Consider the following 288,358-nt stretch of genomic DNA (forward strand, 5'->3'; position numbering starts at 1 on the left):
ATTTAAAAGCAATATGTTTGATCCCTGTTAAAAACAGGAATCAAAGGCCAAAGGAAAGCAACTTTGCCAGTTCTGCAGGTTGTGGAGTGACCAGGTGCCACAGGGTAAGCCCCTTCTGCTGTGGTAAGGGAGGCATTGCTCTGGCTGGGGCACTGGTGGGTGTAAAACAGAGTTTCACTGGTGTGGTGGAAGCTCATTTATGGAGAACTGTGCTTTCACCACCCAGAGCTCGGGCTGGAGTGAGCTGGATGTTTCTGGGACACAGTGCTGTGTTCATGGACATTTTGGGGCATTTCTTCTCAGGACTGGAGCTGATGTGGGGGTGGGTCCCTCAGACAGGCAGGGCAGGAGCAGGGCTGGCTGCAGCTGGGCTGGAGGGCTCCTGGGTCACGAGTGCACCATGACTGATAAACTGTGTGAATATTACACCAGCCAAGTGTGCAGGGAGGGGCCTCATTTCTGTCTAGGCTACTCCTTTCTTAACCCAGAATGAACTTTACCAAGTAGGAAAAGGCTCCTTTTTTTGCTATCACACTGTCATCATCTTCTCTGGGTTTTTAATTTCCTCTGCCCCTGTCCCATTACAGCATAAGTGTGCTAGGGAGATAAAAATCAGCTTACAACTTTATGGGCAATTGATTGGGAGAAAAAAAACAGAGTGCTGAGCATAGCTGGCTGAAGCCTGCATATAACCTCTTAAAAATTATTTACTAGATACTCAATAAAGTTTACCAGAATAGCCTGTTAAAATTGCAGAGGCAAGAGCCTCGGGGGAGATTTCCCTGCTCCACTCTGTGCCAGCCCAGCTGTAGCTGTTGGTAGCATTAGGAGTAAACACAGCTCCAATCGACACACAGTTGCTTTCTGTTTGCAGCAAATTTAAGTGTGATATTTATAGGCATCTCTGATCTCTTTTGATCCATTCTATCCATTTGAAGAAGCTGTGCTTTGAAAAAAACCACCGTATTCCTCTCTTCAGTGGTGGAATTAGAGAAAAATGCCAAGACACCAACTTTCAAAATGCTTCTGATGCCTTTAATGTTTATTTTAGTGCCTAAAAATATCGGAGGGCCTGATCCAGCAGCAGGCATGGGTAAGGAAAGCAGCAGCAGATCTTTTTGCACGTGAGTTTGTGGCTAACATGTCTCTGTAGTGCCAGGCTGGGAGGTTATCACACATACTCCCACCTAGAACATGAAGTCCCTGCTGGAGCCCATCTGATGTAAACACATTTGTACCAAGCATGCTCCCCCTGTCCATGCATATTCATGAGGTGCCATAATGCTCTGTGCAGTGAGCACATTATCGGCCCTGACTGACAAATGGATCTCTGATCTAATGTATGGATGTCACACAAGGATCACAGGAACTTTGAAGGGAAATGTGTTCCTGGGAGCTGAGCTGCTTTTGTTACAGCACAGAGCAGAGTGGTACAAAGTCTCCTGAGGTTGGGTGGCACTCAGCAGCTGACAAACTGGAAACAAAGGCACCTCCCTGGCACTGAAATTGCTGCAGCTGTCTGAAGAGGAAGCTGTGCTATGAGCAGGAGAGGCTGGTGCAAGAGAGGTGTTCAGAGACAAAAACAGCATGGCCCCCTCTGAAGTACCTTGGCTGAAGCCTGGGAGACCACAGAGTAAGGCTGAAATGGAGCTTCCTGAGCATGTGGAGCTCAGCATGCCAAGGCACACAGTAACCAAGGTTCTCCAGCCCTATCTGAATGGTGCCTTCACACCTGTTCTGTGCAGCTACATCACATGCAAGTCCTTTGCCTGTATTTAAAAAAAACATGATCTTGAAGGCAAAGGTGTTCATAAAGGATTTGTGCTGAGAACAAACCAGGATTTGTGCTGTATTTAAAAAAAAACATTATCTTGAAGGCAAAGGTGTTAATAAAGGATTTGTGCTGAGAACAAACCAGGACATGCTCAGGGTGTGGCTCGGGGGCAGCCAGACCATTCAGCTGGTGCTGGATGATCAGAAACTTCTCAGCTCATGAGTCTTTCCTGTGCTGCACATATTTACACATCCAGAGGGCTGTTTTGTGCTCAGTACTGAGGCTGAACAGGGCATAGCACAACTGATGCTGCTTGCTTTGTGCACACAATAAACCATCAACAGATGGTGGATTGCTTGTATCCTTTCCTCTGTGTAATTTCACAATCCTGCCCAAGCAGTCTCTAATAAGCACCACAGGTAACACAGAGGCTGAAGAACCCACATCATCCCTTCATATTGACAGTGCAGCATGAAGAGCTTTAATGAAATCATTGTTCTATTGATGCAATCAGACCGTGGCACATTGTCACTGCCCGCAGGGGTTTAGCAGTTAAGAGCAATCAGTTAAGTGTTAATCTTGTGCAGCACAAGAGCATGCTTGAGTTCTGAGCTGAAGAGCAAGTGATGATAGAAGTCATATAAACAGCACCCATAAAGGCAGCAATAATAACCTGGTGCAGTTTTTTCAAGATTGTGGTATCCTCTGTAGCCCAGCTTCTTCATCCAAATGAAATTCTACCACATGAAATCCATTGGAAAACTCATGTCAACTTTGAATGCACATAATTGTTATGCCTCATTAATTTGGTGTGTTCATTTGAGTCGGCTGGTGTGTTCCTAAAATATGTAATCTAGCATTTAAAAAAAAAGATCTGATTGCTTCACAGAGCTTTGAATGGCTCTGAGTGAAAACTGCTCTGTTGCTCATTTGTCTTTCTCATTGGAATGCAATGGATAGCTCACAAATGAACAGGACTAGAAAGGTGTTTAATTTATGAACCAAGATGTAGTTCTAAATAATGCCTAATTAAATTCATTCATGACCTGGCATGTGATACCTAGCTTAGCCTGGGCATTGCAAACCATTAGTAAACACTTTAATTGTAATAATTGCCACTGGCAGTAATTATTTTCAGGAAGACAGCTAATTTCAATCAGCAGAGGGAATCTGAAAGGTGAGGAGCACGCGTCCTTGTCTTTTTGAAGTACCAATAAAAGCAGCTGCGCAGCACAGTGGCAAATACTGGGCAGTGCTTTGTAGGAGCAAGGGTGAGGTTTGGAGAAACTGAGGACACATCCCAGGCACTGGAGCCCCCCTCCTTCAGCAGCAGCCCCTCAGGCAGATCAAGAGGGAGCCATGGCAGGTGCTGCCAGCCCAGGGGCTGCAGGATGGGATGATTCTGGAAGATGTAAGGCACAGACAGGGGGATGTACACAAAATATTCTCCCTGTTACTGCCGTGGCTGACATGCAATGGCTGCCTGTGCTGTCTCTGCTATCTGGGCCAGGAGCCAGCACCCTGCCACGCTGCCGAGGAGGAGCTGCCAAACTCTGAGGGAGCTGTTTAGGCTGGCCTGAACCACCTCCATGTTTGATTTCTGGAAGATGGAAAAACCTGGACCTCAGTCCAAAAACTGAGAATTGAGCATAGGATTGTTGTCAAATGCTGCAATTAGACACAGAGCTGTAGACAAGGAATAAAGTGTACCATTATTTCCTTGTTAAATTAACTTTTCCACCAAAACCCTGTGATGCTCACTGGGAAGATGTCACTTGTAATTTTTTTCCCTGTGCACTCAGCGTGGTTCCATCTTACAGGCACTTTAGCACTGAATTAATTACTACATTAATGGATGTCTATAGTCCATTAGTAAATTAAGACCTGATGCTAATTCTCTCGGGGGGAAAGAGAGGGGTGTCTATTTAGTACCAAATCATTCAGTTCGTTGCCAATGGACTCTAAGTGTTCAAAGGCAGGAAGAGAAGTACATCAAAGACACTCTAATTTGAAAAGCATAGGGGACACTGATCTCCAGGCCTGTCCGTGTTACAGGCTGTACAGCAGCACATAAATTAGCTTTGAATTTATGATCAACCACATCACTAGGGAGTGGGTAGGATGAACCTCTACCACCAGGCATTTTCTTGAAATAGCACCTGACCATGCAGGTTTTGGAAGGGTACAGGTAACCTGGAATTTTCTGGAGATATCAATTTAAATGAGGGAGATTTTTCCTGCCTGCTCTCCAAATCTGACAGACTTGATCAATCATCCTTGAACTCCAAAATAAATTTAGGAGAAGCCAGCAACACAAGGGCGAAGAAAACAAGGACACGAGTAAACACAACATTGTTAAATTTGGCAGAAGTCTGCTTTGGACCCTGCCCAGAGGTCCCTGAATCCTGGGTTTGTCTCTGTGTGAGAAGTGCTGCTGTTGTTCTGGTGGGGCTTGAGGTCACCCCGTGGCAGTGGCTGCAGTGATTGTGGCCAGGTTTGTGTGCCCTGCTCCATTCCCTCTCCCTGCCTTGGGAATGGGCAGCCCTACCAAGGCTGCACTGCTTCCTGCTCAGGAGATCCAAAAAACGTCTGCATGCTCAGACCCACTCCTGCCAGAGCTCTGCTGCCTTTTCTGCACTAGGAATGCAAGCCACGCTTAAGCATTTTACCTTAATAGTATACAAAAATGAAATTTGTTCCATAAGGGAGGAAGTCACCATCCAAAAGCTGTTCATGTGGGTTTTTCCTCTCTGCCAGCAAAAATATAGCAGTTAATTAGGCTGGAAAACCCAAAGGAAAGTGAATTCTGATGGCCAATCATGAAGTGGCATGGAAAATATCTCCATGACAACAGAAATTTATAGCACTTCAATTTTAATATATCAATGGATAAGGGTAGTTTCACAGGCACTGTGCAGAAGATACACCCCTTTTTTCTCTTGATAGTCCCTGGATTAAATGGGAGCCATGTTAGTGTGGTCCCGGGTGTGACAGTGAAAACAACATTATGAAACTTGAAAGTTCTGAATGCAAATACACCACCAGGGTGAAAACTGACTCTGCTGTGTAAGACAAACACTTGGACCTTTTTTTGGTAAGATACTGCAGTATATCATAGTGATTTCTTCCCATATTTTAGTGTTACGTATCTATTTACCTACTCAGGGCTCAGCTCAGTACATGTGGCACAAGGAGGTGCCAGTTCCCATCCCAAGAGCACAGTCCACTTCTTGCAGAGGTTATCAGTAATTGTCATTTTCTGATGTTACTGCTTTATACCCCATAATGAATTCCAGGGTGCAGAGGAGAAAAGAAAGGAGAAGATGAGTTCAGAGATCATTGATACGTATCCCAAAGTCTGATCTACATTCTCTGCTCATGAGGAGTATTATGCTTCCATCTTAAAATACTGTATTTGATATATTTTGTAAATCCATCCATGGCCATGAATGTCTCTTATAGGAAATGTCTTGTAGTATTTAGTAGTGAATTAATAATTCAGACATCCATAGATATTTCATTGATAATTTCACTAAAATTAATCTATTTGTATTTTAATTTAAGAATCAAACTTAAGTATGATAGTATTGGCTGTGGGAATATTTACCATTTTTTCTTTTAAATCCTAGCAGGAAATACATCACTTTTGATCAGATTTGATAGGATGCTCCTGTCCATAAAAGAGCATCTCATGACTTCACCTAGAATGAGCTCATCTTTCATTTTCACACACTTGAGCATGTTTTGTGTGGCTCCTTCCCACCAGCCATGCCTTGGACTTGGCCTCCTGGGCAGAGCTGGCTGGGAATGCTCAGGGAGAGAGATGTGTCTATAAATATATGAAAATGGCAGGGTGAGGAACCACAGCCTTCTGGTTTGTTTTCTGTAATACAATATGGAAAGTGCTAACAGGATTAGCTTTTTGTGATGAGTGATAACAATATATTAAAAACAAATGTTAATAGGCAGCATGAAATTGCTAACAAAGTAGAAATTTGCTAATAAAATTCGATGGACCTAATTTAAACTTCAATAATGTATCTAGCCTTGAGAGCCCTTTTCCACAGAGCCAGCAGTAGGATGGTGAAGGAGGATTTTCAGTGCAGAGCCCAAGGCTGCCCATGCTTCTGAATTCTTACACTGCTTTTCTTGCTGCAAAGTGACCCCTGGCACCTGGGAAGTGAACATTTCCAGGTTTTAAAATAATCCAAGAAGGGTTGAACACTGAATGTGTTACCTGTGTGGAAACCAATGTGAGCAAGAACCTACCCAAGCCTCCTGAGACTTGGAGCTCTCTGGTGATACAGTGGCTACAAGAATGGGTGCAAAACTTCACTTTGGGGCACATTTTGTTCACTTCTGTGTATTGCCCTGGGCAGCTCTAAAATTATCCAGGTTCCCAGTGAATCTGCAGAGCCTGGAGGAGGAATCAGAAATCTGGGTGAGCTGGGGGTGAGCAGACTGGGGTCAGAGCAGGGTGGGACCTGGGGAGAGCAAATAGCTGATGCCTGCTCTGCAACACCCTGGGCGCTCACTCTGCAGGGCATCTGGGCTGGCTTTGTCCTCTGGCCATGATATAACCGTTTCAGTCTTCAGAAAAACTTCGGAAATTCCATTACTAATAAATATAAATAGGTTCCAAACCAGCCCATTTGGGAAGGAAGTGAGAGCAAGGGCAGAAAGATGAGACAATGCATGGAGGGAAAATTGGTTAAAACAGACAAAGAATCTAAAATGCAGAACGAATAAATTAATTGGATAAATAGTAGGACAAAAACAGGCGAACCAGAACAGAGACACGTGTCCTGTAATAACTCTTTCAGAACTACTCAGATTAAAGGAGAAAGTAGAGATCAAATGAGCTAATTTAAGCAGATGCCAAGCTGAAAGGATAATGTGAACCTTAATTACTTACTCTTACTCTTCCTTCTCTTCTTAACTAAGTGAATTTCCAGACAGTATTTTTGAGTTTTGCCAGACAGGAACCCAACTGCACATTTCAACCAAGGGCTTTGGCAAGGTCTTCTTCCTCAGCATGTTCTTCTTTCCGTTTTTCCTTAGATTTAATTATTTTCCAGCCTGGCCTTCTACTTGCTCCCATGCTGAAAATCACTTTGGAAGGTATTTATGAGCAGCCCAGGGAGTGGCTCAGATGCTGCAAGGCTCCTCTGTCAGTTGGGATGTCCTTTGCTGTTCCTCTGTGTTCCTTGACCTCATCTCATCCCCATAGCTGCAGACAAAGCTCCTGCCACTGGTCCTGCTGCACCCAATTTCTGCAAGCTCGTAGGAGCACTTCAGATTATTTTCCCACTCATGTTTGAGCTTTCTCCTCGATGTGGGACACTTGTGAACTCTGGGATCATTTCAGAGGGGTTTGGATCCCCTGGGCACTCCTTTTCCTGCACAGTGAGCTCAACATTTGCAGCTGTGGGGCTGCCCACCAAGGGCTGGGAGAGTTCAGTTCTGAGGAGTGTCCATTGCCCACATCACACTCGAGACTGAGCTTCTTTCTACTCCATGTGAATTTTCAAGATGTTAAAGAGTCACTGCATCTCCACAGGAGTAAATGGGAAATGTATGTCAAGTGAGGTACGAGAGAAAATTACATTTTTTAATAGGCTTGCATTTTAAATGAATAATCAGTCCACTGATAAAATATAATGACTTGGGACCACAGAAAAGATTCAAGGAAAGGCAGTGCTTTCCTTTTGTCTCACAAGTGACTCTCAGCTGAGAGAAATAACACTTTCTAAAGCAGCAACTATAGCAACAGGAGGATTTGACTGGGTAGAGGTCAGGGAGTATAAGCTGTTTTTCACTGCTGATTTTAACATGCCATCCTCACAATTGGCTATTACTTGTGGTGTTAGGAGCCCTTTGTTGAGATTCCATTTCATCCGGTGCTATGGTGTGCTGAATAATTAAAGCTGTCAGCACAAAAATGAAGTATCTATGCACCTTTGAGAACAACTCCAAAATAATTTGATGTCCCAGTTATCACAAGAAAATGATTAACAAAAGAAGCTATTCACAGGGCAGGAAAAAATATGCTTTGAGAACATCTCTGTGTATTTTCCACATCATATTGCCTAGAACGTTGTCACCCGTGGCAGTCACATGAAATTTCCTGGTAACTGCAGGTGTGTGGTTTCTGTGTGTTGAGGGTAAAATTCATGCACCTCCCATCAGAGCAGGAGAGCACAAAGCAGGGGCTTGCAGGTGAGGCAAAGGGGTGTTCCTGTACCCAGCCACAATGCCCATTACCCCACTGGCCTTTAGGAGGGAAAAGGTTCACGACACATTTTCATCCCCATGGCCCAAGCCATGGCCTGACCTGCTGGGGTGCTTTGTGGGTGTTGTCAGATCTCAGTTCAGAGCCACCTGTGTCCCACCAGGATGCAGGCAGGCAGAGGAAAGGCTGAATGCTGTCCCTCTGTTTTTTCCCACTGAGCACACCTGTGAGCACTCTAAGGTCCTTCTCTGCTACACTGGGAGTACAACCTTGTGTTATTTTCAAGGGGTGGGACAATATTGGGAATACACAGCTTGATATGCAGCCACAATAACAATTAGAGATTAAAGCTCCTTAGCACAGGCTTCTCAGGACAGGAAATTCAGGAGGAACAAAGCAAAAGCAGCAGCACTTTCCTGGGGATGGATGGGGGGTGTTCATACACCACAGGCTGTGTGTTTGCTCTGGGTGTGCTCCCCATTGGTGACAGGCTGTGGTGACAGAGGGATCCCACTGCCATTGGTGGCTTTCTTCTGCAGGGAGGGACGCACACAGCTATCAAGGTCTTACTATAGCATAATCATGCCAGGAAAACACTCCCTCTCTGAAATTCTTTACTGACATTAACACAACCCAGTTATTCCAAGCACTCAAAATCTCAGTGCACAGGTCAGTACAGCAGGTTCCAGCTGCTCATATTGTAGGACTGCATCAGAATTGTGTGAAAAATGTGCATCTAAATAGGGGAAAACACAGTGGCAGTGCTCTCTGCGTAACATTCTGGGGCTGGCAGAGTTTTCTCAGGGCTGTAAGGACAGGCTTAGCTTTGCCATAACCTCCCACAGAAGTGCTGTGCTGCTTTCTTTTTTCATTACACCTGTTTTTAGGTCCTCTGCATCATAAAGGAAATGGGTGCCTTGTGTGGCTCTGTACAATAATATCCCTGTAGCTCATGCTGAAGTTAAAGATAAACCCTTATCTTCCCTGGGTTTCTTGCATGAAGCTCCACAAATCCTGAAGCCATTAAACACAGGCAGACTTGGGTCCCGGTGGAGCTACTCACATATTCTGTCACACAGGTTTGTCCAGAGGCATTTAGCTGCTCAGAGGCACCTGGGTAATGCCTGTTTGCAGTTATGTGTCCTAGCTGGGCACGTGGCTCAGCAGCAGAGCTGCCATTTGCGCCCAGCAGCGCCCCTGGATGTCACTCATCTGTGCCTGTGCCAGGGGTTAGCTCCAGGGGACAACCCAGCCCCACAAAGCCACTCACTCACTGTCCCACGGTGGGCTGGCGGCAGCCAAAAGGGAAAAAGTGAGAAACTCGTGGGCTGAGATAAGGACAGCTGAATAGGTAAAGCACTCAGAGCCATCAGGGCTGAAGAAGGGCAAGAATATTTCATCTCTAAGGCCAATGGAAAGAGTAATTTCCCCAGAAGCCAGAGCTGCTGTAGGTTGTCCTTTTGCCGGAAACTTGGTTTTATCTGTGTTGAGCTCAGGAAGTTATCACATGCCCAGAGGTTGGGGTGGCTTTAGAAACAAGCCTGTTTGTATTTGTGCTCCACATGGAGCAGTTTAATATTTGGGTTTTTATGAAACTTCAGTCTCTGCTTTTAATAAAATGGCTTGCAAGCAGTCAGATTTGCTCTTGCATAGGGGAATAAATGACTCATGCCTTTTAGGGGCCCCATTCCTTCAAGACAAACATAAGAAGTTTTGCCCCCTGTTTTTGCCTAGGGCTTCATTTCACTCTCTCTATATATCCATATATATATATATATATTCTGCACTAAATACAGAGAGTAGAATAAAGTGTATACGTGCATGTGTGTGTATCTGGAGTCTGGGGACACAGAAATACATCTCTATATAAATACATGGAGTTCTGTATATAAATATACAGAGTTAATCTCTTGTCAGGGGGATTCAGCTGTCGAGAGGCCGTTGCTCTTGCTGTCAGTGTGTCCTGTGGAGGAGGCAGCACATCAGCACACAGGGCTTGCCTGAAGCCCCTGTGGGCACACAGCTTTGGGATGGAGCCCCAGGGTTTGCTGCTTTTGCTGGGAGAAGCTCATGGGGCTGCAGGAGCTGAGCCACAGGGATACCACCCAAATCCCATGTCCTGCTCCCATTGCTGCCTTGCATCAATTTATGTTTAGCTTGTGACTTCTGGCCCTTTCTTCTTTCCTGCCAGCCTTTAAGGTTTGTTGTGCTCGTTTTTCTTACCAAGCCCTTACAGCAAAGCCCATCTCCTTCTGAGCAGATGTCAGGTGCACTGCAATGAGTGTTTGGTGCATTTAGGTGATGCCTGCTCACTGGCACTGGCCTGGCTGTCCCCAGCATGGCCGTGTGGCACATCCATCATTGCCTGTGCAATGGGAATGGCAGTGCAGCTCCTCCCTGCTGCCCTTTCTCCCCTGGGGGCTATTCCCCATCCTGGAAATCAATACACACTGCTACGAATCGCTAACTAAACCTCCAGCTCTTGAAAATGGACATAATGTGCTTCTTTCTCCCTGCTTGGATCCCTTGTTCAGTGCAACTCCTCTGTCCCTCTCCTGGCATTTAGCCATTTGTGGGCTTTCTTTAGGTTGATGGTTATTAAGTTGTGTCCATATTGCTGCATTCTGCTGCATCCTTGGAAGTGATGCCACTTGCCACAAGGACAGCAGATGGACAGAACATTTTGTAAAGAAAATTAATCCTCCTGTGGTGGGAGTTCCCCAAAATGGCAGAAAATCAAGGCAATAAGTTAAGTGCATAAATATTTGCATCAAAGTCTAAACATGCAGGGCACACAGAAAGGGCACATATTGTTCAATGTCCCATTTTTTATTGCTTTGTCAGACAGGGCCATTATTGCATAGTAAAGGATATGTACTTTCCCCCTCATGAGGAGGAGAGAACTGTACAGCACCAGTATATCAGGTTATAAATTGCTGAGATATATAAGGCTTGACTCTGAGCCCACTGGAGTGGAGGTCCAGGCTCTCATGCTGAGAAGGTGTGCATTGGTTACACTCCTGCCCCTTTCTCTTTATTTCCAATTACCTAGAAGAAAATAAAATACTTAGAGCATTACAGATGGTGTTGTTTAAGGAAGTAGGGGCCAGCATTTTGGTTGTAAATAGGGATTATTTGGGAAAAGCAATGGACAGTGCAGTGCTGATGAAATGTTGAGGCTGTGTCCTAGCTTTGGGAATGTCCCAAGCAAAGCAGTCTGATACTGAGTGAGCAAGCCTGCTGCAGCTGCAGTGTTTGGAAACAAATGAGGGCCAAATTCATTCCTGCTGTCTCTGATGTGAACAATATGGAAGGGAAAATACTCAGCAAATTTTACAGTCAGCTATTTCTGCTCCAGAAATGCAGAGGAAGCCACAGCAGTGAGTACCTCACACCCCTGTGGGCTTTTCCCCCTTCAAAATCATGTAGGTTGGTCAAAAAGCAAGGGCAGGATCTGCCTTCTGTGAACTGACACGCTATGAGAAATCCAGTGTTATGTTCTGTGCACTGAGGGATGTATTTCCATCTGTATTTCAATCTAGATCATGTTAGGATCTAAATCAGACCGATCTTTCAGTTTAATGTTTAAATGGAGAATAATAAAACATTTCTATGAGTAAACATGGGGCTGATAAATGAAAAAATAGGAAAATAAACAGCCAACAGCTCCCATTTGGGATCAAACAGGATTATTTTTTTGTCAGATTGAAATTAAAATGATGTTTGTTTGGGTTTTTTCCTGTGGTTTCTGTCTTTCATCCTTCCTTAAAGCAGACGTTACACTCAATTCCACAGGAATTTACTTTAGAACCCAGCAGCAAGGTTAAAAGCCTAGATATTGTGTGTTTTACCTGAAGAGAGGAAATGTTCCTGCAGTGTTGTTGAGGCTGAGAAGCAGAGATGTGCTGGAGTTGAGTGCAGTGATCACAAGCCCTGAGCCCTGCCCAGGCTCCTGTTCCAGGGGCCTCTGCCCATCCCTCAGGTGCTCCTGGCTCCAGGTCTGGGAGTGCCTGGGACTGGTCCCAGCAAGAGGCCAGTCCTTGCCATGGGCAAAGCAGGTTCATGTGCAGGAAAGCCTCATTTCCTCCCAAAAGTACAGCAGGAAAAGCCCCAGCTCTCTGTGGCTCTATGCGGGACACAGGGCTGGCTGCTGCTGGGTGTGGAGGTAAATAGGACTGGAGAAAACAGAGCCATGCAACTTGTTGGGTTTTTGGACTGTTTTCAAACAATGAACCTTTAGGTGTTGGTTAAATCCTTATAAAATGGTGCTGAGCCAAGTCCTGTTTCTCTGGAAGGGAAAGACTCAAGGTTCATAGAGGAATGTAAATTATCAGTATTTCTTCGTATATTTCTTCCATCCCTTTTATTCAGGATTGAAAGAGTCAATATAAATTGGACTAATTTTTTGCTCTGCCCTCAAAAATAATTTTTTTGTAATAAGAAAAACATTAGATATGTGAATTCAGTGATGTTTTGCTACAAACCTGTCTGCCTACAAAGAATGTACTGAGAATAAAAGAGTCCAGCAGAGTTGGATTTGATCTAGGGGACTAAAATATCCACACTTACCAGCTCAAGAAAAAAACCCTCTTTTCCTGCTCTGTGCAGCCTCCCAGAGCTTTTCTGGGAGCATTAGGGGCACTGCTGCCCTTGGGGGCTATTTCTCAGCCCCTGAGATGGTACAGGTGTCAGACAGTGGAAATGACAGGTTTTGGCTATCTGAAGGAATCCAGGACTGATTTATTCCATCTAAAAGAGTTCTGGGGTGCTCACAGAGCAGAGCTGAGCTCTTGGACAGTGCAGAGCTCCAAGGGGAGCATTGCTTCTCCATCTCTTATGTTCCCCCACCCCTACAGGCACCCCCTGAGGCTACTGGGGAAAAAACTGTAGAAAATGCCATTCTCCTTTGGGGAACTTTATTTTGACTGTGCCCTTAAATGGAAAGATTTTGAATCAAAGCTATTTCCACAGGAACCAAGAATTCAGGGTGTTTATTTATCTCCTTGTCACTAATAAAACCAAATTGCATGTTAAAAATAGTCCTTGTGCCTTATGCAAACAGACAGGGGATGATGCAGCAGGCAGGGAATGAGACAGGAAAATGAGTGATCCCAAAATTACTTCTCTGTCTGTCATGAGGTTTGGGAAAGGTCTCAGGTCTCTGCTTTGCCTTGTGCAGCCTTGGAGACAGAGCCTCCTCCTGCCAGGAGGTGTTTGGTGTTTGCTGCTGCCTGGGATGTACCAGCCCTGTGGTCACTCCAAACAACCAGGCTGGGAGCCACCAGTGCTTTTATGCAAACGTTGTTAGTGCCAAAACCTCAGACAGGACTTGAGCTCCCAGGATGGCAATCTCCTCAGGAGCTGGTCAGTTGAATACAACAATACCTGTGCAAACCAGTCATTTATCTCTCATTAGGTGTGATTTTTTATGCCAGACCCTCCTGTCAGAGCCAGCACAATGTACCTATCTCAGGGAGTGCTGGGGTCAGAGAGCTGAAGAGAGGAGCCATAGAGCTCCTTCCCTTGCAGCTGCTAAACAGCAGCCACAGCGTCTCCAGTGGGAGAAAAACCAAAATCACTGCATGTGCTGGGGCTACCCAATGGGTTATTCAATACTTGTGTGACAAGCTGCAACCAGGAGAAGCAGCAGGGCTTTCCATCACTCCTTGGATCAAAGGTGGTGGTAAAGCTCCTGGTGGGTCAGAAGAGGAATGAGGCTCAAAGTGCAAGAACAGGAGAAAGGATGGGACAGACCTGCAGAAGCAGCATGGCCCAAACCCACACATCATCCTTCAGCTTCTCCCCAGTCACATTGGCTTTCTAATGGTTCATTTATGCCCAACTGAAGGAACACAGGCCCTGCAGGGACAGATGGGAAGAGGCAGTGCTGGAGCACAGGGAATACATGAGGGAACTGCTACACAGGCTGGCATTTGCAAAATGTTTTTAAACGGCATATTTGTCAGCATATAAATGCAACACTGAAAATCATTAGGAATAAAACAGCAGCAGGAAGCTGTGGACATGACCAACAATTGGCCTGGAACCTTTCATCTTTATTCACTGAGCTGTATCTGTGATTGTGTCCATGTCACAGAGACCTCCTGAGGGTTCTCCTCATGGGACACAGGACTGTCACCATTTCAGAGACATCAGTGCCTTTTTCTTTCCATGTGTGTGTGTGTGTGTGTGTGTTTGTGTGTGTGTGTGTTTATGTGTGTGTGTGTTTGTGTGTGTGTGTGTGTGTGTGTGTGTATTTGTGTGTGTGTGTTTGTGTGTGTGTGTGTTTGTGTGTGTGTGTGTTTATGTGTGTGTGTGTGTTTGTGTGTGTGTGTGTGTGTGTGTTTGTGTGTGTGTGTGTTTGTGTGTGTGTGTTTGTGTGTGTGTGTTTATGTGTTTGTGTGTGTGTGTGTTTATGTGTTTGTGTGTGTGTGTGTTTATGTGTGTGTGTGTTTGTGTGTGTGTGTTTGTGTGTGTGTGTGTGTTTGTGTGTGTGTGCTTGTGTGTGTGTGTGTGTTTGTGTGTGTGTGTTTGTGTGTTTATGTGTGTGTGTTTATGTGTTTGTGTGTGTTTATGTGTTTATGTGTGTGTGTGTTTATGTGTGTGTGTTTATGTGTGTGTGTGTGTTTGTGTGTGTGTGCTTGTGTGTGTGTGTGTGTTTGTGTGTGTGTGTCCCCAGCCCGCTGCAGCTCTGTCCCCACTGCAGGCAGGAAAGCCCTGAGGCAGCACATGGGGCACGTGCTAATATTTATCCCTTTGCTGGTATTGATTACTCCCTCAGGGACTTACAAATAATTCAGTCTGAATAACAGCATCCAGGGAGTGCAGCTGCAGTGACTGGTGATGCATCAGACCCGAGGGAGAAGAAAAGAGCCTTCCCTGGAAATTTTCATGCATGGACAGGTGCTCTGCTGTGTGGGTGGACATATTTCACCACTCTTGCCATGCAGTGATGGATGGGTGACAAAACACCTCCAAAAAGACAGAACAGGAAAGTTACAGCACAAAATCTCTTTCATGAGATTTACCTAACTATGAAGCAAAACCCAGTGCAGGACAGGGTCACCACGCTGGGATCTGGTTTTAGGAGCACATCTTTGGGTCCCCAGCCAGCAAAGGCTTCTTTCTCTTCTGACACATTCTGATGCTGCAGCTGATTTCCCAGTTAGGTTTGGAGATGACAGGGCTGCCACTCAGCTGTCCTTTTTCACAGTAGTTTAAAAGTCAGATAGTAAGCAAAACTCCCAAGCTCCTGATGATACCTGTCTCAGGAGGGAGTTTTCTCACCAGAGTATTGACTGGTGCTCTGCTAAAAGGAAAATATTAAACCCCAGGTCTCCAGGTAACTCTAGCCCCAGCTTTGCTGAAGTCCAGAAGAAAAGGAGATTCCTTGGAATTATGTGTTGCTGAAATATTCTCTGGGGTGAAAATCTTTGTCCTAACATGATCAGAAATGTCACAGAGAGAATTTTATGCCATTCAAAGCCTTTCAGTTTAACAGCACCTGCATGAGAGGGGGTCTGAATCCCCACCCATCAAAAGTTGAGCTCATACCCCCTGTATCACCTTTTCCCACTGAGCTTCCAGAGAAAAAATATTAAGAGCCAGAGGAAATGAAACTAAACCAAAAATACCCCAGACTTACAGATGATGCTCTCCCTCTAGCATGCTCTTGAGGTGATTTTATTAGCCTTTAAGGAACTGTGTCACATATTTCCCCCATCCCTCCTTACTTTATAAATACCCTTGAAGACCTTCAAGGGTTGGTCCAGAGCCCTTCATCAGCCCTGTGCATGGACAGGAACTTTCACAGCACTGTAATTCTTCCAGCATGTCAGAAAAAATTCCTTTAAACGTCCCCCAGTGTAACTCATCTGAATTAGTCCTGCTGCTGGTTGTGGGCGGAGAACCACTTGCAAAGCAGGGAATGAATCACTTGAAAATGAATATTAAGCTTGTTTGGAAATGAAACCAAAAGAACTGAGTCAACACAGACTCTCCTCCCCGTGGGAGACAGGGCTGCTCAGCAATCCCCATATCCCAGCAGGGCACGCTGGGTGTGTGCAGCATCCTCACTCAGCCTGGCTGCAGGGTAACCCCCGTGCCTCAAGGGCTGCAGTGCCCGTCCCTTCCTGGGCTCTCCAGATTGCAGGGGTGCCTGAAACACAGTGCTCCAAGTCTGCACTCCACTCCCCAGGGCTGTGCCCCCACTTCCCTGGCAGGGGGAAGGACTCTTGCTCGACTTTCCCCTGGCTGTGACAGCATCAGGTGCTCCAGAGCTCTCGCTCATCCCCATGCAGACACAGTGGGGCAAGGCAGGATCCTGCATGCTCCAGGATGTGTGGGATGGCTGTGACCCTGCCAGGCTTTCTGGGCTGCCCAGGGGGCTTTTGGCAGTAATTGGTGGTTTTCCATGGGAGCTACTAGGTAATGCTTGGGTTTCTGTGGAACCACACTATAAAACAGGGATGAACTTGTCAAAAGACACAAACTCTACTGTAATGAAATATGGACATGGAAAGGGGCCAGACTCTTCTTTTCACAACAATTTGAGTTATTTCAAGGTATTTTAAATAGTTAATGACTTTGTTGTTCATTCAGCTCAAACCATCTAAAATAATAAAAGAATTAGAAGGAAAAAAGGAAGTTAAAGGTGGTCAGAAATCCAGCCAAAACATTTGGCAAATAAAGAAACCCAGCCTGCCTGTGTGTGAGCAGCAGTATTTGGGGTTAATGACACTTTTTGTCCAGACTGGAGCAGAGAAAAGGAAATTCTCAAGACTTAAAAATATTGCTGTAATGTGAACCGCAGTTCTCAGCCAGCTCTTGTTCTGAAGTTATTTATTTGCCATGACTAATTTGCAGTTTCAAATGCGGTCACTGCCTCACACGTGGCAGTGCCTGGGCTCACTTGGAGCCCAGCAAAGGAGCTCTGCCTGTTCCCATGGGCAGTGCCAGCCCTGCTCTGCAGCCTGAAACCAAAGCCCATTAACACTGAGTTCCTGAAATGCATTTCCCAGGCGTGCAGGATGCTCACACACCAACAGTGAAGTGCGGGTGCAGACTCAGATCGCTGCCTCGCTATTTCTCTTCTTGCCCTGTTTGTTTTTTTTCTCTTTTCGATTAATCAGCCCAGGGATGCAGAGAAGCCAAGTGTCTTGACAGCACAGAGGTAATTTGGGAAGGGCAGGCAGGCTGCAAAGCTCCAAGCAGTGGGACCAGCATTTGGCTCAGCTCTGCTGTTGCCCCTGGTTTTAGGGTAAACACGTTGTTAAGTTTGTTCAGCCAACCATCACTTCCCATTTTCCGTGCCCAGAGAGCAGGATGAGGCAGGCAGCACTGCAAACACAGGTGGTTTAAGGGTTCTCCCCACCCTAAATCTCCTCTGTGGGGTGAAGAGAGCGTGTCCTGATGCCCCTTTCCCACCACGGACAGTGTCTAGATCTGCCTTTAATTAAGATGAGAAAGGGGGGCTTGGGGGGATTCTGAGTTGATTTCTGGCACTTTCAAATTCCTTTAGTTCTGTTTGATGCACATTGGGCATGAGCTGAGATGCACCAGGCAGAGCGCTGGGCTAAAAATAAACCCAGAGTGTCACTGCTGTGTCAGTCTCGTGTTGATATTTCTTCGTTTGTTTTATGACATCTTTGAGGCCAGTCAAAGTGTGGGGAGAAAAACAAAAGAGAGAGAATGTTTGCTTTTTGAGGCTGGATTAAGGGTGAGCTGGTACAAATCATGTCATTGCACTGAGTGGATCCAGAGCATTACAGTCTCTGTGGTGCTGGTTCACACTCATGCTCATGCACTCTAAATAAGAACTAGCTTGTTCTTATTTAATAATAATTAGCTTGTGCTAATTCTTAATGCATTATCATATTGATACCAATTTAACCTGATGTTAATTAATTAAAGGAATGGACAAATTAAATCAGCACTTACCTATCCATGTGAAAGAAAGGGGCTTAGAGTCAGCAAGTAGCAGAGTGCTGGCTCCCCAAAGAGAGACCAGGGGAATGTGAGGTGTTGATCCAGTGAACCTCGAGTTAGGGACTTACTGGATCTATGGAGAGAAGGACTAAATCTGACAAAAAAAGCTCCTAAAGAGGGAATTCTGGAAAGAAATGCATGCTTTTAAATGCATTTGGACGTTGCATCAATTGCCCGGGGGTGCAAGGTCTCTGCAGTGAGCAGGTCCCAGTGCATCCCCACTCTGTGGTGGGCTGCAGTGGTCCCTGGGCTGTGCCTCCCCAGGGGACAGCCTCCCCCATGGCTTGGCTGCTCCTGCTGTGGCCAGGCTGCTGGGAAGTAGCTCACAGCACTTTTTCTTTTTTACTGGAGGCAAAAAGTAATTTCTTCCTCTGAAGGCCAGGGCTGGAGCTGTCCTCTGCTAATGAATGCAAACCATCAGTGAGCAGTAATGGAAAATCGGGGATGATGTGGCAGGCAGTGGCTTGCTTTCATGGCACCAGAAAAGCCCTTTTAAATTTAAATTTAGCAAAGAATTTAAAGCACATATAGGCAGACTCTATTAGAGAGTGAAATATTTGATCTTGGCTATTAATCTGTTATAAGAATACTTTCATTTCCTTGCCATGTGTATCCAGTGATAGACTTTCATAAATGAGATCACATTAAAATGTACTTTATGTTTCTAGTAAAATCTCTCTTATTATTATGCAAGTCCTAGTTAGGGGAAAAAAAAACCCAGAAAACAATTACAGAAGCAGACTAAGAAGAGCATATTATTTTAACTCATTTATACAAGTGAAATACTTGAAGGCTGTACATTGTGCACTACTAAACACCCTGGGAAGAGATTGTTCCATTGCAGCCATGCCACCAGATTTGGGACGATTTATGGGCAGTGGAAATACAAATAATCTAAAGCAGCCCACGTGGTGTGGGGCACTGCTATGTGTATATAGACACAGATATACATATGTATTTTTATATGGAGTACATTCATATTGAAGCATTATATTCCTATTGAAGTATTACATTTGGCCTCTGTCTTACTGAAATCAAATCTATTTTAAGGTTGGTCCATAATTAATGTGAGCTATCATTCCTGACACACTGCACCATGGGCAGACAAGTGTTTTAGGGAGTTTCAATGTGCCCAGGGAGGCTGGCAGGCTCTGCTGCCCTGGTGCTACCTGTGGACACGTGCAGGGATTGTGTCAGCCCAGCTGGGCCAGGGGTGAGGGCTCTGCAGAGCTGCACTGCCTGCTCTGGTGGAGGCATTAATTCAGAGAAGAGACCACTGTCAGCCTGGAACCAGCACAGAGCATCATGATGGATGTTTCAGGGTGAGAAGGAAAAAGTGGTTTACATCTTATAACTCACTTTGGCTGATTAGGCACAAATGTCTGTTTTAAACCTTCAAATCTGGGCACCCAAACCATGTCATAATCCTGCCACTTTTTGAATGTCTTTTCACTCCATTCAAGCAGCCTGACAGAGACCCAGCAGGGGCCACAGCATCTGCTGTCATGCTGCTGGAGCAGAAAGCTTTGCTTCCAGATTCACCAGTGCTGTGGATCCAAATGCTTCTCCAGGATGGGGCAGCCATGGTGTACAGTGGAGGTGTACATTGACATCATGCTTTAGCTGAAAAGTCCAGTCTGGTGTCTTCCAGAAGAGGGTGCAGCTCGGGGCTTGAATCTGCAAAATGCAGGATGCTTTTGGATCATGTTAATGCTATTAATAAATTAACCTGAAACTCCTTGCCTGTGAATTTAGGATCCTGGCATGACTCTGCTTTGCTTGAGAGCTGGCCAGAACAAACTGGTGCTTGGCAATTTATTCCAGGACATGAAGTGTCTGAGCCTTGTCCCCCCAGAGTCCCCCAGCTCCAGGTTCAGCCCTTCCCCATCCAGGTGGGATTCACAGTTGGTGCCTCAGCTGTGCCCCTGCTCAGAGCCCTGCAGTCAGGGCAGGGAGCAGCCAAAGGCTGATTTGGCACCAGAATAGCCACGATCATCTTTTCTGGAAGAATGAAAAATTGCCGTCCGTGTCTGGTTTTAACTTCAGTACAACCTCAGTATCTCTTCTTTTTTAATCATTCATAGACAGTGAAGATTTACAGCTGTTTGCATTTGTGAAGCCTCAGATTACTAACAGCCTCTGATTTTTAGAAAATAGGTTACAATAGATTCTTTAGCAACAGATGAGGAAATGCCAAATTTCAAAATCCTCATTGTCAAGGCAATTAAATACCTCGTTCCTGTTGCACTTGGTTACTGGGCAGCTGTTGGCAAAGTGCTCTGCCCTAGGTCTTGTGTCATAGTGTGAATTAACCATGTTCTAGACTATAAATAATAATTATAATAAGAGACCTTAGGCATGGCAGATGCAGGGATGTGGTGATGGTGTTTCCAGCAGACAGAGGCACAGCTTTTCCTGCCAGTGTGACACTCTCTCAGACCAGCCTCTCCATGGGGAACTGGGATTCCTGTGCCTTACAGAGCAGATTCTCACAGAAGTCTACAAGGCAAACAAAACACTTGAGCACCTAGCAGCCTGATTCCCAACTCCCCCCTCAACCTTTCCTTTAAAGCAGTGGCCAATGACGCATTTGGAGATAATTAAAACAAAAGTTGAGGGTTTTTTGTTTTAATATGCCATGACTATTAGCAGCTGGATTAGGAGCATACTTCTTATGCCAGCTATAAATAAAACCAGGGCTCAAATTTGAAAGCGGGACTTTTTTTTCCTTTTTCTCCTCCACAGAAGATCTTTTCTTTGTGCCAAGACTAAAATATTAGCACTGTGTTCCCTCCTCTGTTTAAACAGACCTCATTGCATCTAAGTGCCAAAAAAGTGGAATTCCTGAACAGCAGGTGAAAAGAAAACACAAGATCAAATGCAGTTCTGGCTGCCAAGAGAACCTGCAGCACGGCTTGGGGGTGCATGAAAAGTCATGCAGCTCCTTGTGCTGTCAAAGACTTCTGGAAGGTCATCAAGGAGTTTTTCTCAAGCATCCCACATCAAAAAGCTGCACAGGGAGACAAACCTGCAATACATCATGGGGATGGTGCTAAGATACCAATCATCCACTTTTAGGAAAATTTAACTTTTCCCAATCATATCTATGGAAGCAGCTCTGTGTGGAGACCAGGGTATGGAAATAAATGTAAGTGCTCACACTGGGTGAGCATTAGGCAATGGCTGGTTTGGGTCCATAACCCAGCAGGGAACTATGGAAGAAATGTGTCTTTCTGAGCTCATCCTTGCACTAAAGGCAAAGGACACATATTTTGCTGCTCTTGGAACCAGCCAGCCCTTGCATTAATTTGTATTTCTGCACCCAGCTGGACATCTGTAAGCCCAAGAATCTTTCTCTGGCTGATGCACCCTTTGGGGACACAGGGAAGAAACTGCTCCAGCACTGCTCGTGGTTAATGGCCTTCAGGAACACTTCAGCTGAGCTCCTCGTTGATCCTTTGCCTACCATTCCTTGTCATCACTGGAAAAAGCAGAGAGGCTCTGACACAAAAGCAGACATCTGGGTTTGAAAACAAGAATTTGGACATTTCTCTGGGTCCCACTGTGCTGGCAGTGCTGGGAGTCCTGCCAAGTTCATCCACCTTCCACCCCTGCACTGGGGGCAGCACCCAGGTGAGGCTGCAGCACTGCCTGTGAGCAATGACAGATCCCCAAAAGGTTTCATCAGTGCTTCCCCCATAGTGGCTATGGCTAAGAAATGCCTGACCAGGCAGCAGCACTGGGATCACAGGCTGGAAGTGCTCAGGCCCATTTCCCCTCCTAAAAATCACCAAGCAGCAAAGTTCTTTCAAATAAGACACACATGCGTGGTGTTGAAAATAATACAAAGTGCACATGCTCCTAAAGACAGCCTTTTTTTTTTATTTTAAAACTCTGCATCTGAAAACACCGTATGACAGAAAGCATTATATACACTGCAGTGTTTTTGGTATAATACAGTATTTCATACATCCATTTCTTTTTCTGCAAAAAAATTTGCTTTGTCGGACAAACAACCAAACTCCCATTGACAAAGAATACAGCTAAGGCACATTGTTTCTGCTAAATGAAAGACAAAAGGGTGCAAAAACGGGTAGTGCAATAATTGCTGAAAATCACATTCTACTACAAGAAAAGCATTCTGACTTTGAACTTTGATTACTGGTCAATTTAAGACATTTCAATATCTCATAAAATACTCCTTTAAATAAATAGCAAAATATCTACATCTTTCAGTGTGTTCCATTTGAATTTCCAATTTTTTTTAAACTTTTTTTGCCTGTATATACATGGTTTTCTTTTTTCTTATTCAATAGATTACAAAATATTTCTGTACAATTTTATGCATATTATGATCTATAACAAAATAGTTATTTCTTAAAACTATATTACCACCAGTCTTTGAAAATGACAGATTAAGAATAACTTATTATGGACTATGTTAGGCAATAGAAAAATCCAATCAAATCAAAACAGAACCAAAAGGACAAAGTCAGAAAAATAATTTCATTACATTGAATCAATTATTTTAGTTTCACAAATCTTGTTTTATATGTAAACCCTTTTCAGTTGCCTTTGGGTTGTATCCACATATGAATACCAACATAGGACAGGATGTGGGATTCCTAAAAGCACTGCAGCCTGCCGGGAATATTGGTGCTACTCACTGAAACATTACACTTCTCATGGAGGAACGTATTAAAGAAACCCAACATAGACAAGCCTTAGCAGAAGTCATTGCTTTCTGCTAACTGTGACAACCTTTGAAAGAAGCTCCAAATGCCAGATTTTCACAAATGCACTTATGACAAAACAACCATGTTCTAAATGTACTGTTTGATTCCCAACCAACACCCAAAATCTGGCCCTATGTGGTGACGTTCTTCAGATTTTAAGACCATACCATTAAGAGGATATTTCTTCTCCCAGCTACCAGTACAAATCTGAGAGGAAAGCTACTACAGCATGTTAAAATGAGTGAAATTACTCTACAATTTGTCTTGTGCAACTGAGAGCAGTCTGTCCTGTTGTAGTCTGAAGATAAATTAGAAGTTACTAAGTTTGTACTTAGTATGTAATTAAACCAAGTTCCTTATCTACAGTGACTGCAAGAAACAGAGTTCATAATTTTCTAAGGTTTATATGAATGTCTGAGACTTCCTTTTGCCCGAAGGGAAGGTCATTTTCTTTCCTTAAAGACTGCATTTTTAAGCAATCTCCATTGTATTTGTGAAGTTTAAGCTGACAGCAACACAACTGAGCTGTAATAGAAATCTCAAGGTGCCTTTTATTCATTCTGCAACAAACAGAGAAAGTGAGCAAGACACAGACAACACCAAAGTTCCTAACACAGTTTAAGGCCACATTTAGAAAGGATGGAAGTAAGGCTTTCTTTAAGGGGCAACACACTGGATGCCACAATGGGAACAGACACCGAGTGATCCAAAGCTGATAGGATTCATCCACAGAAAAGCTGAAACAACACCCTCGTTTTGGCCAGCAGGTCTGTGCCTTTTTTTGGATCTAAGCAGGAAAATAAAATGAAATGCCATAGACATCCTCCTCTGGAATATTCCCAGCAAACTGAAGGTGCTCCCTTAGCAGGAGTGCTATTGTCTCAGTCAAGGGTGTTAATTACAACAGAACCAAAGACAAGCCGAGTCATTACAATATACAAATGCAGCGCCATGAACCGCGCCTAGAATCGTCACTCTGGTATCAGAGGCACCTGTACAGTATCTTGCTGTTTATTTGGCAAGGTTACAAGTAATACTTCTAGGTTGTAACAAAGTAGAAAGAGAATTTGCATAGATTGTACATTCAGTTCAAGGAGATTTCTGGTACCTTTTTTGTTGTTCTCAGGTAAACGTGTTTGCAGACACAGTGAGGTAGCAGCTGTGGTAGCACCCATGAGCAAAAGAAGGTAACCAAGGCAGAAGCAAAGAGCAGAGTGATCAACACACTACTGTTAGTAAGAAGGAATGGAATCAGCGTGGTACCTGCAGTGTCACATCCTGAGGGTAACTGCTTCCAGCCCCACACGAAACTGAGACACCCGAATGCTGCCCTGGTCCTGGGCAGCACAGGCTGTAAGGCCTTGTAGCTCGAGTTTAGATGCTCTCAGCCTGACTATTCTTTCCCTTACTGTGATGATGGTGGTGAGGGTTTTGAAGGTCAATCTCTTCTACAATACACCTTTGTGGGGAATTACAAATCAGAGCGTTTGCTTGCCTTTGAAGATTCTGCAGGAAAATGTGCTGTCCTACAAATTCTTTCTTGCTGTCCTCAATCTTAATTCACATTTCTTTGGCTCCTCTGTGCCTGGCTGCAGCAGCAGCTGCCCTCAGGGCTCAGCAGCAGGTATTCCTGCTCTCAGGAACTCCTCCTGGGCCTCTGGAAGGGCAGCGCTCTGTCCTCTCTAACACTGCATCACTCCCAACTCTCTGTCAGCATCATCCCTGGAGCTGCCTTGGCAGAAGCCTGAGGGTTTGGTTTGGAAAGTGTTTTTTACATGAATTTTTCATTTTTTCAAATTGTTTTCAATTGTCATTTAATATGGGCTTAAGTTCTACTAATCCTTAAGACCACATTGGAGGTCTTGAATGGTAGAAATAAAGACACATATGGATCATTATCTTTTCACAACTGGACTGAAGCAAAGGCCAGTGAGAAAGGTTGCCAACCATGTCCCACCAGGTCTGTCTTATTCTGTTAATGAAATATCAAATAACCAAGTCTCCTCTTACATATATCAGATTCTCAGGCCTGAAAATCAGGACAAGGTAACTGCTGCCTTCCACCAACTCCTTCCTGTGTGCAAGTACTGAACTGACTGAAGGCTGCTCTGAAAAGCCAATTTTCTGCAACTTTCTTCATCTGCAGCTGGGTTTCTGAAGAAGCCTAGGGGATTTAGATCAGTCAAGTATAAAACTTCCCGCTCTATGGAAAGTGCTGGAGTTGGCCAAGGTTTCATGTGGCCAACTCCTGAAGCTTTGGGAGCTGGGAAGATGACAAGGAGGGTGTGTCAGCCAGAAGGAAGATGGTAATTCTCTGATGCTCTGATGAAAGAGAACTAGAGAAATCCACAGAAAGCTGGTCCTCATTGCTGGGCCACAAGAAACATCTGCATCTTGTCTATCAGGATCTTGTCTATCTTGTTTACCAAAGCTGAGATCTCAGGGCATCAATGGTTTTTAGCCTTGCTGTGCAGAAGGAGCCCAGTTTGTTCAAAGGTTTGTTGCAAAGCAATTGTGTCAAACTTTTGCAAAGTTTCAGCATCTTCTTTACCCTTTCTCTCTCCCTTAGGTCAGGTTTACACTATCCCTGTTCTGATTCGCTGACTTCACTACCGTGCTCACTACAATCATGGCTAAGGGTGATGGAAGCCTCATTAGGAAGGCAATTAGTGCTGCAGGAGATGGAGGGAAAGTGAATGCACATTAGGTGGTACTTTTGAAGGTGCTGCAGGATCACTGTCAATACACCATTAAACAACTGTACAGGCATTGTGCACTGAAGCCAGTACCCAGGAAAGTCAATTTGTAACACACGAATGCACATTCCTGTATCTCTAGGCTTAGCAATAATGAAGGCTTAACAACAGAGATACAGAGGGACTTTCTTGTATAACACTTGCTATCATGAAGGAATTGTTAAAATTCTCTGCTTGCTGAGAGCACAAGAAATGAAGACATAATTTCAATTCTAAAAAAAAACCCCCTTGAATATCAGAAAATGAAAATGCAAATATTACTGCTCAATGTCCAAATGTCATCAAAGAAGGAATTGGACAAATGTGAAAATAAACTGTCATTTGAGCTATTTCGTTTAGCCTTGGGGTTTAACATTACCATATAAACAGGTTTGCATAATGCTGAGCCTGACTTTGGACATAATTCATTAAATCACATATGTAGTTGTTCTGCATTTTGCCACATTCCCTTTCTGTGTAATACAGATTGATCACAGGAGTGTTACATGGCTGTCATGCAGAATGGGCAGGGAATTTAAACAATTTAAACAAAGCAAAGCATTACACACAGAGGATAAATGTGTGCATATGGAAATAGAAACCCTTCCCATTGAAAGGAATTTTGATCAAAGCAGGCTTCCAGCTGGGATCCTGTTCAGCAAGGACTGGCCAGTGTGACTGGAAAAGAATCTTCACATTCAGGTGAAGATGCATAACTCTTGTGCTTTGTACCAGCTGTGGGTCCCTGCTCTGAATTCTCCTTTTCACCAAATGTAAGATCTGTGAAGTTATTCTCTTCTGACCACTGACAACGTTCTTCCCAGGCTCCCAGTGCTGCCATTTCAAACCAGAGAAGCCACTAAGCAGGACTAAGTTGGGCTTAACAGCATCACCTCAGAGACAGCTCTGATCCCTGATGCAGAGTCTGGCTTTATATGTTTTTTATTCACAACTCCTGGACTTTGGAACTCAGACACTGAGTCTCATATATATCTTTTGGATCCATGTCTGCATAACAGCTATAGTAGAGGTGGCTGTTTAGGTCCAAAATGTGACACTGACCCCAGAAGATGTTCCAAACATGGCAGCTTATCTTTTGATGACTTCAAACACATCTTTTGATGACTTCAGACAGCATTTACCCCTAGAATACTGCCATACCCTTTATTTATGCTGGACTTGACTCTGAAATCCTCATTTAGCACTAGCACTCTGGAAGTTTTGCCTGAGAAAGGACTGCATGATCAAGCCCTTCAGCTCCACATCCTATATTTTAACAACAGCACTGGAATTGCCAGCTTGCTACAAAACTTCACTGTTTAAATGCTTCTTGCCTTTCAGAAAATAATCTCATATAAATTTTCTTTGAGATATTTTAAACCTAGCATATAATGCAAATGGATATATCAGCAACCATCTGTTTTCTTTCCCTTTTTTGTACTAAAACAAAATAATTTGCACCTTATTTTTCAAATGATAAAAGTGGCAGCTTTTTTCCTAACCGCAGAAGACGTGATTGTCGTCACCTTCTGCTTGGTCTAGTTAATGAAAACTTACAAAAAAAGCACTTAAAAACATTCCTGCTTAAGAATAAAAACATCAGATTTAAAAACGAAGTTATCTGCATGCGTGTGCGTGGGTGCACCCCTACACATGTGCTTATGTGCAAGACAGACTGAAGATTTTGTGGCTACCTCAGGAGTCTTACTGAGAACAAGCACTGCCTGGGCTTGTTAATAGATTTTATTGTGTGCCTTAAATGTGACCTTCTTAATTTAATCTGCAGGGCTTGGACCATGCAGTCACCATTGCATCAGTGTGAATAAAGCCCTGGATTTCACAGTGAGGATTGGAGGTCCCCAGAAAATATGAACTTCACAAAGGAATGTTACATTAAAACAAGCACTGTTAAAAACCCCTACTGAAAAAGTAATAACACTGTGATTCTATTACATAAACCTGTTGGCAACCCTGGTTTCACACACGCTTGCCTCTAGAGCTGGTTGAAAGCTGGAACATTATCTTGACTGGAATATTCCAATCAGCTCTCATTGCTACAAACTTTCCTAAAGCTACTGCTCGTGACTGACAAAATCAAGACAAACAAAGAAAGGGAGGTGTGAGGGGAGGAAGGCCTTTTCTTAATAAAGGCAGCTTCAGTTAGTAAAATAACATAATCTTCAAGCTGCAAAAGCAGCACCTACTAATTAGTCATTGACTAAAACATAAATAATAAATACCTAAATTGTTCCTTCTATGCATCCATTTTTGTGCCAGATAAACATTTCAATGCTCTGCCTTAATGCCAGCACAGCTGACACCACAATTTCAAGTCCAAAGCAAACTGAAGTAGCTTTAAACCAATATGACAGAGATACTCCAAGCCATGGGGATCTGTGTGTTACAGTCCTACTGCAAGTGCTGTTTAAAAGGGAATTCAACCTTCCTGTGAGACATGATTATGGAATGATCTAAGGGTCTGTTTCCCTCCTGATGTGGACACTTCACTCTCAGCAGAAAGCTATCCATGCACACAGAAGGGTGAACAGATACCTTCCTTTATTACAGCAACAGGACTTCTTTCCTAATTAACCCAATGGCTTTTGATGGTCTTTTTTGCTTCTGTTGCTAACTAGAGATTAACACAGCAACAGCAACAAAGTGCATGCTTTTGCTAATGTAAAACACATTAGTTGGAGATGAATTTGTATATAAAACCTGTATTTCAAAAAGTTATTGGAATGTAAATTAATTTTTCCCTCCTGTAGAAAATGCAGGTTGAAATGATGCAAAAACATGACTATTTAAAACAGGATGCAGCCTGCTAGGAATTCTGAAGACAGGCAAGGGTAGATTGTTGACAGAATAAAGTAAAAGCATGGAGAAACATGGCATTGTTCTCCTTCCCCTGGCTTTGGGCAGCGACCCACATCCTGCACAGCCTTCCAGCTGCCCTGGCAAAGCCTGGAAGGATCCTTCTTGAGGAAGAGATGAAGATCTGAGACCAAGGAAGGGAATTAGTGTTAAGACTTACTAGCCACTACTCAAATTAGGGAAGAAACCTGTTGTTGCTGATTTAGGTCCCAATTTTACTATTTTACTGGTTTACAACGCCACTGTCTGAGAAAAAACTCAGCTCAGGTCATGAGCAAAGGGCGTGAGCAGACACATCACAACCCACCCCAGCCTATACACACACACCTGTGCTCTACTGGCAGCCTGTGAAAATACTCAGGTACTGGTTGCTTCCAAAAATGCCTGCAGATTTGAAAGGGCTGAAATTCAAAAAACTTCTTTGTTCCTTAATAAATAGTCTTAGTACACTGACCCTGAACCCGACTGCATGAGACATAAAAGACTACTATAGCAAAACACTGGTTTCATTTAGAGTTTATCATTAAATTTGTGTGAAAAAATCTCTGAAAGGAATCTGAAAGTTTCTGCTTTTGCTCCTTCTCTCTAACTAGGATAAAAGACATCAGCTGTGTCCAGAATTACTTTGTGTTATTAAAAATCCAAGTGAGGCTGTACCATAATTACTTCACATTCTCTGAGGTCATGTGGCCATACAGGCTTCAGCCTGCAGGAACCAACCTCCCCAGAAAGTGTAAGTAGAAGGGAATTTTGATGTGATTTATTCATTATAGCAAAATAATGAAAACCTATGAAACAGCAGAGGCACGGACAAATTTATTTAAAAAAAACCCCTTTAGCAGCTGCTCCTTCACTGCTCTCCCCATGGCTTGGTGCTGCTGTTTCCAACCCCACAGGCTGGTGGGTGCAGTGGCACCTGGAGTGGGACAGCACAGGCTGTGGGATGAGGCCACACTCCCAACAGAGCTGATGGAGAGGACAGTGCCAAAGGCCTTGTCAGAACTTCGGAACTTTTTTTTTGTTGTTTTGGTTTTGTTTTTTTAAAATGAATTCTATTACAATAAGTAACAAAAAAAATGTAACTTCCCCTTAGGTTTCTAAAACCTGGTGTGAGATTCACAGAGAAGCAAGGTTCAATTCCCTTTTAAAAACCTACGCCAGGCAGAGCGCAGCGGACGCTACCTCAGGCGGCCGTCGGGTTTGACGGGGCCCAGCTCGGACTTGGGGTCGGGGCTGAGGGAGCTCCAGGCGGTCTGGGCACAGCCCTGCAGCACGGGGCAGGCCGTGGGCCCCACGCTGCACACGTCCACGGCTGACCAGACGGCGCTGACCAGCGAGTCCACCCAGGCGTCCAGGCGGGCGCCCACGAGCCCCGCGTTGCGCTGGGCCTGGTCGGCGCGGGCGGCGCTCACCGGGATGTTCAGCACTGGGTTCAGGCCCTGGAAGCTCTGCTCCATGTACGCGTTCTTTGGAGGCCCGCTGTGCAGCTTGATGGCTTCCTCTGGAAAGGAGCAAAGCCCAAAGTTAGTGCATTGAAAAAGCCACCGCTGAGGGTCTAAAGGTACATTCAACAAAAAGAGCAAGGTTTAGGGATGAGCTGTAGCCCATTTCCCACACATTGCACGTCAGGGGTTGTGCTCAGCTTTGGCACTCCTCGTGCTCAGTACTATGGATTCTGCTCACTGTGATTCCCATCCTGCAAGTGCTGCCTTAGCAGGCAAAGCTCTGACCCTGAAAATAGAGCCACCCTTATTATCAACACATACAACCAACCCCAGAGCTGCAGGACATCCAGGACTGGCTGCACCTCAAAATGAGGAAACAGTTCAAGGACACCTGGTGCAAGAAGTCTGCCAACCCCTGTCAGACATCCAAGTGCTATCATTGATTTGTCTAGAAGAAAGAGCCAAGATCTGAGCCTGTTTTGTTGTGGGTTTTTTTTCCCTAAACAGATGAACCTTGCCCTGCTGTGGAAAAGCCAGAACATTTGTTCTCTATCTGCCTACAAAACCCAGGTGGTTCTATTTGTGGCACTAAAAGGACAACACCATGGTCTTGGACAGACCAGACCATAATGAAACACACATAGCCCCAGCATGATTCCTGGAAGTGCTCCAGTCTCACTGGGAAAGTAGTCTCCTGTGAGAGTTATATTTTCAAGCTCCTGTGCTGAACAGTAGATCACAACCATTCCCTAATGACACTTTGCATTGTGCTTGCTTTCCTTACCCATCTCAGCAAAATACAGTACAATGCCCCAAATTTGCAATATTGCAGTAAAAATCAGTGTCAGGCTGTGACAATCCTTTCAGAGACCTAAACTGGACGCTGTGGGTCAGGCAGCCCCTGTCAAAGGTTGGCTGACTTCTGAGAGTCTGAGTGCACCAAGCTGCTGCATATAAAATCAGGATGAGACCCTTGAAAAACGTTCACTGAGTGCCTGCTGGGAGCAAATTTCCAACCATTTCTTTCCGCTCTCAGCTGCCTTCCCCAGCATCCTCACTCTGGCAGCACAGAGGATATGTTTAGCTCTGCCAACAGACACACTGTCTAGAACAGAAAATGGGCCCATTCAGGCTGCTCCAGGCGAGGAAAGCCACCGCGCTCAGCGAGCGTCAGAGGCCAGGAATTACATATTCACAGCTACAATTCCTTCCACATGTCCTTGCTGCTTGCACTGCAGCCTGACACTGAGTCCTTTCTTCCATGCAGAGGACAGCATCTCAGGTGCTGGAAATAAATCCTTGTATTTATTTAGAGGGAAAAAGAGTATAATTGGAGCTTTGCTATTACATTTGCAAAGTCTTTAATGTCAAATACTGTGCAAGTCCTTTACTTCAAATCCCCAATTAAAGTGGTTCAGCACAGGCCCATCACCATTATACATCATTTAACTGTTCCTGCATTTATCTAAACCCCTCTTTGTATTTTAAATGGCAGATACACACAATAACCTGTAGTCAAAATGAGTTCAATCTGTGCACATGTGTCAGAAATGTGCTCTGCCAGAGCACTGCAGTTAAAGAAATAGAACAAGTACACATGATTAAATTTCCTCCTTTGGAAGCAATTAAATATGGAAGACTGTTTGTCAACATTTTAGTTAAATAGGAACGTTCTGAGTAAAAATTCCCAAATAAATAAGAGTTGGCATTACTAGCAGGATCATCTGATTGAAACAGGCAATTCAGCAAGCTTGTTGAATCAATGCCTGTTGCACATGTGTTTGATGCATGGAACAAGAGAGATCTTTATTCAGACAAGAAACAGGATGAAATGGAACTTGCTGTTCTCTGTGGCTCAGCCTTGTACATGTCCCAGGTCTCAGGACTTGGTGGATTATAAGGATTGGAAAGGATGGAACCTGCAGGACTCAGTGCTGGGCAGAGCAGCAGAGGTTGTGTTAAGGCTACCACTGCCCACAGTGAAAGGTGCTGCTCCAGTGAAGACACACAGAGAACCCTGACCTGGTACAGGTGGGGACTGCCTGCCCTGCAGCAGAGCAGCACCCCAAGGTAGGTGTCAGCACTCCTAGAAAGGAAAAGCTGGGCAACAGCAACCTGAGTGCAGATTCACATGTACTCATCAGCAGGAAATGCTGGGGACCAGACCCAGAGCCCTCTCCTGGAGCCTCCAAGGCTTTGTCAAACAGTTCAAAGCAGAAAGCAGAGAGGATGCTGCTCATCTGAGCAATGGCAGATGGGCTGTTCCTCTTTGCATTAAAGGAAAAATGACAGAGAATCATGATTCCATGATTTACTGAGCTGGTACAGAAGAGAGACAGTGAGGCTCCCAAGCCCTGATATACTGTAAAAAAGGAGGCTGGAGCTACTGGGTGTTCTCTTGAAGCACTGACACTTCAGTCAAGTGTCACGAGGAAGAGCTCATGAAAAAATAATAATGAAGAATGTAAGGCTTGCCTCTAAATATTTAGACATTTAAGTCTGTATGGCTAGCACAAACAACACAAAATTAGCTGAATTGCAGACATTAAGGCAGACATTTTGTGCCTGCCCTTTGACTTCCGGAGGATGTGTTATCAATGCAAAATATATTCCTCTGACTTGAAAATATAAATTTGAAAAACTTGGTTATTTTTGAAAACCCTATTTGTATTTGCTCTTCACCCATATGTGAGGACACATTTCTCAATTGACTCTTCTTGGTCTAACTCTTTTGGATTAAACATGCAGCCTATGGCCAGCCATACAGGCTGGGATTTCAGCATTTTTGTGTGGGTTTGTTCATCATTTTGCAGAAAAAGCAAATTAGTTTAGACAGACAGCAGGCTAAGGAATGAAAAATGTGGTTATCTTGGTACACATTAAGGCACTAGACCTGTGGGTTTTTTAAAGCAACATGAACGTACAGCTTTATTTCTTTACTTCAATTGTGTTAAAACCCTCTGGCAAAGAGGTAATTTTTTATTGACATTTTGTTTGTTTTCTCTTGCAGCAAACAAGACAGTGCTGCATTTGCTCATTGTGGAGCTAATCGACTCCTTGTCAGCTGGATCTGAACTAAATTTCAAAGCAAATCCCTGTCTTCAGGGTTTTTCTCAGAATGATGATTCCAGGGCATGTCTGCTCTTCTGCAGTCGTGCGCCTGCCTGCTGCTATTACTGCGTTTATCAAGAACATGTCATGTTACCTCTGGTTAATTTAAAGAAATCACAGCAGTTCTGACACAAGTTGCCACCCACTTTATAATCGGTATAGATGCAATTAGAATTGATTGAGCCACTGCAAACAACCAAGGGCAAAACAAAGGTTTCCCAGTATCTGCTAATTGAGATGATCTATAAATATGGATTAGGTCAAAAGGCCGTGGAGGTGCCTGAGTGCATCACCCGTGTCTGCTAATGCTGTCAGCCCTTGAAAGGGGGCATAGGGACCAGGCACTGGTATTTCAGGCTCCATGGGAGCAGCAAAGATCAGCAGCCCCACGTCCAGGACATGCCATCAATCTGGGAACAGAGTGGGAAAGCAAAGCAAAAAAGGAGGTTGCTCTTTCTCACTTCTCTCCTTGCTTGAAGGAGGAAAGGCTTTTAATGTATTCATTTATTTACAATCCAGGGTTTACTATCATCTTGAGGTTTTGGGGCTTTTTCTGCCCCAGAAGTGAACCTGCTACTGGCTCACAATAACCTCTTTGGCTTTAATGGAACAGGTACCATCCATTAAATGGATGACAACTCATTATTGGCACTCCAGCTGGGAGAGTGCTGGGGAAACTTTGCTGTGAATATAAACTCAAATTTATAAATGAAATTGCTTTGGCTTTTCCTGTTCCCCTCACTGTGACCATGGGAGTCGATCACACTTGGCCTTTAAAGAGCAGGGAAGGGGGGAAATTGGGATGATGGGGATGCAGAGACAACCTCTACTGAATTTGCTGTTTTCTTAGGATTTGAAGTCTGCTGGGTAGCTTGGATTACAGTCAGTGAGCTGCTGCCTAAGTGCTCTGAATGACACCTGTTGTCTGCTTCTGCCTCTGCAGTCCCTTCACAGGAGAGCTGAACATTTGGCTTGAGTCTCCAAGTACTCAAATTCTGGTTGCCAAAAGCTGCCAGCAAAAATCCCCCATTCCTGTGTGATCTGCCAGTGATCTTACACGGTTCTGCTCCCTGTTTTGTCTTCTTCACATCCCATTCCCTCTTTGTCTTGGCACAATTATTGCTAGAGCATCCTGCTGGTCCTTGGCAGCCCTCCTGTGTCTTTACAACAAGCGTGGAGTTCTTGGCTTTGACACACTCAACCTTATGGTGAGAACCTCAAAATTGTTGTTTAGAAGAATAAACTGGAATCTGTCTGTGCAGGAGGTAGAGGGAAGGAGACTCTGGTGGAGAAGGTGAACCTGATTTCTCCAAATGATTTATCACAAATGAACCTAATTTCCTTTTCTTTTTTACTTTCTCCAACCAGGCAAATACTTGCAGGCACTCCTGAGCCAGAGTATCTGCTGAAGGCAGAGCTGATCAGTGACACAACTCAAAGCAGAGAACATAGACACAGATATGGATGACTGGAGGGGGAGAAGGACCAGGAAGGAATAAGTAACATTAGATTATAGACTCTCCCTACCTTAGGGAGCCATATTTACAGTGAAAATATCCCAAACAGTATCCTCAGTAATTCCGTGTAAGATCTGATCTCTCACAGATTCAGGTTTTGAAGAGGTCAATGAATATGCGTTTTTAAAACAACTTACATTCTATCAGCTACTCACATCTGGACACAGCATCAAAGAAAATACTCACTCTTGATTTCCCTTTATGGCTTTACTTGTATGCAAAGAATTTAGGCCAAAATTAATAAATAATTGGAAATAAAAACCCCGAATAAACGAGCGGCATATGCTGTTTTTATAAACTGCTAAACAGAACATCTTTGCTGGCAGCTGTCCCATGATTATTTTTTTGTTTTGAATGCAATTATGAATTCTGAGAGTCATGATACAGGAATGAACGTGTTTTACTTTGATTATTCAAAAGAAGAGCCAGTGGCTTCCTTCATGATGCTGGGAAACCAAAACAACTTTTCCTTGTTGTGCTCAGGGCTGAAGTGATGTGTAGATAAGCAATGATTTAGGAAATACAGGGATTGTTGTCATGCCCATGTTCTCAGGATACAAGATGTTTTTGTGCAAATGCTTTTTAGAATGGCAAAAGCAAATTGCACACAAGTTCATGGAGAGATTTTTGTCTGTAACTTTGTGGACTCCACTTTCTATATCTGGAGTGGAGAAGAAAGAGGGGCAAAACCATTTTTGAGGAAATGACATGCAAAATGTGTCAGTCCAGGGCAATCTTTCTGACAAGAGTTGTTTTTTTTAATCAGGGCAGGGGAGGGCAGGGTGGGGGTTGGTGATGGTGGTGGTGAGGGAGGATGGCTGGAAAAAAGAAAGATTTAAAGAAATCCCTAATAAAACTATTCCCATCTTCTACTGACAACTCTGGGCTAAGTCTGATGTATTTTAGTTTTATTTTCAATGTTAAGACAGGAAAATAATACTATTCCTTCATTTTAGAAGATTTTTGGCAGTGTTTGAATTGTTTACGGTAACAAAAATCATTCTTTTAGAAGTTCTAATTCTTCTGTCAAACTCTCATTATGCCTTTATTTGGCAGAGAAAAATGTTTTTAAAGAATAAAGTGATGACAAACTGACAAAAAATCTGGAAATCAAAGGTAAATCATGATTGCCTGCACAGAGCACAATAGTGTCACTGAGACAGAAAGCCTTAAAAAAAAAAAACAACAGGAATTTGCATTGTAAATGCAATTCTAACAACAGTGCAGTGTCACTGCCTGCCCCTGTAATTAACTTTCTTCTCTACCTCCATGCCTCAGTCATCTACAGATTACACATCACATCATCAGTAGCAAATCACTCCTGAGACTCTCTTCCTAGACAATATTGTTCCCAAGCTTTAAATTTCATTCCTGTAGTAGATTCTAGTTACCACAAGAATAAACAGGCTTCTCAATAAAAAATGGGAGCCCAGTGTGTCAGTGGGCAATACAGGGTAGCTACACAATTTCAGTGGAATTATTCCTGATTCAGAGTTTGAACCAAAGGGAGTTTTGCCTTTACACCATAAAGTGTGGGCTTATTTTGAAGTCTGACACATGTTTACCTGTCCATGGGGCTCTCACACTGTAGGGAAAAGCAGCAAGGTTGCTGGCTACATGCCACCTTTTCCATCCAATTTATGCCTTAAATGTTAAATTACCAAAGAACATGGAATTCATTAATTTCCAGCAGACAAGTTGGTAGCAGCTGCATTCAGAAGCAGGCTGCCTCAAACTTTGAAAATGTATCCCTTCTTCACATGGTGTCTGTTCACAATTTATCACTGCCTATTAGCTATTAACAGCAGTGGGCTGGAGGTGGTTTCGTTTCTGCTTAAGAAATGATGCCACCAAATGTTAGCAGCAGAAATCAGTAAGTTCACTCTTGTGCTGGAAATGTGTGGAATCAAACTCCTGTTGAGTGAGATAAGGGCTGCATTAGCTCTCAGCAGTTGTCTGCTGGTGTTTGCATTACAGAAGCAGCACGTTATGCTGGGAGGTAAATGCCTGACTCAGTTTATTTGCTGCCTTGTCAGGAAGAAGAACTTCTGAAAACTTAATAGGATCATTCATGTATCTAGGAAATTTAAGATGTCTAAAGTTATGAATATTAATACTGGGCAGATGGAAGCACTTGAGCACTTTAAGAAGAATGGTAAAGATATTCAGAGCAACAAGCTTGTGTTGATCTTACTGAATAAAAATCCAGGTGTGGCTGTAAAATGTTCCCTCTTCTGCCAGCACAGTGTCCTGGGCACTGCCTGCAGACCCAAGCATTTGGATGGTGCGGGTGCCATGCAAACATGGGAGCCTGCAGAGCCTGGCAGCCCCAGAATGGCCTCTGTATTTGGATGGCTCAGGGCTGCTGTGGCAAGGAAGAAAACAGTTTCTTTCTAAAAACTGTCAGTGTGGGTCTGCTCCCAGGACTGTATTTGTAGATATTTCTGTAACACAGCTGCTTGGCAAGTGCTGAGCAGGTTTTGGCAGGTATCAGGCAGAAGTGAATGCCTGGACCTGACAATATGTCAGGTGAGCTCTGGCCTAAGGTAATTTTGTCTAATCCAGCATTTTGTAAATTAATGCTTTTATTGTTAAACACACAGGCTTTGTCAAGAAAACAGTTTAAACACATGTAAGTCTCTAAGAGGAAATATGAATGAAAAGCAGCACAGAAAGGTCAAATTTTCTTTCCATTTCTAAATGATGGCTTTTATGATAGCTGTTAGATTATTGAGAGTCTGAAGTTCTCTGGATTCTGAACTGTGCATAATTTAAAGATACAAATAGTCTTTTGTTCAAAGTGGCTGTGTTTTACTGACTGGATACAGACACTTCCACTTCTCTTAGTGCAAAATTTTCTTCTGACTTAGTATCTATAAAATCCCTTTCTTTAATCCTTTTCCAGTACACTGCTACTTCATTTTTTAACATCAGCATTTACAGTGAATAGACAAAATATCTATATTATTCCCATAGCAAATAATAAAACTTACCTTGTTTGATAGGCTGCTGATTTGAGAAGGTGAGAGGAGTAACGAGGAATTTGGTTTCAGCTACCTGTATCCAGTGGTGCAGAATTTTTATTGTCCAGACACCAGGTCGCAGGGGCAAATTCAGAGGTGGTTTGTAGTGAGTAAACTCTGCACTGGATTCGATAAGAATATCATATGTTGCTGCAATTACATTAATGGGATCCACCCAAATGACAGTCACGGTGACATTGGGGCCTTTTCCCCACTTCTGCATCCCCACTGGCTCATCTGTTGGCCCAAGGAGTCCTCCAAAATTCCTGAAAAGCCTTTCCTTGGCATCCCACTCAGTGCCAATCTGAAATGAAAGAACACAGGGCTGGTAGCATCATCTCTGTAAGCACCTGAGACCGTTATGGCAAATAAAGGCTCTCAAGAGACACAAATCATAATTCTCTAATCACATGAATTATACATACATTTAAAAGCAACATGACCTAATAATGCATACACAAATTATGAGGCAAGAAAGAAGGCTTGCTTTCTTGCTCCCTTTCTGACTGATAAAAAGGTTTTCTTTATCTTAGAGTGACACACCAGATGATAGCAGCTCTCTCTTCCTACCACAGAAGCAGCCAACAAAGGACCAAGCCAGTGGCTGGACACAGCCTATGCACAGAAAAAAAAAGTGACCCATCATCTCCTGGGTCATGAAAATGTATTACACACTTGAGAGATGGAGAGATGAACCCTGCAGCTGAGACCTGCCCAGCTGCTGCTAAGACCAGGGAAGACACTTCAGCTGCTGACTTCAGGACAAGTCACATCGTGTCCTTTACTACAATCCACCCATGAGATGTTGTCTCTTTGTACTCCCTTCCTGCCCCATGTGGGAATTTATTTCTTGTAAACTCTTATTGTCATAATAGTGACATTGTTTTTCATTTATTCACTAACAGTAAACCAGTTGATTCACAATCTAGTGTAAATACTTAATTCATGTTCAAGTGCTCTTTATATGGATTTCAATGGTTCACCCACAACCTGAGGGATGACACAACCTTCCAAGCTGTTGCCACTAACACTTGTGCACTACTGAAACCAGCACCTCTGACCAGCCAGCATGGAAATGGAGTAACTGCCTTTCTTAGGCCATTAGGAAGACTTCAGTATCCCAGCACAAAAGCCAGAAGGTGTTTATGAGGCTGAGCATTATGGAACCTTTCCATCAGTTCTCCTGTGACCACAGCACTGAGGGCTGCACTTCTGCTTTTAGAGGCAGTTCTGGTATGAAACCCCTCAAAGTCCTTCTGGTCTTCTTTTGCCCTACTCTCCAAACAGTGCAGATGACCAAAGAGTTGATTTCTTCCCTGTATGGAAAGTCTCTGTGGGTGACCTCTGGAGACCCATGCACACACAGGCAGGATCCCCACTTTCGAAATACATGTGGATATTGCAGATTTTCCCCACACAGAGCTGTCCTTGTCCCTAAGCTTCACCTTACAAGGGCATGGTCAGAACCTGCTTTCCTGAAAGCATAAGAGATAATTGTAGCTCATTTGCTTCAAAGATTTTTCTTCTAGATTTCATTTCACTTCATGAGAATAAGTGATTCCAATATAATGCCTAAATCCCCCACCCCCAAATCCCCAGAACATAATGATTACCTGATGCCTATTACCTGTACTGGAAACTGTCCAGTCTCCAGTCTCTTCTAAATAAATCCCTGTGGTTGGCAGACAAATTACTGGAGGACTGCAAGCAAAATGCTACAAGGTCAGTAAAATAAAACCCTACCATCCTAACTCCATCTGTCATCACACAAATTCCTCCTACCAGGCTATGACACTGCAGAGTATGAGACAAAATGAGTCTTCCACTACTCTGCAATCAACACAGCATTTGTGGTATTTCAGAGGAATTTCACCCAGCACACCAGCTAATCAAAGCAGACAGCATAGCCCAGATATCAGACCCAAGCACTGAATGCCTCGAGGAGCTGTCAGTGTGTGCTCTCCTGACAAGACTGACTGAATATGTATGGAAATAAGCTGAGAAAGAAAATTTCCTGACCAGGCCTTATTATCTACTCTGCCAACCTTCACTGAGGTGCAGCCATATCACACCTACCAGTGCTCAAGGGACCTAGAAAGAATAAAGTCACAACATGTGAAACAAACCTACACCCTCCTGGGCAAAGAAAATCTGTAAGGAAGCTCTTTCCACCACATTCAATATTTCTTACTGAAGAAGTCATTGCAGAAAAATTACTTCATCCTCAAAAATTAAACATTCACTTCTGACATCCAACTATTTCCCCTCTAGTTTCTCATCCCTGAGAAAATAAATCAGAAAGTTACAGTGCCCTTGTTCCAACCTCCAGGTGACATTGCTCCATGCCAGGCTGCACAAAAGATGAGATGTGCTCACACACACACAGGTTTATCAGACTGCTCTGTGGAAGAGCTAAGGCTGCTTTTGGGGAAAAATTGTAACACAATTGTTGTCTGGTTGTTAAGCTTTGGCACTGGGCTCCCTAAAGCAACCCCAAAGTTCCAGCCAAAGGGCAGGGCAAGAGGGGAGGGAAGGACAGGTACCCCCAGACCCCTGTGTGCCCCAGGGCTCACAGCAAAGCTCCACAGGCACCTCGGGGAGGGAAAGGCAGGGAGCTCTACACTCTGCTCATGGCATCTGCCCTTTATGTCTCATTTCCAGCTGGGACATACTTTCCCATGCTGCACAGCTTGCAGTACCAGCTGCTTTTAGAAGCACAATATTTTATAGGGAATTTTACTTAAAGCACTGGTTAGAGGTTTATAACCCCTTGAACTTTACACAGCTGAGTTCCCAGCACTGAGATGTCCGATTTTACAGGGCAAGAGATACTACAGCCCTGTAATAAGTTTCACAGCTCTTTAAAACATGTGAGTAGGCTTTCACTTTCAAATAGAATACACCAAGTATGGATGGAATCAAGCAGTAATGAATATCTGATAAATTATGAAGAGATGTAGCACAGAAACTGACATTTTCCACATCATTATTTTAATCACCTTTATTTTGGGCTTCAAGAGCAAGCACTGTGCACGGGGTATGCTTGGAAAGCTGGAAATCTCTCATTGGTTCAAAATTTCTGTTTTTATCTCTGTTCAAACCCAGATAAAATTTTCCCGAGATAAATTATACCCTGATTATGGGTTTGTGTCTCATTGCTCACCACAAACAGGACCATTAGGTTCACACAATGCACACTAATTGCCTGCCACCTAATTTATTTTATTCTCTGTGATGAATCACAAGTCTTAACAAGACCAGAAACAGCATTTAACTGATAGAGGGTGAGCTGAGACTTTTAGTTCTGTGCAGCAAATCAATCCCCTGCCCTGCACAGAGAAGCTGCCTGAAGCCAGGCTGGCAGGACACATAGTGTGTGCATTGTGCACGAGCCAGCTTCAGGAGGTGTGGGAGTTCCATGCTTGGAAATCATCTCTTGGATTTCCTGTGAGTTTGTTTGCTTTGACTCAGCCTGCAGGAGCCATGTGCCATCGAAATGCTGCCATGAGCTCCCCCCAGGTGTGGGGCAGCCCAGCTGGCTGATGCCCTCCCACTTGTCTTTCCAGGGTGTGGGGTGAAATCTGCTCCTTGGGAATGAAGTCTGAGAGCAGCAGAGGGCAGGAGGCAGGGGCTGGAGAGATCCCATCAGCTCTGCTGCAATCTCAGTTGTGCACCAGGGTCACAAATACACTTGGGAGCACACTCAGTGCAGCTTATTTGTGTGCTCTTCCTGCTGGCCCCAGTGCTGCAAGCTGGGACAGAGGAGAAAGTTCCCAGCTAAAATAGCCCCATTCAGTTTAAAATTCCTGCCAGATCATGGGGTGAAAGTTGCTGAAAAACAAGAAGTTCTATGTCCCAATAAGCTTAAATCTTAATTTTATTTTCTGTGAACACTCATGCTTCCATCTTTGCTAAACTGCTAAGTTTGTTTTCCACATGCTGGACCTTGACAAAGCAGTGGCATTTTAATAAGCAGTAGCAGATCAGAGCTTTCCAGTCATGCTGAGGCTGAAGAAGTTAATACTGGATTTATAGCAGGGTAACTGAGACAATTATTTGGCTCAGAGGCAGAGATCCCTCCAGGCCAAGGGAAGGCAGAAATTAAAAAAAAAACAATTAAAATTTTAATTATTTACTTTGTATGTCCTGGTCTTTTAAAATATGAATCATCTATGAAAGGAGAGACAATTAAAGAGGTTAGGTGATGAAAATAAAATGAAAACAAGTAAGCAGCCACCAAAACTCTTTTTTTTGAGTTTCAAACAGAAGAAAATGTTTCCTTATGCTCAAAAAAGCTCACCAGTGATTAAATTCTTAAAAGTACTAAATAAGCAGAAGAAATACTCCTACAAATCACAAGAATTGGAGCTTGTATGAACATTTATCACAGCATGAAATGGCAGGCTACCATCTGACACATTGATAAATGAAATGCATTTCCATCCATCTCTTTAATGGCACATTAGTGTCATGGATTTGCCATGCACACCAAAACACTGAATCCCACCTAGGCATTTCTTAATTGCCCAAGAAGATGGTAATTTATGGACTTAGCCATAATGACTGCAACACATTTCTTCAATCAATTTTAGGCCTTAATTGAAATTTGCGGCTTAACAAGAAAAATCATGAAATTAACTGCTCAGACAATTGTATCTTTAAAACACAGATGTCAGGTCCTATTAGTGGTCAACTTTCCTGATATATTTTAGGTAGATTTTTTATACTCTATGATAGACACTGGGACAAATTTCTAGAAGAATAACAGGGTTTGTGGGAAATCTCAGCCACTGCTGTGATAATTTTCTCTTTTGTGTTACAACATCAATATACTGCTCACATGTGGTATCAGTACCTGACTACCACTAATTTTGAGAGGTTTTTCTAGTGTACTCTTGAGAGACACAGTTAAACATGTCACCATTTACATCTGGAATTGCAGAAAAATGGAATTTTCCCCAGAGGCCTTTCACAGCACTCACAACAGACACGGTGGCAAAACTTTTAAGTTACTTTTAAATTACTGAGCCCCTTTGACAACAACAAAAGGCTTCCATTTGGTTTTAAAACAGAAGGGAGTGAGAACACTCAGATCGATGTAAGAAATGAGTGTTGACCACAGACCTGAACTGCCAATGGTGTTGTCTCCTATGATGAGGAGGTACACTATGCTAGAAAGCCATTTTCACCTCAAATTTCCATGGAAATCCAGTTTCCAAACGCTGCTGATTTAGTGTTCACTCCTGTGATGCCAGAGGAGTGCATGGGTGGCTACGAACACTCACCTCTGTGAACTGCAACCTCCCAAAATCACTCGGTGGACTTGCAATCTTGAAGACTTTCTTGGGCATCACCCAGGTTTCCAAAGTTTCCAGTTTACTGACAGCCAGATTGGTTGCATGGTGCCTGATCAGGAAGCCTTGGAAACGGTCAGCAAGGAAGTACAGGTGGATGGAAACTGGATGGCCCATGGGGTAGTATCTGTAAAACAGCACATGCTCAGCAGTTATGTAAGAGAATGAAATCTCCATTTACTTGGAGCTAGTGGCTTAAGAAGCATTCATTTCAAATAGAAAATCCGCCACTGTACATTAAGAGATTTCAAATGTGTTCATGACTCATTATCAAATATTTTAGGCTGTTCCGATTACCCCATAACATAAAAATATGTTACTAAGAATACAGGCTCATTAATTCCATATCCTCAGCTCAAAGCTCTTTAGGAGTCCTTCTGTGTGCCACAGAGCTCCTCTTCCTCACCACCTCTCCTGGTAGAAAGTGCCACCCAGAGACACTCACAGACTGTTAGGGTGCAGCCCTGTTTGCTCGGATAAACTGTAGGATAAAGGATGCCCTAGGATTGTGCCTGTGCTCCAGAGCTGCCTTTCCTGCCCCAGCAGGGTCAGTGCCTGTCTGCACAGGACAGCAGGGAGTGCTGTGTGACCAGGCACTGACCTCTGGGCCCCCTCCATTCCCAAAACCCTTCCCCAAGGGCAGGGCTCTGCAGGCTGGCACTGCAGCGAAGGACACCAGGATCCTGTCCCCATTTTAGGTCTCTGTATTTTAGGGAAAAAAACTTCACATTCTTTAAAGATCTGAGATTGTTCTTACTCTGATTTTTTTACTCATAATCAAAAAAAGAAAAAAAAACTTGAAAAAGGTCAAATAACTGGGCAAAACCAATCATTGAGAGATCTGGAAGCCTTCAGTTGCAGCTGAGATTTAAAGACATTGTAGTCACAGCTTCAAATAATTAAAATGTACGGTTGATTGTCTGCTATGACCTCAGAAACATCTGTAACAATGTTTGGGTACATATGGATGCATAAATAATTAAAAATGTGTTATTCATAGCTCAGAAATTGAATATTTTGCTACTTTACAGCACTGACATTAACTGCAAAACAAGTTAAACCAACCAGCATCGCACCTTCCCAGTAAGTCAGCCAAGCCTGACTCGTCAGGCTTGTTACCACAATTAAAGGATGAGCACTAAGGATGAACACCAGGGAGGACTTTCCATTGCACGAGGTCTGCAACACCCCAGAAGGGACTCTTAGAGCTGGAGAAATCAACATAAGAAGACAGGGTACCAACAGGGCCAGCACTGATGGACCGAGCAAAACCACTGCAAAGCTACAGCCAATGCCAACAACAATCTGACTTCTGTTCCCAGTACTAAGACCTCCTGTTTTATATGTGTGCAGCAGCAAATATTTACAATATCCTTGAAATAGACTGAGTAAATTGCCTCTTGGCAGCAGAGAGTAAAAATGCCTAGGGATGGAAAAAATGAATTAAATCTCAATCACACATTAATGTAGCTCCCACGGAAGATGCTGACACTCCATCTCCTTTGGTACCCGGGCAGTCTGAGGGGGGCATGGCCCTGCTTAGGAAAGTGTGCAAAGCAGCTGCTCTTACAAACATCTCCTGGGCTGCTGTGGGTGGCAGCATGGGCCTGACTCCAAGGGGGATCTGAGGCAGGAGCTGCTTTCCTCCCAGCATGAGCAGGACCACCAGCCTGGGGCTGTGCTCAGCCCCACAGCAAAGGGAGCACTGTCGAGGGGCTCAGCCCAAACCAATCCTGCCATTACTGCATTAGAGACATGCAAAACCACGAGAGGGAAAGAGGAAAGGTATAGGTGCAAACACCCAGAAGGACAGCACAGGATCAGAAGAGAGGAAATGTGAATCATAAACCTGAAGATCAGCCATGTTTCTCTGATCTGAACTGGATGCTGACTCACAGTGTCTTGAGGGGGCTCAGGTAGGAATGAAAACGAAGCCTCCACTCTGTATCACTGTTTGCAATTCCTCCCTGCACTGTTTCATGAGACTCCAGCCTGCTGAAGGAGCTGTGCTTTATCCTGGAGACAGCTGGAGTCACAGTGTTCCTATCTATAAACTGAGCAAGCTTGAAAAGCACCTTGAGTTCCTGTACAATGGAAAGTTCCTCAGAAACAAAAGTGATAATTGATATAAATCAGCACCAGAATACTGGCAAAAGGACTGAGAACAAAAGTAATTCTCAAATTATTCCAGTACTGGTTATACATAGTCCCCATCCTCTTTACTGGCTTCACTCTGCAGGACAAATGACCCAGGACTTCCTCAGGTCTGCCTTTATTTCATAGAAGGAAGGCATGCTACTAGTGATTATTTCTATCTAATTGTTATCGATCTTTTATTGCTTTGCACCGGTAACCTTCACTGACAAAAGTCTAATAGGAATCTGGAGCACTTATTGCCACATCTTTCTAAATGGGGCATTGCTCAGCACTTCCATGACTAATTTAGGAAGGTCAAGGCACATTTGGTTCCCTCTTGAGAACACAACATGGGCAATGTCCATCCATCAAAGCACAGGGAGTGTTTGCTGATTTAGGCTCTATGTGTTTTCTATTAGGATAAAAATGGGCAGGCTCCAGAAATACATTCTGAAGATAGTATTAAGAGATGGTAAAGTAAGACTTAAAAAGAAGAACCATCTCTGCTTTGAATCTAAACAGCTCCAGATGTGTTTGCAGGCAGCAAACATCTACCATGAAGAGAGCTTTTCTATGCAAGTCTAACTTCAGGAATTCTTCCTTTAAATCCCTTTTAGACTGAATTCTTCTTAGCCAGGCTTAGAGGTGAAAAAGGAATCTAGAATATAGGGATAATTTCCTTTTAAAGAATAAGGAATTTCATTTGAGATAAATATAACTACCTATATATAGATATATAAACACCTACGTATATTTTATGTATTTGATGCTAATAGATCTTACCAGTTGCAGCACTTTTGGCACAGAGAGCTGCACCAAGCAGGTGAACTGAGCCAAGCAAGCTCTCTGCACTCCATGTGTGCTCCCAGGGAAACAAACAAGCAAGGACCATTAACCTGCCTGTGTTCAGATTTGTTCTGAAATCCTGTCCTCTGCTTTTGGTAAGCATAATAGAGGTGAACATGACCTCTGCTGCAATCACACAGAGGGTTTAGGAGCTGAGGCTATAATACACTTGCTGAAATTAATCAAGGGAAACGCAGCAGTGGGGGTAGCACTGCCCAACTGGATCCTGTCAGTCTTCATCAGGCTGGAGAGGAGCTCCTTAAAAGTGCAGCAAACAGGTCACATAATGTCAACCCGGAATAACCAACGCTTTATTACGGCCATAAATACTCCTGGAAATCAGCGCTGTGCACTTGCAGCTGCCTGGCTGTGCTGGTGGCCGTAGGCTCCAGGCAGCACAGCCGAGCAGAACGGCTCTCCCCAGAGCCTGGCGGTGCCTGTGTCCCCTGCAGGAGCAGGGCCAGCACTGACCTGCAGCTGTTGTCCCCAGCAGCGTGGAAGGAGGTCTCGGCCCTGCGCAGGCCCAGGCGGGAGAAGGAGTGGAACATGGTGAGGGCCACGTCGCTGAGGGCGCCCGGCCCGTCGGGCTCCTCGTACACGTTCTCCCAGTAGGAGCGCAGCCCCGGCGTGCCCGGCGGGTAATTCCCGTACAGGAAATAGTCCAGCTGCCCAATGATCTCCTGGTTCACCACCGCCTCGAACTTGCGGGCAAAGAAAGTTGGCCTGGCAGTCTGCTGTTGGGACAGGACAGGACAAAGTCACTTGTGGCCACAGAGAGTAACACAACTTTCACAAAGACTGTGAGAAGATCAGAGAAAAGAATGAGAAACAATTCTTATCTTAACTCGCTGCACCTGGTATTGTGAATGTAGCCATGATATTTTCTGAAAAAATCCTTTCCTTAGGATTTTTTTCTCCTGAGAAGCTGAGATGCCTCAGAAACAAAATTATTATCTGCTGCTGTGGAATGCAACAGGTGGATCTGTGATTGGTCTCATGTGGTTGTTTCTAATTAATGGCCAATCACAGTCCGGCTGTGTCAGCCTTGTTGGTCAGTCACAGGATTTTTTTATCATTTCATTCTTTTCCTTTCCTTGCTAGCCTTCTGATGAGATCCTTTCTTCTATTCTTTTAGTATAGTTTTAATATAATATATATTATAAAATAATAAATCAAGCCTTCTGAAACATGGAGTCAGATCCTCATCTCTTGCCTCGTCCTGGGACCACTGTGAACACCACCACTGTGAACATGTGGAATGTGTTACAGAGATTTGTTTACCAAGGGTGGTTTCTTAATTAGCCAGTGGTGATGGTGTTTGGACTGGAGGACCAATTAGGTCCAGCTGCATTGTAACTGTCTGTAAGAGCAATGGATTTCTTAATAAAGAGATTATTAATCAGCCTTCTGTGAATCATGGAGTCTATGCTAATTATTACCCAGCCAGGGGCCTGTTGCAACAATAGACACTGAGTTCCCATTTTCAGACATGGCACTCTGTCTTAAGCAATGGGTTGTCTCTATGGGCAAAGATGACTTAAAATGTCACCTTTGGGACCATTCATCGTTAGGGGTGATGTTAAGATTCAGCTAAAAACTACATAATTACTCCATGAAAACCCCTTCAGACCAACAGGCACCCTGTGCTGCCTGGCTCAGGAAGGCTCTTCCAGTGTAGGAGGGCTGGGGAGTGCTCTCCAAACCCCTGTGTTAGCCTGGAGACAGTGCAGCACTGGCACGTGTTACGCAGGGAGCAAAGTGGACTGAGGCACTGAGGCTCAGAAGAGGCAGAGCAGCATTTTCTGTGTATGGATTTGCTGCCAGGAGGTGAAGAGGTCTCTGGGAGAGGTGCCATTTGTGGCTGTGGTTTCTTTACTTCTGAGTGGTCCTGCCCAGATTTTTTCTCAGTGCTTGACACAATCTTGCGCATATAACTGCTTTATATGCTACTCAATTACCATTAGCTTTCAAAAAGTCTTTGTTTTGCCTTGTTCATGTTTGAGCATGGGTCCTGAGGTGCCAAGGAGTTCAAGAGTGTCCCAGATGGTTGGAAAATTCTTTTGAGGATGCTCAGTTTTGCTCTGAGATGGCGCATGCTGTGGGCTTTGTGATCTCGGCTTGTTTTGTGCCTCTGTGGGAACAGCAAGCCCCAGTCTTCTGGTGCTGTGTGCTCATGTGAGGGGCTCTCTCACCAGAACATGTCAGAAGTTGCCTTTTCATCTATTCTAATTTTGAACTGTCCTTTCCAGCTCAGTTTACCTGATTGTTTTCTGAAATATCATTGTGGGTTCACAGCCTGGAGCAGGTCAGGCTCTGTAGTCTGACAGGAATTTTTAAAGATTTGCCATTTATTCTGTGCTGGAGAATTCCCTGCAATTGGTGTTTAGGACAGCAGAGCCTCCTTTAGATAACATCTCATTTGCTCTTTTTGTGAGTGCCAGTGTCGCTGACTTCAAGCGTGCCTTGTAGACAGCACATTACAGCAAAGAAAAGATCTCTGTTTTAGAGCAGTCATCATTTCTGTGCTGTAGGGTAACACATTCCCCATCCCACACAGAGCCTGAACAAACATGCTTTATGCAGGGAACCCCGAGGAGCTGGAGGGATGGAATTGCAAATGTGGTGACCTTGAAACAAGTGGCTGTTCATTCTCAATAGAAGATGCACAGGCCGGATACAGCCTCGAGACTGAGTGCACCCCGGAGCACAGGACTCGCTCTCATGTCTGCCTTGAGGAAACTGTCTCAAAGGAACTGAATAAACCTTTCAAGACAGTCCTGCCAAACCTGGGTGATCAAAACCTCATGACTAAGGCTCCAAAATCATGAGGTAAACTTTAATATGATTGTGCTGATGAATATAATAACGAAAATGGATTTGCCTTGTGCTGTGTAAGTCTCTAGCACGCACACTGATCAACTTCTAAGCTTTTTTAAAGATGATAAACATTGCTTAAAGCTGAAAGCTAGGAGTGTTGTGAATGATGAAAGCACCTGAGCTGGAACATTGGAAAAAACCATTTGCACAAGAAGTTACCAAGTAATAGTGGTACAGTCAGAGATGTGTCAAGCTTCCCTCCTTTCTAGCACTGCCAATTACCAATGCCAAGGAGTCCAAAGAATTGCTTTGTGACCTTACCATGCAGTGGTATGTCTCCAGGGCCAAAATATAGGAGAACTTATCTTTCATTCCCCTGAAATTAAGATCAGAGCTTCCTCACATCTCTTTCTCCACCTGCCTGATGGAGTGAAAGCTTCCCTTCTCTCTCCCTGCTGCAGCCATGCATTCAGCCAGCTCTCCACCCCAGTACAGGGGGAAGAGCCTCTCTGCAGGTGTGTTCAGTTACCTGGAACCGGTGGAAGTCTGCTGGTTTGAAGTCATTGGGTGAGCAGCCACACCAGTCAACAATGTGCTTGTACTGGCACTTGCAGCCCAGCTTCCTGTTCCAGTTGGTGATGCGCAGGTTGTTGTCCACCATGGAGTCACAGAAAGGGCTGTTCTCCAGCACGGTGTGAAAGAAGGACTGCAGCAAACACAGAGCACATCACCACATTTAGCTCCTCAAATTTCCATTTTCTCCTTCACTTCAGCTCATGGGCCCAAACCTACTGCAGGTGAACTATTTTAGTTTGAAATGACAGGGTTAACAAGCTCTGTTGTTTTGCCACCTATGAAACACACTCCATGTGCCTGTATTCCACAGAGCATGGAAAAATCACAACCCTCTACAGACCCAACCAAACTGTAAGAACACACAGCTAAGGTCTTGCTCCAATAACCTGGCACAGAATAATTGCACTTCTACAATGACCAGCTTTGGGCACTGGCACCCCAAAGGACTCCAGGAAAGGCACCAGTACCAGCAATCATTTTATTTTTATTTCAGCTGTGTGAGCAATTCTAAGAAATGCCCATTATTTCCCTTCTGTAAGTTGCTCCCTGGTCTAAAGATTTAGACTATTTTTCTGAACAACGTACTAATGGCATATTTCAAGTTGTTTCCCAAAACAATTGTCAAAACTGCACTATCACCCTGGTTACTCTGATAAAAATACAGTCTCAGACAGCTCTTGTGTGGGTGTCTATCTCCAGCACTCTGAAATGCATTGCTTCTTGAGTGGCTTTGTTCTGAAACACGCAGTTCACTCTAGGCACCAAAAGGACATTCTGCCTCCTGCATTTACATCTGACATTGTAAGTCTTTATTTGCTGGCTCATGGCAGCATGGAATTCCTATTGGGCAATCCTAATTATATCATCATAATAACAGCTATTACATAAACCATCTTTAATGGGGACAGATATAGCAGGTTAACAGGTCAGTGAAGGCAGGGCCATTTTACAAACCAGCTATGTATCTTGCAAAGAAAACCTTGTAGAAAAAAGCTATGGAATATCATCGATTTTAGCCCTGCAAGAGACCATTTTTGGAGCAGTGACTTCTCTTTAAAATCAGCAATAGTAAGATCTATAAATAACCAGCATAACATTAGCATGGCTGGCCCCCAAATAATCCCCCTACCCTTTTTAATGTTAAATGACAGCCCAGTGAATATGGATTTTATGCTTGAACTGTTTGGTTAAACCCATAAAGGCATCCATTCTCATTCAAGCGAGAGGGGGAAAAAAACCCTACCCAATTACCCATTGCCCTGTGTCCTTTTATAGCAATACAGGAATTTCTCGAGATAATGGATGAAAAGGTTATCAGAGAAGAAAAAAAAGGTGATTTTTAACAGAAACGGGATTAAAAGCAGATTATGCAACATGTGTGGGGAATAATAAACCTCTGCCAAAAGATAACAATTGCTGTGCTCCACCAGAAGCTAACGAGCAAGATTTGCAAGATCGGTGTCATCCATCCCTCAGAATGTTCAGGAAACAAGGCAGTTATGGGTTTAGAGGCAGTCATAGCTCTTCCTTGGGCTGCAGGATGTGGAGCAGAGGCTGGCAAGCCAGGGGAGCAGTGTACCTGCTGGGGCAGGTGGAGCACAGGCTGCCAGCCACAGCTCTGTGCCCTCCCTGCAGATAGTGCACACTGCTGGCACATTGCTGCGCGCCAGGCAAAACCCCACACTGCTGTGCACTCCCCTTCTGCATCACTTGCAGCCAGAGCGACTCCTGAGTGATCTAAATGATTTGTGACTGTGCCTTCTGGCTGAGTTTTGAACAGAACAATAAACCTTTGTTTGCAGGGTTTATATTTTTAAAGAAAAGTGCTGGATAATAGCAAGGAAAGCTACTTATTAAGACAATTCGCCATCTCTAATATCCTTCAAAAGCTTTTGTGCAGGAACAATTTGCAAGCAAAGGGCAGCTGGATTTTGGTTGTTCAGTAACAGATTAATAGGCTTAGAAGTACAAAACAAAGCCACTCTTTGCAAAAAAGTCCCACAAACAAACAAGGCAATAAACAACTGCAAAAGATGTTCTATCCCTACAGGGCTTACTCATTACAGAAGTAAAATTTTCATTACCCACTGTGGGGTGCTCCAAGCCCAGTGACATCAGGTGAAAGCCCCTCTGATTTTGGTCAGATCTTTGGGACAAGCACAAACACTGCAGGTTTGAGCACAGAGAGGGATCCTTTGCATTCACATACCTCGGCAGGAAGCAGCGTGTAAGAGTAAAACCTCTTCATCTTTGTCACCAGGTCATCATTGGAAAAAGTGACATATTCCACAAACTTCCTGTTCAGGAGGAACCAGTCTGAGCCCCCATCCACTGTGATTCCTTCTGGGATCTTGCGGTCCCCCAGGCGCCACATGTGCGTGTCACACTCCAGGAACAGCCGGTCCAGCCCCTGCTTTCTGATAAATCTGAGGGAATGCAAGAGCAGCCATTAAATGTTAATTTGTAGTTTGCTATCATCGGGAGATTTATAAATATAAAGCTACTTTAGCAAACAAAAAAGGATCAGAAGGTCACTTGTTTATATTTCTGATCTACTCATAAGTAATGTAGAGGGGTTTAATAAATGATTAATCAGTTATATGTTCTGTTACAGAGGCAAAGATCAACAGATTGCTTTTAAACATTATTTACACCTTCTGCTGTCCTAAGGCTGTGCAGGTGACAGAGCTCTAGGGCAGGAAAGTCCATAATGTTCATTAACTCTGAACAAACCACCACGGAAGAACTGCAATATGAACAGGAACTAAATACATTCTTCTCTCTCTAAATAAATTCAGTTTTTAAAAAACAGAAAAAGGTACATAAAGGTAAAATGACCAATTTTCTCCTATGCTATTGTGTCATTAATTTTTCTACAGGGATCTAGCCAATAAGGAAAAAAATACCATTGTATTGGTCTTTGCTGTAGAATGAGCAAGTTTGCTCCATTTTCAAGTCTCTGGGGAGCAATGTTTTGTTATTGCTGAACCATGAATAAGAGGAGCAACTGCAGAACTGCAAAGTTATGGAAATGAATTATTTGAAACCAATATAAAAGAAGAAAGCTGGGAAATCAATCTGTGTTTGAAAACGCTTTGGACTGAGTGCCCGCTCATCGTTTGAGGCTGTCTGATCCAGGTTTGTGTTTGTTATTCCATTTGGGAATGGTTTCCCTGAAGGAGAAGCAGGGCAGCTGTGAATTAGCACCGAGGGGGGCTGAGCACCATCCACCCTGGTTGGCTGTGAGCACTGGGCACATCCCACATGTCCTGAGCAGTAACAAATGCTCACTGACCACACACTAGAGCAATCCACAGCCCCCAGACCTCGCTGGGTGCAGGACCTGCAGGATAACAGCAGCTGTGGCAAGAGCCTTCCCTTCCTGAACCACACACAGCTGTGCCAGGGCATCTCAGGATTAGCAAGCCAAGATGAAATTTTAGTAGTCCTCAAACACGTGCTACTGAAGGTAAGGGAAAAGAATAAAAGTTAAGGAACAACAAACACCAGAGCTTTCTGGAGTCCTGCATCTGGAAACATGAGCATTAACCCCGTAGGCCAACTCCCTGATTCAAGTTCTGTTCTGTACCAATCAAAGAACTGAGATGCAATTATGAAATGGTGCATATTAATTTTCAAAAGGACCGTAAATGACTTCAGGGTCTATGTCCTACTGATAGCTATGTCTCTTTTCACAGTATGAGAAGAGCTCCTCTGTTAACACAACAGCGCTGAAAACGCGTAAATGAGAGTCGAGAAATTTTTCTTTCCATGAACAAGTTTCTAATTTCATGTTCCATTATGAAGGATAATAGAAAAGTCTTGCAATTTTAATGCAGTGCTCTGGAATGTAATCTTCAAATTCAATATTTATGCAGTTATCTCCAAATCAAATATTAATGTGCCTGAAAGTTTGGTCATTTATTTATTTCTCTTCAAAACTAAATGCTCATTAGAGTTAATTATTTTAAGAAAATAACAGAACTTTATCGACTATATTTAAATAGGAACATAAAGTTTTTTTCCATGAAGTAATTTCTTTCAACTGCTATCTCTACCAATTTATCACCCTTTACTCTCCTTTTCAAATGGAAGGTTCTTTGACTGCAATAGAAACCCTCAAACAAAAAAAAGCCACCTGGCTATTTCCAAAACTGCTCTGCATAGAAACTGCCTCAGCCTGTGTGACGTGATCCAGCTCCAGCTCCCCTGTACTGTAACAGCTTCAGCCTTTTTGTCTGAACTTGGCAGCAGAGGAGCATGACCACGCTCCAGATGAGAAGGTCCCAGCAAATCCTGACTCACAGCCTCATGTTTTCCAAAGTAGTTGACAGGTTCTTTTTTTTCTATACATGCGCAGCTCTTTTTTTTTTTTTTTTTTAGCTAATGGCTTGGAAAAAGCACATCTCAGCCAATTCCTGGAAGTACAATTGTTTTCACAACAAACCTCAGCCCCCAAATATACAACTGGGTTCCTAGAAGAGAGTAAATGTACTTTCAATCACTTACCCTCCAGCAAGGCAGCACAGCCCAGCTAAAGAGCTGCAATGCCTTTAGAGATCTCCTAAGAAATGACCCTTTTGCTTGTGCTTCTCAAAACCCTCCTAGAAACATCACACCAGGTTTCAGATACATAACAGTTGAAGAGGTGTTTTTCAGAAGGATCACCCTTACTGAACCTCTTCACACACAGTCACAACACCTCACTGGAATAAGGCAAATTTGCAATTATTAGCAAAGCAGATCATTTCTGTGGCCTACGAAGCAATGATTTGTCCAAGGGGCTGTGAAGACACAGCTCTCCACTGGGTGATGGCTTGCTGCTCACTTATGTTCCTTGGCAGCCAAGGGGACCAAGTGTATTTCAGATCTGCTGGAAGCTAAATAGGAGAGGCTGCTGGCACAGAGAGCTGAAGAGCAACCAAAGTGGAAAAGGTGGATGAGGTTCCCTTTTGTCCCTCTGGGCTCTCTGCTAGGATGACTGATGCTCCCAGCTACTCCAGCAATAGAGATTCTGGCACTCAGGCAGGCAAGAACCTACTCTAAGCATATTGAATACTGCCTGAGGGAAAGGGAAAGGGGTATTTGTATGCCACATAGGCCTTCCCAAGAAATGAAAACCTCTTGGACACTACAAAGAGTTCATAAAGATTCTTGACTAGCCATCCAAGAATGATTGCAGCCACCTCTGAAAAGAAAGATAGGGAGATGGAGGGCAAAAGCATGACCCTACTGATTTGTTTCTAGTCTCATGCTGTATTTCATTAGTTTCTGGTTATTCTCAAGGGAATACCAAATCAGTAAATTTTATGAAGCCAGGCCAAGCTTCATAAAGAGCAATGAAATGCAAAAAAAGGGTGGTGTTTCCTCTTGTCTTTCTCTCTTGGGTCTCAGAAAAATGCTTGCAGATAACTCTCAAATTAAAAGTAGGGGGGAAAAAAGGCTTAGTAATAGCATTTCCTTAACCCTAGTCAATGTGGAAAAATTCAAGTGCTTCCTGTCACCCTGAACATCAGGTAAGACTGGGATACCTCTGCCAGCTGCAAATGCACTGGCCAGAACAACGACATCCTACTGAACCAAGGTATGGTTGGCCAAATACAACAGAGATTATCATCAGCTGAAGACAACTGGCCTTTCTCCTAATCCAAAAGAAAACAACAGGAGGAAAACAATGATAGGAAAAGAGTCATCCACGAGAAAATCGAATTAAAAAAAGACTAGGATTAAGAAAAGCATGCTATTTTGCCTTATTTCATAGAACACTCACTCTTATGATCACAAACACATCTTATGCTTCCCCTTATCAACCTTAATTCTTTCTAAAGAGCCTCCAGTTTTGAGGGCCTGGGGTTACACTCAAAAGTAAGGAGGAAACACAGGATATTAAGAAGGTGTGTCAGCACCGGAGCTCAGCAATCAGACACTGACACACATGAAAGGCGCCACTGAGCTCTGTGTGTGGATGCAGCCTCACAGGTTTCAGAGAGTTATTTTTACACTTTGCTAAGAAAACCCCACTGCCTGCAGCACGTGGTCTGTCACTGAGTGTAGATGTCAGTCCAGGCAGCTCATGATTGCAATCCAGCTCAGGGAACTCCTCTTACTTTGTAGTTTATTTAAATATTTATAAATGCATTTCAGACAAGATTCTAGGACTGTATAACATATAAAGCATTTGTAACTTGTGTAGCACATACTCCTACAACATGAGTATAAACACAGCTCAGCTCTTATGATATGTTCTAACTGCTAATAAATATTGCCACACAGTTACTTTATCAGCAAAAATGTCACAACCAAATATCCTCCTTTTTCATAGTTTTCTCCAAAGGACAGTGCAAACCACAGCAGCTTGTAGAGACCCCTGCTCCTGAATGCTCTACTTACACACTAAGTCAGAGAGTTTGCTGTTTTCTTTTTCCTGAAGTTTATGAATGAGTAAAACTTCCTGAAGTATCAGAGGCTATCGGATTGCTAAATGCCATTTACCAGTAATTTTATCACTAAAGGGTTTTTCTGGAAAGAATATATTTTTAAGGTGAAAAGGTTTCTTCCTAAACGTTTCCTGTTTCTGGCCTCTCTCCTAGAAAACCTCCCATTGACATTTCACTGTTAACCAGGTGCACCTACCCAGGACCTCAGCATCATTATTCAGGATTTAAGAATAAGAACTATGAATAAAAGTTACAAAACTCCAATAAAACGATTCCTCACAAGTCAAAAGCCAACGTCAATGTCAAAGCAAGACTCTGTAGAGCTAGGAGCTCCGCTAGCATCATGTCCATGTTTCCCTGAGTGTACGTGGACAAGCTCTGCATGCTCTGACTTTATCTGCTCCTCTTTTCATTGTTTTTAGATGAAAATTTGAGGAAGAAAGTCCATTTCAGTGCAAAAAGTCAAGTAAATATTTTTACAGATGAGAAATGTGAGAGTCACTTGCCAGCAGTGTTTGCACAGCCACCTTGGAAACACCTACCAGAGTCAATCAGCTGGGAAGCACAAAACAGTAATTTGCAGTTTAGGTGACCAACTAGAAAGCACTGCACAATAATTTGACAATCTTGACTGTAGCAGTTGCAAGAAGTAATTTGTGAGCAATCTCTAGGCTACCACACATATCCATTAACCAGGCACTGAAAAATTCTTTATAATAAACAGATTGATGAATCCCAAACCTGTGCAGGGCAGAATCATTCCCTGCCTGCTCAGGGCAGAAATCCTGGCCTCACTGAGTATGCTTAGTCCAGCTGACTCTGATTTCACTCCATTTCCATGAGTAACTCTATTCTACCAAGGGTTAAACAATATTTACATCTGAAATAATTAACAATTGGCTATTTAAACACAATGTCTCTATGGTACCAGCTATTCATCTGTTTTTCTAAGGCTAGGATGCTGCAGTGTGTTTCCTGAGACCTTCCTGTCATGCTGAAAGCCTCCAGGGCTGATCCCCCACTCCCAAAATGGAGGTGAAGCTTGAAAAGGGGAACAGTGTCAAACAGAAATAGCACCTACTTAGTCTGTCAAGATGAGGAAGATTTCTACCCAGTATGACAGGCATCGTGTGGAAAGCACAGAACAAACAATTCCTGCTGTTTCAAAAAGCCTTGAAAATAACTCTCAGTACAGACAGAAATGATGGAAGAGAAAGAATAATTGTAACTTGCTTTTCAATGTGCTTTAACTGTGACATCCTAAATGCAATTGCTATGAGGTCAAAAATGTTGTGAGAGCAGAATTCTTATCTTTTGTTAATTCCCTTACTCAGGGTAAGGGAAACAAATAAAGTGAACACATTCCTATCTCAACAATCCCCCAAAGCCTTAATGACAATGCAGGAAAAAACTTCAACAATATCAGAAAGAATTTCTCTCTTGACTGAATTTGCTCTAGTAAGATTGGGATTATTTATTGATTGGACTTATTTCAGGAGCAAAAGCCAAAGCCATAAATAAGCACACAAACTGAAATGCTTTTAGCAGTTTTGCCCACTGTGCTAAACGCTCAGGAGTTACCAAGGAACACAAGGAAATGTCACTCTCACATGGGATCAGTGTTTGTCACCTGCACCTCTGCATGGCCCACAGCAGAGCCAGGGGGCAGCTGAGCACGGGGGGTGGGCAGGGCAGAGCTGCACTGGGAGGTCACAGCTGCCCCCGGAGCACAGGGATGGGCTCCAGAGCAGGACACCCAGGTGACACAGCCACCAAAAGGGAGGCAGAGCTCAGAGATGCAGTTTGTGATATTTGCTCCTGGAGTTTCTGTGGCAGAAGCTGAACTGGAAGTGATGGGAACAAGGAGCTCCACTGGAAGGATTTTTTGGCAGTCCATGTTTTCAATGTATGTTAAACACTCTTATATTAAGAGTGCAGTTAAACCTGGGGCAGACTATTGCTGCCACACACTCTGGGCAATAGAAAGTTTAGATCATTTATATTGCAGCAAAAATGGTACAGCAATTTGAATATCTCTTTCAAGACACAAGTTCAGCCTGAAATATTATGTTCAATGTGTCCCTTCTCAATCAGTGGCATCTTTATGGAAGCCAAGCATCCATGGCACTTAGGGTATTCCACATGAGATGCTGTTGAGCATTTTATCTGGTCATTATTCCATCTCTATATGGACATGATTAGACTTTTCAAGCTCACAATAGGCACCTCATATGCTATATAATTTGTTTCTGCTTCTTTCATAAGCAATCTTCCCAGAATACCCATTTAATGCTTTAGTCCTAACACATTTTTGCATTCTCTTTAGAAGAAATTTCTCATGATTCTTTCTTCTTCTCTGCCTTTTCCTACACATTAACTTCCACTGGTTTTGAAAAGCTTTTCTTTCCACTTTCTATCTTTCAAAGGAGAAGTCTCTTTCTCAGAGAAAATCTTAAAAAGCCTCAATGTTTCTCAATATTTTAATGTTGCAGGCCAGGGAGCAAAATGAAAAACCCTCTGAAATTCTTTAGTTGTAGGAAACTTGCAAAGTCTATTTTTTGCAGTAATGACTCTACTAGGAATTGCCTTGTTTTGTCAACAATTCCATGCATTTCCTTGGGAGCATAAAGCTCGAGAGAGACTTTAAAAGACTTTCCCGTGGGTTTCTTTATCCCACTCTTCACTTACACAGTACCTTTTAAGCAATACTGAAACAGCTTTTAGAAGGTCAAAAATGAAATGGCTTCCTCTCACCATAAGGGATGTCACAACTCAAATGTTTCTGTTTCTTTTTATATTAAATAAGCAAAACTGAAAATTATAGTATGCAGAATGTAGCATGAACTCACCACAGACAGACTCGATATTAAACCTGACATTTTACCATCTGTTTGTCTCCAATAAATGTCTTCTCTGGAAGGTTTCTTGTCTCCTCACCTCCTTTCTAGTGACTGAGGGCAAGTGTGAGTCCCTTCTATAAAGGTTTTCAAGCTACCAAATCAGGCCACTGACCTTTGGGTACACCAGGGCCAACAACATCTGTGCAGCTTCAAACGATGTTTCCTGTCATAACCATTGTATAAAATGCCTCAGGACCTCAGATGACAGGGCTGCAAATGAAGTGTGCTGCTCAGTGTTCTTAGATAGCAATAAGATTCCTGATTATTTTACCAGTATCTCAATTTCCACCTCCTTCCTAATTCTGTCCTTGCCCCATAAAGGATGGCTACTACTTCAAACCTTCTCACTTGAAGCACCTTCCTGAACCAGGAGATGATCTTGCTGTATACTCTAAGAACAAAGAACATCCTGCTTAGTCCCACGTCAAGACATATGGCTGCTTTTGTTTCTCTTTGCACTGACAGCTTAGAGCTCTGTTTTCCAAAACTGAGCAGAAATAAAAGCCCTACAAGAAGGTGAATTGTCAAGCTGAAGCTGTAAAGGCTTTATGGCTCCCCTAATGCTTAGCATAAAGCACTAAGAACATTTGAAAGTTAGCTGTAATGTCTAAATTTTTAAAGTGCAGTCTCTTTGCAGACAAGATGCATGTTGCTATTTCAGTCACTACACGTCTCATGCAACTGTTGTGCTGAACTACTTCCAAGCAAAAAATAGATCTTAGTCCATGTGCTCCAGAACACTCAAGTGTTCTAAAAATTTAGCAAAAAAAGTACGAGGCTGAGGATAATTTGTGCCAAAGGAGCCACCAAATATGTGACATGAGCAGCAGTGTGAGTGCTGCTAGGACATGTGGTTGGGCTATTCCAACAGCAGTGACAATTAATCCATTCTTTCCCCTCGTGTTTGGGTAATTCACCAGTGCAATACACAACTGTGTTTGCTGTGTGATCCGTTTTGCTAACTGACCAGCAAACCCCCATCAATGCCATGCACAGCACACCAACAAACAGCCTGTGCCACTGAGGAAAAAAGGCATGTCTGAAATGGGGTGAAACAGACGTGTGCCAGCAGTGCAGATTTTGGGAATGTGCCCCAGTCCTTCGGTAGCTGAGGTTTCTCCAGCCTCTGAGAGCTGGGATGGGATTGTGATGCCCTTTGATACAGGTCACTAAAACCTCTAAAATTATCTGGAACCCAGAAAGAGGACAACACAACTGCTAAAACAGCAGTAACGAGAAGAAAAAATCAGCAGAAGAAAAGAATGTGGACACATACTAAAACTGTAAGGGTCTTTAGCTGTTTGTATTTTGCTTATGAGCTCAAGATTTCTCTAAGATCTAACAGCATCCAGCCTTCTCAGCATTTTTGCAGTGTTTCCCAAATGACTGCTGAGGAAAGGTTTCTATACAAACCCCCCCTCTTCCTGCCTGCCATTGAAGATATCACATTTGACTATCTTTATGTTTTATAATCATCCAGGTGCTGCTCCTGCCAAAAAAGAAAAAAATCTTCTGTGTATTCCAAATTGCAATAGCTTATACAACTACCAGGTTATTCACTTGCTTTTAATAATCTACGACCCTGAAAATAGGAGGAAATGTGTTGCCCACTAAGCACTATGTAACAACTCCAGCCACTGTGTGCAATTTCATTTCATACATCCACCTCTGTCAGGAAATAATGCTTCCAGCTGAGTGAAGGAGCCATTTTCATGTCCATTCTCTTTGCTGAAGCCACTAAAGGAAAATTAGAGTGATGCACTTTTTCATGACTTTGGCATAACTAAAAGAAAACTTAACTCTATGCAAGGAAGCCTGATTTCTCTCCTTATTTGGCAGCAAAACAAGCACTGATTGTGCACATGGCTTGAATACAAAGTATACTGTAATTGAGCTGTACAAGCATTTCAGGTTTGAGATGGCACTTCTAATCTTTCTCTGTTGTATGATCCAAAGACTATGATGACTTAAAATTAAGAGTTTTCAGTTGTTTACAAGGCAGACTTGAAAAGCTTATTGATTAGGTGCCATTATTCATCCACAAATTAAAATTAAAAGTATCAGCAAGGATTATACATTGCTTTCAATTATGTTTAGATGCTGTGCTCCTGTATTAGTAGTTCCCATGTTTTGAGAAAAACACCTTGGACCAGCAAAATCATTATTGTACATGGGGCACCAGCCAATATAGGCCAGTGTCCTTTCCCTTATTATGGCTTCAATTAGTTGTTTCAAACAAAAAATTCCGTTCCAATGTGTTTTGAGATAGGATACCCAAAGGGAGTTTTCTTTTATTGCCCAATAACATGGACACTGGCCTGTGTTCTAAAAGCTGTCTTTTATTTTTCCTTTTTCTAAACTTTTTACTGCCAACCCTTGAGGCTGTTGCTTCTCTTCCAGACCTTACTAAGCTCTTGGCCATGCCATTCTCTTCATGGGGTATTTCTATTCCCCTGGGCTGTGACAGGACAAAGCAAAGAGCAAAATTTAAAAACTGGAAAAATTAGTAGGGAAAAAAACCCCCATCCCTTACTCTTAGAATGAGCAAATCACTGAGTTTAGCTGTGGAAATTCCCCAGGCAAAGGTCACAAGAGGTTGGGAGAATATTGTAAAGCAGCAGCACTGCACACCCTGTGCCCCCTGGGGACACTGGCTGTAGGACACAGGGTGACAGCCTAGGTGGGGCTCACCTGCCTGAGCTGCTAGGAGGCATTTCAGCCCAGAGCAATTCCCCACTCTGACTGCAGGGATAAACCTGACTGGTGTGAGCACAGCTTACACACCTGGGCACTCAGTGAAAGTCAGGAACTGTGTCAGGTGGGAGGGCAGAGGGTACACTGACCAGTTCAGTCAAGACTGAGTCACTCAAACACTAAACATGAAATATCAGGCTACAAGTCTTCACTTTAGAAATTTCTCTCTCACCAGGTGGATGTAGAAATTCACCCACAATACAAACAGGGTATAATTACTTTTTGATCAGCTTTTGGAAACAATGGAATGAATTTTTACCCAAGACCAGCATTACTCGGAGGTGTTTGCAGCTGCTGGCTTGAGTGTGTCTACAGCTGCCTGGGCTGTGCAGGAGGAGGGAAGCCACTCTACCTCCCTGACAGAAAATTTGGGGACGTGCCAAGGAGTAATGTGAAAGGATCCATTCATCCAGTGGTCAGCAGTGGGAGCACTTATGGGACTCAGGGATTAGGGAACCATGGCAGACAGGGATGGCAAATCTGCCCTCATGTCCCAGATCGTGTTTCCTGATGCACGGGGAATTTATGGTAGAAATCCAGGGAAAAAAATAAAGTACAGTGACATGTTGTAATAAGCTAAAAGGTATTTAGCTGTTTATACAAAGAGAACCATTGAACTACTAAATGAGTTTGCTATTCCTGTGATGGAAGGACAAGTGGCACATTTGCTCATTTCATTATTAAATTAGTACCAGCTTAGTGTGTTTAATTGATTGAAATTGTTCTGATCCAGTTGAAGTTGGCATGTTTGAACCAGCCTGATGTTGGTGTGTCATAATCCATTAGTTATTTTCCTTTGCCAGCTCAGGGAATTTGAGAAGACTCAGGAGCACCAGAGGAGCAAGGAGGCAAGAGACCAACTGCTTTTCCCTGGCTCTTTCTCTCCTCTTTTCTACACTAACTCTGCTGTCCATCACTATTGCCAGCTAGAGCTGAGTCTGCCAATCACTCTGACACTCTGCATTTCCCAAACCAGGGACTCTCCTGTGAAAACTGTTGACTTGGCTTTAAATATGACTCCTCACAGGATTATTTTTTACTACCTGCTATAGAATTTGTGCATGCACAAGATGAATGCTTGTGAGGACTTAATTTAAACAGGAACATGACAGAATTGATAAATCTGGTGACAAGAGTAAGAATGGCCAAGAAGAGAGAGAGACTTGTGAGTTATTCTGCCTGCCTGCTGTGCTGAACACATGACTCAGTGTGTCACATTCTCTGGGTACACTTGACATTTTACAGAATAAAGGGAAGACCTGGTGACCCAAGCAGAATAAAACAATATTTTTAGATGCAAAGCCACTGGGGCTCAGCATATGGAATTGCTGGAAGTGCAGCAGGACTGCTGTTATGGTACAAAGCCAGCAAAAAAGAGGAACAGCAAAACTATGAATAAAGAGGAAAACAGGACCACTGCAGTCAGATGGGAAACTTCTTTCATCTGCAGAGGTTGTTAAAGCCTTTGGAAGATGCTGTTTGGTCACTGCTGCTCCCTCAAACCACAAAGGAAAGTTTAAGTACTACTGATGTGTGGTGGGAAACACAGCGCATTCCTTCTCCGAGGCTTGTGCAGGGTGGATGAAGAAGGATTTTGATCCAAACTTTAGTAGACTGTGATAAGCTCCAGCCACCATCCTCACTCTTAGTGGCAATGCAGGCTGCCACAGGCTCCCACAGCTGGGGCTCTGCTGTGCCAGGCTGTGCTGCAGAGCTCAGCTAACCCAGCCTTGCCTGGGGCCACCAGGCCAGTGCTGGGCTGTGGGCAATTGCCACTTGCTCACAAAACATCAATCTGTGCTGAGTGCACAGGAGGATGCAACACCAGACTGCCTAGAGCCTCTCTCCCCACAAAAGCACCTCTGACTCTGGGAAGGAGTCGCTCTGGACCAAGAAACAACCATCAGAAAAGGGTTTCCTCCTCATGCACTTCTCTTCCCTGGATTAGGGATTTCTTCAATCAGGTGACACTGGAAACTGTCACCATACAAGAATTCTCAGTGCTCTGGTTAAATTAAGGTGAGGAAAGGGCCAGCTCACCTTGCATTGTCCCTCCCATGGGATTTCAAGAAGTTCATGTCTCGGTATCTGGACAGGAATGCCACGAGCTGATCGTTTGTCCTGTGAGAGAAAGAACAAAAGGTGCACAAATGACACTGTAAAAACCACTGCATCCAGAGCAATTTATAGATAAATTGTTCTCATTTGGGGACCATTCTCAGATTCTGAAGGAGGTGGTTCCAAAAAAACTTTGATCCTGCTGCTAAACTTCAATGACCCCCTCGGCTCAGGAGAGCATATTTGGAAGGAAGCACAGATTTATTACACCTTAGCAAATTTCTTATCAACCCTTGGCAGGTATTTAAAGCACTATAACAGAGAATGCATGAAGTAATACTGCTCACCACTTCATAAGTATGAAAATCCAGCTGCAAGATGACTGCACTGATAGTTCCATTTTACATGCTTTGCTAGATATTTCCTAGGGAGTTTGGTTCAGTATCTATTGGCATTTTATTTGTTTTCATTGTGTAATAGAGAAGAGGTCAAGGTTGGAATGCACAGTGCAGAGAATTTTGATGTCAAAAAGGCAGTATAATCAACAGGAACAAAGGAATTTAGAAGGTTAATTCCAATTAGTATGACAGGCAATCTGACACCAGCATTTTCAAAATTTCAGCTGACATGTCCAAGAATGTATTTACATTGACAGCTTTTGTGGTCTGTTCTTTCTTTAGCAGTGGAGCAAAAATGTTCTCTATTTACCTAGGTCGGCATATTTAGGAAAACTGAATAAATCACATTAAAAAAATCTTAATCTCCTGAATTGCATTTGAATCCACAACCTTATGGATACAACACCATTTAAGCAATGGTCTGTAATGAAGTTGGTAGCAGAAAGACTCCAGATAAAAGAGCTGTCAATACTACTGTATTTTGAAAACATTTCATTATTATAAGCCATAGAAAACCAAGTTAAACCTGAATGTGTTTAACTGTACAAAATGTGTTTAACTTCTGGGGTCAGGCTGCAACAACCTGGAAATGTTAGCAGGCAAGTAAACTATTTTCATAATCTCATTGATATTATCTAGACCAAATGAATTATCTGTCAATCAAGCATCCTGACAGACAGGGCCCTGAGACCCTCCTCCTCTACTCCCTCATGTGAGCTGCAACACCTCCCAGGGTCAGACTCTGCATCTCCATTTGGCAAACTCAGAAACTGCTTTCTGTATAGTAAGCTGTGCAGATTTTCACATTTGCTGCTCCAGTGACTCTCCATCTTGCTGGGATGAATAGGCATTTAGTGAATTTACTTAGCAATGCTTCCACATGAAATGGTTTCAATGGCTGACATCTTCGGGTGACTTTCTAGGCAAAAGCTAGCATGCAGAGATGATCTTTAGAAATATAATCAAGTTTGTAAGTGCTTGAGCTTTAATTTCCTTACAGGATAAAAATCAAATCAACCAAAGTAACAATCCACACCACTCAATAAAACATCATCCTTTCTAGATTGCTCACCAACCTGTATTTTGCTATTCAGCAGTACTCTACCAAGTGTATCAGGACTTGGGGCTGCCATACAAACTTCTCACTGCTTCTCAGCTTTTAGGTAATTCTTATAAATGTCCAAATGATGCTTTAGCTCTCAAAGTAATCAACAATTGACCTTTTCTCTCATCTTGAAAACACTAGAGGTATCTTGGTCCTACTTTGAATATTTTTAATTTTTTGTTTTAATGAACTCATACAGAGTTTTACTCCTTATCAATTAATATGCTTCGTTTCAAGTGTTGACAACATGGAACTAAAACATCATAGGTCCATTTGGTAACACTTTCTAGTTAATTGACATTTAGATTTATGCAGTCAACCAATTCTATGCTCTGCATGGCACCACACGGAATTTCTATTAAGCTTTCATTCAAAGTGCTCCTTCTGGCCCCAACATCATGAGGATGCTGCACATCACCTCTGACTTATTCCACCAGAAGACATTAAAGAGAAAATCAAAGGTATTGAACACGCCATCGATGTTAATGCATTTGTTCAAATCCTCCTCACCTTGCAGAAACCTTTGCCTTGAGGGGCAGATTTCCTAAATGCCTCTGGCACAGATTGCTGCCTCACTTCTTCACTTTCAGCAGCAGAGTCTGTGCCACAGCAATGCCTCTGGCACCAGCTATTGCCAGTGCCTCTAGCACAGGCCATTTCCAGTGCCTCTGGCACCAGCTATTTCCAGTGCCTCTGGCACAGGCTATTTCCAGTGCCTCTGGCATCAGCTATTTCCAGTGCCTCTGGCACAGGCCATTTCCAGTGCCTCTGGCATCAGCTATTTCCAGTGCCTCTGGCACCAGCTATTGCCAGTGCCTCTGGCACCAGCTATTGCCAGTGCCTCTGGCACAGGCTATTTCCAGTGCCTCTGGCACCAGCTATTTCCAGTGCCTCTGGCACCAGCTATTTCCAGTGCCTCTGGCACAGGCTATTGCTAGTGCCTCTGGCACTCCTTTGTACAAGGATGGAGACGTGGGCCTGCTTTTTCTCTAAGTAAGGCAATCAAAAGCAGAGATTTTCAGCTGAAGACATCACTGGGAGCAACAGCAACTCCACACTGCCAAATTAAACTCTGCTGTAGCTCCACAAATTTCAGGGATAATTCACTGAGCATAAATTTGGCACATAATCTTTTACTAACTATCACGGTAAAACAGAAAGTAACAAGTGCAACAGAGCCTTCTTAAGAAGGAAATAAAGTCATGTGGAGAGGGAGGGTAGTTCATGCTACTGATTAAAAATACACTGATATTACATATCACATTCCTATCAGTTTCCCCAGTGTAACACAGCACGAATACAGAATGAGGAAAAAGCCCTTCTGCAGTTGGTGCCTGAGGCTGGGCCTGATGGATGCATCCACACAGCTCTCACTTCTATTTCCTTTTGCTATTAAACTCACTTGGAGGGCAAGGCACCAGGGAGAAGGATTTGTCAGCTGGTTACCTGTATCACTGGCAGGGAGGAGGGTGGTGTGAGTGTAGAGAGGCTGAGAGAAAATGGGCATTTCAGGTGTGCAGCACACAGGGAGAAATGCAAAATGAATCTCCAGTGAACTCCAAGAGTGGAGAGAGCTTGTGTGTGGGTGGGCTGCCACGAGAAGATGACAAGTGAAGAAGAGTGATGGGAAACAAAGCATGTTTGAGTTCACCGGTGCAGATTTGGTGCTCAGCAAGGACAGGTCTGCCAGCTGGGATGGGGGTGCCCATCTTCCCCAGAGCCCTGCTGAGGTCACCTTGGTGAGGTGCTAGAGCTCCCCTCCTGCAGCAGGGGTGACAGGGCTGGCAGGGGCACTGTGCCCACCTGCTGGGGAGCCACTCAGCAAAGCTCAGCCAAGCCCTGCAGGGCTGGGCTCAAGGATGGCAGCACTCACATGGGCAGGCAGTGAGGCTGCCAAAGGGACTCAACCCATGGCACTGCCCACATGGGGATGTGGCTGAGCCCCCAGGCCAGGACCCTGCTTGGGATTAGGTCAAGATTAGAGTTACAGGTCTAAGGGAGAGAAAAAGGTGAGGCCTATATCCACAAGGAAATTCAGAAGATATTGCCAAAGCAAAATCTGCTACCAGTGTTTCCTCATGAGCAGCCCCTGGCCTGGGACTGAGGTGTCCCAGGGTGTGAGCAGGCAAACCAGGCACTCAGCAAGCACATGCTGAGCATGGCAATAATTTCAGAATATGGCCTATGCACTGGAGACTGAAATGAACAACTGGAGAATGAATGGGGACTGAAATGAACAACTGGAGAATGAATGGGGACTGAAATGAACAACTGGAGAATGAATGGGGACTGAAATGAACAACTGGAGGAGAAGCAGTGACCTTGTGTTTGCGCTGTCTGAGCACACTGGAGGTCTGTGCAGAGAGCAGCCCCTGCACACAACCACAGCCAGACCCTGTGGGCAAGAGGCAGTGCTGGTCTTGCTGGTTTTAAGCAAACCCTCCAACCCTAGTGACTAATCCAAGCAAAGAGCAGAGATGCCCTCAGTCTGCAGCTGTGAAAACAGATTAGGAAAGCCTTTGGAGAATATGAGAAAAGGAAATCAAGATATTATTGCTTTTGGAGGATAGTGATGGCTAATAGAAATGTTCTGATTCAGCAAGGTACTTTAAGACATGGGCAACTTGAAGGATGTAGGGAATAGCAGGCACTTCAATGGGATTATTAATTAATTATTAATATGTCAAACCTATGCAAGTTAATAACAATTTGGCTAAGTTAGATCAAAAGTTCAGAATCTTTTGGCAGCACACAGGTATGGAAACAAGATGGTTTGATTCTGTGTAGGAATCAGATGAAGGAAAGAGAACTGCTCTCAGTTTATTAATTATTCACCTTAATTAACTTAGGGCTATCCAATGGCAAGTCTGCTGGCTGCTTCACAAAAGGAGTTAGTGCAGGGAGGGGGTTAGCCCTGGCCATGGTGAGCAGTGGTGGCAGCAAACACAGCAGTAGCTCTGCCTGGTGAGGGCTGCTGGAGAGGCAGGCAAGGATTACAAAAGCAGCTGAACAGGTAAAAAAGAAACTCAAAGGCAGAAGTGTTTGGGAGAATAGGGCAAGGAGGCTAATGTGGTTTGAAGCAGCAATGAAGGGCCTCTGCAGCAGGGATGATGAAGGCAAAGATACAGTCAGAAAGAGATAAGTCAAAACTGTTAAAGGTTCTCCCAGCACCCAAAGCTTTGGTGTTTCCACTCGTTCCTGCCTGACTCATGCCCACAGTTTCCTTTCCCAGGACTCTGTGACTGAGTGAAAGCACAGCCCCACAGAACCCAGACCTCAGCCACCCCAGCAGCTCTTTGCCAAGAAACTGTTTCTACAGAAGGAAAAGACTGCAGAGAAAAAAAGGCTGTAATTATGGGGCAAACTTACCTATTCAGAGTTAAGCATTATATTAATGGTTAATATGGCTAAACACATTAAAACATGCAGATATGCACAGAAGAGCCTGAAAGTGGAAGAACTGAACACCTTAAATTCTGCTACCTTCTTTTCAATAAATTCTTACTATGATACTTAAGCTCCCTGATTCCAGTAAGTTATTAATTTCATATTCATTAAGCCAGTATTGTAAGGTATTAGGGCATGCCATCACCACCAAGCCTTGTGGCAGAAGAGTTCCTTCAGCAGAGTTCCTCACCTGGCTGTTCCTAGCCTGGGCTACCCCTCTGTGCTCAGCCTGGCTGCCCAGGTTCTGCAGCACTGCAGGGCACAGAGGAGCTGGGGAGGAAGGAGAGCAGCCCAGGAGACAGGGAAGGGGTTTTGCCAATTGCTGCACACACCTGCACAGCACCCAGTGCACTCTGAAAGCTTCTGCTGGGGCACAGCAGCACTCAGGGCATCTCCCCACTCCAGAAAGGGATCCTGACCTGCTCTGGTCCCTCCAGTTTGCACACATGTGGGCACAGCATGTCCCCTTACAAAAGGATGCAGCAGACAAATGATTCAACAGAAAAAAGCAGAAACCTACAAAACCTCCTCCTGGAACACTTACAGCAGGATGATCAACCACTCAAATGCAGCATGAGAAGAATGTGGGAAAAGGTCTGCAGGGTTCAGCTTTCAGACTCTGGACGGACAGCCTGACCCTCTTACTGGTGCTCCCAAGTCCTCCTGCCTCTCCAAAGGCAATTCAGCACAAGGGGAGGCTCAGCAGAGCCTGACCCAGGCTGAAGAAAGAAAAAAAACCCCAACAAGTCTGCCATCTAAAAATGCAAAGAAAGGGGAAGGCTATACTTAGCCTTTGCTATCCATCACAGAAGAAAGATTAGCATGGCAGCCTTTCTCAGCAAAGCTGATTCCAGGAACAACAGCCATTCATAAAACAAACCATAAAAATGAGAACAGCAGATATGATTTCAGAGGCCAACTGCATGAGGAAGGCTCTGGGTGACAGTTAATACCTCAGCTTTTACAACAGTGTTGTCTTAAATGGTTTGTTTTGTCTTTCAAGTCAGGTTTAACAGAGGAACAAGATAATGGAAGAAAACTATTGCCTCAGCAGCTCAGCTGCTGGAGTGCTTGGAGATCAGAGCTGGGCTGGGAATTCACACCTGAGTATTTCAAAGTGTCAGCCTCCTGCACGTGGGTGCTGCAGGCACTGATCACTCATCACAAGGGATGAGCTCCTCTCCTGCAGCCCTGCCAGTGCTGTGTGATGCTCGAGACATTCTATTAGCAATACACTCATCTTGGCTGTGCTTTCAATTACTGCTTCCCATTCAACCACTGTCTGTTTCCTATGAAAAGAAAGGAACTTGCATAGTCAAGAAAGAGTGGAAGTCTTTTTTGGATGGCACACTGCTGAATAAACCTCTTCTAGTGAGAGTACATAAATGCATGGCTACAAAGGAGATCTGCTGAGAGAAAATAGAATATACTGCACTGTCTGCTTCCTGAGCCACTCCACAACCTATTTTCTATAAATTACAGACTTCAGATGGTATTTATAAAATAAATAAATAAGCCCACTGCTGAGAAGCAGCAGCACATGCTTAAATGAAAATCCTAAAGAGACCATATAAGAGAATTCCACCAAGGATTAATGAACAAATGTGATTAAAACTATCTGCAGTTGTGGACTGTTGCCAAAACGCTGCCAGCAGTGTTTGATATGTAAATGCTTAAAACATTTGCTGTGTGTACTGTCGTTGATGCAAAGCCTCTATAGAGAGTTTCTCCATCTAATTAGAGATATTGGTTTAGCAAACTTTGGAGTCTATAAAACCCTCAATGTCTCATTATTCTTTTAAAATAGAATATTCATTTGTTTGGAATGTTTTCCAGCTATATCCCATGAAACCCTGAAAGGCCCTTGGCTAATGAAAAACTCCAGCCCAGTATCAGCTGATAAACCCTACAGCTTTTATGATAATAAAATTCTCACCACATGCACTCATTAAAACTTTGTAATGTCGCTTTTGACTTTCTTTAAATATTCACTGGGAAAAAAGTAAATTACTCAATTTCCAATTATTTTATAGCACGATTTCAACACAAGCATTTAAAATCTCCAGGACCTTATCAAATACACCCTACAATGGTGCAATCACTGTGTCTCTGATCTGGTGAAGCCCTGAACAGTAAGTGCTGAACTGTAGCACATTTGGAGCTCTCCCAAAATGATGCAACTTTCCCACTGTATTGTCATAAATCACTTCATGGGTCAGGGCCCACATGTCCACGTGTCCAGAAGCAGGATGTGCAAGGATTACACACAAGGTCAAGAGCTGAGAGCTGTCCTTAAGCTCATCTTCCATCTCTTAGGGCACAAGTACATTTATTAAGGAGACTTTTCCAGGCAGGCCAATCCAGCCATAACTCAGATTGTCCATCCCCACCACTGATGTGTCACCAACTCACCAATGTTTAACTCACTGGTGTTTGTGTAACATTTTTACAAAATGCCCTCAGTCCCAGGAGTACCTTTGAATTGATCCTAGGGTTTAATTTGTCGGTGACAATGACATTTTCTCAGCATGCCTGCTGCTGCAGTAAAAAGTAAATAAGAAAACACTACTCTGTAATACCATTTCATATGCAGCTCTTTTTCTCTGATTTTAAAGCCACCATAAGTTGCAAGTCACTATATTTTAGAGTAAAACTACAAAATACATTAAGGTAGTTTTCCTTTCATAAATCTAATTGTATGCAATTGCTAAGTCTAGATTATTTGTATGCCTAACAACAACAAATGCACTGAAAAATACTTGAATAACAAAGGCTTCTGAAGTACCTTCCAAATGTGCAGCTCCGTAAGACCTGGTAGACATGAAAATAATCACAGAAAATTGGCTACGTGCAGGATGACTTCTTCCCTACATAACCTGGTATTGATACCTGCAGATCAGAGGTATTTTGCTAGAAAGGAAGGAAATGTTTCACTCTGATTTGTTAAACAATTTTCTATTTAATAAAGTTTATGAATCATCAGCATATCACCGCCATTATTTATTTTTTCATCTTGCTAGCCCAGAATTTGTGTGCCTGACAGATAGCCTTTGCTAGAAAGGCCTATAAATGCCTATTTCAAATAAATATTTTTAAGTAAAGGCAGAGATGTGTGTCTAACTTAGATAAGAGCTAGAAAACTTGTTAAAGGCATATACTGCAGTAAAGCAAAGTTTCTCTCCCACCACATTCACAAGAGATGTCAGTTTAGTTGAACTGCAGGAAAAAATGCCCATTTCTATCAGTGCTGGCAAAACTGTTTATCAAGCCTTGCTAGCATTCCCATTATTCAAATTTGGAAATTAAAATAATGCAAATCAGCACAGAAAAAATATAGCAACGTGGGGTTTAGACTCTTCAACTTACACTCTGATCTAAAATGCTCAGCATTCATAGAATCACATGATTACTCAGCATTATGTCAGCTCCAAACATAGAATCACAGAAATGTTCAATTTGAAAAAGACCTTTAAGATCATCGAATCCAGCTCTGCCAAGCCCATCACTAAACCACATCCCCCAGTGCCACTTTCCCAAGCTAAGGTGCCAGCCTTGAGTAAAGGAGATTTCCTTTTGGCAGTGCTGCAGTCAGGTTCACAAGCAGATTTTTGTTTCACAAGTCGCAAGTTCAGGGGCTTGTGAAAGGTATTTGAGAGAGAGAACTGCCACATCTGCCTTCTTCCCATATTAATGAGAGAATGGAGGAGAAGCAGCAGTGCAGGCAGGGGCAGGTGAGCCTGCCCACACTGGAAGAGCTCCTGGAATCTTGTCACACTCAGGCAGATGGGCTCACACAGAGCACAGTGAGGCCAATGTTCCCCTTAGTCACTGTAGCTGACCGTCCACTAAGAGCTGCCACTGACACTTCAGTCAGCAACTTTCCAAGGTAGCTGTGCTGAGGACAAATGGAAAGAATCGTGATTTTCATGGTAAAAAAGCACCAATTTGGTGGATGACACCAACAAGTCCAAATGCGAATGTTTTTAACCTTTTTCTATTAAGAGTGTAAGGACTGATTGAATGCAGAGTGTGGAGCTAATGAACACAAACTATCTGCTGACAGTTTGGCACAGAAAGGCTGTTTTAATATCACACTGTCAAAGGTCTATCACATTTTTGATTTCCACCAATAAGGAAGTTGAATGTTGACGTAAATGATCATTTTGATAGACTGTGAGCAGGAAGCAGCCGTGCACCTGAAGAGGTTACCTACACACACTGCTATTTACATTGAGACACATGTCTAAAGAGGATTCATGCCCAGAGTTTCTAAATTTATTGAGGTTATTTACTTAGTTTTAATCCTGTAAAGAATAAAACCCAATCTCCCTTCTCAGCATTTTTCTATTTTAAAACTTTTATGACAATAAGGGCTTTCTCTCACTAGGAAAAGAAAAATCTATGGAGTGGCAGAAACCTTGGAAAATGCACTTTCTGCCCAAAGTGCATCTTTGAAGAAAGCAGTACACAAATGACCCATATTTTGTTCCTTAAAATATTTTTAGTACCTTCAATAGTGAGACAAGTTCCCTCTTGCAGATCCTTTAATCAATGAAAAAATACTTTTTTTCTATCCTCTTTCCTACTGATAAGCACTATGCGAAGGACTTTATTCTGTTTTCATATTTGTAATTCTCCACAATCAGTGCAGTGCACTCACTTTATGCCTGTGTAAGCCAGAGCATAAACCCAGCTCTGTGTTCCTGGAATAGGCAGTGGGAAATCATAACGAAGGGTTTGTGGTGTTTCCCAGTCTAGAGGCTGTGAAAAGGTGTTCCATGTGTGACAGCATGGTAATAGATGAACATCACCTCTCACTCTGAGAGGTGCTCTGTCTTTCCCTGCCTTGTCTCATGGTAGGCAATTCTCCATAGGAAAAATTCCCAAGCAACCATTTCTTTCCATAAGGCCCATCCATTGTGTCAGAGTGGCAGCAAATTAACTGCTGCCAATTACTACAGGACTTCTAAAGCTGCTGAAAAGTATTTGCCAAGATAATTTGCCTTTCACAAAGTTGCCTTTGCCTGTTATTATAATAACAAACCATTCAATTTCCAATCACTGCCTCAGTGCAGGGATCAGGGTAGAGAATTCCCACATTAAACTGCCATGAACTCTTGATGGGCTATGGCCCTACGGGTGCCAGAATATCACTTGTGAGGATGCTGCACTACAAAGAGTTAAGACAGACAAGATTATCCTGTCTCACAAAAACATCTGAGTTCACTTAATATCTGCTGGAAAGCATCTGAAAAAAGAGAGAACTGAAATACTTGACTAACCAGCTGCTAATACCCAAGGATATTTAATTATTAAAAGTAAACATGATATAATTTTAGCTTTATAAAAGCACTGGGATTTTATTTAGTACAGAATGATGCTCACTGCTTTGTATTTTTCCAGTGTTTCTCTGCTGCTGCATATTCATGTGGAACCTCCTCTGCCTCCATGATACATCCCATTTTGATGAAAACAATAATCACTGATTAAATAAGCAAGTGGAGTGAGCTTCAGAAATGATCAAGTTCATTACTCAAATTAGTGAGATTTTGTATAAAAAGAAAAAAATCTAGATATTGGGCTGAATAGGAGCTTTTTGTTTGTTTATACCGTGTATATTTTACATTGCATGGTTTACATTCAGCGTTTTTTTTCACCATCTCTAAAATGAAATTATCAAGAGTTTTGTGCAAAAAGAGAAATTAAAATTAAATATGATTTAAAGCAACCATTCACTTCATCCAATTCACACATTCCCACATGCATCTGAAATTTTATTTGTACAAGTCAATACGAAGAACGATTCGCTAATTGTTGAAAAATGGTTTGACAGTTGTTGAGCAATTACAATTAAAAATGCTCAGTTCCTTCCAAGAAAGTGGGAAGAAAGAAACCTCCTTCCCCCTGCTTCTGATGGCAGAGCTCTGCCTGGTGGGGTCTGTCAGTCTGGGGGTGCAGTCCTGCTGTCCTGCCACAGCAGAGACCCTCCAGCACCCACAGCTGCCCCCCCAGGCCAGTTCCATGCCAGGGATGGCCCTTGCCATGGAAATCATCTGAAGTTACCTCGCACCTGACTGGCACAGTGCATCCCATCATACGAATACAATGATCTGAGCCACTGCCAAAACATCTGAGGCTGCCTCAATTAAAGCCATAAGCTGACACAAATAACCAATTTGGATTTATAGACCTTTTAGTCTTCAGCTGTCCCAAGAATGCATTGTTGCAAGATTACCTGCTAGAAGTGACTTTGGGGCAGCAGACCTTTAAACCAAGATCAACTCTGCATTTGGAAGAGACTTGGCCCCAAACCAGTTCCTAATGTGGCAAAGAGTGCAATTATCCTGATGAAAGCTTAGGGATGCTGGTGCCTACAGCTGGTTCATCAAGTAATGCTGAATGATGGATATAATTAAACTGCGTGCAGCAGAGTGGAATGTGCTACAATGAACCATTTAGGGCCTCATCCCCTCCCATCAGCCTGGAGCTACAGATGGGCCATCACAAACAGTCAGTGGCATTCAGCACTGCTATTTGTACAGGCAGGTTCAGAGGTATCATACAAATGCTCTGTGCAGGTTGAGCAGAAAAGAAATATTCCACTGTAGTAAGGTGCAATTGTAAAAGCCAGCTAGTCCTTAATTCTAATTCAGATTGCACAGCAAAATATTGGTCTGGGATGTCTGATTTCTGCACTGCCAGGTCAAAGCTCCCACAATATCTCAAGATACAACGTTTTGACCAGTTAGTACTAGTCAGGACTAGAAAGAAAAATAAAAAGAAGCTTTGGAAAAAGAGACACATTCTGTAGCAGATCCCTGAAGATGAAGAACACCACACACTGAGGTGCCCAAGAACACCACACACAGAGGTGCCCAACTCTCCTGTGAGCCACCTGAGCTCTGCAGCACTGGGCAGGCTCACAGATCCTGCATTTGGTCTACAGAGCTGCAAGACCTGAAGAATCTTCAACATCAAATACCATTCAACTCTCAGACTTTTAGCCCTATTTTCAAGGGAAAGAATTTATTCATCTGTCCCTCTCCTTCCCATTCTATATCACCACTAAAAGACTGAATCAGAACAACATTTTGGCTCACCCTTTAATGGCCTTTTGGTTCACAACTATTTAAGAGTGACTTGGGAAAGGTATAACAGCACATGTTGTGTTATCTTCACTTTGAAGTGCCACCAGATATTATTTTGCAGCTGTTTTATTGTAAGTGGCATCCTGAAATCTAAACAAAAGAGTGTCTTAATGGCAATTTCAGCAGATTTTTAATTTCCTGAGAGAATTCAGCGGGACCACGAAGGGAGAACACATTTAAAATGCAATGCCTTTATAGGAACATTTCCCTCTTTCAAGCACTTCTAGCTTTTGGAATTTTTGTAATGATTTCACTGAACTTTCTAAAAAAAACCTAGCAAAACTCAAATGAGTTGAAGACACATTCAAGTTTCTGCTCACAAACCCCAGGCAAACATCACAAGGACCTGTTCCTCTGCAGCTTCTGTTACACAACTCAGACTTAATCCAAAGTAAAAGTCACTTGGAGCAAAGCTGTGGGAGAGCACACAAGGGAGAAAGTCACACCTGGGATTTCCCTGATGATCAACATCCCCCTGCAGCTCAAACTCCACTGGAGCTTCTTGCCCAGGAATGCAGTGAGCAGCTAAATGCCATGGGAAGGGCCTGCCAGGATGGGGCAGCTAGTGGGGAATTTTTCTAACCATGGTTTTAAAGTACAAAAGCCATTCTGCACAAAGGACTCTTTTCTTGGCTTGGTCACCCCACACTATTTGTCCACAAAGACAAGTTGTAAGTGAAAAACAGATTTTGTAAACATCCCTGGAGCTGTGAAGGAGAAATACAGAGCTGGCCAGATCCCTCATGCTGCTCATTGCCTTCCTGTGCCCCAACACACTGGTCACCCTCACAAAAATACTATTCCAGCCATTACTGGAGCATCCTGATGACAAAAGATGGAACTTTACTGCACATTATCCCAACATTTGTGCTGCTACTGTTTATAGATCAGGCTGAATGGCAAATGAATCCAGGCAGACTCACATTTAACTCTTTTTAGGAAACAGACTTTTTACTCAGTCATAAATAAGTTAAAAAAAAATTACATCCAGAAAGCAAATGGCAAACAGATGAAAACCCTTTGGCTCTCTGCTTGAGGACCTCCCTGTGAGCAGCCCCAGAGCCAAGCCAGAGCAGAAGGGGCCACCAGCCAGGCAGCCCAAGAGGGCTCAGAGGTGCAGTGCCCATCAAGCTGCAGCTCTGGCATCTGGGGCTCTGGTCGGCCAGGCAGGTCCCCCAGGGGCCAGACACCAGCTCAGATGCCTCAGTTCTCATGGGAAGAGAGAAAGGGCTCCGTGTTCACACTGTAATCAACAGTGCCAATGCTGCCAAGTACAAGAGCACTTGGAGTAAAAATCCTATTCTAAAACTGTGCCTTACTGACACATCTTTAATCTGCAGGCACAGTAAAGATGCCTGGATAGCCAATTCAGTTGGGGGTGCTTTTATTCCTGTTCCCAGTCTCAGGCTATGGAGCACATCCCAGAACTACCAAATACCCAGAGGAGTTACTATGAGCTGCAGATGTCAGTTCCCCAAAGCAAAAGCTGCTTTATATCCTTAAATTCAGGAGGGGAGGGCAGAAGGAATAGCCCCAGCTGCTGTGGCTGCACAGAGGAAGGGTGGGCCTCCCATCACTAACATTTGCCAGCTTGAAGAAAACATTAACATCAGAGGTAAATAAAATTTTTAAGCCACAATAATTTCCACATTTTACCCCACCCACTTGTGACCATGCACACTGCTTTCCCAACCACTGGAAACTTAACAGTAAAACAGAGAGGTGGAACAGCAAATCAAAAAGATAACTTTGAAAATATATATAAATCTCAAGCAAATGTGCTGGCAAAGTGAGGAAAGAAGAGAAGAAAAGGTTATTTGAGGGATTAAAGAAAGAAGCAAATCTGAACTTCTCAGAGAATGCAGATTCAAGAAAAACACTGATAAAGTTCCTTTTGGACAGGAAAAAAAGATTTCCTGTGAAGCATTAAGAGTGGATTGACATCTGGCTTGCCAGATAACAATATTCTGGCAAACAAAGCCACATACAATGTTGGTGACAATCCTGAGATAAAAACCTCAGGCTCTGGCATCTTAACAGATGTTGTAGTGCAAAAGCTACCTGAGCTGCACTCCCCTCTGGATGCAGGGAGAGGATTGAGCACTGCTTCAGCCCAGGATAACATTCCAAAGGGCACTTTAAAGAACACTGCACTATTTGCCCAGTGCCTGGTACATTATTCTAGTGGCAAGGCTTGCTTTTCAGATCAGCACTGCAACACTTCATATGGGGTGTAAGGTCAAACTCAGCCCTGGAAAGTCAGTATCCTTTATCCAGGCTTTCATGTCCAGCACCAATTTATGTAGTGCCAGGAAGGAGATATCTCTAGAGGACAGCTCTGAAGTCTGAATCTCAGTGAGACATAGAATTGTTAAATTAAGTCCAGTCAAACTGATGAGAAGTGAGACAGAGTGGAACTGCCTTTTGAGCCAATGGCTTTGCCTTATTTGCCATTGCACAGCTCTCATCAGCCCTGCTGGCTTTGGGATTTCTAAGCTCACAGCCATCAAGAGGGCACAGCTGGGTCTCAGACATTTCTCCCAGAGCCAGAGTGCTGAATGTGAAAGCCAAGTGCTTTGTTTCAGTTCTAAGAGGAGATTTTCCTGTATTTCCAATATTGCATTTCAAGCCTGCACATTGCAAAAGCTGAGATGTTTTGCAAGAGCAGCTGGGTAGCTCCAGTCTGGTGTACCCACTCCAGGCAAATTGTATTCTCTTTTCTGTCACCTGCTCCAAAGGTTGTGCCATTTGGTCACAGGTGAAATTGGGGCAGGTCATGGTGAACCTGAGAGAACAGAAATCATCCCTGATGTAGTTTCTATAGAATGGCAGTCACCCATGCTTTGCAGGGGATGAAACTGAGCCAGTGGCAGAAACAAGGACATGATCTCCCAGGTAGTTCTAGCACCTGAAAAATAACTTGAAAAAGTGCTAAACCATTTTTCCCAAAGGTTGAACTTCCTTAAATCTGTTGGTCATAATTATTTTCACCTACCACAAGAAGAAAATCTGAAGACCTCTTCCCTGCACTCCCTTTTCACTCTTGGCAAATATTCTCTGGCTCAGGGACCTCATTTAGATGTCATCACTCTGGTTTTTTATCAACCAATGTCACCTTGACCAACAGAGGGCATAACAATGAAGCAAGTGCAGGTCAGTCAATAGTTATTTGCTAGCTCAGTTTTTAAATTTCTGTGTTATTCTGATTGGCAAAGATAATCTCCATATTGGCACCTGCTTAAAGGAGCAGGGCCAGTCAGATCATCCCATTTACTCCCTGCAGTGTGCAGTACCTCAGGTGCTATTTTTATGATGATACACCTTCCATTCAAGCACCAGACCCAAACTTCTGCTGACTGTGTCTCATTTAACTGAGGCTTCCCAGCACAGGCTTTTTTGGAAAGTACACAACTTCATCCTAAAATAATGCCAAGCAGCAAAACACAAGTAGTTTCACTGGGTTTCATTTAAATTCTTTTGTTATACCTGATTGCACATAATGGAAAATGTAGTTGTATCTGCATTCCTGGCTCCATCAATAAGACACTTTATTTTCTTACTATTCTGAAACACTCCCCAAGCTTCTGCTAATAATTTTGCTTGACCTTTATTAAAGACCAAGCATTAGCTGGCAATTAGATTTGGTGATCCCTTTGGTGATTGAGGCTCAGTGATTTACTGTAAATTACAAATAGTTCAAATGTTTCATTATGTTTATTCTTTAGACAAGCTCTGTGGCCAGGTAAGCACTGACACGATATTCACTGTTAAACGATCTCATTAAACTCCTTAATTTAAGTGGTGCAACACTTCACCTGCCACATTATCCAAGGACTCCTGCAATGCACATTAAACATTCAGCATGAATAGATGCTCTACCATAGTTCACCTTGTTGGGAGTGAAATTTCAGTCCCTGAACATAAGGTTGACTACTTTATGCTGTTTGTCAGAGACAATAAATAATGCAAATAGATAGCCATGTAAAGTAAGAGGTTGAAGACATCAATAGCTTTCCCATAAGGTTTTGAAAGAGGCTCCCAAAAGAAAAGACGTTAAATTATGAAAAAAATACCACTAAAATTAAAAAAAAAGTTAAGGAAAAGGAAGGAAGGTGCTGATTTCTTCCATTTCTTTGTGAATGCAATGACTGTGAGAGACGATTTCTTGAGAACCCTCCAAATCTGTTCCTTTTTTATTCACGAGCCAGAGCAAAAGGAGGGACAGTAACACAACCTCCCATTTCTGAGTTGCTTGTGGAGGCTTGTCTTTAACCATTTCACCCCTCCTTCTCCTGCTGAGAACATTTAACAGAGCTGAATGAAGTCAAGGGTGGATAACGCACCACATCTTTTCACTTAGGCCAATAAATAACATGTTGCCTCTTGATTAAAGGGAAACACTTTTGTTGGAGGCACCTTCATGTCCAGAGTGTTTGCCAGTGGTTTGCACTCAGTAAGAAGGAGAAGCACATGGGTTAGAACCTCCTCTGTGCTAGTGCTGGACCTACAGACTCCACAAACAAAACATTCAGACATGAGGAGGAATAATAAGGGTATCTGGATTTTCCTGGCATGCATATGTTTTATTTTTCACATTTTTAATTGTTTCCCTCACAAAATGAATAGTTCTAATATTTTTCTCCCATGCCTTTATATTTTATGATGCTTAACATCTGCTTCTGGACATCTCTTCTGCAGGATGAAAGGCTCCTGGCAATTCTACTGTAGTCTGTGAACAGACCAGACTGCTCCCTGGACAGATTTAGGCTTCATCATATTGTATTAACTCCACATATTGAGTATGGCTTTTTGACTTAGAAGGCTGGATTAGCTTTTATTATCAGAAGAGAAGTAGTAAAGGTTTCAGCATTACAGATGGAATGGCAGATGGGAAGCAAAAGCTTAATATGAAGCAGCTCTGGATAAAAACTATTAATCTACAAAATTCATATGTTCTTATGCAGGGAAACCTAGCAAAACCCACTGCAGTATGACTAACCAGAGAGAAGTGTAATGTGCCCCTAGCCCTTTATCTAACAAATCATGGCATGGGGTCTGAAAGAAAAGAAAGAATCCCCCAAACACCCTCTTTACTATTTCCTGAAAAAACAATCAGCTCTCTCTGGGCTATGCAGGGAGGTAATGCCTTCCTAAAGATTATAAATAATAATAATTTATAGCACCTCCACCATGAAAATTAAATGGACTCATATATATATTTGATGAGACAAGACTTCCATGGTTTATAGCTGTAATATTCCATATTAAAAGAAATACTTAACATTACTTCACTGTCAGTGAAGTTGTAGCACTAAAAAGTTTTATTATTTTTTGTTGAAGTGCATCATGGGATGAAGAGGAAGCATGTTCCCTGCAGTTCTGGTAACAGTGCCTTGGCAGGCAAGGGAAGTGAGCACCTCAGAGCCTGCCTGGGTGCTGAGAGCCCCTGAGAGCCCCCAGAAAGCCACCACAGAGCTCTGAGAGCAGCTGCAAGGGACAAGCACCACCTTCCAGAGTTCCCCCTCTGAAGAAACAAGTGCCTGCAATTTCTCCAGCAGAGGTGGAATGACTGCAAGACATCATGGCATTATCACACACGCTCCAGGAACGCTGAACCAGCTGCAGTCTGCCCCACAGAGCCAGTGGTTGTTGATGGCCATGTCTGGAAGGCACTGACCCCATCTGGCCCTGGGGTTTGATTTGCTCCCCAGAGGACTTGGAACAGTTCAGACTGCCCCAGGTCATGGCCTCAGCATTACACAGTGGTTGGGGTGGGCCCAACAGCACAGGATAACTGGACCCACCAACAGGCACCAGTGTACAACCATACCAGACCTTCAGCACTCTCCTACAATTTATCCTGGTTAATTCACAGTGTCATCACCTACTTATTCCTTTATGGTCCTGCATTAGTCCACTTTTCAGCATCAATACAGCATTCCTCACCAGAAGTGAATAATCAGGAATAACAAGCTAGCTTTTCCCAAGACTCAAGAGATATACAGAAAACTACATACTCTCCCTTATAAGCAAGGTTCCAAAATTGTTATTCCTCTTCCTGTTGCACATCAGAAGGGTTTAAATAGTATGATTTCTTAATTTAAGTCCCCATGTTCTAATATCAAGGCAGCCTCAGTAACTCTTGTGCTCTAATCTTTCTCCCCAAAATGTGTTGCATTTCACTGAGAATGCTTAGAAATGGGCATCAGCAGTAAAGCCTTTTGTCAGTCCTCACAAAATCCTTCTGAAGGCATAGGCTCAGGGGTTTTGCTATTGTTCACTTCAGTGGCAATTTCTGTCCAAAGAACGCCTTCAGGAAGGGATTCAAACTTTGAGAGAGATCTTGGAGAAACCTCACCAGTGGAAGCATGTTTCTCTTCCAGGAGTATTAAAACCAAGTTGTATCATCACTCATCAGGAAATCGCCCAAGAAAGTCACTTCCCCTTTCATTGGTTCATTTCAGCATAGAGGGAAACAGAAGTCACAAGAATTTTGTGTTTCCTTCTTCTTAACTCTTACAACCTAAACCTAAAAACAGTTTCAGGACACTTGGGGATTTTTTGGGTGGCTTTGTTGTTGTTGCTGTTGGGTTTTTTTGTTTTGGTTGGGGTTTTTAACAGACTATCTACTTTTGCACAATGTAGCAAACTTACTGAATGCAGCTCTGAGGCCTGGGTGATGTAAATCCAGAAAGAATATAATTTCATTTAAAATCACAAGCTTATCATGTGATGGTGTATGAAATTCTTAGCCTGATGCCATCTGAATGAGGATATTCAGGCCACGGTTGGTGCTGAAGATATAATTGACTCCGAGCAACTTATTTGTCACTTTTACAGCCATTATCCTCCACAGAAAAAGTACTAAAAGAAGGGACAGGAGTACCTGAATCTATATTCATACCTTCAACCCTTACTGAGACATCAAATGACACTGTTAATCAGAGCCCTGGGAGGGAGCAATCTCTCCATGCCTGGGCTTCATTTGCTGAGCTCCCCCACTTTTGGCTACTTTCCTCATCCTCTCTTGCAGGTACCCCTTTTGTGGGAAATAATGGCTGACTGGAGCAGCCTCTCAGTGGAGGTCCCCCCAGGCAAAGGGAAGACACACAGGGTACAGGCAGGGGGTTGAATACTTGGCTAAATTGTGGCTGTCAGACACCAGCTCACCAGCAGGAGTTTTCTGCTGTAAAACAAAAGAAACTGCTCCTCTGCTTCTTGCAGTACAGCACAGACATTATCATTGTTTATCACTGCTTATCTCCATACCTCCTTTAGGAACAAAACATGTGCATCCTTAAAATACTCATTGTACCTGATTGGGTAGTCGGCAGCACTGAGGTTGATGAAGAAATCCCAGGGCCAGTCACTCATCTCCATTAAGTCCTTCATGGTCTGCAGGTAGGTGGTCAGAAGACTTGCTCCTCCCCAGATGGTGGCCATTCTCCAGGAGGTGACTCTCACGTTTGGGTACTGGCTGGCAAACTGCAGCACTTGCCGGTGCAAGTAATTGGATCGCTTTACAGGAGAGAAGAGTGATACATTCAAGTTATTCAGTCCAAAATTGTCTCTCCCTGTGTTCACTAAAGGCCTACCCTGCTTCTTGACTCACTGAATGCTGCTATTGCTTTGTCCTCACTTACTATGGCTCACAACCTTCTTTTGCTAAATGTGCAGAGAACCCTGGTTAATATTTTTTGTTACAACTACAGTAATCACTAAGCAGTGTGATTAGCTTTATTCACCATTTGTCATCATAGAGCCCAAAGGGCTTTTGTAAAGGAGGTGACTGCCACCACCTCCCTTTTACAGTGTGTCACTTGCGCCCAAGGCACCTCAGGTCAGCTCTCCCTCCAGTGGGCCACCTCACTCTGCATCAACTTATCAGTTACTGCTAACTAAATGTACAACAGACAGACAAGGGAGATACTCATCACAGAGAAGGAGAAATGAAGGCTGTTACATAAATAAGATAACAAGAAAGAAAATTTAAGGGGAAAAAAAAAAAGAGGCTCCAAACATGTAACAGATGGAGAGACAAAAAGTGACATGCACTTTATGCAGCAGAGGTAAAGGGAAGATGAAGAAGATGACAAGGATGGGTAGACTGACAGATGGTGAGACAGGCAATTTATAACCAGTGATATATTACCTTGTCAACATGAATGTAATAAAAATGGTCTTTATGGTAAATAGCCTTAAACATGCGCTGGAGCTGCCGGGAAGCTCTGCCATGGACAACCAAGACAAATGCGATCCTGACTGGGTTGGCTGGCATGTATTCTACGGAGTCCTCATCCCACTGAACATTGTTGTTGGCTTTTCCTGTTCAAAAACAAAACACAGGACATCTCTGAGTGTATCCACAGGGCAGGGTGCAGAGAGCAGTACACATTCCACCTCGGCTCCCTCTTCAAAGGCCTTTGCAGGGCAGGGGGAGCACCCACGAGCGGTGCAGCCTGTGTCCCATCAGTCTGTACCCCTCTCCTTTGTCCCCACACAGGGCCACCACCCCTTGGGCAGCAGCCCATGCCCATGGGCTTCATCCTGAACAAGGCTGCACAAGCACAGACAAGTACCCAGATGTTTATGAGTTGTATCAAGCTCCACCTGAGTACAGAACCTTCAAAGGAATCCCCTCCAAGTTTGTACCTAGTGTCCAAAGTATTCAAACACTGGCAAGGCTGGCGTTCCCCCAGAAGGAAACCTCTGTTTAGCCAAAGCTGCTCGTTCCCATGGTCAGCACAGCTCTGCTGAGAAGCTGGTGGAACTCTGCTACTGAACAGCTGCTGAGGATTATTGCTAGATAGCATTTATTTGTAACAGCAGATGTGCCCTGGAACATTTAAATGCAACTTAGATGTCTTCACTTTTTCATGGAGGAGTGGGGCTCTTCCAGTACAATTTAAAATACCTATTCATTTTTATTTTAACAGAGTCATTTCTGGTCTTCCTTTTCTAAAGCAAACACCACAGTGTGAGGTTCAGACAGGATGTGCTGATAAACTGAAGAGCTGGAGGACATTTCTAATAAGAAATTTAAAGTGCTTTGGTTTTGGTTTGTGTACCCACTCTGCAATTCAAAAACTAGAACACAATGTAAGAAAAACATAATTTTATCCAAAACACAACATTCATTCTTCAATGAAACAACACCATTCTTCAGTGCTCTGACCTTGTAAGGACCTTTCTCAACAAAAATTATTTAGAAAGAACCTGAAATTTTGAATATTAGCAGACAAAGAAGGAAAGTACCTCCAAGCCAAAAATCTTCCTCCTGCCCAAATTTTCCTCTTGCAAATTTTAACTTTATTATTTTTCAAATGAAAGGAATAGTGTTGTCTTAAAAGATACTTGATGTGTGTCCCCCCTGCCAGAGGTACAATTTTCAAATGTCTAAGATCTGAGCTGTTACCAGCACTTAGTGCCTTTTGTGATGCCCCTTTCTCCTCCCACCTCCACATCCTCACCACCTCAAGGCTCCTTCTGCAGGCATTGGAGACATTTGCTCCAGGCAAATGTAGGACAAATTTGAGGCTGTTCCTGGGCTCAGTTATCAGACAGCCTGAGTGTAGCTACAAAGCCCACTGCACCTTCCAAAACATCTCCTACAGTTATTAAAAACACATGCTCAAGTCTGTTTGATTTGATATAAGGAACATGAAGGGAGACATTTGCCAAGAGTGAAGTGAGACTAAGAGAGAGAGAGAAAGACACTTTTTCCCAGGTTTTTGAAACTGGAAACATATGTTGGTAAAATTAAACAATACCAAAAGCTTTCTTCTTTTCCAAATGTAATAATTACAAAATAAAGGCTGGACACAGAAAAAAGACCTTTGCCTAATCCTTCTTGGGCATCTCCTCCTTGTTCAAGGCAGTAGTATAAACTTGGAAAAAACAGACCAACTGAATGTTTGCAGAGCACTGTTTAGGTGATAAAACAATTTGATGACCTTGATTGTACTGAAATGCCCTCGAGTAATTGAAACACTCCTTTTAGACAGCCACGAGAGAGAGATCCTGCTGCAATGGGAGCAGCACATCCCAGAAGGGAATGGTTTGAACATCTCCCCCAACTCTCCCTTCAAGTCTCACCTCAGCAGAGCTTCCCTAGCAGACTTCTCCAAGTCAGAGTCTGCTTTTCCCAGGAAAGCTGCACATGTCAGAGGTGTCCCTTGTGCCCAGAATGGGCTCTTTGCTGACTGTCAAGGGCTACAAGGCAGCGGTGTCACTGCCCAGGAGCACACTCAGATCCCCAGCAGCACAGAGCCTGCACAGTCCCAGAGGCTCCCAGCACACCCTCCCTGCCCACAGCCCCTCCAGGAACATCTCTGTGCAATAGAGATGCTGCTCAAAATTAAGGCAACTTTATTGCCCCCTGTTGTATTCAGAAATTAGGAAATTTCCAGCACCATAAGTCATTCTTAACTTTACACAGGACACAAACAATTTAAATGGTATTTCTTTAAAAAACCCTCCACCACTAGGACTCAGAGGAGTATTAAACTTTACAAAGATAGCTTAAATTTAATTTATCCTATAATTTGCAGTTTGTTTATTATGGCCATTGGCCTATGCCCAGTTCTACTGTTTTCTCCTGTGCAGCTGATGAGCTTTGCCATGCACATGCTCAGGGTTTCTGCAGAGTGACAGGGACAAAAAGGGACTGTGAGAGAAAGAAAATGCGCTTGCAAAGAGAACTGACAGGAGAATGAAGGGCAATTGCAATTGCAAAAACAAGCCATTTTTCTTTTAAACTGTTTTCATTTCAAACTGATGATGTCCCATCAATGAACTCAAATATTTTTAGTGGTTTTCATTACATTTTTGGATACCTCTCTTTCGAAATCAGTGATTTTCTGCAATGATATGCAGAAGGTGAAGGGAATTTAAAATAGTCATATTGTGGGCCTTTTATTTTAATCTAACTCGCTGTCAATACCCACACTATCATTTATCTAGCAATTACTGAGAACAAAATCCTCTCAAATTTTCACCTGAAATGCCACCTCACTGCATCAGTTTTCTCTAATAAATTCCTGCAGTCACTTATTTTGTTCTTTTCTGTTTTCCTCCTCTAAACATTTTTTTTCATATGCTAGTTTCCTTCCTTCCTTCTCTTTTAGGTTTAGGATTTTTATACTTGCATTTACCACCTGCATACTATTATGGCTTTTAAAATATAATCCTATTTGTGGCTACCTGGAGTTTCACAAAGGAAGAATGCTACATTTTTCCATCTGTCAGACTACCTGCTACTTTGCTCTGTACTGTCACTTCCCTGGTTTTAGCTCATGGCTGCTTAGCACCCTCTATTTTGCAGACTACTTCACTGATAAAGAACCAGCCTGATTTGTAAAGAAGATGAAATTAGCAGGAAACATTCAGCTGAGGATCTGCTTACTAAAAAATACAGCAGGACTTCAGATCTGTATGAGCAATGTCAAGACCTGAATAGCTCCAGCCACTTCATTTCTTCCATAAAACTCATGCAGACCAAAGCCTTGCTCATCAAGTCAGTGCCTACATATTAATGAGCAGCCTCAGGTAGGAGCTCATCCTCTTCAGGCTGCTGGGACAGAAAATGCATCAGATGACTTCACTTAACATCCTACCATTCACTTGAGGTAAAACATCTAAAAGGATTTTAAGGAAGCACTTGGATTTGACAGCTACTTGGGTACCTCACTACACTGCATTCTCCCCGTGCACTAAAGCTCAGCCTGGGTGCCGATTCCAGCTCCACCCTCGGTCACTTCAGTCCTGCAAGAAGCAGCTGCCAAGATCACCTTCTTGTCACCCAGCAGCTACAGAGGATTCAGGGACAGCTTCTTTCCTCTGCAGCACTCCCTATTCCCAGCCTTCCCTACACTTGTCACCTCTCACCATTCCATCATCTGCCTTTCCAAGAGACATGAGCCAAGCCAACACAAGAGAATTCCCAGCTCCTCTTGCACAGGTCACTTGGGGCAGTCTCAGTGGAACTGGAGGTGCACTTCATCTCACCTAGAAAGCTTCTTGGGGTGTGGGTATTGCCTGTTGAATGAGGTTTCCTACATGTTCCCCTTTTTCTGGGATAATTTACACAGACCAGTGCTTTACAAATCTTAATAAAAAGCCCACAGTGTCAATAGAAATTAAAACAAAAACCATCAGTGCTTTATAAACCATAATAAAACCCCCACATTGTTAATACAAAGTAAAACAAAACTCATGAAGAATATGATTGTTACAGTTCCATATTGGGAGCACAGCTCTACCCTCAAAGTTGCTTAGCACATATGAGTCAGTGGGGAGAGTGAGTGGAACATCCCCTTTATGGCCTTTTGGCATAGGTGAAACAGCCCTGGCCTTGAAGCAGGACTTGTCTTAAGCTTCCTCAAAGTTTGCTGTTTCATTACACAATGGGAACAGAGGATAGAAGAGCAGCTTCTCACATGGCCTTGCCCCAGAGAAACTCAGCAGAAGGGGAAGTGCACACCCAAGCTCATCTTCCAGCCCTTGTATCAAAGAGCATTTATTATGCTACCTCCACTGGAAACAAAACCACAGCACTTTGCTCTGTCACAAACTTACTAAGAAAAGTAAAATCTCCCCTTCTGCTTCCTACTCAAAGCCTGACAGTCCTGACATCAATGTGTTAGCAGGAAAACCTGTACCTGTTTTTGAAGATAACAGGAGAATCTCAGCTCTAGTGCAATTTTAGCTTGTATTTTCTATGACCAGAGAAATCAATACTCATAATTAAGAGCTTAATCTTCATCTGTTGCAGTATTACTGAATTCCAGAATGAAGACAGTGCAATCATTTTCACATTTGTTGTGATGCCACATTATGCTCAATCATCCTCCAATATAACGCAGAGCCAGCCTGCTGATCTCTTACCTCTGCTGTTAATTAATGGGACCACACTTCCCCAGCAGCACAAAGCAATCTTTCAATCTGTTTTGTGAGCCATCTTATGTTTTGTAAATCAATCCATCACCTTCTGTTCTCAGTTTGGTATTGTCCTGGCAGTCCAACAGATTTCCTCTGCAGAGATACCTGGATGCTGCTGAGTCCATCTGAGCAGAGCTGTGTGTGTACCCTGTGCCTTGGGCCATGAATCAATGGACAGAGGACATTAGCAGAGTTATTGCTGTGCAGTTCAGCAGAGTATTTGCTGCTATTACATCCATAAATGCAATCAGGAGCCCTGTCATTACAGCAGGAGTATGAGCCATAATCACTCCAAAGAGGCAGAGCTCTGTAGTCCCTATTCAAACTCCTAGGAGCAGCTCCATTCCCTTCAGTGGGACCATTTCTGCAACAGCCAGCTGAGTGGTAGTTGCTGAACTCAGAGTTCTACTATAAACTCCTTTTCAATTGCTCACAACTCAACAACACAGCAGGTTGAAAATTTCCAGGCTTGGCTTTCATCTAAAAAAGTTTTCCAGTTTGATTAGAGCACAAACAGGTTTGCCTTGTTCAAATGGTGGCAAGACCAAAAATAAATAAATAAATACAATGTTTTCATTTAGGACACAAGAATTTTGTATCAGACCTAGTAATAGAAGTAGTTGGAGGGTTATATAAAAACCACAAAAAATGTCACTGAGCAATTCACCAGTGAGCCAGGACCTGATGAGAAGTCTTTGTCTGAGGGTTTGCTAACAGCAGCATTGCCCTGGGCTGAGCCAGAACTCCTGCTGGAGCTAAGCCCCAGTGCTCCATCACAGCAAGGGCATCTCTTGCCACCAGGCTCAAGGGGGAAGGTCTGTCTTGCTGCAGTGAGGACACCCTGCACAGGACAGGTGACTTCTGAAGCACAGTGCCTGTTAATTGTACTTAGATGAAAAGACAATTTTTCCTATGCCAGCACCTAGAAAACTTTCTTTAGCAACATTAGTCCCATCTTTGGGATGCCAATTGTCAATTCCAGTCTAAGAAATGATTCACTGTTTCCATGGTGGTCCTTGTGGAGATCTTCAGTGAAAGAAAGGATTCCAGGTGAGCACTGATTACATACATATATTTTAAATTATTACAATTATCTATATGTAAAATGCCCACTGGTGTCTGGTCTGTTCACTGTGCAGAAGACTCCTGTAGTGAATAAGATCTCTACCATGAAGTGGAATGAGCACCTTGTGCCCATTGAGCCCAGCACATCCACTGCCCAGGCCAGTGAGGGGCTATAGCAAAGCAAACCAAGCTCCTGAAGGAGAAAATTATCATGACTGGTCATAGGTGTGGCTTTTCCTTGTGGGTTTTAACTTAGCAAAGCAGGAGAGGTGAAAGGTGTTGAGATGATCTTCTGCACATCTGTTCCCAGGCATGGGGATTAGAGAGGGATGGTTATGATTACCATAACCAGAGTGAAGTATTGCTAGTTGTGTTAGATTTCCTTAAAACTACTGTTACCTCTATTTTTTTATCTCTGAGTTAGCATTGAGCACTTTGGAAAAAAAAAATCAGAAATCCTGCTGCTATTGAGGAGTGGATATTCAATTTTTTTTGCAGTAATGTTTTATCTCAACAACCCTGTTCTACAACTTTTCAGTCTCAGACTCTATCAAAAATCACAGGAACTATTTATGATCGTCTGTAACTTCATATGATCAAGTAACCCATAAGCAAGAAATCAATGCAAGGCAGGAGGGAAGCAGTGAGACATAATTTAGAAGCACTCAGTGGCTACTGCATTTAACATTAAAGAGACAGATTTCATAATGTTCTTTCCATGCTGAGAAGAAGCCCTGGCTTGGAACAAAGGAGCTGCTGATGTGGGCATTCTGAGTCTTCTTTAATCATTTCAGAGGGTGACAGCATAAACTTAGGGCAGTCAGAGGAGAAGAGTCACTGCCTTACAGATGGAAATTCCCTTCATGAGATCACTGGGAGATTCTCTACAGTGAGTTTGTGAGCGGATAAGCAGCTCTGCATCCCTGAAAAATTTATATAAAAAGGGAAACTCACTGTAATTACAGATGTGGGTTCAGTTCTGCTGTCCATGAACAGAAAAATAAAAGGCATGAAAGAAGAAAGATAGAAAGATAGAGGATACATGTAGAACTCTTTCATATTCACAGCTGGATTATAAGAAGATTTTTTTTTTTTATTTTATTCTAAGGGAAAAAAACCCCAAAGATATTTCTCATGGGAATTTATAAGAAACCACTTCTACCCCAGCTTTCTCATCCTCCTGTTACAGCTGTGTAACATTTGTGCTGCATGCAGCATTTCCAAGATCTCTCAAGAACCCATCGGAGCAGACATCATCCATTACACAAATCCAGAAAACACTATGCACCAGAAAATTTGGTGAATGTGTCTTTTTTTTCATGTGATTTGCAGAATTCATTGTAAATGAAGAAATATAAAAACCTTGAGAACAAGGACAGAAATTTTTTGTATCACAAACCTGTAAAAGCAGTTGGGCTAACACAGAACTGTTCAAAATCAACCTTCAGGGTCCATGTATGTGTGTGTGTGCAGCAGCAGCACACCCATATTCACTAAATTTCCAGCAAAAGCAAGCAGCATTTGGTTTGAAGCAGCCTACCATATTTCAAACAAAAAATTTGTTCTATCTTGCAGTCAGTATTGAATCATTACTGAAACCATTTTTATGATTTGCAAATGACCAAGTAATTATCAGATTCCACTATACTGCACTTGCAATACACACTAAACTTAATTTACTACAATACTTATCTAGGCAGGCCAATCATCTCTGTAACAAGCTTGCTTTTCTGACTATCCTAATTATGGAAATGGTAGCATTCCTGGGAGACAAATCTCAATTATTTGTAGTTTTGCTGGAGTGTGTTAGTCAAGCATTTTCTCCCTATTCCTACCGACTGCCATGAATAAATAACACTCAAAAGCAACAGTAAATTAATTAATGTTGAATTAGAATGAATCTTGTAATAATAGTGTTTATCATATCAATTAACAGCCAATTAGCACATCATGATCAGTGTTATTAGGATGAATACAAAATGCCTTTTAAATGAGCATCAGGCTATTTTTACTACATCCAGTGACTTTACTGGACTTCAGAGATGTAAAGTAAAGCAGATCCAAGAACAGCCACAAAGATTCCTTGCAAAGAACATTGATTCCTCCTGCACCTTACACCCTGGCTTGGCTTCACAGTCCAAAACCCAACCCAGTCCTGGCTGCATCCAGAGCAGCGTGGCCAGCAGGTCAAGGGAGGGGACCCTGCCCCGCTGCTCTGCTCCTGTGACCCCACCAGGAGAGCTGCAACCAGTTCTGATGGCCCCAAAGTAAGGACATGGAGCTGTTGGAGCAGCCCAGGAGGCCATGGATAGGAGAACACCTGGAACACCTTCCCTGTGGAGACAGGCTGAGAGAGTTGGGGCTGCTCAGCCTGGAGAAGAGAAGGTTCTGTGGAGACTCATAGGAACCTTGCAGGGTTTGAGGGGGCCTACAAGGAGTGGGACCCTTTGTCAGGAACTGCAAGGACAGGACAAGGAGCAATGGGTACAAACGGAAAGAAGGGAAATTTGGCTTTGATATTAGGAGGAAATTCTTTACCATGAGGATGGTGGCATACTGGAACAAGTTTGCCCAGGGAAATTGTGGATGCCCCAACCCTGGAAGTGTTCAAGGCCAGGCTGGATAAGGCCTTGAGCAACCTGGTCTAGTGGAAGGTGTCCCTGCACATGGCAGGATGATCTTTAAGGTTCCTTCCAACCCACACCATTCTTTGACTCTCTGACTTAACATTTAAGAGGTAACACCCTTGGAAACCACAAAAAAAGAGGAAGACCACTATTTAGAGGTGCCTCTGTCACACAGCCTTAAAAAGAAACTCAAATAAAAGAGATTTTCAAGCTTGGCTCTCAGGACAAACCCACAGCCCATTCCCAGCTCAGAGTCAAAACTTGTGGAGCAGCTCCTGAGTGCACCAGTTCCATGACAACACACCCAAGATAAAAGGGACAACAGCAGTCCTGTATTTTTGGCTAACACATCAGGTGTGAGAGTTTTCTCACTGTGTGGAGTCACCCTCCTCTGACAGAAAGCTCGCTGCAGGAGGAGACTTCATTCAGTTCTTGTGCTCCAAGAGCTGACTTGTGCTTGTAGGAGGGGAAAGGTTACAGAAGGCAAGAAGTGAAGGGATTGAAATGAAGCATGTGTTTAGTTATCTTATCCACCACTGGTTGTTGCTAAGGATGCTCCCATCAACAGCCCCAAACTGATGAGAACAGGAATTTGTCATACAAGAGAAGTCATCCCACCACTCCCAAGAAAACTGATGACACAAAGCCAGACTGAAACATTTATAAAACCTCATTCACAGTTTGCATTTTCTGAACAATCAACTACTGATTTAGGTGGCCTGAATTACACTCCAGGGGCTGCCAGCCCTCTTGCTGCAGATGGATTTCATCCCAACTGGAACACCAGTGACAGCCTCACCACCCTTCATGCCAAAACCAACAATGGGCTTTGGAGTCAGCTCTGCTCTGAAGAGCCTCACTCCCTTGCCTCCAAAAAGCCTTTAGATTTCTTGTGCAGGACAAGAAGAAAATGCAGAAAATGCCCTTATTTCAGTGCAGACTTTCTCTTCTGCCTAAAATCATCAGGAAGTTTAAGCCTTCAAGGAACAGAAACTTGAAAGTCAATCAGTTACTATAGAACAACCAACATAACAAATACTAAGCAAAATATCAACAGAAGTATATCAAGGCTTATACTTCAAATTAGCATTTGAAACAGCCTCTGCTGATTGGAGTGTCTGTTCCAGTGTGTTTGGAGACTGGCACGCTGTAACCTTTACACCATCTCTTCCTCTCATGCTCACAGCAAGAATAATCAATAAGGAGTGAAAACACAAGCAATTACACACATCTCTACTTCACATAACCTCCCAGGAGATATTATGTACTGCTGAGACTACCAAGAAATGAATAGGTAGATAAAAGCATGTTTGTTACCTGCCTGATCAATGTTTTCCCTTTCTGTTTTACTGTGCTGGCATCTTTCAAATCCTATGCAGAGTATCTCTTCCCCCAAATAACCTTAAGAAATTAACAGTTAATCATTACAATCAGCTGGTGTAAGGCCAGGACCAAGTGAATTTGTACCATATGAGTATCTGGTCTGTTAACTCAAAGTTAATCCTCCCTTTGAGATTCCATTACATCTGTCTTCTATTTTTTGAATGTAGGATTGGAAGGACAGAGTCTGCCTTTATTCTCTGTTCAAGATAATTATGAACATAGTGTTGGAAACAGACCCAAAAAATAAAGACTTTCACATGTATTTTACATAGCTGGTTTGAAAAGGTCAAGTTAGGTACTGAGAATAAAGGCTGCACTAGCAGAAGCAAAAATCAACCCTCATAACTGTCCCCTGTGCCAACATGGTGCAAAATGGGAAAGTTTAGCCTCATGTTTTAGCTGGCACTTGCAGTGACAGTGAAATTAATGGGAATTTCACAGTACAGTCAAAAGAAAGAGAAAGATAGATAGCACAGGTCTGTGCAGATTCACTGCAAAGCTGTCAGGATCTGCTTCCCCTGCATCCCTTTGAGTTAAACTTTACAGGTTTCAAAGACTAAGCAGCGCTAAGAATCTCACACTGTGGCAACAAAAGATGTGTCAGATATCAGATTCATGTATGTCTAAGTACAATAAATACATATATGCCTTGAGTTTGTATCCACTGGTAGATAGCTAGGAAACAGAGGGAACTGAAGCATTTAAAGTAAAACAGCACATCTAAAAAACAAGCTTCCCCCAGAAACAAACACAGTTTCTCCACTCAGATTATACATTTTTCGGCATAACTGATTTTTTGACACATAACTGTTGTCAAATATCCATTATGTCAAAGGACACTGGAGAGCAATGGTTTTGTCAAATGACCCAAAGTACTTCTCATTTGCCCATGTGAAAAGTAGCACATGAATTATTTTATAATTGATCAGCTTTTGTGCTTCCAGACAGAACCAGTGTCCTCCTTGCTACCATGTGTGCTGCATAAAGGATTATTGTGGAATGTGAATAATTTTACTCAACAGAGAAGGAAAAAGGGACCAATCTTCTCTGAGAGTAATGCTTGTCAGACAGAGGAACACAACATAATTATATTGTGACACTTCCACCAGCAAATAGATTCTACTGTAAGCAATTAACACTGGTTCCTTCAGCAGACTTCAAAAATGTAATTATATGGTATGCTCAGTTACAATAACATCTGATTAATAAATGACACTGCACTACTTGAGCTAGATTTTAGCATATACAGACAGGTTAAAACACAAAACAGATTGATGTTAATTCTTGCACAGGCCACCCTTACACCCCAAAATTGTTCATTAATATGGGAAATGTTAAGGACATAAATATTCACATTTTCAGAAAAAACAAGCACCAGTGACAATGAGTACTCTGGATCTGACTAAAATGGAGAATTTTGGTCTGTGCAGTGAATATAACAGCCTGTCTCTCCTCCTGAGATGGGTGAGGTAGGGCTGGGCTCTCCTTCCTGACTGGAATGCTTTCCAGAAGCTGCTTCTGATCAAGAGGGATTAGTAAAGATGGTTTAAGAAGGAAAAAAAAAAATCATTGGGCATTAATCCTCTAAACATTTCATAGCCAACATATCTTTAACACAATCCCTCTAATCCAATTAGGGTGCCTTGAAAATCATATCTTGAATTCCATGCTTCATTGTGATGGGTTCTGTGTGAGTGAAACGTGCACTCAGCAGAAGCTGCTGAGCACCTGCTCTGCCCCAGAGCCCCCTCCCCAGCCCTGCCTGGAGCAGCCCAGCTCCAGCTCCAGCTGCAGCTGCACCAAACCTGAGCCCTGACACATCTGGCAGGGTCAGCCCTCCCAACATTCACCCCTCTGAAACAACAGGGAAAACAACCCTTAATACAAAGCTTTTGGCAGCAAGGAACAAATTAGTATGAATTAACTGAGCTTGATTTCTTAAATGTTCTCATGGAAATTGTTTGGGCTGGTGTTCACGAGGATGTATATTCACACTTAAAGTGATGGGCAAAGGATAGAACAAAACAGCAGTCTTGTTGCTAAAATAAAGGACTTGCACTCCATTACTCCATCACAGAATAAAAGGATCCCATTAACATACCACTAGAGGAAAACAAAGGGGAAAATCAAATTGCCAGCATCAGAAAATGTTCAACAAAAGCAACATAAAGTGATTTTTCTGTATTTCAATTGACATTACAGTTTTGTTAAAAAAATCCAATGTGCAGAAAACATCACTTTATTGACTAAATAAGTTACTGGCTGCTGTTAAAAGCATCTGGGGAGAATTTGTATGCAAAATGCATTCTCACAATAATACCATAATTTATAAATGAGTTATAAATTTCTCTCAGATTTTAACAAGTCTATGATGCCCTTGGATGTCAAGGAGCTGCTTAAACAGTAACTTGTAGAAGAGTCTTCTCTATACTGCACAAGAGGAGTATCTGTGCAATGTCTGAAACAAAAAAAATCATGCTGACTTTTTACAGACAAAAATAATAATGGAGATAATTTCTAAAATTATCTTAACTCTGCCCCTCAGAGTGTCTCTTCCTATTCTGCAACCTCATTTCACGTCAGCAGTCAGAGGTACTAAATTTGGCCCCAGGCACTTCCCATTTCCTGCAGCTGGGGCTGATCCTGGCTCCCAGCACTGCTGCATGAGTGCTGGCAGGGTTTGAGCTGGACCCTGGCACACAGAGCCTCTGCCCATGCACAGCTCATCCCACCCCTCTGAATTTGGGGAGCTGGCAGAAGGGAGCTGTGCATCAATGTGGATCTCCAGAATAACTTAAAGAAGCTGCAGCACACTGTGAGACAGGGCACACATCCAAGTTGTTATGCATTTTAATTAGGTAAAACAAGTGCTAAAAACTGCTTTGAAGGTCTAGATGTAACCCAGCAGTATTGGTTTCCCATATTTGGGTCTTCCTCCTGCCATCTCTCATTCATACACAAGTTATTTGATCATCTCTATCACAAAGGGAGGCTTAAAAGAGAAAAATAAAAAAACTCAATCTCAACTTGTGTTGAGATGTAATTCAGTTCCTCCTCTAAAATGACAGAGCCCCAAACAAATTCATTCACAACTTGGCTTTTATGGTACAGTAGGGCATGAAAATCATCAACTGGCTGCAAAACTGCTAAGTAAACCTAATTTAGGAGATGAAAATGTGTGAAACGCAAGGAGCATCTCACAGATTGTAAAATGACATGTTTATTTAAAAAAGAGCCCAGGAAAAACAAGAAATGTTGGCAGAGGACTGCAGGAACAACCCAAAGGCTCCCAGGCTGTCGGGGGCTCAGAGCTGCCATGACCTGCACAGCCAGGGCAGTGCCCACAGCCCTCAGCCAGCACCTCAGGGAGGGAGGCAGGAAAAGCCCCAGCAGGTTTGTTAAAGAAACAGTTCTGTACAAACAGAGGGACCCCAATGGCAGCAGCTCAGCACAGAGAGGAGCAGCCCCAGCACGGCAGGGCCAGGAACCAGCGAGGTCTCAGCTGTGAGACACCTCTAGCTCTGCACACACCCCCGGGAGGCTCTGCCATCAGGAGCTCAGCCTCCTCACAGCCTAAAAGCTAACCCCCCAAGGATGAGTTGTAATTGAGCCAAGAAGCAATATTATTTGTTAAGGCAAGGAGGTAGTGAATGAGTAGTGACAACATAACTTCGTTCAGTTCAGCTGCTGAATTCATTTCAGTCCATCTCCCACTCTGCAGCCCCTCTGAAATCAATGGAGAATGGACAGTGTAAAATCAGTATCAAAAGAGAATTAGCATGTCTGAGCAAAATTCTGCTCATGTTCCAGTTCTGAACAATGCCTGGTCTATAAAAACACAGATTAACGTTGAGCCTCCTTAACAATCCTCCACTATGGCTAAAAGAATCAAAAACACCTGAGCTGCAATTTCTTTCAAGTATAATTTAATTTCCCCTATCTTTATTTTGACATTAAAAGAATGATGAAAAATCTCTTCATATTATTTCTCAGGACACTACTGCTAGAAGGTGAACTGTTTATCCACACACACACACACCATTCATTCTCACCCTTTTTCTATGAGACTGGATCACCCTATTATAACAGCAAGTACCAACTTTATGAAATAATTTAATTTCTGGAATGCATTTTTATGTAAACTAATCCAATGTCTCCTGACACCAAATCCTTACTGTTCATCAGCACAACTTTCTTAGAGTTGAAGACAGCATCTGAAATAGAATGCCTGTGCTGGCAACATTTTTATTAGAACAAAATCATTTTATAAATCCAAAAGTGAACCAGTATGGAAAAGTTTAATATTATTGTAAATGAAGAAGTATTTAAAGGTAAAAATTATACTTGACACTGTAATTACATTGCCCCAGAGTGTAATCCCAAAAGAACACAGAGACCTTTTGCCAAAGGTGATTTGAGTGTTAATATGAAACTCAATGTGGGCTCATTTTAATTACATACGTGCCTGCTGAGAACATATGACAGAGTCCAAAAAGCTAATTCATTGTCAGCATGACAGCAGGACCTAATATTAAATCTTGCACACAAAGTACATTTTCCAGATTACCAATTGCTACACAAAAATGGGACACATTGCAAAAGTGGTAATGAGCATGAAAGCAAAAATACAAAAAATATTGCCAAACAGAGCTTAGCTCTGGGCCAGCAGGGGGTACAGGAAATCTCCAAGCAGTTCATTCTTTTTTCTTCAAAAGCAGCAACATTCAGTTGGTCCATCTCTAACCCCACTGACACCAGGTTTGGACTGACATTCACAGCATTGATCCTCACTGTCACTGCAATAATGTGGCACTGTTATCTATAAAACTCTTTAGAAGTATATAAAAGCACTTCAAAGTAGATTTTAGTGTGCTTTTTTCTTTTTCTATACTTAGCCCTAAATTTTCTTCATTTAAAAGAAATTACTGAGTTATTTTTTGTTCTCATAAGTCCCTGACAGGTTTCTGGCACTGAAAAAAATGTTAGGAGTAAGTTTATACTTGTTAACGTTAACAGGCATTTTGGTTTACTTTTAATTTTGGATAAATTCATGCACCAGTCAGTATTTTCTACAGAAAGTGCCTGGAGTATGAAGAGGAGAACCCAGAGTCACAAGGATGAGCTAACCCTGGGGAAACAAGACATACTCACAATTCTGAAGGCAGCAGAGACCCAGCCAATACTTGTAACTGCAGCTTTACCTGCCCTTCTGTTGCTTTACTGATGCATTATTAATTAATAACTACTGAACGTTCCCAACAGAGCATTTTAAATAACAGCTGAATTTCTTTATGGATGATTATGAATCATAAAAGTAAATCTGCAATGTTCAAAGCAATAAACAAGCCCAGGTAGGGAGCCTGAACTACTACAAAACCTGCCCTTTGAAGCTGGAGGTTTTGGGGGTTCCTAAATGTCTCCTGCGTAGAATTACACAATTTCCAGTCTAGCTTAATCCAATTAGTCTGAAGAAATGTAGGATTTCCTCTTTTTGCCTCAGCACAGGCAGATGCTGCTCAAAGGGAGATGATGGCATTTTAGAAAAGCTGCAGGGTTGGTTTGGTTCACTGCTTTATCCACATGAAGCTACACCAGTTTAGGCCAGCTAACAATTACAGGTTTCAGTTCTCAACTCAGATAATGAAAAGAAAACTGTCAAATCACAATTACTTCTACACAAGATTTATGCAAATGATGAAATATTTCAGCAGCTCTGCAATGTATTATTCAGGGATGATGCCAGGTTTTCACATTCTACTTGAATTCTGGACAAACTTAACAAGTACTGAAGGTGTACTTAGGGCACCTCTGTGGTATTGTAGCTGGATGGTTTTAGGCATAGTTGAAATAAATTTGTAATGCTTTAAGATGAAAACTCATTTGGAGATACTATTTTTCCATAAGATTTTTTTTTCTAACTCCACCTCAAAAAATGAAAAGCCTCCTACTATTTGAAGAAAATTCCAGTATTAATTTTCAAAAATATTGCTGCCTTTAAGGCAGAAAGGAACTCACTATTTCTATTCACTCTTCACTAGATTCAGTTACTATCTGAATAAAGATAGGGATTCATAGAAAATAGAAAGAGTAACACCTTTTTTACTTTCAGATATTAAGATGGATCATTATTCCTCCTGATGGGTTAGAAGATATTTATCAGTTTGAGTTATGAGGCCTTTCTGACTGTGAAGACTTAAACATCGATTTAATGCCAACTTAAAGACTACTAAAAGTGTAGGAGATTGCATTAGATAAATAATTTAACAATAAAAGGTATATCAAGGCAGACATTATTGCAACCTTCCACCAATCAATCACCATTTTCCATGTTTATCCAATTTTCATCTCAAGGTTCTGTATATCAAATTGCCCAGACACACACTACACAACTGAAATAACTTCATCATTGAATAAAATTGCATGGCCATTAAAATTCTCTGATATCAAGATAGCTGACATTATGTTAAATATTGGCTTCAGTTCCATAGGGTAATAAATTTTGACCTAAATCCAATCTTTCATGGATAGCTGATTCATAATGAAAAATTACTGGTTTGTCACTTTACCTTGGGAAATTTATTGTAGATACTAATATAGCACCAGGCAGGCTTTGAAATATATGATAAGTAAAACCACAGTTCCCTTCCTAAGCCCCCTGAAACAAAAGGAACATATTTGGTCTGGTACAAAAACATCAGATATACTGATAGCTACCAGAAAAAGAGAGAAAGAGAGAAAAGAGAGAAAAGAGAGAATTTTTCCTCCTTAAAGATACTTTTGTAGAGCAAAATCCATAGGGAACTCAGAAAAAAACCCCTGTTATTTTTAAACAAAATTATTTCAAAGTCACTTGATAAACAGGATTTAAAATCCACATTAATACCAAACTAACTGTAACATCAGCACCCCCATTTTTCCTCTGCATGAACCTGCAATGGAGGTAAATACCTGGGCTGAACATGACATGAGCTGTCTGAGGTGTCCCAATGAGCCTGTGCCACATCAAAGAACAAAACCCAAGTTTCCCCAGTATCAGTCTAGGACTTAACTTCTATTAGTGCTAATTTGGTTGGCCCATGATATGGTGTAATGGAGCATATTCCTGCTGTCCCTCCTTAGTTTAGAGCTCTTTAATAACTTCTAGAGCAACCACATTGCATCTTTCCTTTTTCTTCTTCTTGAAGTGATCCTTCTGCTTGAATGGATTTCAGCAGAATTTTCTGAGTGATTTCAAGTTTGCCCATTAGGAGCCCCCTAACATCCCTGATTTATTTCCTAAAATTCTGCAGGCTGCAGCAATGGAAAGCAAATGCCATGACAACATGAATGTTTGCATGTTTGGCAAATTATGTCTACAAATGGCCAGAAATGATTGAGAGAAATGAAAATGAGTGAACTTGTGTACTAACTGCAGCCTTTTCAATTGTAAATGATGGAGCTGAATCTAGCAGGATTTCTCACTAAGATTTCCTTTTTGATGACCAGGTTAAGAATGCCAGAGATGTCTGAAGCTTCCTTGTAATATTCCTCATGAGCATGTCAGAAGTGATTTTCTCATTTGCTTTTCAGGGGTCTGCAAGGTAGAACATTTTCAGAATCAGAGCTGCCATACAACTGTTCTTATTCCCAAATGCTGGATGGATGGGCTTTGCTTTGGGCTATAAACTTCCACAGACTGGTAAGACAAGAATCCCTACCTCTCTATCTTTGCTTGCTCCTGTAAGAACAAAATTGTCTTGTTTATTTCTCAAGTGAATTTAAAATTTTGGTGATAGAAGTGCATAGAGACATTTTATGGTTCACTGATAAAGGTTATAGAATAAATTTACTGAAGTAAGACATCACTTAAGAGGGGTCAGCAAAGCTACTTTATTACATCAGTTACACCTCTAGCCCACTTTGCTTTGAACACTTCACAGGAAGCTTGGCTTTGTGATCACCTCCGGGCAGAAAATTATAGATTTGTTTACAAAACCACTTCAGCTCTGTGTAACCTCCCTCTGCTCTGGTTTGGCAAGTGTGTTATACAGAAATCTCTTCTATAATGTCTCTTGGTAGCTCTCCTCACATTTATCTCACACACACCTCTCCTTAGCCATTTCTTTCTCTGCCAAGGTGGCCAAATGAGCCAGGCTGGGTTCTCCTGTCCAGCTTTCCCTTCTGTAAGGGGCTATATTCCTCACATGCTTTTGAATAAATGACCAAAGAGACTTCTCAGATAGAGAGAATGACTTTGGGACAGATCCTCAAACGTGCTCAGAGTGCCACAGGGAAATTCTTCCACAGCATCCACACCTCAGTCCCATGCAAAAGAGAAAGTACAAACGGGTAAAACATATATTGCAATAAATTTCTCTTTTGAACTTCCCTTTTCCTCTCTACTATTCACTTAATTGCCCAGAATGAATCACAGCCCAGAAATAGATGCAGAACATGACAATGTATGGTTCTGTTTAGTCATACTCCTGTCGAGCTCCACACGATTATGCAGCACAGTAACACACACAGAGCTTCAGCCTGAGAGTAGCAGGGATTGCAATGCTCCACTGCACAGCAATATCCACCAGCTGCCTGGAACCCTCCATTTGCCATTAAAACCACAGGTGAGTAAGCAGCCAGGCTGCTTGAGCTGCTGTTTACAGCCAGTCACCAGCAAAGTGTTTCTCTTACAACTTGTAATGAGTTACAGAAATTAATCAAGACCTCAACAAAACACTTCCATTAGTATGGGCAAGAAAGTCTCCACAAAAGAGAGAGAATCACCCTGCAATAAAGAGAATTATATAAACAATTATATTCTAGTTCCACCGAGGGCTGCCCTGAACTTCAGCTGAGTAGTGAGGCTTCCAATGAGATTTGTAGAAAAAGATCCTTTTGACTGACAGCTCTTTTTGAGGTGCTCTCTGACAGGACCTACAACTGTTGCAGACTGTTGAGGGAGGTTCAGGTTGGATGTAAGGAAAAGGTTCTCCACCCAGAGGGTGGCTGGGCCCTGGACCAGGCTCCCCAGGGAGGTGGCCAGGGCTCCAAGGCTGACAGAGCTCAGAGAGTGTTTGGACAGTGCTCTCAGGGCTCTGTTTTAAAAGGCAAAAAGCAATTCAGGCCTTCAGAAGAAATCCTACAAATTCCACAATTTGAAAGCACGTACAATTGCTATGCAAATTATTTTCCAGAGACCACAGAGTTTGAGTTACTAGACAATGATTTTCCTGCAGCATAATTTTGCTTTTTGGCTTAAATCTTCCATCATTTTTACAGTAACATCTGTGGATGAGGACAAATGGGTGAGCACTGAACACAAGAGTTGATAGAGATCATTCAGCTTGCAGCAAGCCTTAAAAGAAAGGACTGAAAAATTCTTTGGCCTCCCTGGGGGGTGGTGAGAAAGCTAGAGAGGAAAAACGATGGATGTTTGCCATGGGCCTTTCAGTAGGGCCAGGACTTTAAACCAATATCTTATTTTATAGTAAAACTGTAAAATGCTTCAGACTTTACTGTGCATTCAGCTGAGCCTGTTGGTGACAGCAGTAGGGACTGGGAGATGGGAGTGCTCTGTTCCTCCTTACAAAGGTGCCAATCAGGAGTAACTTATTTGACACAACTAAGTGATAAATCAGTGAGGTAGGTGGATATTAAAATAGTGTGAGCAGTGAATCAGGGCTATTCAACTTCTAACACGCTCTCAAACTATCAAAGACAAGCATTTACTTGGAAGACTAAATATACAATGAGCAATTTCAAAATCTTTTTCAAGGTTGCTCAGCTACAGATTCTTGTCATTCAGTTTTTCTATGGAAGTCATGATTACCCACGGAGAAAAAAAATGGATGTTTTAAAACTACCTTCTGCATAAGAAATATTTGCAACAGAAACAAATTATGGTTTGGAATCTTAAAATGGCAATAATGTCCTGTAAGATTGGCTTCCTGCCTAGATTGCTGGCATTTTAATTCAGAGTTAGATCTCTTAAACAACTCTTCCTCATTTCCAGGGGAAGCCATTACAAACCAGTGATCTCATAAAGCTCAGTGACTCCCGAAATACATCAAAGAAATGTACCCTTTTAAAAACCTTCCTGAAACAGGGTGCATTCCCTTTAATTATATTTTTAATACAGTAACAAACCCTGTATTTATTCAAGGCATTGTTTCAAGAAGCCACAAAACAGAAAAATTCTTCGTCTCGGCTCAAGAGGAAGAAATTAAATGTCAATAGTTTCCCCCCAATTATTTTAAAAGCAATCCACTCAGTGCCGCTGGCTTCAAACTAAACTGTGGCAGCCTCGAGCTGCAGCTAGCATGGCATTTCTGGAACACAACACTCCCTATTCTCAAAATAATAGTTCATCAGCTGCAGATTCCCATGAAAACTGAGTATTTGCTAAGTAATGGTACTTGGAGAAGTGCAGTGGTTAGAAAGACAGAGCTGAATCTGTGCTCCTTTGTCCTTGATGGCATTTTAGACTTATAAAAAAAGCAAATCTAAAAGCTGCCTGCTTACAATTAGTATGTTACACTGACACCCTGACACAGTTTTGTTATGGTTGGAATGTTGAATTAGGAAAGAATAACATTGAAGCTTAACTCAAGCTCAGTCCAGTACTAATGTACACAGCTGCTTGCTTAGCATTGAATAAAATTAAGATAATTAGATGCCATGTTTCCTCTTCAGGGTCTGTCTACTAAAATCAGCATAATGGGTCCACTCCAGAGGTCCAACAACAATTTTATATGAAAGACATTATGCATGAAAAAGAGTAGGGCTCAAATTTTCCTTGTACAGGGGAGGCTGGGTTTGGTGCTTTTGTTTTGGGTTGGGTTTCCTGGTCCTTCTGATTCTTCTCCCTCCCAGCTCATACCTTCATATGAACAATTTTCTTTAGCCATAGTTGTATTTGACTTTTCCCACCATCACTGTCCACACGTTTCAGGATCACTGGGAAGCATTAATGATCACTTAAGTACTTTTCTTTCATCTCTATACATACACAGTAATCTTTATCAAAATATTCACTGAGCTTCTGCTACCCTCACTCTCTCTTCCCAGGAGGTTTGCAGCAAGGACATCCTCAGCCATTATCCTCTCCCACGCTTGCCCATGCTCCCCCTTTAATGCTCCATAAAATGATAACATTTTCCAAAACAGAGGCTTGGTGAGAACTAGGACTGCTGACCATAAATTTTCCATCCCTTCTGCCCCCCACTCCTTGTGTCATGCATTGCTCCCAGCGTTTCCTTGAGATGCCATGTGCCAGATGATTTCTGCAAGTCTGCTCTTGGGGACCAATTCTGCAGCCTCCAGACCCACGGGTGATCAGACAGGCCTAACGTGACCAGACACTAGCACCACTCATTTTTGTCCTGACAGTGCCACAGCTTCACTGGTTTTATTAGAGTTGGTTATGCTTCAAACATGTTAAGGGGAGAGACACATCACTTATTTCATAAATTCATTTAGCCTAAAATGCAAGTACTGAATCTTGAAACGGCCCTTTATAATGAAAGCAGTGCTGGAAACATGGTTTGCAGAACAGAACACAATCTCTGTACACGGTGTAATTACATCTTAGCATTCTGCAGAATACCAGTGCATGGCTTAAATGCTATTAATTGTAAGCAGTTTTGTTCCACAGGATGTTGTTTGCTGATAACTACTCAATTAGGGTTATTTTGCAATTAGTCTACTCACAGTAAATTTACTGCAACCAGAGTCATCTGTGTGTAGCAAATTAAAATGCTGTCTGGGCTGCATGTGCAGTGGCTCTTACATGCTCCTTAAATTGTGTCTAGCTCACCACAGTGATTCTGTCACACTAACAGATTAACAGGAAAGCAGCAGCAGCCAATGTCATTTGGAATCCTGAAACCAGCAGAAAAAGACAAATCTGGGGTTCAATGATCTGTAGATCAAACCCAGCGAGTCCAAAAATGCACTGCCAAAATGTTAAAAGCTAAACAAACCGCACATTTATATGTCACTGTGTGCATACATGCATATTGAGCAGATGAAATCCTCTGTTTGCTTCATTACAGCTCCCATTCTTTTAAAATTCTGTAGAGGATGCTCTCATTTCCATGCCTTAAAGTACAGCTCTGCTCCACCCCAAAAGTATTTGGCATCTTGTGGCTTCTCCTCTCCCTTCCTGAGAATCACACCTCTTTCTGCTGAGTGCTTTGTAGTCATCAGATAAAAACATTATGGACATTCAGATTGCTATTACCTGTGTGTTGTTCCATAAGCAGAGCTCCAGAGCCCTTTTCTCTCAGTTTGAAAACCAAAAGGTTGTGTTTCTAAAATAAAATGGAAATTTTTCTTCCCAGCAGCCTCTAAGAAGCTGAAAGCACTTGCTTCAGTGTGCCAGAGCAGCATTATCAATAAGTAACCAGGGAGAAGGCAGTCTGATCTGCAAAAAACTCTTTCAGTGCTGATAAATTATTTGGAATGAGGGAATGATAATTTTCCTACTTTATTGTAAGTTGGGTTTAGCCCACAAGGATGAAGGTAGTGGAAAACCTGTTTGATTTAAAAACTAAGAAAAGACAACAAAAACAACCAAAGGAAATAAATCAGGATCAATTGTGGCTCTCTTTTCCTAGGGACTTCTCATTTGCTAGAACTACATCTTAGAAAACACTTCTCAAAAAACTCTGCTATGTACTTTGGTCTATCTAGGGCCATAATCTGGGCCAAGAATAAAACCAGCTGGATAATTAATTAATGATAAGGATTAGGCCAGAGTCTCCCCTGCGGATAGGGCAGCTGGGAGAAGCTGGCCCAGAGGAGGGCTGGTGCAGATACCACCTGGGACTGTGCCTGTGATGACTCCTGACCTGGTGGCAGTGACCAAGCAGGAATTGTGCTCTGTGTCCATCCAGCAACCCTGCAAGGCAAGGGGTGCAGAGCTGCAAACTGCCATGATCCATATGGAGTGAAAAACAGAGAACTCAGTGACTGAATCCAGGCACTGGCCAGCAGCTGGGCTTTTCTTCACCTCAGGAGGACAGAAAGTAGAAATCACAAGTTCAATATCATGTTGAGATGTGGAGTTGTGTAATTACAGTTGCAGTGCTCCATTGCTGTTGGGCAGGCTCACAATGGCCATTCCAGGACTGTGCTCCTGCCCACAGTAATAATGGATTCTGTGGGGGGCAACGTGGCACAGATCAGCTCACCTGGGCTTGGTTCAGGGGGATTTTATCCAGGTACAGAGCGATGGGGATTTTAGAGACAAGAATTCTCATTTAAACTTCTGCTTCTTCCCAGTACCTCTGCACAAGAGGAGGACCATGCATGATGATGGACAAAGAAGGGAGGCAGCTGGTCCACATGCACTGACAGCTTTGGAGAGCAGAAGGGAGTCTGGCCCACCAGAGAATCAGTGTCTGTGCAGGACTAGGCCAGAGATGGCTCCAGCAAGGAAACATCTGCCACATTGTCCACAGGTTGCTGATCCCTGTACCATGTCTCCTGAGACAAAAGGAACTCCCCAAAGGATGTCTGCAGGTATCTTCTACACCTGCACAGGACTGGATTTGCTATTTCCTCATCTAACGTTGTGCTGAGCCTACACTTCCTGTGTCACATTTGCAGAATACAATTTTCCCCAAAACACACTTCTACAAAGACCAAACATCCCCTTCTGAGCCAAAGGAGACTTGCAAGCTGCCTCTTGCCCTGCTCTCAGCTGTGACTGGGTATGGCTGCACCTAAAGCCTTTGACACCAATCTCCTGTGCCATAGCTTTTGTGCCATGTTTTTAGGACCAGCTTGCAGGGAAATGCCAGCTCACCTGCTCTGCAAGTCAGGTGACTGGTGAAGGTGCCACGTCCTGTTCTGCTCCAGCAGCCATGCCCTTAGAGGGACTGCAGCCCACAAGGAAATAACACCTGCACGTCAGGCAGGGGACATCATGCTCTTGATTTTAACAATCCTCCCTTTTATAACTGAAGATCCTTATTATCAACTTCCTTTGCCTATTGCCTTTGGAAACAATAAAACACTTTAAAAAGTAACAGCTGGTATGATCCTGTTCTTGTTGATAAGCACTGAAGTGAATGTATCACTTAACATTTCTGACAATCCAGCTGGATGGAGTCCTGTCCATGATTGATAGCTGCACTTAGCAGTGTCATGGTTTTGATCAGCTGAGACAAGATCCAAGGGGATTAAAAGCTGGATGACATCTCAATGGAAACCACAGCACTGGGAACACGTTTATATGTTGGGATAATGGATGAATGTGCTGCTCCAATGCATAAATATTTATACTTCACAGTTTTGCTGAAAACAGACAGGAAACCTTTGTTCAAACCAAGCTGATGGGAACAACACTCACATGCTGAACACACAGGCTCAGACCCCAGATGTCTGACTGCTGCTGAAAAACACCAGATCACTTTTTTAATACAAGAAGTGCCTCTACCCACATCTTCCCCTACCAGCAATCCCACCAATGGGGTGTCCTACATCTCCAAAAGCTGATGTGCAATACTTTCAAACTCTTCTGTAATCAAGCTCAACTCCTTCCAAGTACCAACAGAGTTGATGAAGTCACCTTTCATGAGGGATGGAGTCACTCTGTGGCTGAAGAACAGCAGTATTTATGTTCTACAGTGGGAGGAGAGATATGGGACCACAACACACTGAAACTCAGACAATGGATCTTTAACAGGCCTAAAAATTCAAGGGATCTACCAAATGATACACATACAAGGCCTTCCAGTAGGCACTATGTGCTTTCATGGGGTTTTGGGGTTCCCCCATGTCTGTCTTGACAGTCCTGTATTCAAACATTTGGGAAATGACTTCAAGGTCTGGATCTCCTCCATAGGTTTGGTGACCCAATCTTCTTGTGCACTGGTGCTTCCTGCATTAGCAACTCATCTCCCATTCCATATGCTGCTGCACTTCTCCACAGCAAAGCTCCCAAATCTGCTCTACAGCAACCTTGTATGGAACACAGGATGTCCAGACTTTCTGCCAAGGAAATCTGGCAGTTGAAGTGGTTAACTTCAGCTGTCAGCATAGGCAGGAGGAAATAACCTTGAGGCAAAGAAAAATCAACATTTTCCACATGTATCCATCTGGCTAGGCTAACATGTCTCTGAATTATTCTTTTTAAACAAGTGTCACCACTTAAAATAAAAAACTAAATGAAACTCTAGCTCAGCAAACCTAAAAATTTTAGACACAATCTTTATGCACCTAATATTTTAATGTGGTATACATCCATACCACATAAGTTTTTCCTAAATTAATCACATTTGGACATTTTCATCATTTTGCTAGACATACTTGTAGCTCCCAGTTTTCTGGAGAATTTTACTCTGACATTACAATGGAAGCACTTATACCAATGTGCTATGTACCTGTATGCTGAAAGGCTTCAAGTGTAAAATGTGACCCTGTTCTTGGTTCTAAGACCACACTATTATCCTGACTGCAGGGCATAAGAGATAAATGTATTTAGAAAAGAAGCAGTAAATATTTATTGAGAAACCTGTTTTTAAGGATGGCAGTTGTTTAAAACTTCTGGAAAGTCACCCTGCATCCCTGGGAGATCACCAAGCAGGGTGTGATGGAACCATAGGTGTGTGCAAAACGGCACAGTTGCAGTGTCTGCCCACACTAATGACAACACACCTTCAGCTCTGGCCAGGATATCACTTGCATATTTGTATTTGGGATACATTTATCTACACAAGATTTATAGCATTGGTCCCATTACTAAGACATCTTCTTGATCCCAAAGGTGTAGGGCAGTGTCTGCAAGGTGCTGGTCTCCCTCAGCTTTCTCAGAGACCACAGTGACTGCACAGCCCTGAGGGAAGGGGAAGAAGGGGGAAGGAATAGCAAGGACACTGATGCTCATCCTGTTACTGATGTCTGCTTTTGCTCCATTTTTAACTCTCTACTGTTCTCTTGTCTTCCCTTCAACTTGTGCTGCCTTTACTGTCCCTCTTCCCTTCTTCCCACTGAACACAGTGTCTTCTGCCTGCTCCATTAATTGTCTCCAGTGTCTGCCCACCCAGCTTAACAATTTGGAGTATTACCATGATAAGAAAGGGAGAAAAAACACCAAAAGAGGCGTGGTAAAAAACCAAAACAAACAGTCACAGATGCACTGGAGTGGGGAATGAGGGTGCTCAGACCATTCATCCTGGTAAGATGCAACATCTAAATTAAAAGCCTAAGAATCTTGTTACAGGGAGATGTGCTTTTTTGGATACATTCTCTGGGGCAGCTCCTCTTTTTCACTGTCTGTACAGGGAATTTAACCTCCTCATCTCTGTAATAGCAATGCCATCCTTCTCTCTACCACACTGAAATCACCCTGCAGTAGCCACTGCTTTGTGATGGTGCAGTAAAAACCCATTAGAGGATGTTCCCAATGAAAGGAACTAAATATCCCCTGGTTCCCATGGATCCCCATGTTTATTCTACAGTCTCAAAGCAAGACCTATTCTCTAGTTTATAATCCCCTCTGCACTTTCAGCCTGGACAAAGACATGGCATATCCACCTGTGCATGGCCAATTACAGGCCTGGGACTCTGGACTGTTGTATAAACAAATGCTGCTGTGGGTAATGCTGCTCCTTGATCAATACCCATTTTGATCAACTGATCAATGCTATTTTTTTTAAAGGCATTTTACTCTATGGAGATCTTCTAGCTGGATGAACAGTGGCACATGAAGCACTTTTTGAAAAGTAGAAAAAGGTCAGCTCAGACATGCAAACTGACAGCAAGCTGAGAGGTAACTCGTGATCTGAGGGCATGGAGAAACCAAAGCAACAATCAAAGCTTGGCTTAGGCCAGCAGAGGTAACTGACTTTCCAGCAGTGATTCTGAAAATAACTTTTGCTGATTCAAGAACATTAAAAATAGAAGTCATCCACAAAATTGGATTTTCCCCTGTGCTTTCGGAATTTTTTAAATATACTTCTAACAATTACCTGGGTTATCAAAATCTTAGGACTCCAGTGTGACAGAAAAATAGCCATAACATCAATGCCACTCATGCATTGGTCAGCAAAAAGCTCCAAAATTCACAATGGCTGTTCTCTGATTACCAAAAAGCACACAACTCCTGCACAGCATGGCAAGATTTTGACTATGCTTCTCTGTGTCTGTAGATTAAGAACTAAAAGAAGCAGGAGTAGCAGCTAAATACCTAGATCACATTGTGCAATAAAAATCTGGTGGAAGTGAATTCTACAGGAATCCACCAGGGATCTTGTGACATCCACATTATTCCCTTGTTCAAAGGGAATTGAAAGCCTCCCTTGTTTTCGTGGGCCAAGCCATCACACATCCTTGCAATAAAGCCATTTCTGTCAGCAGAAGGCCATTCCAATTACACAGAATGCTTCCCCCAAGACAGTGTTTGACTTCTCCATCTCCCCACTTACCCTCCAGGGCACAGAAACGTGTCACCTGCTCCGGCATCAGCTTCCCCAGCTTGTGCTGGCAGTACACGTCCGCGATCTCCTGGCGGCACTGCTGGGACTTGGCGCGGGACATGGCCGAGATCGCCTCCTTGCCCGTCACCTCACACTTGGGTGGTTGGTCGTATTTCAGTTCAGGGGAGCTGATCTCGAGCTTTTGTATAAGATGCTCTGTGGGAAACCTGTCAATCTCCTTCAGGCTGTTGCTGTTGCTGCTGTTTTTTCCCAGGGGATTGCTGAACTGCACCACCTCGTTGGAGTTCTTCCCCAGCAGCAAGTTCTCCTTCATTTTTTCCTCTTCCAGTTTCTTTCTCAAGTGCTCCTTTTGTTTGCTAAGGGGTTTTTTCACCAGCTCAGACTGGTGTTTTTGTCTCTGAGTCCTGGGAGCAAAGTTACTGTTATCAATAGTTTCAAAGTCCTTGGGGACCGAGTTTTCATTATTGCTGTCTGTTCGCATTTTCTCTTTTGGTCGGTGGGAAAAATAGCCATCCTATAAATGGGGAGAAAAATTACACTCATCTTACTAAACAGTCACATCCCATGCATGACAAGCATTTCTTACATGAAAACATAGATCAATTACAATCCAATACACTGCAGAAAACCCCTGTGTTGGGGTTTGCAGCAGACCAAAGCTGAGAGGCCTCTGTGGTGCCCAAGTCACCTGCACTGGCATCTCTTCTTCACTGGGCCAGAGTCCAAGTCCCTATCTCAGATGGAGCAGGGAGGTTTTACACAGGTTTGTGAGCAGTGATTAACCAGACACTTCACCCTGACACCATTAAATATCCATGAGAAAACAGACACAGGTTTCAAAGGAGCAAAAGCAGGTCCTTCAATGCTTTCCTTCACTCCTTGTGATTACCCATCACAGTTTGGTATCCCAGAACTGCCTCATTTCTCTGCAGAAAGCACCACCTGACTACAGCCTGAGTTTTATTTCAGTGAAGTAACTTTGCCACAAAACAAATCCCTCCCAATTTTGCACTTTTTATTTTCCCTTGATTTCCAACATGTTTGAACCCTCCCTGGGAAGGTCAGAGCCAGGCTCAGGTGTCAGCTCTTAACCATCATGATCCTCCCCTCGATGCTCTTAGATAAATACACAGCCCACAGCTTTGCCACATTCAAAATCTATCATGTAAAGGAAAAGGAATAGACCATGTAAAATATTTTTCTGCATCAGGGATGAGTGAGGTTGAGCTGCCTTTGCTGCAGCTGTGGACACTTGGGGGGACACAGTTTTTAGATCCGTGGACATGGAAATATCTCTGTTTGCAAAAGTGAACAGTAGCAGATAAAATCAATGATGAATGGTTATTAAAACATCTGAAGACAGGAGTAAAAATATTGGTAGATTTTTTGAGTCTGTCCTGTTTCGTTTCCACTTGTGGAAGCACATAACCAAAAATCAGAGACTAGGAAATGACAGCATCACTAATGATGACTGATGGGAGCATCTTTTAGCACCTATCAACCACATTTTGTATTCAAAACATTTTATCAGCATGAGCTAATTGTTTCTCACACCTCTTCTGGGAGGAACTATTTAACAGTCAGGGTTTGCAGAGAAAGGAGAGAGAGATAATGACTTATCCCAGGCCATGCAGGGAGTCAGTATCAGTTTGACCTCTGAAGCTTGGCAATGGGAAATGTTTGAATAGCTTATTCATTAGAAGAAGTTGTTTAGTGAGTGAATAAAGGGATTCTCTCTCCATGAAAATATCTAGTTTGCAACAAGTTTGAGCTGTCAGACACAGATGAATGCAAAGGAGTTAAAAAAAACCCAACACCAGACAACAACTCACAAACCAAAATCCAAACATTTTTCAAACAAACAAAATACTTCTAGTTTGGGAAGAAATATTTTTTTTTAAAATAAAATTCTAACATTTAAGTGAAAACATGAAATCAATTTCTTTTCTCAGACTTACTTTAAGGAAAAGAATAGCAATTGTACAGACACACAGGTTCATTTAAATACAAGACGACTTTCAGGGTCAGGAAGCCCAACCATTAGTCCAGCATTGCCAAGTCCACCACTAAACCATGTCTTCCAGTGCCATATTTACACAGCTTTTAAATCCCTCCAGGGATGGTGACCCCCACCCCTTCCCTGGGCAGCCTGTTCCAGTGCTTGACAACACTTTCCATGTATAAATTTTTCCTAATATCCAATCTAAAGCTTCCCTGGCACAACTTGAGGTCACTTCTCCTTGTCCTGTCACATGTTACCTGGGAGACAGGACCAACCCTGACCTGGCTGCAGCCTCCACTCAGGGAGCTGTAGAGAGCCATAAGGTCTCCCCCGAGCCTCCTCTGCTCCCTCAGCTGCTCCTCATGGGCCTTGTGCTCCAGCCCCTTCCCCAGCTTTGTTGGTGCTGATTGAAAGCCAAAGAGAAACAAAATAAAATACCATTTCAAGGCAACCTTCATTCCCAGGAATGACCAAACTAAAAAAAAAAAAATTACTTTCAGAGCCCAGCTCCCACCACTTGTCCTGTACCTTCAATGGATCTTCAAAGAAAAAAACCAACTCTGTTTTCTTCAATAAACCTTTTCTAAGGTCTCTAAGGCAATGCCATGACAGGATATTTCTACGTATCTTGGCAACATTCTCTCTCACAGGCTGACTCTCACTAAATGATTTTTGTCTTCAAATTAAAAAAAAAATTCCAATCTGTAAAGCATGTTAACAAAAGGGAAATGAAAGGAGAGGAGATTTGCTGTTGGTTCTTCCCAATAGTTCCTATTACCCACAAAGGAGACCTGGCCTGCACCAGAGCAAGAGGCACACACCTCCCGTGTCCTGGGGAGCACAGAGCCTGCCCATACCCTGCCCTGCTGCTCCTTCCACACCTCTCTGGAGCATGACTAAATGCCAAAAGAGGAGGTGTGGGCAGTCCTTGTTTCACACAGCATCTGGCACTACACTTGTGTGATGTTTCAATGGGAATCTTTGCTCCCCACTTTGCCAGCCCTGCAGCAGTGATCCCACCACGCTGGGACAGAGCACAGGGCTGGGATGAAACCTCAGGAGAAAAGGCAAAGCAAACAGCAGAATTATTGGCGTATGGTTCACCTCTTTAGACTGTTTTCCTCTTTCAAGTGCTTTGCCCCCTCTGGGAAATGCTTCTCCAAGTCTACATGCTGCAATCTGAAATAAACAAACGAATTCTAAATGCTTCCAAGGCAGACACAGCTCTTCCCTGCCTGCAGGGACAGTGAACACCACAAAAACTCCCACCATACAGGTGTGCACACCCAGTGTCTGCAGGGACATCTCTTTGGGAGGAGCAGGGACTAAAAATAAAGCAGGCTTTGTACAACAAGTGTAAAACCAAGAGCTAGAGATATACATTGAAACATAAGGACACATAACAAATACTCCAGCTGGAAAGCCAAACCCAGCCTCACGCAATGTCACACCTGCTGGTGCAAGTGTTAAATGCCACAAAACCTGAAATCCCCACCCACCTTTGATCTGCATTTCCCTCTCGATTGCTTTCACCAAAGCCAAGTGTGATTTTTACAGTACAATGATTTCAAGACAGGTTCCACACGTTTGCAGCGCAGAGGAAATGAAACTCAGCACTCCCAACTTAGAACAGCAGCAGCTGCTGACAGTAAGTTGTGCTCATTTGTGAAGTTCAGGGCTACAAGCAAAAAGCAGCACATCAGGTGTTCAGCTGGCTACACAAAATGGGTTTTACTTGCTCTGCAATACTTTATTTTTACAGTTCTGGATTAATTGCAGATTTTATTTGTCACAGATGTCTAAGACATTGAAGACAGGGCAGAGTCATCTCACAGAGAGATGATCTTGAAACCAGGCAATCCCAGTTCTGACAGTACCTTGGGACATACATCAGCAGGTTCACTGTCTGAATCATCATTTATTTCAACTTTTATCAAGCTATTTGTTAGCAGCACATCCTTATCTCTGTGCTTGCAAATCACTGGAAAAATGGAAGGCCAAACCAGGACCAAATGAGAAGTGTAAGCCCATTAATACAGCCCTTATGTGTCCACAGCCAAAGATGAAAGCAGTGCTTTCAAACCAACACCTAACACTGCTGTTGAAAGCACCATTTTGGTCTTTGCAATAGAGCAGTTCCCTCTAGGCATAGACCAGAAGAGGCTATATCCAAAATCAACACATTTGAGAGGCTACCTTATTACATTTATTACAGGTGTCACACACAACACGTGCCACTCCAGAGCACATGTTTCACCTGTGCCTTTCCTGCAGTCTTAACCTCTGTCAGTGTAAAGCCATCCCCTCTCATCCAATCACTCCATGCCCTTGCTCAAAGTCTCTCCAGCCCTCTTGCAGCTGTTTCAGGTCCTGGAAGATGCTATAAAGAAACCTCTGGAGACTTTGCAGCACCATATTTCCAAGATGAAGTGTGACACTGTGGATGCCTATCACAGAACACAGGCCTAAGAGAAGGACTGCCACAAGCAGAAATGTTCTGTCCTAACTTTATCTGGTTCTCAGAAGATACAAGCAGAGGTTAACTGCTGAGTGCTCAATGGCAAGAGCCCTGGCAAGGAGAGTTTTAATGACTGTGGGGCCTCTTCTGAGCATGCAGTTCAGGAATAACAAGCAAATACTCCAAAACTGGGAAAGAACAGTCTGTACCCATGCATGCATGAGATCACTGCCAATTACATACTGATTGCCATTGATGTTAAAAATAGTATTATAATATTAATGCAAAAATAAGATTTTAAGCTCGAGCCATTTTATGTAACGTGAGAATTTGAATTCTGCTCCAAATCCCACTCCCTGTTGAGCACACAGATTTTAATTCTCCAAAGTCCACTTCTGGTGTGTTTTTCAGACACAATGTATGCTCTTTGGTGTATTAGTCACTTCATCTGCAGTGATTGAGGGTCTGGGGCTTAGGTACTCTGAGCTTGATTGAATTCAAAGTCCCATCTATCTCAGGAGGGAAAGCCTGGGTTTCTGCAGAGACTTTGCAATCTACTGAGGAAACCATGGAACAAATTGCTGCTGTCACCTACTACAGACCCAGCAACAGCTGCTGCACCTAGCACAAACACAGAGAATTTGGAAGAACTTCCCAGCTGTCTGTAATGACAAATGGATTTTAATGACAGCCTGTTAACACTCTCAGAGGCTTTTGCAAGTACAACCCACACCAGTTCAGCCAGACCCCAGGTAAGTTTGCACACCTGCAGACTGCCTCTCCTCACATTTTGCTTGCCTATATTTAGAAGACACATCTGTCAGCTATATTTGCATCCAAGCTAAGCATGTTCAAGCATAAACATGCATTTGGGGTTACCCAGGTCACAAATTCTCCTGTACTTTTACAGGTACAGTTCTGTATCCTGCATGCTAAAGGCAGGAGGGTAAAGATAAAGACCATGGCTCCAATACAGGGCACAGGAAACCTCCAACAAGCCAGCCCTTTCTCAGTGGGGCATCCCACTGCAGGATCAGAACACTGCAAAGCCATTAGGTACAACTCACTGCCCCTGGAAGGGGTTCCTCTGCCAGCAGCCTGGATTAGGCAATAGGACTGGTAATTTTTGCAATACACAAAAAACCAGCATTAGACCAATTTCAAATCTGCTTTCAGAGAGAGAACCTAATGCACATTTAAATCAGCAGAGACCCAAACCTCAGCAGCCAGGGGTGTACCAGCTCTGCAGACAGCACGGGCACACAGCCAGTGGCTGAGGGATCCAACTCAAGGCACCAAAGCCAAGGGAAGAGCCCACAGCAGGCAGGCAGGCACAGCTCCAGCATCCCCTGCCACACACCTGAGGAGGCACAGTGCTGCTGCAAGGCTCCTTCTGCACAGGCTTTGTAGGGAACCTAAAAGAAAACCCTACTCAGCTCACAAAGGCACACAATAGGAGCTTGCATTTATCTGCCAGAGGTGCTCATTGCATTGTGCAGAGCACTTCCTCCTGACAGTAAGAAAATGCTCCCTTCTTAGGAAAAGTTATTCACTGTACAATTTCTTTATCAACAAACTCCTATAAATACTATACAGATGGATGGACCATGTGCAACCCAGCCCTGAATGGCAAATGTTCACAGTTACAGTTTATCTGACAACTCATTTTCTCCCCAGCACAGAAGGATTTGCTGTCTTTTTGTACTGAGAACACATTCTCATATTCTTCCTCTGGAAAAGCTCGGTATCTCAAAGACACAGCAAAACAAACCAGAAATGTGCACATGCACACACAAACACAAGATGCAACAACAAAACACAAAGATCTTCCTCTAAATACAAAGTACTGGACATGCTGGCCTTGAGGACCAGCTATAAATCTAACACCTGTACTATAAAAAAGTACATATTTTTCTTCCTTTCACATAGTAAAGCACCCAATTATTGACCTCCTGTGAAAATATGCAATGCCTGGGCAGTCATGCAGGATCACACACAGCTGAGGCCCCAGAGCTGGGACAGGTACCTGCTGCTTTGCTGGGGTGAGCTGTTCAGGATCCAACCAGCTCACAGCTCCCAGAGGGGGGGAATAGCTTCAAAATCTGCACCACATGTCAAAGCCTCAGAAACCTGCTCAGCTTTCACAGGACTATCTACTTTACCTGTCCTGTGACTGAGAAGAATTTAAACAGAACTACGAAAAGACAATTAAAACAAGTTTCTGTTCAATATTAATCATAGCTGTGACATATTAGTTTGTAGTGCTTGTTAATTATTTCAGTAAAGAGACCTTCCAATTGTCAGAGGAGTCAGAGGATGGTATCTCTACAATTAAATCTTCTTTTCCTGCTCTTATCTTTGTGCATTTGTGGGCTGTTTCTTAGTTGAAATCAAAACTTTTGCATCCAGAAGCACAAACTTTACACTGTGGTCACCCCATTGTCTCCTGTCCTACCACACTCACATCTTTCAAACTGTGAAACCACCACTGCTCTGCTTGAAGCCCTCATGCAGCCACGTGGATGCAGAGCAGACATCCCATTGTGCCCTCAAAACAAACAAGAAATTGGGAACTTTAATTGAAGATGTGGTTGATGTGCCATGAGACCCTTGGAAAATGAGTACTTTTGGCAGGTTTGAACAAAAGTGAGGCCAAAGACAGCAGATGGAGGAAAGGCAGCAGATGTTAATGTAGTTATATTTTTCCATATGTTTTTCTGTTTTGCTGTAATAAGTACATTGTACTTTAATTGGCAGTGGCTGAGGACTTAGGGGAAACATTTTGTGAGAAATATATTAACGCTACTTTATGCCTTTCATTAGAGAGGGAGGTGCAAAAGGTGAAAATAGATTTATTGACTTGCAAGCTGACCAAGATAAAAGATGTAATTGCTTCAAACACAGTGCTTTCTGCTATGTAAAAGGAAAATGAGACAAAGCAATAATTTGGGTTAAAAGGGGGATTCTGATACTTGAAAAAGCAGGAGTCCTTCAGGTTCAGCTCTAACAGATACAGGCACAGCCAGCCCAAAACTATTGCAACACTTGGCATTTCAAAACACAGAGAAACAGATGGACCACCACAAAGTGCACAGGGGACCCCTCACTGGAACATCTGCACTGGTAAGTGATTGTCTGGAGGACTGTTTTTCCCTTCCTTTCCAAAACTGTTGCCATCCATTTTTATTTTTCCTTAACACCAATTTCAGCAATGTGACCCAAAACTCTAGAAACAACATCAAAAAAACATCATTAATAGAAGTTGCTTTTATCCCCTTTTATCCCATACACACATTAAGGGAAAATGCTCTGGTTTGAAATTGAAGGAAAACAGCTTCAAAACTTTGGCTGCTTTCTTCAAAATAGTTTCTCTGGTTTTTGCTAACATGTGACTTACTTTCAGAGTGATTTAGATTAGGGAATAAAATAATATTGCATCCCTCAAGAGACCAAACAGATTTTCACATTTGTTCCAGCTTAGCACAGTAACTGTACAAAAAGCCATAATTGTATCAACAGTAATTTCAGATGTTCTGGTTATTAAAAAGTTTGGAACACTGCTAGAGGGAGCTGTGAAAGCACACATCCACAGTCCTTCCAAAACTGACCACTTTGTTTTCTGCTAATTTAAACTTCTCAGGAAAGTTTGCACTTTGACATCACAGACCAGTCAAATGTATTCAATCTGTAACAGAATTTCATTTGTAACCAGTAACTGCCCCCACTTTACATATTTTGCTCACTTTCAAATGACACTGGACCTCATTAGGACTCCAGATTCAGTCACCAGCTCTGCCTCTGGCAAAGTCCATCCCAGGGATTCACCACCAGGAACAGCAACACTCCCTGGGCTGGGGCAGTGAAACACTGAGCTGGGGCAGGTTTTTTGTCTGTGTATACACACACATATTTTAATATTTCCCATCTCTGCTCTCCATCAGCTTTAGCTCTACCCGGGTGTGGGCAGTGGAACCCACCTCTGCATGACACAAGACATTGCTCAGCTCCCAGGCAAACAAGCCCTCAAAAGACTGTTCATTCAAGCATCTGTCCTGCAACATTAACCAGGGGTACTGAGCCTCCTGGACCCACTTCAGCACAGCCACATCTTCAAACAGAATTCACCACAAAACCAGGAAGGACGTGAAGGAGGACTGGCCTGACAGTGCAGCTCCTCAGAAAGCTCAGGAAAGCCCTGGAGGTTTATTTTCCTACAGCTTCTCCCCTAGAGAAGGGGGATCTTACAACAAAGAGTTTAGGCATGAAGGAGCTTACCAGGAAGTCAGTCTTGTGAAATACTTCTTAAATACTTTCAAGGGAAAGTATTTAAGTGACTTTTTATAAGAATGTCTATACTTCATGATCCTTGAACAGAACCTCAGTTGAAAAGACAAGGTAGAGCAGAGCAGACGCTAATTAATGCCACACAAGTTCTTAACAGGAGCTCAGCAAGTGAGGTCAAGAACTGATAAATCCACATGATTGTTTTTCCTGATGGCTATTCTGATACTGAAAGGAAAATGTAAGATGTTCTGTGTTTTTATTTCTCACCAAATTGTACTGCTTCATTGTTTGACAAAGGTGCCCCAAAGTGATAGTATGTAAATAAAGAACACAATGTAAGAACAGGGGTAAAGCTCAATAATTTCCATGTTTAAACTATGGACATGATAACCACACTGAATACCCATTACCAGCCAAACTTTCATTTCTATTTTTTTTTGCCTTCTCCTCTCAATGACCTAACCCATAAAAAAAATAACATGGTTAATCTGAACTGAATTCCTCAGCTTTCATCTCTATTTCTTTCATCCAATATAGATTTTATATCTTTCAGAGCAGTAGTAAACACATGAAATTGCTTCCTGGTGACTTGTTATTAACTAGATTCCAACTAAATTCATGAGGATGCCTATTCCAACTCCAATCTAAACAATCTTGAGCAGCCCAGGGTGAATTGCTGAGACTCACAATAAATCTCTGGCAGCTATAGAAATTAAACATAATCAGAATATGGATGGTAGAAACCAAAGACACCCTCTCACACAAATGAAAACATCCTTGTAAAATACAGTCAGTTTAGCACAAACGTATTCAGCCTTAATTAGGTAGAAAATCTATTTAGATGAATACAATACAAAGAATAATAATGAACTTCAGGATTACATTTTGTTACTTGGAGGGAAAAAAACAACACAAATAAATGGGAAGTAATTGGACCTTATTTAATAGTCTCAGACTATCAGCTCGAACAACTATAATCATTAAAGGCCCTACAGTGATCTTCTACTGATAAATGCTGCTAAATCAGAATTACAATACAACAAGCATGAAGAGCAAAGCCTATTAAAATGAGCAACACTAAAAGAAATAGATTAATTCAAATCTTTTTTCACCAGCACCACAAGGAGTCTTTGAGCCAAGCACATAGAAATGAAAGGCTTCCATGTTTCCTCTTGTTTTGGGTGAGATTGAAATATTAACACTTCCACACAGGTGATTATTGCAGGGGGACTGCAGGTGAGCAGCAGTTACCTGCTGCTGGGTTTGTGGATGTGCCAGATACTGGTTTGTACCTTCACAGAAAGTTCTTCCGTAAGACCAGTAGTTACATCCATAAAATAAAATTGCAAAAGCCAGAGGATTATTATGGGCTGTGCCACCCACCTCCTTAGCTACCCTGTCAGCAGTTCAGCCTGGGACTGGCCTCAGCAGGGGTGGGCTGTGTGGCACTGCATTCTCAGTTTTTGCAAATTCCTTCAGAGCAATACGAATGAGTAGTTTTAACAACATGAAGAAAGATGACAGAGTTCTGGGGTTAAAAGATAGAACAAAATAAAAATTTCTGACACCAAAAAAGATGCACCTTAAATTCAAAAACTTAAGTTCAAAATTTTATTAGCTCCAGCAAAGATCATGAAGAATATATGCATTAGGAAAAGACATCAGAAAGTTTTCTAGGAAACTGCCCTCTTCCCTTTCTTGAATAGCAACTCACTGTGGAGACCAAACCCTTTTTCTGTACTGTACTAAACACACTGAGTACACTTGACAAACACCAGATTGTAAACTAACTTTCTTTAGCCACAGAGCAGCTTTCCCCTCATGCTGTATGCACAGTGCTGTCAAAACAGTTATTTGTAATTACACTGCATTTAACAATGGTCATATTTCCATAACTCCACACTTACAATTCTGTCAGAAACAAGGACTCCCTCCACACACAGTGATCATATCCCAGCATATCCACATCCTCTGCTGACAGAACCAGATGGGCAGCACAGCATAATGTTAACTTAGCTCATAGACTGTGCCACACAGAAAAATCAAATCACAATATACTCCACTGTTTTAATGAGCATCATTATGCTAGAGCATTAAAAAATGGAAGGCAGAGAAACAATGATGAAAAATGAGTCCTATCTAGAAATTCTTGCTTGTGTCTTCCTCATACTTTACTATTCTAAACCAAAAAAATAATGTAAAGTGAGCAGGGAAACTTTAAATTTGCATCTACAAATAGATATTGTGTGGATTTCATCAGATTTATTCAGAGATTTTGGTAGGTTGTCTTCTATAACAACAGCACTGGTCCAAAACATGCTGTGAGGGAATAGAACAGTGGTGATACTCAACAGTGGCATTATTTCCACTTAATTGGTATTAAATGGGCACTGGAAGGATGATTGCAGGATGAGATTACTACTTCTGCCTTTCTCTACAGCTGCTCTTTGGATTTTTTTCTTGATTTTGCAGCACTCATGAACTCCCACCAAGCACTGTGATAGGGTGAAAGGCAAAGACACATTTCAGTTCCAGGGACAAGGTGTCAGTGATGCCACACATCCAGTGGTGCTTTCTCTCATGGAACAAATGAGAAAATTCTATCTCTGTTTTTATATCTCAAACCTGGTGTGTAGGACAGGATTTAGTTTTTTATACACTAGAGAGTTCTCTTTTACAAGCATGTTTAATAATCTACAGCAACCTTGGTGCACATACTACTACTGTAGTGCACTGTAATTCTTTAGAAAGAAACTGTTTTGAGAATTTTCTGATTGCTGGAACACAGTTTCATTTGCAGAGACAGCACAATGATAGCTCACACATCATCCTATGTATATCTTTCAAAACATGTATTTCTCATTAGTAATTTTACTATGCCAACCATTCCAAATATCAAAGTGACACCTGACAATTATAATGCTACATGTTCACCAACATAATAATAACGCTTCAGCAGAGTGATATTTGCAAGGGTTTAAAAGGAAGAAAATCTCTACCTAAAATCTCGCGTAGGATGCATCAACTGCAGAGATGAGGGCACTGCCAGAAATCAGCCTAAGGGAACTGTTGGTATTACAGATTTGAAGCTAACAGCTTCTAATGCATGGTTTGTAAGGAGGGATCTATCCACACGAAGCAATGCCAGCGAGAGACAGACACACACTGTGTCTCTTTAGCGATGGGGACAGATCAAGTACAGCCATTCTGCAAGCTTTGGCCCTTTGGTCATATATCTCCAAGAATATATATCCATATATCCAAGAGAAAGGACTTTCAGTATCCTATTTTGTCTGATGAGCTGCTGTCTCTCAGTGATGCTGCTGTGAAAGGTGCAAATTCAGCAAATGTCCACACTCCAGGTCCTTGTGCACATCTGCCGGCAGCAGATCGCCTCCCCTGGAAGCAGCCGGGAACACCCACGTGCGCCTCAAGGCTTTCCCGGAGAAGCCCCTTGCGGTGACAGGTTGCACATAATTCCCTTTCTGAAGGCCGGGCTGTTTCGGGAGAAGCAGCACGGGAAAGATGCCGAAACTCGGCCTTTCGCCGCTCCCCCGCCGCGATGGCACAGAAATGTTTGCTGAAGGCCGAGCTGGCCGGAATACCAATGCAGGCCAGCAATGAGCTGAAGGGCAAACAGGAAGGAGGGAAAGCCCCTGTGCCACAAAGGAAACAAAGGGCCGGAGCTGAGCTTTCCCAGCGGGTACCGCAGGCAGCGCCCAGCGCTCCGCAGACGGGCGGCGATGCCGGGACGCGCTCCGGGCTCCGAGCGCTCCCCGGGCCAGAGCAGCGCTCGCTGCCAGCACCTCAGTGCTGCCCTTTCTTCCTCTCTATTAGCATGAAATGATGTTAGCCGAGCCGATCTGAAGAAAGCTGATGCGAGCCGAAGCCTGCTGTAAATCCGCATGTGAAAGGATGCGTTTCGCAGGCGGTGAAAGCCGAGAAGGAGCTGTCGTCTTCACTTAGTTTAATTCCTGCGTGTCCTTTAGAGCAGCAAAAGCCGTCATCGAGAAGAAACAACGAGAGTCTCTGTCTATGGCTCAGATTCTCAGTTTATGCCCAAATAAATTCTATATTCTTCTGAAAGCAGCCCCTTTGAATGACTGTTGAAATGGGCTATTTTTGGCTTCTCGGATTGCTCAAGGAACTTAAAAAAGAGCAGACTTAGGAATGTATTAGGCAACATTTTCTCATTGCGTTGAAATCTCCACCATAATGAATGTCTTGGAAAGAGCAACAAGATCGTTATCATCCTTAACTCTTCAACTGGAGGCATGAGCTGGGCTGCTTCCAGCAGACAAGTGGCTCGTGTTAATTTTATAGACAGGATTGAAATAAGTTAAGAGTCACTTGAATTATCTTTTTCCTTTGCAGTTAGTGAATAAATATGGGCTAGTTGACCAAAAGTCCCCACTGACACAGAATATTGCAGCAAGACAGTAGTGGCTGAAAAACCCCTGTTCATCTTATCTGCCATCAGTCACCCACAGAGAGAGGGAAAGCCAATTGCAATGTTACACATCTATAAATACAAATTCCTCTGTTCTCTACAGCCAACAAGACTGTTCTCACACATAAGGGTATTACTTCAGTGCTGGTTTTACAAATAAGGTGAAATTCTGGCAGTGTCCACCCAAAGTCAATGGACAGGAGGAAGTCTTCCACTCCTGGTGAGCCGCATCAGCCCCACAGGGATCCAGCACATTCCAGCACAGTTCTGCTCACAAAATACCCCACCACCAGTGTCTGACTCAGAGCAAATCTAGATGATGAGCTACATCTGCTTGCAGTGCTAATTATTCTATGCAGTGCCCATATTCTAATGAATCTCCTATAAAGAACCAGTACTTTTTTACAATATAATTCCATTTATGTTGTGAGCTGGCTGGCAATGAAATTTCTGAAGCTCTAAACACATCTACCTTGAAAACTGTCTCCAAGTATGTTCAAAGAAACAGGCTGCTGAGCAAGGAACAAAAACCAGGATGATATTGCATGGGGCAGAAAAGTAAATTTACTTTCACTGCTCTTCCAGGCATTTGGAGGGGCAGAGTGGGGGAGAACAGTGAAATAAAGGATATTCAACACCAGAAAAAAGCATGCATGAACTCTGATAAAAACACAGTCTAAGCAAGGAAATGGCCTACCCATTGCACTGAGGAGTAAAACTGCAGATACACAGCCCAGTGCATAGGAAAAGGGCAGAGCCAAGAGTGCAAAATAAAGGCAACTATCTGACATGAAAAACATAATTGACAAGTATCTGTAAGAAATTGTTTGACACCAGCCCTCTTGACTGTCAGCCTGACATTCATTAAGTGCAAAGAAAAAGTCTTTAAAAAGCAGCATTTAATTACTTACTGAATTGATATTACAAAGCAGTTGCTTTTAATTACAGATCACATTAACACAAATATGACCCTGATCATTAGGATTAACTGTAGTGATCTTGTTTGCCAACAATAGAATCTTTGTATTTAAAGTAAAATGTCATTAAAAAGCCACGGAAGTTCATCATTAATGTGCAGGCAGTGTAATCTTAATTTCCTCCTGCAGATACTGAACTGAGACCAATCATGCAAGATTTCCCAGTATGTAAAATAACTGTCAGTTTTCATTACAAAGAATATGAAGCAAAAGGAACACTGAAATAACAAGGCTGAAACAATTTTCCAGATTTAGAAAAATCCATGCCACACTTTTCCTAAGAGCTTAAGAGATTTTTTTCCAAGGGGTATATTTTCCCAGGAATCCTGAAAACAAGATGTAATGTTGCTTTGTTCAGAGCTCAGTTCTGGGCTGGTAAGACCACAGCAGGCTGATTATTCAGCCTACCTCTCATGCAGATGTGGTACAACCTCAAGTGTATGGCAGATACTATTTATTTAAGAAAAACTGACTAAAGATCAGGGGAAGTGCCAGCAGTTAGAGATTTTAGTTCTTGATAGTACAATAATGATCAAGCAGACTTAATGACAAAATGTACAAAGGCAAGAGTAAGGCATGGCTCAGAAAAGGGAATTACAAGAGAAGAAATATAATCTTCAAGAATAACTTATGTCAAGCAAGTCAGACTGTGACATCAGCACATGTGGATGTGAAGGTAGACAGCTTTCAGGAATGTTAAACAAAGGGCTCAGACCTCTCCAAGACCCTGAGCAATTTACAAAAATTGGGCAAGAAGTAAGGAAAACAAAGCAGCTTTCTAAAATGTAAGTGTAAATGTATAGGTAGCAAAAGTTTTACGTATTACTCAGAACATACATGGTATAAACAATGGGAAAGAATGAGTTTGATATATATCTGGATTAGTCTCTAAAAATTATGGACAGTTTGAAGACATGAACTCTGGATTAAGTGTATTTAACACTTATTTAGCCTCAATCTCCTTCATACTATAATCTCTGACCCCATCTTGAACCTTGCTGCTGGGCACCCATCCTGTCAGATGCCATCCATGGCATACAGTGTGTTTTATGTTTGTCTTTTAATCTTATCTCTCAGCTTCTGCTTTGGTGTTCAATAGTTCACCTTTTGTCTGATTGTTACCCTTGCCTGGGTTCCAATCTTTGCAGAGCTGCAAACCTGCCAGACAAGGAACAAAAAACTCATTTCTAAATAGATAAGGGAACATAAAAAGAGCCATGGGTCAGGTTCTGCCTGAAGTTAGGACAGTAGGTTTTGTGAAGTGCTGCCAAGATGAATCAGGCTTCTTCCTCTAGTGCCTTGCTGGTGAAAACACATGAAATGTCCCAAAACTTCAACCTCAAAGCTCTAATACAGCTTCAGCCAAGGACCAAGGGCTGCACTGTTTCTCCACCTCATCCATCCCTACCCTCCATTCAAGGCTGCCCCTTGCACTGCTGAACTGGCACAGGTGTATCAACACCTTAATCTGGCTGGCTCAGGAGCCCTGAATAGGATCAAGAAAGCCACCAGTATTTTCCAGTTCATTGTCAGCAATGAAAGTCATCAAAAAAAAACCCTCTGAAGCCTCTCCCTAATAAGCCCTGAGGTCAACATCTTACCTCTTCTTTCTCAGAGTGACACAACAAATTGGGATCAACAGTTTGCTTTCTTCTCTTACCATTATTTCTCAAGTTCCAGATAAAATGACATTTTCACAATTAGTTTAGTAGTTTAGAGCTAAAGGCTTATTAGTCAAACTGGAAAAGATCTGAGTATGACCAAAAACATGGGTTTGATATTTTTAGCAGTTAACTCCCCAGGACATTGCATTTCTATTGTTGTCAAAGAGCTGGAACAAGCCTCAAGACTGCACCATGCAAAGCTGAAACAAGGAGGGGCTGAGGGCTCTAGGGTTTTCCAAATCCAAGAGCCCCAGGCTGCAGCGTGCCCCAGAGACCCCCACAGGAACAACAGAGCCTCTCCCCCAGCTGCAGCCACAGCAGATCAATCTGGAGGTGCTGGTCCACAGGCACAGACTGCCCCAGCTGGCACAAGGGCACATTTAAGTTGTTCTGCAAGCACAGCAGTCATGGCCATGACACTGTTAGTGGAGGCAAATCAAATGGAAGTCACTGGGAAGGCCCCAGTGTCCTAAACCAGAGTCTTGTCCATTGTGGCACTGCTGAGCTAGCAAACCACAGCTACAAGGATTTGACCAGGTCTATAATGCATTTATTACCCCCACAGCACAGGGTAGGGCAGTTCATCATGCTCAAAGGAACTTGTATTTTTTCCTATTACAAATAAAATGGTTTGAGGTTATGCTCCCTGCCTGGTAACACTGTCCCAGTGTTTATGCTGAACATCTTTCACACGGTTCTGTTACCCAAACTCCCCCTACATCTATGATGGTGGTCTTGGAAAGACAAGAAAGAGGCATTCAAAAATGCATGCAGGCTGCATGTATTCTTTATATTTTCATGTGTGTAAAATGAATAGTTAACCAAGCAATTCACAGTCAGGATAAAGCTACTCCAATACAAAAAGTTTCTGTCCCTCTAAAATCTGGCTGATGTTATCACAGAAAACAAATAAAAATGGATTCCTTGTTCCTTTTCCAGACATTTCAATCAAATTTTTGACTCCCTGCAAGTCTCTGCCTGTCCTGCTGGTAATGACCTTCATTCAGGAGACAAGGTATGGAAGAGCACTGAGTGTTTCCACAACTCTCTGCCTTCCTTTAATTTACCATCTCTAACATCAACAGTCCCAAGTCTCTCTTGAATTATCACTCCTCAAACAGGCTTGTATTGACACTGGAGATCTTCCTCCTACTTTTCAAGTGCCATTAAAGTCCTTATGAAGATGCACACAAAATGGAAATATTTATAAAACTGTGAAACTGAAATATGCTACATATGCTGAAGGCTAAAGTAAAAACAGCAGATGTCATTATTATGCATACTTATTATATATTTACATTTTATGTATCATTTACATATTACACACTTCCTCTTTCTTTTTTTTTTCAAATATCAACACACTTGATATTATCAAATAGCTTTTTAAACAAAAGCCTGGAAAAAGCCCGTTTGTCTTCTCTGCAACCTCATAAATCTGCAACATCTCTTATAAAGATCTGTTTTGCAACAAAGTAAGCAAAGGAGTGGGTGGAGGAAAAAGCCTTTTTTGACAGGCATCCTCTTTGCTGATCCAGTTAAAGGAAGCTGGATATTCAGACAAGTGGTTTAAATGTAAAAAAAAATTCCATGCTTTGCAATGGCAACAGATAAAGCTGCTGATGTGGCACCTTCCCAGTGCTAAGAATTGCAAGGTTTGTGATTGGAAGCTTTTCCTGCCCCAGTGAATTTTTAGGTGCTAAGGCACAGAGAGGCAACTCCTGCTGTTTGCTCAGAAAAGGTTAAGGGAATAAAGGAAAAATCAGCACATTTGCTTCATCTCTGACACTCACTCAATCCAGGGTGACTCATGGCTGCTGACAAAGCCTGGGCTCCAGAGGAAGCCTAAGGCTTTTTGGTCTCATTTTTTTAATTTCGAAGTGAGAATAGCTGTAATTATCACGTAGCTGACACTCATCCCTCTAAAACTAGTATGTGCATAAAACAGCTAATAAAACAAATAAATTAGAGCTGGATGGGAGCTGGTTATGGGACTGGTTCTGTGCAGCCTGCACAGCCCAGCAGCAGCTCTGGGAGGCAACCAGTTCCCAGTGGTTTTCCAGCAGCTCAGCTCCAGCAGAAGGCATTTCCTCAGTCACAGGGAACTGCTCTGGACACAGACACAGGTCCCTCTGAGAAGTACAAATGTGGGAGCACAGCACTGTGTAAGTAGAACGATCATGAAGAAGTACAAACAGAACTAAGCAGGGCTGACCCACAGTACTGTGAGAATCCAAAAATCAATGATAATAGTCAGGTGAGAGAGTTGTCCAGACCTGTAAGTGAAACAGAGGCATTTTCCATGGGAAAACTACAGCTCATCTAAAACAAAATAGGAGGCAGCAAATTCAATTTGCAGATTCAGCAAATTCAGGGGGAGAAAACAAGGATGATTTATCTCTGTGTTCTTGCTGCAGTCTGTGGCCAGCTTTCACTAAAATGCAATGTGTCTAATGCTTATACAGCATCTTCCACCCCAAACACTCCATGACACACAGCTCCACTGAAATATTGGACATTTCAGTAGCAGCACAAGCAATAAGTAACTTCTACTGAAAAAATTAACACAAAATATCTTCCTGAACTGCTTCAGAAAGCTGTGGGCAAGTATCCTACATAAGAATCAAAACAGGACTCCTTTAACAAACATTCCCTTTCTAAAAAATCTAAACAAAATCTCATTTGGGCTGACAGTTCATTTTACATAAGGGAGGCTTCAGAACCAACTCACAAAGTCTATATATGAGAACGTGTGCCAATATTAAATTTAGATAAGTCATGAAGTCTTTCTGACAGGGTTCTGGCAGCTGCCAGTTTGTGTTTCACTGATTTTATAGGTCAAATAATAGATATTCTGATGTCAGACATTTGAGTACATGATCATTAAGCAATACTTTAGCAAATCCAAAAGAGCTTAGAAACTACACATATGGTCCACAGCTGATTTTAGCCACCAGTAAAGCAACTGTATGTTGCTATAATAAGAGATGCAACTGCTGCACTCAGATGACACCATTAATTTAGAAACTACTGAGCAGCAAGCAGGCCCTGCTATCCTGATTGTTCATCTGCAGCAAAGAATGACTTGTCCAGTGAGCCACCCTGGTTACTCAATGACAAACTGGGACCATGCAGCTTTTCAGCAGTGCATCACCATCACTGAATTGCTGTGGTCTGTACCACTGATCAGTACCACACTGATGCCAAGACAATTTTTGCCTTTTCTTTTATATACCTTTTAGGTATTCTTAGTGCCCTTAGCATGCATACTTAAAATTCCTTAAGTCTGATAACTTAAGACAGTCTTGGTATTCTGTTAAACCAAAAGACCAAACATCTTAAAGACCTTGTAGCTGGAGGCTGGAAAACCCAACACTATCTTAAGAAGCCAAGGTCCCTTCTAGAATACATCCTGTAAACTCAGATTAGGCCAGTCTAAAGAAGAATATTGCTTTGGAAAAAAGCTTTAGAAAAACATCATGCTATTCATCCAAGCCTCTCATTGAGATATCTTTGTTAGATATGCTGATTTGTGAGGTCTATAAAATTGTATATGTAATCTACCATGTGCGTGCATTTCGATGTATTTCGCCTTGGCAAAGTGTTGCACCATAAAGATCCTTATTAAATACAGAAAGAAAAGCCCTTTACCATGTCTAATTCTTAATTTTAGGATCAAGGAAAAGGCATCAATGTGAAGAAACAGAAAACTGACCACACATGAACATAAAGAAGTGACAGAAGGTAGAAATGTAGGAGAAAAGAAAACAGGGAGATGGTGCTTGTTTTAGGGACCCAAGAAGACAAATTCAGGTGAGTCTGAAGTCTCTCCAGCTGCCATCCAATAAAGGGTAACTGTCACACTGTGCTGCAGCTCTGTATCTCGCTGCCAGCCCTGCCTGGCCCCAAAGAGCAGAGCAGATCACTGCCACAGCACACACACAACAGTTATGGGGACATCAAACAGGGCACAACCCACCCACTGCAGGCTCAGCAGCTGTGGAGAGGGGCTCTGCAGCTCTCATGGCACACCTACAGTCACTGCAAGCAGCAGCCACCAACACAGCCCGTGCTCTGCACACCTGAGCCAAACCCTGGAGCTGCTGCCCACAGCCTCTGCCCAGGGCTCCTCCCTTCAGTCAGTCCTGCTCAGCCCAGGCACCTGCACACCAGGTGTCCCCACTGCCTTTGCCACTGATCCACCCCACAACCAGAGAGCACAGCAGCCCCTGCCTCACCCACACCCCTCCCAGGGAAATGCTGGCACACACTGGGAGCTGCACCTTTCCCAATCACCAACAGAAACAGGGGTGCCACATTGCCCAGAGGTAAAGCACAGGGAACTCACTGTATTTTCCCTACATGGTTAGGATGGGTTAAATAGAAAATAGTATCAAAAATAGGTATTTTCCAGGAATTACCTATATGCCTCATTAACCTGATTATCTCCACCTGATAACCTCCTAGGAGCTATTACATAAAGCATATGGACAGGAACATATTAACTTCTCAATCCCTATCTCCCACCATAACCCTTGTCCAGTTGTCTTTGTTCAGATTTCCTTCTGGAAATGACAGAAATGTGAATCATTTCAGATGTGCAATCTGCTATGCAAGAAGAATGACACACATTGGGAGGTAACTGAGACAAGCCATAAAATTCTATTTACACATGGCTCTGAATTTCTGTTGCCATTTGAAGGAGCATAAGGGCTCATTTAGAGCCAACAAATGACAATATTTTGTTTTGCATCTCCTGGGTTTTTAACAAATCAACTGTTGCAAGAATGCTTTTTAACTCCCTAGAGGGACTTCTTCCATGTGAAGAAGTTTCCTAATATAGAAAAAGAATTAAGCAAATCAAGGACCCAAGTAGGTCCTAATACATACAGAATTTTAACAGATAGCCTATGAGATATGTAACCACCAAAAACTCTCTACCTTATTTACATAAATATATACACAAAGGATGATGGTCAAGGCTATGAAATTATCTACAAATCCATGGAGAGATATATGTAGCACATCACTGCAAATTATCCCTTACGTAGGAGGGATGTGGGAAAACCTGGAGGAGAAAAGATTGCTCGTGCTATTTCTCCTGGTTAATATCTTTGACTAAATGAAATTACATGCTATTGTTACTCTTAGCAGAGCAATAGCCAAAAAGGCACCTTCCTGTGGTGCCAGGAGGAACTGACACAGCCCAGGGGCTCAGCACCAGCACATTTCCACAGGCTCTCCCTTTTCTAGATCCTCGGCAAACCTACAGCTTAGACACAAGCTATAAAGACTCTTACAAGATTTCCCTGCACCTAATTTAATGGCTTTTTCAAGCAGATAAGATAAATGAGAAACAGACTTAATATATTTTTTAAATCCCACTATGATTAGCAGGAAGATTTCAATAAAATTATAATTAAAAATATTTTCTTCCAGCCATACTTATGTGAAATAAAGACCACCAGGAAAATGAAGATCACTTTTTTTTTATTCTAAAGCTCTGGGATTTTCTGTATTTGCTTTTCACCCTTACCAGAAGGCCAGAAAAGACACTATGAAGTGATACATCCAATGGATAATATGCCAAGTAATGACAGGTTTATAACTCTAGTTAAAGATTTAACTTTCATACTGAGGCCATGCAGGCTATAAAATATGAACTCATTGCTGTAACCTCCAGTTAACCAGTCTGCCAATTTTACCTCACCCTTTCTTTCTCATTTGTTTCAAAATACTTTGTAGTTCATATTTTGAGCAGACAAAGACCTGAAACTGTGACCCAAGACAGAGCAAAACTGTAACCACCACAATGTGATAGCAAAGGAGGCAAGAGGGCAATCCGGATTTTGAGATTTCAAGATCTGGGATGCCATTAAGTGGCTGAAGTACAAACACAGAGCAGATCAATGCTCAGAGTAAAAAGAAACATCTTTTGGTGTTAGTGGCAAGCCAAAGACCAGAAAGGCTTCCTTCGGTACAGTACACTTTTTTGACTCAACTGAAAAACTCAGTTTGCTGCTAATTTTTAAATTTATTTTTAGTACAGAAGAGGAGTTCTTTCCCAGCTGTACCTTGGAGGTTCTGTTCAGGGCTGTGTTTTTTCTGCCAGCACAACGTGACCGTCAGGCAGCTGCTGAAAGAGCGCCCTGTGCGCAGCTGCAGCCCCGCACAATCGTTACCCTGCCCACGTCCCTGCCCATGGGCAGCCCTGCACAAAAAGGGCCTGTGCAGGAGCACAGAGCTGCCTCAGTGCCCAGCAGGAGCACAGAGCTGCTTTAATGCCCAGCAGGACCTGTGCAGGAGCACAGAGCTGCCTCAGTGCCCAGCAGGGCTGTGCAGGCACAGTGCGGCTGCGGCTGCGCCGCTCGGCACTGATGGAGCCTTGTTGGGAGGGAACCAGCCCCAAACTCAGCCCAGCTCCAAGAAACACCAGTTCTGTTACCATCCCCTGGAGCTGCAGGAAAACAATCTCACCATGAGCCCTTTCAGGGGAATTCTCAGTGTAATTCTCTAAAAAGTAGCTCGTTTCCATAGAAGCCTTCAACATCCCTTGATTGCTGCTGCAGTAATTCAGGAATTTGAATAACAATTCAGTAGTTATGTTTGGAAAATAAAATAACCTACAGAAAACCACCACACACATACCAACAAATAGAAGTCAAAAATTCCCCATCCAAACAAGGCCTTCTCTATCAGGGCAAATCTTCAGTCAGTAAATCAAAGAATTTCCACTGCTCAGTAAAGAATTGAGTTAAAACCAGAAAAATGCTTGGATGGAGTCAATTGATTCCCTTTTCTTCCATCTTTTGTAAGCATCAATGGTAAGAAGAAGAAAAGAAAGTCAAAGTTTTCCTGGTCCTGCCAGGTGGGCTGACAGGCTCTTGCTCCACCTCACTGGCAATGGCTCCAGCTGGGAGCCTCGGAGCCCTCACTCACTTCAGGTTTGTGCCTGCTCTCAAAGGCGGTGGCTTTTCTCAGGCATACACACAAAACCTTTTGGGGCACCTTGTGGAAAAAAACCACTACACATCACTTTGACAGCTTGAATCCCACAGATTTGAGGCCAAGTGATATTTATTAGGGAAGACTCTTGAGCATTTCATAGCTGTAGGAGCTCTCTGTACTGGAAGGGGTGGGGTGTGTGCTGGCTGAGAAAGGACCTGGCTCTGGGGCTGATGAAATCATCTCTTCCACACCCTCAGCTCATAGCAGCCCACAACTAAACAACAAGAAAAGTGATGACTGTTTAAGTGAAAACCTTTTTAACCAGCTCCACAGGATGTCCCACAGCAAGACATGCATTTGTGGGATTCAAAATAAATCTACTCCAATTCTAATGCAGTTTTATCTCTAAAGAGAAGTTCTGCTGGTTGACATAGTTGGTACAGTCTGAACTCAACAGTCTAAAGGAAGCAGCTCTCTGGAGTCCCTAAGGATTAGTGGAGACAAATTATAATGAGCACATCAGTGGCATAATTGCACAGCAACCCAAGAAGCAAAGAACAGAAAATTTCGTCTTCTTTGTTGCTAACTAAAATCTTAAAAAATAACAGTTGCAAAAAATGTGTCAGCCAATTACTGCACTTGGCTTGTTTCTAGATGCAAGATTAGGCAATGAGAATTGCCAGCAGCAGCTGCCAAGGCTGCTGGAGCTGCTACAAGGATGGTACATCTTCCCCTTGGCCCAAACATGGATTGGCCATGGCTGACAGCTGCAGGAGAGCCTCTACAACAGCGTTTATGCAATCAGTGCTTGCATGGTAGTTATTTATTTAAATTCAGGTTCAGAAACACAAGACAGGATTATACAAGTGCCATGACATTGCAGGTGATTTTTCACCAGCTCTAAAGCAGGTTTTACTATCCTGCTGTTATATGCACTGCTGGTGAGACAGAGAGATTAGAATTAATTATTCACATGTGTGTATTTAAAATCTACAGGTGGTATCAGTGCACCACTCCAAGGTAATTTCCAAGATGTCTCAGGGGGACAGACAAATGCTGAGAGCACTCACTGTCAGAAGGGACGTGTCAGGATTTGCCTCCTGCTTCCCAAAGCTGGGCAATTCCTCAAACCCACTTGAGCACAGGCCATTGTTGCCAGCAGCAAAGCTGCCAGCAGCAAGGCTGCCAGCTGGCCTCTTCCCTTCAGTTTCTTTTGGGCAACTTGGCTTCAGTTTCTAGAAGTGCTGTGCAGAATGTGAATGTACAGAATCAATGTACATTTATAACAATGAGATCATTTAGGCTACCCTAGAATGTATCTGTGTCTGATAGGTTAAGTATTTGTAAAGCTAATGATCCCTTAACTGCACAATGGTACTCTGGTGCTCTCTGCTCATTCCCATCAGACATTTCAGGGCTTGGTTTATGAAAGAAATTCTCTTAAATACCAAACGGTATTTAAGAGAACGGAAAGCCATGACAGAAAAATCCTTCCTCTTTACTAAGAATAACAGCAGCTTCCATCATGAGAAAAGTGTTTTGCCTTGCCTCTGAGGTGAAAGGATTAATGTAAAACTCTGCTGCTTCTGTGTTCTCTGTACCTACCTTCAAATTCTCTGCCCAGTTTCAGCTCATCCCAGTGATATCGGTGGTAACTGAGATCACTAACTCTCCCAACTTTTTTTTTTTTTTTGCTGTTTTCAAGACATTTCCTGAAATATGAAGTTAAAGAAATGCTGCAACCATTTTTACTTCTATAGAAATCAGAGACTGACAACGGAGGAAAGCAACTTAATAATCAACACGGCTCCACAAGGCTTTTGTGCAGAGAACTTTATATATTTGGCATGTAGTCTGCCAAGTCTGTGTTTTCTCTTATGGGAATTCAGAGCAGTATGAATGTACTGTCAGAAGCAGTAAAATAAAAAAGTTGGTTCCATTTACTGCGATTACAGAGCTGGTGGGAAGACATCCTGATCCCACAAGGCCTGGCTCAGTTGCTGGTTCCAACACACTGCCAGAAATCACACACAAGAAACCCAAGGGGTGCAGCAGTCACACATTTACTCAAAATTCCTCTCTCCTGAAATCCTCTGCTTTTGTGCATGGAAGCACTGACACCAGCCCAGGTTATTTATGCTGATTTAAAGAAATCTTTATGGGATTACACCTCAGCATCACTAGAAATGGTCACCTAATTAATGCCTAGTTCAGCTGCCTCCTGTGTCTGATGGAAAGCAGTAACTGCTTCTTGCAGAGAAACCAGATTTAATTCTCCAGCCTTTTCCATCTTATATTGATTCAATTCTTCTGATTTCAATACTTTAACTGGCCTAGACTGTTTAGTATCTCCTACAGTGTAAGGAGGTGTCTCAGTGCTGCCTACATTGTACAAGGCCTAGCTGTGTTCTGGCTCATTACCAGGTTTAAGCTCTACACGAAATGAAACAACAGCAGAATTCTGCTGGTAAATTGTGCTGGTAGTGAAGTTTAACCGGACAGATTTGCTGTCTGGGGGAGAAATGGTCCTCTGCACCACAGCAATGGCCACGCATGTTGGAGCTTATCACATTCATACTTCAAACCAGCCAGTATCGTGAAAGACAATCACACACTTTTCCTAAATAGGCTGAGGTTTTGCATCACCCTGAAAAAAATACAAGAATCCATGAACAATATGGAAAGATTGTGTCACCACTCTGCAGTAGTTAGTTTTCATCAGGCCTTCCCAGGTACAGACCTACTTTAGTGGATCAATTTTAATGCTGTTACTGCAAAGCAAAGAGTGAAATTATCACTAAATTGAATCTATCAAGTACTGCTCTTGATAGAACAAATGTGGTTATGTGTTTTTGAGGTCACTGGGATCACATATGGTTATTTCTTCTTTCTACTTTTAATCAGGTCTATAAACTGGAAAATTTTAGAAAAACTAATGAGAAAAGAATGGCATCTTTCTTCTCTCCTTCCATATGTACATTACAGGCAGAAAGAATAAGGAGTTGTACAAAGCCAAGCCTGTTTAATCAGTGCTTGGCTGTGGGCAGTTTCACACTTCAGTAATATCCAGCTTCACAATATTGAGCACTTGCACAGTGGCTTCCCCAAAAATACTCAATTGAGTGCACAGGAAGTTTTTGTTGTTCAAACACTGTATCTTCCAATGAATAATCTAATAAATACACTTAGATTTTTAGTTGAGTTGTTTTCTCATTGGACAAATACTTGATGTTTTTAGTGGTTTAACAGAACTGGATTTCTACTGTAAACCAGGATGAACTCTTTTGCAGTGCTATTCAAACAAAGCATCAGAAGCATTAATCTGGCCCTCCTAAAATTTATGGCAAACACTTCAGATAATCTCAAAGAATTTAATAAAATAATTGCAGGTTTTTTCAGTTTCATTGACAAGAAAATGATAATTTTTAATACTTGCAAACTGGAGTAGTTTTGATACACACTGAGTAATCCAATGCAGACATAAGCTCACTTCTGTTCTATCATCAGCTTACCTGTAATTTACAGTTGTGTTTCTGCAAGTTTAGTTGGACTGATTTTATTTTTTTTTTGGGTTTAGGTGCAACAAGACCTTCTTTCTCTACTCTCATAATGAGGATAACATTACCTTACTTCATGGGACTTAAGCAAGAAGGAACCCTCCAAGCCGCAGAGCATTGCTGGGTGTATGCCCAGAGGAGCCTCTCCCAGCTCAGTGCCACACCTGCACTCTGACAGCCAAAACCTGAGCCCATGCTGCCAGTTCTGCTGGTGACACTGGAGCACAGAGGGTCTGAAATGTTAGCAGAAGACATAAAAGGTTGTATCAACTACTTTACAAAAACATAGCACCAGCCAAAATATTCACATTTCCACAGTCTGTGACTACAACCATTACTAGAGCAATTACATTCCTCTAGAAGTGCTCATTTTACACTCACAAACGGTCACTTTAGACTGCATGACCTAACTTAAATCTGCATTTTCCAAGAGCATTATTCCTACTTTTCCCACATGTATTGATACTTGAAGCCAAATTTACAAAGGTATTTAGGGACTTTGCAGTAACAATTGGTACTTTAGCAGGGAGCTCAACACCATCAAAGCAGGCATGGGAGTTGTACTTCTATGTCATTAAGTACTTTTCCTGGTTTTTACATATCTATGTATCATAATCCATTCTGAAACAAATCTAACACATATGCTTGTGCAGAAATATTCTTTGCAAAGTAAATTTCACCACTGCAGAGGAGCTTTGAACCTCAGAATAAAAATCACTGCTAAACTTAAGATTAAAAACATGTCTCTTTGGGCAATGTTCTGCAATTGCCCATATGTAACAATGCAACTGTTTTGCATGGGTGTAAAAATGACCCTCTCCTTAAAACTGGACAGGCACTAAACCTAGGGGCAGCAAAGATTATTGTCAGAGCTTGTATCAGAGCTTCACACAGGACAGAGCCTCTGCAAGATCTCCAAAGGCTTCTCTGCAAGAGATTGTTATTCTGGTGTTTTCCCCAAAACTGGGCAGTAAAGCCATCCCAGAAGAATGGTTATAAACCAACTTTACAAAGCAATCTGCACTTCATGGTAACTGCTCTTTATCATTTTCCAATCAACACTAGTTGGCTTCTAATTGATTTTATATTATGTCCCTTGCCAGAAGTAAGAATATTGTGTTTACTAGGGCAGCACAAAGAGGGCAGGCCTATTCTTACTGCTGTATTTAATGCTGCTGCTAATCATGGAGATTAGACTGAAACAATTACAACAGCTAATTAAAGAACAATGCGGTTTTTGGCATCTTTTCTCAGACAGCACTACTGGGAATTCCTAACTCAGGCAAAGCAGGGATAATTAAAAATCGAGCTCTGGTTTCCCCTGCACTGGCAGCTGGATCACGCTGATTAAACTGCAAATAAAACACATGAAACCAACACTTTGTAGTGTATCCAATTTCACTTAAAAGGGTCTTTAAACTGAATCATAAACAGAGAAACAGTGCACAACAAATTATTTAGCTGAAGCTGGATACAGTCTTCACTGCAGTTGCTTCACAGCTCGCTGTCTCTGGCACAGAGCATGGGACACTCATTAATGCAGGGCCTGGTGAGCCTCCTGAATCATCCATGGCCCTTCCAAAGGCAGCACTGCTCAAAACATCACACTACAAGCCACTGAGCTCAACCAAACACCAGCATAAATATTTGGAAGGCCCCTGTGGAAAATGCAGAATTGCACCCAGTGACACTCAGGCTGTTACTGAAGAGTAAGACAGGGCTAAAACCCCTGCCAGTGAGACTCTGGAGGGTGGATGAGGTGCTGAAGAGCAGCTGCTTTATGACAGCCACACGTTCAAGACAAACTTGCAGAAATGTTAGTAGAATTAAGCCTTGTTCAAGATTATCTGGTGCTCTGCTGTAAGACACCATGGACATCAGAGCATCCCTTTGTCCTGCTCACGTCTCAGCATCACCTCGGCTCAACATGCAGTGACCCAGAGACAGCTTAACTTTGTTACAATGATAATAAAAATAACAACCTTTACTCTTGGCTAGTGTTTGCCTATACACTTTTGAGTCACACAAAAGCAGTAAGAACACAAACAAACCCTAAGAATAAGACATGAAAGGTAATGCAAAAAATACCAAATTACTTGCCTTAAGCTTGTTTGGGTGCTTAAAATTCTGCCTGAAGGTTGTTACTGTGCTCTCTAGACAAGTACTTAGTGCTTTGTTAAATAACAAGGGAATCTTGTTAAAATTTTTTAGCTAATGCCAAGAAATTTTGTGTTCATGCAGCTCTGTGGAGAAACATCAGTATTAACTCATTTTCACTAACTGGGCATACCTCATATGAATCTGATCCTGGTACAGTTCAACTACACACAGTCTGTAAACCAGCAAGAGCACCACCTTCAAAAGCACAACTATTTTTAGCTTCATATATTAAGTAAATATATTTAACAGCAACAAATAATAATAAAAAGCAGAGAGGTTGCACTTGGCACCTGCAATACTTACACTAAAGCAAAGTGTTTAAGGGACAGGGTGCTGATGCCAGCAGATGCAGAGGAAGGCATAGAACTATAGAACTAAGGGGAAGTTTTCTAAGACTAGGCCCTTTCAAGTTTTTGGCAAGCATTTGAGAGTTTGGGCTACAGGACAGAAAATCCGCTACAGAAAAGAATTAGAGACCAAAAGGGGAAATAAATTTTTTTCTACCTACCTACATATGGTGCACAGATTACACAGCAGTCCTGCTTTAGCCACATGTCATGGGAACAGTTTGGAAGGCTGGCTCAGAGTTAATTAAGAATAAAATTATGCTAAAGGTCCTTGTGGAAAAAGCCCAGTTAGCACAGTGGTACTTCAGAGGAAATGCTCAGCTGCTCAAGAAACAACCAGCCTGGGCACAGAGGTGTTACAGACATTGGGCTGGCTTTTGTCAGGAAAATACCAGTGGGGAGCATCTCCTGTGAGCCCTCCCTTGCCCTCTGCCACCAGGGAAGTGGCCTGGTGCAGCTGGACACTGCCAGGGCAGCTGGACAGTGCCCAGGGTCAGCTCTCTGTGCAGACAGGTACATGTGAACAACCACAGCCCTGCCTCAGCTTAGTCTATAGTCTGGTTGTGGTGGTACCAGTTGTGGGTTTCTCTGGGTCTGGATTGGAGGCACTTGAGACAGTCGTTCATGTTCAGACTCAGGTGTTTATTATTTCTTATCAGTAAAACAGCCTCACTACTGTGAGTTCAGCAGCTTTTCATTAGAAGGCACAGAATGGCCAACAATCTCTTGTTACAAGGTCTTTTAAGACTAAACTATCCAATTAAGAACTGACACCTGGATTATTTTCCCTTTTAACCCAATAACTGATCCCAAAGAGCCTGCAATGGGACTTTTCTGCCCAATTACAAAATGCCACCCAAACCCATGAAGAAGAAGAAGAAGCATGAAGAAGAAACCCAGGACAACACCCTGTGCCCTCCATCTTGCTTCCATCCACAACATACTAAAAATCCCAAACCCTCAATTTCTCACCAAGTGATACACCAGCACTACTCTCTATAATCTATTCCACACTTTTGTGGATTCCAGTCTAACTTGAATTCTGGAAAACTTTCTCCATGAATGAGGGTCAAAGTCAGTGCTCCCCTGGGGGCCAGGACACCCCAGAGCAGACAGGGAAATATTCCCAGTGCCCTGGGTTTCCACATTTGGTGACATTTCAAAGCTCACAGAGGATTTTTAGAACCTCAACTCTGGAGACCTCAGAGATTCCACTGAGGTTTTACATCAAGTTCACCCAGAGTCAGCCTGAACTGACACCTTTTATTCTCTTCATTACCTCAAAAAGAGTAATTTTTGCATTTCCTTCCATTTCATTAACCTTATTTACCTAAGAAAAACTTCAAAATAATTTTAGCAGCCTGGACTGCCTAGAAATCAATGTCAGCAAGCAGTAAAAGACAACATCATCCTGACAAAGGGCTGCAAGGAGAAGTGGCTGTTGGACACCAGTAACAGGAGAGAAGAACCAAAAAGCCAAATAAAGAAGCTTAGAGGCCTGGCTGCAACATGCAGTGTGGTCTTGAAGGCTTCTCCTCCACCTGATCAAAGAGTGACTGATAAGGACTGTGCAGATTCCTTTTTGTCCACTTTCTTGCTTAGATGCACATATGCTTTATTACAGGCATACAAGATACTCTTTATTTTAAGCTATTTGTTATTTCCTATTACTTTTGTTAGTCTCTGGTAACACATAAAGTAAGTTTATACTGGAGAAGTAGCTTTCATATTTTTCTCTGAAATTACAAGTTTGTTCTCAATCCCTGAGATGATATCTCATGCTTAAATGAAATTTTGGCAAAGAAAAGCAAAGCACTTTACAGCTATCCTTCTCCATCTAGTACCATTATGTCTTTATATACCTGTGTAAAAGCAAGCTATGCAAATTTTCCTAAAAATAATGATGCTAGTGTAATTGTTCTTTCTAGGCTATGTTCCAAAACCAATTTTAAACTTGAAAAAACCATGAAAGTGGGATAGCTAGAAAAAAATACTTCGTTTTTTTTTACTTAATAATAAATGCTTGAAAGGATCACAGCATTTTATAAGGTCATATGTAACACCAGTTATGACACCACAGTAATGCATTATTCAGTGCCAGCAAAGAATATAAATCCTTGTAATGTACATGGGTGAAATGTGGTTTAATTCTTATTATCCTTTGGCTTTGACTCAAAGTTCCTGCTGAGCATTATAATGTTTAGATGATGCAAATTCCCTGAGATGCTTTAATTAAAGCTGCAATGTAAGACTTTGCCTCTGGCTGTTGGTCACAGTACCTGGCACTTCCATTTCCAGAGGTAAAGCTCACCAGGTTCCAGTGCCCAGCCTGAGCTCAGGCCCCAGTGAAATGGGCATTTCTGGTGCTGCTCAGGCTGGGGCACACATTCTGTCTTTGCTACTGCAAGGCTGAGGTTTAGCAGAAAAATATGACAACTAGGAGACTGAGAAAATAAAATTCCTGCTCCAACCTCTCCTTTTTTAACAAGGAATTTCTCCAGGGGACTACATGGATGTTTAAGAAGTTTGCAGCACACATGCTACTTCTCAACAGCATTTCCACTGTGCTCCAAACACTGGTAAAGAAAAGACTTGTGGGATCTGTATTACCTGGTGACTGCCATGATTCTCTCCAGCTCAGCAGCAGGGCAAACCCCTGAACCTCCAGGACCTCTCTGCTATGTGCGTGCACAACACAGCACTGGGCTTAAGGAGCATCTTCTGCCCACCTTTTATGAAAATATCAAAAGACATGGTTTTGTTTTGAAGTGAAAAACCACCTCAGATCTCTAAACCCTACAATTGCCAAGAAAAGCTTTTCCTGCTCAGCTCTATGGACTCTCATTCACAGGCAAGGACAGCTGGATGCCTTCAAGCAGTCTGGCAAATACCCTTCAGCATTTTTAGGAATTTCACTCTGTCTCTGCACAGCACTTGCACTCCTGTGATTGTGACCAGCCTAATGGATCCTTCTCTCCTACTGAATGCTGAAGCAGGCATTTTAAATGCAGTTGTTCACATTTGTTGACTCAAAGTGCACACATCCTGGAAATTCACCTCCTTTCAGCATCACTGCCAATAAATAATTAAAATGCCTATTAAGACAGCAAAAGGCAATTCACTGAAATTATAAGCAAATATTTTTGCATCAGGGCCCAGACTTGGGGAAACACTTAAACAGCACCTTCAAACCAAAGCAAGTAAGCATTCCCATTGATGCAACTGCCTGACTTGCAAGTCTTGTGTTTTACTAAGAGCTATTACTCAGCTCTGCAAATTACTTTCTCTTGTGGAAACATACAGTTATTCAAGATTTCAAAATATCTAGCAAAAACAACAGTTTCATAAGTAGAAAGACAAGTCTGATTTCAGCCTAAGTCCTATAATTTTGAATCTGGATAGAAAAAGCAAATAGTAGTGACAGAATTTAGCCTCCACTGTATTTTTTTCAGACATCAAAATACTTATTCAGATACACACAATATCACAAAGGCAGACAATAATGGAAATAAGGACATCAAGAAAGTGTTCTACTGCAGGCAGCATATTTGCAAACATTACTGGAACAGAATTAACTGCCACGGAGGGAACACAGACATTAGGCACAAGGAATCTCAGTTTGAAAAACATTCAGAAAATGGGACACATCAAACTAAAAGTTAAATTCTAATTAAGAACATGAAACCTAGGAGGAAAAGCATATGCTGTCAGAGCCACAGCAGTTACATCAGGAGGTGACAAGGGAGGAAAATCTGAAGAGAAACAGGGATACTTAGAGAAATAGCAAACAGAGAAGTGAAAAATCCTCTTTTGGGAACAGAGCATCTCTGCCAGACAGCACATGTGGCTGGCAGCACACCTTGGAAGACAGGCAAGCCCTGCTGACCCTCTATAGCTTGAATTTCCCAGGGTGACCTTCCCCAGCTTCCTAATTCTGCATTTTCATGACCAGCAGAGATGATGGGCACGAGGGGCAGGAGAGGGTTTGATGGTCCCAATAAAAACTAAAATTACCAGCTGGGACACCACTGGTCTTTGACTGACTGCAATGCCCACTCTCCCACTCAACAAATGGACAAATGCCATTTTCTGAATTATGCCAATATTTGGATTGGTGTTGGATGGAGCACAGAGGCTCAGACAGCTGTTTCAGGAGCATTTGCAAGGAAATTATGCTTTTGAAAATACACAACCTATTCCTGGAGTTGAACAGATTAGCTCAAGATGTAGGACTATCTACTGTAGAAAGTAATTTAAACTAAAACAGAGCAAGAATTCACCTTGGACCAACAATTTTTGATTAACTTCCTTTGCTGGCAAGCTTAGTGTAAACTAGGCACTATGCCAAAGCCTCCCAATCCACTCTGGAGCAAATGCAATTTGAAATGCTGCTCTCATCTTTTAACAGCATGGACTTCAGGGTGAATTTTCAGGTAATGGTCAGAAGTGGCACAGACCTATGGATCAGTCATGATACTGGCACTTGGTGTAACAATAAATCAAAACAGGTCTTTACTAACTTCCTTCACTGCACAGTAAATGAACAGCTCCCAAACTGGTGTGTGCATCATGGCCTGCAAGGAAAAACTGCTATTTCTGTGCTGGAACCACATTTCACCAAAACTGCCAAAGTTTAATTCAAGCTAGAACAGTGGGAAATTTATATTAAATATATTTTTAAATATAGTAATACCCAGAGACACAATCCCAAAATGTCTTTAACATGAGAGAGATCTGCACACCCCTGGATTCACAGGCACAACACCAGCTCCACCAACTCTGCAGAAGCTGCTTGGCATTTTGCTGTGACTTCTGCAGCATCCTCCAGGCCATGGACACAACCTGGAATTCCACCCTTTGGCACCACAAGAAACAGATACATGCCAGAAACCTGTTTGTCATGGAGATGGAAGCCAGTCACTTCATCAAATCTGCAGTCTACTCACACACATCTGTACACAGCTCCTCATGGTCACTATTGCTGAATATGAACCCCAACAGGAGTTTCATTTGCATTTTAGCTTCTCTGAAGCTTTTGGGCTTTCCAAGTCCATCAGTTTGCCTCAGGCCAGCTGGAGCCACGCTGGGATTTGCAGCCTTCCTGCAGGAAAGCCAGAGGAGCTCTGCCCAGCAAACATGCACCCACTGCAACCACACAGACCTCCCAGCTGCAGCTGGGGCAGCTCCTCCTGCACAGCACAACCCGCATCTGTCAGGGACCTTTTAAATAAAAAATGCTGAACTAAATCATTTCCTTATGAATGGCCAAGTTTTTGTGTGCTAAATCTCCCACACAAACACCAATTCACTGACAGGAGCAGCGCTGGCACATCATCAGCACTTTCTGTGCCAGGCTACCCAAGCACCACAGGACCAGGAGAGCCAGAAAGGGACTCCTGCACTGGGGGGCACAAGAAATCTGGGGCAGGGACCTGTGCTAGTTTAAACTTAGGCTCCTCTTTAAATCAGAATTTAAAGAAGAGATAAAAAAAAACATTAACAGTTTTATGTGTGTGAGTTTTGAAAGGCTGGGCTATAAAGAACACAAAGCTATTCAACAAGAGAAAAAAAATGAATGTGAAGAATATGTCAGTTTGATGACTAAAATAAAAAGGTAATGACCCCCATTTGCACAACATTTCTTGTTTTCATAGGCAAAAGAACAATCAGCACACCTTGAGAAAAGGTTACCAAAAGGCTGACTTGGCGCCTCATGTGTTATTTAAACTGTCTTTTGCTTTTTTGCCCTTAAAAAACCAACAAACCAGCTATTAGCCAAGGTAACTTTTTGACCTTTGCAAGACACTATGTTCAGCTAGAAGTACGGTGATAACAGTGCCAACACAAGTTCAAAGCTGAGCTGCCAGAGGTGCTCTGTAAGCAGCCATCAAACATCGCCTGTTTCCTGCTTACTAAGAAACCAAACACTGTTGAAGACCACAACCAAATTAGCATCTAGATAAATTGTAAATAATTAACTTAGTGCCATCTTATAGACACTAAGTGCTTGCTCTTCTAATATCATGATTTAATTATCAGCATTTATTAAAAATATTTTGTTTGCTGTACGTAAACGCAAACATTAGAAGACAGTCAAAAGCAATTAGAAATGTAGGTAACATTTACTACAGAGGATAAAGCACAATTAAATGCTAAAAGACACAGGAACAAAGAAATAATAATAATTCTTTCAGGTTCCTGTGGAGTCACAGAATAACATGTGTAATAAATTGTATTATGCATAAGCAGCAAGATGAAAACTGCTTCAGGTTTACAAATGTTTTACAGCTGACTCTCTAAGTAGAGCAAAGAGCTCATCAAACCTCTTGTAGCAAAACCTTTCTTGGAAGCTCCACTTCAAGCTTGGCCTTACAAATTACTAACCCACTACCAATGGCAGCCCCTGGCACTTGCTACCCAACAGAAGCCACCACCACAGGCTCCCCCAGTCTTAAAACTGCTGATTTTTTCCTCCACTTGAGCAGCACATTTAAAGTCCTGCAACAAGGGGCAGGGAACTGACCTGTCCTGCAAGGGACAGCATGGCTTGCACTCTCCAAAGTCTCAGTGCCACTTGTGGGGCACAGGGCAGTGTGGCCAGGCCACTCTGGGATGCAGTCACAGAGGGGCTGTGTCATCCCAGCCTAAGGAGAGGGCCCCTCTGGGGCTCCCACTTCTCAGACAAGAGCTCCCCACCAGAGAAAACTACAGAAGAAACCCTGGCAGGGTGGTGTGTTTGGTTTTGTTTTGCTCTGAGGATATAAGCAATGCTTTGGCTTTGAATGCCCAACTCTGGCTCTGCCCCAGGCTGTGCTGGTGTGAGAGGCATGACTCTCCCAGCCTTGGTATTTTTGCTGCATGACAGATTTTGCTAATCCTGTTCTGAGGCTGACAGCTCTCTACACACACACAATGCACTGAGCTCAGGCAGCAATGCAGGCTCTGGCTGGAGCTTTGAAAGGCAAGCCTCAAATTCAGATGCTCTGTCAATTACTGGACACAGCTTCCAAGAGCTCACAGAGCCTTATCTAATGCATGGCTTGCTGTGGCTGGAAACACAGCTGATAGGGGAGGGCAAGGCTGCCTGTGTGACTGATGGGATGGCTCACAGCCAGGGCTGACCCTGTCATCACCACTGGGATGCCACAAGAAGGTGCTGGAGGGGAGGGGGAGCAGCTGGTGCATGTGGGACATGCCCTTTCCACTGCAAAAATCACCTGTTTGGCCTGGGCCAGCACAAGAGTTTCAGTCATGGAAAGGACATTGAACCACACATTTCCCAACAGTACTAACAAGGGGCCACACCAGCAAGTCACAATTTTGGGTTTTTTTTCCTGAAGAGGAAATACAGGGAGTATTTCAAGTAACCCAAGATTATTAGCTTCCATCCTTCATTTCCCATGGAAACATGTTTTCAGACAAATTTTATCACTTCCACAAATGTCCAGCTAGCAGCTTTGGGAGTTACAACTGACAGATTGCCCACTGCCTCAGCATCCTCATCAACTGTGCCAATAAACACTGTTGTAAGGCAAAACAATCAAACATTTGTGTTTTTTCTTTTAAATCTTGCTTTGGCTTCAGCACTACAGCCCATCCAGTTGCAGCCATTTTCCCAATCAGAAGCCAGAACACAGGAGCAGGTAACACAGAGCTCAGCATCTCTGTGGGATTTACCAGCTACTGATGGACTTTTACTGGGCCTACAGCCCAGTTAATTCCTCCCTGAAGTGATACTGGGGAGCTCTGACAGTGAGCCAGACTCCAGGAACTGCACAGCCACATCAACAGGGCTGTAAAATGAGACAGAGGAGGAGGAAGGTGAATGTGAAAAATGCCCCTGTGATCTGTGCAGCAGCCCAGGCAGGTGAGCAAAAGGATCTTCCATACAACTCATCCCACTGCTGTGCACTGGGAGCAAGAGCCCCAGGACTCAAGGGAGGGGCAATACAGGAACAGACACAAGTCCCAGTGTGTTACACAGAAATGGGCACAGCTACTTCAAAACTGCCCTGCTACAAAATTACTGTAACTAGATCTGCATGTAAAACACAGCTGTGCATGTCTATATTTATCCAATTATTATCTGATTGTTTGTTAGACATTCTTGGTGCATTTTTATTTTCTGTGCTGTACTTCTCAATCCCACTAATAGAATTAACACTTTAAATCACTTTGCTATGCAAAAGCTATTTATGCCACTGAGGTCTATTCCCAGCGTAACCTGAGGAAAATTGCAGGAGTGTGTGTGGGGAAAAAAGCAGCATCACAAAAGCCTTTTGTGTTCAGCTGTAGCTATTACAGAAAATGAAATAGAACACAAACAGACCCCATGTTTCAGTATCATTTCAAACCAACCCCAAAGTAAAATGCATCCCAGAGAGTTTTCAAGAAATGCTGTGCGGAAAACAGAAGGTAACATGAACCAGGTCACCTGCACACAGCTTTCTGTCCTGCCTGCTGCACAACCTTCACCCTGGCAAGTCAACTCACATTTTCCTCACTGCTCACTGGGTGCCTGTGACTCAGCATGCTCTGCAATGCCAGCCTGGCAGGGGATGAATGGACCCACCCAGCACAGCACTGGAAAATAACAGGTGAGTTCTTGTTTTGATGTTCTGACAGCAAGCAACACACAGGAAAAAGGAAGCAGCACTAAAATCCTTTACAGCCCCCACTTCAACATTGCAACTGCCACAAATACATGTTGTATTTGCAACCAGTGAGATATGAAGTACCTCTTTATTCCTAGATATATTTATCAGAACAACGTTTACATTTATTTCACTCAAAGAAATGAAACAGATACCCAAGCCTTTAATTAGTCTCCAAATATTTTTGTTAGTACAACTATTTGTTATGAGCAAAGATGTGCCTTAGAGCTCTATTTAAGCAATTAGCCAGACCTCATGCTATCAAATATGAATATTTTATGTTTTATCTCCAAAACCATTACTCGGACAAAAATCAAGATTTTTCCTATTCTGTGATGTCATTTGAAGTGCAGAGTGTAACAGCACAGAATAGCTTTACAGTACAGCAGAATCAGAATGACACATTTGGTTCTGAGAGCAATTGATTATAATTAACATAATTTAGATACTTTATAATTAACATATCTTCCCTTTTGCCAATTTGCCCTATACAATAAAAACAGACAAGGACAAAACTCCATTTCCTTTTCTTCACCAAACGTAGCTATAGCTGCTAAGCATTTTGAATGCAGTGCAAATTAAAAGGGTACTGCTGGGAAAGATCACAATTTCCCTAATTTTTTTAAACCATACCTTGGAAGCAAAAGACTTTGGTACGTGCACTGCTAAAAATATTCATAATTAAAGACAACTGCATAAGAACAGCTCATGTTCCTGAAGCTTCATCACGCTTGAATGGACTTAGGGACAATTAAAACTTGCCCATTTGTAGAAAAGACAAGTATGTTTTATCAAATAAGCATATAGAAGGGGCAGACAAGCCACTGGACAGCTCAGGAATGCTTCTGGGAACAAAAAGAAATCCAACCCAGAGCTGACATGCAGAGAACACAAGCTGTAGTTCAGGCTTAATTAAATGAGAGCAAGGATGCATAGCAAGCTGTGGCTGCAGAGTTCAGGTAAGAACAGAAAATACCCTCCTGTCCATCCCAGAAGTTCCCTTCTGCATGTGCTGGCTCTGGGAACTTTGCCCAGGCTGCAGCTCTCACAGAGGAAATTTCATTCTCAGCCCTGTCCATGGGACAGCTTTTACAAGCACCAAGCAGACTGAAAACATGCTGAAAATATCAAACAGCCTGCAAAGAACAAGAGAAAGGAATCCCATTATTACAAGCACCCAGGTCACTGTGAGCTGACAGGTTCTTTTTTTTATTACATAAATTAGAAAGCTTTATGTAAGCCTTTTTTTTTTTAAACTTGATTTTTAAAGAGGTTTCATATGAAATTCAAGCTTCCCAGCATTGGAAGAAGGTTTCCAACACTCAGTGTGTAGCCTTCTCATGCAACAGACTGTTGCAAAGAACTCCAGTGGCCTTCAATGCCAGACTTCTCAGCTTGTTCATAGGTGCAAGTTCAAAGCCATTAAGAGTTTCCATTCTGCATCCATGGCTGAATCCCATACAAGGATTGTAGGTAACAAAAGTTACACAGTGTGTGCAGGAGAATTTAAAACCTCCCAAAATACTGCACGAGATCGTACCTCAGCATCTTCAATGCAAATAATACCCAGTTAGTGCTGCAGGCAATTTTCCACCTGTACCCAAAAGGGACCCACTCAGCAGATACATTTGAAGATGTATTCTCCTTATAATACCTAAAACTCTTTCCTATGTGATTTAACAATGGGGATATTTCTAGCCACTGTGTTTTGGGGCTTATCTTTGCCAAAATCAGTGTATCTGATTATTAGAGAACAGCAGCTCAGCAATTTGATTGCAGTGTATGCTTCTATGGGGACTGCTTTATCAAGATTTCAGTGGGAAGCTCATGAATTCTACTTGTATTTTCATGTTCCTCAGCAGGAAGGAAAACATGCTGTTTCCTCTTCATTTTGACAGCTGAGTGCAAAATCCTCAATTACTGTGTGCACTGTCACCACCAGAAATTGCAGAACTTTCCCCATTGGCCATGTCCCCTTAGGTCAGCTCTTTCCTTGCCTTGGCAGGTCATGGACTGCCACGGATCCCTCCTCACTCCCCAAAGTAAAGCTTTGAAAGAAAAATATTTACCTGCATTCTGAAAAGCAATTACCCTGGAAGTTTCCTTTATCTTCACAACAGGATTTTACTAAGGACTCGATGCTTGTGGTGTTACCAATCACAACTATCTTGTCACAAAAACTGCAAGACATTCTTTTTCTACAGGCTCCAAGCTTCCTGGATTCATGTGGTTTTTGCACTAATATTTACTAAAACTGAAAAAAAATCCCCGGGTTTCTAACACACGAGGTAACAAAAAAATTCAAAGTAGTTCCAAGAGGCACAAAACCATCACACATCTTGTAACAGGCACAAAGCCCCAGCTTTGGAAGGACAGCAACCACCACCTTTGTAACTCAGAGACAATCACAAACTCCAAGGGAATGGAAAACCAGGCCAAAATGTATCTCTGGGCTAACTGCTGCTAAAGCTGTCCCATTTGGCTCCTGCTATTTCTGTGAAATGGAAGATGGAAGTGCAAAATGGAAAGAGCCACAATCTCATTAATGGAGATAACATCCGAAATGGTGAGAAAAGGAGTCACAAACAGTCACAACTGCTTCAGATGTAATGTATAAACACCTAAGCTGCTGAAAACAGCTTCCATTCTCTTTTTGTTTGCTTCATCCCAGAGTTTGCTCAGTTTCTCTTTGTGTGTTAGTGCAGGCAAACAAGCCTGAGCCCTCCAAAAGAATCCTGATGTGACCTTATCAAACACCTCAGGGCTCTCTGGATTTGGCATTAGCCCACAGTGAGATTTAGAGATAGGAAACGGGAGGCTTGTTTTTAAATGTTTTTTTTTTTCCAATTAAGGCCAAGTTTCTGGGTTTTACCCTAGCTGAGAATTATCTGCAAAATACTGCAAATAAATTTGCCATTCCCTTGAACATAAGTGATTAAGTAGTTGTTAATCTCTTGCACCAAATTTATAAATTACATTATTCATGCTTTTTACACACCATTTAACATGAGAAAAGCTGAAGAATAGTTGTTTTGAGCTATATAATCACACTTGGGGGAAAGAAAATGAAACCAGGAAAAATAGAAACTTACCTGACTGTATCAAGTTGTGACACACTGTCCCAGCACAGGTAGGTATAAATGAATCACACTGATCCCCACTATACTATTTGATTAGCACAAGTAGTGTGATTTGGCAGGTCCAATTTGAACAAACTGCTTTGATAAGCCTCTACAAGAGAGAACATGAGGGAATTGTGCATCTTTTTCTTGGAAAAATATCAGGGAGAACACTTGCTTAGCTCTCAAGTCAATACTTCCCTCTCTTCATTTGCACACAAACCAAAATATGTCTTTATATGGGAGTTCAAAGAGATCTGCTGAAGCTGAGCACACTGAAGAGCATCCACTCTCTCTTCAGAAAGCCACTTGCAGCCATACCTGTAAATTTTCAACAGCTGTATGGCTGATTGAAAGACCAGGGAAAGGAGGGGAAATTATATGAAAAATTCATGAGAAGGCCTCCAGAACACAGCATGGGTTGGGAATGTCAACATTCAAAATACCAACCAAACCAAGGCGAGACAGGAAACCAGAAGGCAGTGGAGAAAAACTCTCAAATGAGCTGATTCATGCCAAGGCTGTGCAGGAAACCACCCAGCAGAGAAGCTGCTCACCAGTCCACTCAAATGAATGCAGTACAATGCTCTGCTCCCACCTGCCCCCAGAGAAAAAGAGGAGAATAAAGCATGCAGGAAACTTCTGCAAATTTGGAGATTCTTTACTAACCATAGGAGCTAACATCCTGTTCAAGTCTGTAAAATGTTAAAGCTGCTGATGTTATTCTTCTCAAAGTGCTTTTTCACAGCAGAGAAAACAGAGACACTTTTAGCTAAGACTGCTAATTTCTTAGTCAGGATGTAAACCATCAACTTCCACTGCTAATCTGAATTGTTTTTGAGGTAAAGAGAAATACATCCCTAGAAACCAAAGCTGCACCCTGACCTTCAGCTGAGAAGGTCCTCCAGATGCACTTCTGCCTCTCACAGAGAGACAGTCTGCTCCCTCCCCACTCCAGGACACCTTCTGCTCTCAGCTCCTGCATGTCCCCCACTCTACAACACTTTGGCACACAGTGCATTGCCTGTAAGAAGTTTTGACTCTCCTCATCTATTTCAACATCAGAAGAAATCAGCTTTCTACAGAAAATGGCTTCAGAAGCAGATGTGGCTTTCAGTAACACTGACAGAAATACCAATACGTAGGAGGATACACTTAATTTCTACCTTTATTATTCACTAAATAATGCATCTCTGCCTTCCCTGACCCCAAAAATATTAAGGTCTCTTGAAAACACAGAAACTTTGGGACTGGCACTCTTGCTGGGAGTCTTAGCAAGGAGCTAAGGGACCTGAAGAGGGAATGCCATGCAGGTCAGAGAGGATGCAGGCTGCAGGGCAGGGTAAGGAAGAGGTCTACTGGGGCTAAAGGCACCCCTCAGCCATAGTTCATAGCAGCTGGAGCTGATGAACTTATCACTTCCTTCTCCTCCAAATGAAAAGTTCTCTTGCTCACATTCACATGTGCATTCTCCCCTAGCACCTTCACTAACACAAACTTGTGTTCTTACACTATTTCAAGTCAGTAATAATGCAAGTCTTCATTATTACTGTGCATTTCTAGTTCAACAGCATGCACAGATCAGTACTTTATGACATACACTGTGTTTTGATACCACTTTCTAATGCCACTGTGTTTAACAAATTCTGTGTGATCCTTCCTTGTCAGTTTTGACTCACAAGGACTTGGCTCTGAAGTGAGGTCCATAAAATAGATGTAGTAGGCTTGTTGAAACAAATAACAAAACAGTCAAAAGCTTTCTCCAGAGAAAGGCAAGCAGAAGACAAAGGTAGAAATATTTATGCAGTCACTCAGGGGCATTGGAAATGTGTTCTGAATAAACACTCATCTTCAGTATGCAAGTTCCATAGCCCTTGCTGTCTCCCAAAGATCAGCAAGAATGGAAATCAATGATGCTGCCTTGTTAGAAAACACAAATCAAAGCATCAGTGACTTTGTAAAATCCCTTCTGTCATTTTGACCTTCTGGTGCCAGGCAGCTCCACAGATTCATTACCTTTCATTGTAATGTCTGAAGAAAAAATCAGCAGCACAAGTGTTTGAGAGCAACACCAGCAGCAGGAATTGGAAAAAGGCTGGGAAGCAGAATACACAAACAGAAATGAGAACACCATGAAAGGATGCTCACTCTGCCTTGAGGACTGTGTCCTCTCTTCCAGCACACCCAAGTCAATTCTGCTGCTCTGCAGCTTCACACCAGGTCCTTCCTCATCCTCTGCACCTGCTGCTTCCTGTCAGGAAGCTGCTTCTGCCCTTGCCCAGCCAGTCGTGTCAGGAGCTACTGCTACACCTGCACCCTCTCCAGGGACACCCCCAGCAGCAAACACCATGAAGATGGTGGGCAACACCAGCCCAGCCCTCTCCTTCAGAGAATCTCTTGTCAGAAAGAAGTGGGGTGGGGGTGGTACTAACCTGAGTCTCCAAGCTGGTGTAGGGACTAGGAGGTTCAATCTACAAAGAGAGCAGACAGAAACAGCCATTACTCTGGAATAGTGGAAAAGAAGATGTTCTGAGCTGTTACTGGTCCAAAGTAGTGATATCAGGAACAAACACACCTGCTTGAAGCAGAATGCAGGATTATTTTTTGATTTTTAGTTTTTAAGATTTACCACTTTTTTACCATTTTTTTTAAGATTTACCACTTTTCCTGACATCTGGAAATCACACAGAACTCACAGAATCTCTACAATGTTTGGATGAGCAAAAGAAGTTGCAGTAACAGGAGTATACCAGAGGGGCATGTGCAGGCCCTGACATCCTTGATTTGATTCTCTTGTACAATTCTTTGATTACAGCTGACTGGTTTTACATCAGACTAATATTTAACTGGTGCTCCTGTAATTTTAAGGCATTAAGACCTTTTCAGAAAGTTGAACAAGACTTGATGGTGAAAGAGTTGGCCACATCCTTGAGAAAATTTTTCCTCTCAACAGCTGCAGTTAGCTGTGGCTATTTTGTTTTCCATTATATTTCTTCCTAATTAAAGCTTCACTCCAGTTCTGCACATTATAATGCAAGTGCACTGTACATTTTTTGCAGTCTGGCATCTTCCTTGGTGTCAAAATCTGAACTCTTAGCTTAGCTTGGCCAGAGGATTCAAACATCATTAAAGAACTTCTAAACACAAAAGCACAAAATCGTCTATTTAGCCTGTTAATTAAAAGGTTAGCAAGAGATAACATCCCTGTAGGAAACTCCATCATTAGTGTTCTGGGATTAGCACTCAAGCAAAATCTTTAAAAGCACATCCTTTAAAGTATAAGGAACATTTAAAACCTCAGTCCTGCTGGTCCAGGTATTACTCTGCAAGGTCTTGCTCTCCACATCCTGTTTAATTGGAAAGCCTAACAGAGCGGAACCAGGTCAATGGTGCTCTCTCAAATCCATCACATCTGTCTCAGTTAGACACTTTTAGTTTAGAAAATTCTTATCTATCAGATTATTGGGCTCCTGAGACTAATTTTGAAGTTGGAGCCATTGTGATTCTCACTTTGGCTAAATCACAGAACGGGGAAAAAAAAAGTGGGCTTCCTCCAAGAAACTATATATCCCTTTTACTTTTAATTATGCCTATAAAGCAGCTTTTAACAATCAGTATAAATATACTAAAGGAAAAACAAGCTATCAACTCAGGAAAAAGTTTAAGGAGGAAATTGGCCTTGAAAGCCTTGACACACCTTTCCTCCACTCAGCAAGCCATGGGTCAGGCAGCACAGTGTGCACAGGTGAAAAAGCCCATGATTGCCTCTGTCACACTGCTAACTCTGAACAGGCTGATGAGAGGTTACATTTAACACCAGAGCTCCATTATGACACAGATGGAGTAGACATTATCTGACAACGGGCCAAATGACACCAAGAGTGTGGAAGGAAACTGAGAAACCTCAATGAAATTCAAATATCATGTCATCAGCTAAGCCAGAGGAGGAAAGAAATCATCTGAAGGTGAGAGATGAGGTGAGAGGACTTGTGTCCTTGGACTGCCTTACTCTAAAACAAATGAGGGCAACACTCACATAGACTTAGCTGGGATAAACTCATCCATTTTGCAGCTGGACTCTTAAGCAATGCTAGTTTGGTCACAACACTGTCCTCCATTGTGCCACTCACATTTATATCAAAACAGGAGGATCACAACACTAGCAGGTGTGTGGGGCAGACAGAATACTAAGTGTGTTTAAATACAAAAAGCAAAATACTGCTGTAACAAAGCACAGCTCAGCTGCACAGGCTCCCCTTTGGGAGATCATCTGGATTTTCTCAGTCGGTGCCAATTTGACTACAGACAAAAGCTTTTTCAACATGCACTGTTCACTTCCAAATGACAGTATTTCCATAAGAGGAAGTAGCTACTGTATGTATAAAACATCCTGGAAAGATTAGGGGATTCCTGCAAGAGATAAGGCTTCAGACTATTTAAAAGCTAGACAAGCTCAGTCCAATATTTCCTGAATAGAACGGATTTCTTATGTTAATTACTAATTTCCAAAGCTTCCTGGCCAATGAAAGCTGTAAATATAAACCAGGTTTTGAATGGCATTATTTCACCATGCATCAGCATGGGCCTGTGATCCACAGTTTTTCCTGTTTATTTCCTCCCTCATTTGGCTGTGGTGAGTGGTATTCACTTGTGCAGTATTGCAAGGGAGATTGTTTTGCCCCATCATTAGAACAAACAACACTCAAATGCCACATTCACTTACAAATTATCTGGGAAAAAGCTTGGCTTTTATGGGCAAAAGTATGAACAATCCAGGTTAACTCCTTGCCCAGCTCATATTTTTTTGCACAATTGCTAGAAACCTTCCTCTCAACTGCAGTTCAATGCCCAACACTGCTGCCTCTCAGCCTGCACTCCACTGACTGTGGAACAAAGGGATGTGGCTGGGTTGTCTCTGGATGCCACCTCTGCCCTGCACAGAGGTTTTCTTTCACTCTGTTCTCAGCTGCCCACTCCACCTGTGCAGTTACAGGTACACTCAGGACAGCTCTTGGAGCCAACCTGAGGGTCCCCAAAACACAACTGCAGAGAATACATCCCAATTCTCCTCTTGAAGCAAGGAAAGGATAAGGAATAATAAGAAATTGAGGAATAATAAGGGATAAGGAAACTGAGGACGAAGAAGGTGGGAGGACATAAATACAGTCAAATTTGATTTTCAACAGCAAAAAAGAGTTTTAAAATTCAAGCCCAAAGTCAGAAAGACTTTGACTTATTGCAGGAAGAGGCATGTTCTTAGAATCAGCTGCCTAGTGCCAAATAAATGTCATATTTTGGTAAATCCCAGAGCTCTCCTCCAGCTCCTGTGCATGGCCTGATGCACAGTTATAGATGACAGTATGCCCAGGAATAGCCCACGTATGAGGGTACCACAGATCTTTTTTAAAGGTAGAACCTCTGTGCTTTGTCCAACCTTGCCTGCCCTAACGAAAGGCAAGAGAGCAAATTATCACACAGAAACACTCAGGAAAAACAGAATAACTGGCACCATTCCAGGCAAAGTTTTGGTTGGTCTGTGTAAGTTCCACTTTAATTCTAGCAGGTTTCAGCAGCCTGACACAGAACCACAAGAGCTGTGATAACTAAACCCCAGGGACAACAGCAATCATCCCATCTGAAATTTCAGACTGCCATTTTTCAAGTGCTGTGAATCATTAATCTCCAGTGCTTGTGATCAGATGAAATCTGTAGTGGGATTGGAGTGTAAACACTATGGCAGTGCTGTATAAACAGCCTGACACATTGATCACCTTTAAAGACTGATCAGGGTAAGATTCTGTTTACTATTGAAAGGTGACACTGAGAGCAGCAGCTCAGCTCTGGGGTTTGGCCACTGTCTTTCATAATGGGTTCATGTCTCACTCCCATAAAGGAAATAGACCTGTTTTCAAATACTTTGCAACTTTCCCAAACAAACAAAACTAAAGGATAGGAAGGGTTGGAGGAACTGAGGTACAGACAAATAAACCAAGTATTCCAAAGTCATGTGGGAAATATGAGAGAAACCTGCAAAGTCTAGGACCTTGACCACAAGACATGCCTCTCCCCCATGCCACAAAAGATATTTTCCAGCAGTTTCAAGAGACACCAGGTTTGACTATGGTGACTCCATCTTCTAATCACACATGACCTCAGCCTGAGTGTAGGAAAGCCCAGGGCTCAGACTCCAAGTGCTGCTGGCTGCACTGGAGCTGTTCCTGCAGACAAACCTCCTGCTCCCTGCTCCTCCCATCACTCCTGGACTGCTCACCTTTGGTACCAGTGCAGCTCTGTTCAGCTTTGCTGAGTGGGGCAGAAACTCCAAAGGATTTTTTACACTTGATGAGCAATTTTCACTCATTGCTAATCACTTCTCTGCATCCCTGGAGTCAGCATGGCTCTCTGTGTGGCTTGACACAAGGCAATGGCCCCAGCAGCAGTGCCAGTCACAGGTGCCCTTACTCCAGAACCTCAGCTCTTGCACTGCAGGATTCCAGGTTTTGTGCAGCTGGACCCTGAGACACACAGGAGAACTGGCTTGTAAAGTTCTTTTTTAGTTTTATTGATTTGTTCTATGTCACTTTACAGCTGAATTAGTTCTTTCAGTCAGCTCATGCCACTAGGCAAAGAGAGCTGTGCTGGTGCAGCAGAGGTGGCCAGCAGAGGCAGAAGCAGGAAGAACCAGCAGCTAGGACAGGGTAAGAAGACAAGTAGCAATAACAAATGCCAGCACAAACACCAAATACTTCTTCCCATGAAACCACAGGTTCAGACAAAAATACAAGATATTCACCTAGAAGTGACATTTCACATGTTCTCTCCAATTGCTCTGCAGCCTACAAGGCAGGGCCAGGGAACGGCAGCTCCCTGTGTGGGCAGTGCTGTTTTTACAATTTGCAGTTGAGGATTACAGCTATCCCAGGGCATTGTCACTTGGTCTCTTCTGCTGACTCATTTTATGATCCAGAGGTTTGTTAGCCTGCCAGCCTGGGGTTTTATCCTACACTCAAATGTGGCTCAAAACCTTTGTACATTCACAGAACGAAAGTAAAACAAGACAACAGGATTTGGAGTGACTGCCTGGAGTGCCATTTCCCTGAGTTTCTGCCACCTCTCCCCTAGTGAGGGGGAGCACAAGCCAGGGAACCTCCCACACACCCTGAGGATGGTGGTGACACAAGTGCCCTGGAGCAGCACCAAGGCAGGAGCTTCCCTGCAGACATGTCCCTGCACTGAAACCCAGCCTCTAATTACAGGAAGTGTTCAGTAACCTTAATTGTAACCCTTGGCTACAAGTCACATTAACAGCTGCCTCTGCAGCACCAGCCATCTCACATGCTGACTTATTTGGGGAAGAGTGACTTCCCAGCAGTGCCAGTCCTGCCAGCTGGGGCACGAGCTGCAGGGCAGGGTACAGGAAATCCTGCATCACCCAGAAAATGGTCTTGCAGAGCTGACTTTCATCACACTGCCCACCATCAGAAGCTGCACCAACGTCTGCAAAGAGTGAGCATTTCTAGGGTGGTCTGAGTGGAGTGCAGTGACAAGATGTGGCTGTGGAACAACCCCAGCCAGAGGTGCTGGGTGGTGCTGCAGCTCCTGTGAGCTCTCAGGCCACAAGAGTGTGCAGGGGCTGCTCCAAACCACCGAGCTGTCCTCACTGCCAACAGCCTCCATGGTGCACAGCTTAACCAACCTGCTCTTCAGCAGCAACATGAGCCCACGTGGCTTCTGCCAGCCCTTAATTTTGACAAATTAACTGTTTGTGTGGCCAAATTGCACAACTGATCCTAACTAAACCCAAACCACTGGGTGAAAATGTATTTACTCAAGATCATTTTCTCAACTAGTTTGCTGAGAAGGTGCAAAGAATGGGAGGGCATGTTAATCCAGGACACCCACCAAAATTTAAGATGATCAGCTCTATAAAAGTACTGCCTTGGGTAACACCCTTGAGTACAAAACATAGTCTCTAGATATTCAAAACACTTCCACACATACAGGGCTACCACTCCACCACCTCTCCTCCCCTGTCTATCCCAACTGTGGTTATTTTGCCACCAGAAACTACTGCAGCCTTTAATAGCTGATGGCTTTGGCACAAACTGTTCTGATCCTTGGCTAGTAAAATAAATCTGTATAGGCCCTTCAAAGCCAAGAATCTGAGGGTCTGTGTCTTCTCCCAAATGAACAATCACATGCTTATCCAGCAGTGGAAGAGCAGGTCAGTGAAATCTAAGACCTGCTAGTTCCTTGCTTTTCAGTAAAGATAAAACTCTTCTCTTGTGTGCAGGAATTGCACAGAAGACTGTAGTAATTTACAGAACCTGAACTGCAGCAACACCTATTACTCCTTAGCTTACAATAACAGTCAGTGCCCAGAAATAGCCCAGCACTCCCTAATACCTCCATAAAAACCATTACCCAAAATAAATCCATACCATCCTACTGAACATTTAAGCCACACACTGAATCTTCTGTCTATTACTGTTCCAGTTACAAATGAAGCTGGAATTATTCCTGTCTTTGGTGTCTTTTACCACCTGAAAAGTATCTGCTGCAGCCAGCTCAGCACAGACCTGTGAACATAGCCAGGGCCAGCGACTGCAGCTCACTGATAGCAGAGGGAGCTTCCCTAGAAGTCTGTAAAATATGCCTGGCCACTGAGATGCTGCTGTCCCAGCACTGCTCTGACATTTTGGCTATGCCAGCTCCCCAGGCCAGACACGCTGTCTCACAGGTACGAGCGACAGACAGTTAATGTTTTCACTTATTAACTCCAGGCACACTTATCTTTCAGCCCTGACACCTCAATACAGCACAGCTGCTCCAACACCACTTTCCAAATCTGTGCTCAAGAATGATAGATCTGACCAGCTCACAGCAAGGGTCAACTGTCCTGCTTTCCTTAATAATTTATTAAGAGCTGGCAGGAGCCACAGCTTTGCTGCACTGTTCAGTTGTTCTAACAAACTGCACCGTTGGTTTCAGGTGGCAAAGGAATTTCAGCATGAAATGCAAATGTGTAAAAAGGCAAGGAACACTAATCTAATGGATCAATATAAGTGGGTTGCTTAGAGATGGCAAAGTGCACCGGATGCTGCTGACAAAGATCTTTTTCCCCATGCCCCAGCTCATCTCTGAAAGTCCCGCACGCCCTCGCTGCTGTGAACCACAGCTTCATGCCCACTTCCCCAGCAGATGCTGCTTGGGAAGCCTCCAAGAGGGCACCCCAGGAGGTACTGCATGGGCTTGATTTTGAGTGTAATTACACTCATGGATGTGGGTTATTTGTAGTTCTAGTGATGGAAAGGAAAAAAAATTAAAAAAAAAAAAAAGACAAGTCCTTATGCAACATTTTAATAGAGCTGGAGGAGCCTATATTTATAGAGTAACCAAGTGTCTTAAACAGCTACATAAAAAGCAAATGGAAGGAGACACTAATTCACTTGAGAGTATAAGCATTGCATTTATAGGGGAAAAAAGGCCTGTTTGACAACCATTCCAGTCAGTATCTGCTACGAGAACAATCTGCCTGAATATTATCTGACACAGGACACCGTGTAAAAAATCAGCAAGAAGACCCTGACCAAATTTAAAGATCAGGCTCATTTCAAGTTTCCAGACAAGTAAGTTACCAGAAGCAAATTAAAGCCTGCACAGTAAGGAACATGTTCCAAAGTTAAAGGAGCAGCTGAAAAGAACAGGGCAGGGCCAGTTTCAAAGCCAAGGGGGGCTGTGAACAGAAATCAGCCAGTCAGCACAGGGGCTGCACGCTGCACTTGGAGCTATCGCAGGTAATCGAGCTGGAAATCCACATCAAAGCACTTGGGAAAGAGAGAGACGCGGTGGTGGGCCAGCTTAAGTGGTGTTGGCATCACCCCAATAACAACAACAACAAAAAGAAAGCACATTTTCACCAGATTTGGCACTGCACACAGAAGAAGACACCCCTGCAGTCCCTGCTCTCAAAGCAGAGCAAAGCACGGCTGCTCAGTGACAGCCACACTGGGGAGTCACCAAACTCTGCTGTGAGCAGCAGCTCCAGGTCTGAACCCTCCTGAACCACCCAGAGCCCTCCCAGAGACGGGCAGAGCCTGGCACAGAGCTGGGGTCCTGCCCTGAGCCTTTCCATCCTGCTATTCTCATGAGAAGGATCTTTCAAAAGAATAAACTGAGACAACAAGAGGCAGGGAACACAGCCCTGGGTCTTTCATGGGGGAAAGGGAAAGGCAAGAGAAAATCAGCTTTAAGAGAATCCAGCTAAAAGTCTTGAGGGTAATAGAACAAGAAACAGCCCATATAGCTTCATACAGAATAAAGCCTGCCAGACAAATTTAATTGCTTTATTTGTTCTTTGATAGAGTTAGAGATCAGTGGATGAAAGGAGCACAGAGGAGGTCATATTTCCCAGATTTCAGGACAGCACACGTCTCATGAAATCCTAATTGAAAAATTAATTCAAAAAGACTTGGGAAGGGGCAAGCACAGCACTGGAATTGAGAACTGGCTGCAGGAATGTAAACAAATGATAATGATAAATGGCACTGTATTGAGCTGAGGGGAGGTCATATTGAACAAATTCATTAATGACCTGGAACGAGGATTAAAGAGCACGCCAACAAAATCTGATGATTGCATTAAAGCTCGATTGTGTCTGACGGGTGCAAGGCTGCTGGAAGGTGAAGGGGACACGTCCAGCACCAGGATCCTGCTCCCAGATCCTTGGCAGGCAGGGCTGGCATGCTCCAGCCACAGCAGCCTGTCATCATCACCCTCACAGCGCTGCACATCTCCTTCCCTGCTGGCCACCCTGAAATCAACAGCATTTCCTGCTGCCCAAGAGCCAAACGAGATGTGTGGCACAACACAGCCCTTGGCACACGTCAGGAATGCAGGAGTGCACTGACAAGAGGAAGGCTGAGACCTCCCAGTGCAACACAGCCAGGAAAAGAAAATCCCACCACTAAAAATAACACAAATGCCTTAAATCCCACCAAGTTGTGTTTTCATGATCTCCCTGATACAGCTTAAAAAATTGTGGGGTTATGGATTAAAGTCCCTGATAAATCCATTTAGGACCAGACACTTCCTCTGCATGAACTTACTACATTCCAATCTTTATGACAGGGGAGGAGAAAATTAAAGAAACAAACAAACAAAAACCCCTAACCCAAAACAACAGATATGACCAAAAAAATCCTGACCCAACAAACAACGTTTTGAAAAGTCTGAATGAAACTTTTAACAACAGAATTTGGTAACACTGATCTTTAAAGGATGAAATACATAATTTACTTTTTTTTAAGTACAGCAGCTGATTTTCAGCTTGGGCAGTATTGAGGGTTTAGCACTAGACTTTGAGTTTTATCAATAAGCTACAGGAAAAGATAAAGAATATGCAGGTAGAACAGCAGTTTTGGCTCCCTTCTGCAGTTTTCATGCCAGAACTAAAACATATTTTTCCCAAATAACAGAACCTATCCATCATTTTTATTATCAGCCTGGATGCAGATCCAAGTTTCATCACTTGGTAAGTTAGAAAAGCTCTCATTAGCATCTGTGTGTGTAGGGAACCCATAAGAACACCTCATTAACTCATTAAAGAGGATTCTCACAGAGATTAGCTTAGTCAATCCTTCATTTAGCTACCAATCCATTCATGTGATGCTATTAAGCCCCTCATAAACAGCCAAGTGCTTAGTAATACACTGTAGGAGCTCAGGTTTGAACCCTACCCTGGTGCACACTGCTCTGGACTTGTGCTGCACCACCACGGAAATCACTGCAGCCCCAAAGGATCATTTATTTTCAAATGATGAGTGAAGCCAACATGTGGGACTAAGATGGGACACAATAACAGTACCCAAACCCCACGATATCAAACCATTCTTAAGCAAACCTTACTCCACATCACACATTTGATGACATGACAAGAAACACGCACAGGCAAAAGAAAGGGTTGCAGTATTGCAGTGCAAAGCAACTGCTGCTCATTGCCTGAGTGGGGAAGCAGTCAGTGAGGAACCTCTCACCTCCATCCCTAATTTCCAGGTTTTTCTTCTTTTCCTTCCCTCTAACCCCTCTTCCATGCATCATTGCTGTCACACCATCTGCAGCCTATTTTCAATAAGCCACCTCTGCATAACCAGCACATCTGCCTCTGCCAAGAGAGGCTCCCTCTCTCTTTTGGAACAGGCTTCCAGCACTGCTTTGGCTCACTACAGTCACAATGATGACAGAGAGGCAAAATCTGCCACTTGCACACATCAGACAGGTATTGTGTGTTGGTAAACAGCAATTGTCATCCAGATGGCCCTACAGCAGCTTCATTTTGCACTGGCCTTCAGACGGCACAGTGACAACTGCTCGTGTAAGAACATGAACATGAGTCCTTTGATTCCTGCCAAAGCATCTCCATTCCCTGCACTGCAGTCAGTGCTGCCTCCACACTGGGAGGTGTCAGAGGATTTCAGCCCATCTAAATTCATATCTTTAATACAGATGCACAATTTTATTTTCAAGCTGAATAATTCAAAGAACATTAAATCACTCCCATCTGCTTCAATGAAACAGATTTGTAAGATCCTAATTAGTTTGTGTGTCCATAGTAGCCTTATGATCAAGAGCACTGGCTTGGTTTTGTCTGTGGCTGTGAATAAAAGGCCCCACAACTCTTCACTGCAGCTCAGATTCATCTCACAAACATTCAGCTCAGACCTAGCAACTGCTCTGTCACATCCAATCCACTTTGGAAAACATAAAATAATCTCTGTTACTAGAGGATAAACATGGCAGCTTGCAGGATGTGCAGGGGGGCAGAGCTGCCTGCCTGACCCCAGGCAGCTGCCTGGGACTGAAGCTGTGTGTAAGTGGCTTTCCAGATTTCAGGAACTCAGACAAAAGATGCTATTAATGGCACTTGGGGCTGGAGGGGGGAAATCCTTGAATGTGAACTTTCAAGTCATTGCACATTGAGGAAGAAGAGTAAACAACAAGAAAAACTTGCCCAGAGTAAAGGATTTTGTGAAAGGGAACTCCACAGCTTGGTAGTATCCAAGCACCCTAGGAATCTGGAGAATGAGATGGGAGAAACTGTGGGGAGACTGAAGTTAAAAACTGCACACTGCATGGTTCATTTTCCTGTAATTCCTTTTATTCATTGCTATAATCAACTTGACATGCAAAGCTGTTCCCAATTTACTGACAGCTTTTCAGCTGACATCTAGCTCTCAAGGTATTTTTTTTTTTAAACTTAAATAGCTAATTATTCATTGCCTTAAACCAGGATATATAACAATGTCAGGAAATCATCTGTTCAAGTTATATCAAAAAGCCTTTGGGGATTAGTTCATCTCTTTTATATTCTGCAGAAAACACTCACTTGTAAACAATTAAATCATCATTTGAAATCTGTCTACACTTTTAGCATCTCTGAATGTAGATTGAAAAACCATATAAACAAGTACCTTATTGTCGCATCTAGAACCCAGGGCTGAAAGGTTTTCCTCCACAGTATCTTATCTGGTGGAGGCTGAAGGCTGAATTTACAGGCTAATACATGCTCTCAGTAAAACTTGTAAAAAAAATCTAAAAAAATGCAGTAGCAGCTTAAGGAGACCAGTTAAGTACTCTTAGGTTATGCTGAGAGCGGAAGACATGCCACAAGGATATCAACACATTTTGGCACAGAGGCACTTGACCTCCATGTTCCTTAGTTTTGACAATTTGCTTGGGCAAATATATATTTTACAACTACACTGGTCACTCGAGGTTTTCATTACAGAGTTATCTCTATGCTCAAGAATTTAACTCTCTATTCTACTTCTCTGAATCAAGAACCTGTAAAAGCATTGAGATGGAAGGCAAACTTGCTGTTACTGCTTCACCACTAATTGTGTGATTTTGTGGCTTTAGTACCTTGATAAATGTTTTGGCTAATTGATTTGAATCACTGCAGCTGTATCCTTTTTATGATATAATTGCTGACCCAGTCAAGAGAACAAAACAAAACAAATTATCTTCCTTATGGAATGAAAGCCAAGTAGGTTCTTGTGAAACTACAACTTCCTTTCAGTTAGTGGAAGAAAACAGAGCACAGAGACAGAGGGGATGCAGACAGCACATCATTGTTTCAGAGAGGAACTCCTCCATGGCCAAGGAATCCACTGAGACAGGATCACTGAGGCACAGAGCCCTCAGCTCTCTGGCACTCAGGGTGCCTTCGGTCACAAAAACAGGACATGGGCACTTTCTGCCTGTAAAGTCAGTGCCCAGATCTGGGATAGTGAGTTACTATGATGGAAATTAAAATTCGACAAGATAGGAATGAATTTTACATATTTAAAGGGTGTTTCCCAACATCTTGAGTCCTCAGCTGCACAGAAAAACTCACCTAGAACTAAAGGCAGAATGGTTAAACCCAGGTCATCTCAAATGCCCAGAGGAGAGGTTTGGATTTATTGTTTGTTTCTTTATGATTGTTTGGTTTGTGGGTTTTGTTTGTTTGCATATTTGATTTTTAAACTAAAACTGAGGAGTACCTACTTCAGTTTCTGACATGGTACCTTCAAGTAAATCAACACAGAAACTGTAAACTAGTGGGAAGTTGTAGACAGGTTCTCACCCAAGCATAAGGAAAAGTTTCCTACTGGCTGGAACAAACCAGAACTGAGAAGAGTGCAGACTGATCATCCAGGCTTAGTAAAAAAAAAAAGAATTACAAGAAGTTGCTACATGTACAACAACTCTTTTCTTGAAGATCCCATCACTGATGTAAAGCGTAAATAAACACTGCTGCTCTGTCAGAGGCAGATAATTTACTGAACATGACATTGCTAATGGCAATATTATACAAGACACAAGTGTTTCAGACAAAAAAAAATCTGAAGAAGGTATTTCTTATTCTAACAATTCTGCAACTGACAGGTGACTGCTGGGCTGCAGATAGGAAATTCAGTTTTATCTAGAGGAAACACACCTCAGCTCATTCTTTTGGTAGTTTCCGAGAGCAAGAGTTCCCTTAAGGAAAGTCAATGCATATATCAAACACCTCTTAAACTATAAATAACAAGATTCCTGTATTTGAAAAATAATACAGGTTTTCAACATTATCTCTCTCCTAGAACAATTATATTTTAGAGAGGTAGCAAGTTTTAAAATACAAAATCTCCACAGTAAAATCTGTCAATTTTGACAGTGTTCAATTCTAAGGAAATGGATTTATTTTTTTAAAACTGTGTACTAATTAACCTTCAGAAGAAAACATTTACTTTATTTGTATTATTTTTATAGAAAATAAACTGAAAATTTCAGGGAAGTGAACCATAAGTCTGCTTGAATATCAGCTAACATTGCTCCTGCCCTATCATGCATGTATGCTTGAGCTGACACTGATCATGCCTATCACACTCCATACCTGTATCATATCAGAATTTGACTTTGGGGATGTTTTTCATTTCAATTAAAAAAGAGCAAGTCACCACATCTGACTTTGGAAAGGACATAAGAGGTAGGTTTGTAAAGAGAGGATCATCAAAACAGCAATCACTGGCTTTTTAAACAGATGTCTTTGAAAGCAACCAAACATATCCTCTCATTCATTCATTCATTCCTTAATGGCCAGGAGAAAGTATGAGCTCTGCTTCAGGGGAACAGGCTATCTGAAGGCAGGGTTTCTAAGCAGAAACTTAATGCACAGCCCTTCTGATCTGTTTTAATGGACTGAAGGTTAAGAAACTTCATGACCTTCTTCAACATGTGCTAATCAGGATCTTTAAATAGTAATGGATGGGCTTTATCCTCAAGTTCTCCTAAAAAAGACAGCTCATTTCCGAAAAAGGAAGCAAGGAAATGAGCCTCTGAATTTTTGATTGCTAGCTGAGGAAAGTAATACACAAAGCCCTGAAAAGGAGGAGTTACAATGCTGAAGTGAGATGACTCAGAGTACTGCAATTAAGAGCTCAAACCTGCAGACAGCCCTCAGGAGGACAGAGCAGGGGCCAGGGTGGTCTGGCTTGCATCAATCCTGGCCATGACTTTCTGGAAGTAATGAAAGATCCAGATGAGCAGATCACTGATGAGGAGATAAAAATACCATAAAGTAATGTTTGAAACACATAATTAATAAGTGCTTCACAGCAGGAGAAAGGAAGCAATACTCTCTATGAACACTGAGACTCATTCACTCAAACACTGATGTGCTCAGCACTACCCCCATACAAACAAAATGCCTCTACCATTAAGGGATTACAATCCTTTACTCTGTTTATACTCTCAGATATGGAAGTCTCTATTTCAGAGCATTACTCTGCAGTAAGTGACTATTAAAGATGTCCACACCCTTCCCACCAGGAGAAACACTGCAATGTTTTTTTGACCAACGCTCTCCTGAAACTTCAGATGCATTGTTTTCCTTCTGCTGCATCACAATGGTTGTGAAAACCTTTCTCTGAATTTACCAGAGCAAGTCCTTTATGCCTTCAATACCTTAAGGCTGCAAGGAAGACTTAAGCCTAAATTTCTCATGAAAAATTAAAAATGAAATTTCAAGAGAAACCCCTACATTCAGTAACACGAGTTGATCACCTACTCAGGAGCCAATAAAAGTACATTTTTTAAAATGATTAACACTTTATAAATCCATTTGACTACTCAGTAACTTTGCTTTTTGTATTAATTTCTCCAAAATCCACTTTCTCACTGCATGGGATGTAAGAGCAATTAGAATGCTCTTTCCTTTCACGTGTACATCCTGGGAAGAAAACAATGCCACATAAACAAGACTTTTATTGAACAGGGAGATTATTGTATCACTTTACAGCAATCCACTGCAAACTAATTCCTTCCAATCTAAAGCCAAATATGCCAGTTGATGGTGTCTAAGGAAAATAAAAAGTATCAGGCAATGAATAAACTCTAATGGCAACTCAAGAACAGGTCTTGAAGGTAAATCCTTTAGTCCTGCACAATCAGTCCTTGTTGATGGCAAGGCAGAGAGCTCTGAGAATGCAAACACTCTCTGTGCTGGCATGCTATACCATCAGCACCAGGGCTCCAACTTTGTTATTTCCCTGAGGAGCAGCAATTTTCTTTGTGCAGCACAAGGCAGTGTGGCTTTCCAAGGGCTCCTCGCAGCCAGGTTTTACACTGGGGTGAAAGTGGGCCACTGAGTGTGGCTGCCAGCAGGCTCCCAGGGACACAGCCAGGGCTCCTGCCAGGCTGCCCTCACCTGTGACACCAGGGGACACTTAACACCTGGGATTACTGCAGAGGGAGGCAGCCAAATTAAACCAATAATGATTATGAGGGTTTACAAGCAGTTATGAATGTTACAGGGCCTTGCTTTTCTTTTCCTTGGACAAAAAGCTACTTGACTGAACCCAAAAGGAAGCCAGGACTGACTCCTGAAAACAGCAGCTACCCAAGAGAGCCAGCACTCAAAATGCAGCTGAGACAGAGCTAACCTGAGACACCAGCTGAACATTGTCTCCATTTACACACCATTTTGTCTGTAGTTCTTGCAAAATACTAGCCAAAATTTTTCTCCTTTCACTATGAAACAATGGTGATATTTGCTGTTCAATTTTTAGGAGGCCATCAACAGTTTTAGTGTAACCATAACATTTTGAATAGTATTTTCCAAGCTCTTTGTAATGGACACATAGACACAAACAGTCAAGCCCATTGAAATTCACAATATGAAGTAGATGCATGTATAAGATACACCAGATCTAACATTTTGCACCACAATTTATAAACATTTCTGAGCTGACATCAGACACTGCTTAAATTCAATGCAAATAATGGATGGACAGTAGCACCCACAGCTCAAAGCTCTGGGCAACTTCTGCATCAAGAACAAGTTGCAAAGAGCAGTGGAAGGTAACTAGACACGTTCAGAGCAGCAGTGGAAGCAATCTGCACTAATGCAGGAGTGTGGGGAAGGAAAGCCATTCTGCACTGCTCTGCTCCCAAAGGAACCAAAGGCAAGGCCAGTCTAGTCAGTAGACCAACAGTTACCCCATCCTGCTTGGTCTAGTGCTTAAAAATAAAAAGAAGTGCAAAACAAAACAGTGGTGTTAGGCAAGCAACCTAAATTACAATTCTTTTTTTACTGTCAGGTGTGAATATCAGTACAAGCAGAAGTCTGAAGTATGCCATCACAGAGTATCCTGAAAGTGATAAAAAGATCTCCAGCTAAAGAGAAGCAAAGCCCTCCTACACCTTAATATGTAATGCAAAAGCTCCTTACTTTGGTTCATACAAAAATAGCAGAGCTAAGTTGATCACTCACAGACTATCAAATAACCTGTTCTTATTCATATCCTCCCAACAACAGCCAACAGCTGAGTGCCAGTGGTGCCACTTGTCACAGATGACCTGGCACACCACAGCCACTTTAACCATGAAGCCAGCTCAGGGTTATACAGATGGTCCTCAAAATATTCTATACACTGTCATTGAAAATCATGGCCAAGAGCAATTTGAATTGTGTAGCTTAGAAAAATCACAAAAGCTGCCTTCCCACATACCAGTAAATAACAAGGATAAGCAACTTATTAATAAATTAAACCAACCTACACAGAGTGCTTAGCAGGAGAGGACTTGTTTGGGATTTCTGCAGGGTGTATTTAAGTATTTCTGCCTGACGTAGCTTTTATGTCAGGGAGGTAACAGTAGAGCTCACTGAACTTAATTTATGCTCACTATGCAAACCACAGCCAGCTGTGAATTTATTAAAATCCCTATTGCAATAACCATATCACTTCAAGCATGAAAGTCATAGTTCCACTTTCAGGCTGAGTCAACTGATTAAAAAAAAAAAAGACAGTAGGGTTAAGATAATAGTGTTAATAGTGTTTAGGTGATCAAGTTGAAAACATGACCAACTGAGTAGCTCCTGCAAAGCAGGGCTGCTCCTCCTTGCAGCTGTCCCCAGCAGAATCTCCTGTGGAAGAGCCCAAGCCATGGGTTTGGGGCTCTGATCCCAGCCAGGCTGGGACACCAGGCCTGGCAAGCCAGGGAAACACAGCTGGGCTTTGGCAAAGATGAATGATGCATGCACACACACACAAACACACAATGAACTGCTGAACTCTTGGACACACCCTTCCATCACCATTTTAGAGCCATCCAGCAGCTCCAGTTTTCCAATCACTTGGCAAATAAATATGATTTTTTCAAAACCACTGAGACCACCTGCAATGGCTAAAGGTAGTAGTACCTGTGGATAACATGGAGAGAAAGAGAGAGATGTCTTCTTTGATGAGAAGAAAACATGGATCCAGACAAACAAGGGCAGATTCAGGTAGCCAGGAGATGAGTCTTGATTTCTTATTGTAGATCTGCCACCAACCCTTTGTGAGGCCTCGGGCTACCTTTCATTTCCTCGTCAGATGTGGCAGCATATCCATACACATTTACAAGGCACCACACTTGTACTGAGGTCAAACAAAATCAGGAATCTTTTTACCAGATCATCCTGCAGATTTCCAGCATAACTATCAAGTGGATTACTCTAACCTAATCCAATCTAAAACAATTTGATGGGAAAAAAGCCCTCAGATATTTCAAATTCATACTACAGCCCAACTTCAGCAAAATATCATGGGGGTACCTCCTTTGCCTGAGGGCTCTCACCCTTTCAGAGTTCAAAGGCTCACCACAAAAACAGGTGTGACAGCATTTCAAAAAAGGCTGCAACCCCATTTTCTTGTCAAGTTGCAATCCATAGTTTGCAACAGAGCAACTGAAATGACAAAAATGACTTTTTTGATAATCTCTGCATTTATCTTCTTTTTCAAAATCATGTAATATGGCTTTACCCTAAAGGGATGACACCTGAAATGAATATAATCATAACTCCTCATTGGCCTATTAAATCAAAACTGTAAGGAGATAAAAGTTAGCAATAAAAAAATTAATTTAATTCCTACCTAAAGCTGGGTGGAAATTTCACTGTATTAATTGAGGTCAGTTTGCAGCCAGGCCCTGCTCTCTGCCTCAATAAACTGCATCCTATTAAAACAATGTTGTGGAAATGAACCAAGCTCTAGCACTGCTGCCTCTCAGACAGGTACCAGCTCCAGCTCTCTGCAGCTGACACCCACCCCAGGGTGCCTGGCCCGTGCTCTCATCCCAGAAAGCACAGCCACAGGGCTGCACACAACACTGACCCCCATCCCAAACCCCACAGGGCTGCACACACAACACTGACCCCCATCCCAAACCCCACAGGGCTGCACACAATACTGACCCCCATCCCAAACCCCACAGGGCTGCACACAACACTGACACCCATCCCAAACCCCACAGGGCACTCCAACACTGACCCCCATCCCAAACCCCACAGGGCTGCACTCCAACACTGACCCCCATCCCAAACCCCACAGGGCTGCACACAACACTGACACCCATCCCAAACCCCACAGGGCTGCACACAACACTGACCCCCATCCCAAACCCCACAGGGCTGCACACAACACTGACACCCATCCCAAACCCCACAGGGCTGCACACAACACTGACCCCCATCCCAAACCCCACAGGGCTGCACACAACACTGACCCCCATCCCAAACCCCACAGGGCACTCCAACACTGACACCCATCCCAAACCCCACAGGGCACTCCAACACTGACCCCCATCCCAAACCCAAACTGCAGAGAGCAGGCATCCAAATCCCATGCACAACAGCATTTCCTGAGTAAACATGCCATACATTAGACTTTGTTGTTGTTGTTTAAATGCTGTGTTTGTAGAATGGAGCAATAAAACTTCTTGCAGGCAATGCTGGCAGGGTTCCAGGTTGGAAATTGTATGTGAGAAACAAGGGCATCCCAACATGATGTAAGTAGGAAGCAATGGTGATCCCAATGAAGGACACACAGCTGAGGTTTCCAAAAGGAGCCAATTTCACTCAACACTAAAGGCATCTGCATGTCTAAGTGTCAAATGCTCTTCAAAATTACAAGTGTTAACAAATATTCAACTGGGACTTAAATAAAAAGTGGCAAATGCCCTCTGGATGGTGCCAGAGATCTGCACTCTATTGAAGTTCTTGAAAATTGTGGGTAGTTGCACCCAGAATGAAGTGGGTTCCACATATGTACCCCCAAAATCCTAAAGCTCAGTTTGGGAGCAGTCTTTAATTTAAATGATGCATTTTGACTGCCTAGCATCACATTTCAACAGAAAATCAATTGGAGACAGCAGGTGAGTGAGAGAAAAAATAAAATAAAATACAGTATTTGCTTCTCACATGTGATGTTGGCTCATCCTAGTCAATAAAAACAGCAAAGATGCTCCTAATTGTGTCTATGTAACCAGTGACCTTTAAAAGAAAAAGTCACTTCATTTCAGAACACTCAAAATTCCTGAAAAATAAAATAAATCTGTTCTGCCAACAGAGGACATCTCATCACAACAAGCAGATATATAATGCCATAGGCAGCAGCAGCAAATTGTTTTCAGCACTACACAGATTATCTGAGTAATCTGAGTATTTATGCAAAGCTGTGAAGTGCTGAATGTACACCATGGATGATGCTCTGAGCTGGCCAACTGCAGCCACTACAGCAACATAAACCAGCCCTCAGCAAAACCCAGCACACAGAGCACCCTGCTCATGTTTACAGGAGCAGGAGACATTTCTACAGCACCCTGGCTGTGTTCAGCCCTGGCCTCACTGCAGCACACATCTGTACAACAATAACAACTTTCTTAAAACGATGTAGCCCAGTACAATGACATATGTTAAATATAGCCACGGGAGAGCTGGGAGCAGAAATCCATGAATAACTGTATTGATTGTAGTAAAGAAAACCTGGACATATTTGGAGTGGAGACATTTCCTGATGAAATTCTTTCCATTTGGTAAAAACACAGACATTGTCTTACACCTTTCCACACACTAAAACTGTAAAACAAAACTCCAGACACTACTGTTAAGAGTTCAGGTATCTGCTCAACTATTGTTGCAGACAGGGACAGAAAATGGATCTTCCAGCACAAAGAAAATCAAATGGTTTGAAATTAACCATAATTCTTAATATCAAACAGAAGTTGGAAAATTTGAATTTAGTTCTGTGAAAATTCTAGATAAAATTTCTTGAATGTTTTCTATGCTTTCACTTTAGGAGATTAAGAATTTACTCTAATGCCCACATTGTCCCACATGTATAGTCATTACCAGGTACTGTATATTCAGACCATATTGTAAGGGGTGGGATAGAACAAGATGACAACACTAGGAGGGTGGCAGAGCATTAGTGTCTCTTCTGCTCTCTAATTCTTTAAAGTCTTACACTGAGTCTTTACACATGAAAGTGCATTTCCCAATGTTAACAAATAAATAAATAAAAAGTCAGATATTCTACACTGACTATCCAAACTGTAAGTGAAATTCCTCAAGACTCCGGCTGAGACCCAGACTAAGGTTGATTTTACTACCTCTGAAAATTCAGGCAGTTACTTTATGCAAGTATTACCGGTTTCAAAAATCCACTCTATTGCTAACAAATGTTAGGAAACTTCCCCAGAGACAACTCTGCCCCTCTGAAAGCCACAGGCAGCACTTTTGAGAGTCACCTCTCGGGGTGGCAGTAACTTCCCTGGCACATTATCCCTTAACATCCCAACTTTGTGTGCTGCTGGTGCCACTTTCCCCCCTGCAGCAGATGACAGGAGCTAGCACTGGTGGCTGCACAGCTGGGCCATTTTGGGCCATTTTGCGGCCCCCACACAGCACTCTGAGCAAACAGGAACTGGCCCAGGCATGGCCTGGCCTCAGGCACAGGGTGCCACGAGCAGCCAGCAGAGCTGGGCTGAGGCTCCCTGCAGAAACCCAGAGAGGAAGGGCTGCAGCAGTGAGAGGACAGCACACACAGCTGGGATCCACAGCGGCAAAGAGAAAAACGAAAACCAAGAGTGGTGACAAGATAAGGAACAGTGATAACAGCCAGGGAAAGGGAGGAAGAGGTAGAGAAAGAAAGTTTAAAAGTGGAAAGTTGAGACAGATCTTTACAGGAAGCACAGATGGGAGCTCCTCTTTGTGAGCATCTACCTGTCAGCAGGGGCTGGCAGAACATAGTGAAGCACCCAATGCTAGCATCATCTCCATGACAGACACTTCAGCAAAAATAAAATCTTTCTCTTCCTGAAAGCTTAAGCTCTGCCCTGAAACATAATCCTCTGCTGTTTGCTTTTCTGCTCATCTCCTTCCATCAATCATTTCAAGTGCTAGGAACCCACAATCCTTGCTGTACCCAACACAGTTTTCATTAACAATACCTCTGCTACCTTATCCAAAGGATCAGAATTTCAGAATCTGCATTGTAGGACACATCTAAATTCCCTTTTTTTTAAAAAAAGGCCTACAAACATGTAATGAACATGCAATAACCTATATTACTGTGTTTGTCAAACTTCCTCAGGGAATCCTCTGCCTAGCATATAGAATCCCTTTGCACAAGACTTTCAGCCATGCATGAATTAGATTTGTGGTGAAAAACTGTATGAGAAACCCCAACAGGCAGGTGAAACAGCTATGTTCTAGCACAGAACAGCTCCCCTACACCCAATAAAACTGCTGCCTTGTCATTTACTCACTTTTAAGTGTTCATCCTTCTGTTACCTAAGCAGCAGCATGGAAGGTTTCTGTCACACTAATCCATACTGTGTGAAAATTATTTTAAGCAGGTAAGCAATGTTGAAAGTATTTCCAACCAACACAGTTAGGAGCAAAAGCAGTACATCCTAATTTGGGGGCTCGGGATCAACACCTTACACCCTAATATGCTGCAACTGAGAAATCAACACCGACACAATGATAGCTCACACCAACTCATTTCTGTAGACAGAAAGTGCTTGCAATGACCAGAGGACATGTGCAGGAGAGTAGAAATGAAACCTGCACCTGTGCAGGACACACAACCCGCTCACTTCAGATGAGACTGGTGAAAATAAATATGCAGATGAAGACAGAGGCTACCCACATTGTTATCAAAGCTCAGGTATATGTTTTTCCATCCATTATGCCTAGAATGCTTGGACAGAAAAAAGCAAATGTATTTATTTTTCCTAAGATTTTGTTCTCTCTGCTCACACACATGCATGTGAGGCAGTGTTTAATGCCTGTTCTTCCCTGAGGCACATGTCCCAGGGAGCTCCCTGCATGAGCAGAGCTGCTGAGGAGGTGATGCTCAGCTGGCCCTGTGGGGTGGGTGCCCCACTGCTGCAACCCCCGGGGCCACGGAGAGCCCACTGGCACTGCTGCCCAAGGCACACAGGTGGAATTCTGATGGGCTCCCCACCACTGCCAGGCTTTGCAATGTACAGTCCTAACAGGGCTGGCTGCTTTTGAGGCGCTGTGAATGAGCCAATATCTGTAACTGTGATTTTACAACATGACTGAAGTGTCACACCCCAAGCAGTGCCTGCAAAAGACTCTTCAAATGCAGATCAGGCCACAGCATCCAGAGATCCTGGAGAGGGAAAAGCTGTGCATCCCCATCACACAAACCCATCTGACAGGATCTTGAAATAAAGCCTAATACAAGTTTCTTCTCCCTGACAGAGTCCACCCAGGCCTCTTGCTCTCCAGAGAAACAAAACAGGCATTTTTGTATGGAAACTCTGCTCCTTTGCCTCCTGAAGACTTTGAAAATCACACACACTTATTAGTTATTCCATGCAGGCGTGTGAACCTTTGCACTTGGATGTTGAAGGAAAAATTTATCCTTGACATAAAAATCAATCACATTAACAGTGCAACTTTCCAAACTCCTGCAGGTTCACTCCAAAGAGAGCACTAATTCTTTTTTTAACTTTGAATGAGTCAGATAAAGTGTCTGCTCAGGGCTTTGTTTGTAGGAACTAAACATTTATGTGAGATCCCTGAGAATTTTATGTAGCAGCATTTAGCAGAAAATTAATGTTTCCAGCCGATTTTTATTTGAATTTGTATTCAATACCACAGCATTTTCTTATGGTATTGTATTGTAGCTACTGTTTCAGAGCTCCCAAACTTGTTCTCTCCCAAACTAGGAAAATTTGGCAAATCAATCAGAACTTATGAAGTATTTAAAACAAAAGGATAAATGGCAACAAGAAAAGTTTGACAAGTTGATGAATAATCAGAAAGCTAAAGGAAGAACATCTTAGCAGAAAATGTTACAAAGAAGTAATTTATTCCTCACAGAGTAATAAGCCTCTATGAGATAAAATTTAACTTTTGAAAGGTTTACCATCCCTGCAGTTCGTGGATTGGTTTAACTACCATAGTTAGGAAATTGCAGCATTTTGTTGCCAACATGAGATTTCTGAAAGCAGCGAACAGCAACACATACCAAACCATGTCTGTAAATCAATCTGCTGGGAGACAACAAGTGCTAAATGAATCAAAACTCCTAGTAAATAGTATGCTGTAGAATAGCTCTTCAAAGATGCAAACAGAGTAACAGAGCTCTGAAGACAAACTGATAGAGCAATGTAAACCCCACTAAGCACAATTTCAGGAGATAATAATAAAGCTCTAAGAGTCTTGCCATCAAATCCAAGAGGTTTCAATAGAAAGCAAGCAGCCTGCCTCTAATGTTAGCTCCACAAAAGTCCTACGACCAACTACTTTTGTTAAAATAGCAAAATAGTCATTTGGAAAAGGCATTTTTTCCTGAACCATTTATATGCAGGGAAGAAGAAAAGAAAAACTCAAAGTCTGGAAGTGTGTGGAAACCTGCAGCCAAACACTTCTTTTGTGACAAACTGCAGTTTCCTGAAGTCAAACAGATATTTATGTGCAAAGCTGCCTTCAAACCAGAAGCACATTCTCCTCTCTGGGTTTGTTTGCTTTGCCTTTTTCACAATGCAGAGCATCCTTACATGTGACACAAAAGCCCCTGAATAACCCCACTGGGAGTGGGGGCCTCTCTGTGCTGAACATACAGCAAAATAACATTCCTGCTTCAAAGAAAACTTACAAGATCCAAAGAGACAAAAGACTCAATCCAGAAAGAAAATGAGGCACAGAGGCCACCAAAGGCCACAAAAAAAGGTCAGCAAGAATAAAACTTCCGAGTTCTGTCCCCTTGTATGCAGTATTACCCCTGCAGAGTCAAGAGGCCTCCCAGCATGGACTGATCCTTTCTCCCAGTCCCAGTAATAAACTGTAACATCCTCTGAAGGCAGGAGGAGACACAGGACAATGAGGGAAGCTACTCTTGCACTGTGCAGAACAAAAGTCATCCCTATAGGGTCTGCCTCACAAGGCTCAAGTGTAGAGTTCACTTCTCTACAGGAACCAAGATAAAGATCACTCTATATTTAATTTAACTGAGGTGAAGTTACTGCAGCAGTGCTGGACAACTTCACTGAGGCCTGAACTGCAACTTCTAACATTAATTTGAAATTCTTGCTAGAACTCAGAAATTCAAGATTTATTAAATTATCAATGCTTTAGTAATCAAACAATAATTCAGGCTATGAATTAATTTGAAATTATAAAACTAGAGACTCGTCACATAGTATTAATTTATCCATCTTTGGATGCTTTATCATGAATAGTGATTGGTTCATTATATATTCTTACCCTAAGATACATTTTAAATATGGTTTAAAATTCTAGAGACTGCATTACCAACTGAAATGTGGCAGCAAGAACTAATTTAAATAGAGAACAAATAATGAATACAGTGATAGTTTCTGAAAAACTGCCAGATGACAAACTAACAAGGTCAGCACCTCATTTGCTATGTCATCTTGTATTTCTCCAAGTTTAATACAGGATTTAATCTGGAGCATCAAATAATAAGTTTTTCTAACTGCAACCATGTTCTACTTTGAGAGAAGGCTCAGAGGTCATTGCACGTTACATTCTGCTGTCATATCTGTCCTTTCAATTTTTTCAAGCTAGAAAGATGCCAACAGGCAACTCAAAATAGAGGTGCATAGGAGTTACTTTGTGCATCAGCTCCTGCAAGGTTTTAACAGGCATCACCCCTCCATCCCAGGCGGCACCTGTGACAAGCTGTTACCTCAGCTGAGGTTAAAAGGCTCTGTTAAATTAGGATGACATGCCCTGTCTGCAACTGAGAAGCAACTCATACACACAGGGAAAACATCTCTTCAGGTCTCTTAAAAGTAGAGGAAAGAACACAAGCGAAGAAAGGAGGATCAGCTATTTATTTGACAAAGAGATTTTTAATGCAGCTTTTAAAACAAAGCTATCATCTCCATTATACAAAGAAGAACTACCAATCTTTTTCCAGGATTTAGAACCTCAGAGGAAACTCTCAACAAATGCATTGCAACAATAAAAATGGGTAATTTATTTTGAATATTTATTTCTAATCTTTCAGGCAATGCCCAATCATGGCAGGATGCTGCTCATCACTTTCTCACAACTTTCTCTAGCAGTGTCCTGTCAACAGCTCTGGAATGGAATTGCTCATTACTACTCTGCAGACTCATCATTCCTCACCTCTTTATCATCTATTTTGCTGATAACTTCAGCAGACCAGCGAGAGCTCATTTTCCTTTGCAGAAACTGAACTGTTTATGCACCAAACTCCTGATGATACAAACATAAACACTGGGGGAAAACCCACAGAAATTGGCAAAAGATGGGCAGGATCCCACTACAAACTCTATAACCAAGGAGACTGCAAATAAATACAAGATATCACACCTTTATGCTGTTAGAAAGGTCACCAGATTATCAACATTTGTTTTAGATAGAGGCAGACTACTTCCCTTCCCAAATCTTTACTTTATTGTGCTTTCCCTTCCAGCTATAACAGAAAAAATTGTGCCAGTTATTTTGTCATGGAGTGAACATGAAACAAAACTTAGTTAGCAGGTTTTGTTATAAATACCACAGAGAAAAGTTTCAAAAAGGAAAAAAAAAATACAAAAGTACCAGGCAGGCATCACTTCCCAACTAACAGAGTAGAAAAATTTAAAGTTCCTTTAAAAAAACCTTTACACAGCTTTAACCTGAAATCAAATGTGACAAGAGCTGTTGGATGTGCTGCAAGAGACTAATAGCAACAATTTTGTTAAGAATAAAAAGCTGGTTTGTCACAGCAGCACAACTCTGTGCACAGCCTACATCTCCAAACACCTGAGCTGTGTATGAATACAAATTTCACCTTGTTATTTGTTGAAGTTCTCTTTCCTCAAGATTCCCTGTCCACAGATCCTTGCCTTCCTCTAAGCAACAAAACAGTGTTCACTGGGAATCTAAAGCTGCTTCATGCAGCATCAAAGTCCTACATCAATCTTTTTATACAGTAGCTGGGATGGGCTGACACTCTCCTGCCTTTCAGGGTGAGCATTCACCCTTTGATCTCCAGCTTCACATGGAGATCTCCTCCACCATAGAGATATGCATATATATGCACATCAACATAGCAATGTACATTGTACATATACATATTTAAGTAAGGGTGGCTGATTTGTCAATAAATGGAGGATAGGGGAGCATTTATTCTAAGTGCATTTGTTTATACCATATCTGAGACAAGTGTGTTTCAAAAGCAGGGAGAAAAATCCACAAATGCTTTGCATTGGCAAAAGAAGCCTAAACATCAGCTCAGGACATTGGTGCATGTGCCACAGTATAAATGTCACAGCACACTGCACTGCCTCAGCTGAGGGCAGAGCTTGCTTTGCCTCTTTGGTGATGTGAACCAAAGCTGAACTTGATTTTGAGTAAGAAATGTTAAAGGAAACATTGACCTGAGCTTAGCGAAGGAAATGTCAACTTGGTGAAAAGCTCCAGGTGACTTTGACTGCAGTCAGTCACTACCAATCACCACTGAATATTTCAGGTCTTACAGCTCTGCCAGGACTTTATAACTCAAAGGACAACAAGCCTTAAGGTAAGTCTTAACTCCTTGAAAGTAATAGGTTGGACTTGATCTCAAAGGTCTTTCCCAACCTAGCTAATTCTGTGATTGGGAATTTTTCCACCAACTTCAGAGGAGTTGAGAATTCACTACATATTCAATGCTACATATTAAAGGATAATGGACATTGCCAATTTATTTTAACTCATAAGAGATCTTGAAAAGATAGAAACTAGAAATACCAAGCAGAGTGTCCTTGAGCCCAGCTAACAGAAACATTAGCAGCACACAAAGCTCCAGCACAGTGATGTGGATGAATCACACACAAATCTATCAAGAACAGTACTTCACCTTCAGCCTGAGCTCCACTGCCTGTCTGCCCTTTGGTATTCCAACACACCACAAGCACAGACATGTCCTGCTGAGGCCAGGACATTACCCTGTGACACCTGCATTAACTTTGAGTTCCCCTAGAGATTCTAGTCTTCATTTAAGAGAATTCAGCATTAGAAAATTCACAGGTTTGCTAAGAAATTCCTTCCACATTTAATTGCTTTTAGTGTTGATACAGTTTATAGTATTTCAAACACTGTTTGCAACCTCCCCATTACACCACACCATATTATGGCATCATTGTAGGGCACACACTGCAGTGCTCTTTGAGAAGGTGTTGATAACCCCTCATTCATATTATTCAATATCTGAAAGGACTGTGAGCTCATATCAAACATGAAGCATTTGCCAGGGTCCCTTGCTGCACAAATAAAAGCTGCATGTCAGAAATACATTTCCAGAGGCATTATGCTAAACACCAGCTACAAAGACACTCTACAGAGTATGCAAGTGCACAATGTGAATTTCTACAACCACTTTCTTTTGCTATTGATCAAAGTTGGTCTATCTCAGCAAAAAGGTGACAAAACTGCTACTCAAAAGCTCAGAAACGATAAATTATCTTTGTTCAGAAAGAAATGGAAGAACAGAAGTAGAGATACACATCAGTGAGAATAAAAATGAAATGGATAACAGGAAAATCTGATCTTTAGAAAGAAGAAAGGTGTCAGCAAAGAGGAGCACAGACACGGACATGAAAGCAAATTTCCATGGCATGCTAAGGGAGAATCCAAACAGAGAGTTCATCTCTGCCCCAGTGATGGGTTGTCCTGCAGGTGAATCAGCCACGTGGTGTGGGCTGAGGGGTGGCTGAAGGTGCAGCCTCCTGCAATCAGCCCTGGGCTGCCACAGGGCAGGGACAGGACATTGCCTGGGCTAACAGCAACTGCAGCTCAGCCTGGTGGGGAATGAACCAGCCAGCTTTCAGCAAAAAGGGATTTGGGGATAAGCACAGCAACCAGCAAGTCAGGAGTTAGTAGCACAGTAACAGAAATCAGCTTCTCTAAAATAATTTAATCCTACACAAGTTGCTTCAAACTTCTCACGAGCTAAGTGACTAAAGTTACCTTCCAGTAGCAAGTGATACCTCTAAAAATCCATGAAAGGCATAGTCTGAAATCATTATTAAAACACAAGTCCTCTCAAACATATGCCAAGTGTTTCATTTTTATTTTTTTAACACAACAGCAGGTCCTGCAGACACAGACAGAGCCTAAAGTGGTGAGATTGCTCAAGCTTGCCCTAAAGCCTTAACCTGCTCCTGCTCTCCTCTACAAACCCTGACCTTGTCTGTAGGCAAACTGTGGGAGCTGTCTAAGATCAGGGCACCCTGCAGGCACCCTCGGCTCCCAGGGCACATCCACTGCTGTGGCACAGCTTCACTGAGGATCTGGACATTGTTTCTGGCTTCTTCTCCACAGCTACATTATCAAACTCTGTTCTATAAGCCTAAAGATCTTACTCTCACAAAAAAATTGTCTAAATAAGGAAAATAATTGGAAAAAAAAAAAGGCTGGGAGGCAACTTGACCAGAGTAATAGCAAAGAGTTACTTTGTCACAACATACAGCCTGCAACCAACTCAGAGTTATTCCTTTTTCATTATGCAGAACGTTTCTTACAAACTTGTTAAAACCAGCATAACCTGAGTTTACCCAGAATTAAAACAGCTGTGAAGGGTTTCTGTACAGTACTGATTCTGGTTTTGCTCAATTATGAGCCACATAACTGCCCCCCAGGATGGCAGGAAAATGTCTGTTCACATGCTCATTCCTCCAAGGATGGGACTTGACCTCAGCACATGGCAGCATCCTCACAGCACTTCCATGTGGCAAGAAATGAGCTTTTGGCTGATTTAAACACATCTGGGTAATTCATTAAGTGGTTAATAAATTGTTAACACAAAAGGTACTGCTCAGCAAGCCTGTTCCACTTCACAGGAAGTTTCCTTGGGTAGGACTGAATTGTTTGGTCCACAGATTTCTGCACACAGAAGTTGCAGCTGAGCAATGCCTTGAGTAGTGTCTTCTGTATGAACTGTTTCACCAGCAAGGAAGCATCTGCGTTCATTTTGTTTATTCAGCAAGCTTTGGAGCATTAGGGATAATAGAGAAGATTCTTCTCAAGGACTTATGCTCACAGTCAGCAGCTGGAAGGCCAAAGGTTTGGGTGTTTGCTGGTTTATTTCCCCCTTCATACACACACTAAAGGAGATTGGTAATCTTAAAAGAAATATTAGGCTTGCAACTAGGTATGTTCAGAAGATACTCTTATTTATGCTGATACATGCAAACCAAATGACTTCCTAAATATCTGTGTTAAATCCTGAAAAATAAAATGCATAAAATTGAAGCAGCATAAGCTGCTTCCTCTACTGGCAAGAGAGCACTGAGCTGTGGGAAATGTTACCTTCCACTGACTTCCTCCAGGCAGAGACAGGTTTGGGGCCACAGATGTGTGCAGCTCACAGAAAAATGATCCTGATTACTGATGTAGAGAAAAAAGATAAAATGAGCTCCCTCCACCAACTGCTCCAAAACAGAACCAGCTGCTGCAAAGTGAGCCAGGCACAACCCCAGCCTGCAGCACTGGTAACAGAATCTAACCATCACTGAGCACACCTGGACCACCCATCCCACCAAACCAGGGTCTATCAGACAGCTGAAGTAGAAAGGTCTCTCCTCTGGGGGCAGGAAAGGTGCCTGCACAACCCACCTGGGCACCTCGAGGGCTGGCAACTGTTCTGTAAACTGACAGGTTCAGGCTGGGCTCAAACAAATTCAAGACTCTGAAACTGAAACAGAGAGAAGAGCTCTGCTTCTGGGAATCCTGCACAAGGTGATGCCAGGCACATGACTTACACTCAGAAGCTGAAGGGAACAGCCACTTTTTGCACTGGTATTGGAATAAGAATCTGTCACAGCAAAGTACATTTATGCCATCTCCTTAGTCACAGCAAACCCAACAGATACTGTGGCAAAAAAACCATCTCATGCTTTTCTTCAAATGCACCTTCTCTTCTGCATTCCTCAGTGAGTCACTTACCAAGCCATGAATGCCCTTTAAACCTCCCAGCTCCTTTGGGTGACTGCTCTATCCAGGATAGCCACCCTGTCACTAAAACAACCCCAAAGAACAAACAGACACGGATGTGTGGCCACATCACTCCTCAGAGCAGCTTCAGCCCATGTGTTTGCTGCCTGCCAGGCACTGGTACACACCAACCTGGTCCCTGTCCAGTGACTCAGTGCTTCTGCTGGGCTGGGAAGCAGAGACAGCCAGCCTGTGTTTTCCTCCTCCAGGAGAGGCCACACAAGCAGCACTTGTAAAGCTGGGAGGGGAATCTACATCCACTTGCTGCCACACAGACAGAGCACCTTTCTTCTAGACCCTGAGGCTTGGTTTTATTTTTCATCAAAATTCAGTTCATACAATCATGGCATCATTTAGGTTGGAAATGACACTAAGACCATTGAGGGCAAAAACACCATAAACCAGCCATTGGAGCTGACACACTGTACCAGCTGATCTGAATACAAGACAACAACATTAATGCTTGCATAAACATTAACTTCAACATAAATGTTTGCAGTTTCATCTCACACTGGCAGATGCCTGGGTTGATCATCACTTATGGGTAATTTGTGTATCTCCTTAGGTGGGGATCAATACATTTAAATTAAATTCTAACACAGGTAATCCACTTGAATACAAAGCAGGCATTTTAAACCCATTCAGAAACCCCAGCCATCCCTTCAAATCTGACCCAAGGAAGTCCACCAGTCACACACTGAAGCACATGACCTGTAAAAAACTGACTGAGAGAATCAGAGCTAAAGCAAAATGCAGCAGAGATGGATTCAACACATCTGCCATCAACATAATATTTCCGTAATGCAAAACTCAGTGCAGTCTTCCCACATGAGCATCCTTAGTAATTCAGCATGGGATTAAATTATTAACTTTCCACAACTTTCACTGGGACCAAACAAGGCCAGCAGAATATGAAGAGGATTTTTTTAAAATCCTGAATTTTAGGTTTTTGCACTCATAAAACCACTAAAAACGAAGAATGATTGTTAAATAATTCCACCACTGCCAAGAGAAATATGCAGGAATTCAAGATGTAACTGCCCAGCACCACCAATCTCTCCTATCACAGGTAATTCCATTCAGAACACAGAACAGAAAAGAACATTATATGTTAGTTTTACAGAACCAATATTTATAAATTACTATAAAATATTTTCCTTTTTTTTTTCTAGTATCCTGGAACACTTTAGGACAACAGAACAATCTTCATTTGAAGACCCTTTTCACTTTAACAATTTCAATGAAAATACAAAGGCTGTATAAAAAACCCACCCTAACACAATCATATTCCCAAGACTATTCTTGACTGATTTTATATCCACATCTGCACTCCATGTCCTAATGAAGACACTGTGGCTCTAAAGAACCACAGGTTATTCTCAGTGTGCTGTTTTACTTGAGCTCTTACACATCTGCATCTTCATCCTATAGCAAACAACCGAGAACACTGAAAAAGGTGGAATTTAGCTGACAAAGATGTCTCAATATCAGTCCTGTACAAAAATCTCCCACACATCATTCTTACACAGGATAACGATCAAAGGTAGAACCAACCCTAAACGTGAAGATTTTCTAAAAGAATCTGCTACTAAAAGAGCATGAACTTGATGAAGCGATGACTTGCCACATCCTAGACTTGTTTAAACTGCATGCTGCAAAGTAAAATCTTTCTTAGCAGCATTCAGTCTGGAAAATTCTAGCCTGAGCAACTCTTGCTTATATTTGACCACAAATATTTGACCACTATGGAATACAGGTATGCATGCATGCCTCTGTTTGCATGAGAGCTGCAAAACCGAGTCTTGAACACATTTTACTCTAATAAACAGGAAGGGGAGAAACACAGAAACCACCAAACCACCAACTCTCTTCTAAAGAGATGATTGTAACACCTGTGGTATCTCTGTGTTGCTACGAAACTACTATCCTAACCGTAGCAACAGATTTCAACCTTTAAGGATACATTTTGCTCTCTGTAGGCAACATATAACAGGAAAATGCTGCAGAAAGGTTTATTTTAAGCCAACGGGAAACAGTATTTCAAACTGGACAACACAAGTTAGGAAGACAGCAATTTACCAATGACAGCAAGCAAGGAAAAAAAAACACACACCAATTTATTCAACAGTGAAGCAGTATTTCATAATGGAGTTACTATTTACCAAGTGTGGAATAGAGACCTGAAGCACTTTCCTCACCAGTTACCTTAATCCACTTCCTACCAACACAGTCCCAGCTGAGCTGCTGAAGTCACTGCCATAGATCCCAGCTGGAGCCTGGAGCAGCCTCTGCAACCACTGACAACAGCCCCAGAAACAGGAGGGAATTGTTCAAGGATGAGGAGGAAGTGAGTAAACGAGGCTGTGCTAAAACTAAGAATAATACACAAACACTTAGAAGCAAACAAAACACACAGCACCTCTTTCATTGCCTACCAAAGGTTTAAAAGCACTGAAGCTTAGGTGACAGAATTTAGAGCAAAGCTGGGCTAGTTCTGGTAACGAAACTGGAAACACACCCCTGAGGCTGAATCCAGGAGAGTATGAATTTCAAGGGCTTCCTTTCACTTATCCCTTCCAGGTGACACCACTCCACAAACAGGGAGCATCTGGAGCACAGTGCATGACTGCTGAATACGCTCTGCTAAGTTACACTGACACTTCAAAAGCAACAAAATGCTCCAACAGTTGCTGAGCTGTCCACATTGTCCAAAAATGGAGATTTTGATGAACCATTTGGCCTGCAAGACCCTTTTTTCACCTTCCAGTTATTCATTCAGAGGTCCCATGGAGCCTTACAGCTGACCCAACTTTTTGTTCTTCCCCACAGAGGAGCTTGTCCTCCTGCCCATTTCATGTCACATTTCACTGAAGCCCTAACCAAGGGGAGCAAGCACCCCTAAATTCACACCCTAGATGCCCACGGCAGCTTCACACAGAGGGACAGGAAAAGGCCAGTGCAGCCTCCTTTTCTTAGACATCCAGGGATGAAAAACATCAAAAGAAAGCAAAGAGAAAAAACCGCCATATTTTTTAACTGGGGGTTAAGGGTTAGGAGCAGAAATCTCTGTTTACACTGTCTGTAAAGTGAGCAGGTTTGAGACCATCTTCTCCTAATAAATAGTCATTAATCACTTGCAGTCACTTAGCACAGGAGGTCATGTGGTGGCAGCCTGGGCAGTGTAAATGTTTAATACTGAATTAGATTAGAAAGGCTCAGGACAGTGTCATCACAGCTACAGTGCTACCTGCAAAACCTACCCATCTTTCCTTTGGTTTCAGTATCACTGAGGCCTGACCCAGGCTTTGGGATGGGATGATGTGGTCTTGCTGTGAAGGTGAGACACAGCAAATATCACAGAGCTAACTACAGAAAGCCAGATGGCCAGGAGCTTATTGCACCTTTTTATCACTGCACTGCTGTAAAACACTGTCACCTGTTTGATCATATCTCTGTTATTAGGAACATGAGCACAGGGGTGATGAGCTGCCTGCAGGACAGACTGCTTGGCAATCTCCAGCTCTCTCCTGGGGGACCCACCCAGCACACAGGCACTGCCATGCCCTAACCCTAAACCCACCCAGCACACAGGCACTGCCATGTCCTAACCCTAACCCTTAACCCACCCAGCACACAGGCACTGCCATGTCCTAACCCTAACCCTAAACCCACCCAGCACACAGGCACTGCCATGTCCTAACCCTAAACCCACCCAGCACACAGGCACTGCCATGTCCTAACCCTAACCCTTAACCCACCCAGCACACAGGCACTGCCATGTCCTAACCCTAAACCCACCCAGCACACAGGCACTGCCATGCCCTAACCCTAAACCCACCCAGCACACAGGCACTGCCATGCCCTAACCCTGACCCTAAACCCACCCAGCACACAGGCACTGCCATGTCCTAACCCTAACCCTTAACCCACCCAGCACACAGGCACTGCCATGTCCTAACCCTAAACCCACCCAGCACACAGGCACTGCCATGCCCTAACCCTGACCCTAAACCCACCCAGCACACAGGCACTGCCATGTCCTAACCCTAACCCTAAACCCACCCAGCACACAGGCACTGCCATGTCCTAACCCTAACCCTAAACCCACCCAGCACACAGGCACTGCCATGCCCTAACCCTAACCCTGACCCTAAACCCACCCAGCACACAGGCACTGCCATGTCCTAACCCTAACCCTAAACTCACCCAGCACACAGGCACTGCCATGTCCTAACCCTGACCCTAAACCCACCCAGCACACAGGCACTGCCATGTCCTGGATACGCAAAAATACAGACACAAACATCCCCATCTGTGTGCCCACAGCTGAGGAGCAGCACTCAGATGGCTCACAAGAACATTTCATAACCCTCCTCCCCCTGTCCTCTACTCAGTTAGCAGCTCAGTCAGAGCCAGCTACAGCTATAATTATTGTCATAATTATTATTTTAATAAGTATCAATGACTTATCAAAATATTGCACTGAAGACTTTCACATCTTTTGTTGTCAGACTGCCAAAAAGGCAGCTCATTGCTGAGGTGCTGCTCCATGTACTCTGCTAGCAGGCAGCACCTCCAAGTTTCTATTTCTGCCACTGAGTGACTAAACTCAATTCCAGTGAATGCCAAAACGTAAGCAGTTTGAGGCACAGTAGCTGTGCAAAAGTATTATTATTCTCGTAGTGCATACACACTAACAGCTTTGTTTACTACATTCACTCCTCCTCTGCTTGTTTCCTTGGTTTTATACACTGTGGGCCAAGTTGCTGAACTTAGGTGCCATAAGGTAGCCACCTGAATTCTTATTTACATATTTAAACAGCTGTCAGGCACCCACACCAAGTTATAAGAGCATAAGGAAGCCTGTAAACACCTAAGTTAATATAGTTAGGTGTCAAGATGTATCCCCAGCTAGCCAAATGTGGATCTCTGCAGACAAGATGCTACTTCTCATGAGATTATTCTTTTCTACAAGGCAGGATTAGCTTGATAATAGATTATTTTTTATTTACATGCCTGTTCAAGATGACTCCAACCCAGATTTCTGGTAACACTCCATTTCCACAGAGAACTCCAGCTTACATTTTCATAATTAGCAGATGGCCATCTATTTAGTTAGAGTTCCAGGTACACAGAGAAAAAAGTTCCTTAAATAACTGATGACAATTAGTAACTTAAATAACTAATGATAACTAATGGCAATTGTGGGACTTCTCATGATGGGTGTCAGCTGTCACCCCACTGAGCCCACAGGTAGAACTCTGCGACATACAGTGGTGCAATTCTAAAGAACCATAAAAATTCCCCTAGAAATGTCATTTTTCAGGTTTGTTGTGCCTCTCCCAAGTAAGGGTGCACAGGCTGGATGTAGTTTCAGGGAGCTTGCTTCATTTTAGTCAATACAGTCACAACCTCACACGCTTTTTCTTTGAAAGAAGACACTTCAACTGAACCATGTGTGCTCCTGAAGCAGAAAGAAGACAATTATAAAGAACAAAGATAACCAGAAGCAGGATGAGTTTTAAGAACAAAATGAGATACGTCTCAGAAATTCAGAGAGCATGAAATCCAAAACTGACCACCACAAAAAGTCAGCAAATAGCATCAGCTTGAAGAAAAATACTCAGATTTCACCAACATAACTGAACCAAAAAGTACATCTGAAGGGCAAGCAAAGGCTGCAGCATGAAGCAGAAATAAGTGTCCATGACTCATCCAACCAAATCCAAGTTAAACTCAAGTTTGCAGTGTCATTCAGCTTTGTAGAATTGTTTTAAATAAGCATCCCACTTACTCTCTAATAATAGAACAGCAACAGAACAGTAGCTTGAAAACAAAATATATGTGGGAAGCATTCACGATCTGACCTCAGAGTCAACCACACACTAGTGTGAAATCTTTTTTAGCTAACTTTTTTAATTAACTGGTATTCATTTATTGGTTTAATTTCATCATAAAGAAAAAAAAGCAGCAAATTATAGACATGTTATAAATAGTTTGTCCCTTGGAGGAATTCTCTAATCATCTCTAAAAATAAGAAGTCATATGATTTCAGTGTCCTGTGCTGACCCTTTCAGTACTCAGCAAGGTTACTCCATATATATGTTTAGGTAATGCTACATGTTGCTCAATTTTTATATCCACACAGTTATAAAAGCCTGCTCTCTTCACTTCTAGAGCACACTCACACTCAGTGAAGCACTCAGTCCTGTATTTGTTGTAAAGCTTGGGAATTACTCCATAGGAAGCACAGATCCACAAGGCATGAAAACCATTTTGTGCTTCCAAGTGAAGCCTGGAATTATCTATCCTTTACTTGCCCAAAACTAGCTGGGCAGCCAATTTATAAACTAGCCTCCTGCTGTGCTCTTTCTTGATCCCTCCATGCTAATCAATCCTTGAACTTATCCCACCCCGAGGCTGGATAGTGCCAATCACAGAGAAATTCTGAGCAGGAGTCACTGAAGCAGGGTTTGTGGAAGTCCTGTGCTGAACAGGTCCCTGATGGTAATACTGAAAAGTTCCATTTGTGACTCTGGTTAGCTGCTAGCAGCTCTAACTTGCTATTCAGCCTGTAAACTCTTCAAGACAGGGACCTTTCCTCACATGTGTCTGTGAAGCTTCTAGTGCCCAGATGGTGCCATACAAATGAATAATAATTATATTTTCATGTAGACCATTATTGTGCATAATGTAAATTACTTTCACTGATCCAAGAGGAAATAATTTTCTCATTTTGAAATGAAAAGAGAGAGTAAAAATAATGATTACTTGTTTGATGCTCTCATTATAACAATAATTACATTTGTGGGTCCAGAATCCCCAGCTGGTCTGTACTGACTTTAATGGAGTTATACCAATGCATGGCAGCTGACAAGCTCCTGGTCCTTGCTGAAGACCTCAACTGCTTCACAAGAGCAGATCACTTCAAACCCACACTGCTTCCATGAAGGATGGGACATTAATGAAGCAATCAAGCACACTTTGCAGACTGGGGAAGACAAACAGCAGACATCTGGAGAAATGGATTCCTCATGCATGGCAGGTACCTGAGCATCACTACCATGCCCTGCCTTGCTGGCATAGAGGCACAGGCTTCTGCACAGATGCACACCTCAAATGAGCTGAATTGCCTTCTGGAGACACTCAACTCTTGCTCATGCGAAGGCCTCAGACCCCACATGTCTGTGAGATTCAACCCAAGCTTAAAAAGGAAACACCCAAACAGCCACAAAAGGAAACAGCCCTAATCAGCAGCACCAAGTGTGAAAGGGAGGACTAAAGTTGTGACCTGTCAGGGCTTGGCTCCTCTGAAGGAAAGAGATAAAAACCACAATTATCAGACCAAAGAGGACTAGTCTGGAGTACCAATAAGTGAAAAACCCAAAACTACCTGTCACCTCAGCTTTGTGGCCCTAAACACCTTGTCAAGAGGTTACTGATGAGAGTAAGCAACCAAGACTTCAACTTTCCCTTGTCTCACAGCGCTGTCTCCCATTCAACATGTGCTCTCTGGAACAGCATCAAAGGCCTACCATTACTTAAAAAAAAATGAAGGACTGAGGTTCCAAGTCTAAAACTCAGATTCAAACCCTTGGAACTGCTAGTCCTCACACTCCAGTCATACACACCAGAACCCACGTGCCCTCTGAGTATCCACACAGGGATGCTCCTGCCTCTGCCCAAATCAGACATTCCCATCAGCCTAAGCCAAAAAAAAAAAAAAATACAGGACATTTTATTCCAATTAAAGAGTCACTGCAAAAGCTTCGGTGAAGTGCCAGATCTAATTTTAACACTATAAAGAAAAATCAGGAAGTATTTGATTAAAATTAATCCTTGAGGTTATATAATTTGACTATTGCTACAAATTAAGATCACTTCATGCTTCCATTGTACTCTTGGCCCTTCAGCAAGCACTAATAAGATGCCATATCACAGATCACAGACTTCCAATGCTGAAAAGAAGAAATATTTTGAAAAAATGTTTCTGAATAGAGCCAAAACATGTAGCAGGTAATGAGGGCCTTTTACACCAAAATGTACCCATTTTGCAATAGCTGACTGGAAGTAAATGGGATTTGTACATCCCCTGTACAACAGCTGGTCTTCTCTTGCTAAAAAATTAAAATGCTTCTATTTCAAAGGGAACATCTGCAAAATCCCATCACACATTAAGGAATAAAAAAACAACACAACAAAAAATACACCAGTGGCCTGGAAAAGGCTTCTGATCCATCTCCTACAACACATTCCTGCAGAGAAGATGCTTAACAAGGTAACTGCTGCAGGAGCCCAACAGTCTAATCTGGCTCTAATACTCCCCTTAAATGATGCATACATTACTTCTCTTGCTGCAAAGATTTGTTTGTTTTATTAACGTGTGCCTTGTTAAGTGCTAAGACCTTGCAAAAATGATTATGCACCTTCCAGCTGCAGATGAATTGTCTCCCCCCTTTGCCATTACTAAATGATGAGTTGTCTCCATTCTCCTTCTCAATTGTTATTAAAGCCATATTACAGCATGATTAAGCTCCTGATAATAAGTAAAACTGTATTTAACAGTCAAGTCAGTACTATGGACCCATTCTCTAAGAAATATATCATTTTTGGTCACATAATAGCTTGATGCTATTAATTTTATTCACAACGCAGAGTACCTTAACTCAGCAGTTTCACTGAGTCTGGTGTACTAAAGTGAGACTCCGTTTCCAGAGATGGATTCATTCTGGACTGAAGTTCAGCACACAAATGATTAGCTCACATAAAGCTTCTTAGCACATCTCAGGTCTGGAAATTTTTCTGAAAACCAGTTTTTCCTTCATTTCTCGTGTTCAGATTAAATTACTGAGGCCACAGGTCTACATCAACAAGATACTTAGAGTGGAATATATTCACATAGCTACCATTTGATTGTGTCTACATATATGGAACCTATATATTCACTGATTGAAACAAAAAGAATAAACCAGTGGTGGGATAGTGTTGTCATCTCATTGCAAAGCTCCCATATCATCTTGGTGATTTCTCATGGGCAGCTCCTCACAGCACTGACTCCTTCTTGAGCACAGCACAGCCAACAAACTCCAACAATGCTCCTCACCCACTCTTTTATAGCACTCATCCTTATTAGACACAGCTGTGGCCTATTAAGGGCAGGCCTGCTCCTAATCTTTGGTAGTTAGTGCAGAAGGTAATCTTGTCCCTGAAGAGTTGCAGCTGAACTATCTTTATTTTCTTACATTCTTTCCCCCCACAGGATAGTTCCTTTTGAAAACCCATTTGTTTTATGGAGCATAACAGCTTATTTGACACTTAAGTGCAGCTCTGTAGAGTGAACTGCCAGGGACTACAGTGACTCTTCCAGCAGCAGCCCAGTTCCTCACCCACGGCAGAGGCTCCCTCCTTCAAGGCACAGCTGCTGCCACTCCTGTGCAAAGCTGAGCTTTACCACTGGTGCTGCACTGAAAGCTGTGCTCCATCCAGAAACTCACTTGTCCTGTACCTCCCACATGGATGCTCAGCACAGGGTAGGTCCAGGCTGTGTGTTTGTTTCTGGCAAAACAGTGCTGGGAATCCACCTGCACAATCTAAACATTCCAGGGGCAAATACACTTCAAAAGAAAACTCTCATCTCCAAACCTGAAAGAATCCCAAGCTTTTATGTCATGCAAAAGGTGAATTCTGCACTGGTCTTACTTTGGGGAAGCATTTGGAAAAGGCTGGGGGAAATAACTGATGGATGAACCTTAGAGAAAGTGGAATAAAGTAGAGAAAGTGGAGTAAACCCGTCCTGGGTTTCCTTTCCTGTATGATTCCCATGGTGTTTTCCAGCATTAGAGTTGCTGCTGCTTTGTTTCTAGCTACAACAACTGATCCCAGTTTTTATAACCCTTCGCATGGAGCAGAGCAGCTCCTGGATGCCTTTCCTAGCTCCAGTAGCCAACAGGGATTACAGAGTTTAGGCACACATTGTAATTACTTTTTGCTTCTTGCACCTTTAACCTGGTGGAGCTCAGCATGAATCACCAGGAGGTGACAAGGAAGGAAAAAGTAAGAAAACATAGGCTTGAGCACATTCAGCTGATCAATCCATGGAGGACCCAGCCTCACCCTCCACACTGCCAGGAGAAGGAGAAATACCACATTTCCCACTACAGATATGAAATGAAGGAGAGGCACTGGTGATCCTCAGGACTGTCATCCCTGGCTTAACTTTTTTCTTGGAATTAAACTACTCACTGACCCCAAACACACTTTCTTTTCATTCTACAGCTCTCAACATTTTGAGTTATCGATATGTTTGGTTCCTTTGACAGCTTCATGCTGAAAGAAACATACCATTTCTTTAAAAGACACACAAAATTTCAGACTGAAGAAATGCTTTGATCCCACACCAGCAGGCAAGAGCTGTATTTCACTGAACTGACAGGAGGAGTGCCCTGGCATTTCTGCTTTATGGCAGAGCAGGCAGCAGTGGAAAGCCAAGGCTAGCAGGAGGCACAAAGGAGCAGCACATACCCACAGACAGTGCCAAGGCAGGGGCCACAGCTGGGCAGCACAAGTGCATCCCTGTGATGCACAACAGCCTGTCAGTGCAACATCACAGCAGCAGATGCTCTGCTGCCACATCCCTCTCATCCTCAGCAGCCCCAAAGCAGAGATTTGCATCCCATTTTCCTGCCTTTGGGCTCCCAACACACACCATCCACCAGCCCCTTCCACCACTGCCAGCAGGCTGCACTAAGGAAACCCAAGACTGAGCAGCATGCTTACAGTGTTTTCACAAAAAGCTGTTGCACACTTTTCAAAGATAAAGACCCTTCCATAAAAATCAACCCATTCTCAGAAGGGAGCTTAATTCTTCTGTGCTTTGGACACTTGAGTTGTGCCTCATGAATACAGCTTGAGCAAGGGGTGCAGCTGCCAGAACGCTTGCAAGTACACACTGAAATCAGTGCTAACCATACATCTGATACTTCTTTAGAAATATCTATAAGCTGACTTAATTAAATAGAGAACAACTGCAGGAAGCTGCTTATGACTAATGAAAGCTCCAGGTGTAGCTGGTCAGGGGATCTAGCACAGTAAGTGTTTTCAGTTGCAAAATTGCTCAATTCAAAATTGTTTCTTCCTGCCAAGTTGGCAATTCCCATTCAATTACATGCAGGTACAGTGGCAAACCTTTTACTACAGTACAATGTTATTTTATCTACCAAATGATAGTGCTTATTGCACGTATCTGACAGCACTTAATAAAAATCTAAATATATGTTAAACACCTGGTTTAAAGGATTATGTTTCTTTTCCCACAGACACAAATTACCAAATCCTCACGCTACTTATGTCTAACTCAGTAAAATAAAATAGGGACCTCCATTTCAGTCTTTTACACAGGACTGAGACAAATTAAAAACAAGATAAAGAAAAGCACTGTAGTCTCACATGGCAACTTTCAGACATAGGTTTGAAAAGCACTGTCTTCTGCCAAGTATCCAAAATCTGCTTTGCATAACTATTTAGTATAAAGGGTCATATAAGGGTAGTTAGCAGGGCAAGTGAAAAAAGTACAAAACCCATGATCAAGTACTACATTACAGGTGAACATTTAGCAGCCTTTCAAAAATATATTCCTCAAAATGCATTAAAACTCACCATTCCACTCACAGACCAAAGACACATTGAAATTAATACTATTTTTGGTTAAAATGCAAGACTGAGAAATCTTTGAAAAATCCTTGGAGGGCCCCTCAGATGCGCTTAACCCAAGACACGTGGATATAATGGAACCACTGTATTCACACCAGTCAGCTTCTCCAACTGTTGCAAAACAATTTGACATACACAAACTATGGGAAACTTGGATCGAGAAGGATACTAACTTTGCTTGGATATTACATAAATTGCATTCTAATGTGCAAACATAAATTACATAAATTGTATTCTAATGTGCAAACAATGCAACAGGAAAAAAAAAAATCTTTCTTTGCATAGATGATACACAATTCCATTTCTCAGAGATTTTCCTCGTGAACTGAGTCAGAAATCAAGATTGGTAACATAAGCAAGACTGGTAACTTCACCTACCAATTTAACACAGGTGCCAAGTTTTTAAGGCAGAAGGCTGCACAAAGACAATTTCCCTGTCACTTTTCCACCAAGTACACATTGCAGTCAATAGATGGATGCTTAAGTGTGAGGTTTTGTATTCTGACAAAGTATCTTTAAGGATGGCGGCCCCTACCCGGTGTGCAGGCTAAGCAAAACCACAAGTACCATAAAGTCATCTTGAAGAAGCCTTGCCAAATCACCTCTACACAAAGTGTTGTTAAGTGCTGCCACTTGCTTTGAGCATTGTTGCCCTTTATTTTTTTAATATCAAAGTCAGACATTGTGGCACAGCCCAGTGTGATCCATACCAGTCATTTAGATAATGAGGAGAAAATAGGTGCACTCAGCATGTGTTTTAAAGCATGTTTTCCATTCAGAACCCCAGTGCTCCATCTTTAGGTCTTTGATCAAAACTGTATGCAGAAGGCATGATTCATAACTGCCAGCATCAAAACACTCACATTCAGTGTCTGCGTGTGGCCAGCACGGAAACAATGAGCTCTCAACCCGAACCCAGCACCCGTTCCAGCACATCCAGGGCAAACTGGACACTGTGCCAGGACATTTGTAGGACAACTGCTTAGAGAACATATTCCAACATAGCCCTGAGCCCACAGAAGAGGATCATTTCCTAGAAAGTCTGGGGAGCTGGGAAGCAGGGCTGAAGCTCCAGGTGCAGCCTGCCCTCTCCCGGCCCCCTGCCTGCCCAGGTAACAGCGTCTGCCAACCTTGGTAACCCACAGTGGAGAGATCAGGAAGGAAAAGCTGGAGAAGAATGAGATGAAAGCATAAAAGACTTGATGGATTGATGGACAGGAAAAGAGGCAGAGGGCAAGGTGATGGAGGAAAAATAGTGGAGCTTAAATAGCTACATTTATGAACACAGCAAATACCAAGATAAGATTATGTGTAGAAACAAAAGCTGAATTCAGTAAACTAGAATTTTAACTTTCACATCTAGAAAGCAGAGCAGGATCTGCACTCAGTGGATGGGTCCGTACGACAAGTTGTCCCAAACGTTAGTGATGGAGTACTCGTGTGCTGGGAGCTCAGTTCTTTGCAGCCTTTTCAGGCCAAACCACCCACTGTAATTTACAAGGGTAAATCACCTCTGTGCCCCAAGTTCCTGCTTTCTCTCTCAAGGATGTAAACAAAAATAGAGAAACGGACAAAACTAGGCATGCACTTCCAGAGGCATCACGTACTTAATGTAAGCCTACTGCTGAAAGAATAAAATGAAAACCGAAGGAAGCTTCTCCTGAGCTGGAGAATACTGGTACTGGCGTTACATCTCTGAGGTTTGCAAGAACACTGTTAATTTGCTTTTTCACATGCCTAATAGAAAACTCAAAAATAGAAAACTCAAAAATAGAAAACTCAAAAGGCAATAGAGCCAGATTTGCAACCCCTTCTGGTTTCAGGCCTGAGACATTTGAATGAAAACTGGAGAGTTTGCAAAAGAATGAGATAAAAGACTAGGTCCTCATCCTGTGTGGGCACAGTTTCAGTGTCCCTGAGCTGTCAGCGGTTAATAAAATGATTGCATTACATTTCACTGCCCATCACCTCCCGGGCCTCTTAGAGCTGTGCAATAAAGAATAGCCCCTGTGCGCTTTACCGGGTGGGAAAAAGTAGCAGTAAAACAAACCCCCAGGACGGTGTGGGGCAGGCGGCTCTCCCGCGAAGTTCGGGGATGCTGGGATGCCCGCGGCAGGCAGCGCGGGCGATGGGACGAGAGATGCCTCTCTCGGGGAAGGGAGAGGATCCCACGGATCCATTTTCTGCCTCTGCCCCGCGGCCCCCCGGGCTCTCCCGCCGGACCGGGGCAGGACCGGCCCCGCACCGCGGCACCTGCGGGAGGCGCCCACGCGGGGCGCGGGAACGCGAGCCCCGGGGCGGCTTCCCCAAGTTGCCCGCGCCGCAGTCCCGGCAGAAGTGCCGCCAGACGCCGTGAGACACCGCCGCTCCCGCTCCCCGCCTACCAGCGCCTTGCCGTGCGGGGCGGCGGGTCCGCGCCGCTGCGGCTGCCCCCGCTGCTCTCCGCCGCGGTCTCGCTTCTCGCGGCCGCCGCGCTGCTCCTCGCCGGCGTCGAGGGAAGAGAAATTCCAGACGAGGAGGGTCTGCAGGAGCAGCACGGTGAGCGCCGCCACCAGCGCCGAGCGGGAGCGCCGCGCCAGCCGCCGGGCGCACGGAGCCGCCACCATCTTCGCTGCTGCTGCCGCCGCCGCGCTCCCGAGAGCCGCCGCATCCGCCGCGGCACCGAGTTTTCAGCCGGGCAGAGCCAGACGTCAGCAGGAGGAGGGCGGAGGTGGGGAAGGAGGGAGGGGGGGGAAGGAGGAGGAGGTGTTCGCGGCGCGTGGGGATGGGGGAAGCCGGCGGGGAGCCCTGGCGGCGCGGCAGCCCGCGGCCGGGCCGGCCCGGGGCCAGGGGTGGGGTTGGCGGAGGAAGAGGAAGGAGGAGGAGGAGGGTGGGCTGGAGGCGGAGGAGGAGCGGTGCGGGGGCTCGGCGGGCCCCGGCGCTGCGTGAGGGGAAGGGGCCGGGGCGGGGCGGCGGCGGCTCCCGGCGGGCGGGCGGCCGGCGGCGGGCGGGCGGTGACTGCCATCTTCTGAGGGAGCGCGGCCTCACCGCGCCCGGCCGCGGCACCTGGCGGGCGGCAGCCCCCGCCTGCGGACCGCTCACCGGCAAAAAGGGCCCAGATTTCCCCAAGCTGATGGTTTTGGTTTTTGTTTTTGTTTTTCCTGAAGCGAAAGGGTCCCTGGCATCATCTCACCTCAGCGGATTGAGAGCCAGAGCAAGGTGCAACACCTCCGCACCCCGGTGAGGTCTGCAAGGACCAGGCTCAAGGCGGCTGTAACTGAATGCCCAGTGTCTCAAAAAGTGAACATAACGGACGAGTTCAGCTGCCTTTTTCTCCCGTACTGATATTGGCTTTCTAATCTGAGAGATCTCATTATCTGATGATAGGACTGAAGTAGGGAGGGTTTTTTAATCTGCCTGCACAGTGCTTCTTTTTCTAAGCCTAATTCCACTTTACAAACCAAATCCAAAGGTAAAAAATATTATCTCCTGGTAAGAACAGTTGCTTTTTAAAATGACAGCCAGGTAGGATTTGCGCAGACCAGCGGGATTTTGTTTCCATTGAAAGTGCTTTAGTTTCTGATCTGAAGAAAATGAAACAAGTAATAATACTCCAAGTAATAATACTCCAACAAGTAATAATAAGCATCCTTTATAAAGGGAATTTTCCTAATGATCCAGTGAGGCTACAAATAAAATTTTACAGGAGGTATCTTTCGTTGCAACGTTTCACAAGCAGATGAAGCATGTGTCAGTTTCAAGGAGTGCCACTCTCTGAGTATCGCTGACTGCGAGGCGTCTCTAAAACAGAGAGGTCAAAATACATCATTGGTAACTTCCAGGAAAGTCAGCCCAGAAAGGCTCCTCCTGTGTGACAGCAGAGCATCGTCTGGCTGACCTTCCATTCATGCAGTGGAACTGTGTCCCATTTTTGCCAGCTGAGGTGATGGCAGAGAGCCCATGATAACAAATTTTGACAGTGTCAGGCTTCCACACCAGTTGCACATGCATCAGATTTGCTGGTCCCACAGTACAGTGAAGTGAGCTGATAGAACAAAGAAATGAGAAGGGCTCAAAGTGTTCCTGAATATTCTGACAGGTTCTGCACAGCTTGGAAGATGATGGATAATTTTTATTCCAAACTATCAAATAATTGGGCATTGTAAACACAGTCAAGCAGATTTGCTGACAAATATAAGATGAAAGCATCTTCTATTTGGGATTAAATGCTTTTCTCTTCAAAAGGAAATTACGGTCTTAGTAAATGATTGCTCCCTGCAGCCTTCTCTTGGGCTTGTAGATGGCAGGAGGTGCTCATGGTGCCAGAAAAGAAACAGACTCTGAACAGGCCAAATGACCAAGCACTCCCAAGAGCCTCAGGACCTGATTCCAATCCTGCATGCCTCATTGGGAAATGGGAGACTCATTCCCATGGATACCCTAAAATGGCTAAAAGCCCTAACAGCAACATCCAAGGCAGGCAATACCTCAGCACAGGGCAATGCTGCTTTCTATAAAAGGAGTACAGCAGTAATTGGGATGAACTTGTGATCCATAGTTCTTAAAATTTTTATGACCTATTGGAAAATTTCCTCCAGATTTTATGGGGTAACATATATGCTGGAAAATGTCTCTGGGTGTTCCTAATCTCTGTATACAATTACTGTGACTGATAGGGCAGTGAGGAACAGCAGTGCATGCTCAGTCTCACACATGTCCTACTGAAAGCCCTTCTGGAGAGAAGATTTGTATCCAAACCACAATAATTTATAGGCCATAAAGATCTGAGTCTTCAGTGTAAAATCAGCCCTGTGTATGGGTGGGAGCCCCAGCCTGAGACACTTCTGCACTGACAGAAAAAGCAGAGCAGAGAGAGGAGCAGACTCCTCCTTCAACATCCTCCTTTCCCCATATTTAGAGACATGTAAAATCTGGAGAGGACATTGCAGTAGGTATGGCATTCATTTTTGAAATTGTGGTATAACCAATGATCACTAACTGCTCGAAACATCCTTCTTCTGAGCTAAAGAAAACAGCCAAATTAGAAGGAAGAGAATATAACTAATAACTTTTTTCTTGTGCTGATTCAAACTAAAAAGGGAAGAGGGCAAGGCTGAACATCTTGAGAATATGAAGATGAAAAAAAAATCACAGAAACTGAAGAAATTAACTGTACCAATCCAAAGAACAAACTAAAATCAGGAATTGCATAAAACTGTTAAATGATTTTTCTTATTATAACATTTATGAATAATGGCATCTTGATTGAGCTGTGTTGCATCAGAAAATATTTAATCAGGTTACACAGAGACACTTGAGAGAGTTACCACTGAAAATTCCCCATGTTAGGTAAGAATTAGTATCTAACACAAAGTATATAAGAGAAAAACCAGATTTGATTCTTAAAAAGTATTATCTTGGTTGCACATAACTGTCAAAGAGCTGGTGTTTTAAGCACAGGTAACAACTGTGACTGGGCTAATTTGCTCTAAAATCTCAAGACAATTGATTTAAATATTTTTTTGCCACTGCACAGGTATGTAAATTCAGTGTGGGTGTGTTTGAGAAGTGGAGAGTATCAATCTTGCCTACTTAAAATGATGTAATAAAGGAACCATACTCAGTTCCATTTTAGTCTGATCTACTTTGCTAGATTTGCCTATCCTGTTATAAAAAAAATTGTTTCCTCCTCCTAACAGTGTAAATACAGTCTAAAATTGCATCAAGTAACCAGACTTTGTACAAAGAAATAAGTGAAGTTGGGAGCAGTGTTAATAAGCAATATCCTTTGCTCTACTTTGCAGAGCTTATGGTCCATCTGGTGAACAAACACTGCAGGCTTATCTGAACTCCAACTCACAGCCTGACTCATAGGCGGCTTCGAAGCACATTCTGTAATCACTGGAAGACTAAGTTATTTCAGAGTGAAGATTAGCATTTTTCTTAAAAACAGTCAAGTCCTTATCACACCAAAATTTAGATTTTGGATATGTGTTATGAGATGAAGGGGAAAAAGGTGAATGAACTGATTTGTCCAAGAATGGGTATCTCTAAAATACTCAGTCTTAAAATCTGTGAAGAATACAGAACAAATAGCAAATTTGTGTATATTCCTATGATATCAAAAAAAAAAATCACAGCACCTAAGGAATGTGCCTTAGGAATAGAAAAGGTTGGAAATAGGCCATGAAAGTGTTTAATGAGTAATATGCAGTAGCAATGTCATCTGAAGACTGGGCTCCTTCCCTGAAGTGACAAAGTCTTTCTTTTTTTAGCTTCCATCACTACCAGAACAACACAAGACTCCTAATCCCTTTAGTGCATATGGAGGACATAGACCTTTTCCCTGGGAGTCTGGCAGTCTTACTAGTCTAAACATCAAATATAAAAGAGCAAAACAGGGTAAGGAATTACTCCTTGAGAATTTCACCATCTCAGACTACAGGTCACTGCCTGCTCTGCAACAAGTTCCCAAAACATTGCTTTTTGGTTTTAAACGCTGGTATATTGCTAGACTTAAAAGGTAGAGGAAGTGTATTTTGATTTTTTTGGAACCACAGAACCACCATTAACTTAATGTTCTGCAATTCAGTCATTCTATGGTTTACATGTGTGTTCTTCCCTACTCAGGTATCCTGTACCATGGATGTGCACTTTTTCATATTTTCTTTTCATAAACAAAACCAAGATTCTTTACCAGGTACTCATTTTATATCAGGCTACCCTCCAAGTGGGTTATAAATTCAGGCTCTCTCTTACGTGCATGGACAGAACTAAAGTCAAAGGAGATACGACCATTGCATGCAAGAAATGCCTTCCATACTGGTGGTTTTGTAAAACTTGAGATTTCAGCAAACCTTTCTTAATCCACTCTGGTTTCATTTTGCCACATCACAAATGCAAACTTTGGTGTCAATGAATATGCAAAAGCCAAATTTTTGACACCAGCATTTCATTCTGGTAACACTGTCTATAAATTATCAACTGAACATACTGTGTCAGGATTCAGCAACAATAAAAGCAGGTTCTATGTTCAGTTTGTATGAAATACCTGATATGGATGTGGGATGTATATTACACCTTCCTTCTGAGAGATAAATTTAGTTCAAGACCTTGGCATATGCTCCACTTCAGGAAGTGAAGGAAAATGGAAGAATTATTCCCTTCACCATCACATTAAAGCATCCCTTTTTCTTTATAATGTCTTGCATATAAAACCTTTTACTATCAATGAGGGGAAATGGCTGTAGATGTACTTTATATACAGCCCTCCATGTTGTGACAGCTTTTTCTTTCAGCCAGTGGTCGAGGATAATCACGGAAGGATTACCCATCTGTTCTTGCCATGTGGCATTCTGTCTCAGTGAGGAGATACTGCAGTTCACAGCTTCCTGCAGTTCTTTTTTTTCTGATGTTCTCTCATTAACTAAAAATTGTTTTATTATCCATCTGAGTTGCTAAGTTGGAAAGTCTGGAAGACTCATGAAGGTGACCTACTTTGGATTATCTAAATTAGAACTAACCACTGCCTGTTGCAAATATCATTTTGTTTAGATGCAGAAGATTTCTTTGGCTTGGGCTTCCATCCTAGGTTTTGCTTTTTTTTCTGTCCACTTGATGGAAAAAGACAAGTGGTACACAAAGGAAAGTAATCAGAGGAGAAGAGATGGAATAAAGAGACTTTTTCATTAAGATTGACTTTGTAGGTTGTGTTTACATGATTAGCCAGTTTTTCAGGACACCCAACAGTTTTTAGACTACATTTACTATGATGACATATCTGTGCAAAGTGCATGTAGAGATTTATCCCAGTAATCACCTGGAATATTTTCTATGTGTCTAAACTTCTGCTGAGTTATTGCTATCACTTGTTGACAGAAGAATAACTAGAAAGGAAACAAGGTTTTAAAGAAGATTTCCATAGTCTTTCATTTTTCCTAACACTGGAAAGTATTTTAAAGACAAAGTTTTATTCTTAACCTCCTGATATGATACAACTTCATCTGTATGAAAGCTTGCTCTGAAAACATATCTGATTAAATAGTGTGACTGTTCTTCATAAACAGAGCCATTTTGTTGTGGTTGATTTAACATAAATCAGCTTTTCTGTCAGGAAACATTGCTTATGAAGGTATGTCAAACCCAGCATTGGCAGCCTCAACAGATCATCTGCTACCACCGAGGCACTCGTGTCCCTTGTACACACTGGGCAGTCCCACAGAGCAGAATGTGTCAGGTGGGGCTGGGACTCTTTACCAGTGTGTGACAGGGACATTTGCCTGAGCTTCTGCATAAAGTCTCCAAACCCTTGGACAAAGCTTCCCAGGGCAGGGAGTGGGGGACGTGCATTTGTGCCATTTGCCCTGGGAGAGGGGAACTGAACAGGTAGCCTGATTTCCTGCTGCAGTTTCTAACATATGAGCTGGCAAAAGAGTGTTTCAGCTTCCCTCTGACACTGGTCTGCCAACACCATGGGCTATGTGGGATATTAGAGAGCAAAGACAATTATACAAATTTAAGCAAACAAACTTGATAACTATAATTAATCTTTCTGTATTTAGAAAGTCATTAGCAAAAGCAGGTGCAAAAACCTGTTTGGCTGTAATTTGGATGCTACAAGAAAAGGAAGTTTTCAGACAAGGTATTTGATGTGCCTTAAAAGAAATACAGGGGTTTTTTTTAAAGTAAGGCATTAGTCCATGTATGGCAGAGATGACTGTGTCATATATTTTATCTTCTGAGCTGGAAGGGACCCACAAGGATCATCAAGTCCAACTCTTAAGTGAATGGCCCATACAGAGATCCAGCCCACAACCTTGGCACTATTAGCACTATGCTCCAAACAACTGAGCTAATCCCAGTGTTGGTCTGTATGGTTTGGGCTTCATAATCATTTCTGCTTTGATGAACTTGAGGGCTGGGAGGAAAAAGAGCTGGTAAACCTATCTGTCCACATCAGCAACCTCACACAAAACACACCAGCTCCCTGCAATTAGCAGAGCTGTGCTGCTGACCATGCCTGAGCAGAGGCTACTGCTCAGTGCTGGTTTGCACACACCTGGAATCAGTGGTTTGTGTGCTGGTGTGTCAGCCTGCAGCTGCACAAATCAGCTGTGCATGGACATGGCCCACTTACACCACAGTACAGCACATCCTGTTGTAACCACTTCTAAGGAGGGCATGGTTTGGTGCCCACCACTGCAGCTCCATCAGTTTTTAAAATTGATACTCATCTCACATAGAAACACTGTGGATGTGCTGACTCTTCAGTGAGGGCTGCTGGAGGCAGAGGCTTGTTTGCTCTGTGGTCTCACTGAGGGAGAAACTAAATTCTGCTGCTTCTACTGCATTCAGGTCTGCCTTATAAGATGGAGATACCTACATGACTGCAGTTCTACCTTTTGAATAGTACAGTTCTTGCCTTGACAACTCAGTGCTGAAATTACTGATTCCTTCCACCTATTTCATTATTAAGTTGTGGGTATGACACACATCTGACAACTCACCTGGAGAACATTCTGCTCCAAAAGGCCACGAAGTGTTTGCCACTGTTGTGGTGGTGAGATGATTTGCAGGAGACACCTGCCTGTGCAGTTCACATGCTGCATTGCAGAATTGCTCAAATTCCTAAATGCCTCTATGCACAAAATCCAGGATATATATGTATAGGCCTTTTGAATAGACAAGTAGATGCCATGGATTAAAGTGTAGCTCACAGAATACAGATTAGGGATTGGAATTTAAATTGCAATACTTTGTCCCAGGACTGATCCTAAAAGGTGTTATATTTCTTGTACAGTCAGAGAAAATTAAGAAAATAAATATTATTCAGTGAAGTGGAAAATAAGCAGACCCAAAGTGATCACACCATGCTCTTAAAACAATTCAAGTATTCTCCAAATTACAGGATAAGATAAATTCTTCAGGAAGTCCACATAACAAGTTATTTGTATATATTGTGCAAGTCACCCTTAAGATCAAACAAAATGTTATGATGAATTTTAATCCAACTTCTGAATTGTAGTAAATTTTGACAACACATGAATGATCCACAACACAATGATCTTCAACACAATCTGCATTTTCAACAAGGTGACTCATGTGACGTGGCTCTTTTGCCCTGGGATGGCTTCTAGCATTGCAATTTGATGTAATAGTGGCACACACCTTTCTTGATTAGTGAAAGTTTTGCATTAGGCCTTTCTTTTGCTGGAAAGTATTACAATAAAATATTTTATATCTCTCATGATGTAAATAAGCACCTGAAATTCCTATTAAATTCAAGCAATTAGGTCTCAACCCAAGAAAGCACTTAATGACATTTATGGTCCCCTTGAATTTGGGGACATATGCAAGGGCTTCAATCAAAACATGTTCTTAGAGCTTTGCTGAGTTAAGGCCTTACAAAATGATGCTATGCAGATCAGCTGCTATTCATAAAATATAATTTAGTGAATAAGGTAATTTGCTTGTTAGCCAAAAAAGAGGCTCTAGATTCCTTCTCAAAAAGTTATATACAGGCAGATCTCACACTGCTCTTACCTTCTTAACCTTGATCCTCCAGATTTACACAACTGTTGATGAGACTACAGCTGATCCTATACAATACTGAAACTTCTCAAATGGCCACATTCTTGCCTGGAAACTGAACCAACAAATTTGGTACCTCATTCTGCTAGATAAGCTCCACTGGAACAGATTCTTACCTCAGACTGAGATTTATCTGAGCACAGATGAAAAAAGCAAAGAGGATCTGTATAATTTATTTTTAAGTTCCATCTAGTGAAGAAAAAGGCATATTATGCATTTCATGCATTATTCTCTACTTTGTGCTGTATATAATTGGCAGAGCTTTTCAGTGAAAAAACTATCTGGCCAAATTCTCAGAGCCTCATGCTCTGCAAAAATCTGTTTTACATTAATCTATATTAGGAGTAATATTCAAGTTGCCTGCACTCATATGAAAAATGTATTTAAAAAGGTCTAGAAGATACAATCTGCTATTTCTTGCCTGACTTTGTTCCCTGCTGTTGTTGGTCTCTCACGGGATTTCTTGCAGAGTGGTTAAGTGATCTATGCTGAGGTTTCAAAAGCAAAGATAATAGGAGTTCTATTCATGGGTTAAACACTTAGCTGCTTTAATACAAGATGTGTAGGAGCAGCCCCTAATGACATTCAAATCTTGTTATTGCTGTGCTTCAGTATAGTATATACTTGGTTTTGTGGCTGCAAGAAGCAATTGCCAGAAATGACTGTAAATCCTGAACAGCAAATAAATCCCAGCACATGGAAAAAATGCCTGATTTTGCTCTTACAGCAGGGCATCTTTGGACTTCACTGTGCTGGCTCCTGACTTACAGCAATGCAAGTGACCCAGAGCAGTCAGTGGCTGATACCATACCTACCCTGGGGTCTGGCTGCAGGGGCACCAGCTCTTAGCTTCACCTTGGCCTAACATTTCTAACCCTCTTTGCAAAACACTGCTGCCTGTTCTTAGGGTCTTGGCCATTCCCCTAAAAGCAGTATTGTGGCAAGCTCTGGGCCTTTGTCTCTTTGAATCACATGTCCAACTTACTTTTCTTACGTCCTCCAAGCCTTGATAGTACTTATCACCATGCCCTAGTGGAGATAATTCTATTGAAAACATTTACAGGAACACTCCTACAGTTCCTCAAGCAAATTTGTCTAACATAGCTTGGACTATCCATTTATAAATTTTAAACTTACCCAGCTGGCTCTGTCAGAAGCCTATTAGACAGCACTCTCACAAACTGCTCTCCTTCAGAGCAGTGAAGACTATTTGAGAATGGTGATCTTGTCCTCTGACACAGCTGGACTGGAAAGGAAGTGAAAATGAGTGAAAACAGCAACCCCTCCCCAGGTTTCTAAGTAATTGTGCAAAAGGGCTAAAAAAACCACTTAGCCTTACTATGGAGAAATGAAAATGAGCACTCTGAACATGGAGAAACACTTCTGCCTCTGCTGTTCTTTGTCTCACATTTCCATTTGCTTCCTCCTCTAGACTAACCTGCAAAATATTACTGTTGACCAAGCACAAGTGTCACAGGAACAGTTAAAAATCTTGTGGAGGAGAAAGTCCTGTATCCTTTACCACCCCTTGCTGAAAGTCATTGAGCAAACTATCCAAGTCTTAATCCAGCATGGGGTAACATTGGAAATGGTAAATTCCGTGACACAGCCTATCTGCTGTGTCGTAAGGGGAGAAAAAGATACATGAAAATATGTATTATGTATCTTGGGACATTATTAGTAGATACGCTCATGGCCTTTAAATAGACCTAAGACTGCTGCAAAGAGAAAAGAAATTAATTGTTCTGAGTTCAATTACAACAAGAAAATGTTTAGAAAGACATTAATAAAACTTTCTAGGCACTGTCAGGATCATTTAGGGAAGTTGTGAGGACTCCAAAAACGGTTTAGATGGATAAGCTGTTGGAATGGCTTCAGTGCTTCTGATTTTCCCCGAGGTCAAAATGAGTTTTCAGGATCCCTTCCATCCCAATATGCTGCAATACTACAGAACGTGCTAGCAGGTGAAGCAAAGGGGCACACATGGAAACACAGATGAATTTGACATTTCCTATCTGCAAATCAGGATGCTAGAAAAATAAACACAGTATGAATATATAGTATTATTTCATTGAAAGAATCTAGAGGAACAACTGCAATAAGAAGATCCAACAATAGCTTAAGAAATATTTGCAAAGAGCAGAAACAGGAGGCCTGAATTCAGTGTTTGTGGAAGGCTGGCAGCTCCCACCAAGCTGCATTTCCCACCCCAGCGGGCAGTGGCAGCGGGGTTGGGCAGTGCCTGTGAGCTCCAGCAGAGCCCTGCGTGGCCAGCTCCTCTGAGCCCCTCATTCAGAGGCTAATGCAGCTTTTAATTGACTGAGCTCACCCCTCTGGCTGCCAGCAGATATTCAGATCCCTGTCTCTTGCATGTTGCATGCACTGCAACTGCATGGCTGAGATTGCATCTCTCCTTCAGAATTCATGGTGAGCACAGCCATTACAGCAAACGGCTAAATACGGCTTTGGGCCGCCAAATTTCACTTTCATTGCTGTCAGAACATCACTCATCATGGCTGGGCTATAATTTTCAGGCTTGTAAAACCTCAATTGTCATGTTTGGATTTTCTTTAACACTTATTATAAATGCACGAATTTGATTTGTGTAGAATGGAATGACTCTCAGTGGCTCAGGGATTTGGCAAAAAGCTTCATACATTTCATCAAAATTCTGTTTGGCCTAGAGAGGCGTTACAATTCTAGATAAAAAAATGTGCTTTTTTAATACAGAAGTAATTTGTAATAGAATGTTCCAAAATAATTCTGTATTAAAGATGAACTGAAACAAAAGCAACACGATCTTTTCCTCTCCACCATGGGAATTAATTCAGATTGAGAAAATGGAATTGGGAGAGTCTAATTTGACACGTTTTGCAAAATACATGGTGGGTGAGTGCAGGGGAAGGAAGCAATTCCATCACCTTGAGCAGGAGGCCAAGAAGTGAGCACATACAGTTCTTTGAAGTAATACTTGGAGCTCTCTAGGAGCTTAGGTAGCATTAGGGAGCAGCAACATTTGTGTAAATCATAATTAGTAACAAAGCAAATTACAGTAAAAGCTCTTTGGTAAACAGAAAGAGGAAGCCTGCTGAAATTTGCTTCCTTTTAGTAGGATAATTTGGATTATTTATAGGCATCTGAACATTTGGAAAAATCTAGGAAGAATCTTAAAATGCCATATTTCTAAAACAAAAGATAAAGTTTTACCCTTTTTGGGTCATATAACTTGGATCTATATTTACACTTGGTTGAAGCCTTCGACTAAGCAAATACATATGTATGAAGTCTTATTTTTACACTTAATTTTGATGTTTTGGTAAATGCAAATGATGGAAGAAGTTGACATGAATAAATTGGCACCAGCTTAGAAGTCACCTCATTGCAAAGCGAGAGACATTTGGGACTGTTCCTCACCTTGCTACAGGGGAGCCTTCTGGTGTTAAGTCAGCCAGTCACATGTTATCTATCAGGAATGTTTTCAACTCTAGGCTGAGGAACTACAAGCTCTTGAAGGAGCCAAGAAACAAATGCAATACTTGAGCATGTTTATTGTAAAATGAAGGGCTATTTTATCTCAATCAAATAAACCAACAAGTGAACTGCAAATCTGATACTGAAATAAATCCAATTTACTCTTGTGTAATTGCTTATTTGATTCTCAACTATGACATGAAGTTAGAAAACAAATTGATATTCTGTCACTTCTGTTTCAGTAAACTTAACTCAAACAAGTTGCCCTTTAGGTGCATCTTGGATGGAATGGTACTTTATCTTCATCCCAAGGAAATCAGTGTATTAAATTTGTTTGAAAAATTATTATCCAAACCATGACTCCTTTTCAGACAGTGTTTGAACTGCATACTAAAAAGGCCAAATTTCCCCCGAGAGCCAGCACAAGCACAGAGAAGATAAGTACTGTAGTATAGCCTCCCTCGCAAGAAAATGTACCAGCAAAAACACAACAAAACCACAAACTCAGTAGGCACAGAAACTGCAGAAATCTTGAGAGCATGGGCATCTTCCTCTTTCCTCATGGCCAAAATACAATCCTGCTGTGACTCAGCATTTAAAGAATAAGCTATTTAGACCCTACACTGTCTCAGCCATGATCAGAATACTAAATCCAGCACCACACCCACAGTGGGTGAAGTTAATAAAGTGAGAGGTGTCAAAACCAAAGGAGTGATGAAAGCACAGGGGATAGGAGGAACACCCTTTTGGCTGAGAAGTTCTAGGGGCTGAAATTGTTTGTTAAAATAAAAGAGAATCAAGATTCACATCAAAAAACCAAGGCTAGGTTGTTTAGCACAGCAGAGGTCAGGAAAACGGGCTGGCTGACTCTGCAGCTGGGCACTGCACAGAAAGGCTGGGATCAAAACCGCCGATAGAACGCCTCACCCTGGACCTGCAGGGAATAATCTTCATCATCTCTAGTTTGAAGGTCAAATCAAGGGAGGTTTAGGGAAAAAAATCCCTTTAAAAGGTCCAAGGCATAACTAATGTCTGTGCAAGCTGAAAGAAGATTACAAAAATGGTCCCTGTGATTTTTTTATATTTTTTTCAATTTATAAATGTAGGGAAAAGGTCGTTCTGGACAAATTATCATTTTTAGTGATGTATTCTACTTTAATTATAAAGAATTTCAGATTAGCTCATATGCTTAAACTACACTATTAAAATTAGTGTTACAGAAACAAATATTAATTAAATAATGAGGTAGGACAAGTTAAGACATGGCACTAAGTGCCAATAGGGGTGGGTTAGCAGTTTGTAGGAACTGGGAACTTTAATTGAGAATTTCCAGATCAATCCAATTCCACCAGTTCAAAAATTCTATTAATGTATATTTATACTCTGTATACAATAACCATAATTACTGCTAAAATATTTAGATTTGATGTAATATGTACTAGTTCCTCTGTTGTGGTACCCTTGGCCCTTAGACAATAAATAACATTTGTTTTTTAGGCTTGTCAAGGCCTGTCTCTAGGAGACTGTGGATAACATCCAGACAACCCGTCCTTATACCTTCCTTGAATAAGAAGGTTGCCATAGTGTTCATGCCATACTCTTTGCTGACTAATTTCATTCAGATTTTACTGTGATTCTCTGCTTTCTGGTTTACTTTGTGTATTCTTCCAGCACATACTTGCCTCTAAATAAATTACATGTAGAGGGATCTTGTTTTGCAAGATCTTTCTCAAAATCAAAAGTATTAGAGCTTGTAAAAATAAGGTCTCTAAGACTGGGTAACATCCTCAGTTCTAAACCATCATCACTTTCTCTGATTGGGAATTTTCTACAGACAAACTACATCTTCTTTTCAATTTACTCTTCACAGTTACTTTAAAAATTGATGTTTCACTACCAGAATTTGTTCTTTACAATTGATTACCCACATTGTGGTTGGCCTGTGGAAAACATCCCATGGGAGAGCCATGAGGCTCACAAAGAAATTTCAAGACCTATGTATGAGCACCTTCAAAGCAGAAGCAAAAATCCATTTACATTTGCACATGCAGCTGTTTTAATTAGAACCTTGGATTTATCTGTATAAGTAAACACAGGGCAGAATTACTTTCAAAATAAATCAGTGGCTTGAAGAACTTTTTTCCCCCACTTGATCCCATTGTAAGTAGCACTAAGTGTTGATTATTTTAATAATAACATAATGAAGAAAGAACAAACCCCAGAGAAGATTTAAGTGATCCGCAATGTGCAGTGTAGATGTGGGAGTGAAAGAAGGGCCTCCAGGGGCTGTTCATGCTGGGAGAAGCTGATGTTGCTGTGTCACAGTCACAGGGCCTGTGCTGCTCTGAGAGCCCTCCCCAGGACGTGCCCAGCAGAGGCCCCTGGGTGCAAATCAGTCCTTGTCTCCAGCCCAGGCAATCCCCTTTCTGTCACCAGGGTTTTACATGCAATCAGGACCTTCCTTGGGAGCTGAAGGTCATGGCTGGGACTGAGAGAAAAGAGGTGGCGCAGAGAAATGTGCTGGAGGGACAAACTGAGGGGGATTTGGATTAGAAGATTCAGAGGCTGGGGTGAATTTGGTGAAAAAAACCACAATTTTTGGGGTGTTTAACCAGAATTATTCTGTTTAGAACTCAGCCAAAAAATGTAATGTTAGCATAACACCAGAACAGAACAACCTCTTCAGTCCCAGCATGTAGTTATGTTTTCCTGCTTCGTAAAAATTGTGGCATAAATACCTGTCCAGATTTACATGTAATGCAGTGTATTAAATTTTTAGTGTTTCTTCTGGGCTCAGTACAGCTCTTTCATCCCCACTACCATTATGTTAATGATGTAGTGAAATAACATTGATTTTAAAACTCTCATTTTCTGCCTTATTAAATAAAAAACCCAAACAGATGTAAAGCCTAAAATATTATTTTTGCCCCAAAAGCAGAATATTGCTGGCCTGCCCTACAGCACCTAGATTAGGAACGAAGTTGAAGTCACAAACCTGAGTATCAGGAACTCCCTTGAAATGGGAGTGGAGAGGGAATACACAACCCACAAACAACAAAATATCTGAAGGAAGAAACACAATAAAAATTGGGTAAAATTATCCCTTGAGTAATGCTGGGTGAAATCCAAACTAAAAATCACTGAACAGTGAAGCTATTCCAATTTATGCAACATAACATCAAAATACTTCCTTCTCCTCTGTAAACATCCTTTAATTCTTTCTAGAAAATGGAAGAGTACCACATGTGACAAGTGTTCCTAAGCAGCATGCTGAGCACCAAATGTGAACTATAATTCATAATTCATGCTCAATTAATCATAATGTATAAGGAATGGCTCTGTTAATGTTTCTGCTAACTACCTAACCTATTTTGAGAGATGCAGGCAGAATTTCAGCTCTTGTGACTTGCTGTTGTGAGTGATAGACTATGGATACCCCAGCAGCTGTCAAAGTCACCAGCCTTCCCTCAGTGAAGAGAACAGCAATTCTCAGTATTGCAGCAAACTAAGAAAAGCAATGAAAAGCAGAAATGAAAGTATGTGAGTGTGGAGAACGCTATCTTTTCTCATGTAAATCCCACTGAAAAGCAGCCTGTGTAATCCAAGCCTTGCATCAAACTAAGATTTGGAACAACCTCAATTCAGCAAATGAGCAATTTCCAAGTGATACAACTGAAAGAGGAGAGGTCCAGTGTCTCCAGATATTGTTCTGGAGTTATTTTTACATGGCAGCCAGGGAGCAAATCCTGATTTAGGGGAAGAAGCTTTACCTTTACACGCTACTATTTTCGTTAATCAGAAGGAGGAGTTAGAAATGGACTGGCTCTTTGCTCTGCTCCATTCACATTATGACAGAGGAAACTGATTGGAATCATCAGAGCCACACTCACAGCTGATGGACCTGGAATCAGCCTCTCTGCCCCAAAATCTGTTTGTGGATATTAGAAAGCTGGACTTCATGGTCCACCTTTTCTTAGCTGCATAAGCTGGCAAGAAGAGTGGTAACTTGATAAATCCTTCAAATACTCTAATTTGTGTTGTGTAGCCCACAGGTACACCATGATATTCTAGAATGCCCGCAGCATATTCAGGTAAGTGCTTATGTTAGAAAACACAAGTAAAACTACTGTGATGAAAGAGAAGAATTACATAAGGAACTCTGATGTGTTCTACCAATGAAATTTGGCTGTTTCACCCTGCCACATAAAGCTTAGGGACAATATGGAACATATTTTTCAAGCTTCTTGCAGTATCATTCCAAGAGTCTCCTGCAGCCCTCAGTATTGCAGGGCTTTCCAGCCAGGAGAAGCTCAGATAATTGTATTCCAACCTGTCATCACTAGACTTTGAGGTGTTTTCTTTTTCCTCCCTCTCCATTTTTAACAGCTATTTTCCATCTCAAACCAGTAAAACCTGCCATGGAAAGCTGAGCTCAGCACTAGAGCACCGCTCTTGGAAAATTTCTCGGAAAACCATTAGAACACGCAGCATTCTTCTCTCTTGAATGTCAATTCCGGGCTGTTACGAACATCAGGAGAGCACGGCCGGACAGAACCGAGCGCACGGAGCGCAGGCGGGGCCGTGCTCATGGAGGGGCAGCGCTCCCGCCTGCGCTTAACTGAGACCAGCAGGGCTGGGCAAAGGGGTGGGCAAGGGCGGCACCCACGGGTGCGCGGGCCGGAGGGGCGGCCGGGCCCACCTGAGCCCCCCTAAACTCACCTGAGCCCACCCTGAGCCCTCCTGTGCTCGCCTAAACTCACCAAAGCTCACCTGAGCTCACTCTGAGCCCTCCTGTGCTCCCTTAAACTCACCTGAGCTCACTCTGAGCCCCCCTGTGCTCGCCTAAACTCACCTGAGCCCACCCTGAGCCCTCCTGTGCTCCCCTAAACTCACCAAAGCTCACCTGAGCCCCCCTGTGCTCCCCTAAACTCACCAAAGCTCACCTGAGCCCTCCTGTGCTCCCTTAAACTCACCCGAGCTCACTCTGAGCCCCCCTGTGCTCGCCTAAACTCACCTGAGCGCCCGCGCCTCCGCCCCCTGGCCGCCAGGTGGCGCCGCAGCACCGGCTCAGGGGGGGCGCGGAGCCCGCGCGGGACCGGGATCGGGATCGGGATCTGGGACCGGGACCCGGGATCTGGGACCGGGACCCGGGGAGCCGCTCAGGGCCAGCAGCTCGCCCAGCCGTCAGGGAGAGCACCCCGAGCCTGCCTGCAGCTTTTATTGGGAATAATTTCTCGTGCTGCTGTGATTGCGGCGGTGCCGAGCGCTGCCCCGGAGATGGGATCTGTGGGGCCGCGGTGGGCAGAGCAGGGTCAGACACCGCCTCATCCACAGCCACCGTGAAATTGTTCCTCTGCCACAATGAAAGCACTCGCAACAGCCTGATCCTCAGACAACACCCACACATGAATAAGAGTACTCAAATTCACAGTCCCACAGAATCCAATTAAACAACACAAGTGCATAAAGTTACTCATGTATTCATGGATACGGATAGCTGCATCCAACATTTACTTTGGTCTGGTGCCAGTTACAGTAACCATCCCTTATCTGCATTTCATTTCTCAGCTCTACAATTAAAAGTTACATTCAAGCATCCCTCTCCCAGTGGGCCCGCAAGGATGAAACTTTTATATGTCTGGAAATACATTATGTATCCACTACTTGTGTTTGTTGTCCAGGAAATCTCCAATGGACTCTATAGGGAAAGCACAAAACAATGTGCCATGTATTCAGGATTTTGTGCCGATCTCAGTGATTGTTACAATGCTCAGAATAAAAGGAACATAGCTATTTGATAATTAATTACACTCTAATTGCATTCACCTGGGAAAAATAGATAACACTAAGGGGCAAACAGGGGTCAATAATATTAGTATAGGTGATCACCAATCTTGCATATACAAGTACCAATTAGTTAAGCAGAGTCAGTGATAATTTGCATGAAGGATCCTGAATGTAGAGATAAATTAAACACATGGAAAATAAGAGAAATAAAGCTACAGCTTAATCTAAACTAGTAATCAATTTTCCTTTTTTTATGGCTGCATCAGCACATTAACCTCTGGGAGGAATGGGAGCACCAATGCCACCTCTAGAGCTGAACTGTGCACAATCCACCTCTGCAAAGAGCCCCCCTGCATGTTTTGGAGTGCAGCAGGGTTATGTTAAGGTGTGCAAGAGAGATGGAAAAGCAGCTCACTCCTGTGTAATGACAAGCAGATGGTGCAGTGTAACTTGGCTCAGACAGGGCTGGAGCTGGCTCTCTGCTCGGGGAACGCAGCTGGGCCATCCACAAGCAGAAGGAACTGCTGGTGAAACTTTCTTACTCAAGAAAGTGGGGCCCTGGTCTTCATCTCACAGAGAGGAAAAATAGATGGAAACAAGTCTTGACTGCTGCTGATTCATAGGGTATTGCACCAAAGCCACAAAGAGAGGTAAACTTTGGGCTGCTATTTTGAGGCCTCTGACTAATCTTCAGCATAGCAGAGCTTTTCCCCAGCCCTTAGCTCAGCAGCAGTGACACAACTGAATGGACTCTTTCATGGGTTTGGTAGCTCCCCCAGGACTCCTTGGCTTGTGCCTACAGAATCTGGGAGTCACACATGAACCCCAACCAAGCAGCACAAAAATCACTGCTGCTGATCCTGCCATTCAAACACATTGATGAGCAGTCAAGAAACAGCAGCTTAACACAACAAATGAGAACATGAAATCTGCAATCCCTGAAGTAACAACTTCCAACTCAAAGACCTGTGGCTGTATTCAATTGGTATCAGACCAAATGGCTGAGCATTCCTTAGAGAAAACAAGAGTCAGAGAACTACAGCACAGCACTTCCAGGGCTGCTGGGTTTAGAGGAGCTCAGCTCTGCCCTCAGCCTGCCTTACAATCAGATATTCTCCTCAGGCATTGCCAGGGTAGGGGAGGAGACAAATTATCAAAAAGGAGCCTTGCAGCATGCAGAGAGAGCAGCATGCTCTGCTGTTGAAGTGTAGGGTCTGCTCTTGCACATCTGTGTTGCCATTTAGTCCTTACACACTGATTCCCTCTCTCCTGGGACTTGCAGCTCATTCAGCATTTCCACTGCCTTTCCCTTTGCTGATGTGCAGTGGGTGTAACTGCTGCCCATCTGCTACACGGACTTCTTACATGGTCAAGTAAGTCTGTACAATTTTGTTATTATCATGCAAACTACTGCCCTTAGGACTGAAAAGCATCTGCCTCTCAGATGGAAGCATGGAACTTCTTGGCAAGCGTGAGGAACCATTATATACCTACTGCTCAAAGTGCAGTTCTTTTAAACTGAACTATGATGAAAAATACAAAATTGTAAAAACATCTGTGATGAAGTTTCCAGGCCTCATAAGGACTCTGGGACTCCTGCATGGTTTTTGGATAAAGAAAAGAATGTGCAGTCGTTTCACAAACAGCATGGGGCCCCTGCTGCCTTTGATTGTAGCCATTGGTGAAAAGACAATTTCTCATTAGGCCCTTTCTGTGGCCCATGGAATGAAGAGCAGGTTGTCCAGCACGAGGCCAGGACAGGCCCCAGCAGAACACCTGAAATCCAGCTGCTAATCCAAGAATGCCTTTGCTGGTGGATCCATAACTGGAATTGATTACAGGCCCATCCAAGCCACGTACATCCCAGATCCTCAGGAGCATTATTCTCACACAACTGTTCTAACCTTAAGGACGACTTGAGCTCTCATCAGCCATCTGCCTTACAATAAGTTGACATCCTTATGTATTCTTTCCACCAAAAGGCAACTTTTAAAATGCTATTAAAAAAAAACTGTGTACAAATTAAACAGTCAACACATTTTACTGCTGCTCAGTAACTAAAATGCTTTCACTATGCTATGCAATCTATAACTGCTGAAATTACTTTCATGTGTGTTTATAAGTCTTCCTATATTTTCTCCTCATTACTCCAAATACATTTTAAAAGCTTGTTAAGATAGATTTGTTGGTATTTTGTATCTAGCTGACTGTGCATGTTAAAGGCTTCAACTGTAACTTTCCTAACTTGAAACACACTATTCTTCATGCTGCTTGTTAAAACACATATCATTCCAACCATGTACATTAATTGGCTTGTCTGGGGAAACAGAACTCAGTTTATGAAGTCTATCATCCTGCTTTGTAGCTTAATTATAAAATAAAATTAACTTTCCTTCCCCCAGCCAGACTATTTGCTCTGTGTTTTTCTTTTTTCCCCCCTTCCTCATGATGCTGTTTAAATTCAGGGCTGAGTAACTGATCCTGCTCCAGCAGCTGCTCCCAGGGCTGGTGGTGAGCGCAGTGCTCCTCAGGGAATGCAGGCTCTGCAGGGTCCAAAACTGCACTGGGTAACCACCTGGGGCTGAGGGGTGCTGGCAGACAATCCTGCCCAAGCTAAAGTCTGCCATTTCCAACAGAGGCAAAGGATTCTTTAAGTTATTGCACACTGACTTGTGATGTTCTGTGTACACCAGTCCCTCTACAGCGCAGCAGGGGCTGCCACGTACCCAAAAAGCAGGGAAGCTCAGACATTTCCAGGGACAAAGGAACAACAACCCTGTAGAAAACAGGTGGAGTAACTCTTGTCAGGGCCAACCCTCAATGAGAGATGACATCAAGTTCCTTTGAGACCAACTCTGAATAAAGTGCCCACCATTGGTAACTCCACTGGGTTCACCCTAAGGTTTTTCTTTTCCAATAGCAGAGTCCTTACTCAAGGGTCAATGGCACAACCAGAAGCCAAGAGCAGCCCAAATTAGACTGCCCAGGAGAGAGGGAAACTTAGGTGGCTCACTGCAGAGCACAGAGCTGAAGGATAAAGTCACAGGTGAGCAGCTGCAGTCACAGCAGGATTCCCACTGACTTCCATGAGGCACCAGGAGCTCCCCCATGGAAGGAAAAAAGGCCTTATTCCTACCAACTGAAACCTGATATACTAAAGAAGGGATTTAAAAAAATACCCAGAACTATAAGAGATCTCTATGAAAAGTAACTTTTTTTTACTATATCATCCTGCTCAGGGTGATACTATATCCAGAGCTCCCATCCAGCAAGTCCCAGTTCCTTAAACCTCCACTCTTCTGAAAGAGTCCCCTTGACAGGCTGATTTTAAGGCAACTCTTCAACAGTGGAACAGTGCAAAGCAGCAGGAACCTGAAGCACTATTCAACCTTTACAATACCCAAGTGTGCTAGTTGTTTCTTCCTCCTCTAACACACAATTCTGCATGTTTTAGAGGTCAGATCCTGTAAAAAGTCTTCTGAATCAGAAGACAGAATCTTAACTCTTAATTTGGGATAGAAATCAAAAGTATCAAACTTCACAATGTACATGCTACTGCAAATTTTGCTTCTTATCACACAAAACCTAATTTCTCTTTACAAAGAGATCAGTCTAGATCAAGACATATATCTTCCAGTAAGCAGCTCCTCTGTAAAAATATTCAGGTAAAAATCCTTACTTTAAGAGAGGCACCAGGATCCTCCAAGTTCTCCCTTCTGACTGCACCAGCCCACTCCCCCCACAATGGCAGGAAGGCCATATGTGCCAAGAGTTATTGGCATCATCTGTAACCAGGCATGCTGCTAGTGATTTAGGAAATCTGTTAATGGGAAATTAATTGGAATCAGGATCAGCCAATTGCACAAATTTTCCCCTTGATTAACACACCCACTTGTCGACAGGATGAATTACAAGTCGTGCCATTCACTGACGTAGCTGGGCCCCAGGGAACTCGTCGGTGCTCTTGCAGTGTGGTGGCATTTTGTGTCCAAGAACTGGTGATTCTGGTGTGCAAAGCTGGGGGTGTCACAGCAGGAACTGAGCAGGGAGAACAAGGCTCAGTCCCACCCAGCCCCTGCCTGTGACCTGCCCTGAGCTGGGGCTGGAGCCGATTGCTGGCTCTGCAGTGACAGTGACACAAACACGGTGTGACCAGCCAGGAGCTCCGCAGCTGCAGCACCTGCACCAGCCCTAAGAAAGCACAGAGTGGGGAAAGGTGAGCTCAGCAGAGCCCAGCACAGCGCGTGGTGCCTCCCTGCTGCAGGTGTGGCTGCTGCACTCCCCTCCTGCTGGGCCTGGCCAGCCCTGCTGCCAGCAGAGCCAGCCTGCACACAGCACAGCTGCCAGCCTTGCTCTGCTGCTCCCTGCAAGCAGCCAGCTTCTTGCTCTGGTATTTCTTCTGTGGTCATGCCTGGGCTCAAATCTTCATCTTTCTTATGTTTGTAACTTAAGAAACCTTGGTGAAGCCACTGAACTTAGAGTAGTGCCTGGCAAGTGTGGGGTGAGCAGATGCCCAGCAGAGAGCTGTGGGCTGAGGGCACTCTGACCCAGGAGCACCCAGCACCCTGAGCTCTCTCCTCTGTCCCACTGTGTCCTGGAGCAGCCTCTTCAGAGTGTGCCAAAAATACCCACAGCAAACACCAGTGGGTACATGAATACTCATAATATATACTTATTTCTTATTACTCATTTCTTCAATAATACTCATTTCTTCAGTGCTGTGAGTATTACCAAATTATTTCTGAATAAAAGCCAGACAGGGTTGCCACAAGCATTTACATTTGGCCTAACTCTGCCCTAGCACCACGGGAAGAGCATGGCTTGCTATGATAGCTTGCAGCTGGCCACGGGACTTAAGGCAGGCTGTTTTCCTCCAGTTCAGTGTTTTACAATTCCACATTAAGTACAGTGAATGCTAATGAGAGAGCCCTGGAGCTGCTGGGGTGGTCTGTAACAGGGGATGGATGACAGGTCCCCAAGGAGAGGATCAGACTCCCCTCTAATGTGACAAGTGTGCCTGTGTGATTCTCTGCTCTCCTGACATGCTTCCCCTGCTGCCTTGTGAGAAAGGACAGCCTTTTATCTCAGGGAAGAGAGAGTGAGTTGGAAGAAGCTGATGATCAGCTTTGCTTTCACATGGAGGGAAATGAGTTGCAAATTACCTGCTGTCAGTGGAAGGCCAAAGCCAGAGCAGAATGCTGGGCAGGGTGCTGGGCTGGAAACAAGATGTGAGTTAAAAGGGGAATGGAATGCTTGAAGGCTACTGAGTGTTTTGAGGCAGAAAACATTTTGCAGAAGAGATGTCTGCATAAGTAACATCTTTATAAGCAGGGATATATGGAGATTAGAAATTGCTCCTAGAGCTCTAAGAAAATGAAGATTTACTGCTTTAAGTAAAAAGGGAAAAGGAGATGCCAGGCTGTGCCCCTGCTTTGCAGGGAAAGCATTACTTGGTGAGGTTTTGATGAATAGCTGTAAGGAAAGCTGAGTAGGCTGTGCTCACTGTCAAAGACAGACTGAACCTGAGCTCACTTTTGGCAGAGCAGGATCAACCTCTGCCCCTGAGAGAGAGCAGTGGGGTCACTCTGCCTGCCCCAGTGCTCCCGTGGTGCCTGGGGTGCCCTGCAGCACTGGGTGCCCTCCTGGCCCCAGGCAGCCTGGCCACACACAGGCCTGAGGCTGGGCAGGATTTGAGCACTGGGAATCCCCCAGTGCTGTGGGACTGGGAAACTGCTTTAGACACAGTCCAGGGGAGCACTGGAGTTCTTTGCTGGCAGGTGCAACAGGAGTTCCTGGAACTCCAGACAGTGTGGCACGGTCCCAGTGACTGCAGCCAGAGGGGTGAGCAGCCAACAGACACCAAATCCATCTCCTGAGCCCAGAGCCAGCCACGGGGCACACGGCACCCAGGCACATCCTGCAGCAATCACTCACTGCCTGTCACAAATGCAAAAATCATGGGCTTTACATCCAATTAGTACTCAAAGGTGTGAAGATTTTTCTGCATTTAGAAATTTCTAAGAAATTAATCTCCAAACCAGTTGCTTTCATTCTAACGCCTCCTGAGAGTTTGGAGGGGGTTATTTGTATGGATTTTTTTTTACTGACTCTTGTCAGGCTTATTCTGAATCCCAAGTTCCCGTTGCTTTACCTGTGCATAAGAGGATGTTGGAAATGCCAGAGATGACACTTTTCCTTGCAGGAGCCCGCGGCTTCCAACTCAGTCAGTAATGGCAAACACCACCCCCATCATCTTGGAATGCCCACATTCTGTACAGAGAGCACTGTGGATACATTAGTGATCAAACTATGTCAGCTATGATGGAATAAAAGTCTTTGAAGATTAAGCAGGAAAAAAAAGTCTTTGAAATAGATATTGAAAAGTTATGTTGTCCTTTTACTTATCTAAAGCTTCCAACAGTGCTCTTACAGAACAGAACTGACCAGAGATTTCTTTGTCATGCATGAAATTATTTTATTTCATCCTGGTGCAGGAAAGTACATGAAAACCATGCAGAAAATAGTAAAGTTTAAAGTCTGACAGGAAAAAAATAGAATAGAAATGATTCATGTTAAGCTCAGAAATACTATCCCTTCTTACCTGCTGACCATCCCAAACCTGGTCTCTGTGTGGAGCCAAGAATTAAAATACATCAAACCCCATTCAATTTGCAGGTATCAGAGAGGTATCAACTGGAAAAGATTAACTCATTCCTTCCTCTGATGCCATTTGCAGAAACCACACAGTGCACAGAGTCCCAAGAGAAAATGGGATCTCATTTTGCTGCAAAACAAAATTGCACAGCTCTTTTTCAGTCAATCAAGCTGTTAGTAATTACTACAGGATTAGTAGCATTTTGTACACCTTAGTAAACTTCAGGAGTCATATTACACAAGAGCTCAGTTCCCAACATTAACAAAAGCAAAAACTCAACAGATTTTTTTTTTTTTTTTTTTTTTATCAGAACAGCTTTTTAAGACACTGCAAATGAAAACATCTTCTTTGATATCTTCCTTGTGAGAGGGCAGGGGCTGTGTTCTCTGAGCCAAAGGTGTGAGCTCATCCACCTGAACCCACACTTACATCACACCTTTGCCACTCAAGGAGTGCCATCACAGGAACTTCACTTTATATTTTATATATAAAGTTATATTCACATTATATTTTCCTGGTGCAGCTGCAGGCTTCTGTCAGAACCAGCAGTTTGCATTCCCTCCCACAGTTTGTCCCTGCTCCACAGTCCTGTTCCCTTGCCTGTGCTGAAATCGATGACTGGGCTGATCAAAGGGGACAGGCAGGCCATGGGGTTTTGTGGGGGTATTTTTACTGAGATAGTTTCCTGACAAATTTGGCCAGCCACCTCTGCAAGATCGAGTGCAGAGGGGACAGCAGGAATGCAATGCCAAGAGTGGAGCTGGGAGCATTTCTGACAGCAGCTGTCATTAATAGGTGTAACATCCACTGCACCTTATGGGGACTAAGGATGTTTGTTTATATAATCTGAAAGTCAGAAACAGTTCTGAGGAAGACAGTAAAAATTGGAGATAAGTAGGAAAAGGCATTCAAAACAGCAGAGAAATCCATTAATTGACTCTGATTCCAGGCAACAAATCTGATTTTCCTTTAGCTCATATCAAGCAAAATCTGTTTGCCTCACTCACATTGTTCTGAACTCTGTTAGAATTTGTTCAAAACCTCACAGCCGACCCAAAAACTCTGCTGGGTTTCATTGATTTTTGTGCTTGGGTGAAATCAAACACACATAACCTTGCAAAATTCAAAAGGCAGATCACGTGCAAAGAAATTACCAGATACTCTTCCTCCCCATGATGGTTGTAGGTAAGCTTTTACACAACACTGGATTTAACTATTCCCACCTTTGATGTTACCAGATCTCAGATGACATTTTCCCTTTCCTTTATACTTCCTTTAAGCAACAGTGGCATTTTTTAACTAGAAGCAGAAATCTCTTGGATTCTGACAGATGCTTTCCATTGTCAGCCAGAGAAGAACAGGTTCTAATTTCTAATCTCGCATTGTCTTTTAAACTAAAAACTGCCAAAATGTTCTGCTAATGGAGGCAGAAACATTTGCATGCAAATTTGCTTCAGAATGATTAAAAAACTATGTTATTGGCAGACTGTAGAAATAACTATTTAAGAAGCCTATCCAATTTCATAGTTTTATTATTGTTTGCTATTTATACAATAACACTGATGCCCCTGGTGTTTAACAGGGACATTCATCACTTTACACATTGACTGCCTAATCCTAGCAAAATCCCTGTTTTGAAGAAAAGTATTGTAATCTTTCCTCTGCAGATGAGGATGTTTCAGTGAGACATCTTTGCACCTTGCCCAGGAGCAAAATGCCAGAGGCAAGAGCAGGCTGGCAAACAGAGACCGGGTGTTGGGGCCAGATTTGGCCATGCCAGGAGGGTTTCCCCAGCAGGAGGAGAGCCACAACTTATGGAGCAACGGTGAGGGAGTAAAAAGTGCATGGTGTTGAGGCTAGTGCCAAGAAGAAAGGCAGGGAGGGAGCCATGTTGGGGCAGTTTTGTGTTCCCCTTGGGATGCTTTTTGCAGCTGCAGTGTGCCTGAAGCTCGGGGATTTCTGGTTTAAAAACCCTAACCCTAGCTGGAACCCTAACCCTAACCCTAGTCACTAAACCCAGCCTAGGGTAAGGCTGATTCCAAGGGAAAGGCTGTGGAGGAAGGCATGTTGTGGCAGTTTTGTGTTCCCCTTGGGATGCCTTTTGCAGCTGCAGTGTGCCTGGAGCTCTGGGCTTTGTGATTTTCAGAAGCCCAACCCTAGGCGTAACCTAACCTGGGCTGATGGAGTGAAAAGTGCATGGGTGTGTGGCTGGTGCCAAGAAGAAAGATCGGGAAGGAGCCATGTTGTGGCTGATCCATGTTCCCCTTTTTCTGCCTTTTGTAGCTGCAGTGTGCCTGGTGCTTCTTGAAGAGTGCTTACATTTTTGGGCTGCTACCCATTTCCATGGATTGGCCTTACTGCTTCTCTATTTATCCATGGACATGAAGCAATCCATCCCAAATTAGAGCAGACTTTCTACCTGTGTGTGGCTTGTGCCTGTGTGCAGTGTATGGTGTGACACCACGTAACGTGAGCGCTCCAGACATGAACAACAACCCAGCCCCGAGACCTGCAGCCTTAGAGACTCCAGGAATTGGCACCCTGGATGCAGACCTGAACATTCCATACCCAGCTTGACTGATGGACAGTGTGTTTGCCTTCACTTATGGAACTATCACCTGCACAGCTCTGAAATATCTTCCATATGATCCTTGATTTAGTGCAAGGCTCAGACCAGCCTCCAGCAGACACTCAGTGTCACAGCTATTTTGCTTGTTACCCAAAAATGCTGGGGACTGGCCACACTCCACCTGGGCTCCCAGGACTGATCCTACTGCTGCTGCACAGGAACCTCACTTCAGAGCAGAACAAGAAATAAATATTTGGGGTTTTTTAGGCCTTAAGGTGGTGCCTCCTTCCTAGAACTGCTGCCTTGGCTATTAAAAGAACACAAAATGGTTTCTCATTTCATATAGACACATCTTGAATTTCCCAGCTGTTATCTGACATATAGGAGCATTGGGAGAGGAAAAAAATAAACAAGCATATGTATAAACAACCCTGGGGAATAAATTTTGCAGACTCTGAACATCAATGATGTGCAATTCTTTGTTTGCTGAAGTGAGCAAGTACACAGGGAGAACTGTACATAACAATTATATTAAAACACTGCACAGGGCTTGAGCTTTAAATATCTCAGAGGAAGAAAACATAAGAGCAAAGATATTTTTAGCTGTTTCTTTAAGAGGTAGAGGTGAAGGTTGTACACAGGGTGTGAACACCTTGGGTAATCTGAGAGGTCTTGTATTGGTTGAACTGCAGCCATCCCTGGGCTGTGACTTTGGACCTCAGCTAGAGACCCTGCAGGAATCAAACACAAACATTGCTCCCAGGATTTCTGATTAAAAAGCTAAAAAAGAAAAAACTAATGGGTTTTATTCCACACAGCATTTCTATTAAAAACCAGTGGGTTTTGTGACATAACAAAGGGGACACACACTCTCAATGGCTGCCACTGCAGGTGCCACAAGGTTTGCTTGTGAAGGAGAGCTCATGTTCTGGAGACTTTGGAGGGGCCAAAGCTCTACAGTGACAGCTCCTAAAACAATGCCTTCCCCTGGCAAGATCTGTAAAGTCCATAGCAATACAGGGCCCCTGATGCATCCCTCTTCCCTTTGAGACAGAAAACCCTTTATAAAAACCTCAGATCAGATCTCAAAACCTGATTATTTATCTTTGTTTTAGAAAAATGTCTTATCTGTAACCACACCTAATTTCTCACCAGTATCCTCCACTCTTTCAAATTTCTTCAAATCATTTGACAGATGTACTCTTAAGCTTTATTTTGAATAGTTTGCTGACACAAAAGTCCCCAGTAATTCCAAAGATCTCAGTTCACTCTGCTACAGATCCTTTTCCCAACCACTCAGCCCTAAGTGTGAGTTGAAGAGCAAAGTACAAAGAGCACAAGGAAAGTAACCAAGAAAGCTTTAAGTAGCAGAAAAATGCCAATCATTTCTTTAGTATAAGTAACATTTTCCAAACACACCTATCAATAACATTTTGCAGTGCTAAAGGAAGAGAAAATACATTACCTTATAATGGCACCAGAGTGATTACAGCAATGGTTCACCCCTACAGGAGTGACACAGATGTGACATTAACCCTTCCAGCAGGGAAACCTCCCCTGAGCTGCAAAGACAGTGCCATGTATGTCAGGGAAAACTGTCACATAAGAGGCCAGCACTGCCCTTCAGCGTGCCCAGTCAGATCTGGAACATCTGTTGTAGCTACAGCTTGCCTCCAGCCTTTTGCTTCCAGCAATTATTGATCTCAGCTCTCACTGATCCTTGTGACAGGTTTGTCAGACAGAACAAAACACTCAAAGTAAATGAGCAAAATTAATGAGCAAAATTAACAACCAGAAAAAAAAAAAAGCAGATACTGTTTATTCAAATAATATAAATACTTATATTCCATTAAGCCTGTTTTAATCCACATGTGGAAGATATTAAGTATTCTGCACTACTAACACCAATGAAACCCTTGGTGGCAGACAGAAGGGACATGCATTTATAACCTCGAAAGAATAGACCAATATTTTTCAGACAAATTGAGGCAATAAGGACTACAGAGCAATCAGATCTATTTAAGGATCAGCCTGGGAGTTCTTACAACTACAAACAGAAATAGAATTTTGCTGTAAGCATGCTATAAATGTAGAGCCACAGCAGACAGGGAGACAGTCTTCCAGCATTTATAAAGACATCAAAGCAAGGAGGACAGAAATAAGCTTTAGTTCTCAAAAAAATTTTCAAGTTATTAGGGAAAATTTGTGAAGTTTCACAAACATTCTAAAGGTTTGGGATCTTCCCATTGGCTGTTAACAAAAGCAGTGCTTTACCCACACTAAAGTTAAAAAGTGTACTTCCTAAATGGAGTGGGAGTTGTGTTTCCTTGACAGTCACCTGATACCAAGAAACCATAAAGGCAGAGAAATTCACAGGAAAGGCTAGAACAAGGTGTATTTCCAAACTTGGCAGAAATGCAAGCAGATAAAGGCTGTCAAAAAGCACCCCTTGGTGACAGGGTAATGAGGGACAGATGCAGCAAATCTGTTTCAGCCTTCACCAAGATTTTTCTTCCTTCCTCTCTCTGTTCTTTGTCTTTAAGTGTTTTCAATGTTATTTTAACCAAATGTGTGTTGCCAGAATGAAACAGCGTGATGGAGGCATGGGCTGAAATCTTTCCAAAATTTCAACAGATCGGGAAAGAATACTTTCCCAGTGGTTTGCAATGTGCAGAGTTTACACCTGCTGGTCTATACAGGAGGACATTGTACTGATGCTCAGAGTTTGACAGCCAAGGACACGATTCCAGCCATGTCTCAGAGCGGTACAAGATGTCATGGGCTGGGAGTGGTGGTAGATCAGTGGTAGGTCAAAATCCCTCATGAGGGACAGCTGAATCTGCTGGTGACTGAAACCTGGAGTGTGGTGTGACCCGGGGAGAGTCGCTGTGGTGCTAGACAGGAGCTGTGCTGGGGGGAGCCCAGCAGCTCCAGAAGAGCCGAGAGCAGCCCAGAGCTCCTGACTCACAGCCGGCTGTGCCCACAGCCACAGCCCGCGCTGCCTGCAGCCTCCTCCTGCTCCTCCTTCCCAGCCGAGGGCTGGGACAGCAGCCAGCAGCTTTCCAACTCGGTTCACTTCACACGAGTCACCCCTGGTGACACAGCCCCTCCTGGCTGGCTCTGTGTGTGTGGTGTGTGGCATCCCCTGTCGCACGGTGTCACCCCTTGGCTGCTGCCGCTGAGCGCCCACGCCTCAGCAAGGGCAGCAAAGGCAGCACAAAGCTCTCACTCAAGCTTAGATAAGGCTGTGTTCCTAAAAAGAAAGGGTGTTTGTGGAAACCCAGAGCACCAGGAATATTTCTCTGTCTGCTCTGGGGTGTCCTGGCCCCCAGGGGAGCACTGACTTTGATCCTCATTCATGGAGAAAGTTTCCTAGACTTCAAGTTAGACTAGAATCCACAAAAGTAGGAAATAGATTATAGAGAGTAGTGCAGGTGTGTCACTTGGTGAGAAATTGAGGGTTTGGGATTTTTAGCATGCTGTGGATGGCAACAAGATGGAGGGCACAGGGTGTCATCCTGGGTTTCTTCTTCATGCTTCTTCTTCTTCTTCATGGGTTTGGGTGGCATTTTGTAATTGGGCAGAAAAGTCCCCATTGTGGGCTCTGTGGGATCAGTTATTGGGTTAAAAGGGAAAATAATCCAGGTGTCAGTTCTTAATTGGACAGTTTAGTCTTAAAAGACCTTGTAACAAGAGATTGTTGGCCATTCTGTGCCTTCAAAGAAAAGCTGCTGAACTCACAGTAGTGAGACTGTTTTACTGATAAGAAATAATAAACACCTGAGTCTGAACATGAACTACTGTCTCAAGTGCCTCCAATCCAGACCCAGAGAAACCCACAACTGGTACACCCACAGGTGTTGTTATAACACTGACAAGCTGGGGGAAGAACCAGTGTTGAAGCCACCCTCGCCTGTGGGAGCAGAGCTGAGGAGTTTGCCTGCAGCATCACCTCAGCACTCTCCATCCAGCCAAACCCTGTGCCCAGCTGGGGAAAAGTCACAAGTGAAGGCTAGGATGGTGTAATGTCTAAGTGGAGGCACAGGAATACTCTCAGTGTAACCTATTTAATATTTATGTTAAGTTGCAGCCTTGAAGAAAATAAGTGTGGTGATACGTTAAAGAGCTGTGATAGAAAAATCCCACAATTTTGTCCTCATTCGACCTTCTATACTAAGAAGTTGAATATGAAGTGTACACCATAAAATGCAACCAGCAGAAAGATGTGAATTACATTTGTGTTTTTCCAAGTTCACCTTTCAGCCACTGTGAATTGTACAGCTGAGCTCTCTGTATGACAGCTGCTCTAGAAACTTTGACAAAAACCTACATGTGAAATCAGTGGCCAAGTCGCAGGGGCTTCAACAGATCTGAGCATGGAGTCACACAAGTAAGGATGAAGGAATATGAGAAGACCAAAGTGATCCAGACTGTAGATTTCTGGCAAGAGCTACATGTAAGATAACTTCAAACCTGAATATCAAGAGTGTAGGCATGTATTTATATTTTTCCAGATGGTAACTAACCGTTCCAAAATGCCCCAGATGTTTTAGTTTGAGTTCACTTTGAATTTTGGACCAGATGTGCAGATTTTTTGCTTCTTTCCCCAAAAATGTTTCCACAAACTTATCTACACTGTTCTCCTTAGGAGAACAAGGGTTGGAGATGTGTTACTGAGCCACTCTGCATATCATGGATAAATCTTAAATGCCACAGGCTACATCTAACTGTGGTGCTGCATCTGCATTTAAGACATGACTGAACTATCTGTACATCTCAACCTTTGCTGTAACAATTTTCGTTGAACAACTGAATCAAGAATCCATGAGTCACTTAGGCATTTTTATCAGCCTGTAAGCATCAGCAGCACATCCCAGAGTTTGCCCTTTATGCTTGACTGGGACAAGAGGGACATGCACAGGTATCCAGAGTTTTGCTGTGCCAGCACAACAAAATTTTCTAAAGAGAAGTAACTTTGCACAGCACATGAAAACACTTATTCCATAGCATCAGCATCCTTTACTATAATCCTGGCCTTATTCCAGGAGTAGATCTTGGGTACAAAGGACAAAAAAGCCAAGTGCTGAAGAAGTGGTACATCCAGAGAGATCTACTGTGCCAGTGAAGTACCCTCTGCACTCCAGGGAACCCGAGCAAGCCTCAGCCATCATCTTTACTGCTGCTCACAAAGGCCAAGGAAGGAATATCCCCACACACAGTTGGATTTTGTCAGTCACACAAACACCTCTGTGGATCTCTATGGTGCTTTAGCATAAGAACAGAGAGATCTCCTTGCCAGCACTTCAGATTATTTTTTTCCATGGTGAACTTCTACTGTGTTTTGCACATTACATCACTCTCTTAGACTCTTCAGCTGCTCTCAAAACCTGCTGAAGTTACTGGTTCTGGCTTTCATTTTCACTTGGTGAAGTGTAATCTAGAAAGCCCTACTTATCTTCTCCCACTTGTGCATCTGAATGTGAAGAGAATGCCCAGGCAGAAGCAGAGCTGGGGGAGGAGGAGGTTTCTAGAGTACAGTAAAGCTCCACAGTGTTACTTTGGTGCAAGTTATTATATGATTTCAGTACAGATTTCCTGCTCTTGGGAAAGCCAGAGCTTGCTGAGACTCAAGTGACAGCAGCTCCCATCCCAAACAAATGGCTTCAGTAGCCCCTGGCAGAGCAGACCCATTTGCCACTCTCTGCTCAGCCCACAGCTCCAGTCAGCACAGTCCAGGAGCACGATCATATTTATTTTTTACAGCTGAGAACTTTGACAAACAGCAGCAGGCAGCAAAGGCCAGTCTATTTATATTTCTTACAGTATATATTCTTAAGAAAGGCAGTCACTATTATGGAAGCTATCAAAAAGCTAGCTCTGACCTTAAATAAGTGTGCTCCTATGTCAGGCAGTCCCAGGAAGGAGGATTTATGAGGCAGATGCTGAATTCAGGGAAGGAAGAAGAGTTGGATTGCTCTTGCCAGAGATGCAGCCCAGGATGCAGTTGCCAAAATTTGGCTTGACTCTTGATGCTCCATTAGGACAGGAATTTATCCAAGATTTTAACCTCCACCTCTGGCTTAGACTGGCTTCTGGTCTGTTCCATGGGACATCTAAACCCAGCAGGTGAACTCACAAGGCCCCCAGAGTGCAGGGGACAAACTGAGTCACACGTGTTTGCATTAACATTGTATGAGGAGCTCAGCAGAGTACAATTAATTCTGGGAATTTATAGACAAGAAAAACTGCTGGAGGAGCAATTCTGCAGCAGGTTGGATACCTTTTGCATATGCTTTCCTTGATGAAAATCCTGCATAATAACAGAAAATCTTTCATATCTCCTTTGACATTTCAGAGGATGAGACCATTAAGTATTAATTTTCCTTGACAAAGTACACCTTTCTTTTGCAAAAATGAAATCCCAGTCAGAGCACAATGTTGTCTAGTTTACATCTCTTCCTGCTTTAATAGTGCTTTGTAAAATATGCTTATTTATTTTTATGAAGCCAGCTGAAAATTATATTGCTCAAATTTATTTTATGTATTAATTTGGGGAAAAAAATCAACAAATTACTTGTCCCTCCCTTCAGCTCTATTACATTTGTTATAATTTATTAAATGGACTTATTTTAAGTTCATTTGCAAGCAAAATAGTCTTAACTGAAGACCCATTCATCATTTTCTTCATAAGAAAATACCAATGAATGCCACCTAATTACAAAAGAAGGAATAAAAAAAGAGAAAAAAAAAGAAAAAAAATAATATACACTTTTTACAAAGCGGCAATTGGAAAAAGAGATCCTTTTTCAGCCTACTCCTCATCCTGTCTGTGACCCCTCCAGGATGCAGCCTCTCTCCCACTCTCCCACAGGCCATCAATATCCTCCCTGATATTTGACTTGTCCTGAAGGAAGCAGCATTTCCCATGTCACAGAATCACAGAATGGGTTGGGTTGGAAGGGACCTTAAAGATCACCTTGTTCCAACGCCCCTGCCTTGGGCAGGGACTCCTTTCATGAGACCAGGTTGCTCAGAGCCCCATCCAACCTGGCCTTGCACACTCCCAGGGAGGTACAGCTGTTTTCAGATTCTTGTTTTAGAGAGGATTGCTTGAGAGGAGAGGGAATCAAGGAAAAAGGAGCATTTTCCTTCATTTTGCATGGAGACAGTAGAAATGAGAAAAAGTAGAAAATGGCAAAGACAGAAGCAGCATCAGTTGTAGGCGGAAAGAGTGAAAGGGAAGAGGGGCAATGTTTTTAAAGCATTTTCCTCCTAGTTTGATTAACTTAAAACCAATTTAAAGCAAAAGTTGGCTCTATACAGAATACAGGCCCAGCAGCACCTCCTTCACATCACTTCCCATTCAGCATGGGGGGAATCACTCCCTCCCTGCTCCTTGCCAGCCACCACTTCACTTTTTCTTGTCTGCTCTCACCACTTCTGCTGTCTCCCCTCCTGTCTTTGTCTCTTCAAGAAGTGTCCTGGAACCCAGCCCAGCTTGTTCAAGCTCCCAACACATCTTGAATTTTAATTCACTCTCATTTGAAGTCATCTATCTCTGTTTTAAGCCCAGACACAAAGAGAATGAGCCAATTTATTATTACTTAAAACCACAACAAATCTGCAGAGAAAGCCTGGTCCACTCTCAGCACATCACAGTGTGTCCAGCTTGGTGCTAATACTGACTTGAAGGTAAGTGACCTGGGGGCACAAAATTTTGCACAGGGACAGCCTGCTTTGGAAAGGTGCCTGCACCAGGCACCCAAGGCAGTGTGAAGGCACATCAGTTAAGAGGAAAGATGACAACAGAAGGTGTAAAAGCAGCACAACCTGTTCTCAGAGCACATTACAGCCTTATCTGGACTCCAAGGCTGCCTGGCAGGTGAGCTTGCCTGCCAGGCAATGTTGCATTTCATTCTAATTGGCATTAAAGACATTGCAATGAAACCCCTTTATACTTCATAAAGAACAAGAAAAACAGAATTCATTTTTGTCAGTGAATGGAAAATTTACAACAATAATCAATGAGGCAGGGGAGAATGGGATTCTCTGCTGAACATGATGATAGTTCACAAATACTTTCCATTAAATAAAAAGACATTAGAGTATGGAAAAACAAGTAAAGAATTTCAAATAAACACAGGTGGAAAAACTAAAGGGTGCAACAAATATTTGCCAGTGGTCACCCTGGAACTGCACTTTAGCACAAATCATAGAACCATAGAATCACTGAGGTTGGAAAAGACCTCCAAGACCCTTGAGTCCAGCCTTTAATAAAACACAAAACACACCAACCAAACTAGCACTGAATGCCACATGGAGCCATTCCTTGAGCCCTTCCAGGGATGGTGACCCCACTGCCTCCCTGGGCAGCCCATTCCAGTGCCTGGCCACCCTTTCAGTGGAGGATCTCTGTCCTTTCTGCCTCCTGCCTGTTGTGTGTGCTGCCCAGCACCTGCTTGTAAATGATGTGCAGTGCACACAGATTTAAACAGAAGTAATCTAGAAATGCAATTTGAATCACCAGTGTCAATATTATTTTAGTGTGTTAGGCTTTTAATTCTTGTCATAATTCATTGATTGATCATTTTAATGGGTGAAAAGGCAATTCCTTTCCTATTTTCCTGTACTCCAGCAATCTTTGCCCATTGCAACTTTCTGTCATCAATACAGAAACTGCAACTACTTCAACTGCTGATTGCAGAGCCACATTTCATGTTCCCTTCCATGGGAATGCTTTTGTAGGGATACTAACAAAATAGTGGATTATTTGTTGCATTTCTTTGATCTATAAATAGGACTCCTCTGTAGAGGATATTTTTACTGTGTTTGGAGCAATCTTGACACACTCATTCTAAAGTGTAACCAAGTAATTTTCATCTCATTTTGAAGTTCTGTGCCTGCAAAAAGTAACTTTAACAGAGTGAAAAGTCAAATGAGAAACCTGGAGGTCCAAGTGAGGCAGAGTTTGGGAACAGGACAGAGAGCTGTTATGCTTGTCTCCTTTTTATTTATAGCTGAGACTAAAATCTCTTTCCCTTGTGTCTTTTCTGGTGGCCTGCAAGAAATGAGTTCAAAGTGGCAAAAATACCTACTCAATGCTGTTTACTTCAAAGCCAACATGATGTGGGGGCAGTGGCAGGAGAGCCTTGCCCTGGGGCAGGATCATCCCTGGCACTGGGGTGAGTGCAGTGGTAAAATGTTTCTGTATAATGGCCTGGTCCTGCTGTTCCTGCTGCCTTCATCAGGCTGCAGACCTTCAGCTTCAGATGATCTCATTCACACTTCTTCTATATTAAGAAATCTTGTGTCACCAGCACATGTTATTTTTTTTTCCAGATTTGCAAGTCCTATTCATAACTTGTCACTTCTATCCCTGGAAAACTCATCTGTTTGGGCTATTTGGTATTAAAAACCCCCTAAAGGTTGTAATTCTCAAAATAATTCCAGAATGGCAGGTGTGCACAGTGGAACACATCACCCTGGCACTTTGCCACCAACCCAAAGCACAACCATGATCAAGGCACAACATCCCAGCTTTTAAAATAAGGCTACATCATAAGACACCATTTAGTTTTGCTGCAAAAAAAAAAAAAAGGCAAAAAAAAAAATCTGTATAGCATTCATAGGACAAGAGACCAGGTCCTACATGTATTGGGTATTTATAGTAAGAGTATTTGGGAATGCAAATTGAAATGAATCAATGCCAGCAGGGATGCCTAAAAGAAATAAGTGAGAATTACAGCAATTAAGAATGTTGTCTCAAAGGAAATTAGTAGAGTCCATTAGTTACAATGCCTTAAAGGAAAATGTACCAAAATAAGAAGGAAAGAAATTAAAATATCAGGAAATTAACAGAAAAAAAATGGGGTGTAGAAAAGATAATGAACCCAGTAGATATTTGCCACCCTTCTTTTATTAATAAGAAATGAAACAAAGAAATGGTGATAGGAACTGAACCACCAGGAACAACAGAGCAATATATTCTGTCACAAGATCAATGGCCAGCTCGCTCAAGGCTTTGCTGATCTAAGTCCAATTTGTCATCAAATTCTGTAGAAACTGGTTCCATGGAAAAAAGTGCAAAAAGAAAATGCCAGGCTAATAGGTCGAGCAAAAGTTATATTTATGGTACAACACTGCTGGGGTGTCAAAGGGCTTTGAGGAGAAAAATATATGTTATACTCTGTGGATAAGTGGATTTCACTGTGCTGGGACCCTGTGCACACTGGCAGACCAACAGCTCTCATTTCACCTGCTGAGGTGAAAATGGGACTGGCTTAGCCCAGCCTATCCCAGGTGAGGGTTGTTGCAAATCCTGCCAAACCCTCTGAATTCCACACTCACTGCTCAGAGATGGCCCCTGATGGCCTCAGTTTACTTTTGATACGTGACAGAACTGACATTTTGCAAAACTTTGATGGGGAGCCTGAATGTAAAAGTGCTAGAAACAACGAGCCTCAATGCATACATCTGCCAGCAGGAAAGTGAAACAGCAATGGCCTCTTTCAGTCAGTATGGAACCTTGGATAATCAACACTCCACTGTCTGCTGCTTGTGGACTTCCAATTCCCATTCTGATGGTGTGCCTCAGACACCACAGGCAGGAAGAAACCGAAACACATAAACCCCAACAAACAAGATTTGAATGGAAAGACAAGAACTGCTTGCAAAATATAATCATTGATGCTTTTTGCTGATGGCATCATGTCATCGTGCTGGTTTCCAGGCTCATGGAGAGCATTTATGCAACTCTGGAAAGGTGTTCCCAATTCTCTGAGTTGCAATGGTTTGCCTCTCCTCCTTCAGGCTCAGCCAGATGAATCTTGATGATCTGGCTGGAGCCAATCACTGCTGCTTGAGTGGGTTTTAGCAGGAAGAGGTTCAAATGTAGAACCTACAGAAACTCCAGATAACAGGGAAAGAACTATTTCCATGCCAGACTTCCAGTTAGGATAAACTGGCTTGGCCATGTTTATTCTCCTGAGGAGCTGGGCCTGTATCTTTTCTGCCTACTTTCTGTCTGCACTATAAAATGTCTTTTCAAATAGATGAATTTTAGTGACATTTGAGGCATTCAATTATTTCTCTAAGTGCAAATTCTGCATTCCTTCATCTGTTAACTCCATATATTTAGTATGGATTGAACAGCACCTGCTGACTGGATGAATCATTTGCATCCAAGCCACAAAATGGGAACTAAAGGACCTCCAGTGCTGCTGTTGAAATTGATGCTACTGATGCTGCCAATTCAACTCCTGTTGCTGGTACTAATCAACACTTCTTTAAAATGATTACAGCATTCAGATAGGGCCATAAAAGTACCAGGTGGGATATATTTTGTACTGCTTCCTGGTTTTTCTACACTCTTCCCTATGGGAAAGGATTTATTGGTCCCATCAATCCCTCTTACAGTCTTTAGCACGGGAAGGAGATGTCACAGAGTTTTAATGTCTCATATATTTCCTCAATTACACGATCATTATAACCAGTTTGGCACAAAATACTCTTTTCATCAAATTTGGTATTTAAAGCAAAAACTAGCATTTGTTAACTTAGCTGCAGATTAATGTAAATTTATATTCATGGATGAAACAGAAGATATTCATTGTTTATTTAAAAGTCTTCTAAACTACATTTACATGAGAACTTTATTTAAAACCACACAACTTTGTTCTCCAGCAAAAGCTGGCACAGTGAATGCAAGTCAGTAAATCTGAACCTGCTGAATCCAGCTCCACTGCATGTCAGGGAGCTTGATAAAAAAGGTTGGTTTTTTTTAAAGGAGACTCATATGAGCTAAAGAATGGCTCAGAACAAGAGAGTCCCTTGGGTCTGGGGCATTTTCCAATCCTTTTTGAAGCCCCCTCTGAAGTACCTCAAGTGTCTCTGGCATGCCCTAACACAGCCCTTGGGGCTCACAAGACCATGGGGGCTTTTCCCTGTTGCCATCAGTCTGATGATAGTCACTGATGGGAGCCTGGTGCTCTCTCCTTGTGAGCAGCTGGGCCACAGAGCTGTGCAACAGCCTGGCCGGCAGCAGGGTAAGGGCTGCTAAAGCTTTCCACGCCTGCTGTGGGAGGCTGGGAGAAACTGCAGCCAGGACTCTCCCACTGCACTCATGGGATGGGGTCCCTCTCCAGGAACAGACCTCTGGAGGGTCACTCTGACACTGCTCAGTGCCACCTCAGCCCCAGCACACACTGCATGTGCTGCCTGGGGCACTGAAATTGCTGCTGAGCCATAGGACCAAGCTTAGAAAAAAGCAAATATAGGTCCTTCTGCTGGAGGTTATTTGCCAGAGTCAGGCAGGAAAGAGGAAAGAAAAATAGACCAAATAATCCAGCCAAGTGATTACACACGAAGCCATCGCCAGCTCACTGATGCAGACTTCAGGGAACTTCAGTACATTTGGAAAGTTCATGAGTCTGGCTTTGGTTCTCTAACAATCAACTGTGAGTTTAAATTGTTCATTATCTTTAATTAAGGAGGGAAGAACAACTTTCTCTTTACCAGTGTATTTCCCCAGTGCTGCTTTGGCCTTTCAGCTTCACAATGTAAAACACACAAACTTGGTGAAAAGGACAGCAAGGCAGGTTCCTATCTGTGCTCTCTTTTTGCTTTTCCAAAGTTCAGTGAGCTAACACCATTCTCATGAATTGATTCTGAATTTTAGCAATAGCTTTAATACAAAATTGCATTGAGAAATTGTAGTCCAGCTCTAAAACCAGTTCAGAATATTTACCAAAGAATACTTGCCCTTGAGAAACATGAAGAAGAAATTAAATCAGAGCTTATTTTTCCATAAAACATTATTATTGGCCCCAGGATGAATATATTATAGTTATAGCCACTATGGACTTTCACAGGGATTCCTATATAAGAGGTTCAAATATTTCTATAAAGTTTTTCATAGGACTTATTGCTTCTTGCCCTTTATACTTTCTCCATCCCCTTCAATATCCCTCAGGGCTGTCTGTACCTCTGCAAAGTCTCTAGACCCTAACCAGATGTCCAGTCGCTGTCTCCCAACAGTGCTACCTCCAGTTTCTCCCAGCTGCTCCATCCTTGCATTCCCTCATCCCCACCACAGCATCCTGGTCTCCTTCATGTCTCCTTCCCCTGCTCCTATGTCACATTTGCTTTTTGCACAATTTCCCACGGCTTTGTGCTGACCTCCCATTTTCCTGCTTTGGCCCTGCCATCCCAGTATCCCAGGAAACACACACAGTTCAGCAAACACAATTACAAGGAAGGCAGTGTGGGCCAAGTTTCCTTTAACCAGCACTGGGAGTGTTAAAGGAGGCTTAGGCCAGTCCCACACTCAGTCAAGAAAACCCAGAGAGCTGGAAAATTATGCCTCAGACCACAGGCACCTCATCTTTGCTACAGCTCAAAATTCAGGCACGAAATTCTCCCCTGCATTCTGCTTCTCCCCTGAGCAGCTCACATCATGAGAGACATGAAGCAGGAAGAAGGTGCTGCTCAGGGTGCTAATCAGCATCCCTGTGCAGCACTCCCTGATGTGCTCCTGTAAACACAAGGCAGGCACGTGCTGAATGCACAATAATGGGACAGAATTAAGAGAAGCCTAATCTCCAATTCAGCAAAAGTCCTCTGTTCATATGTGTACACTCTGCTTTTCCCTCCCTGACATCCAGCTAATATTTCTAAGATCTCCATATTGACTGTTTTTATTTCTTTTTGATAGCAAATGTTCTTCCAGTAGCAGTACAGTTAATGGATAGGAAAGAGTATTTTCTGAGTATTTGGGATAATGCAGCTTTTCAGCTGTTATGAAGCCATATAGTTTCATAGATCCACTGTCTCAGTCCTTCCTTTATGTCCCTTGAATTTGTGTGTGCAGCATCCTAGAGCAACACAGCACACAAGCTCTCTACCAAACACAGGGAAATCATCACCATGGGAAAATAGCTGGAATAATCTCCTTAAAACTTTTAAATTATATATTAATTTATATTATATACTGAGTTATATTAAGCTATATTATATTTATATTAATTTATATACTTACTATATTTTTGAAGGCTTTGCCTGAAAACTTTGGGAACTGCTGCAGAGATTGAACTGAAATGTATTAAATATGCAAGAAAGTACTAATATAACACAAGTTTGAACGACTAAAGTTATAACGTCAAAAAAATGTCATGAAAAAATGTTAAATTTCAAAAACAAGAAGCAGCGTGTAATACATTTGACACAACAATCCAGCACAGCTCCACATCCAGTAATAGCAATGTTTAATGCAGTCTGAGACATTTAAATAAAGTCTACATAATAAAAATTGAACAGAACTAGAAAGCATGAAAATGACACATCCAAATTCCCTCAGCTGTTTCAAAGTCTCCAGAAGGAACTTAAGTGAATGTCAAACTTTGTTTAAAATCTTTTCCTTTCCACAGTCTGTTTCTGAAAGTTTTTCACCATGGTAGCTGTCAGGGGTGAAAGCAGTGGGAGAAGCTGACAGAACACTTCAGTAAGGAAGGGCACAGATCAAACTGCTGAAGGGGAGATGCCATATTCCAAATTTGCTCTTGGGGAAACCCCAGTGAGGTGTGTGTGTCACTGAACGCCCTCAAATGAACACCTGAACTCCAGCTGACAGAGCTATGTAAGGAGTGGAAACAAATTCTTGATCTGCTGAGCTGGAGAAGAGAACATCTCTAGAACATCTCCAACCAGGTTTTGAGCAGTTTGAAATAAGCACCCCATGAGGCATCACTGCCATTTTGAACACCCTGAGACAAAATATGCCAAGTGCTTCTGGTGCCTGGCTGTGTTAGAACTCAGGGGTGAGCATGGGTGGGACTGAGGGTTTCTACCAAGACTTTTCTCCCAGAGCTGACAAGCTTTGCCTGAGTCCCACTCTGCATATCAATTCCTCAGCAAGAGAAGTCTCCTGAACTACTCCCAAAGCAGACAGCACCTGGCAAGCAAAGACCCAACCAGCTGTCTCCTCTGCCCTGCCCACAAGGAGCAGTGACAGTGCCCTGTTTCTGTAGGAGGCTGCCCACAGAGGGCAAAGATGCTCACAAACCTTCCTGCACAAATCCCACGAGAGGCACTGCTGCTCTGTGCCACCTGCAGAACAAAACATGTCCATGAGGTCCTTGTGAGAAGCCTGTACACCTGTACCAGGGTGCCCAGAATGTGCTCCCACAATCATCCCCTTCCTTCCTGCCCCATGGATTGAAGCTCAGTGCTCACAGCTGGAGTTACAGGTTAGGCAATATCTGTTTAGCAATGTCACGTGCAGCAAGGGCTGATGTGGGACTACAGGAGTAGCAGCATCTAAAATGTTATCTACCCTGCCTGTCTGTTGCCAAGAAGCTTTGAACTGGTTCCCTTGCCCCCAGCTCCTGTTCATCCCTGCCTGTTTCCTGACACCTGCACTGCTGCTCTGCCCCTCTGCAGGAGCACAGAGCTCCCAGGCACTGCCTGCAGCAGCACCTGAGCTCCTGCCAGCAAAGGTTACTCACACCTGCCAGCTGGGGATACTCCCCAAATGAAGGGAAATAGGGCTATCAATCAGACACAGAAAATGTGGTGGCAGCCTCAGGCTTTTGGATGTTTTCACAGAGAGTCAGGCAAAACAGAAAAAATATGGTTTTTTCAAGTCTATCTCGGGTCCTCAGAAATAATTTCCTATCTCAGCAGTCCTGGGCAGTCAGAGCAGGAGACAGCAGTGCCCACTATCTTTCCAAACAAATGGTGTGTTATCCTTCCCTGTCTTTACCTGACATCAGAAAAATCAGCTCCATTAACGCAAGGTTACTCTTTGGAATTTTTTCGTCTTGATTATTCCATTTATGTAATTTATTTTGGTTCTCTGATTCCTATTAGTGGGATCAATATTAATTTAAATCACAAGGCATTTTCTCCTGCTCCATTCATGCAGATCAGGCACACTGCATTTCCCCTGCTTGTATTGCTGACAAATTAACCTCAGCTGAGATTACTAAGATCAAGGGAGAAGAATGACTGCAACCAGTTTCTCCACTCTGTTTTAGGCAGGGATCAAATGGTTAGCCCACAGGTCAACTTCTGCAGAATTCCATACATCAGACTTGGGGAAAAGCATAGAATAAAACTGGGCAATACCAGATCACACTTAAGATAACACCTTGCTCCATAAAAAGTGACCAAATGGTGCAGCAGCCACTCTGTGGGCAGGGATGAAGGATTTGGTGTGGAGCCAAGGTGGGACTGGGTGTTGAAGGCGGCACAGGCTGAGATAACAGAACTATAGCTTCCAGGCAGATAATAATTTAGATAGGAGGGTAGAAAATCACGGATTCATAGAATGGTTTGGCTTGGAAGAGACCTGAAAGCCCATCTTGTTCCACTCCCCGCCATATAGGAACACCTTCCACCATCCCAAGCTACTCCAAGCCCTGTCCAACCTGGCCTTGGACACTTCCAGGGAGGGGGCAGCCACAGCTGCTCTGGCAATGTAAGCACTTGGAGAAACCAAGAGGCAGCACAGTGAATCACCTGTGTGGAAGCAGAGAGTAAATACCACGTGAGCAGCAATGCAAAAGGCAGAGAGTGAGTCTGGAATAGCAGTGGAGGACACTGGACAGCCTCAGGACACTGCTCTGAGCAGGTGTGGCTGTTCAGGCTGTGGCTACTGAGGCAGCCAAGGCTGATTGCCAGTGCTGATGGCTGATGGCTCATTAGCAGGTGGCCTGTGCTGGGTCACTGAACTGAATGTAAGCAATGAGTTAAATTCCAGATGAATCTGATAAAGGGTCAAAGGCCAAACTATTCACTCACCACAGCATGTACAGCTCTGGGGGCCACACCCCCCTGGCAGATACCCCTGGGGATCCAGAGAGATCCACCTGTGAGCTCAGATCTGTGCTTCAGATAAAACCTGACCCAAGCCAGAAAGACCTTCTTTTCAGTTTATTTAAAATTCACTGTTTGAGAGAATTGCTGGATGTAAGAAGTGATTGACTCACATTTTTCAGGAGTTCCAGATTTCAAGTAGGTTTTTTTAGGAAAGAAGCACTGAGAGTGAATGTGTTTTATCTTCCAGTTATTTGGAAGGTATAATGAAGATGATACAGCAACTGCCTTCTACTCAAAAAATGTCTCTGCCACAATGTCTCCAACAAGCCCCTGCCAGCCATGGTGGGAAGCTGCTCTCACACGTGGGCAGGCACCTGGGAGTGGAGCTGCTGCTGCCAGCACAGCACCCAGAGCCTCAGCCAAGCCTCTCCTCACCACTGACATACATTTCATGCAGAAAAACGATCTCTGAATCCTTCTGTGATACAAGCAGTTAGTAGCATTGTTAATGCAAGTACCAATATTGTTAACTAGTGCAGTGTCTGTGATGAATGATCACTGCAGCCCAGTGCTGAGCCCTTCTGAGCAGCAGGGTTTGCCCTTGGCCAGCAGTGGCAGGGCCCCTGCAGCTGACACTGAGGCATAAATGAGCTCCACAGCTCAGCAGCTCCAGCCTCAGTCACTGATTCCACTTTTTCTTGGCACACTCAGCTGTGTCAATGACTTCCACTGCCAGATCTAAGTTGGTTTTCACAGAATCACAGAATTAACCAGGTTAGAAAAGAACTTTGACATCATTGGATCCAACCTATGACCTAACACCACTTTATCAACAAGACCACAGCACTGAGTGCCACATCCAGTCTTTTCTTAAACATTCTTCCTCAGGTTTCATAACTATAGTGCAACTATTTCCAGCCATGTACCATTTCAATTAATTCCTTGGCATTTCTTGCATCAGAATTAAATTATCTTTGCTCAGCTCCAGGCTCTCTGATAAACTTCCCACCACTTTGTAAATCTGGCCTTTGATTTTCTTCTTTTTCCCCCTGAGAAGAGTGGGGTTTCTTTATTAATCTGAGAGGAATAAAGTCCAAGATGCTAAGACACAGAACCAACAACTGCTTTGCTATTCTAGACTCAGTCTTGTAAGCAATGAGGGCATGACAGGTGTGACTTTGAACAATAAATTGGTATTGAGTAGGAAGAAGGTGATTCTGTTTAAATTAAATGGAAGGATAATCAAAACCAAACCTGAAGGACAAACTTTGCTGTATTAAAGAACCTAGAAACCATCTGGGCCAGCCAATGTGTTCAGGGTCCATAGGTACCTGACAGCCTGGAAATTCTTGAATTCAGAATGGTGAATTTCCCAAGAGATTTTGTCAAAGTCATGGAGGAAAAAATGGAGGGCTCTAAGTTCAGATGAACAATCTCTCCAAAAAAAAAACAAACATATAAGTAAACACGGAATGCACAAAGAATGGGGAAAAGGTAAAATCAGCAGAAAAATCCCACTCAGAGGCTAGAAGATACAGAGAGGGTGAGGATATTTTCAAATCAGTCTCAATTACATCTTCAAAGAGCCATAAAACCACACAGCTACAGACCCTTCAGCAATGTAGCCATGGAGGCCTGAGACAATGAAAGACTGAAGCAGCCAAGCAGTGAAGATGAGTTATAATTACAACTCAAATACTTTAAATCCGTTTTCAATCCCTCTCCCCTTCTATTCCTCTACTCCTGTTTTAAACACCACACACAGCTTGGAAAATCTGAGCCACGTGAGCCATTCCCAACAGGGCATTCACACAGTGAATACAGTAAGAAATAAAGCACAGTGGTGGCACTGGGCACAACCAGTGGTGCTGCCCTGACACAGCCAAGCTGAGCATGGACAGAGCAGGCTGGCCCCAGGAGACACATTTGGAAGTCTTAATTTCAGTCTAAGTAGGGGAAGGACATGCGCACAGATGACTTTTCCTGAATTATGCATTGGTGAAGTACATTTTTTAGCAATGAATGCTTTCTCTTTTAGGACTACATCTGACTTATTTAGATAATTCTTTTCTAATACATGTTTTAACTATAGCAACTCATCATTCTATTGTCTGATGGGTAACCACACTAAATTGTACTAAAAATAATGCCTAAGAGAGCAATTGGGAAGAGATTTACAACAAACCAGATTTTTTCAGAGCAGTTTGTCTGCCTTATCTCAGTAAAGCTGATGTGGTTACCTCCACTCCTGCGTTACAAAATCCAGCACAGACCCTTCCTGCTTGCCTGCAGAAGGACAGAGGTGGTGCCACTTTACCACTGACTGGCAGAAGAGCCGTCAGTGGTAAAGTGCTGCAAAAGGCACAGCAGAGTTCAGGGGTTTCATTGTCCTGATGCCTCCTGGAGCCACTGTGTGGGGCCAGGGATCAACTCCAAATTCTGACTGCTGGACACTCCTTTAAAGCAGTGAAACCAGACCAAGCAGAACAAAAATTCACCTTCTGGCTATGTACTGCTGGTACATAGCAGCCGAGAAAGGATAAATTTCAAAGTGTGCCCATCCCTTTGTACACATCAGTAACAACTTTGTTACCTGTAAAATAAAATACCCATTTGTCCACAGGGGCTCCTGCAGACCTCACTGCTGCCCTCAGACTTTGCAACTCCCAGATTGATTGTGGAAGTTCTCCTGGCCCTCTCCAGCACAAAGCCAGCTGTGGCTTTTTGCTTCACGTATGGATTCAGCCAAAGCACAACTGCTGATGCTCAGAAGGCAGAGGAGTATCACAGCATGCAGAGAGATTGAGCTGTGGGAGAATCTTGCTTAGACATCTATAAATCAGTTAAGCAAAACCACCTGCCTGCCTTGCATTCAATCTCTTAAAGGATTTCTCTGACCTTCAGTCCCACAGCAAGCTCCCTGGTCAGTGGGAAGGGAGAAGCTGCATCCTGCTTGCCTTCCCTCTGCTCTCCCTTCCACTTTCTTGTTCAAGAAGAAAACAAGTGAAAAGGCCTGATGCTTCAGGATTCAGCTTATGTCACCTCCTCAAAGTCGTCAATAAATCAGAAAAGAGCATAGGAAGAGATATTGTGGCCTAGATCCATTATCACTCAGAGTTTCCAACTCTGGAGGTCTTTTCACTGCACAAAGCCAAGTGAGTACTGCAGCAGTGACCTGACAGAGCAGCCCTTGGTGGCTCCTGTGGCTCCCTTGGCTCTTCTTCCTTTGATTCATTTTAATGAACTAGGCAGAGTCTGAAGCATAAATTTCAACCTTAATTCCTTTTTTTTTTTGGCTAATCCAGTGATCAGAATAAAATCTTGGCTTCAGATAGACACAGTGCTTTTGGAATATGCCATTTATGTCTGGATCAATCACAGATTATCAAAAACTCCCTAAAGCATTATGTGGGGGGGTTTCTTCCCCCCTTTCATTAAATACTAAATTGCAAAAATGAGAAGCCTATATGAGCTAAGGTTCTTCTTCTTCTTTTATAGTAAAAAGCTCCTCACATACTCAGCTCTTTCCCTCTTAGAACCTCCCATCATTTTTCACTATTTGTTAGGTTTTCATGACTTTATCAGGCAAGTTATATATATTTTTCCCTTACACACTGAGGGTATCTAGGAATTACATTAACTACATTTGATATTAAAGGCTCTATTCACTCATGTGACACACAAGGTCAAAAAATCACAAGAACTGTGAATTAACTGTTTAAGTGGCACAGCATAATCCTGAATGAGTCCCAAGAGACACCAAAATATGGATATCCCAGTTTTAAATCTCAGATTGTTTTTCTGAAGATTTTGCTTTTCTCTCAGTGAGACTGGCTGTTCCATTGAACTTTCAGAGATCTACCTGCAATGAGGTGTGGAGAAAGATACAATAACAGGGACACAGCATCACCTGGATCCATCAGGCATGCGGTAGTTCTCATCTCATCCTACAGGCTGCTCAGACTCAGCTATGAAGTGAGCAGAACTTGGAGGACAGAAGTCTTCAGGTTCATAAAAGTTTTTTTCTGTAGCTTTAGAGTAGAAAGTTTTGGAGATGAAAGTTAGGCAACAATTTCAGTTCAAACTAGGTGATGTGTTTGTTTTGTTTCCTTCTGGAAATTTCAGTGCAAAGCAAGGACAGCTGGGTATCCCAGAGGAACCCTCACAAGCAGAAGTTGTTGGCTTGGTTTTGTTCTCTGAAAAGGTTTAGGCCTTCAGGAAAAGATCTTTGGAATTTGACTGCACCTCTACAGGGATCTGAGCGCTCCATTGCCCTTGCAGTGTCTTTGGTGGTGAACAGGCAGAATCTTCAGCTTCCACAAGGCTTTCCTTGTTTGTCCTGACAGTTAAATGCCATCACCTCTTCTCCTGAGAAAATGTATTAATGAAAGATGAGACACTACATTTCATAGTAAAAAATTAATGCTCCACCAGTAACTGCTGAGAGCTCACAGCATGGAAAGGTGAAGCAGCAAGCCAGCTTGCTTCCAAAGGAACAGTCTCCTCAAATATTTGTCTCAGAACCATTCATATCTTCCTGAAACTTCAAATTACACTAAGCTCCAAGTCCCCTGTGTTCATAACTTTTAAAAAGCAGTCATATTTGGAGAATAAGCTTCTGTACTGAGCTCTGTGGGTATCTGACACATGTCTGGCTCTGCAGTCTCCTTAAATCTGGCTGAATGACATTACTGAGGCTTCTTTCTAGGAATTCCTGCTGATAATCTGTGTCCACAATGCTCAAGAGTCTTGCAAGGATTTTGGCTTGACAGAGACAAAAGACAGGTTGTAAAGGATCATTCAAAGGTCCAGGTTCCTGTGTCTAGGTGCCAAGGGCAGAGTGCCTGACATATCTGTCACCTCCAGGGAGTGGGAGCTCCCTGCTGTGCCTCGTGGCTGACCAGCAGCTCAGATCCCTGCAGGGCCAGAGGTACCATACACAAACCTCTCCATGAATGCACCTCACTGCTCTGAGAATTCACCTATCTGCTCCTTCCATCTCCACCACAATAAATGGCACAGTTTCACAGCTCAAACAGCTCTGTGGAGAAGCACCTCCTTTTAACTCATCTTACATGAGACCATCTTACCTGAAGGTGGCTTGCTCCCACCTGTGTTATTCCTTTTGAAATGGGAGGGGGAGGTCTGTAGGATATCAAAACTGGACAAAGTGTTTAAAATGTGAGCACACAACAGATCTATACAGCTGCACAGCAATGCTTTCTGTTTTACTCTCCAGTCTTTTCCTAGTAATTACTCCCATTCTAGCTGGGGTTTTGGTTTGTTTAGTTTTGCTTTGCTGCTGAATTGACAATATAATGGATAGTCCTATAAAACAACCCAGGAAAGAGATCTTGGAGTTCATAGCTAGTTCAGAGACCATCACCGAGTGTGTTTTTCCTCCCATGTGCATCACTGCGCATTTATCAACAATGAATTTCATCTGCCATTTTGTCAAAGTGTTTGACAATATGAGCTTGGGGATCCACTCCTGCAAACTTCACCTGCCCTGCAGGGTTGGCTCAGATGAGCTCAAGACAGGCTGCTTGGAGCTCTCTCATCAGCACAGGGGGAGCAAATCTGCTGGCAAACTGCACCAACACAGAATAGTTAACTCCAGTTTAAAAAAAAAGTGGCCTAAAAGAGGTACAGCAGGGCTGCTCTTCAAAGCTGTGGGAAGCAGGAGGGAACTGGGGGCTTTGTCCCACCAGCCTGGGAGCATGGGGACTGGGAAAGCACATAGTCCCAAATCAACACTGCTTTTGCAAACACCAAAACATGGTGCAAATGCACATTAAGACAGAATACAAATGAACAAGCCCTCAAAAGGCACTGTATCATTTTTATGTTACCCCACAACTCCCTGGGGCGTGATTTGATGTACAGAGCAGGCTGCTTTTCTTACTTGGTGCTTTCCCTCTGAGAGAGCTTGCACACTCCCACCCTACACCCCGCTCAAGGAATCAATAGTGACTCTTATGGTTAATCTGTTTCTTACAGAGACATTTGCCTTCTCTTCTCAGCATGCCCTGTGTTTCTGCTGAAGGCAAGGACAGCTCCTGTGAGAGAGAGCTGCTTTTGGAGAGCTGATTCAGACAAAGCACCTCAGAGAGAGGAGTCATCTCAAGGCAGTGAATAACACCACAGTTATAAGCCTCTATAAAATAGAAAAGAGCTTGCAGTCTGGGACAGGAGTGTTTAGTCATGTCACAGCTCCATGGTCTCCAACATGATGCAGTTGTTAGTCATGAAATACAAGGAGTGCTCTAAATTCAGGAATTAAGCTTTGCTCCAAAGCCTAGCAATGTGAATAGAAAAACTGGGTTTGGTTTTGGTGGACTCTGAGTAGTTCAAGCTTTTAAATTCATATTTTAGCAACAGTTATAAAAAAAGGCCTTACATCAGACATAATGGATATTTGCTCAACTTGTGTGTTCAACATCAAGACAAAGAGACCTCAAAATTCAGCCCACAGACAGCCTGGGTTATCCTTCCTGAAGGAAAAGTCACAGCAGTAGACAATGAGAAACATATGGCCTTATCAAGAGCTTCATCAACACAGATGCAGTCAAGCCTGTCTCATGCAGCATGCAGACTCCAGGTGAGAATCCTGAGCTGGTGCTGGTGGTGTTCCCCAGTCACAGCCTCTCTGCAGAGGTTTCCCTGCAACAGCTACACAGAGGAGCACCTGTCTGTGCAGGGGCACACACACCCATGAGCTCAGAAGCAGGGCCTGATTTCTTCAAATCCAGATTTTGACAGAATCTAATGAGCTGACAGCTTCACTGGCCCTGACCAGTGCATTTTTTTTTTTTTTGTGAGCATCTGCAATCAGCAATATGCAGGATAATAAAATGCAGCTAGAGAGCCTGACTTTCAGGAAAGGAGAATGCTATAGCTCCCTCCTATGGCATGATTCATACCCTTTTTCCTAGTCATTTTTAACAGTGATCATCCTACTCTAATATTTCATTAACGTTCTTCATTTAGTAAATCGACCTGCAGTGACAATCTCAGGGAAGCCACAATCTTTTTGTGCTATGCCATTCTGCTTTCCCTTAAATTAGAGATGTTTGTCCACAGGAATGCTGGCCACGATATAAATTACTGAAGGAAAATAGATAAAACTCATCAGTCAGGCAAAATAATTTATGATCTTTCAAAACATGATAATCTATCTTGTAATAATTTCCTTCATGGAATGTCATCCTAGAGTTGAATGGCCCAGTTCAGGACCACATTGGGAAGAGACCAAATGCAAGTAGACTGACACTTTTGGCTTGTGAGATTTGTCAGTACAGAGGGCACTTACTGGGTTTCATGGTGTTTCTCTGACACTTCTTGCTTTCAGAGCCACCTTCCCTACACCACTGCTCTCCTTGATCCCTTCAATCCCAACGTTTGTTTTGTTGTCCTTCAAAGTATCTGCTTGAATGGCAGCCTAGAAAACATCAGTACAGGCAAAGAAGCTGATGCCATTATATGAAAAGGACCATTAAATCACCATTTAAAAAATAATTTTTAACCTACACTATTGGGGTCACTAATTAAAAATCAATTTCTCTCTGTGTTGCAAATCTGACAGTAATTCTGCCTCAAATGGGTACAGCAAGATTAACAGCACATCAGGTAAAATGCAGCTGGGAAATGACATTTTCATTAGTGATTTATTGGGTGTGAAATTTCCACCATGGTGAAATATTAATGAACAAAGCAGGTTAGAATGTCTCCATAAATATCCATGTTACTAATTACTGCTGAAGCCCACGCTGGATTAAATGTTCACAAAGCAAAGCATTCACAAGCCACAGGAGAATTCTTTAGGACAAGACTTTTAGGGAGAAACCAAAAACACACAAAACCCAATAAGCAGCAAATTAAGAGCTTTCCTACTAATCCTGGCATATCACTTCTCCCATCCCATCCAGAAAAACAATCAAACCAACCCCAAAACCCCAGGAGAAAGCAAAGCAAAGTGATACAGTCTCCATTAATGAAGAGTGCCAGGGGGTGATCCTGGGCCTGAGGACCAAATGGTGGAAGAGGCAGCAGCTACTCCCTTGAGCTGGGGCAAAGCATGTCCAGGTGAGCATGTCCAGGTGACCTCACCCAGGCTCCAGCACTGGAGAGCCCTTGCTGTGTCCTCACCAGCAGCCCAGAGTGACCAGTGGTGGCCAGGTCACCTTGCCCCTGTCCCCTGTCACCCCAGTGCAGTGACACCTCACTGTAATGGCCCCAGCCCTGCTTGCCTTTAGCACCTGGCTGCTCTGAGTTATCCCATGGGATGGAATCAGAGGAAGCTGGATTGCCACAGCACCCAGAAAGCTTCAGACAGCCCATGCAGCCCCAGCCAACAGAGACCTGCAGCTTCCTCAGGGCATAAATGGCAAAGTCATCCAAGCAAGAGGCACTAATTGGAGCAGCCCATGCATTTTCTGTCTGCTGACTGCAGGTAGACAAAGAGTGGGACTGGTCAGCAATTGGTGTATGAGCTTGTGCCAGCTTTTATGGGCAGCTGCATCAGGGTCTGGGCACTTCCAGAACCTGAAAAGGTGAATTTAAGCCCCATTGGCTCCCAGCTGCTGGTACTGAGTATTTTTGTATTCAATTGGGTCACATCACAGCTTTGTGTTAAAGCACAACCACAGAGACCACCACTCTCTGGTGGGAAGGGTGAAGAGGAGGCCACCAGGGAGCCCTTGGATTGGGATGGACACCCCATAAACCACTTCTGCTGTCAACAGATTGGCAACACAGGACCCCAGACATAAACACATTTTGCCTTAACATGAATGTTTATGGGCAGCAAGATAAATCTGCATTGTTGAGCAACCAGGCTTTTCCATTTTCTTTGCTTTTGTACAAATCTTCCACATGATCAATTGCTTAAGCCAAGGTAACTTCTCTGTCAAATGTGGCACTTGATCACACCAAATATTTCTCATGTTTGGTACTTTCCAACTGGCACAGCTTCAGTAGGATTCATTTCCAATGGAATGAGCTGCACTCTGCAACAAGGCCCAGAATGGGAGAAACAATAGCTGTCCACAGTTAATAATCTGTTAGGACTCCCGTGGCTTTGATAGTCCCTGAATAGCAACATGCAACCTAAAGATATTTAGAGAGAAGTGCAATGCTCAGAGTGCTTCATGTCTTGTAGATTAGAAGCTCCAAACTGTTTAAAAATAGCTTTATGAAATCCAATTCTGCACAGTTTTGACTAAATAGAAGAAACTGAAGAAGCTGATGAAAATGCAAAAGCAGCAAGTTTAAATGAACTGAACCTCAGAAGCTGTTGGAAGATAATGGAGTCAGGAGTCATCCATTCTGTTCACTGCCAGCTTTACACCAGGGCTTCTGCATCTCTTTTTCAGCTCATTGTTAAAAGCATCACTACATATTACCAACATTGTTGTTGCTGACTAAAATACTTAGTGATGACACAAACATCATTCAAAATCAAATTATCAGATGTACTGACAACATACTCTAGAATTTAATAGCATGTTAAATGATTGTGGGGAAATGTTCTGTGAAGTCAGTGAAGCAGCAGCAAAAACTAATTCAATTCTCAAATGAGTAAAAGTGAGAAACTGTTCTTATAAAACCAATATTGTAAAAATACATGCTGGCATACACTGCTGACTTCTAGGGGAAGGAGAAGGAATTTCTTCCTCTAGCAATAACCACCTAATTTTGGTGACTGATGTAGTTCACCTTGAATCAAAACTGCTCCATGTGCCTGGAGTAAGAGTGTCCAAAATAATACACTGAGGAATGTCATACATTCGAAATACCAGTCATGACTCAAAACTATTTGTCATTGATCATGATATGATGAACATATGGATCTCAAATTACATGAAATTCATCTTAAATTTCTGGAAACTGCTAAAGAGCAAGAGCAGAGTCTGTCTGTTACCTTCTGGAGGAAACAGCACCCTGACACGAAATTTGCATGGAACATGGAGGTTTCACACTGCCCTAAATTAGTGAAATGTGCATTGATGATCACACAGCTCCATCAGACTTGCTCTGGCAGCATGTCCTAAGAGAGCTGTAATGCTACAGCCATTGCCAGCTTCCAAACACCTCACACCAACTAGGAAGAGTTTTCATAATACATCATCCCTTGGAGATGGGATATAATGGTGCTTGAGATTAAATAACATGTGGAATAGAGAGAATAAAATTATGGAAGTTTTAATAAAATGATGAAAGTTTTAATAAAATGCATGTCAAAAAAAACCCAACACAAATCTTGTTATAAACAAGAAAGCACAGTATGTTTGAACGTTATGCCTCTTATAAGCTCTTTTTTATTAATGTTTTCTTTACAAAGCTCAGCATGTCTTTAAAGCATTGAGCAAGTCACAGCATTCACAGTGGGCCCATATATTGGCTTCGAATGGCTGGTGAAGTGCTCCCTGTCTGTGATAGAAATCAAGATTTATAAACAAATAAAACAGGCAAAAAAGCTATGAAGTTCAACAAATTCATGCTCCCTAGTTTACACAGAGCTGGTTTGTGTGAATGAAGAACACCAGAAAACTCACTCCCATTGATGCATTCATCCCAGCCCATAGATCTGCTGTCCTGCACTGAGCATCCACCCCAAGCCAGGCTCAGGTCCCTGCCCTAAATAACAGATGCAGCACCCAGGAGAAGGATTGCCTTCAGCCAGACCTGCTGAGCCTCTCTGGGTTTGCAGCCCTCCTCATCCTCTCTTCTCCTCCTGCTGGAGGCAGGAGCAGCTCTGGAGACACAGGGCAGGAGCAGTGCCCAACTCCCCTGGGTGCACACACTCCTTTCCAGCTGGGAACATCAGGAATCCCCCACACCCCTGCACTCCCCAGAAGTGACTATTGCAGAGCTTCCAGCAGAAAACTCACACTGAAGAAACTCCCCCATATCTGGAGAAAAAGATCATAGAACTGCATCTGTGGCTTTGATGAGCAAAATGCCAACACCAATGGAAAGGATTTATCCCTGTGGTACAGAAGGGGAGTGTGACATGAATGTTAACAACATTCCAACACTGCTGGAAGCAGGGAGCTCACACACAGTCCCCCCTCTCTACAGCAGACACTGACTGAGGTGCAGAGCCAGCCAGCATCTGAACTGAACTTGCACAGAGCTGCAGGAGAGTCACAATTCATTTTACTTATTGCATATTGTACTTCACATTTAGACTTTCCTGCTTCTAGCTATATTATTTAATTAATGTACTAATAGCCAAATTACAAACCTTACTATTTTGCTGAGCTGTCCCAGGGTCAAAAACTATCCCTAATGAAAAGCAATCTCTAGCTGCTCTCTGTATTTGGGGAAAATGCACAGCAAAAATCAACAGATGTCATGCACAACTCTTTTGATAGGAATCTGTAAATCATCTTCCCAGAAACAGAATTTATTTGCATTCTAGCAATGGCATCTTTTTATGCCATTTATGAACTCGGTAGGAAAAAAATCAGAGAAACCTAATAGATATTAGATATTCTGTTTTGGGGTTCTCAAATGGAGTATTTAAGAATATTGATTTTTGTAGAGCTGTTACATTGTATTCCCAGACATTAAACATTAAAGTGTTTTCAGGCAGATACTTGACAACAGACATCAAATTTCCATTAGCTACTTTCTTGTAGAGACCTTGCTTTTAGAAAAGTGCTCAAGATGGGGAGACAAATCCTAGGGACTTTTAATTACACTTATAATCCTGTCTCTGTCTGGTATTTTTGAAAATAAAAAAAGCACAGAAAGACAAACAAAACAGCAACTCAGGAAGGGCAGCCCCATGGTCAGCACTCAGTACCTTGGTTCACTTCCCAGCTTTGTTTTTAGCTATGGGCCACTCAATTTGCCTTTCTTTTTTTCCCTAGAGCAGGTATAACACTCTGATCAGGAAATAGGCACATCTGGGAAGAGGCCATTGTGCTGACACAATTTAAAAGGTAAGAAAGAAAGATTTAATAATCAAAGTCCAGGTAGGGAAAAAAAAAAGGTAATTCCAAAAGAGAAGGTAGCACACATAGCCACTCCAAAGTCAATGGAAGTTTTGCCTTGACTTTACTGCAATCAAGATTTCTGCATTAAACACTCAGTGATCCTGTGTCCAGCCCCTGCACCTGTTCCATCTGATGCAGTATCACAATATCTGCACATATTTCACAACATGTTAAAAGAGGTGTACAAGGGGAACACTGAAAACTTGCAGCCAGTGTGCTCAGAGGAGGACAACATGCTGGCATGTGTGAATTAGGATTGTTTCAGCTTATAAAATCATCTTTTATAAAGACAGGAGGATGACTCCTGCAGCATTCACATTTCCAACACAGCCAGAATCTTTCAAAGCCCAGCATGCTCAGAATGAGATCCCAAGTCCCATGTATTACATTGATTTTATAATTGATTATCTTCCCAGGGTCACTATCTGGAAAGCTGTAAGACATAATTTTTTTCAACTGATTTGTCTCCCTGGACAGCTGCTGCTTACAACTTCCAACTTTCCAATAGATGATGACAGCACAGTGAAGGATGGCTCAAGTACTGTGATCATTCACTTCCACCCTGTGGGCTGCAATTCAAAACTTTCCTACACCTAATTTTTTTCATGCAGTAAATCATCACTGGGAAGAAAGTGTCCAGATATCCACTAATGTGAAGGCATTTAATTGCTCACCAAAATGTTGTGAGGGCTGATTCAAACACATCTGGTGTGAGGCAACATATTCACTCCCAGTACTGACCACAGTTGCCCCTGCTCAGCAGTTCATCTGAAAACACTTCTTCCATTTGCAGCTCAATATTTCCAATACCTTGGTATTTTAAAACCTGTCTTTCCAGGCACTTACTGCCTTGTAACTATATAGCTAAGAATCCAAAGTCTACTAAAATCAATGGGAGTATTCCACTGGCTGTGGGAGCTTAGATTTAACCCCAGAAAGATTTGGCAATACCAGGCTTTCATACAGAAGCACTGTCCTTATAACCTGACAGCCAGTCACTGATCTGGGGGTCCCATTGTGGGTCACACACACCAGGGACAGTGTTGAGGCTGAGGAAGTGGCATTGCCATTGCTCCTTGCAGGAATGCAACTGCAGGGATCAAAATCACACATCAGCAGTAACTGCCTGTGAATCTGTCACCTGTCCCTGCTCATCTCCCAAGGCAATCCATGCAGGCAAATCCTGTGAAGAATTCACTTACACACCCCAGCAGGACACTGCCAGAGCTGTGTGCAAGCAGGGGCCAGCACCAGCCTGCAGGGAAGATGAAATGGGAAAACCATCCATGAAAGGTTGGGAAAGCTAAGAATAGAGAGAACACATCCTCTTAGTGGGGGCTGTGCAGCAGCAGCATCCCCTCTCCCATCCAGCAGGCTGGAAAAGGAGCTGGCATTGGCCCCTCTGGCAAGGACACCCAGCCTGGTGAGCCTGACTTGTCCAGAGACCTCAGAGACCCTGCAGGTGAGGAGGTCACTGGTGGGGAGTCCTGCCCTGCAAGCAAGAAGGAACCAGGCTGGTGGTGCTTCTCCAGAGCCCTGGCTCCTCTCCAAAAATGGGATTTGTCTCTCCAAGTGCAGAGGGATCACTTTGTAAGTTTTACTAAACACCACCACCCTACCTGGATTTAATTCCTGATTACTTCTTCAGAGGTTACCACTTCACCTTAGCTGGCAATTATTTTGCTGTGATTAATTACTGGTTTCAAAAGTACCACCTTCATATTTACTGGGCTATAAAGAGCTTTAAAGCTCTAAACCTTTGCATTTTATTCACAGTAGGACAGAGGTCCAGTCCTCTAGTACAAAATGCATCACACAGACCTACCAGAAACCAATTCCTGCTCCAAGGACTTTACAATTTAAAGCTGTGATTGAACATTTGTTCACATCCTTATCTTGAAGGAGGTAGGTTGTTCCAAAGACTCCAAAGTGATTATTCATCCTATTCATGAATTCAAGAGCATGCATATGTATTTGCACAACTGGAAAAGGCCACAAGAGTTGGAATAACAGCAGGAGGATATAAAGAGAGATAATTGTGACTAATGCAATAAGCAGTGGTTAGAGAAGAGTAGCTGCCAAGCTGTTGCTGAATATTTTATTGGCAGTGCACTAGGGGCAAAAGTCAAGGAGAGATTTGAAAAAGGATATTGTAGTTTTTTGTTGGCTATCAGGAGAGCCTTTCTTGTGCATTATTGTAGGAAAAAGCACAAAAATTTCTGATGGAGATTGGATTAATGGCATAATTTCTAGGCAGTCTTAAATTACCTGGCATATTGTAGAAACATTTATAATTTATAAGTGAAATGACATTAGCAATTTACACGAAGCTTAGAGAAACGGTCTAGACAAGAATTATCACATTGAAATCCCAGGTTCACACTACAGGGGTGTGTTTAACACCCATATCCTGTAAGAGGATCCACCACACAGAGGAAGACATCAGTTTTCCTTCTTTCCCTGCCTCTGCCCTCATGCAGACAGGAATCAGGACTGAACAGCAGTGCTGGGAAGAAGCAGCCCAGGGGAGCCACTCTGAGACTGCAGGTGAATGCAGTCCCACTCCAGCTGCACCACGTGTGGATTGCAGAGCATGAGGAACTGGGCAGGATCCTTCACAGCAGCATCCATCACTGAAATGCATTGCAGAGATGGAAGCTTGAAAACAACATAAAAATCTCTTTCTGCTAAATGATGTTATGGATTGTGGGTTTCCTTCACACGTGTCAGCATTTTACTTTTAGAGGGATGCTTCCCTGTTGTGGCTAAAACAAATGTTGCAAGCAATAAAAATAGTACAAGGCTACAAAGGAGCCATTTATCAGTTTGCAAAGGCCACACAGCTGAGATCTGCAGGCACAGGACAGGAATCATGGCTAAATCAGAATTACTGCAGGCTCAGGGATGGGGGTGTCATCCCCTTCTCTTTTATTGCCCATGGAACATTCACATTTCAAAATTCACTTTACTCCCCAGTTATATCATTTCTAACCCTCCCTATTTTCAGCTACTATTTTACATTCCCTCATTTTTCAGGCCATCAAGAGGTACAGACAACATTGCCTGCCCTTTTAATAGGCATTCTGGGATTTGCAGCAGCAAATTTTGCCCCCAGAAAGCCACACCAGGGTGATGAGCATTGCTGATAAGGGGGTCTAGCCATCCCACAGAGATAAAGGACAAGCTGCCAAGAGCCTGACTGGCAAACAGGCATTGTCACATAGAGAACAGGGTAACTCTTCCTTCAAGGGGGTCACAACCAGCCCTCAGCTGCTCTGTGACCCCACAGGGCTGCCTGCAGAGTGTGGCACTATTCCACAATCTAGATGCAAATAATTTAAACTTAAGTCCAAGTCCTACTATGAGTACACAAATTGAATCCTGTACCCTCTTCATGCCCAAAACTCTCTGTGCTGGGCCAGGGAGCTCTGGGAGCTGCTTGGGTTTACTGGAAGATGCCCTGCCCTGTGTTTGCTCTCCATCCCATGCCAGGGGATAGGGAGCATGAGGACAGTCCAGACCTGCAGGTGCTGGAGCAAGACAAACTGCAGCACTGTCACAGAGCTGCTGTGAGCTAGGGCTGAAAGCTAGGAACAACACAGCAGAGAGAAGGAGGTAATAAATACCAGATGGCAAAAAATTTCCAACTGTTGGTTAGATGGTGAAAAAAAGGGATTAAAACTCTTGGGTTTTAACATCTTTATAGATAGCTGTGGCTAGGCAGTTTTTTTCAGGAGTTGCCAATACAATTTGTTTTAATATACTCTAAATATAATGCTAAAAATAACAGAAAACTGAATTACTCACAAGGAGTGCCCTTTCTAATAATCTTTAAAACACATCTACACTTAATGTCACATTTTCAACTTCTGCAAAATGCACTGGAGCAATGGATTCCATGCAGCAGGGAGGTATTAATTTAGCATTTTAGTGTGAGCCTGTTGTTGCTCAGTTAACTTTAGGCTATTGATGTTTTATTGAGTGAATAAATTAGTCAGGTCCTATTTGTTACATATCTTTATTTGGTTTTACATCTTTCTTGTGAGCAATGAGGGTGAATGGAGGCAGCTGAGGCCAGAGACTGGTGAGCTCTTGGGCACATCAAGACCTTAGACTTTTCTGAGCCACTGGCCAAAACCATGAACATCATAAACTGCATTTTATCTTGTAGGAAGCCTGTGATATGCAGGGGGAGGCCATGAGCTGCTCAGGAGCTGCCTGGTCCCATAGGAGCACAGCTGTAATGGCTTGGTAAGGACCCTTCATACTGGAGACCAAATCAATGTCCCAATGGGGAGAAAGTCTCCGGAAGCTCAACATGGAAGAAATGCAGTACCTCACTTGATAACTTTGAATAAAACACATCTTTAAATGGTGGAAGAGGCAATGACTTTGCTTATTCTTTAAAAACTCTGGCAATTTCAGTGACATTACTTCTTTCCCTCTTGCCCTAGTATGATTTCACTGTCTCTGCTGCACATTGGAGCATTCCAGAAATGGAGGAAGCATTAAAGTGTTTGGGTGCAAGCAGCACACTGGCATTACTGAGATTCAAGCATCTCCTAGCAACCAAGAGGGGCTGGTTATCCCCAGAACACTGTGCTTGTTTGGAGCAGCCACGCTGGAGCTGAGCTTTCAACAGAAGGCCTAAGTAAATCATTTTACTTAGAGTTACTGTTTTGTAACTCCTACCATATAACCAAGAAATAAACCTGCTCTTGCACAAATCCTGAGCTGAAGCAGCTGCTAAATCCCTCTCCTCTAACGATTTCTGCTGTGAAGCAAAGTAATTGTTTTTAAATGCTGCTCAACACTTAGCAAAACTAAACTGAAGATTAATGGTTTATAGTTTTCATTTGTATTTCCACTAGAAACAAGGAAAGCAGCCAAGCAAATATCCAATTGCCTCTGTGCACAGCTCTGGTACAGTGTGACCAAGCAAATGAGTTCTGTGTTTTCCAAAGAAAAGGAAAAAAATCTGTCCTGTAACAAACTTGCCTTTACCTCTTTGAACGTTGGCTGTTGCAAATTTTCAAGCCAACAGTATCCCTTCTGAGATTATTTCTCTGCTTGCAGGAAAAAATTCAAATCCTGGATGGGGTTATTATAGACCCAACTTTTCCACAGGATAGAGTAACTGATCCTTTGTCTTCTGATGCCTCTTCACAGTTCTGTTTAATAAATGTTGATGACTAATACATATATAAATGAACAGGTTTTTATCTAGAAGAGTTTTAATTCAGTACTGATCAGAAGATTTGGGCTCCCTGGCCTCCAAGCCAGATTGGATTTGGACAAGGACACTGTGGATGGGTCACTCACACCCAGGTTTAGAGGAAAGTTTCAAGAGTCCCAATGAAAACAAAACAGTGCTTGAAGCAACTGTTCATACTTGAGATGTCTCTGCTTGTGTGACAGGCCTGAGCACAGAGATTTACTTCCAGCTGACATTTTGCCACTCTTTTACATAAGAGGCCAAGTTGGGAAAAACACAGCACACATAGGTGACACTTCTTATATTTTGGGAATATTTTAATGACTTTCTTCCCCCCTATATCCTATTAGTAATGAAATTCATACAGGGATTTGCAAGAAGTATTTCACTGTAGTTAACACAATGAGACACAAAACTCCCAGGAACACTGTGACCTTATAAAAGGGATTTATAAAACACCATCACTATGTTCAGTGTAGCTGCAGTTACCCCACACAGCCATGTATAACACATACCTTTACAATTACCCAGGTGTCCTTCCCTCTTTCTACTCAGATGATTCTGAAATGCCTTGCAAAATAGTTTTGCAAGTTCAAAGGTTAAAGTCTTCAGTATTTTAAAGCATTTATGGAGTAGAATCTCATCTTTTCAAAATTTAAAAAAATCTCAAAATATAATTCCTTGGAATTTATGTTCGAAAACAGAAACGTACTATAAAATTATAATAAAACAGCATTTTCAATTGAATCCTATGTTGTTAAGTGCATTGCTTGTAAGGGATACTTTAAATACTAACTAGGAAGATAAATAAAGCCCTGCACAGGCCACAGGTCTGCAAAATCTCCCCTCAAGGAAGAGGGATACCCCAGGCTCTGTTTCTCTCCAGGTGTTCTCCAGAAACACAAAATCTCTCTGCTACTCAAAGGGCTCATTTCAGAGCCATGTCTTGGTCTAGCAGTGCTTCCCAACACCTTACACAGTGCTGCTGAGAGATTGATAAAGACAATGGGAACAAAAGGGAAAATGCAGTTTAAGATGAATTAAGGGATCAAGTTTTTGGGCCAGACAATCTTTTTTTGTCTAGAGATTGCTTTGGTCCTGACAGCCTCACAAACGCCAGCAGAAACAATTCGGTGAAAGTGAAGTTTTGCCTTCAAAAAAGAAACAAAGAACCTCTGTACAAATATTTAATTCTGTGAACAGATTCTTTTTTTATCACCTACTTCAAAAAGTCATTTTACAGCAAGTGTATTGCATGAGCTCACAATATCATTTGTCACATTGGACAATACCAGTGCTGGTATTGACTTTTCCCCTGCTTCTCACTGTAACTATGAATAAGATATTAACTTATCCCATTTAAGTGTTTCTCCTACTTTTACTCCACAAGCACAAATCGAGTTGTGCATAAATATGTACCTTTTTGTTAAATATAAAAATCCATTTTGCAGGGAGGTGGATGTGCAACACAGCAGGGACTATTATTGCATGTACCATGAATTAACTGAATCATCTATTGAGACATTCATATTCTCAAGACTTCAGCAATTACATCTATATACAATTGTTATGCAAAGCATACTCATAACTGAGCACTTAAAAAGATCTCGATGCAACCACTTGGGAATCTATTCCCAAATTCTGTGTGTGTGTGAGGGTAAATGTGACAACTCTCCTGGCAATATGTGCACTTTAGGAACTCCTTTTAGGGGCCAGCCAGGACATGAGGCACCAAGAAATGCACCCGTGTGACACTGATAGGTGACTCCAGAAAAGGACCAGCTCAGCACTGCAAAACCCACAGTGAAGTCTTTTTCCCAAAACACAACTCCTAAGCCCCTGAAACTGTTTGTAGAAAACAACAGAGCAGTAATGGAAGAAATAAGAAAATAATGAAACCACGAATATGACACCTATTCACAGATGCCTGTAAAAAGATCAAGCTGTTATTACTGGATACATTTTTAACACAACAGCAGTATCTCTCTAACACAACATTTCAGGATTTCAAGTAGGAGTAGAATAATATCATGTTAGTGCCTCTTGCAAACATATAACTGCAAAAAGGTGATGTTTGCTCTATAGAGGGAGTGGGTACTGGCTGCTGGTGGGTCTCTGAACCTTCCTCCCTGGGCTAACACATTTTGGGGAAAGAAAATTTAATCTGACGTGCATTTAAACTGCCTTTCAATGTAGGAATGTACGAAATTGTTTCCTTTCTTTGATGCCAATCCCTGCTCTATGGTTACACCAGTGCAAGGGATCTAGGGTGTAGCAGACAGTAGGAGAGGATCTAAGATGCTCTAAATGGAAATTAAAAGCAGTCTCTGGGTAAGGACTGAAGTTAAGAGCTATAGCAAAGAAGATAAAACCTGATTCAGGTCTGAGTTTTGGTTAACCATGTAGGTACCATGTAATGGGAAAGGATGCACTTCAACACTCTGTCATCAGGAGTTAGTGAGTCATAAACGATGGAACTTGATAAGGAAAATGAAGTTCCAAAAAATACAAACATTTCATTAGAAAAACCCCAAAACACCTCACACTCACTGACACTAAAGTAAAGGTAACTCTGTGCAGTAGGCAGTATCATTTTGATAGGCTGGGAGGGAAGGAATGTTTTAATAAACTAATAAAGAGATACAGATGATTAGGCCAATAAAACCAGGAAGATGGAGTTTCATTATCCTATCCTGTACTGAACACTGTTCACCCAAGTGTGCACAGCAAATGGAAACCTTCAGCTGTACAACTTCAGGATGTTAAAAACAACACAATAACAACATGTACTTGGGGCTAATAATGGCACTGTAAATAGACATCAGTTTCAGCAATCAAGGCCACCAGAACACAGCTGTCATTAAATGCATAATAAAAACCTCCAACTCAACAAAGTGGGAGTAGAAAGCAAATCAGAGCTGCCTGGCTGCTCTGGTTGTCCTGACACCACACAGACAGAGTTTTAGCACATAACATTAGGTATGGACTTGTAGCACTGGACTCTCGGGCTTTTTATCCCCTCAGAAATTTGTTGGTGCCTTTTGGAGATTATATGACTTCACATTTGATGTTCAAGCTGATCACTAAATTTTTTAAATATATTTTTTATATTTTTAATATAAAATATTCATATTTTTATTCATTTTTCACTAGAAAGTGTTAAATTTGAGGAGCATGAAAGGATTAGAAAGGGATAAACATAAGAAGGACATTATCAAGACCATCCACTGAACAGCCAGTGTAGCAGTCTATTTGCCAACATGGAATTTTTTACCGAGTCGTCTCAAGCACCAAAATCCTTTCAGACACATTTGCAAATAGCATTTTAACTAATCAATTTTTGCTTCCCCAATGCATATATATATAAAGTGAACGTTCATGCTAAAAAAGTCACCTACCAACAATTAATCATCCACTTTTCACTTAGAGAGAAAGTACCAATGTCTTTCTATCAATTTGTTTCCTGATATTACTAAGTACAGCAAAAATAAGCAAGATAAGATTATTCAAACCACTGAGCTCATTAGTCTCCTTTTAACATGTTTTGATCAGGGAAGTCACCATCATAATGTTAAGAACTAATTTGTATGTTAAGTACAAACCAATTAATATCCCAAAAGCCATGCAGAGTCCTTGCTTGTGAAGAAAACTGCACAAAGCAATGAGCTCCATCTCAGTTCTGTCTCCTGGCACACTGATGGCTGTGCCAGTGCCCTCCCCTGCTGCCTGGTGGCACAGGTTCCCTCTGCTGTCCCCTGCTCCAGCCACCCTTCCTGGGCACTGCTGTCACCACTCTGAGACTGTAAATGCTCAGAGGTTTGTAATGGAACTCCCATAGGACTAAATACTGCCTAAAGTAGGAGCAGGAAAAGATTTAGATGTAATAAAGGCTTCTGCATTCAAAAATAAATTAATTACTATGTGGTTTCACTTATGCCATATTAAAATATATTGTGATAGGGTTCTGTTATCCATATGTAACTTCTGATACTACAAAAATTTCAATATAAAAAAGAAATCTATGGAATTATCATGCTTGGGACTCTGCTCCTGTACTCAATTCTCGCCAGATTTACAAGGCATCAGTGATGCTACTCTGAATTAAGTACAAGAGAGCTTTGCTTCACTCTGCAGAACATGTCACTAATAGAAAATGAGAGGCTGCAAGTACCACGAAGCCTCACAGAGGAAAATGGAGACACTCCTTTCCTATGATCCTTTATAAATGGTCTCTTGAATTCTCAATCCAGCTCTGCCACTGACATTCCCAGACTATTCAAAGTCTGTCACAAAAAGTTTCACAGACAATGAATGCACCCGTGGATGGAGAGGAGACATGCTGTGCTGTCTGCCACTGGCAGAGACTCCCCCTCCTAACACCATCCCTCAGTGTGATAGCAGCTCAGGAGGTGTGAATATCATGTCCCACCCAAGAAGTCAGGACAACTGTTTCAACCTTTTTTGTTGGTTTTTTTTTTTGTTTGTTTGTTTTGGTTTTGGGGAGGGGGGGTTGTTGTGTTTGTTTGGGGGTTTGTTTGTTTTGGTTTGGCTTTGGTTTTTTTTTTTTTTTTTGTTTGGTTTTGGGGTTTTTGTTTTGTTTTGTTTTCCTAGAATTGCAAACATATTTGGATATTCAGAAAGTTCATTCTCTTACTGCTCAGACTGGTGCAGTGGCAGTGACTGGGCACGAGGATGCCTGACAGACCCTCAGAGGGCCAGCCAAAACCTCTCAGGGTGCCTGTGTAACTTGCATTTACTGCCAAGTGTGTTCTACAGAGAGCACACAGGTCTGGAAACATCAAAATGTGTCATTGAAACCGATGCAGCACAATGTGAGCGTGTCACAGAGCTGGGAGCACATGGAGAGCTCCCAGCAGAGGCTCAGACACCGCCTGGGTGCCCAGGCTGCTGCAGGGCTGGCACCCCATGGAAAGGGCCCTGCTGCCAGCATCCTCCCAGGGCACAGCTCCCTGAGAAATGGCTGAAGTGACAGCCAGTACTTGGAGCCGCTCTCCAGACTGGCATTTAACAAGCTGTCAGGATGACTTAAAAATAGCACAGGATCTAACTGCAAAACAGAGTTCTGGTTTGCTTGTTCTGCTTTCCCTGCTGTGATTTTATCAGGAATTGGCCAGCTTAATTTAGCTTTGCTAGTTGCCAGGAAATAGCATAATTTTGTTTCAAATTTGCTTCTTGGCTGGGTTTTCCAAACTAACCCAGCCCTAATTGCCCCTCAGTGACAGGCTGCAGCAGTTTGCAGCAGAGCCTGGACCAGGAGAGCTGGGCCCTGTCCCTGCTCCCAGTGCTGAGGACACGTGGACACCAGGCAGCCCTTGTGGATCCTTGTGCTCCTGTGCCCACATTTATAAAAACAAGTTCTAGTTACTGCCTCTAAAAAAAAAAAAGCTGGCAGTTTCATAAATGCTCAGAAGCAGAAATGCCTCATTGCAGTGTTAGCTTGTGAAGGTGTAAGCTTTTGGGATGAGCTGGGAGGAGGTGTGAAATAAAGGAATATAAAACACCTGCAGCACTGACTCTGGAGCTCAGACATCTTCACACTGGCTGTGACTTTGCATTGCTTGCAAGACTGAGATCCTCCTCCAGCTCAAGCAAGTGCTGTTTTGTCAGTTTGAAACTAATCCAGCCAAGGTAAAAATCAAGGTTTAACCAGCACAGATAAAATGAGAGTGACCATGCAGCTCTTCAAAAGGTAATCCATTACCTTGCTTAAAACTTAATATTCAGACAAAACAACAACATGCTTTTGAACAGGATTTAAGATTACTGAAAGTAGAGAGGTCATTTGGAAAATGTCACAGCCTTGGTGAGTAGATCTGGGGATGGCTGAAAGTACCCAGGGGCATATTAAAACATTAAAAGATATTTAGAATTCATCAAAATATATTATGAGGATCTCTTGGATTTCTGGTTTATCTGTCTCTATCTTTCAGTTTGCCTTTTTGCATCATATTTCAATGTCTTGAACCTGGCTTCCTCCTTCAGATACAAATGAAAACTATCCCCAAGGAATTTACAAAATTCTTCTAGTAAAGAAGAGATATCTCTACTATCTGTTTGCAGAAAGACTTCAACACAGCTAGTCCCTGGGTAGCTTTCTCTTTTCAATTTCCTTTAGGTGTTCTGTTCGAAAAATACTTTCCAATATTTTTGAGGTCAGATTCTCTTCTAACAATCCTATTTTTATCTTGCTTTTATGAGACGCTGAAGAACATTGCCTGGTCATCATCCAGAACTGCATTTCTTTTCATGTATCAAATTCCATCTGTAACTGCTATCCAACTGCACTAAGACTATTCTTTAGCTAAGCAATCTAGAAATATTGCTTTTCCTACCCATTTTCCTTTTCCAGTCTTTCCAGTTCTGTAGCACAGTCTTCCTTGGTAAAATCTAAAACTACCCCAGCCCTGGCTTATTTCTTGTCCCATCACACAGATCAAATTAGTCAAAGGCTCTTTTGCAATCAAAGAACATGAACTTAAGTTGCTGAGCTGTTATGTAAGAAACCAAGCCTGACCTTATTTCCCAGAGAGCACTTCCTCCACCTCCCACCTTCACAGGTGTCTGGCTCCTTAGCAGGCACTTTAGGGACCCAGGACTTCCCAGACACTGGCAGTGGCTGCCTACATTCCCAATTTCAAAGATAGGAACCAAGATGTCTTTGTGTAAACCCCAAACATGATCCTGCAGCTCTGTCTGGTTCTCTGAAAGCTTACCTGCCTAAAATCCCCTAAGGTTGATGGATCCTGCTCCAGGTAAACTTCTGCTGTCCCTCCTGCTCATGGTAACATACCTCAAACAGCAAACTTCTATTTGTTTTTGTAGATTTGAATAAATCCCCCCCCAAAACAACGCAAACTCTTCCTGTTTTTACTGAAAAAACAAATCAATTTACATATGTTTGGAGGACGCTGCTGCTTTTAGGAAGTGCCCCTTGTGCACACTGAAGAGGAAATTGGGAGTTGTCAGACATGAGTTTCTCTCTTCTTGTTATTCTCACATAACCCTCCCCAAAAGAAATAATCAGAAAGCAAAATTCTCCAAACTCCAAATATGGAGAGGAAATGTGGGCAAAAAATAATTTTTAAAGGTTCCAAGAAACAGAATTTGCATATCTTAAATCTGTAGGCAGCCCTGCAAACCATATTTCTTTCTCTTTTGAAAGCAACTTCTCTCTGCATTCACAATTCAGCCTAATAAATTTCACAGCAAGCCTGTGAAGTGCACAAATAACAGACCTCAATAAGTCACAGTAAGAACTCAGAGAGCCTAGGACAGAAAGAGGTCCCAAAGCTGCTTTGAAATACCTGATTTCTCAGGACAGTTACCCCCAGCATTGACACTGCCTCTTCCAATACTCCTAAGGCAGTCTATGTCTCAATTGCCTTCATTTTTCTCTGCAGCAATACCAGCCCTGCTCTGCAGGACTCAGCACTCCCTGCAAGAGCAGGGCTTGAGGTCAGTTCTGGCTGTGACAGCATCCTCACAGGCAGCCATGAGCAGGGACAGGAGCAGCCAGAGGCAGGGAGGCACCCCTCAGAAAACAGGCATTGGTCATCATCCAGAACTGTATTTCTTTTCATGTATCAAATTCCATCTGTAACTGTTATCCAACTGCACTAACCCTAACCCAACCCCAAGGCCATTGATGTGTATGGTTTGTGCTGTAACATGGGTTTGTGATCTTGTCACAGTAACATAACAAATACCTAAGAAGTCACACAAGATATAAGAAAATGGTTGCAATAACTATTGAACTTTTTAGTTAAGATTTACATGAATACTTATCCCCTCTCAGTCTCTAGCAATTCCCCACTTAGCTGCAGAGTGAAATACTTAGATATGCACATTATCTGATCCATCTAAGTCAAAGAAAATAAACATAAATAAAAACATTTCAGGGCTAGAATTATTTTTAGGAGATTCAAATAACTGGTTGTTCCTCTAGCAACACTGAGCATTGACAGGGATAAAGCCAGGCAGGAGATTGCTTGGGTTTCCTGAAGAAAAGACCAGGACCTGCTGTCCACTTGGAATATTGCAGCAGCCTGGGTGATCCACAGGTCCTCATCTTGTAATGCTAAGGACTGAGTGTGAGGGCATGGCAAGCTCTAGTAATGTTTTTGCTAGTGCTAGATTAGAAACTCCACTGGGGATACAGGTGAGAGCTGGGAAGCCAAGGAGAGGACACAGCAGCCCAGCAGGCAGCCCTGGAGCCAGCCAGAGGGAGCAGCCTTCAGGGACACCATGCCAGGAGCACACAAAGGCTTCAGTCTCCAAAGCTGTTTAAAAAGAACACAGAATCCTAAACAAGAACAACACAACTCTCCAGATACAAAACACAAATCTTCTGATTTCAAAACAAATCCTGCCTCCCTTCCCACCACTGTGTCCTTGCAGAGGTGCCTCCTTTCCCCCTTTGCTTTCCACACACCTGCTGTGACTAACCCAGCTCACATTCCCCTTGTCTGGCTGCAGCAATCCCATTTCCCTTCTCCCACTGCCATCTGTGCCCCCAGCTCATGCCCTGTGTGTGTCTGCTCCTGGAGTTTGTCCCAGCCCACTGCTCCAGAGGAGAGCACTCCTGCCATCCATTCATCCATCCTAGGAGGTCTCTGTGGCCAGACCTCAGAAATCCACAAAGCAGTCCTGACATCACAAATGCTTGTCCTTGGAAAATTCAAAACAGAGGAACAAGAGCACCCCTCATGCTGTAAAGGACCAACACAGTGATAAGAAACCCACCAGCCCCTTGCTTTTCCTGTCATGTCAGCACCAGGTCAGTACACTGTTCATTTAGGAAAGAGCAGTAATAATCTTGAATAATGGCATGCAGGCAGAGAGACAGCTCAGAGGCAGCTCTGTGCAGGCAGATCATCAGGCAAGGTGTCCCATCAGGGAAACAATCAGGGCCCTGCCTCACAGGGAAATGCCAACCTGCACCTGCTGGGGAGTTTGCTCACCCTTCCTGCAGCTCCATTCCCACTCCTGCCCTGGGGCAGTCACAGCCCATCACCATCAAGGCAGTTGTGATAGCTCCAATGGCTAAACCACTTCTGGTTTACAGGATTTATGTTTTTACTTTCTCTATTTATCTGAAAAACTGTCAAGATCCTCCTTCATGTGACCAGCAAACTTTTAGGAACACACGCACACATGTCATGTTGAAAATGTTTGGAACTACTGACTAATCTGCTTGAAACCTGATTACTTATTAGTACTTATCTAAAAAGGAGTTCAGGATTCTTATCACAATCTCATTTTTCCTACATCTCCTGGTGTTACTATTTTAGGTACAGAACTAAGAATGGGAAAACACGAAGAAAGAAATGAATATACTTCCCAGAAAAAAAACTGCTCTTTGAATTTTGTTCTGGGAACCAGCAGAAATCCAATCCTGTTGAGCTTTTTATCTGTCATTTTCCCTGGAAGGTATTATTAGCTCAATTAGCAGAGCTGAAATTTCTTCTTCTATCTATTCTTACTTTACAGCTCTTGAATGTAAAATTCAAGAGGCAGAACTTTGAGACACAATTTATGGCAAGTCTGAGAATCTTTCAGTCTTTTACCTCGTTACCATCCACTAAGCTGTGTATTTAACTCTATTCCAGGTTGTGGTAAGAGAGCTGGTCTGCAGTCAGGCCACCCCACAGCAGAGCCCCTGTGGACATTCAGGCTCTCAGAGTGCCACTGCAAGGGCCTGGCAGCTCCTGTTGGGGACACAGGACCTGCACAGCTCAACTGGCCAGCATGGCCACCAGCTGTGGGACTGGGCAGGCGAGGTACCCACACAAGAGCACGTGGGCACAGAGACCACCTTTGAAACCAAGTTAATGATTTGATCAAATGTTAGTCCTGCCTTGCTGCAACAAAGTCATCTCAGGCCACAAGGCAGCCTTTCAGTGCTTCCATCATTGTTACTCTATTAACACACTCTACCTTCTATTCTGCCTGAAATAACATTGACTTATACCTTTCCTTAAGGGCAGTTTTAGGACGTGAGTGAACTGCTACCTCTGCAGTATCTGAAACAGAGCAAATGTCTTCTATCAAGTCTTCACCTCTTCAAGAAACACACACCTGCACTTATGTGCATTCAGGGCTGTGCCTGGGAGGGATGCTCACAGTGTCTGCTTCAGCTGGGGACTCAAAGGGAAGCAAATTCCAGGGGCTGCCTGCCTGCTGTGGTTGGTGCTCAGCGGGAGCCAGGAGCGAGTGCCTGACATTTCCAAAGCTGTGCTTTGTGTCTGCAGAAACCAAGCACTCCTTACATCTGCCTGGGAGCCCAGCAGCTAAGTCAGAGAGCTGCCACACAGGAAAGAACAGCTTTCTCTTCTCAATCCCCCTTTCCCTCCAGATCCATTCTCTCATTACCGTGTACCCTGTGCAGAACAGGAGATCAAAGGATGCAACCCAAGATCTCCCAGCCCTAGGGTAGCCCTAAAAACACAACCCCTACAAGAACGAGACTTTGAGAATGAGCTTCCAGGAGAGTTTCAAATGCGGTTAATAGGGTTGTTCAACCTTCTGAAAGGGCAAAAATACTAATAAAGGAGTGAAAAGAGATGAATTGTATGAGTCAACGTGATCTGTGCAGAATACATGTAATACTTTTGCAGAAGGCAATGCAAGTAAATGTTGTCTTATATATTACAACAGTTCTGTTATCATTATATGTTGTCTTATATATCAGGAGTTCTGTTGTCATTATAGCCCAAGGATTCCATAACAGCAGAATTTCATACCTCCTCAATGTTTCTCACAGGCATCTCCTCTAAGCACTGACTGTTCTTGGTCCTTGCAGCAGCCATTTGACTCCTCTGACTTCTCCAACTCCTCTGATCCCAGTTCCCACCAATCCACTCTTTTGTACCACTAGTTCTTATTTGCTATTGGTGTGGCCTGTTATCATCCAGCCTGCTCCTAATCTTTAGTAATAGGATCCAGCTGCAACTCGTTGGGGGATAAGATTACATTCTACATGACCCATACTGGGTCCTCCTACAAGTAAAGGGGAAGCATTCAGTACCTTGATGTCATTGTCAGCATTGTTACCATCACAGGATAGTGCTGCAGCAGGATCTGTAAATTTGTCTGTAAAATAAAGAGGCATTTCAAATATTACAACTGTATATGCAAACACCATACTTTCAACACCACAAATTAGGTGTTCATTTTTGTACCTCTAATAAAGTCCAGTGCAAAATATGTCAAAAGCATTCCTTTATCTGAAGTAAAAAAATCCTTTATTGGTAGACTGACAATCACTGCTGTTTCTGTAAACTGTGAATCAACTTCCCACACCTTAAATCAGCAAATTACTGTATTATTTCTCTTGTGCTTGTCATTCAGAGCACCTCACCTCAAGAGGAAAGAAAGAATTTGTTTCTTTGACAGTGGCTGATAATGAGTATACTTGTAGAAAAGCATTTTATAAGGGTCAGCAGCCTGTTACAGAGGGATTCTTCTATAGCTTTTCATCACAGAGCAAATGGAGAACATGCTTTTGCTGCTATTGAATCATATCCATTCTTGAAAATTACTGTGCTTCCTCAATTTACAGTGTGATTGAGACAGAGAAAGAAAAATATCAGGTCAGTCCTCACAGCATGTATCAACAAAATCAGTATTACAACAATACAGAAATTCTGAATATCATAAAGCACTTGAAAACATTTTGTTACCATGTCTCTCCCATTATCACCTGCCACGCTGGACTGTAATGGAGGTAGGGCAAGGCTTCAGAGCATAAATACATCAATCCATGAGGATCAGGCAATTTGTCTTGTACTATTCTAGCTGTACTGCAGCTTCCATAGGTTGGTCATGACTTTTTTTGAAAAGCAGGTATATAACTCTATAAAGGTAAGCAGGAATATTAGTCTTCTATTTCTTTTATATTAATTTCTTTTGTGTTATCCAACATTTGTGGAAAGTCTCTCATTAAACCATAATTCTGCACTGAAATAGGATTAGTAATTTTTCTGCTCTGAATTTACTGATGCTCCTATCAGTACTTTGACATTCAGAATTGAATTTCTGCTTCTGAACCACATTTCAGAAGGTTATTTTTGCCAGCAATTTATGTTGTATTATTCTTATTAAGAAATAGGCTTAAAAAGAGAGCAATATCAAAGGCTTTTGGTTTTCAAAAGCTGAAGAGCTGATGGGAACAGAGGGAGCCCCATTTCTAGCCCAGAACCACAAACCTAAATTGGCACAGGGTGTTAGCAAAACAAAACAATTCAGAAGAACAGAAATTAGAGTACATAACAGAAGAATTGATTAATCCTATTGATTCAGAGCAGCACTATCTGCATTTAACACCACCTAGAAATAAGACTCTTCCTAGTTTAGAATTTACATGTCTAATAGAAATACCACTACATTAAGGACAATGCACACTGGGAAACAGAACCACCAGCCCCATCTCCAAACAGTACAAGAAACTTTCCAGCTGGAGACCTAAGACAGTTGAGACCACACACCTGAGCAGCTTTTCATGATACAGAAGAATAATAACTTTATATGTAATCTGATATCAGATGATCAGCTGATCTTTAGAGTCTTTTCCAAGGGTCATCTCTTTCACAACACCTCTGAGACAGACACATCTCCAAGGCAACTTTCTAACTCTAGATAATAATCGTTATGTGTGTACAAACAGTGGACAGATAAGTGCAGATAAGGACAGAAAAAGCTCAGGTTTGGTCCAAAGTTGCCTGGAGAAAAGGGCTAATGGGATTCCAGGTGACTAAATTGATTTTAAGCTACTCTCACATTCAGATCATTGTCCCATGGGCCGTTTCCTCAGTCACTGCAGTTCATGGCCTAGGATATTTAAACTGCCATTCACATTAAAATGTCAGACTGTGAATGTAGGGGCAAGACAGAACCAGAGATTTGTCTCCAGTATCTCAGCTGCACAAGCTGTAACCTCTGGCAACTGGACAGAGCTGGGACCCAGGAGTAGCAATGGCTGAGTCACTGTTAACTGAGATAAACTATACCCAGAATCATGACTGGTGGAAAGCGAGGATCTTGAGGATAGAGATATCAAAATTTAAGATAACAGGTATTTAAAGAAATAGAACTGAAACTGCAGCATCAATTCTCCACTAAATCTCCTGCTGTAAATAAAAATCAATGACAATCTTGTCTCTAACTTTTTAGGATGTGTTCAACAGATATATTTCAAAGACTGAAAGCTAATGGAGCCTGGAATATGAGTTTCATCCTTAAAACAATATGTAACACAATTATGCATAATGTTATACTGTGTTACAAATTTACAGGAGAAAATTGACTTCTGTGTAATTGCTTATTTGACATTAGTGTCTGTGTAACTGAAACCCACAGCTTGTCAAATATTTTGTGCCTTTCCACCTGTGAAACAGTAGAATCAGCCTGACTTCCCAGTCAAATCTAGCCCAAGTGAAATGCCCCTTCTGATCTTCATGGCTTCAGGTATTGTTTGAAGCCACCCACAGTCACCTACACTGTCACCATGAGAAGTAAATGTCCTTCTCAAGGACATGAGGCACAAACAGTACACCAAAACCAGAAAAAAGAGAAACGCTTCTCATGTTTCTCAGCATTTCCTGTGCAGTAGAGGAAACCTGATTACAAGCAGCAGTATTTACCCAGCTCTAAGGTAAAATAAAGGTTAAGAAAGTCCCCCTTCTAGGATGCAAGGTCATCACTCACACATGGGTGATCAGTATCCATCCCCCTCTGCACAGGATTTCCTCTCCTACACATTCTACTTTCATTACATGGGAGATTATTGGGATCCAGAGAGCACAAAGAACCTGCAACAATCCCGTGCTAGGCAAAAATTTGAAGCGAGCTAAAAGAGCACCCTTGGTCAGCAATTAACTCCTTCTCACCAAAGGATCTACTTTAAACAAAAGTTGAGTTGAAGGTCAAATAGACTGGTAAGTTTAGCTGCAGTCAAAGGTGAGCATCCTCTGCACTTACTACAGTTTTCCCTCCCAGTAACAGGTCTTATAGCCAAGAGGCTCCAGGCATTGCTGTATGAGCACACTATGACACCAAAATAATCAGGCTTTAAGTATTCTGAATTCTCACTTGAATGCACTGCTACACTGGTAAGGGATTTCTGTTTTAAATTAACAACAAGGACAATATGAATAAAGATGATTTTGAATTCATAAAGATGAATTTACTTGGATTAAAGGAACGGGCATGCAAACATCTGACACAGCTAAGCTTCCATTAGCTGGCAGCAAAAACAAAGGCAACACCACAAAATCACTAGAAACTAGGTTAAAAAAAGACAATGTGAAAAGAAGATTGAAAAAGGTGAAAACCAACAGCAGTGAAGGTTAAAACCCAATCCACATACTCTGCCTTTTCATACACATAATTCACTGCAAAGAAAAAAACATTATCTCCCACCAGTGGAATGGCTCATTGCCCCAAGGAAATACAAAACAATTACTGTTACAGAATAGAAAAAGACCACAGGATATGGGGAGAATTACTGTCATCGTCCATCCCCCCCACAAAAAAAACACCCTAAAAACAAAATACAAGAACAACCTTACTGCATACAAATGAAAGAAAACACATAGCAAAATGACATCACAAAACCCAGGGTGAAGTTGTGTAATACAAACACAAACTGAGTTCTCCCAAAAACAATGGGAATATTCTTCCCAGATTAAATTTTGCCTGCTCAAGCAATCAGGCCATGCAAAAATCCCAGGAACATCTCATGAAGCTCTACCTGTGTCTCACACAAAAGAAAATAATTTCATAATGCATGGCAACAAAGGAAGAACTGATCCTGATTTTTCATTGTTATTATAAATTAGGAACCATTTTACAGCACCCAGACAGAAACTCTGCAGATGTAAAATGAAGTTTAGGCTCAAGAGGAAACATTGGCTCCCTGTTTTTGAATCCTCCTGCAGCAGAAGGTCTTTTGCTATTGACTCAAGGAAGGAAAACACAAACAGCAAATCACTTTTGACCATGTTTTCAGTTTATGATTAACATAAAACAATTTCCACACCTTTTTTTTTTCTTTTTGCATTGCTATTTTGGTGCTTATAGCACTTCCATCACTGATCTAACATCATGGAATGAATATTTTAAAGAAAAAACAACACAAGTGGCAGGACAAAGTTTGTTTCTGAGGCAAGCTGCCATCCCTCAGAAGACAGCTGAGTCACAGAGTGTATAAATAACTCTGTCAGGAGAATAACTTAGCCTGACTGTGAAACCACTCAGCAGAGCCAGAAAGGTGGGACATAGCAGGTGTTAGCAGGGCTCAGCCGTTCCCTTTCTCCCTACACCATTTGCAACAGCTTTTGCCTCTTTCCAGCAGCATGAAGGCAGACAAGAATGTTTGTTCCCAAGTGGAGGCATCAGGTTTTGTGAGAATTCATTAACTCCGACAATTCACAAATCTTAACAGTGCTGGGAGGTCACTGGAGCGACCATGTGTCAATTAGATGTGAAAAGGAAGGGAGCGATACACAAACCTGATGAGGAGAAGTGGAGGGTCACATCCCACCCAGCAGGAATTCCCTGCTCTCAGACACAACACACCCTTCACCTGCCCCACCCTGAGTACCCAGAGCGCACTGAGATGGAACTCAAGGTCATTGGAACAGTGGCAGCAGAGAGGCGGGGATTCTCTGGGCCACTCTCATGGAAGCACATAGAAACATTTGCCTGCATCAAGTATTGCTTTGGGGAGCAGGCTTCTTTTAAATTAACAAAGCTTATACAAGAGTTTTGTGTATTAAACAATTTTTAACTTATGACCTCAGCACTTTATATAAAAATTAAGATGTAAATACACACATTCTTCAGCTAAGACTTATCTTGTACCTTAATTCTTTCTTCTTTATATCCAGATGTAACAAAAAAGCTGGTCCCTAGAACTGTATTTAGTCAAACCCTTCTGGTACAAAGTCTAGGGAAATCCACTTCATTGCTGAGGCAGTCACACCACTTCCAGCATTAACTCAATATTGTCTCATCTGCTGGCATGCTCAAGAACTCAAGGCTGGATGAAGATCACAATACCTTATATACCTTCATAAAAATATGCAATATAAGGCACTAAAGCACCACTTTACAAACTGCTTGCTCTTCTGCTCTTATGTTCCTTCAAGTCCATTTGTCTCTCAGAAATTTCAGTCCTCCAAAGAAATTCTGAAAAAAGCTCCCAATCTAAATGCAAAGTTATGCCATGGACTTCTGACAGGTAAAATATGAGGAGTCCTTTGAGTCCCATCCCGAAGGCTGTGTGCAGTCACCATTTCCACTGACTTCAGGGAGAAGTCTGATGGAAATACGAGCCTAAAAAGAAATGTAAAGATCCAAATAAAGATGCAATTCTGGGTGTACTTTTGCTCTAAAGACATGTCTTGAATGACTTGTACTTCCTTAAGAGAAGAAACCAATTCCTTGGTTCCTGGGCTGCCAATTTTTGTTCCAAATCACGCGATGCAATATGAACAGCTGGAAACATCAAAACATGTTTTACTCTCCATCTGTAATCTGCCCTCCTTTGTAAACACCATTACAGACTTGAATCCTCAGCTATACCAATTTCTTATTTTTAGCTGGAGTAAATGTAGATATTAGCATAATTCATAGCCAAATATTATTGTATTTCATTATCTTTTAACACAGGCAACAGCTAAGGTCAAGTCATGCATAGCCCAATGTCCTGTCTCAAAAACAAAGCTCTCTCTGTGTAGTAATGCTTATTATTCTTTTGTATCCACTCCTTTGCCTTCCTCTATCCTCTCCATCTATGCTGCAGATATTTTTGTATTTTCTACCTTATTTTTACACTCATTTTACATCTGTGCCATTCACGACCTCAGGTAAGTATCACAAAAATGATACTGAAGACCTCCACACTGCTGACATTTTCTTGCTCTTTGATTTCTATAGAAAGAAAAACTGGGCTTCTACCTACTGTCATTGCATTATCATAACACAGCAAAACGTTTCAGGCTTGAACTGAAAAATTAACTTGTCTCCTGTGTCTTAGGAGTAATTGGTGCCCTGGTGACAATCTGAATGCAGAGAGGGGCAGGCTGTGCTGCCAAAGCTGCTCCCTGGCTGTGGGACTGGGAGGTTCCTCGCTGCCAGGCTCCAGCCAGCAGGCATGATCCCACTGCTGCATCCCACCAGGAGAGCAGGAAGGCTGTAGCACAATGCAGTTTTCACATTTATCTCCCTTTCACAGATGCCCAACATCCATGAATACAAATGAAGGGATACGATGAAAATAAGTTTGTTTGTCATTGAGAGTCAACTGTGAATGACTAACAATCAATGAATAACCCAGTGGGTGTTTGATTGCATGGCCTGCATGTTAGGTTTTTGAAGACTAACCTCTCAAAGCATATTTCCGTCCTCTTGGCTCCCTATGAGAGGATAAACTTTTCAAAGAAGGCACTGTCTCCTGCAGTATTTGTTTGTACAGTGCCCTAGCACAATGGGGCTCTGTTCTCCAAGCAGTTCTTAATGAGAAGTTCAACACCCATTTCCTTTTACAATCACACAATAAACAGTTTGTGTTTAGTCTTCTACTTTCAAGGTAGGCAAAAGCTTTATTGATCAGATCCCCTGTTTGTTAGTTAGTTGTTCACCTCAGCAAGAATCCTCTTTCTAGGTAAGAGAGGAGAAAGAAATTGTTTTCCTCAGCAGCTGCATTCTTGCTTGTGTTCACTTCCACAAATAATTTCAGCTAAAGACTGCTTTCTTTTTTCCTCCAAGATAGGCATTTGTTGAAATTCAATTTGAGAGATGAGTTGAGCAGAAGTGAAATTTTTAGAGAGCACTTCAGCTGTGAATACTGGTCTCTGCTTTGCACCTTTGAAGACGTCTTCCTGAGCTACTCAGGATTCCAAACTGAACTGTTAGAAGCAAGAGCAAGTCTGCAGCACTTTCGTGTCTCTTTAGATGAAGCATTCTTAGGCAGTTGACTCCCAGATGCACCTATACTGCATTTTGCCTCATCAGTTCTTGCTAACAAAGAAAAAGTGACTTAAGCCCTGCTTGTGCTTCTAGGCTTGGAGAAGTGGTTTTGTGTAACAACCCCCCCCAGGAGCAGCTCCACTGCAGCAGCAAACACACACAGAGAGCCAAGCTCCAGCAGTGCCCACCTTTCTTCTGCCCCCAGGAGGAATGGGCAATTCTCCCCAGCAGGGCTGGAAGAAGCTTTGCCAGGGCAAACCTGTAAATCTGCCTCCTCTTCTGCCCTTTGTGCTCCCCCATCATTTTTTTACTGATAACTGGTGTGGCCACTTTCATTTCATTGTTCTGCCTCATAATGGTTTAGTGCCATTTGGTGTTGGAAGGCAGATTAAAATCTTTAATTTTAAAGTGTATAGGAAGGTGTACCACCCTGCTATAAAACTGAGCAATTTTATATCAGTAACACAAATGATGTAAAGCAGTAGAGGAATCTGCAAGACTAAGACTTATAAACTCTGGGTTTGTACCCTTTTTTGGACATATTACTGCTATCAGGAAATCCTGATAAATAGGAAAGAAATTCCCAATATTCATTGATAAACGTGTAAATTGAGGAACAAACCTGAGAATATTAATTTTACAGAATGCAATAATGTTAACTGCCATGAACATGTGAAGGGTGGGGATGATGAATTTCCAGAAATGCTATCTGGTCACTTTTGCAAGTTTGAGAGCTTGGAAAGATTAGTAAATATAACTGGCTTACATGGCTAAAGGTGTTGCTACCAGTGCCAACTGGTAATATAAAGGACAAACTACTTGTTCTAAATTTAACAGAGCCTTTGGAAAGGAAAAGGGGTTGAAAAACATCTAAACATTAAGGGAAAGGAGGAAGGCCAAAGGGTAAAGAAAAAAAGAGAGGATGTTCTCTATTTTGGTTTTGCCTTACACTGACTGTAGTGTTTTTCTTAAGCCAAACCCCTTGCCAATCTACCTCAAGAACAACATGAATGAGGCTTTTCAAGCTATGACAACTCACTGAAGTTGTACCTTTTACAGATGAGCATCCATGGAAATTCCTCCTGGTGCCCACTGTTACACTTTGCACTGGACCCTGTAGGATAGCATTGCCCCAGATATGTCATGGTGAATTAGGACATCAGGAGAGAGTAATGAGATCCATGAAACCAGTATAACAGAGATAGAAATAGTCCCTTGATAAAGGCAACCTTCACTTCTTATCTGCTTTAGACTCACTGTCAAGCTGAGACAGCTCACAAAAGTATCAATTTAGAGTCACCTGTAAGGGTAGTTTTCATATAATGGGCAGCTGGTCTGCTCCCAGTGAGTCTGAGCCCACCGATTTATTTCATGAGCAATCAAACATTAATGGGTTTCTGTTTTAACCTGTTCAGAGCAGAAATGGTGACTGAAAGAGATTAAATTGCATTCTATCATGGTTCTGCACAGTCAACGAGGTCCTTTCATCTTGCAATCACTTTTTTTTCCTTTGTGGTAAAAGGAAAGTTGGGATCTGTAAAAACTTCAAACACATTGCATTCTCCAAGCAGGAACTTCCCTGTCAATTTATCATAGATTTCAGCCGCTTGATCTTTTCTTTGTGTCTTGTCATAAGACCCAATGCCCAGAAAGAGTTTTCTTAAAGGGCCCACCTATAAAAAACAAGCAAGGGGATTTTATTTCATACCTTAAAATTATAAATGCATTATTTAGAGAATCATTAATTATATATTTTGGCTTTATAACCAAGATTTGAAGAAAAGCACAATATTTGAACGTACATAATTGCTATCACAGCATACAATCACATTTTTATTAAGCACAGACCCCATTTCCTCCTTGTATGAATATTTTATTCTGAATGTGTGTTCCAGTTATTTGGCAATATCTCCTTTTCCATTTCAGCCCTTATTTTAAAAGAAGGAAACTCAGATGTGAAGATCTCCTACTGATATAATCTAGTTCTACTTCTAAATCAAACTAAATTGGAAGTGCAATGTCTTTAAAAAAGCCCAAATGCACCCAGCTCTCTCCAGGCCTCAGACCCACAGGCCAGGGGAACTGCAGGCACTTCAGGCCATGGATGCATCTCTCTAAGTCACAGGGCAGGATCTGCCTTGCCATGGTTTGCACAGAATATTCACATTGCTGAAGGGCTTTGCATGGCAGTGAGTTGAGCTGCAGCCCTTCAGAGAGCTCTCTGTGTTTGTGGGCATGTGCATAATTTTCTCTCAGAACAGGAGAAGAGAAGGAACCTCTTGGGTTTTCAGCCACCTTAAGGAAATTGCACTATTTTCTAAGTGAAGGCTTGATCCAAGAGTCAATGGAGATTTAGCAAAATATAAACCAGGCCAAGCAATGCAGATGTACCAGAAGGAAGATTATAAACTTTTGTGGACATGTGTCCCACCGTTTTCCCCTGGTGTGCTACGATGTGCCCCAGGAGCTGCGGGAGCCCTGGCCCAAAGCCTGGCAGGGGAGGGTGAGCTGGGGGAGCCAGGGCACAGGAGAAGCAGCAGAGCTGCAGGGCCAAGGGGCCGTGATTCACCCCAGCCTCACCAACTTCTTTGTTCTGTGACAAAAGGCAGCTCTTGTACATTAAATGCACTGACGAGGGACAGTGTAGGTCAGGTTTCCTCCACATAAAATTAGGGTCTCGCATTAAAGAATCTTTGGGTTATTTTTTTCCATTCATGGAATAATGAAGCTGTTTGATTCCCACAAACACACACACAGCTTCCAACTCAGACAAGTACAGCAGAAGTAGGAGATGATGACCTGTACTCTAATCTTGTCAATTCATTCAGCAGTGACAAATATTTATAAAACCTTAAATTTCAGAACCACAGCTAAAAATCCAAGCTCAGCTGACACACTTTGAAGATACAGATTCAGTACCCTGAGTTACCACACAGCATTTAGGAGTGAAAACCTGATCTTCAGCCTTCCTGTTTCACCTCCCCACTGGTACAACAGGGAAGCCAGCAGATGCTGCACCAGCCCCAGCCTGCTCAAAGCAGGGCAGTGGAGCCAAAAGCAAAGCATGAGTACAGGTAACTACAGAAATCAGTTGTAACCAGCTGCTACATTAAGTAACTGAGAGCAAAGAATCTGATATTCTACTATTATTTTGCATTTCATTTCCCTAGGTATGACTACATTAATAGAAAAACTTTAAAGTTACTGAGACTGAGGAAAATGGGATCTTTGACGTCTTTTATGCTTACTTCATTTGTAGTGTAGGTACTAAACCTCCTGCTTTAGAAACTGAAGACTGTTTCATTACTAAATGGCTGTGCATCATAGCCCTTACAAATCTCTATTAAACTGAGGATTAGGCAAGGGCTGGAACAGATAGACAGTATATTTTCATTCAATCTCCTTTAAAATAATGATGCATGCAACTTCATATCATTACTCTTTAATGGTCTTGAGCCTATTTAATAGCACAGTAATATTCCAAAAAGGAAAAGGGAATTATTTCCACATTTAATTTTCATCGCAAAAGTGAATGTGGTTCTTTCCATGACAGATAAGCAGCTAAAGCTGCTTGGTACCTTAACTGGGATATGACTGCATTAGCTCTGCTACATTACAGCTGGGCTAATGAAACAGAGCAAAATGATTAGCTTCAGACTCCCTGGAGTATCTGGAAGTAACATTTGGCTTGTTTCTAGGGATGTCCATAGGGGCAATGGGATGTGCAGGTGACAGACCCGGATGGGATCAGGCTGGATCTGTGTGACCAGCCTGGCTCTCTGCCCCATGGTCCCTGGCACAGGTCCTGTGTGGGGCTGCACAGGGACTGGTATGGCCTGGCCAGGGCCCCTCTGGTGCAGCAGGAGCTGGGCACTGCCAAGGGATGAGTTACCCTACCAACACTTTGTTCTGCCCTTATTTACACTGCTGGAACTCCACAAATGCTGTAGATCCACTCCTGGCTGCACCTCTGCACAAAGGAGCTGACACTTGGGCTTCCCAGCTCCTGCATCTCAAGTGGAAATAAGTAGTTTTTCCTTCTTTAAAAAAAAAAAAATTATCACAATCCACTAGTTGTTACCTTGGAGAATCTCCTACTTGTTAACTTTAAAAATATAAGATTCAGATGAGGTTGTGCAATTGAGAACACAAAGAGTATCTGAGTCAAGGCTCAAAATCTTTCTTTTAATGCAATAATGTCATTGATTTTTTCCCTCCTGAGGATGTTACTATACTCATATTTCAGCTTTAATTATCTTCTCCAGGATTGCTAGTGCTTCCACAAGATTCCTTCCAAGTTCTAATTATACCTACTGGATAGATTAGCCAGTGTTTGATAACCTTTTATAGCCAATTGACTTCAGCTTCATGTGTACAAAAAAACCAAGCTGGAGAAGGAAGAGAAGTCGTATCAAATGACTAAAATCAAGTCACTGAAGCAGAGCAGCTCTACCTCTATATGCTGGTACATGAGCCTCACCAGACAGAAAAGTCTCATCGCCCAGGCAGCAGCAAAGAGCCTGCTTATAAACAGGATCCAAGAGATATTACACAGATATTTAATATAAAGTTCTACTCTTTAACAGAAAAGTTGTCTGTGGACCAAAAATATAGGGTTATTTGCACTAGGGTTATTAATCTAGGGTAAGCGGCACTGTAATCTAAAATATTTAAAGGTATTCCTTGCCAGGCTGCACTAGTCCCTTAAAATCTACATTGACTTTCCCCCAGGATTTTTCCCAAGGATGAAAGAACAAAAATGGTATTTTTATCAAATATATTATTTTCAACTATGAAATTCTAAAAAATCCACCTTTGAAGACGTAAGACTGTAAATGTGGACAGAAACACATAAAACTAGGGAACTTCACTAGGTAAACACAGTGACGGGTAAAATAAAACATAACTTTCTCCTCGTGCAGGAATAAAATCTGTTGGGTTTTTTTTTACCTTAACCATTAATTAATGAGGTTTCAACAGTATGAATGATTTACAGTGACATGCTCTGACAGGTTATACATGGTGAGTAATGCCTTGTCAGACGCCTCAGTATTTATATTGAGATGAATGGCACATAATGTGATGCACATGCTAACAATGAACATCAATATTTAGTACTCCCAGCAAAGCCTGCTGGTATGATAAATTAGGCCTTAGCTTCATATCTATCTGCAGACTTGCCTATCAGGTATTTATGTAAAGAAATATTTCCAGAGAACCCTTATCAAGTACAATTCCTTGGTTCCTGGGCTGCCAAATTTTGTTCCAAGTCATGCAATGCAATATGAACAGCTTTGGCAAGAACTTTTACTTCTCCTTGGAGCTGTGAGCTCCACTCACATCCCTTTACAAGGCCCTGAAGTCCAGCAAGGCCAGCCAGGCTTGCTGATAAGAGCCCAACAAACCCACAGCAACCAGCAAGGCTGCTGGGCACACAGACACCTCTTACATTTACAGACTTTGCTCTCCATGCACTTGGCAGTCTTGAAAGATCCCTTCCAACCCCAATAATGCTGTAATTTCCTTCAGGGAAAGCAATGACACAGCAAATGCAGTTCTGATAAAAGCCATGGAGAAGGAACCATAATGCCAAGCACCATTACACAAATCAATAGATCAAACATAGGCAACAGCTACATCCCTATCCAAGCTCTTCCTGCAGTTTTGTAGCATTGTTTCCTGCCACCCAAGCCCCTTTCATCCTGTGATATGATGGTGCTATTCTCAGTGACTGGGCCCAAAACCTCACTGCTTTGTATGGTCTGAAGTGATCCTGTAAAGAATTCTTTGAAAGCCACTATTAGGATGATGTATGGCCTAATTTTGGTTGCTATAGTATTTAGAGTCAGACTTATGACTGGGGAAACAATCTCCCACTCACTTGAAATGCAGGAAAAGCTTTCAGTGCTGCAAGAAAAGGCTTTCTGGCTCAAAAGCCATATTTTAAAGTTTACAGCTCCTGCTTCTGGCTCAGCACTGCTACAGCAGCAAGGAGAGGAGAGCCAGCCTGGCAGGGCTGGGCAGGGCCCTGGCTGAGGCCACTCCAGAATTCTGCTGTAGCTGCTTTATGGGAGGAATGTAGCAGCAGTTTATTACCAGAAGTACCAAACTGTCATTTGAATTTTTCTACAGTTTTAAAAGCAGCACGTTTTTATTAAGATAGAAATGACTGTGAGGAACCAAGTGCATTTTAACACAGGCAGTGAGATGGAATGCAAGAAGACTGAGCAGGCCTTTATGGCTGGCAATAGACACCATTGCTATCAGCCTTTTCTGTTGCCTTTCATCAAGTTTAATGTGCATAACCTTGGTGGCAGAACCTCATCTCACACTCTCTGGCCTTGAGGCCATATAAACAAATAAATCAAACTAAAGTCAAATCCCAAAGCAGACAGGAGAACCTCCTGTCCTCTCTTCATTCTGCATATATCTGTTCATATGACAGAGGACCTCAAAGCACTGCTGAACATATGCACTGTACTCTATGAAAACCAATACTCATTTTACAAATGAACATAGGAAAGTCAAATTTAAAACCTTCCTCCAGTTCTGGATGCTTCAGCTCATCTATTTTAGCAGGATTTTACAAGTGCTAAGCACCAGTTTCAGAAGCAGCTTATACTTGTACTTAGCTTCACTGATGTTCAAACAGACCTTTAGGAGTCATGAACTAGGTTCTCAAGAATTAGAAAATGGCTTTAAAACATAATTTCCAAGGCAGGAAAAATGTCCTGTTAATAATGTACCTTAGATAAATCCAACCAAGCCAATCAGAATAACCTATCAATTTCTTGGATATGTGACAAACTTTTACATGCAACCACAACTCTCCAGTTGGGGTTGGCTTTTTTTAGGGGGGGGGAAGGATTTTTTTATATTTTTTCTTAAGAAAAAACCCATAATTTAGTGCTTTTTCAGTGAAATCCTTATATGTTTCCTTCAGAATCCACAACACATTATCCAGAAGGTCTGTACTGACAGACTGGATGCTAAAAGACTTTTTTTTTTTTTTGCTTCCTTGTTTTACTTTAGACATTTTCCCAGCAGTTCTAATCTGTAATAGAATATTAAGCTGTATCTCCTGTAGCTCTGTTGGTCACAGTTACTGATAAGATTTGATACCTACTGTTCTTAAAATGCAAGGGACAGGCTTTGCCAGGGCATGCATGACCTTTCCAAAGCCATGGCCTGGTAGGAGTTGCATTGATTGCTCTGACCTGTCAATGGGCAAGAGCTGCAAAGCCAGCAGGAGAACACCTTCTGATGCCTGTAGTTAAATAACAGCACCTCAGGAGAGCACATACATGAAATATCTGAAGGCTGAAAGGTCACTCTCAATGAATCTCCCCTTTCTTGGGAGTAAGAGCTGCCATTTCCCAGCCGCTCCTCTGGCCAGGGAGGCCGTACCACAGCAGCCTGGGTCTGCAGGGCTTCAGGCCACTTCAGAAGAGGAAATATTTTCATAGACATGAGCTTTTCTCCATAATTTATCCAACTTGAAGCAACTCCAAACTTCTGGCAGAAATTTTTAAAAACCCCAAGGGGTGGAAATTCTTTAAACCAGCAGTAAGGCCCATTCGCCTTCTCACACAGGTTCACAGAGACCTCCCACTCTCGCTTCTGGGGCCAAGGGCCTCCAAACACCACCCACAGCAAGCAAAGCTTTTATCCCTTCAAACATCCCACAGTTAGAGCTTGAAAACTTCCCAAAACTTACCACCACAACACGCTAGGAACCAAGGCATTCCTCCAAGTTTTTAACCTAGGCATCTTGGTACACCCACAGGGCTCTCATCACACCACACTGCTCTGGCCTGGACTCAGCAGCCCCGAGCTCCTGCCCCGCTCCCCTCACTGCCAACTCCTGCAAATCCTCACGGCTCCATGCACCAAGTAACTCTTCATTGAGCAGAACCTAACTTTCAGGAAAAACAGGGGCTTTCACACATTTCAAGGGCCATAGCTTCTACCTTTGCCTCTTTCTTTTTTTTTTCCTCCGGGTTTCCATGCTGCTCTCCTGCTGCTTTTAGGTGCCTCCACACCCGTTCAAATGACAGGTGAAAATCAAATTCACAGCACACCTCTGTACGTACTCTTTGGACACTTCAGCTTACTTTTAGAGGAAGCACATTCAGTTTCCTGTTCTTAGTCCAAGTGAAGGGAGCTGGTATGGGTATCAGTCTCTAAGTCTGGTGTGGTGCTTTTTAGACTGTACACATCCATCAGCATAACAACAGGCACATCAAAGAGCTAAACAGTATTTTTTTTACCATGAGGTGTTTTGTTGCCAGCTTAAAGAGCATCTCAAAACTAGATCTTTTATTACAAACATCATGAGCTTGAAGTAACACAAGTGGTTTACTTTTTACCTTTTTTTTTTTCATTTCCTCAAATCTTCCATCTCTTGACACTTCCCTCCCTTGCTTAAAGGCTTTTCTAATCCAGAATGGCATAACAAACAGAATACTGTAAAGTGCATACATTGAAGTCTGACTGGGTAATTTGGCAATAGTTTTGCAATAACTTTTTCCAAACCCAGTAGTACACTTTCTCAGTGTTCCAGTTAGTATATAAAAAATAATGCTTAAACTGTACAACTTCTATAAAAACCTAGAGCAGGCAACACATTCCTTTACACAACCACACATTTCAAAAATGGGATTTTTATCACAGTATTTCATTTCCAGTCAATCGAGGTCTACATTCATAGATCATTTCACACACACATTACTCAGCCACTGCTGCTTCTATCTCTAGTCTGGTAAATATTTTTTGCCTTGTGCAAAGGATATATGGGCAACACAGCCAAGATGAACTCTTGCATTAGTCTTGCAGCCCAGATGACAGTGACATACAGCAAGATATTAGAGCACTATGGTATCAGAAATGTACAGTAAGCCTGAGTAAAGGAGGTAGCCTAGAGTTTTATAGCCTAAAACCCAGGAAAACAAAGATAAAAGGTACACTTCCACTGCAGCATACAGCCAAGTTTAGTCATTCAGAATAATACACCACATCAATTAAATTTAACCTATTGATTCATCATCTTCCTGGAGCCAGCCCAGGTGCCTGAGATGACAGCTTGGCCTATTTCATACAGTGCAATAGAGATCAATAAGGAGGTGCTATGGGGTAGTAGATGGTGCCCATGTGTCTAGCTAAGAAAAAAAAAAAAGTAACTTGGAGCTATCAAACTGTTTTACTGCTTCTAAATGGACATCAGTATTCTATAATGTAATCCCAGTAGTAAAGCAGTAGAGAAGTTTGGCTCTTGAAAGTGCTAAAAGGCTGCTGTGATTTTCTTAAGGGGCAGCAGGATATTGCTCCCAGCAAGTTCCCAGTTCTGGGAGCAGGCTGGTGTCAGTTTTATGGGCACACCAGAGGCAGCTGCAGAGCAGTGCATAACCAGTCTGTCATGAGCAAAGAACACTTTGTTTTTCTACACTGATGGGAAATCTTCATTTCTCTTCACAGGCATTAATCCACTGAAATCAGGCATATTTCAATGAGAGTTCAGGTTAAGCCATTCTTTCTACAGCCCAGCAATGCTGCACATACAGCATTTATGCTTCCAGCCTTATCAGCATTCAAAGCCACATCAGTTTAGCTAACAGTGCTAACATTTTTAAACAGCTAATGAATTCTGAGCAAGGCCAGCACTACTTTAATTCAAATTTGCCTTATAGTGAGTTCTCTCAGCTCAGCAAAGAAGGCAGTTTAATGTGCAATTAAAGCTCTCTCTGCTATGTAAGCTGTTTCTATTATATCAAAAATCATAAATGAGAAGAATTAACACATTGGAGAGTCAGTGCAAGGTGATGAAGAAGAGGCAAGTTTATGCAAAATACAGACTGGATCCAAGTTTCAGTCACCTTGAAGACTGTGGAAACACCAAACAGCTCATTTAACATTTTATTAGTCAATTTGCCAAAATGATACAGAAGGACCATAGAGCTTTAGCAGAGTTACTGCTGAAACCCCTTCATATGTGACCTATCCTATCCTGTTCTTATTTGTAAATTTATATGAGATGTTGTAAACACATAGATAAATAACACAGAAACATTCTTGTGATAGTAAGTAATCCACACAAATTCTATCAGAGCAATAAACTCTCTCAGAATTTTATCCTCAGGGCTCCAGATAACCTCATCCAGTGAGGAATTCAATAACTCCATCACTCAAGAACCAGAAAGCAGGGTGGTAACTGGGTTTGGAAGTAATGCAAGTGAAACTCTACAGATGCAGCTTTTCAAACTGAATTAATTTGATGAGAATAGAACACAGAGAACCATTTCAGGCTTATTTTTTGACATCTTTCAAAGTTAGAATACTTCCAAATTTATATGCTTGAAACCCTAGCAACTGCCTCAATTTTCTAATGTAATATCTTTGTGAGTAGAATCCTGGAAGACAAAAATTTATTAGCACATGGCAGTATTATTTAATCTAACTTGGTCTGCAAGCTCAAAACACTTAATCTAAATTCCTATGGAATTAACCATATTTAGTGTTACTATGACTGAATTTTAATAACCTGAAATTAAAGCTGGGCCAGTTGGAGGAGGGAGGCATAAAAACTGAGCTACTCATTTTTTGCTTTCAAACACTTGCAAGTTCTTCATTTTTACAAGTGAGAGAACTCCAGGCACAGCAGATATCATAATTTGGCAGGTATTCTATAAAATAAGATGAAGCTAAAAAATGAATACTTTTCTTTCTTCCAAATAACTTTCAATTAAAATATGAAAAAAATTTAAAAAGACCAAACAGATCAAGGCATGAAGAAACAGCACTGCTTTATGAAAGCTTAGTGGTTTAATGCCAAGTGCCCCATATTTTTTCCCAGCAGAAATATTTCGAGGCATTTGATGGTGTGATGGGCTTGTGTGGAAGTGGGAACATGGAAAAATTTCAAATAGATGGCTCACAGCAACACACTGGGAAGATGAACTGGAGAGAAAGGCTGAAGAGAGGGAGGGATCTCATAGAAGAGGAGGAGACAGGGTAGAAGGGTCACACTGACAGCCTGGGTCAGTGGAAGAGAGGGAAGAAGTCAAGGAAGGGCTGAATCCAGAGCAGGATGATCTCAAAGAAACTCTCTCAAAAGTTATCTTAGCAAGTGCACAGGGTAACTCAGGTATGCCAGAAGACTCTTCCATTTCAAAATTACCTTGCACTTACAGGTACAGGTTAACTGGGACTGACACGCTTTGTAAATCAGGACCAAGGGGAATACAGCTGTTCTGGCTGCTGTCATTGCTGCTGCTAAGGCTCCAACCACATCTGGGGAGAAAAACACATCTGGGAAAAATCATGGTTTTGGCATGTGATACTAACAGTAAAGTGTCACAAGTTTTCAGGGGTTTGTTGCCATGCTAAGATGCAGGATCAAACAAAACATTGTAACTTAGAGAAGCTGCATAACTTCAGGCATTTATCTTTGACAGGAATGGCATGTGGGAAGCACATCTCTCTTATTTATACAGAAAAATGCAGGCTTCTAAACTGAGAGGGTCTGCATCTCCACATCGACTCAGGCTGTCAAACATAACCACAATAAAAAGCACCATCCTATTTGGATTTCTTATTGATCCATGTTCTACCATGAATGGCATTATTTTCTTCCTTGACCTCAGTTCAGGGAAGAATTTAGAAGCTTTTCAAAATCTGCTTTTCTATTATTCAGAGACAGATCTGAATTTATTGAACAAGAACTCTTATTACAAATCCTTCTTTTTTTTCTGGATTTTTTTTTTTCCATCTTCCTTTTTTG

The 288,358-nt window shown here is 42.7% G+C and overlaps 1 protein-coding gene and 1 long non-coding RNA gene across 5 annotated transcripts; one reads left to right on the forward strand and one right to left on the reverse strand.

Moving 5' to 3' along the window:
* Positions 1 to 21,855: 21,855 nt before the first annotated feature.
* On the reverse strand, positions 21,856 to 198,205 carry XYLT1 (xylosyltransferase 1). Of its 4 annotated transcripts, none has more exons than XM_036392269.1 (12): positions 197,890 to 198,205; positions 153,897 to 153,935; positions 110,836 to 111,361; positions 83,563 to 83,735; positions 82,726 to 82,928; positions 63,295 to 63,375; positions 51,373 to 51,589; positions 49,117 to 49,293; positions 46,242 to 46,501; positions 42,720 to 42,915; positions 37,405 to 37,738; positions 21,856 to 29,839 (listed from the first exon to the last, which is right to left on the reverse strand). In XM_036392269.1, the coding sequence occupies exons 1-12, from the start codon at positions 198,109 to 198,111 to the stop codon at positions 29,517 to 29,519; spliced, it is 2,751 nt and encodes a 916-aa protein (XP_036248162.1). In that variant the 5' UTR covers positions 198,112 to 198,205; the 3' UTR covers positions 21,856 to 29,516. The 4 variants fall into 4 exon arrangements, with proteins under 4 accessions (XP_036248162.1, XP_036248161.1, XP_036248164.1 ...); XM_036392268.1 differs by having other exon boundaries at positions 46,242 to 46,504; XM_036392271.1 differs by lacking the exon at positions 153,897 to 153,935.
* On the forward strand, positions 197,928 to 203,551 carry LOC118692449 (uncharacterized). Its single transcript, XR_004981149.1, has 2 exons — positions 197,928 to 198,215; positions 198,652 to 203,551. It is a non-coding gene; the product is annotated as an uncharacterized LOC118692449 (long non-coding RNA).
* Positions 203,552 to 288,358: the final 84,807 nt, after the last annotated feature.

The sequence above is a fragment of the Molothrus ater genome, chromosome 16 (assembly GCF_012460135.2).
Source record: "Molothrus ater isolate BHLD 08-10-18 breed brown headed cowbird chromosome 16, BPBGC_Mater_1.1, whole genome shotgun sequence".
Taxonomy (NCBI): domain Eukaryota; kingdom Metazoa; phylum Chordata; class Aves; order Passeriformes; family Icteridae; genus Molothrus; species Molothrus ater.

Excerpts from the sequence above, each read along its gene's own strand:
- XYLT1 (XM_036392268.1), bottom strand. The coding sequence starts at position 198,111 with ATGGTGGCGGCTCCGTGCGCCCGGCGGCTGGCGCGGCGCTCCCGCTCG. Across the intron at positions 83,736-110,835 it reads ACGTTTCTGTGCCCTGGAGG|GAAAAGCCAACAACAATGTT; the intron begins GTAAGTGGGGAG and ends GTTTTTGAACAG. Across the intron at positions 42,916-46,241 it reads GCTGGGGACAACAGCTGCAG|ATACTACCCCATGGGCCATC; the intron begins GTCAGTGCTGGC and ends GCTGTTTTACAG.